At 44.9% G+C, this 288,358-nt stretch overlaps 3 protein-coding genes across 4 annotated transcripts; 2 read left to right on the top strand and 1 right to left on the bottom strand.

Moving 5' to 3' along the window:
* Positions 1–97,001: 97,001 nt before the first annotated feature.
* NHLH2 (nescient helix-loop-helix 2) lies at positions 97,002–97,409 on the top strand. The gene has a single exon (XM_004581875.2). It carries the CDS (start codon positions 97,002–97,004, stop codon positions 97,407–97,409), a length of 408 nt encoding a protein of 135 aa, XP_004581932.2.
* Positions 97,410–151,301: 53,892 nt separating this feature from the next.
* Positions 151,302–216,262, top strand: CASQ2 (calsequestrin 2). The gene is made up of 11 exons (XM_004581876.3): positions 151,302–151,652; positions 176,922–177,006; positions 179,587–179,687; positions 181,716–181,827; positions 187,497–187,570; positions 194,181–194,311; positions 196,012–196,057; positions 201,271–201,325; positions 211,003–211,103; positions 213,683–213,757; positions 215,272–216,262. The coding sequence occupies exons 1-11, from the start codon at positions 151,416–151,418 to the stop codon at positions 215,482–215,484; spliced, it is 1,230 nt and encodes a 409-aa protein (XP_004581933.2). The 5' UTR covers positions 151,302–151,415; the 3' UTR covers positions 215,485–216,262.
* Positions 216,263–228,328: 12,066 nt separating this feature from the next.
* VANGL1 (VANGL planar cell polarity protein 1) lies at positions 228,329–274,183 on the bottom strand. 2 transcript variants are annotated; one of them, XM_004581877.3, is made up of 8 exons: positions 274,029–274,183; positions 264,829–265,035; positions 256,167–256,299; positions 250,871–251,478; positions 236,157–236,290; positions 234,446–234,578; positions 232,744–232,978; positions 228,329–228,638 (listed from the first exon to the last, which is right to left on the bottom strand). In XM_004581877.3, the coding sequence occupies exons 2-8, from the start codon at positions 264,897–264,899 to the stop codon at positions 228,378–228,380; spliced, it is 1,575 nt and encodes a 524-aa protein (XP_004581934.2). In that variant the 5' UTR covers positions 264,900–265,035; positions 274,029–274,183; the 3' UTR covers positions 228,329–228,377. The 2 variants fall into 2 exon arrangements, with proteins under 2 accessions (XP_004581934.2, XP_058516083.1); XM_058660100.1 differs by lacking the exon at positions 264,829–265,035 and having other exon boundaries at positions 274,029–274,149.
* Between the last annotated feature and the right edge of the window lie 14,175 nt (positions 274,184–288,358).

Here is a 288,358-nt window from a genome sequence, read left to right as displayed (position 1 = left end):
TCTTGAAGTTTTAAAAATGTGTACACTCGCTGTGTTTGTGCATCAATGTTTGTTTTTAATAATGTTTATTCTTATCGTTCTGCACTTAACAGTCTTGCTGGAGTCTTGTCTACCTCATTTCTTAAAAAATCAGTTTCTGGTTTGTGTTTTTCCTCCATATCTCTTGTTGTCTGGTTTGTGGATTATTCAGATTCATTCTTTTACTAATTCCTCCACTATCTGGTGCAGCTTTTCCCTTTTAAGTATAGGTATATTGGGGCCAGCACCTGGCAAAGTAAGTTAAGCTTCCTTCTGTGGTGCCAGCATGTTTTTGAGATGCTGGTTTGAGTCCCAGTGGCTCCATTTCCCATCCAGCTCCTGCTGAAGTGCCTGGAAGGGCAGCAGAGCGTGGCCCACATAGGGGGTCCAGAGGAAGCTCCTGGTTTTGGACTGCCCCACATCCTGCTATTGCACTGTTTAGGGAGTGAACCAGTGGATGAAAGATCACCCTTTCTGCCTGTCCTCCTGGTGTAAAACTGCCTTTCAAATAAAAATAACTAAATCTTTAAAAAATTATAATTAATAATTATAATGAAAGCTGTACATTTCTTTCTAAATGTTATCCTGAGCTATCCCTCATGTAAACTTTTGTTGTTTAGTTTTAAATATGGAATGACCCTGTAATTTCTAACTCAGGAGCTATTTTTAAGTTTTCAATTAAAGATTTTGTTGTATCCAGCCATGTTAAAATTTTGATTACTAACTTAAAAGATGATATTAAATCTTGGACATTGATCTTATAGCTTGGTATGTAGTCATTTTTAAAAATGTTCTATGTGAACTAAAAGTAACATGTAATTTCAACTTATCAGCTGCAAGATTTTTCTATAATCTCATAGATCAAGCTTGTTAATTTTATTAAAGTTGTGATACTAATTTTGCAGCATCCTGGTTTGTTGCTGTTAGTATTTTTCTTGTAGCCTTTTTATCATTACATCCTATTTTAATTTCAGAACTTTTAGTTTTGTTCTATTTTACTCATATTCATGGGTGGAGATTTTTTCGCTATCAATGGTAGTAGCCTCTATCGTTTATTAGGTCAGTTAAATCCTTTCTATTTATTGCGAGTGATTAAAATCATTTCTACAATCTTATGTTCTCTTTCATATTGTTTTTTTCTTTCTGGAGACCTGTTGGATTATTAAAACTTTGAAAAGATGTTTTCAGTTATTTATATGTTTCAGAGGCACAAAGAGAGGGGGAAGGAGAGAGCACAGACCTCTGAGGGCTAGTTAATGGTATAGTTAATCCATTTGTTCACTGTCCAAATGCTTACAAAGACTGGTATTGGACCAGGACCAAACAGAAGCCAGTGAACTCAATCCAGGCCTCATAATGTGGGGTGGAGGGCAGGAGCCCAATTACTTGAACCATCACGCTTGCCTCCTAGGGTATGTAATTAGCCAGAATTTGGAGTCAGTAGAAGGAGCTGAGTATCTAACCCAGGCACCTTTCCCTGGGGTGTAGTTATTCTTAACCAGGGTCATGACTGGTAGGCCACATACCTGCACCCAAACCATTTTTGTGCTGCTCTTTGTTTTGCTCTTTGGGGGAAGCTACACATTGCATTTAGCAACATTATTTTGGTAACCACTGAAATTTTAGTATGTATAGAGAACTACTTTTCTATAATGTAGTTACTTAAAATGTCTATTCTAGATTGAGTTGGAAAAGAAATTTTTTGCAATTCCAAGAGTACTGCAAATTGAGAAAACTTAGGACACAAAGATGTTATATTCTGGAAAATTGTGTTAAGAGGCTCAAGAAGTGACTATCATAAAAAAAAAAAACACTACTGTGGAAGATTTATGGAAAAATTTGTCAGATAGGAAAGAATCCATTTCTTTTTTTTTTTTAAGATTTATTTATTTTATTGCAAAGTCAGATATACAGAGAGGAGCAGAGACAGAGAGGAAGATCGTCCGTCCGATGATTCACTCCCCAAGAGACTGCAACGACTGGTGCTGCGCTGATCTAAAGCCAGGAACCAGGAACCTCTTCCAGAGTCTTCCAGGTCTCCCAGGCGGGTGCAGGGTCTCAAAGCTTTGGGCCATCCTCGACTGCTTTCCCAGGCCACAAGCAGGGAACTGGATGGGAAGTGGAGCAGCCGGGATTAGAACCAGCGCCCATATGGAATCCTGGCGTGTTTAAGGCGAGGACTTTAGCCGCTAGGCCACATTGCCAGGCCCAAGAATCCATTTCTTAAGAAGTCCCCGAAACTTAGAAATAATGAAAAAACAAAAGAGGATTGTCTATTTATTCAGTGCATTATTCAGCAGACCTATCCCAAGATAATCAATTTGTGATTGACCTTGCTACACACTATTAACTATACCATTAACTAGCCCAGATACTATCAAGTTGCAGGGCAACTTGTAGATTTTTCTTGTGGGTACAGATCCAAATAATTATGTTGAATAGGAAATAGAATCTGTGATTTCATTGCTGATAGGACATTAACTTATTTTGGATATAATGTAGCAATCCTATTTTAACATTCTTTTTCTGTAAATAGCCATTTCCTCAAAAGCTTTTAGAACCAACTTTATTATTCTACTTTGTTGTTATTCATCTACTGTTGAATGGAATACAATTTTTTGTAGAGTCACTCTATCTTATTAAAATTGTTAGTAACTTTTAAAATGTCTTCTTTGATGTCATGATGTGTTAGAAAGAATAAACTATGTATAACTAGTTTTGTATGTTGTGTAGTTGAATTAGCAAATGTTAGGTAGTACTGTTTTATCTTCCTTCTTAAAGATTCATATTTTAAGTGGGCCAAAAACCTCTTCCATATTTTCAGTATTTACTCACCTGGTACTGAAACATATATGCCAGACACATCTAGTTGTTCTGAGAACAGAAAGTGCAGCTCCCGAGTGTCTGCAATGAGGTCTGACGGGTTATCAGAGGCCAAGCACTCACTGCTGGGAGCTGGAATTTTTCCTCCAGGTGGTGAGGAGTCACAGAAGTATCTGTTTTCAGTTAGAGTGATAGGATTTTTCAGACAGTGAAATATGCTTCTCACAGCATTTTAGAGACCACTGGAATGGCCCAGACAGGCCCACTGAGCACTTCACCTGGAATCAAGAGAAATGAAGTCAACTTTAGGATAAAATCTGAAAGAAGCAGTGGTGATTTGCATTTTGCAAATACAAAAGAAAAAAAATCAAGAATAACGCCATGTTAAATCATGGTAACCACACTGGGAGAGGGGAGGGACTGTTACATGCAATACAGAATGTGGAATAGATTTTGGTGTTTGGTTGAGGGACCTATGACAGTGACAGTGGGACCAACAGACATTGCTGTTTTAAACGGCTATTGCCCCTTTAAGATCTTGCCCTTCCCCCTTAACCTATCCAAGCTCAGGCTGAATTTCTTTGCCCTAATTCACAGTCCCTGCCTGAGCTTCTGAGCATGCTCCAAGAAGAGCTAGCCTAATTAAGGCTCTCCTGAGGTTCAAGGTATTACATCTGTGGTTCTCATAAAGAGTTCCATTTGGAGAGCAGATTTTCCCCATCTGACCATTTTTCCCATTTTACTTCCTTTCAAGTCTTTTTCCACCAAAATTTCATAGTATCTTTTATAACTCAAGAGTAAAGCACATCTGGGTTGTTTCCAGCAATAAAAAGTAAATAAAATGTTTAGAATACAGTGCTTATCAAAATACTATCTCTGGTTCACAGGAGACCAAAAAAAGGTTAACTTTTTAAAAAATATAAATTCCATGGAGATTTGAAGCAAATATAATCATTTTCATCTTTTTTTTTTAAATTATGGAACCTGTGAACCTTAGCCTCTGTATCATGTCTTTTGTTTCATTGACAATTTGGCGTCCCAGATGGCTGCTGAAATTTGGAGTGGGAGGTAATAGACTTTTCGTGTGCTAACATACATGTTGTTTCAAATCCTCAAAGAATCAGTGTTATACACTATCCTGTTTTTTTTTTTTTAAATCCGAAGGATGTATCTCCCTTTATCTCAATCTTTATGCTGAGAGAACTCCTTCTAGTTAGTATGTTGCAGAAACATGCCTTAATAGAAATAACCCAAGCACAGATACTCTGTTTATAGTCAGTTGCTGTCAGCACTGCCAATATGGTGGGAAGAAAGAGATCACAAAAGAACCAGCAAGTTTTGTGAGAAGATGTCGGGTGTGAAAGGAGCAAGAAGACAAAGGTAGAGGAATCAGGAAGAAAACAGAATTCCCAGGGAGATGGCTGTGTCACCATCTCTGGCCTCTCAAACCAACAACTCTCCTTCGAAGCACATTACTAAATGTATAAAGAAATACATTAAAATATACTCATACTTACTGTGGAGAAATTGGATAGTTCCACATCTCAGTCCTTAGCAATAAAACAGGAGTAGAGGTAAGTCTAAACCTCAGGCAGTTTAAGCTAGAGAGATGTGAATTGTAAGGAAAATTAGCTATTAATTGTGTTTGGATTTACAAAATAGAGTGTTTAGCCTTCTGAGAGTTCAGTTTTGCATGTTTTCCAACAGTGAGTTTAGATAATAGAACATTCACTTAATTCAACAGATTCATTCATGAGTGTCCCAATCGTTAATGAAAATTCTAGTGTTGCTATTATTTGTATTATTGTTGTGTTTTCTGCTATTTCTAACCTAGAAGATTGATGTAACTGGAGAAAACAAACTGAAATGATTGATGTGCTATAGTGAGGAGTGGGGGGTCAATAAATTGAAGATTTGGGAGGGAACAGAAATTTGCTCCTTGTAGTAACCAGTACCTCCAGGTTTCCCGAGATTAAAATGGAGATGCTTAATGGAGCTATCTGACACACTTGAGTTGGCTGAGTATTACACAAGGATGCTGAGAAGTGACCTAGCATGAAGTTCCATCTTGATCAGGCTTTTATAAATCAAAAGCAGCCATTTTCATTGCTTTCAGAAAATAGGGAGCCGAGGTAGATTTCAGAGAATGCAGGGATACACATGATCTGCTCAGGCTTAGAAAGGAGGGATCACAAATCCCAAAACCTTCCTGAAATTCTAATTGTCCTGCAGGTTAGAGAGCCACTCCAGATGAAGCCCCTCCCTTGTGATGATGGGATGGCTAGGGTGAGAACCAAGAGAAGGAACAAGCTGGAATTGCACACTTGCTGCATTATATAGTGAAATCAACCTCAAACCAAAACCTATTGATGTGAATCAAGTTGGTGATAAAGGAGAATGGTATCTAGTAAGTCTTCCTCAGTCTACTGGCTCTTGTCTCTGTGGTTATGTCTTAAGAATGTCTTAAGAATGACTTTCCTGTAGTGAAAGTCACTTGGTAGAAAGTTAAACGTGTGCTCAAATTCAAAGAGAATTTGCCTAATGATCAGAATCAAATTAATTCCTAATTTACTGGCATAGTGCTATTTGAACCAGAAGACCACATTGCATGTTAAACAATATAAACTTCTCTTCTTTGCCAACCTTCATTTGCATACGAAGAGTGTCTTCTCAGCCAAACAGAACAGAGCAAATCCTCCTGAAGGGAATCTGTTCCAGTGTGGGCCTGGGTATTCTTTATTTCATTTTCTACTACAGATAATCCACAGCAGCAAAGATTCTTTCTTCACCATGTTTAGTCCCCTAGAATCTTTTGCAGTTCTAATGAAAGGTACAAGATTTTTTCAGAAACAGGGTTTGAGAGAGGGTGTGGGCAACATACATTTTCAATGCCATTTTTTTAAACAGATCACCAAATCCAACCTCCACATTATAAAAATGATGAGCTATTATGCTATGGGGATTTAAACAAATATGCTTGTGATGAATAAGGAATATTCCAGGGGGACAGCATTGTGACATAGCACATAAAGCTGTTGCCTGCAAAGCAGCTGTCCCTTATGAACACTAATCATATCGCAGTTACTCTACTTCTGATCCACCTCCCTACTTATGACCTCGAAAGTCAGTGGTGGATGATAACTCAAGTGCTTGGGCCTCTGGACTTTTTTAAAAATGATTTATTTATTTTTATTGGAAAGTCAGAATTCACAGAGAAGAAGAGACAGAAAGAAAGATCTTCCATGTGCTGGTTCACTCCCCAAGTGGCCACAATGGCCAAAGCTGAGCTGATCCGAAGGCAGAAATCAGAAGCTTTTTCCAAGTCTCCCACATAGTGCAGGGTTCCAAGGCTTTGGGCCGTCCTCTATTGCTTTCCCAAGCCACAAGCAGGGAGCTGGCAGGGAAGTGGAGCAGCCAGGATATGAACCAGCTCCCATATGGGAATCCAGGCATGCAAGGCAAGGACTTTAGCCACTAGATTACTGTGCTGGGCCCTATTCTTGGCTTTATACCATTCCAGCTCCAGTTGTTGCCATTTGGAGAGTGAACCAGCAGATGGGATGGGATGAGAAACTAAGAAAAAAAAACTAAGAAAACTGAGTTAATAGGAACAAAATGTCAGTGGCATAAAATAAATTAATAGAAATGATAATTGAAGTGAATCATTTTGTTTTTATGTTTTGGTTTTTATCATTGCTCTTTTTGACTGCATATTTTAAAAGGTGTATATGTATATGCATATATACCTTTAATATATATGAACATATATTTATGTATTTGAAAGGGAGAATGATGAGAGAGAAAGAGAGGGAGAAACAGAGAGAATGATCTTCTGTGTGTTCATCCACCCCCAATACCCACATCAGTTAAAGCTGGGCCAGGGCAAAGCCAGAAGCCTGGAGTTCCATTCAGATCTCCCAAGTGAGGTGGGAGCCCAAGTGCTTGGGCCATCTGCTGCCACTCAGGTTGCATCTGCAGGAAGCTAAATTGGAAGCAGAGAACCCTGGACCTAAACAGATACTGTGATGTAGGATACAAGTCACAGCAAGCAGTGACTTCATCTGATACTCCACAATGCCCTCTCCAGCTTTTTGTATTTAGAAAAGTAAAATGTTTGCTGTTACAAGGAGATAGGTGCTCTGAAAACAACATGTAATAAAGATAGTGCTTTAATTTTGTTTCTAATCTGTCAGATATTAAAATGCAAGCAGGTAACTAGACATTACTTAAGCAGAGAGCTTTCCATGTGATGATGTGGCTTACACAGGAAGTACACATTCTGACAGATAAAGTGTGTTCAACACTGGATGTGGAAGAAAAGGATGGATTTGGTCCCAGGACACTGTGCTGACTCTGCTGACATATGATCAGCTGGCAGTGAACATGAGCATGACAGCTAAGTGCACTAGGCTGAGACACATGCTTCTGTTTTGCTCCATCCAGGGAGTAGCTTAAAAAAAGGGTCTCTAAATCCCTTACTAACATGTGGCAGTGCAGGAATAAATGAGGTTTCAGTGAAAGATTCTAAATAGGAATATATCCAATAACTTAAAATTTTAAAACATAAGATTTGTTACCCTGAAGTGGCTTGATGGAATGGAGTTCCAACATTTTCTGCGTATGAAGAGAATAATTTAAGCATGGTATAGAGATCCATGAGCCTGAGGAGATACCAAAATTGAAGAAAGACAGTGCACCCAAAGCCTTGGGAAACCCCTGATCCTAGATGAGATGGATCAATGATGTACAGGTTGTTTCAGAGTAGACTCATAGTTGAGGAGACCAGATTAGTTGTTCTCACCATCTTGTATAAGAACTCGGCATGCACCCCTGGCCAAATGAAGCTGCAACTCCAGGGAAGGAATGGGCAGATCCCTAACTGACTTCAATCTGGGTCTCCAAGGTGTGTAGCAAGGATTCAGGCACTTAAGTCATCGCCTGTTGCCTGCCACAGGACACCTTAACTGGAAGCTGGAATCAAGAACAGAGCCGGGATTCAGACTCAGATACTCTGATAGAGGACACAAGTTCCCAGGGGGTGTCTTAACTACATTACCAAACACTCAGCCCTTTCTAAAACATGTTTATTCATTTATGTTTGTTTATTTGAAAGGCAGAGAAACAGTGTTACAGACCAACTAACTTTAGTTTCACAATACAAGATGCTTCAGAAAGCAACACAACAACTTTGTTTTGCATCCTGTACCTCTTTTGAAAGGGGAAGACATTATGGTGCAGCTGGTTAAGAAGCCATCTGGAAAACCTGATTTCAATACTGGAGTACCAGGGTTCAAGTCCTGCCTCTGCTTCAGATCCAGTTTCCTGTTAATGTGTACCCTGGGAAGCAACTGATGATGGTCCAAGTAGCTGAGCCTCTGCCATCCACATAGGAGGCCTAGGTTGAGTTCCTGATTCCTAGCTTTAGCCTGCCCTAACCCCAGCTATTGCATGCATTTGGGGAGTGAACCAACAGAGGCAAATCTCTCTCAAATCTTGCTCTCATTCTCCCTCTCTCTCTTACTGTGTCTTTCAATTAAATAAGAATAAACAGTTAAAAACATGAAAGGTGGACCTGGAGTGATGGCTCAGTGACTAAGTCCTCATCTTACAAGCACTGGGATTCCATGTGGGTGCCGGTTTCTGTCCCAGTCTCTCCATTGCCCATCCATTTTCCTGCTTGTGGCCTGAGAAAGCAGTAGAGGATGGCCCAAAACCTTGGTACCTTTGCCACCCTTGGGAGGCCTGGAGGAAGCTCCTGGTTCCTGGCTTTGGATCAGCTCAGCTCTGTCTGTTGCAGCCATTTGAGAAGTGAACCAGTGGAAAGAAAATCTTTTTCTCTGTCCTCTCCATAAATCTGATCTGCCTTTCCAATAAAAATAAATCTTTTAAAAAATATGAAAAGTGGCTATAGAAAAGCTAAACATATATCTTATCTGGTTAAAGATCTGTGTTATATATGTCAGGAAATAAATCTTTGAGGGATTCCTGGATGGCAAAGTGCTAAGCAGAACCTTTTAGTCTGTTCTCCCCCGCCACCCCCCACCCAAATCTGGTCCCACTTACCAAGAAGAGAAATTCACTGTAGGCAATTTGTGTTTTTTGGCTTCAACTCCACAGATAGTAGCTTGAACACTGATGTTGAATGGCATGTACCCCTTAGGCTGTTGTTTCATAACCCTGAATACCTGCTAAACTTTACATCCCCAGGTTAAAGTCAAGTTACTCTTAAGGAAAGATGATGATGACCACTGCTCGAAGGTACATCATCATCTGACCAGAGTCCAGTGCCTGGAGCTACATTTTGAAGGAGACCTTAATCTGTGCCATGCAAGTAGCAGGTTATTCCTGAGAAGAATCTAGGCGTCTAAGTTCAGTACCATTCAATAGAAAAATAATACAATCATTATTTAAAATATACAGTGAAAACTTATGTAGTAGTCACATGTTAAAAAGCAAAAGGAAATAAGTGAAACTAATACTTAACATGGTTTATTTAATCCAATAAATAAAAAATACTGTAATTTCAATATAACTCAATCAAATGATTGCTGAGAGATTTCTTAGCTCTCCAAGAGACTTTAGGTTTTGTTGTTGTTGTTGTTATTGTTGTTGTTTACACAGAGGGAGACAAGAGAGTGAGAATCTTCCATCCACTTGTTCACTCTCTAAATGGCCACAATGGCCAGGGCTGTGCCACAATGAGTGCAGAAGCTGTAATTTTTTCCAGGTATCCCACATGAATGCAGGGGCACAAGCACTTGAGTCATCCTCTACTGCTTTCCAAGACATTTTAGCAGGAAGCCGGATTGGAAGTGAAACAGCCGGGAGGGGAACCAGTAGCCATACGGGACGCCTACCATCTTGGCCCCAGAGACTTTGGGTAATTAATTTAAATTCTGTGAGCCATGGGACACCAGGAAAATGAAGAAATTGGGGAGTAAACTGGCAGTTTTTTTTTAAGCAGAGAACTTATTTTTGAAATAAAACAATAGGGCTACTCTGCATTTCTTCAACAGACACAATGAAGGTAAGCTGGAATCACCAAGTACACAGAGTTATAGCAGATGAAGGGCAAGCTGAAGCAGGATGAACCAGAGGTTCACAGCCCTATCTTCTTTTCTGTATTGCCCAGTGTATGAGCCCTGATAAATTTCTCCACTGTAGTTTTCAGCACTGAACATTCTAACTCACTGTCATTCTTCTTTGTGCCCTATCAACCAGTAGACTTTAGCCACTAGGCCACGCCACCGGCCCATGTCAGCCAGTAGATTAAGAGCAATTTAGGTGGGAGAGAATTATCAGGGAGATTTAGGGCTGGCTTAGGACTTGCACAGATTTTAACTGCATTTCCCTTGGGATATCCCTATCCTACCTGAAGGTGGATCAAATGCACGAGTTTCTTGTTATTTTGGAAAACAGATTTTGTTTTTTCAGATCTTGAACATTTATGAAGATTCGTACCAAAAACTCACAGGCTGTAGATATTATGCCCCCCAGTGCCTGGTAGATAAACGGCTGTGAGGAAGGTATCTCAACATCACGTCTCCACAGGCTCAATTCTGCTGGTTTCCAGCGATACGGCAGAATGAATTGGCTTCAGCTAATGTGTGAAATCTTGTTTCCTTCCTGAAACTCTTCTTTACCTCAAATAATTTCTCTCTTGGAGCTAGAATATAAAAGAGCTAGTCGAAGACATAATAACCATTGAGTTAGTGAGTGAAGGAATAAGAACTATGTGGAAATTGTACTAGAACCAAAACTCAGCCAGTATTAAAATATTTTATCTAAATCTGGATATTTCAAGACATATGGCTTTTGGTACAATAAATAATGCCTGACTTTGATATTGTCCTACCTAATTATAGGACAAATAATATAACCACTGGGTGATGGCCTGATGACAATATTATTATAAATGTGGGCAATATTTTTTTGTCCTAATAATCAGAAAATGAAGCACTTTACCTGAACAAAAAGCAAATTAGTCTTTTCCAGAAAGCCATGCAACTCCTTCATTTAACTAAGCCCTGTGGTGATTTCTGGATTCCCCCCATGAAGACTAGTTTCCTTGAAGCATTCACTGCTTGCAGAATGCATTCAAGGAATGTACCACAAGGTTCTCCATTGCTGCTGAGTTGGAGAACTTTACTTCTTTTCTCAATTCAGCCTTAGACATTTCAAAGAGATGAAAGAGATTGGTGAACTGGCCAAAGCATAAAAATGATCAAATAACAGCAATAGCAAGACAAAAGAAAGAAAAGATCTGAATAATTTAGAGAAAATTTATAATGAAAATAGAATGTGTAGCTTTTAAAAAATATATTGTGTTTTTATTTGAAAGGCAGAGTTAAAGAGAGAAGGAGAGAGAAAAAGAGAAAGGTCTTCCATCAGCTGTTTAACTCCCCAAATGGCTGCAATAGCCAGAGCTGAGCCAATCAGGAGTCAGGAGCTTCTTCTGGTTCTCCTATGTGAGTGTAGGAGCCAAAGAACTTAAACCATCCTGTGCTGCTTTTCCAAGACATAAGCAGGGAGCCCAAACAAAATTAGAGCAGCTGGGACTCGAACCAGTGCCCATAAGGGATGCCTACTATATCAGTGTGCTGACCTCAATGAGTAACTTAAAAAAAAGGCCTATTTATTCTGAAACTGAAGAGTTGTCCCCAAGATAAAGGGATAAAACTCCTCAGCTATGTCCAGAGATGCCAATCACCTGCTTAGGGAATCATTTTGGACCATGGAAAATTCACTCTAGCTGAGGAAACACCACATTTGCAAGTATGCTTCTTGGATTGTAGTCCACACTGCAGTGGGTGACCTCTGGCATCCTTGCCCACTGCTTCCTTGTATATGGCAACAGACATCCCAACCAAGAAGGAGCCATCACTACAGGTGTATCCCTTGGATTATTTTCCATGTTGTAGCAGTGGTCAGTCCCTGACCTGCTTGCCTGCTGCTTCCTTGCTGTGTGTTCATTAAATCTCGCTCTGCTGTCTGTACTCTGGGGATTCTCAGCACCCAGGAGATGGGCATGAGTCAGCTGCTTCCTGCAATACTGAGGAGCCTCCAGCTTCCAGTACGTGTGCATGTCGCTCTGAAGACTTGCTCTGTGGTGTGGCCATTCCCAACATCCAAGCCAGTCCTTTCTCCCACAGATCTTTTCTTCTCTAAGGGAAACAGTTTGCATTTGTCATAAGTACTCAGAAGCAACTCTCCCCCTCCTGGTTAGGTTTCAATGTCAAATCTGACAGTCTTCCTGCCATGGTACAGATGTGGTTGGTAGCTGAGATTTGGTTCCCAGTACAGGAAAGTGATAGGATCATTAAGACATGTTTGGGTCCTGAGGGCTGTGCTTTGATGGAGGAACCAGTGCCTTCTGCTGGGGCTAGGTTAGTTCTCACAGGAATGATTGAGTTCTTGCTCTCACAGGGCTGGATTAGTTGCTAGGAGAGCAGGCTGATGCAGAGAGATCCTCTGTGTGTTCTGCTTCCTGTGCATATCCGCTTGCCCTTCTGCTTTGGCTCTGTGTTAGATTCAGAGCTTCCAGAACTGGGAACTGTATTCATTAAAGCCTTGTGGAGTGCACACTGCACTCCCGTCATCCCCACACTGATTTGCCATGCTCTCTTTTCCTTTTCAGGAGAGTCCTAGGAGACAAGTGCACAGGTCTGCATTTTGCAGACACTGACACCCAGGGAGGGGAAGGTTCTTGCCAGCGGTGATAGAGTTAAAAGAGTGCAGAGCTGTAGTTCCGCCCAGGTGCTTGGCACAACTGCCTCCAAGTCTCTCATTTGTGTGTTTGCAGAACTCCTACTTTCAAGTGGCCAGTTAATTAACCTCTTCTAAAACAGTGTGCTTTTCTATTTCCTTTTTTTTCCCTAAAAGCAAGTTGTCTCAATTTGAAACACTTCTTGGTTTAGATTATCCAGCAGCCTAGGATAGGCTAATTAGAAAACGGAAATTCCTTGCAAGGAAGAAAAAATTACTACTGCAAAAAGCCCAATTCGGTTCTTTTTTAGGAAAACTGTCCTTTTGTGGAGGAGGGCTCTCTCAGAGCAGGTTTTCTTTTTGGATATAGCAAACACTTGTAGTGGTATATTGCGTACTAGTTGCTATCCTTTACCATTTACAAATAGCAGTTCACTTAGTAAATTCACTCACTTGGTCCTACAGGTAAAAACTAACAATATTCACATTTGGTAGCTGAAGAAACAAGTTCAGAAAGACCAATCTATTTCTAAGTGTCTTGCCCTTGAGTTGGTCTCTGGAATCCAAGGGTGTAATGCTAGTTCATGTTCAGTGCTATGCCAGGCATATAGTGAGGTGTGGAGCAGGAGAGTCCAGCAGGCCCTTCTCTGCAGGTGCACGGAGGAGTTAGGAAAGCCAAACAGTGTAAGGTAGAACTATGCTCAGACCTCTCTCCACCCCTCCCCGTCGCCGACAGCCCTTGGCCTGTTATGGGGTTGTTGCATGGGGTTGGAAGGGGAGAGCCGCCCTGCCTCTGTGTGTGAATTTGCTGGTTAGCATTGCTTTAGCCAGCAGGGGTTTTACACGAAGGGGAAAGGGTGTCTTTTAGGGAAGCTATAGCAAAATGACTGCTCGTTCTGGCTCTCCCTACTCAGAGCCACTGCCTGGCACTTTACAGGTAGATTCTGAGTGTGTGTGTGCGCTTAAAACTTTCTAGACTTAATAAGAAAAGATTTTAAATCGGAAAAAAGCAAAGTGCGTTAACATTTTGATCATGAAGCAGAAAAAAGAATTGTTTGTATTTTACTTCTGCTTTTAGAGTTTATAGAATGAAATAGATTCCCAGTTCTGCCTGCATCCACAGTGGGGAACAGAGTGCTTGGTGGAAGCCTAGGGCTTCCCCAAAAATAATCACATTCTACCCTCAGTGTCTGGGATCAATGTGAATAATTCAGACTTCTTCCTTGGTATTTCACTTTCCTCTTGGTTCTAGATTTTGGATGAAGCCGCTGGAGGAGGAACAGGGAAAAACAAGAGATTACTTCACAAGTTTCTTTTTAAAGCTTATTGAGGGCTTCAACAAGGGATTGTAAGGGACAGGGACTCCTGGGACTGTCCTGGGAAATTCAGAAAATCTAGGAAGCCCAAGGAAAGTCTCTCTTTCAGCACCTTGACTTTCCTTCCTTTCCTCTCCCTTTTCTTCCTCTCTTTCTGATTCTCTCCCTGCTACTCCACCCTCTTGTCACTTTCCAAACTCTAGTCTATGGAGTAAAGTCTCTCCCTCCCCATAGCACCAACATGTTCATGTGATTTTTGAATGGATTTCACATCAGAGCATTTGTTTCCGTGGGTTACAAGATAACTTCTCTGTTCCTCAATTTTCCAATGCCTAATTTGAATAAGAGCTATTTGATTGGCCTACCTTCCCAACATAGTTATGTAAGTGACAGGCTATTAATTGATGGTTTTCAGGTAAATTATCCAAGACTGCTCACTTGTGACTCTTAGTAATAACATGCCCCTTCAGCTACAAGATTGGAGGTAGGTGGATGGTTCCTCATGGAAGGCATTGTGGGTGGATAAGCATGGTAAACCACTCCAGGGCAGGCAGGTGCAGCTCCGTTACAATGAAGCCCTTGCCTGGAGCCACACTTTATAGGTGACCGCAGCATTGTGCCATTGACCTGACTCTACATTAAAAAGTGATCTGTGTCTTTATGGTCCTACCAGAGCAAAATCCTTTGGACAGACTCCAAGATAGATGCCTTTGCTATCAAGTGTTGCTCTGGCTGAGCCAGGCTATAGAGATTTTCAAGGTATAATCAATGTTTTAACTCCTGATAGTGTGAGCAAATTGGCACCATCACCTAGTATTCTGGGAAGATTCCAGGCTTTTGCTGTCAGGTCATGCTAGGTATTTGCTACCTAAACCCTGTGTAACTTGTATACATTCTGACTTCTTCATGTGCAAAACACAGATAACCCAGGACTGTGTCAGTACTAAAGGACTTCTCCTAGTTCCCAGCTCATGTGAAGCACCCAGTAAATGATATTCAGAAGCAGCCACTGAGTTCACCCGGCTTCCTCCAGGCATTCCAGGAGACAGGTGGTTATGACTTGGGCCACATTTCAATGCATTGCTGTAGTTGTTTTCAGAGCCAAGGCATCCTACATATCCTCCCTTCGGATAGATTTAAGTACTCTGACAACAGAGCTTCCTGTTTCTATTTTTAAGATTTATTTATCTGAAGGACAAAGAGAGAGAGAAAGAGATCTTCCATTTGCTGCTTCACTCCACATATGTTCACAATTGTCAAGACTGTGCTGGATCAAAGCCTGAAGACGAGAACTCCAGATGGCAGGAACTCAAGTACTCAGACCAGCCTCTGTTGCCTCAGGAACATTAGCAGGAAGCTGGTTCAGAAGTGGTACTCTACTTCTGGGACTCAAGACCAAACCAAGTCTCAACCCATGAGGCCACAATGCCTCCCTAGAGCTCCCCATTTTGCCTAACCCCTACTGTCATGAGGTGGCTAAAAAGAGCAGGAACAGTCTCCCCATTATCTCTCTGGACTATGTCTCCTCTGATTTTAAATCTTCCCCTTCTCAGAGGGGTGCTGAGTTGTGGGGCATGAGGCAACAGCTTCAACTCATCCCATGGCACAAATGGTGCCACAGGTTCAGAGGATAAACTGTACACCCAGGACCACTCTGTAGCCTCACCTGCTTTTGTTTCCAATAAGACTTCATACCAGGCCTTCTATGGACTCTTCCACCCTTGTGTAGGCAGCACACAGAAGAGCTAGCAAGCACAGGCTCCTGACCTGGACTACCAGGATTCAAACCTCAGAGTCCCCTTAGTGACTGAATGACCAGAGGCAACTTATTCACCATTTAGCTGCAATGTTCTCTTCTTGAAAATCAATGTGATATGCTGACTACTTCAAAAGACTGTTATACGGGTTGAGTTGGCATATGGGTGCTACTTAGGACAGTCCCTAGTGCACAGGTGACAGTTGTCATCGCCACTCCATTGTTGCTGGCAGCTTCCGGAGGGTGGAGTATCAGTTCTGTGGCTCGTGTTATCTCGTTTCTTTCAGGCAGCAGCAAGTTCTTGGGTCAGAGCTAGTGCTGTGTGGGACACTGTGGCTGTATCTCAGGCTCCCATCACTTATCAAACGACCTGGGAGCAGGCAAAATAATTCTGGGCCCGAGACACAGAGCTTTCCTTGGGAAGTTAAGTCTCCACCTTCTCGTTTGAATGGAGGAGTTTGTTGTTATTAAGCAGGAGTAGGGACAGGATACATGTTTGGGTCCTGGGGAAAATGAACAAGGTGAGGCATGCCCAGGAGTAGAATTATCCAACAGAAAACTGTCTCCTTCCCACGAGCACAAGGAAGGTGGTAGGCCCCTCAGTCCTTTCGGCTCTTCCATCTTAGCCAGTGATGGTTGCTCCTGAATCTCAGAACAAGCCCTGGAAGAGACGAGCATTGGAATGATTTGATTGAGCACAGAAGGTGTGCCGTCCTCAATGTACACCGCTATCATCCCATCCAGGGAGGACTCAAATGCAACAAAAAGTGAAGGAAGGTCAAGCTGGCTGTTTCTCCACTGGGCCATCCATCCTCTCCTGTCCTCAGACAGCAGCACTTCTGGTTCTCAGGCCTGGAGCTCTCCAGGCTCTCCAGCATGCAAGTGGAGTATTGTGGGACTTCTCGGCAACTGCTTGTGTATAGTATTGTATTGTATAAAAAGATTTCATGAGCCCAGATATGCCTCACTTGTTTCTGAGCTCGATCACTGGGCCAACAAGGGCAGAACTGATTAGGCCCATTTTATAGAAAAGGGAAGCATTCAAAATGATTAAACAATGTCCTAAGGATTACAGGTGATAAGAATTCTGCTATTTAATCAGATGCCATGCTTAGGAAGGCACTTCTACAGCAAAATTTTAAAAGGCTCTGATTTCTGGCTATGTATATACCTGACCAGGAAGAGGTTGCTCCCACAGGTAAGCCAACAGCTCCACTAACTAGGATCTTGTTAGCACTGGAGTAGTGAATATTTACTGCAGGAAAAAATGAAATCCAGCTTTGAAACTCCCAGAAAGGCCTAACAGCCCCAGGAAAGAGGTCCCAGGGGTTTCGTGCCGCCTTGGAAAGCCCCTATTATTAGGGCGCCCTGTGGTGCAGCCAGCCACTTCAGCTTGGGGCCACCTGGCCTCTGTTTGTGTTCCCATCCATTATGTGTCTCAGGAGAGAAAGAAAGAAAAGAAAGCAGGAGGTGGTGAGCTTCACACTGCAGGTTTGTACCTTGCCTCTGCACAGAAGGAAGCCCACGTTTCTCCCTCCATCTGCTGTCTATCTGTGATTCCACCTCCATGACCCAGGGACCCTTGTGGAGGACTCATCTTCTCCCCGGGTGAGATCTTCTGAATTATAGACAAGACTACACTTTTCATTCAACGAGGCATTCCAGTACAGCTATTTTTAAAATATTAAAAGGGCTAAAATGTACATATAAATTTACATTCAAAGTGTAATCTATGCATTATTGTGTAACTGAATGTGTACTCTAGTAGAGCAACATTTAAAGCTATGTAAGGACTAAAGTACAGGTTCTATCTTACTCTTTTCAGACTGCCTTATCAAAATGCCCCAGACCAGGTGGCTTGTCCAACAGAAATTCTCTTTTTGTAGTTGGCCTTTAGCCTCCCTGTATGCGGTGTGATGGAGACCAAGCTCTCTTGGGCTGCTTTTAGATGGCAAGCCCTGGCCATCAGCCCCATCCAACCCTGTGACTTCATCTGACCCTAGTTCTCCTTCAAAGTTCTATCACAGGCCTGGCACAGTGGCCTAGTGGCTAAAGTCCTCGCCTTGAACACATTGAGATTGCATATGGGCTCTGGTTCTAATCCGGGTGGCCCACTTCCTATCCAGCTCCATGCCTGTAGCCTGGGAGGACAGTCGAGAACAGCCCAAAACCTTTGCACCCGCATGGGAGACCTGGAAGAGACTTCAGGACCGTGGCTTCTGGTCGGCACAGCTCTGGCCGTTGGGGCCACTTGGGGAGTGAATCAATGGTTGGAAGATTTTCGCCTCTGTCTCTCCTCCTCTCTGTATATCTGACTTTGCAATAAAAACAAATAAATCTTAAAAAAAAAGTTCTATCACACTGGGGAGGGGTGGAGTTTCAAAATCTTTCCTGGGATGGAGGAACACAAACCTGCCATCCATAGAAGGTGCTATTTCCAGTAACATGATAACATCAGATGTGGAGGGAGAAGAATTACATTTGTCCATTAATTCATTGGCTGTGTTTTTTGGTTTGTTTGTTTTTTATTACTGCTGAGCACCTACTGTGTGCTATCCTGTGTTCTTTCAGGGATTAAAAGCCAGCTGGGCCCCCAGGGCTCCTGAAACCTAGACTGAAGTGCTCACCCCCCTACTGCCTTTCTCCCAGGTTTTCATTATCACCTGCCTTTTTTTCCCCCAAGCTTATTATTGAATAGATTTCCCAAGGGGCTTTAAATACTCTTTTTCTTAGATCCCCACCTTCCCTTTTAATGTGCCTCAGCAACCAGGAAAGGACACCTGCTGGGCGCTCCAGAAGCCTCCCTGTGCGGCTTCCAAGGACTAAGCTTTTGCAATTAGTTTCTATTTCAAAAGAGAGGGCCTCCAGGCCCCCAGGTACTATATTTGGCTGTGAGGTGCTTAATAATTAATTGCTTAGATTTATAATTTTTTTCCTTATTAATTCTAGCTTGGTATGCTTCACTTGTAAGATTTATTCAAAAGTTTTAAGGACTATACTTTTTTTTTTTTTCGAAAAACACTCGCCACTCACAGAACATTAAATATTAGATTTAAATCAAAAATTAAAATGGTTTCCCGTCAGCACTGCCACCCTCATAGAAGCAGGATCTGAGAATTTGCAGTCTGGGAGGGCAAGGCCTCGGGTGACGATGGCCCTGGTGCGGAGGTTCGAGAATCTGGAGAGGGAGTGTCCACACCAAATCGTTTCCTATGTCCATACACTTCCCTCACGCCTTTGGGCTCACAAGTCTCTGCTACTGTTCTCAGCATCAATTGCAGGAGTTGTTGATTTAGCTCTTAAATAGGCAAGCACTTCACTTTATTTCATCCATTTAAGCAGTCATGGCTTTTCCTGGAGGCAAGAAAGCATGGTTCCCCAAACCCTGAGCCCACACTACATGGACTCACAGACCAACTCGAGGAGCTGAAAAACTTTGTTCAGGGCCCCTAGAGTTACTAAGCATCCATTTTCCATTTATATAATGGGTGTTATAAGTTAAATTAGGAGACTTTATTTAGGATACGAATAAAAAAGAGGAGTGTTCACATATAGGCTGTGCTCAAAATAGGTTAGCTAAAATGTTACTTTTTCAATACTACTACTACTTACGATTTATCACTATTGTTAAGTCCAAAAGATTCCCGAACCATGAACAAACAAGTTCTACATGCAACAACACAAAAGCAAAGAAACTGTATTGCTAGCTCAAGCTAGGGTCCATGTCTCATCCATCACAGTGCAGTCTTGACAAGGACCCCGTTTGTCTCTTGCGAACCATTTTTATCCCCTCTTAGTCATGTACAGCATGTCTCTGCAAGCTGTGCAGTCCTTATCGTGGTCTCGTAAAACTCGTACCAGTGTAGGCCACATTCCTGTGCAACCTGTACCAGTTCAGACCACATTCCACTTGCGGATGTGCGGATGCCCCTGATTGGCCCATCTCCAAGGTCGCTGCCCGCTGCCCACTTCATCACTCTGAGGAAAATGAAACTTTGAAGTGAAGTGAAACTTAGGCCTACTCCCCGACCTAAGGCCTTTCATGGTGTCCGTCCTGTTCCTTATGCAGCAAAACCAAGCAATGATTACAGAAGCCAGATAGAGCGGTTATGCTAACGGTTAAGAAACTCCCTTATCATTACTGTTGTTAAGAGTAAACCCCTGCCACCCAGCCTTGCATCCCCAAATCCACACTATGATTAACAGCCCATCCAAAATAGTAGTTAAAAAAAGAGACTTTGGGTTCAAATAAACCTTACTACAATCTAACCCTGCCATTTAGTGAGTTTATAATCTTAGGTACCTTGATTTCTTTCAACCTTGGTTTCATCATATCAAAAACATCACATACGGTGTTGTGGAGGTTACATGGGCAATGAGTCATTAACCTAAAAAATACACAGAGTCAAATGGATATTCAGTAAATGTTCTCAAAGATGATACTGACATTGCTTTGTTAAGAGTGAAGAGAGAGGGCCTGGCACAGTAGCCTAGTAGTTAAAGTCCTCAACTTGTACACACCGAGATCCCATATGGGCGCCAGTTCTAATCCCAGCAGTCCCACTTCCCATCCAGCTCCCTGCTTGTGGGCTAGGAAAGCAGTCGAGGACGAGCCATAGCCTTGGGACACTGCACCTGTGTGGGAGAACCGGAAAAGGTTCCAGAAGGAAATCAGAAAATATGAAATTCCTTGTCTCTCCCTGTCACTCTGTTTCAAAAAAAAAAAAAAAGGACACAAATGAACTCTTGTCACACAATTATACATTTTCAAACCACCAGAGAAACCTGGAATCCTGAGACAAATTTAGGTGGCTTATGAATTGACCAGCATTAGAAGACAATTGCTTCCTGGATTAAAAGTACACAGTTTTAAATAAAAAAAGGAAGAAACCTTAGTAATTATATAGTTAGTTTCCTTCTTTTTATAAATTTCATGAAAGATGTCTCCAATGAGCTATGGACATGAAATGAAACTATGGCAGTGAAACAATTTACTCAAGGTTAGACAAGATACTTGGAGTTAATTTAATGTCTTTAAGTATGAGCATGAGATGTATTTTGTGTCTTGGTATTTGTATGGTTGGGTATTAATGTGAGTGATTCTGAGTTTTTCTTTGAAGATTGTGTTTACATGGCAACTGAAAACTAAGAGTCAGTTATCAGAGTCTTTGAAAACATTCGGATGTTTCATCTGTAATTTTGTGCACACACATTGTAAGAGAATTGATATCGACTGAGCACTTCCTAAGTACCAGCCAATTTTTTCAGATAAACTCAGATAAATTCCTTAATAATCACAGAAAGAATCTATCCAGGAAACACAAACTATTAAAACTCTCTCAAGAAGAAAGGGAATTTGGTGCCTAGATAACTATTGAAAGGGTTGAAATGGATGGAATTAAGAAAAGACCTCCAGAGATAGGTCCCACCCAAACACTACAATAGAACCAGTCTACTGAGAAAGCTACTGCCTCTTCTACAGTTGGAATGCTGGGTATCCGGAAGTTGCCATACCCACTGCACTCATGCCACACATTCAATACATGACTACACACAACCAGACCAATGGCCCCACAACAGTGCTACATGTAGCTGCTGGATTCATTGCTGCATACGCTGCTATTCTTTAGTGTCCCTTACTGCTTAAAAATACCGTTTGAATCAGTTATTTCCCCAAATATTCTTCTGATTGGTTAAAATTAAGTCACATCAAGCCTTGGCTGCAAGGGAGTCTAATATATGTTGCTTTTAGCTTCTTGTGCTCTGCAGAACAGAAAGTCCTATTAGAAGACAAAATAAATGTCAACTAGGCTGATACCCATCTGCAGAATTGCAAAGCTATTATTTTGAAAGGGTAAATATCCAAGGTCACATAGAAGTTGAAAAGGAAGAGATTCAAATTAAAGTCTTCTGGTTCTAGTTGCTGTCTCTGCTTTTATCTAAACAGCATCTCTGGTATATTTACTGCAATCTGTCAAATATAGATGCATCTATATGCCCCCATTATGAAAATTCTTTAAGGTAAAGATATGCTGTGATTGACCAAACAGATACTTTTAAAAAGTTCATGGAAAATGAATTAAAAGATGGGGTTATCTTGGTACAAAATGTTTTTGAGGGCCCGGTGATGTAGCCTAATGGCTAAAATCCTCGCCTTGCACACCCTGAGATCCCATATGGGCACCAGTTCATGACACAGAGGCCCGCTTCCCATTCAGCTCCCTGCTTGTGGCCTGGGAAAGCAGTTGAGGATGGCTCCAGGCCTTGGGACTCTGCACCTGCATGAGGACCTGGAAGAAACTCCTGACTTCTGGTTTCATATCAGCTCAGCTCCAGCCATTGCGGCCACTTGGGGAGTGAATCATCAGACAGATCTTTCTCTCTGTCTCTCCTCCTTTCTGTATGTGTGACTTTCCAATAAAAAAAAAATCAATCTTTAAAAAATGTTTTTGAAATCCATGCAATGTTTTTCCATAATATGCCTTTTCCATGAACTTTTTGAATACCCTGTGTATTATACTCAGCTATGCCCTGTGTAATCCTCTTTCACATTGATTCTGGGATTAACCTTGTGATTTGCTTTAGTTAGTGGGTTACCAGCAACTTGATGTGCATTCAATAGATACTGTGTGTTAGAGTGCTGTTACCATCCAGTTAGGAGGAAGTCAAAGGAACAACTTGGAGGTAAAAGACATATGGAGAGCAAAGCCCAAAAATCCAGCTATGTCAACTGACCTCAAACCCTGTGCAAATCCCCTTCCCTATCCCTCCATTGAAGGCAGCACCTGAGCACATAGGTAAAACAGCCGAAGAGCTGTGCAGTCAACTCATAGAATCACAAAAATAGCAAACAGCTATTTCTAGGTTGTAAGTTGGGTCTTTCTGTTATGCAGTCATAGGTCATTAAAACACATGTTTCTAAATTAATTTTTATTTGAAAGAGAGAGTCAGAGAAACAGAGAAAGAGAAGAGGCACAGAGATCCTCCATCCACTGGTTTTCTCCCCAAATGGCCACAAAGGCTGGACCTGGGCTGATCTAAAGCCAGAATCCAGGAGCTTCTACTGGGTCTCTCACATGGATTCAGGGGCCTAAGTAGTTGGGTCATAATCTTTTGCCCTCCCAGGCACATTAGCAGGAAGCTGGATGAAAACCAGAGTAGCCAAGACTTGAACTGGAGACCATATGGGATGCTGGCTCGTCATGTGGAGGCTTAACCTAGGTGCCACAGCACCGTCCCTGCACATGTCTTTTTATTGTTTATCTATGTACTAACTTATTTTATTGATTGATTTAATCAGCACCTGCTGCCTCATAGGCTTTGAAATAAGCAAGAGGAAGGCAATCATGAATGGAACAGAGGTCATGTTGTGGAGATGCACTTGGTGAGGGGTGTGAACAAATGAAGACATGGGTGCAGGATTCTGAGGTATGAGCTGACAGAGGGTGCCATGGCAGAAACTAGCAATGGCATTTCAACCATTTTGGAAGATGTCACCAAAAATGTGCACATACTTGCTTTTTACTGTTGCAGATAACAAATTCTGCAATTTGGTCACTGTCACTCAATGATGAGGTGAATAGAATTTTTCTTGAATCTGATTTGAGGGCTCAGTACTGAAAGCTTGTTTTGGAAGGGCTGGCATCCTGTACAAGTGCCTATTCAAGTTCCAGCTGCTCCAATTCCAATCCAGCTCCCAGCTATATTCCAGAGAAGATCCACGTGAGACCTAGACAGAGTTTTTGGCTCCTGGCTGGCACAGCCTCAACTGTTGTGGCCATGTGGGGAGTGAAGCAGATGATGAAAGAATTTCTTGCTCCCTCTCTCTGTTACTTCCTTTCAATAAAAAAATACATTTATATATATATATATATATATATATATATATATATATATATATATATATATACACATTGTTTAAGTGGGTTTTGTCTATAAAGGGATTACACTCTTACTCTTAAAACTAGAGTCCAAACGACAAGGCTTTAGGCTGGTATGATTTGCCAAAGCAGATTAACCTACTTTCCTACTCAATAAATCTTTACTAAAATTTAAAATTTAAATTAATGGTAGAATATATTATAGAGCAAGACCTTAAATATGTTTTGAGTGAAATTTGCTGTTTTTTGGGTCCAGCACAATGGCTCAGTTGGCTAAATCCTCACCTTGCAAGTGCTGGGATCCCATATGGGTGCTAGTTCATGCCACAGCGGCCGCACTTCCCATCTGTTCCTTGCTTGTGGCCTAGAAAAGCTGTAGAGGATGGCCCAAAGTCTTGGGACTTACACCCATGTGGGAGACCCAGAGGAAGATCCTGGCTCCTTGCTTCGGGATCAGCTCAGCTCTGGCTTTTGCGGCCATTTGAGGAAGAAACGTGTCAATTTAAGATCTTTCTCTTTCCTCTAATCCATAAATATGATCTACCTTTCCAATAAAAATAAACAAAATGTTTTTAAAGTTTTTAAAAAGGGCTTGGTGATGTAGCCTAGCAGCTAAAGTCCTCACCTTCAATGAGCCAGAATTCCATATGCACGCTGGTTCTAATCCCAGCAACTAAGCCTCATCCAGCTCCCTGCTTGTGGACTGGGAGAGCAGTTGAGGATGGTCCAAAGCCTTAGGATCCTGCACCCACATGGGAGACCTGGAGGAAGTTCCTGGCTCCTGGCTTCGGATCAGTGCTGCACGGGCCATTGCGGTTACTTGGGGCATGAATCATCGGATGGAGGATCTTCCTCTCTGCCTTGCCTCCTCTCTGTACATCTTCCTTTCCAATAAAATTAATAAATCTTAAAAAAAAAAAAAAAAGCTGAGTAGGCCTGTTTAAACGGAGGCATGAAGCCATATAGTTAGATAGCATCTTCTGATGTTAATGAACTTGAAATTGAACCTTCCTCTTTGTCGCTTCTCCTCTCTGTATATCTGACTTTGCAATACAGGTAAATAAACCTTTATAAGAATTTTTTTAAAGACATTTGCTATTTTTCTCACTTTTCTGCGTTTATTCCCACTGAGTCATCCAACTGTATTCTTTCCATCCCAAGCTGACAGAGCACAGAAGTACTGAGATAACAGTGATTACAGCCAATGAAATGGCTGCTTAGAGATGCGTCCAAGAACTCAAGTAGTCCTACGTGTCACAGATGGAGAAATCAGTACTTTATGAAAAGTGTGTTCATAATCACTGACCCTTATTTCAGTTGAAATACATGATTATACATAGAACTCAGACCAGCAGTTTAGAAGAAAGTCCTCAAACAGCCAGTAGAGTTTTAATTAGTTGAGTATGGAGACTAATTAATATGCAAATGAGGAGCTTACCAATATTAATCATCTGTTTTAGTAGGCTGCTTTTACTAAAGAGTTTCTAACGAGTTTGCAAATTAAGTTTCTTTGACATTAAAAATCAGCTAAATGCCTGTCTGAGAATAATCTCATCTAACTCAGGGGCGGGAAGGGGCAATTTTTTTTTTGGATGAAAAGCAGCAATATTTAAAACCAATTCCCATGTTGGCAAGCTCTGAGCAAGAGTTCCGTATTACCGCTTTCCAGATTCTAATTGAAACCATTTCAGCAAGAGAGTCACCAGGAAACAATTGGAACAGAGACAAGTGTGAGTCATTTGTGATTTAAAGAAACATGACACAGAAAGTTTGATCACGAACTTCTGTGTTTAAATGAGTGGCTGGCATTGCTAAAATCTAAAAATGGTTAACAAGCACTTTTCTTGACTCAGTTTATGAACTCAGAGAAGCCTCTGGCTTTCCATTTCTTTTCTGAAATTGTTGAGTGGTTTTAGAGCCTGATTCATCAGGAACAAATCAAAGTATGAGGATGCAGTACAATGTTTTTCCTGGGATCATTTTATTTTAAAATTCATTTTCCTTCAGTTGATGAAAAACTGTATGGGCTTGCATTCAGTTATGCTAGTCATTTCTCCTTTAAAATTTTATCTTTAATGGAATTGGTATTGTGACATAGCAAGCTTCTCCTGCAATGCCGGGGTCTCCTAGGGGCACTAACTGCTCCACTTCTGATCCAGCTCCCTGATGGTGTGCCTGGGAAGGCAGCAGAAGATGGTCCAAGACTTTGGGGGCACCTGTGTCCACATGAGAGACCAGGAAGAAGATCTTGCCTGCCTGCTTCAGTCTGGCCCAAACTTGGCTGTTGGGTAGTGAACCCAGTGGATAGAAGATCCCTCCCTCTGTCTCCCTTTCTCTTCTGCTCTCTGTAACTCTGTCTTTCATATAAATAAAATATATTTTAAATAAAGTATATATATATATATATTTACTTATTTAATTTATACAGGCAGCTCCTATCCACTCACAATGCCCAGAGTTGGGCCAGGCTGAAGCCTAGAACTGGGAACTCAAGTCAGGTTCTCATGTTGGTGGTTGGAACTCAACTACTTGAGCCATCACCTGCTGCCTCCAGGTCTGGCATTAGCAGGAAGCTGGAAGCTGGAGCAGAGCTAGCACATGCACTCGGGAGGTGGAGTATGGGATTTGGGCATCTTCACTAGCATCTGAAATGTTGCTCTGTGTGAATCCATGTTTGGTGTCACTTAACTCCATGATTGTGCCATTTAGCTATTAATGCAAAATAACACAATGCAAATGAATGCAAAACTTTTGGTTTCTTACTTCCAGGAAGAATGTCAGAAATTATGTAGAGATAATAGATTGGATGCCCATCTTCTATGGCTCCACAAATTGAAACATATTGTTGCCTTTAATAATATTTTCCTTTACACTTCATTGTTGTGTAGGTTCAGGGCAAACTGAAATGATACCCATTTCAATTGGCTCACAATCTCTGTCTTTTCTGAAACCTGGCTCCTCTTCTTTCCCTGCTTTTCTGTAGCTATCAGCTAAAATTTACTATAATACAGGTTAGACAAATTTGCTAGCTCAGTCTCCTTATTTGTGCATTCATTTGTTCGCTGAGTATGTGTTGATAGGACTGAACCTAAGAGTTGAGTACCTCCCGAGGTATCATGTACTTTTGAGATGCAAAAATGTGTAACTAACAGTTCCAGGCAGTTTAGACTCCTTGGAAAGCCTATCCTGAGGAATTGTGGTAAAAGCATTTTGAGAGTTGTATGGGGGGAAGATCTTCATAAAGTTTGTTTTATGCATATTCTTAAAAAAATGTAACATATGAGTTTTAAAAATTCTTGTACTGAGAGAAGTTTATCTTTTAATTTCATTTTCATGAAGGTTTTCAAGTGTCCTCATGTCCTGTAATTTTCCTGCAAATGACTTTGGGCCATTTTGTGAAAACATCGAACCTTGTTCCCTTTCATATTACACCAAGGCCACTCATCCTGGTGAGGCTCATTGGAGTGCAGAATACAGTTGGTGATATACTACATTTAAGCCTTTACAAGTTCAAAGTGGGTACAGATTGGAAAATGTTTCCATCTTATTCTACCTTTGCCAGCTGAGAGAGAGATGTTTCTTCTGACTGACTGTTGATGATGAACCAAAGTATTCACTTAGAGATGCTCAATTAGGGAGCTCTGGACTATATTTTTCAGTCTCATAATCGTTGCTTGTCTGAAGCCTTATTTCCTGTGGTCAGAAACCTACACTAAATGTCATGGCTGGTAGAAAACGCAGCTAGGTTCAGGCTCATTGTAATTCATGGCAAGAAGAGAGAAAGCCCTTAATCAAAGGCAAGGATGGATTTTGCAAAGGAAATAACAGCCAGAAAGTTTATCCAAAAGGCACTTTGGTTTGGGCTTCTGTGCAATCAGGACTTGGCAGCAGATCTGGACTGGAGGTTCTGGAAGTTGCGAGAGTGGAAAATGGAAATGGCTTATCTGCACCTGCCCTTTCTCTGGAGATTTGGACTCATTCTCTCCCCATGGCACGACATGCGGGATCAGCCCAGGCTCTGAGAAAGAAGGCTGCTGGCCCCCCTCTTCTATATTGTGCAGATTCCAGCAGGGTGGCTCCACAGGGCACCATTGCTGAAAATGCTTTTCTAAATCATCTCGTGATTGCACTCTCGTTCTATTTCTGCAGTATGCATAGATTCCAATCTTTTGCTCTAGAACAAAATAAAACTTTCCTCAATGACAAAAACATTTTATAAATCTGCATTATTCAAAAAAGTACTCACTACCCATATGTGACCATTGAACACTTAAAATTAGAAACTAATTTTAAATTTAACCTTTAAAATTCAAGGGGTAGAGAGGTACACCCACCTACTTGTTCACTCATTTTGGGCTGGGCCAGGCTGAAGCCAGGATATAGGATCTCAATCTGGGTTTCCACACGGGTTTCAGGGACACAGTTTCTTTAGCCATCATCTACTGCCTCCCAGGGTGTGCAGTAGCAGGAAGCAGGAAGCAGGTAATCAGAAATGGAACTAAGACTCAAATATAGGCTCTCTTACATGAGATGCAGGCATTTTAACCTGTATCTTGACCACATGGCCAAATGTCCACTCCTTTTAAAATTTTCATCTAAATAGTTACTAACACTTTGAATATTATATAGTCCAAGGAAAAAATGTTTTCATTTGGGTTTCCATGCACGGAAATTAATAGGTGATCAATCAAAGTCACAATTTGGATTTAGGAGTATGACCTAATTATTTTAATTTTTACATGAATGCATTCTGAAACTTTTGTCCACAGTATTGAGGTGACATCTCACTCTGTGTCTTCTCAAAACCCAAATATCAAAAATGGATAGAAAGTAATTTGGAGAGACAAGATGATCATGTAGGTGATTGGTTTTGGTTATCAGTAGGCATTTACTAGATTTGTCTACGTATTTGGTACATTTTTAAGCAATGGAGAGTGATGCATTTTAATCCAGAAAGTACAGAGGAAAACCATTCAGCCCTTCTGCTATTTTATGAAAAGCACAACTTTGACCTGATATTTCTGGATTGAGCATAAGGGCATTTCAAAAACACTTGCACAAAACAGAATTAACAAATAAGCTCATTTTGTTGTAAACAATGTTTGAAATACGTGTAAGTGAGGGGTCTTTAAAAACTCACAGACTACATATCATGAAAAACTGTATGGATTTCAAAATTTTATACCAAAATTGATTTTAAATTTTGATGAACTGATTGAACCAAATTCAAGTCTAACTGATCCACTGTTCACTTTTTTTTCCCATTAAAAACATTTAAGATTTTATTTTATTTGTATTGCAGAGTTTTAGAGAAAAGGAGAGAAATGGAGAGAGGTCTTCCATTCTCTGGTTCACTTCCCAAATGGAGCCAATGGCTGGACTAGGCCAGGATTAAAGACTCATCCAGGTCTCCCAGGTGAGTGCAGGGCCCAAGCACTTGGGCAATCTTTCACTGCGCCCCCAGGTGTGTTAGCAGGAAGCTGGATCAGAAGTAGAGCAGTGGCACCTCAATATGACACCCATGTGGGATCTGGTGCCACAGGTGGGGCCTTTCCTGCAAAAACCATAGCACCAGCTCCCATTTTTTTTCTAATTTGTTCCAGTCACTGGTTCCCTCCCTTCTCATCCCAACTGAATCATAGGCAGGAAGGTTACAATTCACTGTCTTCATCTTAGGGACAGCATAAAGGCACCAAAGGATCCCCTAATCAGGACAAAAAATTGAAAGCATATAAAATACATGCAGTATTAACATTAATAAAACCAATATATTGATCCAAAATGTTGCGTGGGTTAGACTCCTGAACAACGTGGTGGCATGTGTATTCTGGAGCTTAACTTGCCATTATTAAAATTATAGCACCTGGCAATTGATGCCATAGTTAAATGCTTGCATGCCATAGTGGAATGCCTGGATTTGAGTCCCAGCCCCACTTCTAATTCCAGTTTGCTGCTAAGGCACACTCTGGGAGGCAGCAAGAGACTATTCAAGCACTTGGGTCCCTGCCACCCACACAGGAGACCTTGACTGTGTTCTTGGAGCCTGGCTTCTGGCTCCTGTCTGCCCTTGCCTTAGTTACTGAAGGCATTTATAGTGGAGGAGCTCTCTCTTTCCTTTTGGCTTTCAGATAAAAAAAAGAGAAGGGTTTTTTTGTTTTTTTTTTTTAAAGATTTCTTTATTTTTATTGGAAAGGTAGCTTTACAGAGAGAAAGAGATAGAGAAACATCTTCAATCCACTAGTTCATTCCCCACATGACAGCAACAGCCTGAGCTGAGCCTATCTGAAGCCAGGAGCCAAGAGCTTCCTTCAGGTCTCCAGCAAACAGTGCATGGCTCCAAGGCTTTGGGCCATTCTTCCCTCCTTTCCCAGGCCATAAGCAGGGAAGTTAGGAAGTGGAGCAGCTGGAACACGAACCTGTGCCTATATGGGATCCTTGTGCTTGCAAAGGGAGGATTCATCAAGTGAGACATCATACAGGGTGCGGGGTGGGAAAAAATTAAGACAATCTTACTTTATGAGATGAAAGGAAAGGAAAAGTTGTGAAATCAATGACTCTAAGCAGTGTATTCTAATTAAGACAGTTTTGAGTGTGTGGCACTATGGGGACAAATCTAATCAAAACAGCACATCATCTGAGCAATTGTAGCTCAGATTTTGTGGTCCTCCCAATTGTAGTGCCTAGGCGGTTTCTAGGAGAAAATGTTCCCAGGGTCTGCAATGAGCTGGGAATAGCCAGAGGCCCAGCTGGTCTGATTGTGATGACTCAAGCTCTCCCATAGTGCTACATGTGTACACCGGAGTCCCCTCCAGCAGCCTAGACACATACCGGCAACTTGTGTTTTGTTGCCTTAAAATTTGGCACCATCCATTCTGCTTCTAGACAGATGCCACATCCATGAACATGACTGGTTTACCCAGGACTGAAAAAATGCCAAATTCTAGGGATGGGCTGCAGAGCATCTGATCCTCTGGGTATGTTCATGCAGTTTCTGGAAAGAAGTGACCCACTTGTCTGTTCAGCCTGTCTTAGCCCGCAGGGTTCTTGTGAGAGTCAAATGAAATCCTGAGGTAGACTCTTATCTTCTGGTGTTGAAAATACCAGAATCCTAGTCCTGGGAGTTAATATCTTTGAGTTTTCATTTTACCTGCAGGAGAATGGTGGAAACGTCTGTCCTTCATAACTCACAGTGTTTCTGCAAGTATTACACAATGCTCCGAGCAATCATAGTTTTTTGAGTTCTGATTCTTCTATAGGCACGGAGATTTCCAGTCACTGGAAGAAGCACAGCTACCTCTATCTAGTCTTTTAGTCACAAGATGATCGGCTGGGATTAGTGATGTGGTCACGAGTATAGAATAGAGTGAAGCAGAAAGAGCTACAAAAGGCCTCCAGTCTGTGTCCTTGAGTTCATTAAGCAGGTGCACTATTCATCTAGTCATCCATCTTTAGCCAAATACAGCCTCCTGACCTTTTGCCAGCCCAGTCCTGCTGTCAGCAGCTGGGGGCACTGCCAAAGAGCAGGAAAGGGAGCCCCAGGTTGCCCAATTGACAGAACATCTTGTGTGTTAACTCAAGAGGGACTGCAAGAAAAGAAATAAAGGAAAGGAAATGTGCTGAAATTTTACTTTAAAAGGCAAAACATTTCCCGATAATGAATATGTTGTTCTATGAGAAACTATACCATTGGTTAGATTTGAACTGTCAGCAGACATCCACATGGTTAATGAAGCAGCATTGAAAATGTTTCTGAGTGTTTGGGAAACTTAAATCATAAAAAGCAAGAGGAGCATAGGAACCAGGCTGGGTTAAACTATGATAGCTGTCGTATGCAAGACAATGGACACAAACTACTTCTCTTTTGAATAGTTAATGTTTACTGGGGATTAGCCCTGCAATGGGCAAGCAATAAACATGGGTGGTTTTTGTTAAAACATTGGATGACATGTTTTTCTCTGAATCTTTGGTGGAGGGGATGGAAGCTTCTGCCATTTTCATTCCTTTGTTAATGTCTTTATGAATGCAATTAACACTTCATTCACGCTTCTTTGTTTCTGGATCCCATTAGGATGTGGTTTATGCCAGTTTCTCTCTCCCAAGAGACAGCCGGCATCACACAACATTTCACTCAGCTGTGTGGCTGAGCACCGGCAAACTCAATTTAGGATGGTGCGAGTGAGTTGACACCATGCTAAGGCACTTGTTCTGAAAGGAGCCAAGGGCTCATTTCATTCAAAGGTGGAGTCCACCTTTTCTGAGAAGCCTGTCTGTGCCAGAGTGAATGGAGGCCAAGGAGGAAAGGAAAACCATTTGCAGACACGTTAAAAGCACTGGGGCTGGTGAAATACGAAGAACTAAATTTGGTTCCAGGTCTTAAAAAAGAAAGCCAGCTATCATCATCATTAAACTTTTGGCTGACTGACTAGGTACAAAGTGAAAAAATGGACCCAGAAGTTGAGGACACAGCCTGTAAACTCTAAGTGATACATATGATAGGTATTGCTGAGGTGTAAGGAAATGTGAGCTCAGGCCTGGAGGAGAAAGATAGACTAAAAGAACATTTCAAGTTCAGATTCCCTGGGTAGGGAGTTTGGAAAAGCTTTTCTGGAGAGGTGAGACTTCAATAAAAGCCACTGCCTTAGCCCTCCACTGGAGACAGCTGGTGGAGGTGGGGAGCCTGGGAGGGCTATAGCAGAGAGCAAGAGAGAGGCACTCGCCCAGACGCACAGGTGTGAAATGGTTAAGAGGGTTCGTGTTGGTGATAAATTATTTTCCCTTTATATTAAAGTCTCTCCAATTGATGGCATCATTTCTATTTCAAATATCAGTGTGATATTTGCTTAACACCAAAGGCTCTGTGGATGAATCTATCTGCATCTTACTAGGATACTGTACAGAACAAGATGCAGGAAGTCTGAAGGCAGTCGGAGACAAAGGAAGACGCATCAGCCATCTTCTGGCCATCCATTTGTTTCCCTTCTGTGAAGGAAAAATCACTTACAGGTAGACCTTGTGCCTGTGCCATTATTTTACGTTTGGTTTCTCGATGAAGACAAAAAAAAGTAGAATTTCTAATGTCACAAAGCATGACCTCTTACCATGGAAGGACACAGAGCAACCAACAGTCTTAGGCCACGTGGACCCAAGTGTGAATGGATCAGGTTTTTGACAGTTTTAATGTTATTTCACTGTGTGATGATTGGTGTTTTCTTGTCTCTACATCACTACAAAAATTCAGCTGTTAATCCATTAGTTATATATCTTCAGTATCAAGGTCTTTCTTATGTCTCTTTCACCCTAGGTTGTCAATGACACTATATTCTATTACAGTAAGTTCCAGGCTATTTCTTTAGGATTGGTCTTGCTCTGGGTCTTAAAGCTATACAGACCATAGTCATACCCAGGTTCTTTGTGCATTGTAGACAAGATCTTTTTGGTTTGCATTACATCCTGCTTTCCAAATAGTTCTTGGTCAAAAACAACTAACAGTAACATCTCTCTAACCAAATGCAAAGTTGAAGTATTCTGTGGGTGGCTGGTCTTGTTCTGAAGTAGCCATTAATTGTTAGGTTTAGAATTACACTCTTGTTTACTGTAAGAATAATTATCCACTGCTATTACAAAATTAATTTGCCATCAGTAACAAAAGAAAGATACAAAGGTGATGATCTGTGTGGTATTGGTAGAGGATGGGAGTGGAGGGATGGAATGTTCTGAGAGTAAATAAAAAATTTTTCTTCTGTCTGTATTTTTTTTTAAGTTACTATGCATTTCCTGACTCAAGCCACCAGGCAGTCATGTAAAGCATAAAGAGGGTCTGTATTTTGCTGCTTTTGACAAAGATGTAGATGTGTAGAACTGACAAACTAGCTTTTCTTTTCTTTTCTTTCTTCCTCTCAGGCATGGTCTGACAACCCCTGGCTTGAGGATGTGTCTCTCCCAAGTACTCTGTCACTCTGGTAACCATGGAGACCATGACGATCGATTAGATGCCATCTGATCTCAACCTCATAAAAAAAAAAGGCAGCAGATGGCAACCAGGCCACTAGACCTGTCTCAAGAGAGACGAAGAGGAAGAGAAAGGGAAGGAAGGAGAGGAGGTGGGGGAGGCGGCTGGCGCAGGGTAAGAGATCACAGAGCGGCTCAGGGTACGATGCTAGAAGTCAGTGGGAACTGAAACAGAAACAGCAGAAAGGGGAAGGAAGGGAAAAGGAGACACAACAGAAAAGATGCAACTACAGCCCACGCGTGAGATGGAAGCTGCTGGAGGAAAACCTGGTAAAGAACTCACATCAGCTCTAAGTTTCTGGCTGTGTGCACAGGCATCATGCAGGTGTAGTGAATGGTGCAGAACTTGGGCCCCAGGTTTCTCTATGGTTCTTGGAATTGCATGGAATTTGATATACCTCCCTAAGAATTCCTGGACCTGGTCCTTGACAGGCCATCTCTGGTCTGACAAGACCTCTCAGGCTACTGGTCGTCCTCTGCTTTACTCTGTAAAGGAAGAGTGATAACCGGGACAGCAGATGACTGGGGGGTGGGGAGAGGACAAGAACCGTTGCCTCACAGCTGGTAAGTTCAGAGCACTAACCAGGTCCCAGAGTAACATGATGGCTAACATTTATGAATTGTACATGATGTGTCAGATACTGTGCTGAGCAATGTACATTATAACTTATTTCATTTCACCCAGATGACAATGTCACAAGACAGATGCTCTCACTAGCCTCATCCTACAGTCAGGTCTCCAGTCTTAAAGATGAGCACGATCCTCAATGAGGCACACCTGGAATGCAGGACAGACAAGATGGGTTGGTTGCTTTTATCTTTTCTTCCTTCACCCCTTCCTAATTTTTATAACATTTGAATACTACAAAAATAAGACATGTTCGATGTAGAAAATTATTTAAAACAAGAGAAAGAAAGACAAAATGATGTAATCCTGTTAGAGATAAGCATGTGGCTTTTAAACTTTACAGCATCTTCTAAGGATGTGGATACAGATTATGGGTATACACACACACACACACACACACACACACACACGTGCATTCTTTAACCAAATGTAGTATCTTAAGCAGTTTAATTAGCCTACCTCTTTTTTTTTTTTTTAAGAAGACTTACTTATTTTCATTTGAAAGGCAGATTCTCCAGAGAAAGGAGAAACACAAGGAGAGAGACAGCGCGCTTTTGTCTGCCGGTTCACTCCCCGAATGGCTGCAATGGCCGAAGCTGAAAGGATCTTAAACCAGTATCCAGGAGGTTCTTCCATCTCTCCCACATATCAGATGCAGGGATCCAAGGCTTCGAGCCGATCCTCTACTGTTGTCAGGCCATAAACAGAGAGGTGGATCAGAAGTAGAGCAGCCAAGACATGCACTGAGGCCCAATGGGATTCTGGCACTAGCAGGTGAAGGATTAGCCTGTTGAGCAACAGTGCCAGCCCCAATTAATCTACCTTCTTTCAACAATACAAACATCTTTTCATGTGATTTATTGTCTTTCCATTTCATCTTATTTGAAGACTTTACAGTATTCTATTGTTTGTATTATAATTTCTTTATTATTGGGCTTTATTTCCAGATTTTCCTATTGTAAATTGAACTTTGTTGATGGTTCTTTTATGTAAAATCTTTTTGTACCTTCTTTTTCTTTAAGATGGCAACATAATTGCAGAATCAAAGGGAATTTTTTTTTTTTTTTTAGGGAATGTTTTCTTAAAACAATCAAATAGAGGCATAAAATATGTAATAAAATGTATAAATCTCAGAGATACAACTACCTGCAGTCTATCCTCATACAGGGAGCTGTGTAACTCTGCAACAGCCAGATCAACGTGTTGGACATTTACACAGAATACTCCTCCATGGCCCTTCCAGGTCAGCATTGGCCCTGTGTTCTTGAACCTAATATAGATGGAATCACTGACTATTTTTTGTGTCTGGCTCTGTCCTTCAGTGTAACATCTGTGAGTCTCATCCAAGCTGTGGCATGTGGCAGCAGCTCCTTCTCTTTATTACTGTGCTTTGTATCTTTAAATACACTAAGCCTGATTAGTTCATTTTATTTTTATGGTCACTTATGGTCATTATGAATAACATTGTTATATTATTCTTTTTCTTTTTAAGCTTTTTTTTTTATTGGAAAGTTAGATAAACAGAGAGGAAGAGATTCTGTCTATTGATTCACTCCCCAAGTGGCTGCAACAGTCAGAGCTCAGCTGACCTGAAGCCAGGGGCCAGGAGCATCTTTTGGGTCTCCCACATGGGTGCAGGGTTCCAAGGCTTTGGGCCGTACTTGATTGCTTTCCCAGGCCACAAGCAGGGAGCTGGATGGGAAGTGGGGCTGCCAGGACTAGAACCAGTACCCATATGGGATTCTGGAGCATGCAAGGTGAGGACTTTAGCCGCTAGGCTACCATGCCGGGCCCGACATTGTTATAATTATTCTTTTTTTTTTTTTAATTATTTATTATTTAACTTCAGTAATTACATTGTATTATGTGACACAGTTACATAGATACTTGGGTTCTCCCCACCCCTCCCCAAACCCTCCCACCATGGTGGATTCCTCCACCTTGCTGCATAACCACAGCTCAAGTTCAGTTGAGATTTCCCCATTGCAAGCGTATACCAGACCAGAGAGGGTATACGTAAGAAGCCGTTGAACTTGATGGGACAATAAGATGCTGGACTCTATGTTTGGTATACGCTTGTTATAATTATTCTTACATGTATTTTTTTGGAGGTCATCTGTCCACATGTTTTAAAGTAGAGATAGAATTACTAGACCATAGAGAAGACATGTGCTTAACTATAACTTATAAAATAAACATGCTTAATTGTTTGCCTTTCTGGTCTGTTTTTAATTGACCTCTCCTGCAGTTGTACCAACTTGAACTCCAACTGTCCAATGTTGAGAACGTCGCCCTCTTCTTCCCTGCTTACCACCACCTCGTGGGCATTCCCATTCTTCCTGATCTTTGCTAATTTAGGAGATGTAATAGCATCCAATCACTTACATTGTGTGTGTTGTTTAGAAATCTTACTATTTATTTGAAAAGCAAGTTACAGAGAGGTTGGAAGAAACAGGAAGAGAACATCTTCCTGTTGCTGGCTTACTCACCAAGTTACTACAATGTCTCTGGGCTGTGCCAGGACACAGCCAGGAGCTAGGAACTTCTTGATTTCCCACACATGGGATCAGGGGCCCAAGAACTTGAGCCATCTTCTGCTGCTCTCCCAGGTGCATTAATAGGGAGCTGGGTTAGAAATGGAGCAGCTGGGGCTCAAATTGGTGCCATACAGGATGGTGAAATTGCTGCTACTCCATATCAGCCCCTTGCCTTGTGTTTTGCTGGGCAGATATGCTAAATGATTCTTGCTATGTTACCAGACATTTATTGTACTAATGAGCTTATTAATACAATGAAACACTCAAGAAAAGCTACTTAGGAAGGAAGGAGGCTCACAATTCAAGATCAAGTGGCTCCATTGGCTGGGTATGGGGTGATGGCATTGTTGCTGACAGAACGGGCACTGGGCACCTGGATTGGCACAGGGCACTACATGGCAAAAGTAGCAGGAGTCTATGTCTCTCCTTATAAAGTCATCATCAGTCGACAGTGGGGGTTCCACACTAAAAACCCAACCAATGTGCTTGGTCAGAATGACCCACAGACTTCACTTTTGAACAGCATAACAGGATCAAGTTTACATCCTCTTGGCTCCATGTTGGGAACTAACCTCTTAAACACATGAAACTTTGGGGGGTCACAGAAATTACTACCCACACCATAGCATTCTTATTCTTCTGTAAATGGCTTATGCATGCCCTGCCATATTTGGTATTAGATTTAAGCAAAAAGGTGAAACATCACCCATATAGATTCAGTGGCATTGTAACAAAAATACCCTGACATTTGTATTCAGAATAAAATTTACATTCTTTGCAGAAGTCGACATCTTGCTCTATATATTGAAAATGGAAGCTAACATTTACAGAACACATATTACTGAGTACATTGACTCTTGAAACAGTCCTATTTATTCCATTCTTACAGTTTCATTCAGTTTCCTCCTACCTTCTACCCTGTGAGGACACAGAGGAAAATGCCATGTATGGACAGAGAGTGGGTTCTCTCCAGACACCCCACCTTTGGGAATCTGGATTTTGAACTTCTCAGCCTGTGCTACCATGAAAATGTGTTCTTGAATCACCCTGCCCTCCCTAGTGCATGGCGCTGTATTCCAGCAGCCTACAGAGACCCAGACAGCTGTGCTCACTTTTCCTTTACTTTGGCCTGACCCTCAGAGGCTTCTGGGTTTCAGATCTTATTCTTCTCTGCCTTCCATCCTCCACACATAGGTCACCGTTCCACCAGCACAATCCAAGGCAGAACCAGCCTCTTTGTGCTACCGGGAAGGGACTGAACGTGAAAAATGCACTTAGCTCATTTCATTCACTTTAGGAGTTTTCTACTTGTGTGTTTGTGTGTGTGTGTGTGTTTTAAATCATGAGCATGATTTCATCAGTCTAGAGCTAGAATGTACAGAAACAGCAATGGGTCTATGATTTTTTGTTAATTATTGTTTTGGAGATTAGAAACTTAGATAATTTTGAAGACTTTTAAAAAAAAGACTAAATTTCGAATGCAAAGTTAAATGCCCTTATTTAGCAAAATGAATATAGTTTATGTAGATAACACACACATTTAACAAATATTTAAATGCCACAATCACACACCAAAAAAAAAAACAAACCCTCAATATATGGGTTGCTTAAATGCACTGATAATCTTGCATAATTTTGCTTCCTGTTGGGGACTGTATACTTTTCAGTTACACTTCATATGACAAAACTGTCATAATGTTCTGTTTCTTTTTTTTAAAACAGGAATTATTTATTTATTTTGAAAGGGAATCTTTCATCCAATGGTTCATTCCCAAAATGGCTGTCACGAAGCCCCACATGGATGGCAGGGACCCAAGTACTTGGTCCTCTTCTGCTGCTTTCCCAGGTGTATAAACAGGGATCTGGGTTAGAAGTGAAGTATCCAGGATGTCAACTAATGCCAGAGTAGGATAGTGGTGTTGCAGGCGGCAACTGAGCTCACTGTACCACAAGGCCAGCTTCTATAATATTTTCTTTTTAGAGAGTGCAAAAAATAAATCAGCCCTTCTGAGAAAAACGTGGCATTATTTTTTAAGATTTATCTTTATTTGAAAGACACTGTTACATACAGAGAGAAATCTTCCACTTGCTGGTTTACTCCCTACATGACTGCAACAACTTATGTGAGAGCAGGCCAAAGCCAACAGCCGGAAGCTACATCTAGGTCTCTGACATAGGAAGATGGGAAGCCTGAGATTTGGGAGGGCTGATCTTATTCTTTTTGTAGCAACCCGCTTGGAAGAAACTTTGAGGCCAGCACCCAAAGTGACCTAACCACTTCACACAAGGCCCCACTTCTTTTACATTTTTGAATATTTAGATCTGCTAAGGGGGAATACATAGGAGAGGGAAAGAGAGAGAGAGATTTTTCACCTGCTGATTTGTTTTTCAAATGTTGGTAACAGCCAGGGCTGGGCTAGAGCTCCATTGATGTCATCCATGTCTGTGACTGAGACCCAAGTCCTGAGTCATCAGCTGCTATTCCCAAGGTGCACATTAGCAGGAAACTTGAGTCTGAAACAGAGCCAGGACTTGTACCCAGCACTCTATTGCGGGATGCAGGCATCTTTCTGCTGTGGCAAAAACACATTTCTTAAAGGACCCACTGCCTCTAAACATTGCTGCACTGGTTTCCAATGCATGGGACACACTCCAACTGAATGGAAGCCCTAACAATGGCTTACTGCTTTTGGCTTTTGGAATGATCTGTGTTTTCTATTATATTTCACTTCTAGATGTCAGAATAATTTTTTCTAGACTTGTGTTTGACTTCCCTTGTGTAGAGCAGAAGCACAGTGGTGGACACTGTGACTTCATGGGTGCTTCCATTAGGAGAGAACTCCATTGTGACTAGGGGTCATTACAAAGCAGTTCTCTGTTACCACTTGCTGGGAGGAATTGTGCATAGAGTAGCTTTTTATCCTGGTGATTTTAAAATATGATTCTCCTCTTCAAGAATCTTTTTTTTAAAGATTATTTATGTTTATTGGAAAGGCGATCTACAGAGAGGAAGCAGAGACAGAGAGGAAGATCTTCCATCTGATGGTTCATTCTCCAAGTGACCGCAACGGCTGGAACTGAGCCTATCCGAAGCCAGGAGCCAGGAGCTCTTCCAGGTCTCCCACATGGGTGCAGGGTCCCAAGGCTTTGGGCCATCCTCAACTGTTTTCCCAGGCCACAAGCAGGGAGCTGGATGGGAAGCGGGGCCACCAGGATTAGAACCGGTGACCATATGGGATCCCGGCATGTGCAATGCAAGGACTTTAGCCACTATGCTATCACGCCAGGCCCCTCTTCAAGAATCTTAAAAATATTCAGATTGTGATGTAGCACGTAGATTAGCCTATTTTGATAGCAGCTGAGTGACACAGTGAGCTATTCATATTTTTTCAGAAATCCACTCCTACAATAGGAGGCTAGATATAATTATAGAAACGAGTGGTTGGCAATCACATAACTATAACCCTCTGTACCAGGGATGGGGAAGTCCAGTCTGTGAGCCCTTGAAGACCCATAAAATCATTTGATCTGGCCCTGCCAGGGTAACTATAGGAAGGACTCGAAATTAAAAAAATCTATTGCAGGCTAATGTTTAAGTTGATAATTTTGCATGGTCTGTGAATGATGTTATACATATGTAAATGGCCCTTGACAGAAGAAAGGTTCCCCACCCCTGCACTGCACCCTAACTTATATTATCTCCAGTTTCATTTGCCTGTGGTTCATTTTGAAGCCTCCAGATATGACATGTTGGAAGACAAGGAGACAGTCATTTAAACTACTGTGACTGAAGTATCTGGCTGCCACAATTTTGTAAAAACAGATAAGGCAGTTGGAAGCATTCCCCATTTACCCGTTACCTTGTCCCTATTGCTTCTGTATGGACCACTATTCCTTTGGTTTCTTCCAGTCTTGCTCTTGGACTCAGAGATGTGTCATTCATTCACAATGTTTATTTTGCACATTGTACAAATTAGGCACATTTCAGTTATCACAGCTAACACAGAGAACAGTAGAAAAATACCCCCTGGTCTCATGAAGCTCACATTTTAGAACTAGGGAAACAGAAAGTACTCATGGCCACTTTAGTTCCTTTTTTTTTATTTTAAAAAAAGATGTATTTATTTTAATTGGAGAGGCAGATTTACAGAAAGAGAGACATAGAGAAGGATCTTCACTTCTTTGACTTCGCTCCTCAAATGGCCACAATGGCCAGAGCCGAGCTGATCCGAAGTCAAGAGCCAGAAACCTCTTCTGAGTCTTTCACATGAGTGCAGGGTCCCAAGGCTTTGGGTCGTCCTCTGCTGCTTTCCCAGGCCACAGGCAGGGGGCTGGATAGGAAGTGGAGCAGCCATGACACGAACCAGTGCCTATATGGGATCCCGGCGTATGCAAGGTGAGGATTTAGCCATTGAGCCATCATGCCAGGCCCACTTTAGTTCTTGGTACCACATTAGTGCACCTGTAGAAATGTGTACTTGAGCCTTTAATCTATACTTGCTAAAGGGCTGGCTTGCTTCCTGAGTTATCATGACATCAGACATCAGAGATTTGAGGGAGAGGTTTCAAATGGGAAGGCACCCTTTCCCAGTTCCTTGGAGCTTTCCTCTTTGACTCATGTCCCAAACTGGTGTTGGTTTCCATATGCTAAACTGATGGTCCTCCAACCCAGGATCTTTCATTTGAAATTGTATTTTTGGGCCCAGTACCATAGCCTAGTAGCTAAAGTCCTCCTGTTGCATTTGCCTGGATCCCATATGGGTGCTGGTTCTGATCTCAGCTGCTCCTGTTCTCACACAGCTCTCTGCTTGTGGCCTTGGAAAGCAGTGGAGGATGATCCAAGGTCTTGGGACCCGGCATCTGTGTGGGAGATCTGGAGGAGGCTTCTGGGTCCTGGCTTCGGATTGGCTCAGCTCTGGCCACTGCAGCAACTCGGGGAGTGAATCTGTGAATGAGACATCTTTCTGTATCTCCTCTTCTCTGAAAATCTGACTTTCCAATGAAAATAAATCTTTAAAAAGAAGCTATTTACAATTTTTTTTTTAATTTTTCATGGTATAGTTCCATAGGCTCAGGGATTTCCTATTCCACCCTCCCTACCCCCCTTCTCACCATTGTGAAAATGTATTCTTATTGTGAAAACTTCTAAGAACAGTTGCTAGCCCCCTGGTCAATTGTGTTATTGTATCTACTTTGTTCTTTTCAGCAGGTCTGGTGCTAAGGCTGAGTATGGCCAGGACAGACATCTGTGTCTAACAGTGTAGATCATTTTCCATAGTCATATTTGGACTCTGCTGGGAGATGGCAATGTCCTAGGTCCATTACTAAGTTGTTCCATTACTCAGCCCTTTAGAGTGTAGAGGAAGCCATCCTAGATATGCCACAATGCAATTTCTCATCTTTTTCACTCCATAGTTAATACTCCATTCTTTTTTTACGTAAGTACTTTTCTCATCTTCCTTGGTAGTACTATTTAGAGCATTTTTTCTATGTTTACTATACTAGTTAAGATTGTGTTACCCATTTGACCTAATGGGTAACACACTGGCCAAGATGCCTGCCACCCCTATTGGGTGAGTTGGACTCCGGCTTTGTTGAGGATTACAACTTTATGGTAATGCAGACCTGGGAGGCAACAGGTGATGGCTCAAGTTCTTAGGTTCTGCCACCACTGTGAGAGACCCAGATTGAGTCCTTAGGTCCCAGCTTCAGCCTTAGTTCAGCCTCAGCCATTAGGAACTCTCTCTCTTTCAAATGATAATTTTTTTCAAACATTCAAAACTATATGTAAGTAACAGAAGCCACAAACTGGATTCTAAAACAGGATGGCATATGACTCAAACACTGAGGTCAAACGGTGACACCTACATCTTGTATGGCCATCTGATCCTGCTCCCTGCTAATGCTCTTGGGAAACCAATAGGAGGTGGCCCAACTGCATGGATCCCTGCTACCCACGCAAGAGACCTGGACAGAGCTCAGGGGAAGTGAACCAGTGAATGGAAGATCTCCCTCTGTCTCTTCCCATCTCTTTGTACCTGATTTTCAAATAGACAAATCTTGAAAAGAAGAAGAAAGAATGATGGAGCCTAGTGGCTTCAGTCCTCTTTCTCTGTAGTTCTCTTAGCTTCACTCTCTTCTTACTTGGAAACTTCAGCATGGAAACTGGTGCAGTCAACTTCACAACCAGGAATAGCTCTGTCCAGAGACTTGTAGAAATTCTTTCTTTTTGCCTGCTTAGTTCAAACTGTCATCTAATTGTTTATGGGCTAACCACTGGCAAGAGCTTGAGATGCCCAAATCAGGTCTGCTCTGCAGGAAAGTCAGGCAGGTTCAGGTGAGACTCCCTGGGGAAGGGAGGGGCCTTCCAAAAGTCTGTGTCCTGGCGGCAGGGGGGATGGGCACATATGTTGGCTATGCAGAGGGTAATGCCATCCTACCACTACAGAGGCCTTGTTGGCAGCCTTGGGATGGCTTTTTAAGTTCCTGGATTCAATTGTCCAGTTTCCAGGTTAGTACATCAATCTCCTACATGAAAATTATGATCAAAATGTCCAAAAATACAAGGCTGAATGGCATACATATGTGACTAAAACAACTTTGAAATCTGAAGAAGTTGTTTTAATTACTGAAAATAGTCCAAAGGCCTCAGTTGGCAAACTTTCCAAGAAAGGACAAACAAGTTTATACAAGATAAGGAGAGAGAAGAGAAAAATCTTAATCCCTCCCTGAGGTGGACGTGATATGGTTATCTCGTGTTGTTCAATCTGCATCCATTCAAAAATTATTTATTTATTTCAGAGACAAACAAAACAAAGCAAAGCAAAACAAAACAAAACAAAACAGACACACACCCGACCTCCCATTCACTGGTTCACTCCCCTAAATGCACACGATAGTCTGGGGTGTGGGGTCAAAGCTGGGAGCCAAGCACTCAATCCAGGTCTCCTAGAGGAGTCGCAGGAACGCAATGATGTAAACCAGCACCAGTGCCTGCGGGGGTCTGCGCTAGCAGGAAGCTGGAGTCAAGGTGCAGAGGTGGGCACTCTGGTACAGGATGGAAGTGTCTCCACCAGTGAACCAAAGGCAGGAACCCAGCTGTACTTTCATTCACTCTCTACCTCCAGGCGCATATTTGCTTTCTGTGTTAACCTTAGGTAGCTCCTGAAGTTTCTGTGCTTTGGAAAGCTGGGACAGAAATGCAGTGTATAGACATCTTCAACTTTGTGTCAGTGACTCACTTTTTTTTTCTCTTCTGGAGTGTCATGAAAATGAGTGCTCCAAAAAACATTCCCAAACTGAACTCCCTTGAGACAAAAAGAGTGTTATTGGGGAGGCAGGATTTCAACAAGAACCTTGAAAGAGAAGGTGGGGAAGTCAAGCACAACCCCTTGGCATTTTTTAATTTTATATCTGGGAGAACTTAAGATGAGATTTTCTTACAGAAATTTTGGAGGCTTTTTCACCATCAGCTAGTTCACAGACTGGGCTGGCACTGTCTCTGATCAGCCTTGCTGGCTTCAAACAGAAGCAGCAGCCTCCTTGGGAGAGGCCAGCACATCAGAGCTGTGTTTGTTAAGCCTGACAAGGTGATGAACCAGGTTGCAGTTACTCCAGAGTCACCCAGGATACTTTATAAAGCGCTTTGATGTGCTAATAGTCCTTCCTGAGGAAAATTATGTAAACAAACAAACTATTAATTCTGTCAAGAGCAGCAGTCCCTGCAGAACTGCAGTGTGCAGATTTGCTGAATCTGGATGGACTTGAGCCAGGCAGTGGCCTTGGCTGCAAGGGCTGCTAACAATGACAACTCGTTCTCAGCGAGCGTCTTACACCTCTGGCAAGGATTCCATGAGCCTCACTCATACCCTCTCTTGGGGACTCTAGAGATTTCTCTCCATGAGAATCCACTGTTTCAGTTCACCTTAGGAGGCCAAGTGCAGATCCAAAAGACTAACCCAGGATCGCAGAAAAGGTAAGGTTGAATTTCCCAAATACCCTGCCAATTCCTCCCCGGTTATCCAAAGTCCTGCAGGTATATAACTTTCCGCAGAGGTAGGGAATATTCTTGCTGCATTAAAAAACTAAAAGTTACACATATTATGTGGTATGCTGCCACCCAAGTGACACCTGACCCAGTGGGTACATGGGCCACTGAATCACATGTGGTCCTAGGGACTGCTTTTTTGAAGTATGAGAGACCCGTGACTACAGCTGGGCTACTGATGCGCTGGGCTGGGCTGGGCCTGACTGTGCATGTTGATGACGGGGCTTTGGCAGAGGGGCCAGGCAGATGTGATCCAGCTTCGTCCTTGCCCGCATCAACCCTGCCGCTCCCTGCCTCTCTGCTGCCCTGGCTGTTTCTGTCTCGCTGGCTGCCTATTCTTCCCGTTGGGTGACTTACAGTGAGTGGCACAGCTGCTGACAGACATTGTGGCACATGTTTTTTTTTCCCTCTTTGGCTCCAGGTTTCTTTCTCGCTCTCTAGAGTAATCCCTAATTGTCTTTGTCTTTTTTTTTTTCTGCCCAACCCTTTGAGTATTTCAATAAGCTTTGTCCTTCCTTTCTTGTGTGCTATGTCGTGTGCACTTTATCATGTAAATGCTGCAAAGTGCTTTTCCATGCAACACCTCATATCTCCAGGTCTTGAACTTGATTCCTGGGCAAGGCTTGTAGGCAACAAGTTGAGTTGAGACAAGAGTTCCCTGTCTCTTTCTTCCCCATCCCTGCCATAGTTCAGTCTGATGGGCAGTTGATAAAAGAAAGCTCTTCCCTGTTTCCGTGGACTCTGGTTATAAATATGCAATGGAGACCAAAATCCTAAAATACTACCCCTGGAGATGTGTTTCTTTGTCTGACTTAAGGCTGTTTTTCTTTCAGGGTGCAGGAGTCGCCTGGGCCTTCTAAGAATGAAGTTCACAAAGGTAGAGGGTGTCTGTAGAACCTTCTTGTGGTTTCAGTTCAGCAATGGGGGTGGGTGGGATCAGGCTGGGCAAAGGGGAGTGCAGGAGGAAAGGCTGTGTGCTCCACTGAGGAGCCCACCCCCATGTAGCAGTTTCCAGGCAGAGCAAGAATGACTCCCCCAGGACCCTGGTTGACCCCCATGCAAGTGTTACCAGTAGGATTCCTGGGTTCCGCAAACATAGTAATTTAAATAAGTTAACCCAGTGTGTGTGGAGGGGTGAGGGGGAGAGATGATAAATGAACTTTCTGGATCTGGAATTTGTCTTATTTCCGTTCTCTGCTGAACTATCCCATTGCTTCCTGTGAGTGAACAAGTGTGTTGCTGAGCAGCCTGGCTGCTCTGTTGAAGACTCACAAATAATGGACGTGACCTTGAGGAGTTCTTCTTGAAGAGGCAGACTCTCCGAATGGACTAGCAGGCCCTCTGGGATGGCCTAGTCCCAAGTTGTCATCTGCCATTGGGAGTGATGGCAACTCCTATCTGATAGCAGAGTCATTTAAGGATGAATGATGATGCACACTAGGGCTTGGCAGGTACAGAGCCTGCAGCAGATGCCTGCTGCTATTTCTAATATTCAAATACGGCTAGCACCCTAGTTATTCAGTAACTGATATCTTGATCATCACAAATACTTACGGCATGAACTCAATGAGTGTGATTTAGCATTGGGGATAAGTATCGAGGAGGACGCTACATCTGCAGACTCCTGCACCCAGCTGTGTATCAGGGAGGAGACAGGAAGAAACAGACGTCCCTCCCCTGTGTCCTGCAAGCCACTGTCACACATATAGAATGCAGTCTCAATGTTGTAGAGGCATTTTAGTGGAAGGGGAAAGGTCTAGTAGGGTATTTGGGTAACTCTGAAGCTAATGAATTTCCAGTCCTCTCATAAGACACATGTGTCCATGATAATGCACTCATATATTTATGGGCTTGGTGTATGTACACTCGTACACACACACACACACAGGGCAGGACACCACTGCACCGAGGGTATTTTTTCTGTCGTCCTTTTCATCTCACGCATCCTTTCCAGTCCATTCGGGCATAATTATTATTGCTCTGCTGGCTGGGTTCTGCAGCTCTCTAGAGTGGAGCAGATGTTGACAGCTCTGAAAGATCCCATGCTATTACACAGCCGAACAAATGAGGATGTCAAAAAAGGCTCTTCAGTCTAACAAGAAAACAGAGGAAAGAGACAAAAAGAATAAAGCCTTTGGAGACTGGCGGACTCGCTCTGATTAGATCTTATGCTAACATGATGCCCACTCTGCATGCTCACAGTGATTTAATATGTTGAAATGATACAGGGGAAATATGTCTTGGGGAGAAAAGAAAAGAGAAAAGATCATTTTTTTCCCTGGCAGGCATGATTAAGATGGTGTGGGCTTCCGTGGAAAACATGACAGCACAAGCGATGGTTGAGGGCAAGCCCAAGCATATTTCCCTACGATGCCTGACGTTGCCTCATTATAACGGCAGCTCCACCCGATGAGTGATAGGAGCTGCTGAGATGGATTAGCTGGCAGAGTGCACAAGGGACTGTCAGCCCTACTCCCAGGCATTGTTCCTTCCCTTAACATGGGAAGCCATAATTGAGCAACATTTTATACAGGAGACCCCGAGTCCACAGATCTCAATTACCTAGAACAAAGATGAAGAAAAATATGGCAGAATTTTGAATGGGAGAGGAGAGAAGTCTCAAAGCAGTCAAAATGAAGGAACCAATGTCCGTGTTTTACAGAGCATATGAAGTAATTTTCTGATTGAGTGTGTCCTTAGCTCCCTGCTCTGAACCTGTCGACTCAGCTTCTACTTATGACTAAATATTAAGGAATAGTTTTCTGTCACTAGACAACAGCAAAATAGAGGAAACAATTTAGGAAAGCCAGCTTTTGGATAAGGAAGATGGAGTGAAGTACTTCTTTATATAATATTATTTTTATTATATTATTATATTAAACTTAAATTAGAATAAATGCATTATATGTTATATATGTTACACATAATATATTATATATGATATAGCACTTCACTCTATCTATATATACACACATAAACACATATATAAAATCCTGACAGCATTAAAAGTGACTAAATTGATAGTGAACAGACACCATTAAGTAGGGGGGACATTGAATATGTTGTTTTTTTCTCTCTTTGTCCCTCTATTCATTACACAGTGGCATTGAGGCAGCTCCTGGGGGATTTTGTTAATAGCATGCATTTTTCTTTTTTTTTTAAAGATTTATTCATTTTATTACAGCCAGATATACACAGAGGAGGAGAGACAGAGAGGAAGATCCTCCGTCCGATGATTCACTCCCCAAGTGAGCCGCAACGGGCCGATGCACGCCGATCCGAAGCCGGGAACCAGGAACCTCTTCCGGGTCTCCCACGTGGGTGCAGTGTCCCAATGCATTGGGCCGTCCTCTACTGCTTTCCCAGGCCACAAGCAGGGAGCTGGATGGGAAGTGGAGCTGCTGGGACTAGAACCGGCGTCCATATGGGATCCCGGGGCTTTCAAGGCGAGGACTTTAGCTGCTAGGCCATGCCGCTGGGCCCTAGCATACATTTTTCTTAATAGCATGGCATCATGTTGTGGGTTAAGACATTGCCTACGATGCCAGTTTGAGTTCCAGCCACTCCACTGACAATCAAGTTCCCTTCCAACACACCTAGAAAGGCAATGAAAGACGCCCTATGTACTTGGGCCTCTGTCACTCACATGGGAGACCCACCTGGGTTCCTGGCTCTTAACTTTCACCTGACCCAGCATGGGTCTTCGTGGCACTTTGGAGCATGAAGCAGCAGATAGAAGACCTCTCTTTATGTCTGTCCCCCTGTATGGCTCTATGTTTCCAAAATCTCTCCCACTTTCCCTCAGACAAAGTTCTCTTCCATGGAAGAGAACTGGTTCACCAGAGTCTGGGAATTATTTATTTATTTATTTATTTATTTATTTATTTATTTATTTATTTATTTAGCTATAGATGTACAGACTGGGTAACTGAGTCATCAGGCTTTGTATAGAAGCATAGGATCTCTCCGTGGCATGAGGACTCAAAAGTCACTCAATGCATGGGGTTGTTTCTGATCAGTGATCTGTCTCTGGGTGCCCAAGGCCATCAAACTATGGGGCCAGGCTATTCTACACATTATCATAAAGTTCAGGCAGCTGAGTGCAAGGGCATACATCTTTATCTGTGTGCTCACCTCATTGGCCATGGCTCTGCCTTCCAGATCTCCAGGGAGGACAAATATGAGGACAAGGATCACAAAGCCTTCTATCCTGCTCCTTTGGGTGTCGTTTGGAGTGGGAAGATGCTCATTCCTTTCCATCCTACTTTACCTTTCCATATCCTCTTAGCTTACAGTGCGCTAGTGGTGCATTCTGAATTTATAATCAACTGAATATCTCTATCATTTTCACCCATGATACTATCATGTCACATCGCACCCATCTGTTGCCTATGCATCTTATTTGCTTGTTTATCTCAACCAAGTGTAAGGCTTTATATTTATCCCCATTAAATCTAATCTTATTAGATTTGGTCCATTGTTTCAATCTGTCAAATCTTTTTTTTTTTTTTTTGCATTGCAATTTTGCTGCCCAATATATTAGCTTTCTCTTCCAGCTTTGTGTCATCTACAAATTTTATCACCAGGCCATCAATGTCTTCATCCAAGACATTAATAAAAATGCTTAACAAGGCAAGACATAGTCCAGAAGCATGAGGTGTGAAAGATCTTTTCTCCAGATTGATGTCAATCTATGAATTAGCGCTCTGCATCCAATCAGTTTTTCGTCTACCTGACTTGGCTGCTGCCAGCCCTTGTCCACAATGTGTCTCATCTGCAAGCACAGAGGTCTGTATTCGTCAGCTGTAATGCTATAAGCCAAATGCACCTTGCCTACTGCTTTCCTCAGAAGGAAACGAGCTCAGTCTGAAAAAGACCCTGACTCCTTGGGAAGAACATCAAGTTCAGAAAAAACAATGACAACTCATCAAGACCTCTTGATGTTAACTGAAACGATCCCAGGCCAGAGCTGTGGCACAGGGGGTTAAGCCATTCATTGAAACACCAACCTTGCCTATTAGAGCAGCAACTCAAGTCCCGGCTGGTTCACTTTCAGTTCAGCTCTCTGCTGAGAAAGCAGCATGATTTTCTGCAACCATAGGAGTAAGGGGCAGAGTGGGGGCAGGGGGACCCAGATGGAGTTTCTGCTCCTGGCTTCGGACTGAACCAACCCTTGTCATTGTGACTATCTGGGGAATGAATCAGTGAATGGAAAAATTCCCCCTCTCTCTCTTTCTGTCACTCTGAATTTCGAATAAAATAAAAAGACATTTTAAGAACAAACAAACAAAAGCAAATTATTTCCCATTTTTCCATAGTGGTGTTCTTGTACTTTTCCTAAAAGCAGACCAAAGAATCCTGGAATAACAATTTCCTGGCCAGGACCCTAAATCCCACATCCTCTCTCTTGAAATGTCTCTTTTGCTTCAGGCTTGCATTTGCTGTCACCAGCATCTGTGAGAATCTTACCTTTTCCAGTCTGAAATTCCCTTCCTTGAACTGGAAGGGACAAACTTGCTGAAAAACCTATTTACTTTCTGTCACCTGTTAATATTGTTTCAATCACAGTATGTATTTTAAGTAATGGACACAGCTTTTGTCTTGTGCCAATCATAGCTAAACATTTTTCCTACTTTATTATATACATCTAGGTGCCTTTTGTAATTCTTGGGGGCAGACCCAACAGTGGACAGGAGAAACCAATTCCAGCCAGTTTGCCGTGGCCTGGCCCTTCAAAGGGAGTCTGTCCCCAGTAACGTGCTCCCTGACGGTCCACCCCGTCCATCTCCTGCCTTTAGACTCTGGTCTGTAATATGTGGCTGGCATTGGAGAGAAGCAGTATTTAAGCTCCTGGAATTTATGTGCAACCGAGGCCCTCACAGACTGTCTATGCAGCCTTGTACAAATCTGCTTATCTCATAGAGCCACTGTGAATGTCAGAGGACATAATGGCTTTGACAGTGCTTGACACAGGATCGGAGTGGAACACATAGTTGGTTACCAGTCTCTGATTTTTGCCCTGATTGATTTGTCTCTGTGTGATTCTGTCTTTGTCACCAGCTCCTTTACTATCCCCACTGAGTTCATGTTAGCTTTGTCCCAAACGTGGATTTTCTGCCTGCCCTTCACACTGCTCATCCTCCCTTCCTAAATCAACCCCCACCGCCCCATATATGAAGCTCTGAATGAAAAAACAAAGGTGAAAAATGGACATATTTTGAAATTTTATATACTGGGGGAAGTCTTTAAAAAGTGCATGGAAGGGCCTGGCGTGGCAGAAAGCCTGCCTTGCATGTGCCGGGATCCCATGTGGACACTGGTTCTAATCCTGGCAGCTCCACTTTCCATCCAGCACCCTGCTTGTGGCCTGGGAAAGCAGTTGAGGACGGCCCAAAGCCTTGGGACCCTGCACCTGCGTGGGAGATCGGAAGAGGCTCCAGGCTCCTGGCTTTGGATTGACTCAGCTCCAGCTGTTGGGCCACTTGGGGAGTGAATCAGTAGATGGAAGATCTTTCTGTCTCTCCTCCTCTGTGTATATCTGGCTTTTCAATAAAAACAAATAATTTTTTTTAAAAGTGCATGGAAATGTGTATTGTGGGAGAAAATACACATGGGTTTCAAAAATTATTTGCAGCTATTAGAAGTTGTCTTCTAATTCTAGCCTTCCACAAGTTTTCAAAGTACCTTCCAGCTGGTTTTTCCCATTACAGAGTATACATTGAAAAATTCCTTGCTAAATACTTCAAACACGATCCCTTAACTGTTAGGACCTAGGTCTTCATTTACAAGTCCCAGTAAAGAAAGGATAGTAGTTCTCAAAAATAATTCTTTCTTTCTTTCTTTCTTTCTTTCTTTCTTTCTTTCTTTCTTTCTTTCTTTCTTTCTTTCTTTCTTTCTTTCTTCCTTCCTTCCTTCCTTCCTTCCTTCCTTCCTTCCTTCCTTCCTTCCTTCCCTTCCCTTCCCTTTCCTTCTTTCTTCCCTCCCTCTCTCTCTTTCTCTTTCTTCCTTTATTTCAAGATTTATTTGTTTTGCTTGCAAAAGCAGATTTACAGAGAGGAGAAACAAACAGAAAGATCTTCCAACCACTTCCTAACTCCCCAAATGGCTGAAACAGCTGGAGCTGAGCCAATTTGAAGCCAGCAGTCAGGAGCCCCGTTGGGATTTCCCATGTGGGTGCAGGGTCCTAAGACCTTGGGCCATTCTCCTCTGCTTTCCCAGGCCACAGGCAGAGAGGTGTATGGGAAGTGGAACAGCCAAGACATGAACTGGCACCTGTCCGAGATGCCAGTGCTTGCAGGTGGAGGATTAGCCTGTTGAGCCGCCACTCTGGCCTCCAGAAATTTCTCAAAAGCTAATTGAAACAAGCCAATTAGCTACTTCAAATCTCAATGTCCTCATTTGTCCGGTGGCCATTATACTATAAGGTTGTTGAGGATGGTAGCTGCTTAACATCACCTTACCAGCAAATGCTGAATGCATTATTTATTATCCGCATCTTCACTATTCTTCCCCATGTAACCTTTCCCGATATATCTATTTTCTTTTTTTAAAAATAGATTATTTTTTTTTATTGGAAAGTCAGATATATAGAGAGGAGGAGAGTTAGAGAGGAAGATTTTCTGTCTGTTGATTCACTCCCTAAGTGACTGCAATGGCCAGAGCTGCGCCAATCCGAAGCCAAGAGCCTGGAGCCTCTTCCTGGTCTTCCATGCGGGTGCAGGGTCCCAAGGCTTTGGGCTGTCCTTTGCTTTCCCAGGCCACAAGCAGGGAGCTGGATGGGAAGCGGGCTGCCGGGATTAGAACCAATACCCATATGGGATCCTGGCGTGAGCAAGGTGAGGACTTTAGCTGCTAGGCTACTGCACTGGGCCCAATATATTTATTTTAATAGATTATTTTACATTTGCTCTTGGTTATGTGCCTTTCTTCTCTTGTTAATGCCCATTAAATTTCCTTTCTCAATAGTGAGATTCCTGGCTGATGTTATGGTATAGTTCGTTAAGCTGCCTATGATATCAACATCCCATATGGGCACTGGTTTGAGTCCTGGTGTCTCCATTTCCAATCCAACTCCCTGTTAATGCACCTGGGAAAAGCAGTGGAAGATGGCCCGTGTATTGGAACCCCTGCACCTACAAGGGCGATCTGGTTGAAGTGCCTGTTTACGGGCTCTGGCCTGGCCCAGCACTGGTATTGTGGTTACTTGGAAAGTGAACAAGCAAATGCAAGATATCTTTCTCTTTGTTTCTTCCTTTCTCTCTCTTTGTAACTTTGCCTTTGAAATAAATAAAGTAAGTCTTCTACAAAAGGTTCCGGAAAAGCACATGGATTTCTTTGACATCATGCATTCCCTTCTTTGGAAAAACAAGGTAAACTATACACACCATGCAATGAAAATGATAGTTACTATGTTACCGTGTAAGTGACAGATTTCAATCATATTGTTCAGATCCTGTTTTTAGATTTTGCATTCTTCTATCTTTCTAGATTTTCTCTAAAATCTTTAAGGTAGACATGTGGTTACATAGTGATTTTAGTTGCAAACTTCTTTTTTATAAAACACATAAATTTTAAAAGCAGATTTTAACAAAATGAATAAATATCGTAAATATTTTTAAAAATTAACAAAATAAAATGTAAATATTTGTTTTTTAAAAAAATTTAAAAACAAACTGTAAAAACAAATAAATCTTGAAATCTGCAGTATTAATAAGCTTTTCTCTAATGTAAAATGTATTTCTTTTGATTTGAAATGCATATTTACAGAGAGAGAACACACATATATACATCTTCCATCCACTGGTTCATTTCTCAAATGGTTGTAACCACCAGGGCTGTGCTAGTCCAAACCCAGAAGCCTCAGGATTCTTCTGGGTGTCCATGTAAGTGCAGTAAGTGATGGTCCAAGGACCTGGACCATCTTCCACTGCTTTCCCAGGCACATCCGCTGGGAGCTGGATCAGAAGTGCTATAGCCAGAATTTTAACAGGCTTTTGCATGGGTTGTCAGCACGACAGGTGGAGACATAATCTATTATGCCACTGCATTAGCCACTAAATTAATTTTTTTATATACTGAAATTCTGTTATGAGCAAGCATTGCTAATAGAAAAATAAAGGATATATAATTCTTGTCTTCAAAGAGATAAGTACATGGGAGGAGAGCTCCATTAAGGATTAATAAGAGAATAACTGTACTAGACCTTCATTTTCACCGTAACACCAAGAAATATATGGATAAAAGCATACAGGTATGTTTCCTGGCCGTATTGACACTGAATAATCTGTCAGTAACAATGGGTATGTAAAAATTATCACCATATTTAGAAAATAAGCAATGTATTTCTAAAGAAATTTCAAGAAAAATTAGATCATATTTTAACTGAATTACAATTCAAGCATACCATATGAAAACTTATAAGATGTACCTAAAATGATTCTAAAAGTAAAATTTGTTTTTTTAAGTGCTTATATTCGAAAATAAGAAAGAACTAAAATCAATGACAAGTTTCTATATAAAGAAATTTGAGCTTTAAGCACACTGAAGTAAAATCATACTAAACAGAAACAAACATATTAATGATGGGAGTAATAAATCAATATAGCCAAAACCCCAATTTTTAGGAAATATTAATAAATTTGATAAAGCCCTAGGTAGATTAAAGAAGGAAAAAAATAAAGAAAAAATTATATTTCCAATACAAAGAATAAAAGAGTTTAGTCCCAACATCTTACATCCATGAAAATGATGAAAATGGAGCATTGTGAACAACTTTAGGCCAACGTATTTGACAATGTAAATGAAAGGTATTATGTCTTTTGAAAAGACAGGACTTTTCAAAACTGGCAAAAGAAGATATAAATATCTTGAATATCTGTTTCAGAAGGTGAAAATCATTGCTTATGGAAGGAAGTAATAATATTAGCCTTATACAACATTATACAACAGAGAAGCAGAAGTTGACCCCAACCCTCTCTAGGAAGTCGGAACACTCACAATACCATAGTTTCACAAATACACTATAAGAAAGCAATGTTAGAGACCAATACTCCTCAGGAAAGAGTTGTAAGGTCCTTAGTAAAATATTGACAACCTAAATTCATCAATCTATAAAAAGAAGAGTTTGTCAAAAAGTAAGAAAGCAAGATTGGGTGAAATATGAGAAAAATCATATAATCTACTCCATTAACAGAGTATGGGAGAAAAATATGAATATATCAATGGAAATTCAGGAAAAGAATTTTTATAATTTCAACTACCATTGCATGGTAATTTTAGGCAACCCAGGATTAGAACAAAACTTCAATCTGACAAATGCACATCCGTCTCTGGGGTAGGTATGTCCTAAGGTGTAGCAGATTAAGCTACCAGTTGGCACTCTTGAATCACATATAGGAATACTTTGTTCAAGTCCAGCTTTTCTACTTCCTATCCAGTTTCCTACTAACACATTCTTGGAAACAGCAGGTGATGGTTCAAGTGCTTGGATCCCTGTTATCCATGTAGGAGACTTGAATAAATTTCTAGTCTCCTGGCTTTGACAGGCCCAGTCCTGTCTGCTGCAGGCATGTGGGGAGTGAACCAGCAGATGAAACATCTCCCTTTTTCCCTCTCTCTCTCTCTCCTCTTCTTACTACGTTCATTCTGCCTCTTCAGTAAATGAAAATAAATAAATATTAAAAATCTTGTGTACCTAACATCTTAATTAACAACAGAACATGAAATCTTCCTGAGGCCCAGGACTAAATAAGGATGCCCACTCTCATACTTCTACTCAATTTAGTGGTACCCAAGATTTTTCCTTCAGACAAAATAATAAATAAAATTTGTGAGGATTGAATTAAAATGACATTATTTTACATGTAGAAAATTCAGAGATATGTACCATTAAATATTGCCAAATATCATAAATGCAGTAACATTCATGACTATAAGATCAATACGAATATTTAGAATTTTATCTCTGTGACTACTAATGAACAACTGAAAAAGGAAATTAGAGATCAATAACATCTACAACAATATCAGGTCATAAAGTATTTACAATTAAGTATTTACTTTTTGCTTACTTTATAAGCAGAGCGAGAGAGAGAGAGAGAGAACTCCCATCTGCTGGCTCATGCTCCAAACACTTGGGGCCAGAGACAAAAGCTGGGAACTCAATTCAGGCCTCCAACTACTTGGAGGGTATATGGAGTCCAACTGCTCGAGTGGACACGGATGCCTCCCCGTGTCCGCATTAGCAGCAAGAGCTCGTGACTTCAGAGTCAAGAGCCAGAGCCAGGCACCAAGCCCAGGCTCTCCAACATGGAATGTAGGTGTCTTAATAGTGAGGCCAAACACCTGCTCTTGAATTTAAACTGAGCACGAAAACATTAAATCCAGTGGTTATCAGGGCCTGACAGACAGAGCTGCCTCACGTGTTTAGTGCATCTCTGTTTTAGTGGGAGCAAGCCCTCTTTTAAAGCAGAAAGATCTGAGTGCAAGATGATGGAATACCTTCTCCTGGGGCTTTGGAATGTAGAAGCCAGAGGGGAAGAAGTTGGAGGTAAAAGAGTGCCAGTTCCCTTGGGTTCTAGCTACAATTGTTATTCCTCAACTGTACTGTGACCTTAGATGAGTTACTCCGTATGCACGTCATCTCATTTCTTCATTTTTGAGATAGGCATGGTGGCACCTATCCAGTGTGTTGCCCAAGGTCTTTGAACATGTCTGTTAACATCAGATACATATTGGGAAGTTGTAATGCAAATCTAAGCAGTGATTAGAAATGTACTGTTTGCAATCTTGCTATTGTGTGAGGATTTATATCTTATATGACCTTGTACTTAGCTTCATTTTCCTTCACTGTATAGTTTTGGGGTACTGGATATACTGCAAATAAAAGCATTTCCCTGCTAATCACGAAGCTGACTGAGCGCTGTGTGCCACATTTAGGATCGGCTCAGTAAGGCCACACAAAAGCTAAACAAAGCAGAAGCGCTGTCTCTCTAAGAAGAAATCAGATTCCAGGAGTCATAGCCTTCTCCTTAACCCCACTGAAGTCATGGGGTTGTGATGAGAAAAGGGACAGGCTGTAGGCTGTGGAGACTGCAGCCTGCGAGGACACAGTGGTTGATTAGTCGCTAGACACCGGGGCCCGTAGTGTTGGCCAGGTTTCTGCACCATATACACGTGGTTAATCCAAATCACATGATGATGCCTTCTATATATGGAAAACCTAATGCAGAAAATGATTGATGTTTTATTATCGTTATTTCCCCTTCAAGCTGAGGTGAGTGTGGAATTGGAATAATAGTTAGAGAGCATGCTTTAGAATTACAACAGCCTGAGACGGAAGCCAGTTATTTAGTTGTCTAGCTGTATGTTTCAATCTCTCCTCACTCTGGTTTTCTAATCTTGTTAGTTTCACGCTCAAAGATCTAGGCTGAATATCAACGAGGAAAATGTATGTAAGTTCTTAGCCTCCCACTCAGTTCAGCAAATGATGCCACAGTGAATACTACCTAAAAACACTGAATGATTGTTATCATGATCTTTATTGTCACCAGAATATTTTTTCAAAAGAAAACGACAAATGTGTCCTTACTGCAGCCATGGTCAGGAACAAGTAAATGTAACCAGAAAGAAGTTACCAGGTACTTTACATACCCGGGTATTTACCAATAAACTGAAAAAAGATGAAAAGTTTTATCATTTTATTCAGAGATAATAAATAAATAGGGAAATCAATCAAGCTCTTCATTTGGAAGCTTCAGTAATGCAAAGGTGTATTTTATCACACAATTGATCTCCAGATCAGGCAAGACCAGTTAAATTGTAGTAGATTTCACAGACATGGAAAGGCTGACTTTAAAAGCTGTGTGGAAGAAGAAAAGCATCAAGATGCTTCAAAGCACAAGAATAAGGAAGAGGGACTTTTATTCTTAGATAATGGGACTTTTAAGAAGCAGCTGAGATAGGGCAGCACTAGAATAGAGCCAACTGTGCAATGGAGTCCAATGGAGAGCCGTGAATGTACAGAATGGGTATAGATATCATGGAATCAGCAGGCAATACGCTATCTTGGGGAAAACAAGAATGATCAAACAGCCAAGGGAATGAAATTTCTTCTTAAACTCAGACCACCCACAAAAGTAGCTGCAGCTAGTATCAGAATTTGTATAACAAAAGCAAAACCTCTTATATTTTTGTAAGAGAAAATGTTGGTAAATAGCCTAGGGAGAAAAATCTAAACAGCAAAAATGCTAGCTGGAAAGTTAAGATCTATTTTTATGACAGGGCAAACCTCCATTCAGCAGGCAATGCACAGAATGTAAGAGACAAGCTGCAAATTGAATGAAGAAAGGGTATTTTCAAAGCATGGAGATGATGACAGATAAATATCAGCATGTATCTAGAATTCCTTTGTAAATAGTCATTTTTTTTTCAAAAGAGGAAACAAACATATAGAGATGCTCAACCTAAGAGAAGCAGCAATCAGTCCACCAGGGTATATTAACTTATATACTTTAAACGACTCCCAACCTCACTAACTACTGGAGAGAACGCTGAGCACCTGGTAGTTTTATATCATGTTACTTGGAACACAAGTGAGCATAACGCCTTCAGAAAGCAGGGACTTGCTGATTACATCCAGGGCCTGGGGAGGATGTTTGTGACAGTTATCTTCACCGTGGTAAAATCTGAGGAAAACTGATATCGTCAATTAGAAAGAAGCCAAGAGCATCCCTGTGCTTCTTGGTCTTGTGAGATGATACTACACTGTATTTCAGTTCTGGGCAATAGTGTGAATGCTGTGTCTGTCCAGATCCTTTGGGAAAAAAATTGGTTTGACTGTAGACATTTTTTTCCCTTGGGGAAATGCTTGTAGAAGTTGGGGACAGCACCTTGAAAGTCTGGGGGAGTGACCTCACTGCCATGCACTTGGAGTGAAGGAGACAGAAAAGGAGATCTGGATAGAAGCACTGCAGACTGTGGTTAGGATTAAGGAAAATCAAGCAAGATCACCTAAGGGTGTCACTGAGGCAACAGCTCTCAGAGGACTCCTGTGTCATGAACGGAGCTGCTCCAGTGCCTACACCACCATCAGGCACTGCCTCTGCTATATTCGCTCAGCCCCAGGAAAAGCGGGCAACTTGGCATCCGTGCAACTCAACAACGGGGAAAGTGGGCAGAAATCGAGACTCTGGGTCAATTGCACTCCTACCGATAGGAGATTTGTGAGGCATTTCATGGCCTCCAAGGGCATGCTGGCAGCATAGTAGGTGGTAAGAGAAAGCAAGAGTGTATAATGCCCTTTATATAAAATGAAGAATAACTAAACAAACAAAAAACACACCCAAAACATATTTTAAAATACATATATTTAAAACCACATGTACTCAGAATTACTGATCTTCTTCTTTGAAATACAGATAGAGATCTATCCACAGTGCACTTCCCCAACAGCTGCAGACATCGAACTGACACAGTCCAAAGCCCAGAGCCAGGAGCTCAGTTAGGTCTTTCTCATGAGTGGCAGGGAGTTAATTACCGGAGTCATCACTTGTCGCCTTTGAGGATATATACTAACAAGAAGCTGGAATCAGGACTAGAGCTTGGACTCAAACCTAGACTCTGTAATACAGGATGCAGGCGTCTAAGTGGCATTTTGATTGATGTGCAATACACTTGCCCCAAACTGTGTGCTTTAAAAAAATAACAAGGTATACCCAGGAGTGAGAATAGCAGGTGGGATGGCAAAAGGACAGGATACAGGATGTAGGAGGAGTACCTAGTAGATGTGAAGTTATTGGCAATATTTTAGTTCCCATGTTAGTAGAGAGCTCATGTGCTTTAATTATATTAAGAAAAATGAGTTAATGAATATATACATATACATATGTGCACATACACATATAAACAACAAGGGCCATACATAGATGACAAATCAAAGTGTTTCATGAAAAAAAAGTCTGATTAATGTAATCCCAATATTCCTGGGACAAAAATGTTGCCCGTTCCCTGTGTGCTTATGTGTTTGTATCTTATTGTTAGAAATTGAGCTATTGATGGATGACAAATCATCCTATCACTAATTGCATAGATTAAAGAATGCTTCTTCAGACAAAACCTGGATTTTGGGTCTTCTCACTTCTAGCATTTTAAATGAAGTACTGAAGGTCTAGGTGCCCAAATAGAGGAAAAAGAGGACAGTTGAATGGTGATGGTAATGACTGTACACAGATTTTTTTCAAGAAGTATTTCAAAATGTAATTTTCAAGAAGTATTTGATTATCTCATTCTTAGACAAGGTAGCAGTCTGGGTTTTGAAGTTTTGCAGGTGAGGACCTAACATTTGAAGTATCAGGTCAAAGGGGTTAGGGTTATCAAGAGGCATAAGTGGGGCCTGGTACTATAGCCTAGTGGCTAAAGTCCTCTCTTTGAAAGTGCCAGGATCCCATACAGACTCTCGTTCTAATCCTGGCAGCCCGCTTCCCATCTAGCTCCCAGCTTGTGGCCTGGGAAAGCAGTAGAGGACGGCCCAAAGCCTTGGGACTCTGCACCCGTGGAGGAGACCTGGAAGAGCCTCCAGACTTCTGGCTTTGGGTTGGCTCAGTTCCAGCCATTGTGGCCACTTGGGGAGTGAATCAGTAGCTGGAAGCTCTTTCTGTCGCTCCTCCTCTCTGTATATCTGACTGTCCAATAAAAACAATTTTCTTTTTCTTTAATATTCATTTATTCATTAATTACATTGCATTACATGACACAATTTCATAGGTACTGGGATTCCCCCCCCTTCACCCCAAACCCTTCCCCCATCATGAATTCCTTCACCTTGATGCATAACCACAGCTCAAGTTCCGTTGAGATTCCCTAATTAAAAGTTTACACCATACAGAGTCCAGCATCCCACTTGTCCAGTTCAAGTTCAACGGCCTCTTAGGGAGGCCCTTTCAGGTTTGTAGGCAGAGCCAGCAGAGCGTCACCTCGATCAATTAGAAGCTCCAACATATCATCAGCAACAGTCCAGGTATGATGAGGCTGGAGGCATAGTGACTCTGAAGCAAATTCTTCAGGATGGAATCCCAGCTCATCACATTCTAGATTCATCATTTAATCTCTTTCTGCCTTTCCCTTTTTATAGAATGGGATAGTTGCACTTTATCTGTAGAGTGTTTGTAAAAATTAAATGACTCAATATACTTAAGATACTTAAAGCAGAGGCTAGGGCACAATGTGTCAGTCATGATAGACAGATATGGTACAGTAACAGCTAATACCGAATATTAATGTCTTCTGATAAAAACATCATTCTTCGTTCCTAAAAGGTCAGGTAGTCCAAGGCAGTTAAGCTTGTATACAAGCTGTGAGATGTGCCTGAGCTCCTGCACGGAGATCAGTAAAGCTGTGGTCAGGGAGTTGACTTAGTACACATCCATTGTAGCTTTGTCTACCTAACAACAAGAACTCTGCTCATACACATGTGTGTTTATTTCAGAGACACAGGGGGATCTCCCAGTCACTGGTTTACTCCCTCAGTGTCAGTAATCCCTGGGATTGGGCTTAACTGGAGCTGGGAGTGCAACTTCAATCTCCCACACAGGTATCAGGAACCCAGTTACTTTAGCTATCAGTACAATTACCCAGGGTCTGCATTAGCAGGTTGGTGGAGTTAGGACCAGAACTGGTTGCTAAGCTTAGATATTTCAATATGGGAGGTGGTTGTCTTAACCACTAAATACTCACATGCCCATGTGATGCTAAATATGCACTTTGATATTCCCATGTAAGCATCAATTGAACAGTCAGATCCAAGTCTTCTCATTGTAGGATCTAGATAGAGCTTCTACTACTTGTAGAATCACTGATTAACATGTTGAGGGATTAAAACATGAAAAATGTGAACCAATATTACAGTTTTCTTCTCAGATATGTCACATGTCACTTCCTATTCATGCTGTTGGCTGAAACAAGTTACATGACTATCTGTGCCAGGATTTGCAAGTCTACTTCATTCTTGGAGACAGGAAAGCACAACAATAATTCCTCATCTGAAACCAAGTGTCAGTTAAGATGGTTCTGGAAGATTTGCAGACCCAGCTAAAATATGTTGCCAGGACACTTGGAGTAGCAAGAAGTGCAGTTTGGATCATATGTGCGCCCCTGGTTCACCAGCCCGGGTGTCTCCAAGGGACAATGTTCTGTTAATGTGTGCTCCACCAACATGTAGAAGCATCTAGTTAGTTCCCAGTAACTGAGCAAACATTGACAACCAGCTGACCAAAACTGGAAAAAAAAATTCTTTTTTAAAAAATGCTTATTTATTTTTTAAAAATATTTTATTTGAAGATCAGAGAGAGAATCTTGCATTCTCTGGTTCAGTCCCCAGATGGCAGCAATGGCCAGGACTAGGCCAGACTGAAGCTGGAAGTCAGGAGCTTCTTCTGGCTTTCCTGCATAGGTGCCAGGGGCCAAGCACTTGAGCCATCTTCTATACCGCTTTACCCAGGCCTTGGCAGGAAGCCGGATCAAAAGTGGAGCAGCTGGGAGACAAAGCAGTGCCTGCTCAATGCCAGCTGTGAAGAGTAATTTCTGAGTGATAATCCCTTAAGGGACTTTCCGTGGACTACTTCCTCAGTTACTAGTTGAAGTGCCCTCATAGCTTTGCTTGGCATCACTTTACTATATACTTTCTGATGTCAGGGTCCTGGAGGAGTCAGACATGTGAGTCCTGATTTATATCCTGTGTGTCTGTTGCCTTTGGCTCTTTGCAATGGCTAAATAATGACACAGCCAGGTTCAATTTCTCCTGTGCTCTAACAAAAGGACATATGTGGGCCCAGCGCAACAACTCAGTGGCTAAATCCTCACCTTGCATGCACTGGGATCCCATATGGGCATCAGTTCCTGACACGGTGGCCCTGCTTCCCATCAAGCTCCCTGCTTGTGACCTGGGAAAGCAGAGGAGGATGGACCCTTGGGACCCTGCACCTGTGTGGGAGACCTGGGGGAGGCTTCTGGCTACTGGCTTTGGATCAGCTCAGCTCTGGCTGTTGTGGCCACTTGGGGAGTGAATCAGGAGATAGAAGATCTTTCTCTCTGTCTCTCCTTCTCTTTGTAAATCTGCCTTTCCAATAAAAATAAATCTTTTAAAAAAGAAGAATATATGAAGGAGGCAGAGGAACAAGCTCCCATAGGCATAGAACATGGAGAAGCTTGTCCGGATGATACACAGCACTCTGCATGCCTACACTATGAGGCCTGTGGTTGTTCTGAGAGAAGTTATCAGAGTGCTTTAAAACCTCCTAGGTTCTGGGCCCGGCGGCGTGGCCTAGCGGCTAAAGTCCTCGCCTTGAAAGCCCTGGGATCCCATATGGGCGTCGGTTCTAATCCGGCAGCTCCACTTCCCATCCAGCTCCCTGCTTGTGGCCTGGGAAAGCAGTCGAGGACGGCCCAAGGCTTTGGGACACTGCACCCATGTGGGAGACCCGGAAGAGGTTCCTGGTTCCCGGCTTCGGATCGGCGTGCATCGGCCCGTTGCGGCTCACTTGGGGAGTGAATCATCGGATGGAAGATCTTCCTCTCAGTATATCCGGCTTTCCAATAATAATAAATCTTAAAAAAAAAAAAAACAAAACTCCTAGGTTCTTTTCTATGGGATTTGGCTTAATTACTCAAAAACCTCCAGATACCATTTGTTCACATGAGCGAGGCTGTGTATGTAATATATGATTGCCCCTCTTCTCATGGAATTTTCAAACCACTTCAGGATAGTGAGGAAGACTGATGTTAAATAAATAAACCCATCAATGGTTCCATAACTAGAACTGAGATGCATACTTTAAAAGGAAATATCCATATTCCATAAGGCTTATTTAAGTGTGTGGGAGGTGAAAAGAGGAGGTGAGCAGATGGGGGTTGTGGCTTTCTGGGACTTCCTAAGTACAAGGGTGGCATCTGCAGGCGGGACGTTGGTTCAGTTTGTGATCAACCAGTCCTTGTCACTTGGGTCTGGATGGAGCTCTGAGTCACTAAAGAACCTTTCCAAAGCCATGCACCCAAATAGTGCAAGCAACATGCCACAATCTTACCCCTTCACTATGAGCCGAGTGACAAGAGCATTGGTTACTCTGCAAATAGCAAATATAATATAAATCACTCAGCTAAAAAATCGAAAAGGATTTAACTTGTCTGAAGCCTCGATTTTTGGTTAGAGGCAAGAACACTTAAGATTTTTAGATGTCTATCAGTCTAGAAATTGACAATAGATGGTTCTGGCAAGAGATATTAAACATTTTCATTTTACCCATTCATTCATAAGGATTTTATGTTTTTTTTTTCAGTTCTAGGTAAGAAAGGGTCAGCATTCTTAACCTTATCTCTCCTGCTGACTACAAATAATCATTCTGGACAAGATCATGTAGTTCAAGTCTCTGAAGAACAGATGGAGGCAGACAGAATGGAGGCAAGGATCCTGAACTCAAACATGATCTGGTAAGGATTTCTCAGGGATCTGTATCTTGATCTGGCTTTTTAGAGTAGCCTGAAGCCTCGATTTGCCAGTGGATGCAGACTGGAAAAAGCTCCAAGGAAACCTGGATTCTCCAGGAAAGACCAAGCCCATTGCTCTTACCTCTGCTCCAGGCAACTACTAGAACAATTGGCACCCTCCTACTTCCACAGGAGGTGAGATGGTCCCCAACAGACTGATTCCTACTGACCCGCCCAATTCTGTGCCAGGCAGGTGCAAGCAAATGGACAGAGTTCCGCCCTTCCTCCCCAGCACAGTGGACTTCAAGGTTAGCAAGAAGCCTCTGGTTTCTGGCCAGAACACGCCCTTGTAGGGAGAGAGAGTGGGGAGGTGGGAGGAATCATACAGAGGAGGGGGCTGGAGAAAGGAGGCCTTTACACTGGGATGGAGTTCTGGATGGAATCAGTATGATTAAGACTGAACTCTAAACTGTGAGAAGACCATCAGTTAGGTTTTAGACTGGCAGCTGCGTGATGTTCAGGTGGAGTGAACTGGAATTGCTTTCTAAGAACTTCAGAAAGTGGACAGGCTTTGCAGACTGAACCTAAATTGGTGGCCTCACTTAAAACAAAACCAAACAAACCTAGGGGTTGGTGTGGGCATGGTGACAGAGTAGGCTAATCTGCCTGCAGCCCTGGCATCCTACATGGGAAGCCAGTTCAAGTCCCAGCTGCTCCATTTCCAATCCATTTCACTGCTATTGGCCTAGGAAAGCAGCAACCTAAAATTACTTGATGTATAAAGGGCCAGGAAAATCTCAACTCTCAAGATAAAGGGCAGAGTGCCTACTATACACTCATCTCTGACAAAAGAAGAGTAATTTAGAGTATCAAAAGGGAATTAAACTGGATAATGTGAAAATGTAGTTTCAGGGATTACATTTGATGTAGTTTTGCTTCCAAAGTACTCCACATCCTAGTCCAATTAATGTACTCCAAGACGAGCTGTATGTGCTGGTCCGTGGCGAGCAACAGGTAAGAAGGACGTTACTTGTGATGTTAAGGAAAGGAGAGGCAGGTAGGTTTGGAGAAAAGGCACCGGAGTTGAAAATGTGAACACCATGCTTTCATTTAGCTTTGTGGCTAACAGGTAATTTTAAACCACCAAACAGCTGCTGGGACCAGGACCTGTGGGGCTGAGGGGGACAGGTGTCCAGGAACTCAGTCAGAGAGGCAAGGTTTTCACTAACACAGTGATGCTCAACCCTCCTTGCATGTTAATCAACTGGTCTTTTATTTGGGTTAGGTGGGGATGTAAATTTGTATTCTAATATAATAATAAGAAATGATAGTGATTCTTAAAGTCTAAAGTGGCCCAGAGGGAGAAAATGGAAGATGCTGACCATGTGTAAGAGAATAAAGCAAGTGATGTCAGAGAAAAGCAATCACCGTGTTATTGAACTCAGTGTCCTATAAAGGGCAGGTGTTATGTGAAGCCTCTGTTTGGACGCCTGTATCCCATATCTGGTCTGAGTCCCAGTTATGGCATTTTAGATCCACCTTCCTGTTAATGTGCCCGGGAGTCAGTGAATACTTGGATTCTTGCCACCCATATAGGAAACCCAGACGGAATTCTTGGTTTCTGGCTTTGGCCTGGCCTAGCCATGGTCCTTGCCGGACTTTGGGGGAGTGAATCAGAAGATGGAAATACTCTCTCTCAAAAAAATACCTTGGTGTGCATTTCTGTCTCCTTAAACTGCTCAGACTCCAGAACCTACTGGAAGAAAAAGAGTTTGCTATAATGGAAAGCCAGGTGCTTGTTGACTATGAACAGAGTAAGCTGTTCCTTCGCTTAGAACAAAACACACTCAGCATGAAAAATGAGCGTGGAAAGCACAGGTGTGCTCTTCCAAAGACACACAAACAGGCTCCCTCCCTCGCACAATTAGGGGAAGGTGAGTCCCACGAGACCAAAGAGAGAGCACTGCTGTGATTATTTTCATTTCAAAAAGGGCCCCCTTCAAGTATTTACTCTTAGTCTTCCTTCAAGTGTGGACCACCTTGGGGGCACTTAGAGTCCTTTCATAAATCATTAACCACCAGGCCAAGGGCACGCAGCGAGGGAAGAGTGCAGAGTCCTTGCCAATTGAAGATCAATAGAACTAAGGGAAAATTGCTTCTGAAATGAGTGTTAGGAGTCAATGGTGGAGACTTGACTGTGATTTACACACGGGGCTTCGGGAAGGCCTCTACCGAGAGCAGAGAACAGGGAGCAGTCCCTGCCATCTGGAGGCAGGCTGCTGGGCGCCACCAAGAACAGGGGCTGCATCTGGCCACCTCTGCCTGTTGATCTCTGCTTCATTCATGGGGTCTGTGACGGGATGTGACAGGACTGGGAAGACTCCATCCATTATGCGTTCTGGGCCCCACTTGCTCATTACAGAAGGCTGCAATTTCATTTCAGATGGGCAGCGCAAAACCTGTTGTCATCTTTTATGTGACAGTGTTAACTTTGTTATGAAATGATTGCCTGAGAAGACCCAGGAGCAAGCTCAGAACACATATCTAGCCGTTTATCACATGCAGCCCCTAATCTTGTTGCTGAGACCTGTTTGGCAATTTTCCCTTCCCCAACAAGCTGCAAAGGAAGAGTGTTCTCAGATTTCAGTTAGCAGCTTTGAAATATGGATGCAGATGTAAAAAGCTAAGCCTTTCAGGATTAGAAATCAGGGAAAATTTCCCATTATAGTCTAAGGACTTTGTTCATCTGACAATATGATCTTGTAAGAACTCTGTCATCCCTCATCTGACTTCTCACACAATTTCTTTTCTTTAAAAAAATTATTTATTTATTTGAAAGGTGGACAAAGACAAACACAGGGTATGAGCTACCATCTGCTAGTCTTCCACCCAAATGCCCATCCACATTTCTCACACATGCTTCCGGAAGCTTTCTGCAAACTGAGCACCGTGTCATGGTTTTGATATATTGACAGAAGGCTCATCCACTGAACCACATTTTTCTTTCCTTATAAAAACCATGTCATAGAGCGTCAAACGCCAGATTCTAAACCCCTTATAATCTGCTCTCATTTTCTATAAAAACAAACTGGAGTTCAGCACAAATGGTGACGAAGACGGCACACAGTTAAGAAGTAGAGTCAGGATTTAAACCAGGGCCAACAGGCTGTATTAGTGTCCTGTGGTCACCATAACAAATACAAGGTAGGCAGCTTGAGAAATAGACATTGATCCTCTATGGTTCTGCGAGACAGAAGCCCTAAATGAAATCAGCAAGACCATGCTCCTTCCAGTCTCTGAGAGAGGATCAACTTCAGTCTCACCTAGCGCCTGCAGGCTGTCTGCTTATTCCTTGATTTGTAGGGCACCTCTCAGCTCGGTCTTCCTGTTTACCTCTGTATAAAGACACAGGTGTATGTCTCTCCACCTGTCTCTTATAAGTAGATGGCGACTGTATTTAGGACTCTTCCAGGTAATCCAGGAGGGGTATCACCTTTCTAGATTTTTCTGACCCACATCTTTTTTTTTTTACTTGTCCTTTTGAATTTTATTATGTTCTCAAAAGAAGTTAATAGCTATGTACAGTACCTAATGGGCATACAGTGTTTAAGTTTAAAAATCAAGACACATAAAACACACAATTTTACAAAGCAGTGTTTTCTGCTGATCTTTCTCCATGAACATTTTCTGTGGCTGTGAGTCAGAAAATACCTTTTTGTGCAGTGTATCTTTTCCTCTATTCTATTTATTTTCTTCTTCTTTTTAAACATATATTTTTATTGCATTTCCTTTTTTAAAAAATTAATTACATTGCATTATGTGATACATTTTTTTATGCACTGGGATTCCCCCCGCCCCTCCCCAAACCCTCCCCCCACGGTGGATTGTTCCACTTGTTGCATTTCCATAGTTCAAATTCAATTGAGATTCTTTCATTGGAGATATTTACCAAGCATAAAGTCCAGCATCTTATTGTCCTGGTAAGTTCAATGGTTTCTTGGTGAGACCATCTCTGGTCTGAAGGTAGAGCCGGCAGAGTATCATCCCAATCAATTAAAAGCCCCAACATAATATTTCCAACCATTTACAACATTATGGCATTAATTGACATGGTATTGATTAACCAATATGTTAATGGGAAAATGCAGGTTTTCAACCACAACCTGTGACTTCTTCATAGACATTTCAATTTTGGTTTACATTCAACCGTGTTCTATACACCTTAAAATGACAGATTGCTATTCAGCTGTCTCATGCCTATTTTAATTTTAGTCTTTAGCAGTTTATAGCATTGAAGCATGATTTCGCTGAACCTGGCTGTTTTTCGGGTGGTCTAACTCTATAATTCTATCAGGATATATGTCAGCAGTTTAGGTGAGCATGTTTAGGAGGGGTGTGCAGAGAAACCTTCCATACCCCAGTTAGGAGTAACTAATCTTTGTGTCCCACCCAGTGAGGTATAAGTGCATCCCCGCTGACCGTTTCCTGTCTGTTTCTAAGCTTTCCTTGTTGTTCTCTGTCTATCTATTCTAGTTTGGTTTGTTTGTTTGTTTGTTTGTTTTGGGGGGGCTTCTGGAGCACTCCTGATGGTTATTACGAGAGGGGGTGGGGACCCAAAGTTGGAAGCAGGCAAGGACCAGAGAAAGCTCCTCTCCCTAGTTCCGAAGGAAGTTTACTGTTCTTCTGTTTCTGCGGACCACTCAGGGTTCCTGGTTGTTGTTCCGATGACCTTGGATCCTGCAAGGCAGGACTTGAGCTTCTTCCATCCCATATGGTAGATCCAAACGGGGGTGGTTGACCTCAGAGTTCTTGGTTTCCGAAGGCACTCCATTTCCTGTGGTCTCCTTCTGACCCACATCTTTTGCCTCCATAAACCCCAGGTGTTTGACATGGGTTCCTTATGGGGAGGTTGTTTATCTACCACACACTAAAGCTGTTAAGTCCCAGTGGAGAGATGTTCCCACGCTACTGGTGCTTGACATATCCTGAGTTCATGGAACTCGAGACAGGGCTGCTGCCAACTTAGCAGGTACAAGTTGTTTCTTTGCCGGCTCCAGGCACATTGACTTTTCAGGAACCTGAAATGCACAGATGCCTTCAGATACAAGTATGAAAATTGCACAAAATTAGACAAGATATCTAGGAAGAGTAAAGATCACTGTAATAGAGATAAATTCATCAGATTAACCCTGATCACTCATAATCCTGCAGAAATCAGAGCTACAAACCAGGTCAGGTCAGATGGTGATGGTGGCCTCTGCTTACATTTTTATATTCGACACTTGTCATAAACAATGGCTTTCAAGGTCCCAGGAGTCTTTCTTCCTCTTCTTTTTGAGATGTTATCAGCTATGACACTAGAACACCTGAATGAAAAAGATGCAGCACTAAATTAATTATGTATAAGTTTTCTCCACATAACAACTTTGCTATGCTTGATTATTCATGGAAGTTAGCGATTCAGGATTCATTTAACCTTTGAAATTGCCTGTCAAATAGGCATTTCATGATCCCTTCATTTTGTCATTCCTGTGTCCACCTGACTGAGACATCTTCAAATATGTGTTTTTTCCATCCCAGACAATACCTTCTTGTAACCCTCTCTTTTAAGAAATGCTTAATTTCAAAAAAATCTGTGACATTAAAAAAGATTTTGGAGAGGATAAAATAAACCTACCCACAATCCCATCAACGTAGCAAGCAATGATTCTCAGGATGACAGAGCTCCCTGCTTGTTGAGCATCACCAGCTTGAGCCCGTATGCCAGAGACAAACAGGACAAACTTCACTGTCCACTTCTGAGCCAGATAGCTACTTCCTGACACAATGGAAACACCCAGGCTTCTAGGCAACAATGTTCTATATCAGTACGTACTCCTCACAGCCCAGCACATCAACCTGGTAATGGATGGGATTTAAGAAGTAGGCAAGAAACTGGAAAAGGAAGTTATTAGAAATTTTCATGGTGAGTGGGGTGCTCACAGCATAACATGCTCTCTTGGGTTCTCCTCAATAGTCTATCCATCTCTTCTCACTGTGTAGTGTGCTTCTTCTTCCTCACTTTGAGGACTACCTGGAAATAGCAGTGTGCATGGATGGCACCAAAATACATTTGCTTTTTCATTTCATTTTCCATGGACTTGTTGAAGTACCTTGGTACTAGACAAATGATTTTTTTCCCCTGGAAGGGAAATAGTACAAAGAACACAGCTCAAATGCAAATGGTTGTTTAATACTTAATTGGAAATTGTTATGAGAGCATGAATGAAGATAAGCAGGCAGTGACTGTGGGCAAATTCACCAGGTTGGTGAAATTAGTGTTGTTGCCCTGACGTCTCAACCGTTCTGCCTCCTGAAACACAGCACCTGACTCACACTCCTGGGATTCCCTCCTGCTGCCTCACTCACTCACAGCTGTGAAGATACCAGCATGGAATGCCTGCCGTGACTCTGTGAGGAGCCTGGGTACCCAAGGGTTTATTCTTGAATGATAACATTGGGCCCTAGGACAGATGAAGGAAGTGGCTTTCAAAGATTGGGAGAGTAGGTGGTGTGACAGCCAGAGGTACTTCCCTAGTCTTTTAGATATTTGAAACTCTGCACTATGACAGAAATATGAATTTGGTTCATTTTTCTATTAAAGAAACTATTGACTCACCCCTATATTAATTGCACCTATGTCAGACAGCCCTCACTTGTCAATAAGCTTCCTGAGGCCAGGGAACATTCTTTCTTGTCCATCCACCTACATTGCATCTTCCAGCACATCATACAGTTCTCTCACAAGATGAGGGCTTAGTCAATGGCTTTTTGATTCTCGATTCTTTAAGCATGTGAAAGTTGTTGTCAGGTCCCCCTACCCTCTCCAGGATAAATACTCTGAGTTCATTCATTGAATGCCTTCCATGCACATGGGGAGTGCTGCCCTTACTCCAGCACTTGAGTTGCCCAAGCCAAGTCTACCAATTTGGGTGAGCTGATTCAATCCAATCCTGCACTGCTTGTCTTTCCCAGTCACCTCACCACCTGGGAACTCAGATATGCTGGTGCGGATGTGAAGTCCTGTGTCTTCCCAGGAATTTTGGACAAATCTGTTCTCTTCTTAGACTTGTGTGAGCTGAGTGTTTGAAATTAAATCTATAATTTCCATCTCTATTTCTATTACAATATGTCTTGCTATGATTTCAGACCACTGTCCTCCAAACGGCAAAGTTCTTTCTGAATCACAACTATGTCATTTATCTCATTGGCTACCAACACCAGCTGTGTGCCAACTGAAAACAACTCAACAAGCATTGATAACCAGGGCTGGACTAGCTTGAAGCCAGGAGCAAGAAGCTCAATCTGGGCCTCCCTTGTAGCTGACATGAGCCCAAGGACTTGACCATCACCTGGTGCCACTAGTAGGAAACTGCAATCAGTAGCGGAGTTAGGGCTCAAATCCAGGCACTCGGATACGGATGTGCTACCTCAAGCAGTGTCTTAACCACTAAGCCAAATGCCTACTGTGTCAGACAGAGTGTTGTAAAAGTTTTGTTCAAGAGAGGGGCAAAGATCAAGCTGGTGCATATCAAACCACCATGCTATAGGTCAATGTACTACAATGGCAGCAGTGTGTTAGAGTGCAGTCTGATGCATGGTCCCAGGAACCACCCAGACAGAGCAGAGGCATCCATCGAGTTTATCTGGATGCCTCTGCTTGCTGAGTATGCCTCCCAGTACATGATATGCCCAGCACTTCATCATCATGTCCATGCTCATGGCAATTACTTTGTTGAAACCTCAAGGAGCAAAAACAAGAACAGGAGTGCTACATGTCAAAAGAAGAACAGGAGTGCTACATGTCAGCCTGCCTTGTTGAGCTTTAGCTCTGCACACCTGAGCAGTATGGCCCCTGGCAAATTAATTGAAATGTTATATCTATTTCCTTATCTGGCAAATGCAGATAATAGCAGTACTTGACTCACAGAATTCTTCCAGTCCTGGAGGAGCAGAGGCTTGAAGCACTCTTGGCATGTAGGGTATTCAATGAGTACTGGCGATCATTTCTGTAATACTCTTTGTTGGAACATTGTGCTGATCCAAGGGTTTTACCCTCTATTCTACACAGCACTCCCAAACTGTCAGTTAAACCAGCCTGAAGTTTGTCCAGGAATCAGCATCAAGCTCCATGGGTTGCAGAAACAAGCTCATTGAGCTTTTGCAGGATCTCAGTAGAGATTTAGGTAAGAATTTCCCTGTCATATGTGCCCATCAGCCATCCAGCCAGCAGATTGGATTCCACTCAAAGCAAGGAGGGGTCACCTACTACTCATTCAACTGGTGAGCAATGTCCAATTCCTCTCCTAGCCAAGATGGTGCTGTTCATTGGCACTGAAGATAGTTTTCCTTAATAGAGAAGATGAAAGATGAATTGTCCTGCTTCCTCTGGGTTGCTGTTAACACTGAGCTGAATGATAGCCACATGCTTCCATCATGACCTTCTTACGTGCTTTCAGAACACTTCATCAGCACATGGGTGTCCTGCCCTTTTGTAGCAGGCACAAGACACCCATTTGTGCCATTCTTCATGTGGCTCCCTGGACAGTCAGGGAGCTTCCTTTCTGGTTAGGTTAGTCTGTTTCTGGGACACCTACCTTTCCGCATGATAGCAACTCACAGACAGCTGACAGGTGAAGAGAGAGAAGGGAGGCACACAGGAACAGGATTATTCATGCAGTTAGGATTTCTTTTTAGAGCCAACCATTCACCTTAAGCTACCATCTCTGAATTCAGATAATAGGATCACAACCAAACTTCTTTGCTCCAAACTTTTGAATGGTAGCTTGTTAAAAAACTAGATTAGTTTTCTGGGTCTTTAGCATTAGTCAATAGAGAGCAGAAAAAGCATTTTTCTTCACTGTTCCATCCACCCTCTGAGTGAATTACTGCCAAACGAAAACAAGACTTTCTCAGACACTGTAGATTTTTGGCAAGGAGCCAGAATAAGACCTCCTTAATTATTTTCGGTAAACTTTTCTCTTTTTTCTTAATGTTCTTTTTTATAATTTATTTATTTTATGATATAGTTCCATAGGCTCAAGGATTTCCCCTGTCCTCTTCCGCAATTCTCCTTCCCCTACTGATTTCCCCTATATTATTACAATAGTTTAGTCCTTCAAAAACAGCCCATCATTCTGCTATTCAAGTGTATCCTGATATTCTAGGTATAGAAAATAGCAGAAAGTTCAACATCCTATTGTTAAGATATATTTTACAGTTTTGTTGGGAGTCTACCTTGGATTTAGGAATAGAGATGCATTCAATGGATTATAACATGCAAAGAAAAGTCCTAAAACATAAGTATACTGGCTATTGCCTCTGTAACTCCCTTTTGCTTCCTAAATTAGCTTTGATGGAATTCTAATCTGTGCTGGAAATATGATAGCTGCCCTCCTAGGAATAAGTGCTTGTTGAGAACTTGACTGTGGGTCACGTTCTGCCACTTGTGCTGGGCACCTTTTGTAGTAGATTTTCCATGTCAATCCCCACACCAGCTCTGTGATGCGAATCTTAGTATTATTCCCATTTTAAAGGTAAGAATGTGTAGCTTAGAGAGGTTGGATTACTTGCCCAAGATCACAAAGTGAGATTCAAATCCAGTTTAGCCCATGCCTGAGAGTACACACTTGGCCATTGCAGTGAAAACACAGTCCCTCACCTCTGCCTGGTCAGCCTCGTTAGAGGGCAGGGCTTTCTAATCTCAGCCCTGTTGACACTGGAGGCTGTGGGGCTCTGTGTTACTGTCTTGTACATCTTTGGATGTATATAAACATCCTGGCCTCTACGCACTAGATGCCCAAAGTATTCGCGACTCCCACTCATCCCAATAATTAAATGTCTCACATGTTTGGATGGTGGTGCAGAGGGTGGGGTACAATTGCTTCTAGTTGAGAACCATTGCTAATCACTTCTATGGATAATCCTGTTCTTACATGCCTAACTTCTCTCTCCTCGCCTGTTGGTGCTCTGCTGTGAGTCCAACCTCAGACAAAGGGAGGCTAACACGGGTGCCCCTTCCTAAACTCCTAGGACCCACCAATACCTTTGGAATTACTGCCCTCCAGCTACCACTTGGCTGCCCAGGTTATATTCAATAATTTGAATTCACAGATCTGCTGTGCTTCATCATGCACACATATTCTTTCCCACACAGCCTGACTCTCTTCCTTTTAGCCCTTCTATAGAAATCACTGGGTATTCCCTCTTGTACATTTACTTGCCCTGCCTTGCACCATCACCCTCCATATGTGTAACTTCAAGGCAGAGTCATGGAATAAAGAGTTGGCATACCTGAAAAGGATAACTTGAGAAGCAGTTAGCAAAGGTCTTAAAAAGGGAAAGAGCATCATTGGGGAAACTGTGGCTGGATGATACAGCAGCCTGGGTGTGGCAATCATATGGAATTGTTACTGCTTCTGCATCCAAAGAGGAAAGAGTGGGTGTCTGAGTCTTATCAGGTGGCACTCATTAGAACAGCCAGAGAAGGTCTGGTGACCAGTGGTGCAGCCTACTTCATTAGCTTTCCAGGCACAGAGCAGGGGGTAGCAGGCAGAAGGGATGGAGAGCGGATCTGAAAGGTGGCACCCTTAGTGTACAGCTTCATTGCTGCCCATTCCCCTGTCTGTTTTCCCGAGTTTTATTTTAAAGCCCTCTGTATCAGATAGCAAAGTTCCTTGTCAAACATGTGCATCCTGGTGTTTGAGAGATGCCTTTTTCTGGCCAGGAGCTTATTCTATTTTTACCAACCCTGGGGTAGAAAATTAAGCCCTGTTTTGGATCTATCTGTGGAGCCAGCTGTTCATTTCCTCGCTCCTCTAGTCTCTTTCAAGTTACTAAGCTGGAAGAAGACAGAGGAAAGTCTGTTTTGCCTTGTCAATCTCGGTGGGTTTCTCCACCAGTGTCAAGACAGAAGGAGCTTCTTTCTAGACCTTTCTTTATCTAATACAAAATCAGGATTTCCCAAACCTGTCACAGCTTGGATATATTCTCCTGATTATTCACCATGGCAGGTGCCACCTCTTCTTCACAAGAGTTGGATACACCCAGAGCAGCAAGGGCAGAGATAGGGCTTCAAGAGAGAGTTCCATGATGGGAGACAGGTGAAGAGTCCTCTGTCCTCTTAGAAATGTCCCTCCAGTAAATAGCACAAATCCTTGTTCACTGTGCTAGGGAGGGTAGAAAGACTTTCTTCAAACCGCTTAGCCTTCTCCAGGGAGACTAGCTCTGGCTCCTGACGTCTGTTACCTGTTGATACAGACCCTGTGAGGCAACAATGAGAGCTCCAGAGATTCAACTCCTAGGACTGACATAGGCTTAGATTAGGTTTCCAGATACCTGGTTTCAACCCCAGCCCAACCCTGACCACTTGTGGGAACTTGTGTAGTAAACCATTAGATCAGAACTCTCTCCAATGTTCTCACTTCTCTCCGTGCATCTGAAATATGTATTTATTTATTTATTCATTCATTCATTTAGAAATGGAGAAAGACAAAGACAAATTGACAAGGAGAGATCTCCCATCCACTGGTTCACTCCCTAAACCCCTGCATCAACTGGGTTGAGCCAAGCCAAAGTTTGGGGTTTGGAGTTCAATTTGAGTTTCCCATGTGGATGGCAGAGACCCAAGCACCTGCTGTTTCCCAGGCTGTGAATTAGCAGGAAGTTGGAATTGCAAACAGCCTGGATGAAAACTGGGCACAGTTGGGCATCTCAGCAGCTGAGCCAAACACCCACCCTAAAAATAATTCTCAAAAATTAAGCTTGAGAGAAAGCATATACACACAAATTGATGGAAGACAATTGTGGCAATATGTAGCTTATGTAACATTTGTATTTTTCAAAGCACTTTCAACATTTTTTCCCAATATTCATTGCATTTTGTGAGTTATGAAAAGCAGGAATTCATTTTTGCATTTTACATTCAGGTAGACATTTATCTGTTTATCTTATTCTCACCACTGACTCATCGGCTTCACATTTATTATCTGATCTAAGTCAACATCTTTCAATTTGACTTTTAAGATCAACATTAATTTCCTTATTTGATGATTATCCTGTGACTGTCTTTGTTCTTAGGAAATATGCACTGAAGCATTCAGGTATAAAAAGAGCATAAACATGTATTCAGTCTCAAAGTGCTAAAACGAAAAAATGATGTCCAGGGGTAAACTTGCCCATGCTGTGTGGGTTTGCATGCATGTGTGTGTGCGTGCACGCATATGTCTGCTTGTCCACTTAGAGAAAGCAGGAGAACAAGGACAAAGTATCTTTTTTGATTACTTTCAAGCAAAAGAGAACACTAACTTAATATTCTGAAAACTGGGGGAAATGGAAATAAATTTTAAAAGCCTGCTAACCAGAAAATCATAGTAAAAAAAAGAGGAAGAGGAAGAGGAAGAGGAAGAGGAAGAAGAAGAAAAAGAAAAGAAGAAGAAGAAGAAGAAGAAGAAGAAGAAGAAGAAGAAGAAGAAGAAGAAGACGACGACCATTTGAAATATGTTCTTTAAAAAGTGTTACTCGGGCCCGGCAGAATAGCGTAGTGGCTACAGTCCCCACCTTGCACGTGCTTGGATCCCATATGGCCCTGCTTGTGGCCTGGGAAAGCAGTTGAGGATGGCCCAAAGTCTTGGGACCCTGCACCCATGTGGGAGACCCGGAAGAGCTCCTGGCTTCAGATTGGTGCAGTAGTGACTGTCGCGCTCACTTGGGGAGTGAATCGTCGGACGGAAGATCTTTTTCTCTGTCTCTTCTCCTCTCTGTATATCCGCCTTTCCAATAAAAACAAAATAAATCTTAAAAAAAAAAAAAAGAAGAGTTATTCAAGGGTCCTGGTGTTGTTGTTCTGTGGTCAAATCGTTGGCATTCCATGTTGGCATGCTGGTTGGAATCCTGACTGGTCTACTTTCAATCCAGTTTCATGACAATGTAACTGGGAAGACAGTGGAAGATGAACCAATTGGAAGATTAGAACAGAGTTCTGGGACCAGAGTGGTGGGTCAGTAGGCTAATACTTTTTTTGTAGTGCTGACATCTCAAGTGGGTATTGATTCTAGTCCCAGCTGCTCTACTTCTGATCCAGCTCCCTTCTATGGACTCAGAAAGCAATGGAGGTTGGCCCAAGTCCTTCTAGATAGAGCTAGAAGAAGGTCTAGGCTCCTGGCTTTGGATTGGCTCAGCTCCAGTCATTGTGTCCCTTTGAGCAGTGAATCAGCAAATGAAAGACCCCCCTTTTTCCCCACTCTCTGTAAATCTGCCCTTCAAATAAAAAGAAACAATCCTTAGTAATGATTTAATAAATAATAATAAGAAAAAAAGAATAGCTTCCAACATCATGACCTAGTAGATAAATCCTTGCCTTGCATGGGCCAGGATCCAATATGGACACTGGTTTATATCCCGGCTGCTCTGCTTCCCATCCAGCTCCCTGCTTGTGGCCTGGGAAAGCAGAGGAGGGCAGCCTAAAGCCTTGGGATCCCGCACCTGTGTGGCAGACCAGGAAGAAGCTCCTGGCTCCTGGCTTTGGATTGGTTCAGCTCTGGCTGCTGTGGCCACTTAGAGAGTGAAACAGCAGATGGAAGATCTTTCTGTCTGTCTTTCCTTTACTCCGTAAATCTGCCTTTCCAATAAAAATAAATAAATCTTAAAATAAGGATAGAGTTCTGGCCTCTGGCTTAGCTTGGCACTGATCTGGCTGTTGGGGTTGTTTAGAAATTTAACCAGAGCATGAAAGATCTCTCTTTCTTTCTCTCTCCCCCAACCCCCATCTTTCTGTCATTCTGCCTTTCAAACAAGGGAAATACAACAAATCTTAGAAAAATCCAAACATTTTGATCAAGCATCACAGAGAAATGGCTTGAACACAGTCTCTTGGCATGCCCTGGGCTATTTATCTGTAATTCATACTTAGATGATAATGGACTGATACATTATGTGCTTGATAAGACATTTATGTTCCTAGAAAAGGAACACATACACAGTAAATAGTTTTTAGAAAATTATTAAAATTTTAAAGTCAGAGTTACAGGGAGAGAGAGAAAGATTAATCTTCCAATAACTGGTTCATTCCCCCAAATGATTGCAATAATTGGAGCTTATCCAGGCCAAAACCAGGAGGCAGAAGCTTCATCCAGAACCCCCATGTGGGTAACAGGAGCCCAGATACATGGTCTCTCTTCCACTGCTTCTGCCAGGTCTTTAAGCAGGCAGCTGGACTATAATTGATGCACCAGGTACCTGAACCCATACCCATATAGGATGCTTGACTTGCAAGCAACAACTTTACTAGCTATGCCACAACACTGACCCTTAAATTATTTTTTGAATATTACAGAAACATTTTTAAAATAAATGATGGGCCCAGTGCAGTAGCTTAGTGGCAAAAGTTGTCACCTTGCATGTGCCAGGATCCCATATAGGCCCTGGTTTTAATCCCAGTGGCCCCACTTCCTATCCAGGTCTCGGGGAAAGCAGTTGAGGATGGCCTAAATCCTGGAACCCTGCACCCGTGTGGGTGATCTGGAAGTGGCTCTGGACTCCTGGCTTTGGATCAGCGCAGCTCCAACCATTGCGGCCGCTTGAAGAGTGAATCATTAGACAGAAGATCTTCCTCGTTTTCTCTCCTTCTCTCTGTATATCTGACTTTCCAATGATTATTATTATTATTGTATTAATAATAAACATAAAAATTATAAATGACATTTTCTTGGGAGGAAGGATACAAAATCTCACTTTCATCTTTCAAAGTGATTTCTCCAAAGCACCTGTTTCTTTTGAAGCATTGTCACTTTTTCTCTCTTACTTCAAAGGAGCAACATTTGCTTATTATTCTGAAAATGTAAAAGAAGTATTTGGATGCAATCTCCTTACTGCCATATGTTATCAGAGAAAAGGCAGACGCTTTCTAGAATTCTGCTTTCTGTGAAAGAAAAAGTGCTGAACTCTACCTCTTCTTTCACAGCTCTTCAAAGTGATTTTCCATGAGTTCACCAGTAAAGTTCCCTATGTCTAAAAGATTTTCATACTCACTCTTCATTTCATAATATGCATTGATTGTAAAGGTTCCTTTATGCATTAAAGACACTGCTTTAATCAGCTTGGCCAAGCCAGTGGTGGCCCATGGCCCTTACATTATAGTGCATAGCACTTCTCCAGGAACAAAATGGCCAGGTCTGGTTGCCCATGCTAGGCCTTCTGCTATGGAATACCCTGGTGGCTGAAAATCAGCAGCTCCTGGTTCAATGCAGTCATCACAATCAGTCTGCATTAAATGATAGTGAGGCTTATTTCACTTTCAGCTAAAACTGAAACATAAAATGAAGTTTCAATATTATCACTCTGTACTCCAAAGTCTTAACATGCATCGCTCCTGGGATTTCATTTCCCTTTCTTTTTCTTTACAGAAAGAGGGAAAAACAGAGAAAGAGATCTTCCATCCATTGCTTCGCTCCCCACATGACCACAATGGCCAGAACTGAGCCGATTCAAAGCCAGGAACTTCTTCTGGGTCTCCCATACGGGTGCAGGGTCCCAAGGTTTTGCGTTGTTCCCTACTGCTTTCCCAGGCTGTAAATGGAGAGCTAAATAGGAAGTACAGGAGCTGGGACACGAATCAGTACCATATGGGATTCCAGCACTTGCAAGACGAGGATTTAGCCAATTAATTATTGTACTGGACCCAGTCTTTCCTCTTTTTGAACCAACGACTCAGCATAGATCCAATTCCTCTTTACTTCCTTTCGTTGCTGGATCCACCACAGTATAGAATTATTTTAGGGCTGATGCTAAGGCCACTACTTGGCAGTGTCAGCATCCCATGTGGGTATCAGTTCAAGTCTCAGCTACTCCACTTCTGATCATTCTGCTGATACACTTAGAAGGGCAGTGGAGGATGGCATGAGTGCTAGGGCTCCTGTTCCCTTATGGGATACCTGGAAGAGACTCGTGGCTCCTGGCTTTAGATAAGCTCAGCTCTAACAGTTGTGGTCATTTGGGGAGTGAGTGAGTAGAGGATTTCTGTCTCTCTCCATATCTCTGCTTTTCCAATAAATAAATCTTGGGGAAAATACAGAATTATTGTCTTCATAGTGCAGCTTTTCTCTCAGTATATTTGAATTGTAAACCTCGGAACACTCCCTAGTGTCTTCCATGCATTGAAACTCTCAGTCTGAATTAACCACTACACCTAGCACACACAAAATCACATGCACCCCTACCTAACAAGGAAAAAGTGACGCAGTCTATTTCAACATTGTGTTAGCTTCATCATTTCCCTTCTGCACATTAATGAGTTGTTTTGTTCCTTGTTTGTTTCTGCTCCAAGCTATGAGCTCTGTGAGAGCAGAGACCCCGCTTTCATGTTTGCCCCAGCTCCTAGCTCAGAGCCTGGCAGGCAGTATGTATTCAGTAAACATTCTTGGGCCTGATGTGATAGCTCAATTGCCTAATCTTCTACTTGCAAGCACCAGGTTCCCATATGGGTGCCTGTTGGTATCCCAGCTGCTCCATTTCCCATCCAACTCCCTTCTTATGGACTGAGAAAGCAGCAGAGGATGGGCTCAAAGTCTTGGAACCCTACACCCATGAGGAAGATCTAGAAGAAGCTCCTGGCTCCTGGCTTCAGATCAGCTCACCTGTGGCCATTGCATCCATCTGGGGAGCCAATTAGCAGCTGGAAGATCTGTCTGTGTCTCCTTCTTTCTGTAAATTTGCCTTACCAATAAAAAAGAATCTAAAACAAAAAGACTTAAATCATATTAAAAGTGGTCCTTAATGAGCCAATCCCAAAAGGTTAAATACCACATGTTTGCCTTAATTTAAGATGATATGATGTTATGTATAACATGTTATGTTATGTATGTTATATGTTGTGTAGAAACTAAAATTGAAATGTCAATGAGGTGGTCACAGAATGTGGTTAAGAACTCGCATTTATTTTTAACATATTGGTTACTCATTACTATGTCAATTAATTCCATAATGATGTAAATTTTTGCTGATGGTATGTTAGAGCTTTTAATTGATTGGATGATACTCTGCTGGCTCTGTCTTCAAACCAGAGAGGGTCTACCTAAGCAGCCGTTGAACTTGACTGGTCAATAAGATGCTGGACTCTATGTTTGGTATATGCTTACAATGAGGGAATCCCAACTGAACTTGAGCTGCGGTTATGCAACAAGGTGGAGGAATCCACCAAAGGGGGAGGGTTTGGGGAGGGGTGGGGAGAATCCCAGATCCTATGAAACTATGTCACATAATACAATGTAATTAATAAAAAAAAAAGGAAAAAAAAGAAATCAATTTTCTTCAAAAATCCTTTGATCTGAAACAGCAATTAAAACAGCCACACTCTACTAAAAACTGTGAATTATAACATTGGTTCTCAAAAGACTAAATTTCTATCATCTGGAAAATAGGCTGCAGAGATTATCTTCCTCCTTTGAAGGTGTGAGTGGGTGCCACAGTGCCAAGAAGAAGAGGAGGCCGACCTGGGAGCAAGGGAGGAGCGCTGGGAAGGAGGAACCGCCACGTGGCACTAGGAGGTTGAGCAAGCCTGGGAGCTGGGCTGCCTGTCAGACCGCTTTGTTGATACTGTCAAAGAAGTTCTCTCTGAAGTATACTGCACCACTTCAGCCCTCTCCCCTGTGCCCCAAGAATAGAATGAGTTGTTCCTTTTCCTCTGATGTCCCACTAATGTATTGTTCTAACTCCATAGAGGCACTTACTGAAGATTTTGGGTTTGTTTTTTGTATTTTTCTTATTTGGTTGAAGGATTTGCAGAGAAGAGGGAAAGACAGAAAGATCTTCCATCCACTGATTTACTCTACTGATGGCCACAATGGCCGGATCTGGGCCAGGCCAAAACCAGGAGCCAGAGCTTCATGTAGGTCTCTCATGTGGGTGTCAGGAATCCAAACACTTAGGCAATCTTCCACTGCTTTTCCCAGGCCATTAGTAAGGAGTTGGATCAGAAGTGGAATAGCTGGGAACATAACCATATGGGTACTGGCATGGCAAGAGACAGCTTCACCTGCTACACAACGATGCTGGCCCGTGCGTGATGTTTTCACTGTTTGTTGTCTATTTCTGTCTTCCCCGTAAGACTGAGTTTCTTAAAGGCAGGAATTACATTTTCTTGAACTCAAGTGCCTTGAATAGGATTTGCATCATATGAATCTTTGGATAAATATTTGATTTTGAAAGCACCTAGGCCAAGCACAGACAAATACATGCCTTAGAGGGTGATACAGAGAAGACGTAGTGTGAGATATGCAGTCTATTTTAGATTCTGTGCTCCTTGGTTGCTGTACTACATTAGTTTCTGCTGAGCCAGAAATACTGTGGAGTTACAGAGAAATGGGTGATGAAGCCGCATCTGGCTGCACAAGTTCGTCTCTTTTCTCTGCCCCTCACACAGCTGATATGCTCAAATGGCAGGGGCCACTGCACCTACTCTGTGATCAAGCACTCCTCCCAGACTTTGCCTGGATTGCTTTCCCTCATGGAAAAGGCCCCTGTCATCCCTCATGGCTTCATGATTCCCATGGTGAGGGTCAGTCTAGGAGGACTCTCTCCATTTGCCTTTCTTCAAGATTCCAGGGCCCGGCAACATGGCCTAGCAGCTAAAGTCCTCACCTTGAACTCACTGGGATCCCATATGGGAGCCAGTTCTAATCCTGGCAGCTCCACTTCCCATCCAGCTCCCTGCTTGTGGCCTGGGAAAGCAGTCAAGGACAGCCCAAAGCTTTGGGATCCTGCACCCATGTGGGAGACCCGGAAGAGGTTCCTGGTTCCCAGCTTCGGATTGGCGCAGTACCGGCCATTGCGCTCACTTGGGGAGTCAATCATCAGATGGAAGATCTTCCTCTCTGTCTCTCCTCCTCTCTGTATTTCTGGCTTTGTAATAAAAATAAATAAATCTTTAAAAAAAAGATTCCAATCTGAATATAATTCCCTTTCTCTGAAATTGTATAAGTAGTTAAACTGTAGTAAGTAGTTAGATTGTAATAAGTAGTTAAACTTATTTATTACATACACATTGTTAGGTAGGTTTCTATTTTTTTCACATAGGGTCATAACTGAGTCAACCCACTTGGTGAATGTCAAGGCTTCTTGACCTCAGGATCGTATACTCGTTTATTCCATAAGGGTTTTGGCCAGGCATCTCTAGAGAAACAAAACCAATACAGCTCTATATATGATTTATCCATAGAAGGTAGAACAATATGTGATATACAAATAAAGCTAGATGATAGATGATAGATACAGATAGAACTGAATATGATAGATGATAGTTAGATATGAGTAGAACTAGCTCCGTATACATACTTTGAGATAGACAGCTAGATGATAGATAGCTAGCTGATAGGGATTTATTAGGAAACTGGTTTATGTGATTATAGCACAAGTTCAATAATGACTGTGTACATGCTAGAGAATTAGTAGCACTGACTCCATCTAAGAAGCCAGAAACCTCAGGTTAAGGGAGACTCGTCAGAATATAGCCCATAGGAAAGCTGGGACAGCAGAGGTCTGTGGGACCCTGTTGAAAAGAGGCTCCAGGAAAGAGAAGGTGAAAGGCCTCCCACCCACAGTGCTCTTGCCCCCAGTGAGTCCTTGGGTGTGTTTTCATGCTTTCTCTGAAGATAGACAGACATCTGTGCTCTGTCTAGTCAATCAAGGATGGACAGTATTATCTATTCCTTGTTTCAATAACTCTAAGTCACCTTGTTAGCTTCTTTGTTATCTCTGTGTTCTTTGACATGATCTAATTCTGAGTTACATCTGAATCATTGTTTCATGAAATGTATAAAAACTGAGACCCTGAAAATAAACTTTGTCAGTTGCCAAAAGAGCACTGTCCCCCCATTTCTTCAGGTCACATCTCCTCCCCAGGAACCTGCAAAGCAAACTTGCAGAGACTGATAGTGACTTCCAGTTCAAAGTCTAAAGCCTGTGAACATTTGCCCCACTGCCAGTCTATACTGCAAGTTTCAAACTCCAAATATTGAACTATCTTTAGCAAGTCGACCCAGATCTCTAATAACAAATGCCCTGGGAAAACAGCAGAAGGCAGCTCAAGTTCTTGGGTCCCTGGGACCACATGCAAGAATCGGAAGAAATTCCTGGCTCTCAGCTTTAGATTGGCTCAGCTCCACCTATTATAGCTATTTGTGGAGTGAACCAGCAGATGGAAGATCTCTCTCTCTCTGTAACTCTGCCTTTCAAGTAACAACAAATCTTAAAAAGAAAAGAAATTGGAGTCTAATATCTTGTAACACCAACAGCAGATAATATCCCATTTCTGTAAGAAAACCACTGAGACAGAAAAAGCTTTCCCCCATTCTTTTGCTTCCTGTTCAATCTGAGAACCACTGTCCATTGACTGGTTCCCATTCACAGCCAGGTCAAATCTTCCTCATTCAGTTCACTGACCTACATGCCAACCTTCTCTGGAAACAGCCTCCCTGACACACATGGAAACGAAGATTTTATCAATTTTTGGACTTCCCTTAATCCAGTCAAGCTGATACCCCAAATTAACCACCAAAACAAGTGAGTTCATGTTCCCCACATATAAAATATCAAGTCTATACCAGCCATTAGGAAATAAATAGTAATTAAGACATAGACCCTACCCTCAAAGAATTCATGGCTTGATGTTGTGTCTCTTGAGCTGAGAGTATATAAACCAAGAAATGAGTAAGAAAATTTATTGATGTATAGAGAGAAATTTTTAAAATAGCCAATGTTTCTAATATTCTAGTAGTTATTTTATATCATTATTTAGATATAATTTTAGTAAAGGCTTCAATTAAAAATGAGGCTAATGATTACCAATATTTAATACATGGATTGATTCTAGTTCTTGCAACACATATCTGTGTTGTACAGTCACATGGCTTGCATCGTAAATAAGGATCCTCACCAGCCAGCATTGTAGCATAAGTGGTAAAGCCATCACCTGCTACAATTGTATCATGTATCACTGATTTGAGTTCCAATTCCCCACTTCTGATCCTGCTTCCTGCTGGTGTACCTGGGAAAACAGTGGAAGGCAGTTCAGAATCATTTCAATAAAACCAGTGTCAATCTAAACAGAACTAGCAAGAATTGCCAGAAATTTTAATTTGTCAGTAATTTTAATAAATTAAAAATGAAATCCAATTCAGGTTGGATGATAGTTTAACGCCATCAGATTTTCAAATGATTAAATCATGAGTTTTCATTTTGCTTAGAATGCAGAAAGTTGAAAACTAATGTTGCTTCCAACTTAATGAGAAAAACATGGACAAAAATAAAATAGTAACTGTAAAAACCTATCAGAGAGTTAAAGTGGAAAGACAATGGAATGACTTCAGTTTCAAAGATGGGTCAGCCCTTCTTAGAAGAGACACACACACAAAAAGGCTTAGTGTGGGCCAGTGTGCTGGTCCAGAATGGTAACCACACTCCCCACCTCTGCACACCAAAGGAGTTCATACTTATTTGCAAGCTCTGATCCACAAGCTTCTATGAGGGCATGTGAAAAAACACTCTGGGTAGAGCAGATTTGCAAGTGATAACTGAAAGGTCTTGGGATAATTCACAAAACAACATGCATGTCTCCAGACCCTTCTCTCATGCCAAGCAAAATCTTTAAGCTTCTGGGGGAGAGGCAGTGTTTGTTGCCCCAAACCCAGGAAAGGACACAGGTTTTTGTGGAAAGCACGAGAGGTTTAAAGAAAAAAACTCTCTTTGGAGAGAAGACCAATACAATCTTGAGCCTAAGATATTGAACCAATATCAAGCAGAGAGTTTATTTCTTCCACTGCTAAGGGAAAAGAAGACATTTCTGTCCTAAATCAGCCACAAATACAAGACAGGTTTGGTCTGCTACACAGAGAAAGAGGTACAGAAATGCCAAAGGGAAGCCCAAGATACAGTCTTCCTGCTAAATATTACATTAGAGAAGAAAAATGAAAAAAATCCTTTTATCTTCTACTCACGCCTAGCATGGAGTGTTAAGGCATAACAGTCTATGACTGGAGATCAATGAAGCTCTTTCCTCTCTTTGCTTCTCCTGCTGCAGTCCTACAGGAAAGCTGACTGTGAAGCAATCAATGTGAGAAGGATCTCTGACATGATCCACTCCAGCCTGAAGCAGAAAGCAAAGACAGCCCTCCAAGAGAGCAGCTCAAAACTCTGCTTTGCTGGTAACTTTAGTAACAGCAAAACCCAAACCCAGCTCAACTCATCACTAAACTGTGTCAACTCCACTTAGTGACCATATACAAGAATCATGCTAATTTCCTAATACATGATATCCAGTATTCACTCAAATACTGCAAAGCACGCACACACATACACACATACACATGCACACAAAATGATGAAACAGTAGAAGCAAATCAAGTTGTGACCAGATATTGAGACTAGCAGATATGGTAACTATGCTTAATATGAAAAATAATAAAGTAGAAAAGATAACTGTATCAGAAATTGGGATGTTCAGAAAAAAATGTGGAAATGTAAGAAATAAAAAAATTGGAGATGAGAAACCTTCAACACATTTATCAGAGGAAGACATACAAGAGATAAAGCAATATAGAAAAAAACATACATGTAACTGGAACCCAAAAATATGAGAGATTGGGATAAAAGAAATGCTTGAAGAAATAATGGCTAAGAGCTAACACCATGGCCCAACAAGATAATCCTTCACCCTGTCACTCAGGCATGCCATATGGGCTCCAGTTTGTAATCTGGCTTTTCCACTTCCAATCCTGCTCCCTGTTTATGGATTGGGAAAGCAGTGCAGGATGGCCCAAGGCCTTGGGACTCTGCAACCACGTGGAAGACCCAAAAGAAACTTCTGGCTCCTGACTTTGGATCAGCTTAGTTCTGGCTATTGCAGCCATTTGGGCAATGAATCACTGGATGGAACATCTCTCTCTGTCTCTTCTTCTCTCTCTCTGTAAAACATACCTCACAAACAAAATATAAAATAAATATTGGGAGAATCAACATAGCAGAATAGGGTAAGGACATGTTTAAACAGACAAAGAAACATCAGCCAGGATAAAGCAGAGAATGCACATTCCAGGAAAACAGAGAAGACAGACCAATGGCAGAGGGGCACTTGGAGGTTGACAGACCCAGGAAAGCAGTGGAGCCAATGGTATAGTGTTGCAGTGACCAGATACCCCAGCAGCATTCAGCAAGTGGTGATCTGAGATCCACCAGCCACCGGAACTCGACCAGCAACCAAGTGGGAAGGGACATTCATTGGAAACTTAGACAAAGAAATGCCCATTCTGCTGGTTTGTTTGATTTCAACTGGAGCAGAGACAGAGCAGCGGATCCCAAATGGACTGTGTGGGAACAGGGTGTGTTTAACAGCACAGATCCCCAGCAGAGTCAAATTGGGCACCATATTTTTGTAAGGAGGCAAAGGCTATGGGACAGGACTGCACACGTACTGACCTGGGAGTAAACTCATTCTGGCTCAGTGCATTGCAATGATGTGGCATCTATAGGTTCAAACCAAAACAGGTCCAGGTATCCCCCAGACCTAATGGCCAGCAGATCAAGAACTCCAGCAGTGGCACATCAGGCATGATTTTGTACAGTGTGGCAAAGGCTTTGAGACTACAGGGACAATAGTGAGTTGTGCATGTGCTGAGTTGGGAATGAACGCACTGAATTTACTGCATTGCACTGGTCCCACATAGAAAATAATACCAACTTTGACATCTTACAGCTCAAAATAGGTCTGTGTGGCCCATAGACTTAACAGCCAGCAAGGTCAGCTGACTATCCAGATGTGAGGATACAATGCAGAGAGAGATAAAAACAGATTTTTCCACCCTTTGGTTCGCTCTCAGATAGCTACAGTATCTGGGCCTGGACCAGGCCAAAATCAAAAGCAAGGAACTCCATCCATGTCTTTTTTTTTTTTTTTTTAGATTTATTTCATTTTTATTGGAAAGTCAGATATACAGAGAGGAAGAGAGACAGACAGGAAGATCTGCCATCTGTTGATTCACCCCACAAGCAGAGCCAGAAGATATGCCAATCCAAAGTCAGGAGCCAGGAGCCTCTTCCAGGTCTTCTGTGGGTACAGGGTACCAAGAAGAGTTTGGCCTGTCCTTGTCTGCCCTCCCAGGCCACAATCAGGGAGCTGGATGGGAAGTAGGGCCACTGGAGTTAGAACCGGCATCCCTATGGGATCCCCATGTGTTCAAGGTGAGAACTTCAGCCCTTATGCTACCACGCCAGGTCCCATCCAGATCTTCTGTTTGAGTGCAAGGGTCCGAGCCATCTTCTGCCAACTTTCCAGGTGCATTAGCAAGGAGCTCGATGGGAAGTAGATTAACTGGAACTCAAAGTGACGCTGATATGAGATTCTAGTGCTGGACATGGTGCTTTAATCCTCAATGCTACAATACTAGTCCCATGGAGCAACATCTTTAAAGCATTGAATGAAAAATCTCACTGTTAACTTGGGGTTACAGACATAGAATATACCTTCCAAAATTAAAGTAATGAGGTTTTCAGCAAAACAGTAAGAGAACAAATGAAGTGCCAGCTGTTTTGTTCCATGATGGACACTGAAGAATATTCTTTGGACAAAAAAAATTATATTATCTGATGGAAACTTGCTCCTAGAAAAGATAAGATGAACATTATTAAGCAATGCAAAGAATAGCCTACTAATACAGAAGAACATTTGAGATGGAGCTCAAAATTATGATTAAGTAGAAGGAGGCAGATGAAAAGAAAACATGCTGTATAATTTGACTTACATAACATTCTGAAAGTAAAATCAGATCCTGAGGGGTGAGGAGGAGGCTGTAGCAGAGGGGATGGCTAACAGAGAGACAGAGAGAATGCATGCTTACTATCCTCATGTGGTAATGGTTTCCTTGTTGTATACACATAGGAACTCATCACATTGGGCACTTCAGCAGTATACACAGCGTGTTCTCCATAAATTACAGCTCAGTGAAGCTCAAATAGAGGTCAATTCCTAAGGAGCTTTAAAACTGTATGGGAAACAGAATCAACAGATACATTTATTGTGGTGCAAAAAAATGTTTAAATCCATGCTTGATTTTTGTCATAGCATGTGTTTCCCAATCATATAAAAGACAACCACTTGGCGATTGTACTCAGGAGATACTACATGACAATTCTTAGAATGGTTTAAAATAGGGCCCAGTTCAATGGCTCAACTGGCTAATCCTCTTATAAGTGCCATGAAAATAGTGGAGGATGGCCCAAAGCCTTGGAACCCTGCATGTACAGAAGAGATTTGGAAGAAGCGCCTGGTCCTTGGCTTCAGATCAGTGCAACTCCGTCCTTTGTGGTCACTTGGAGAATGAACCAGCAGATCATTCTTTGTGTATACACTCTTTGTGTATTTCTCCCTCTCTTTACATAAATCTGCTTTTCTAATAAAAAAATTTATACTTTCCCAGTCTACAAATTACACAAATATATAATTATACAAATATATGTCTTACATTTGAATACTTAAAATACTTAGAAATATTAATTTATAAACTATTGCAAATTTCCCAAATCAATAAGCAGCTTTAGGGACTTAAACCTATTCATTAAAGTCACAACTAATTCCTATTATAAGGAAAATTTCAACAATGCATTAGATTGCTTAGATAAGATAAAAAATGAGAATTACAATTCAGCTAACAAAGTAAAGAGTTCTACTTGGATCCTTGGATTTTGGTTCTTATAACACGCATTTTATTGTAAAAATACATGGTCTTCCACAGCAGTATGTGTGTATTGGATGGGAAAAGAGATTGTAAACATTTTCTATTAACTTATTTTAGTGAAGATTAGTATCTCTCAAATTATCTCCTTTCATGGGCCCAGTGCAATGGCCTAGTGGCTAAAGTCCTCACCTTGCATGTGCTGGGATCCCATATGGGCACTAGTTCTTGTCCTGGCTGCTCCGCTTCCCAGCTCCCTGCTTATGATCTGGGAGGGTAGTAGGGGATGGCTCAAAGCCTTGGAATACTGCACCCACAATGGAGACCCAGAAGAAGCTCCTGGCATCAGAACAGATTGAATCAGCTCAGCTCTGGCCATTGTGTCCATTTGGGGAGTACCCAGCAAAAGGGATGTTTTTCTTTCTGTATCTCCTTCTTTCTGGATATTTGCTTTTCCAATAAAAATAAATAAATATTTTTTTTAAATTATCTCCTTTCAGTATGATATGTGCGTCCATTTAAATGTTTTTGTCTCAAAAAGGGTTTTATTTTTATAACTTTATTAGTAGCTTATTATTTGCTGCAATAAATAAATTGGAATTTTACTCAGATCTTTTAAAAACTTGGGAACGGGTATCTATGTGCAGCAGTCAATTCAGCTACACAAGGAGTAGAACAAAGCCAAACACAGAAAGAACTAACAGGGCCATTGTCTAGCTCTGCACTCCAGTTATACTCAGTCACACCTATCCAGCTCACATAGATGGTGGGTTTCCAAGGTCACACTAACAGTTGTCTCTTTGAGGAAGATAGTCTCCTGTACTGTCACTCCAAAATAGGAGGAAGAAAATAAACAGATCATCACTATAATCACTGACAAAGCAAGAAAAATATTTATGAGATAAGAATAAACAGGATCATACAAACGTAGTAAAAATAGTTTATGAAATTATATGTTCAGTCTTCTAGAGTTTCTGACAGCTTTCTTGAGACATAATTAATACACCATAGTTAGAGTATACAACTCAATGTTTTCAGTATATTTACGGAGTTATGAAGTCATCATCCAAATCCCACTTTGGAACAGTCTGCCGTCTCCCACAAGAAGCCCTGAGTTTATTGGCAGGCACTCCCTAAGTCCTGCGCAGCCACCAAATCTACTTGGACTCCACAGATTTGGCTATTCTTGACATTTCAAATGAATAAAATCATCCCAGATGTGATCTTCTGCATCTGCCTCCTTCACTCCACGTGTTTTGAGGCATATCCATGCTATAGCATCATGTAAATACACTGACTCCCTGATCACCCTTGCCTGCAAAGGTAATAATTTATCTGTGTTCTGTGCGTATGCCTATTTCCCATTTCCTTAGCAAATAATTCTTCTGCATGACTCTATTTGTGTGGGAGTCAATGAGCACAGAGCCAGTAAAATGCAGCGGTTGACAGTACACTTTCTGAATTTAGACCACCTGAGTCTAAATTCTGGCCCCATAATTTATTAGCTATGTGACTTTGAATAGATTGTTATATTTTCTGTGTCCCATTTTCTCATGTGTGAAATTGGGATGACAGCCCCTGCCTTATAGATTGGTGGTGAAGACTAAATCACTAATGTACAAAATCCTTACACCTGTTGTCTAACGCATGACATTTGCTCACTGTAGGTTAACAGCATACAAACACACACCCACATACACTCACGTATGCACAGTCTCACCATGTGCATCTGGACACGTTCTATGTAAATGTACTTGATTTTCAGTATGTGCTTATATTGAAGAAGAATAATATTAAGATAAATACCATAATGGCATAGTAACAATATGGTCAACAATGCACTGAGCACAAATTCTAGGCATTAGTTTCACCACTTTACATACATTATCTTGCTCGTCTTTGAACAAATCAATACATGGTAAATATAAGAACATATCACCACATATCTTACTTGACTGTTCCCATTTTACAGATTAGAAAATTGGGTTCCAGGAGAGGGGGATGGGAAATTCCAGAGCCTATGAAACTGCATCACAAAACAATAATAACAAATATTTTTTTTAAAAAAACCTGAATTCTAGAAAGTAAGTTCCAACTGACACATGTTCACATAGGTGACACACTACAGAACAAGGAAGTATGGCTTTTTACATCACTGCTTATTATCTCCCCACTGACTTGATAATGCATTTAATATTACTCCCGTATTTCACAATATCCTTATTTGTATGGTGCTTAGTATTTCATCAAATCTTTTCATATGCGCTAAGTCTCATCACAAACCTGTGGAAAGGGACCAGGCAACTTACCCCGCTTTCATAGGAAAATAAATAGATACGCTTGAAAGAGAGAGTATCTTTTGGTGAAAGTGCTTCTTTGTTACAAATATCCTGGAACCTCTCTTCACCTGGAGTCATTCCCCACAGATGAGCTGGCTCTGTACAATGTATCAAGGTAAGGCACCTCTGGGTTCTGGGGATACAGACTAGTTTCCTGCTGGAAGAGAGGCAGGAGTGGAATCACAGCATAGATCATGTACTCTCTAAGAGGACCCCCAAGGAGGACTTGGGGAGCACAGCCACTGTGCCACGGAGGTCTTAGGGAAGGCCCAAGGCAGGAGGAGACACAGGTTTCCCGAGAGGATGCACATGTGTGGGTGAAAATCTGTGTTTGTGTATGATGCAGTCTCCATGAATCTGAATGTCAACATGTTGACACAGTCTTACTCATATTAAGTCTTAATTTATGAACACACTGCTGTTGTTGCGGAATGCGAAGACAGAACATGAGAAACAATTTGTCTGCTCACACACATGCCAAGTAGAATGGATTTTTTATATGCACCTTCCTATCCCAAGCCTCCCCTCACCACCAGAGCAGCCAGAGACACCTGCCCTTCTCACTCCACTGCTGCCCAGCGCAGAGCTATGGTCTCCTCTGGTCTTTGGACTTAGTCTTCTGAAAGTGCAGTGGTCTAAGAGAGTAAGCCAGCTTGTATGAGAGATGAAAGGTAAGATTGCCTGCAGCGCACATCTGTGTACACACTTCCAGTTGTGCATGAATGCCTGGTGTTGGCTGCTCCCCACCAGCTTGGGAAAACCTCCCTTCTTCTTCTACCTTCACCACCTTGGGCAGTTTCTCCACTCACCTGCTTCCGTGGCCACCTGCATGAGGCCGGCAAAACTGGCAAAACTGGAAGGAGGCAAGGTGAGGATCCATCTTTCCACCAATGTTTCCCACCAGACTGGGGAGGTGGGGAGTATGGCTAGATTATTCTTTTATTTCAGGCCCAGTGCGGTAGCCTAGCAGCTAAGTCCTCACTTGGAACATGCTGGGAACCCATATGGGCGCCGGTTCTAATCCTGGCAGCTCCACTTCCCATCCAGCTCCCTGTTTGTGGCCTGGGAAAACAGTCAAGGCTGGCCCAAAACTTGGGAATCTTGCACCCATGTGGGAGACCTGGAAGAAGTTCCTGGCTCCTGGCTTCAGATTGGCGCAGCTCCTGCCATTGCAGTCACTTGGGGAGTGAATCATCGGACAGAAGATATTCCTCTCTGTTTCTCCTCCTCTCTGTATACATGAGTTTGCAATAAAAATACAATAAATCTTAAGAAAGAATATTCTTTTATTCCATTTGTCTGAATAACGGCAAAGTTCAAAATCATCACAAATAATATACAATTGATGGGACTAACAGTATCTCTATACAGTGGCACTAAACTGTCCCTTCTGTTACAAGGCATACAGGGCCGTGGGGTCACCAAAGGCAAAGGCATAATGAGCTGAAATATGCTTGTTATCTGTGAATTATTTCCATCTCAGCCCACTTCACTAAATGCATTTACATGTTAAGATGAGCAAGAATGAAGCAAATATTCTACACACGTGGCGTGTCCTATTTTAACTTCAATGAATGAGTTGGTGAGGAGAAAAACAAACATATTCAGAAACACAATAACTAGATGCTGTCCCTAGATCCACCAATGACTTAACTTATCCTATTAAGAGGTTTTTATCATCTATAGATAAGTAGGTCTCATAGCAAGAAATGTCTCAAAAATATTAATGCACTTAATCAACGTTTCTTTTAGTATCTTCTAAAAAGTAAATAGTCTCTAACAAACATCAGCCCTTGCCTATCTGAACACTTTACACTCACTGTAGCATCTTAAATGGTATTTATTTCCATGTTCTGGACACAAATATTTTCCTAAACATTAAGGAATGGGTGCTAATTCTGTAATACGCCATGGGATTTTCCCCCCATATTCACTATGCATAATTTATTTTTGCTTAAATGCTGCATCAATAATGTGAGAAAGAGGCATAGCCTGCTTAGGGCTAGACAGTCTGTTTAGAGGCTAAGGTTTCGAACATGGCTTGCTCTCAACTGTTATATTTTATGGCACAGATTCAGTGGGAATCTGATCTGCTAAAATATTTGGGCTGTGAAAACTCCCACACTGTGACAGATGTCAAGTCCAATTAAGTGACTCATGTCCAGGTTTCTGTCCAATAGGATTTCCCATTAAATATCAATTTAGGGGGAAAAATTCCATCCCCCTTCTTAAGCCTTTATCTCTTCCACCATCTCCAGGCTGAATCAATTGGTACCAGAAGAGCCGGGGAGCGAGCGCATCCCTGCCTGCTTGCCCTGGCTCTCCCACCCTCCTTCCCTCTTTCTCTGCTTCCTTCTTACAGTTCCTCCAGGAGACGTTCACTTTCACCAACCTTTCTCCAATCCTCTGGCTATACAGATTTTGCTACAAGGTAAAAAGAGGAGGGGGAGGCGGTGGGAGCTGCCAGCAAGACTTTGAAACTGGCAAATGGGTATCTGTTTATGCAACCTACAAGTAATTGGAGGGGAAGCGGAAAAGACAGCCCCAGCTCCGATGTATAGTATTGTGTTCCCGAGGAACTGGGTAGATATCAGCTGAACAAAGCCTTATCTCAAAAAAAAAAATCACTTCTGAGCAAGATTACCTCTGTGCCCTGCGCTTCCCACTTTCCGTTCAGCTGCGCTAAGGGGAAGGATTCCTCCAGGAGCGGAATCCGATCTTAACCACCGCTGCTATTGATTATTCCGCTGTTAGAAAGTGGAGGAATCAACCCTTTGATGCAATCTTGTTTATCTCTGCATCTCTTTTGTTATTTATAGAGACCTGGAAGAGGAGGAAAACAGGGCCCGCGACTTTTCAACACATCATTTTAAAAAGCCGACAACGAATCTCTCGAAATGTCTACTATCAATTAAAAGGAAAAGGCATTTTTCACCAGCGAACTCAGTGGACAATCGCTTCTTCTCGTTCCCATCCCGAGATATTATCGACCCTCGCTCTGGCCACCGGCGAGATGACAGCTGCTTTTTCATTTGTGAATGTAAGAAACAGTTGCTGCTTTTAACATTTTCCCAGTATTTCACCGTTCCCTGGAATTTGAAAGATTGGAGACCAGATTATCGAAAAGGCTTTTGCAAGGTAAGAACTCCCTTAAATCATTCCTTGGGGCTTGAAACTGACCGCACTGAAACAGATCGCACTGATAATTGCTTGTCAGTTCCTAGCTAAAGCAAAACGATGCACACGCTGCGGGCTATTGATGAATATATATACATAATATTTGGAGCAGATTGTAACGTGCTTGGAGGGCAGCCAGGAACTTTACGCCCCAACCACAACTACATCCTGGCTTATTTTGATATTCCACCACTGGCCCGTTTGTTTTTGTCCCCGCAAGCCGAGTGCGTGGTGCAAGTTGTTATAGTTAAAGACCTCACTAGAGAAGAGCCCGCAGGGAGTCTCAAGCAGTTGGCTTGGACGTTTGTTGTTATTTTGCCTTAAAGAACCAGTCCCCCCACCCCCATCCCACCTCCCCTGCATAAGGCTGAAGGCTGCGATCGCACAATCCCTGGCTTTTGTTTCGTGACTAGCAAAGCCCTCCGACACCTCGCCCACGCTGGTTGCTGTGTCTCCCTGGCGTGGAGAGCCAGGGATCCCGCGGGCGATGCGCGCCGCCGGGCCAGGGGCCTTTACTTTGCCTTTGCTCTACCGCCTGCCCCTATTAGCAGCCGCAATGGCCTTCGCAGCCCAGCGCTTCCCAGCAAGGCGCGAGTAGCGGGGGGCCGGCCGTCCAGGCTCCCTTGAGAAGGCGGGCGTACGTTCGGCTGCTCTGCAGGATCTTAGGGAACCGTGGAGGCGCACAGGCTCGGCCTCCGTCTGGCTTGCCCGGGAGCAGCCGCCTGTGCCGGGCAGCGCCCGAGCGACTCCGCGAGCCGAGCCTCCGCCCGCGCCCGGCTCTCCCCGGCCACCGCCCTTTGTGGCCTTTGCCCTCCCTCGCCATCCTCCCCTGCAGCTCCCGACCGCCAGTCTTTCCCCCTACCCCCCGCAAGGCGGTCGACAGGCTGCTGGGCATTGTCTTAGCCCACGTCGCCGCATCCCCAGGTCCCTTAAGTGTGCGGCCGTCTGCGTGACAGATGGTGCTCCGGGAGCCTGCAAGGGCGCATGAGTCAATTTTCTTTTGAAAGGCTCCTCGGCGTGCGTCTGGTCGTTCTTCAGGATTTTGAATTTCGGGGGAATCTCGGGCTCGCCGCCTGCGCTCGGTCCTCCGCGTAGCCCAGTGCCTGCGCCCCGTGGCCCCCGGGCAACTTCGCCTGAGGCCCTCCGGGCGCAAAGCGTACAGTCGGCATCTCCCCGCCCCCGACTGGGTCGTTGGGGATGCTTCGTTTGCTCGGGAAAGGGACGGAGCGAGGACAGCGCATCTGTTAATCGGCCGCAGAAGGCACACAAGCACGCAGCAGCGGCTCTCACGCCGTCCGCCAGGCTCAGGAACAGACAGGGGGGTCGGGGCCGGGATGCGGCCAAGGCCAGGCTTAGGCGCCACCGGCAGCTGCGGCACGGGGGATGGAGGGGCGCGGAGGATGCCTGGATGCGCGCGGAATGCAGTCTGTCACTGTGGGCGCTTGCCCACCGCCCCACGTCGTCAAGGAAGAGCCCCCATTCCCTTTCTTCGATTCCTTTCACCGATTGATTCTCTGACTTCCCCTCAGCCTCCAAAATGATGCTGAGTCCGGACCAAGCCGCCGACTCGGACCACCCCAGCTCGGCGCACTCGGACCCGGAGTCGCTTGGCGCGGCGGACGCCAAGGTGCTGGGCAGCGTGTCGGATCTGGAGCCGGTGGAGGAGGCCGAGGGCGAAGGCAAGGGCGGCAGCCGGGCCGCACTCTACCCGCATCCGCAACAGCTGAGCCGCGAGGAGAAGCGTCGCCGGCGGCGCGCCACGGCCAAGTACCGCTCGGCCCACGCCACCCGCGAGCGCATCCGTGTGGAGGCCTTCAACCTGGCCTTCGCCGAGCTGCGCAAGCTGCTGCCCACGCTGCCCCCGGACAAAAAGCTCTCCAAGATAGAGATCCTGCGTCTGGCCATCTGCTACATCTCGTATCTCAACCACGTCCTGGACGTGTAGTAGGGCCGGGGGGCCAGGGAGGGAGGCCGCCTGTCTCCGTCCCGAGGCGGCCCCTCGAAGAGGTGGCGGAGACGGCGAGCCAGCGGGGCGGCGGGCGCGACAGACTTGGATGGAGGAAGGTGGCCGCCACCTGTTCTCCCGGGGGTCAGCGGGCGGCTAGGGATAGCCTTCTGCGGGGCCAAGCGGTCAGGCCGGCTGCAGAGCCTTAGGCGGGGAAAGACCTCCGGGGCTGGGAGAAGCTCTGGCGAGTCCCGTACGAGTGTTGTAGGCCTAAAAGGCTTGTTGCTTTAACCTGGTGGATGGAGACTGTGAGAAGCTGTGCGGCGTTTTTTCTGAACGACAAATCACCCCGTTTTGGGAAGGAGGGAATCTCCGCATAGGGAGATTCAGGCACAGAAGGGTTGCAGCAGGAAACTTAGAGCCCCGCTGTGAAAAGTAAGATTATGTTAACGTCCAAATAAAACCCACCCTGAATATTCGGTACGGATAAAAAAATGATACGCTGAGAACAGACTCGTTGTGGAAGGCTCTGAGCTGAGTAAGGTTTTCAACCCACATAGAACACTGTTATGGACAGGAAAACCCGTATTTAAATGAAGTCTTGATTGCTTTTTCAGGCGAAGTGCCCCTTTATATATCCAAAAACGTCTATTTGTGACCTTAAATATGTGGACCCATAGGTGCAGTTAGAAAAAGACAACCTATTTTTATTTATGTTAGAAGAGTAGAGTATTTTTTTCAAGACGTTTATTTTTCAGAGTGGTGATAATTTTACTTTGGATACTCTGTGCCAAGTTATTTATAGTCGAGTGTTTACACTATTTCCTGTGGAATAATTATGTCGAACTTTTTATGTGTTTGTTAAGATTACACCGTGGTCTTTTCTTTCTGCTCTGATTATATTGCACTTGTATAACACATCTCCCACTCCCCCCCCCCCGTTTCTAAACATATTTTCTATATTAAGATGTTTGTTCTTGGAAGGTTCCTTTTTCTGTTGTGAGGTCAGCAACACTAGCACTTCACTATTATAGTTTTTTAAAAAGTAAGTGTTGTTATTCATAGTTCTGTCTGAAAAGTACTTTACAAACCATTTATAAGGAGAGTAGTTTCTTTGTGTGTGTGTGAGTGTGTGAGATGTTTGTGCGTGGAATGATTTTAGGAAATTAAGTTATTTTCCTAAAAAATAAATCAAAACTACTTTCCTCTGTGACAACCAAAAAAGTCTATAACCTGATGCTAGTTCATGTTCTCAGCTGTGAAACTCTTAAAGCAAGGAGTGTATTTTAGAGACAAGGAAGAAAAAAAAACACATCTGCTATCCAAAGATTTTAGTGTTTTTCAGGGTTTTTTTGTGTCTCTGTTGCTTTATATAATGCAATATTTTGTAGTGAAAATAGATATAATCTGGTTTCTATCTAACAAGTTTTTCATATCTCATGAATGGTGCGCTGTTTTGCATATAAATAAAAGTAATGAATGAATTCCTTGTCTTGACTTTAAACCTGCTCTCTAAAAATGATGGACATGCTGGCCACGTGTGAAACGTATTTATGGACTCAGTTCCTTACAAAGGAAAGAGTAAAGCAAAACAAACATTAAATCCTAACATAAACATATTTATGAATTGGGCTAATTGATGCTGTTCCTAAATTTAGACCTGAATCAGCCTGTAAACAGTGGTCTCATGTATGTTGGGGACATATATTATGCCATTCTTACTTGAATCATAGATTTCTTTGGCTCTGAAAGGGAACTTAGTAACTGTCCAACAGAGCCTCTTCAAGACAGGGGCCCAAGAAGTGACCTGTATGAAGCCTCGCACCTACCTAAAGGCAAGGAGGAGACCCCAGACATGACAGCTCTCAATCCTGAAGTCCTTTATTAAGAATAAGTTGTTGGCTACTGTTAAAATACTCAAATATTTAATCAGTGCATAGATTCAGGACATAACACCTGAAAGAAAACAACAAAACCAACCCAGGGTTGAACTTGACACAGGAGGACTGACAGCTACAGAAACCTATAGCTACTATAAAAATGCAAACTGTTCTGTCTACAAGCAGAAGATGTAAATAACTTTAAAGCTGCAAAAACATATACAGGGTATTAAAATCCATAAATCCGTTAAACCAGAGTCCAAGTTTCAAGTAAATGTAATCATGTGAGTACTTGGTTTTATGTATAAAGAATGTCTCCTGGATTGCAAGTATTTTTCCTTACTCATCCGGGCATCCCACAGTCAGAGTCACAGTTATCCAGCAGGTCAAACTTCATGCCCTTTACCTGGAGGTGTGGAGAACAAAAATACACCTTAGGACATGAGGGAAAAAATATTTCACCTCCCTTGTCCTTGTGTCGGGTCAACATCTTGACCACTACAGCAATGGTTACTCTTAACCTACAAAGACACCTGAGTCTTTTGACACTGTGTGTCTGGAGGGCTCCTCATCCCTAGGAAGTGAGGAGAGATGACAATTTCTTGTTTTCATAGCACTTCTGTACTATATGATAGATTGTATGATAGAAAAATTGGCTCTGCTCTCATGTCCAGGAAGTAAAGTCAACTTTTAACTCTTGAACACTGAGGGCCTCCTTTCCTAGGTTTATGAGCCTGACTTACAACCAATCAGTACACAAAGGACCCTAGCCTTGGAATTGGACAGAAAGCAGCATCCTTCCCCAACAACTGAGATCATCCTAGGAGAGAGTGTTCACCATGTCACCTCAAAGGGGATGCCACTGACACCCTCCAAAGAGATAAAAAGCCCCAGGACGCTCTACTGGACCCAAGGGTGCCTGACTTATACCTTGAAGGCAGCCTGGACTTGGTGATGATTCAGTCAGTGAGGAATAATGATGATGAGCATCCATTCTTACATTGTATAGTCAGTGATGGAAGACTTTTCATGTGCCGGTCATTGTTCTAGATGCTAAACAGGGAGCTAGCTGCCAGGAGCTGCTAACAACTTGCCTGGGTCCTACCACTCCCCAAGAAACCAGGTCCCAGCTGACTCAGCAGGTAAGGCCACTTGTGCTAAGTATGTCCCTGATCAGTTAGCCTTTCCTCACTTCTACCACTGCCTGGGAGTTCCTGGGAAGCAAGGGGCATAAGTTTTGGGTGTAGAAACCTTTCTTTCCCAGAGAGAAGGCCAGGGGAGGGAAGCGGCTGCAGAAGGTGGAGTCGGGTGGGAAAGGCAGAGCTGACTGACAAGGCAGAAAGTGACTCTGGAGATTAAATGGAAATGACAGGCTCTGACCGGGTTTACTTCTTATAAGTAATGGTAGGTACATTAAGAGATAACATGCTGGGGCCGATTCAGTAGTGTAGTAAGCTAATCCTTCGCCTGAGGCAAGCCAGCATCCCATATAGGAACTGGTTGTGTCCCAGCTGCTCCTTTTCCCATCCAGCACCCTGCTTATGACCTGGGAAAGCTGAGGAGGATGGCCTTGGAACTCTGCACCTTGGGTAGCCAAGAATCTCCTGACTCTTAGTTTCAGATCAGCTGAGCTGTGGCCATTGTAGCCATTTGGAGAGTTAATCAACAGAGAGAAGATTTCTCTATACATCTCTTTTACTCTGTGAAAAACTGCCTTCCCAATAGGAATGAATAAGTCTTCTTTTTTAAAGAGCTATTATGTTGAATGTGTATTTCAACTAAGTGCTGTACATGCACTATCTTGTGTGCTTCCCACAGCACCCCAGTGAGATGGGTGCTTTTCTCATCCCCATGAAACAGAGAGGAAAATGAAGCTTAAAAAAAGGAAATAATAGGTCCGTGTTGTTGCACAGAGGATTAAGCTGCAGTCTGTGCTGTCCATTGATGCCCTGGACCCAGGAGACGGCACCACCTCGGATCAAGCTCCCTGAGAAGATGGCCCATGTACTTGAAATCCTGCCACCCACATGGGCATTTCAGGTTCCTGGTTTCAGTCTAGATCAGCTCTGGCCATTGCAGTCATTTGCAGAACGAATCAGCAGATGGAAGATGTGTATTTCTCCTTCTCTGTCACTCTGCTTTTGCAAATAAAGAAAGAATTAAAAGGAAACTTTCCCAGGGTCATAACTGGCTGTTCATCAAAATTGTCTGTCCCCAACCATCACTTTCTACAGACGTCCTATGTGTTAGGGTAGCCATGCCACGCACATAGCTTATGCTTGGCCTCCTAATTGCCTGTCTCCCTCCAAAAGTTCAGTGGGTACCTACAGGAGGAGCCTGCACAGGGCTGTCGAGCTAAGGGGGCAAGCAGAGACCAAAGCTGAGCCTGAGTTGTTTGCCAAGTTAGGTGTGTACTTTGTCATGAGGGGAGGCTATGGAATTGCATCAGATTAAAAAACTGTTTATTTGAAATGCAGAGAGGGAGAGAGAGAGAGAGAGAGAGAGAGAGAGAGAGAGAGAGAGAGAGAGAGAGAGACAGGAGAGATGTGGAGCTCCCACCTGCTAGTTCTTTCCCCAAATGTTGGCAGTAGCTGAGGCTGGGCCAGATCAAAGTTGGGAGCAAGGGATCCAATCCAGATCTCCCACATGGCAGGACCCACCCAGACGCTCTCTATGGGACATGGCATCTTAATTTTGTATCAAACACTTGTGCTGTCTACCCCGTAAGAAAATCCTTCTGGGTGGCAGCAGTCCTTGGCCACCCCTTCTTGGAGGAGAACGAGAGCTAACCTGGTACTGCCACAGTCCTGCTACTCAGTCCCACATGGGCAAGGCTGGCTTCTCAGCCTCTTGAACTCCTGCCATTCTGTAAATCCTAGCCTATTCTCATTCTGCTCTTATAGTCATCTTTTAAAATTAGCATGTCAGTCTCCTGTATTTTAAAGCCTCATTGGCCTATTTAAAAATGAGATGAAGTCCTTGAGGCAGGCATAGAAATCTTCCAGTGTCTTCTTTCGGACAAGCTTGCTAGAGCTATCTTTAGCCATTCTTCTTGAGATAGTCCTGCCTAATCCCCAATCCCCTTCCTCTCACTTCCCCAGAGATGCCTGGGTCCTTGCATAGACCTTCCTTCTTTTGCAAAGTTCTCTTCCACACTTATTCGGTACCCAGAAAATTCTAGTTATTCTACTTTACTCAAAGGTAGCACTCTAGGGTCCAGGTGGTAGCCAAGTGGCTAAAGTCCTCACCTTGCAGACGCTGGAATCCCATATGGGCACTGGTTCTAATCCTGGCTGCTCCACTTATCTTCTGGCTCCCACTTTGTGGTCTGGGAAAGCCATAGAGGATGATCCAAAGCCTTGGGACCCTGTACCCACATAGGAGACCCAGAAGAAGCTCCTGACTCCTGGCTTCGGATCAAATCAGCTCTGTTGTGGCTACTTAGGGAGTAGACCAGCAGATGGGAGATCTTTCTTTCTGCCTCTTGTTCTCTCTGGAAATCTGACTTTCCAGGCCCTGTATGGTGGCCTAGCAGCTTAAAGTCCTCGCCTTGAATGAGCCAGGATCCAACATGAGCGCTGGTTCTAATCATGGCAGCCCTGCTTCCCATCCAGCTCCCTACTTGTGGCCTGGAAGGGCAGTCAAGGATAGTCCAAAGCCTTGGGACCCTGCACCCAGGTGAGAGACTCAGAAGTTCCTGCCTCCTGGTTTCATATCGGTGCAGCTCTGGCCATTGTGATCACCTGGGGAATTAATTATCAACAGACGAAAGATCTTCCTCTCTGTCTCTCCTCCTCCCTGTGTATCTGACTTTCCAATAAAAATAAATAAATCTTTAAAAAATCTGACTTTCCAATAAAAATAAACTTTTTTTTCCAAAGTAGCAGTCCATATTGCGTTTCTCCATTTCTTTGGGTAGCATTGGCTGTTTTGTTCCTTGAAACCCACATATGTTCATTGTTATATCAGGACTTTATCTTTTCCCAGAATTTTATCTTTTGCCATTTTTGTGTGTGAGTCCCAAAACTCTGGAGCCAGGTTCAGACCTAAGTGTGTGACAACAAGCATGTCACTGTGTGTTTGTAAGCTTCCACTGATACATGAATTGGACTGGATTATGCACACACGCACACACACACACTTCAGGTGTTAGGTTTGATGAGATAATGTATAGTGCTTACCAGAGAAGGAAAACAGTAAATGTTGAATAAACATGAGCTGTTTCTTTTGCCTTTTATTTATAGGATGCATAGGAAGTTGCATAGAAGCTAAAACCAACTTTGATTCACGTGTTAATGATCGGAGGGTCTCACCATGTGCATCCACTTGGGACATATTGCCAAATCTATAACAGAAGTCTCACAGAGGGGCTGGCTTTGTGGTGCAGTACGTTCAGTTGTCACCCGTGACTCTGGCATCCCACATGAGCAGATTGGAATATTGGCTGCTCCACTTTCCATCCAGCTCCCTGCTCATGTGCCTGGAATAGAGGCAGAAGATGGTTCAAGTGCTTGGTCTCCTGTCACCCATGTGGGAGACCTGGATATAACTCCTGGATCCTGACTTCAACTTATCCAGCACCAGTTGGTATGGTTGTTTGAATCTGGGTGGTGATCCAGGGGATGGAAATACACACACACACACACACACACACACACACATCTCTCCCTTTCTCTTTCTCTCTCTCTCTCTTCACTGCCTCTCAACCTCCTTTCATGTAAATGAGTAAACATTTAAGAAATATACAGAAAAATCCCTGTTCTTTGAGAAAACATGATAGGTAAATTAGTAGCAAACCATGGACTATTCCATAAAGGCACACATTTAAAGCTGCATGCATGTCCGAAGGCCCCACCCCTCACCATGTTGATGGCCAGTTAACACTGTTTCTATTGTCAACTTGGCCTTTCTCACAATGCCATATGGCAGTGTATGAACTACACTTGCAACAAAGGGGTCAGAAGCACAGATTCCGACAAAGCATGCCTGGGTTCAAATCCCAGATCTTCTACCAAGTGCTGTGGCCCTAAAACAAGTTGCTAAATTCTGTGACGTGAGACGTGATTTTTTTCCACCTGTAAAATGGGGGTGATAATGTATCCAGTCAGTGGCATTGCCAGGAAGATTATATTTTTCATTTAGGATGTGACTGATATGAGTTAGGAACTTCATAGCAATGTCTGTATTCACTTGTTATAGCAGGCACCCGTATAAAAATGGGATTAAACTGTTCTTGAGGTGATGGAGAGAGAAATGGCTAGAATTTCATGCTCAATTTTTCTGAGAATGTTTGGACTAGGAGGAGAGTTTTCACCTCCTTGCTGACCACTCTGGATAGGTATGAGGAAGGGGGTGAATTCTTCAATTGAGAAATATAGTATGAGATGTTGGAGAGGAGCTTCAATATGACTTCCTGAAGATAACATCGTTGGGGGACAGAGGGACAGGCTGATGGCAGAAGTGGCATGGAAGAGCCTCCTGGCAGAGCTGAACATGGAGTGTAAGAATCACAGTACCCGGGTCAGGAAAATGAGAACTGCACATTGTTGCCTGAGCAGCAGGTAGAGGTGTCCTGGAGGGTGGAGCTGAGCCATAGAAGGTTTACCTTGGTTCAGGGGAGCCACCTGGAACCTGGCAGGTAGAAAGCAATCAAGAAGAAGAATTTTCTGAGCAACCATATATTTAAAAACACTCTCAGGGAAACTGAAAAATATTTATGAAAGCCAAGAGAAGAGAAAAATGGATTCTAATACACTCACCCCCCTATCTGCTACCTTCAATGTGTACATTCCATTTATTTATACTCTACTCTATTTCTCCCTAGCTTGGACTTTCTGAAACAAATTCAAAGCACATCATCATTGCATCCATGAGAATATCAGTGGGGCTGGCACTGTGACATAGCAAATAAAGTCATCTCCTAGGACACTGGCATCCCATATGGGTACCAGTTCAAGTCCCAGCTGCTATACTTCCCATCCAGGTCCCTGCTGGTGCACCTGGGAGAGCAACAAAAGATGGTGTAAGTACTTATGTGGGAGACCTGGAAGAAACTCCTGGTTTAGGCCTGGTCATTTGAAAGAGTGAACCAGTGTGTGGAAGTCTCTCTCTCTCTCTCCCCATCTCTCTGTATAATTCTGACTTTCAAACATTTAAGACATCTTTGAAAAAGTGAACAGCAGCAAGTATCCCTAAAAGATAAGGAATCATTTCTTTTCCTAGCAGAGCCAAACTGCCATCCTCACGAACAGACAAGTTGCCCGCAGGTGAGCGCTAACTCCAGAGGGGAATCTCATAGCTGGCCCTGCCCACTTTCCCTGATGGGCTTTTCTTTCTACCAGGCGGATCCCACTTCTGGTTCCAAAACTCATTCTGAGGCATGGCATGGTAGCATACTGGCTAAAGCCCTCACCTTGTGTGCACTGGGATGCTATATGGGCACTGCTCTGTATTCCAGCGATTCTACTTCCTTTCTAGCTCCCTGCTTGTGGCCTAGGAGAGCAGTGGAGGATGACCAAAAGCCTTAAACCCTACATTGGCATGGGACACCTGGAAGAAGCTTCTTGCTCCTGGCTTTGGATTGGCTCAGTTCCGGCCATTGTGGCTGCTTGGGGAGTGAATCGAATCATGGGATGGAAGATCTTCCTTTCTGTCTCTCCTGCTCTCTGTATATCTGCCTTTCCAATACAAATAAGTAAACCTTAGAAAGAGAGAAAGAAGGAAGAAAGGAAGGAAGGAAGGAGAGAAAGAACGAAAGAAAGAAAGAAAGAAAGAAAGAAAGAAAGAAAGAAAGAAAGAAAGAAAGAAAGAAAGAAAGAAGGAAAGAAAGAAAGAAAGAAAAAAAAAAAGAAAAGAAAGAAAGCCACTTCCCTAGATTGGAAGGGAACAGCTGAGACCAACATCCACATGGGATGCCAATATTGCAGGCAGTGGCTTTACTCACTATGCCACAGTCCAGTAGGCAGATTTTAAAAACAAGAAAGATTAAGTAGATTTTCTTAGCCCTTGATCAGGCTCAGGAGGCAACAAAGACTAGGACATTGCCCAGGAAGGAAGGGTGAAGGCCTGTAGCCTTTACAGACAGCATCAGGCAAGACCCAAGATCACTGCCCACACTGACAAGTGCTGCCTGTGTGGTCCATTCTGTTCAGTTATGTGTGCTGTCTCTGTGAGTCCTCAGGTTCCCAGCACACAGGCGGCAATGGGACTAAGTGATTGCAGTCTGTGTGCAGGGACACAGCCTTTGGACACCACGGGGAGACCTCACACAAGTCTGCCCTGGCAGTACTAGCAGTTCTGGTGGTTCTGATAGCAACAGTACTGTGCTGGGCACTTTCCACCATTCACTCAGATACCCTTCCCAGGGGCCAGGAAACCAGGAGATGTCCTCCCTCCTAAACTATACATAAGGGCTCTGAGAAGGCAGGTAACCATGCCAGGAAGCATCTGAATGAGAAATGAACCTAAAAGGCAATCCAATGATAAATGTCCTTTGGTTATTTTTGATAAAAGCACAGCAATTGAATGGACCAATTTTCTCTGAAGCAGCCTGGGCTTTGGACTGGATCTTGGTCTGCTCTTGGGCCACAAGGACATCACCCCCAAAAGCAGCAGGTGAGGAAGGCCTAGGCATGAGGGTGCGGCTCCAGCGTGGCCTTGGAGGGTTCTGCTGACCAAATGAAGCAGGCCCCCACCCCACCCAGAATGAATCTGGCTGGCAGGATACTTGGTTGGAACCGCACTTGGAGCTTGAGTTGTGCTCACTGCTTTTGTCACGCAGCACCCCCCACCCCACCACACAGAAAGAGAGAGAGAGAAAGGAAGGAGCTCGCATTAATAGCAGGGAGGCTTTACCCACAAACAATGCGACTGTCCTGGGTGGGGTGCCTCTGCAGGGTGGTGGAATCCCCAGGGCCACAAAAGACCAGTGTCGCTGTCCCGCTTGGTCCTTTTTGTGGCTGGACCCATCCACATAGTCCTAGACCAGGCACTTTGTTGTGTTGGTGTGTGGACACAAGGAAATGCTTCTCACCACGGTATCATCTTGTGATCAAGGGACTGTTTTTGTGGGTTTTTAATTTTGTTTAGTGGAAAATCTATACTTGAAAGTTTGGGGCGCTGTTTCGTTGTAATTTGAACTTCAGGAGTCGCCTTATTTTCTGGGTTTGAATGGGTCCAGCCAGAACGCAGGCGGGCAGCTCCTAGCTATCTGCTTAAGGGCTCAGATTTGTCTTTGGCTTCTTGTACGGTTTGGGATGAGACCCCGCGTCCCAGGGGAGGGGGGCAGGTGTTGCTCCAGTCGAGCGAATGGAACCAAATTACAGTCCCGTCTGTCACCTCCTCTGGGAGAAGATGGAAGGAGGGAGGGGAGAAAAGGGAAGGGAGGGGGCGGGCAAGCAGAGGAGGGAGGCGGGAGGGGACCGGCAGCCCAGAGACCTCCTGCCCTGGTTGCCCCAGCTAGGCGTCTGCAGTTTGCGCCCAGGGTCTCCTGTGAGAAGTCACATCCCCGCCGAGCTGCCGGCAACTCCCCAGCGGCTGCCTCTACGCGGCGCCAGCAAATCCGTCCCACTGGAACGGGTTTTCACTCTGTTGACCAATATATTTTCTGACCGTTTTGATTTGGGGGACTGTGTTGAAATCAGAAATCAGATTCTGCTGAAATCAGAAACACGTTCGCCTGAATTTTGCGGCTGAGGCTCCCATGCATGCACAAGTCGGTAATGAAGCCACAGCACAGTGAGCCTGTGAGTCTGGGTCTCTGGGTAAACATGTTGGCTGCAGCCTGGAAGGGTTAACGGGGGCGAGATGGCCAGAATCCTGCTTGCATGCATCCCCTGAAGGTCTGGAAGGCGCTTTGCAGGTCAAGCCAAAACCGCCTTGATCTCAGGATGTGCGTTCAGCTTTCCTGGGGCAGGCTCCCTGGGTCGCGCCTTGACAGAAACCCCAGAGGGTAGAGCCGTGTTATTCTAAGCTGCCTGAAGTGGGTGGGGGGGAGATATATATATTGGACAGGGACAGGGACAGCAATGGACAGGGATAGTAAATGGCTAACACTTTGCTTTTGCTTTCGCTTGTATATGGAGTATTATCACGCTCTTGGGAGACAGTCCATGGAACCTCTGAATTCAGGTGGAGAGCGGTCATCCGCAGAAACAGGTCTTCTGATTGCAGGAGGAAAACAGCTTTTGGCAAGCCTTCTTCTACGTGCTGCCTCCGGGGTGGGAAAGGTTAAAGCCATTGTCAGCTCAAACTAGCTCCTTCAACAAGCAGAGAACTGAGGCATAGAGCGGCAATGCACAGCAAGCTGAGGAAGATGCACAGTTCTCCCCCTTTGCCTTTGACAATAACATGATGGATAGAGAGGATTCCTGGTGAGAGGAAAGGAAGAACTGGCAGCAGACAATGAGCCGACCTTTCGATGGTGGCTGAGAAGACTGTCCATCCCACGTCCCTGGAAAAAGTAATTCCATGATTCAGCTGTTGCTGCTGCTGGGTATGCCAGAAGCACCCAGATGTTCCCGAACATCTGTGTAATTGGCAGCATGTTTTTGTGCTGAATCCAGATGTTTAGCGCTGTGCAGACAAAGACCAAAACCTAGATGCCGCAAAGGGAAATTGGTAACTGGGAAAAGGGAGGTCAAGATTGGGTGGGAGGGGAACAGAGTGACGACAGAGGGAGAAAGTCAGTACAAAAGGCAGGAACAAAGATACAAAGTCAAAGCAAGTCTATTATATTTTCAAAACAAGACAACTTCCAGATACGCAATGGCCCACCACCCACACATTGGCCCAGCTCTCAGTCACCCAGGGAAAGATGTACCTGTCTGCCAGCCTACCAAAGGGAAAAGCGATGAATGCATCATAGAGGCAGTAGCTATCGCACACAGGAATGAAAAGTCAAAGGTTGCATTCAAGGATAGTCACATGCAGGAAAGCTCTGAGCCCTTTTCCCTGGGCCACATCGGCTTCCTGTTATCAGTCAGGATGCTGAGCATGGTGCAGCAGACAGAGCCAACCATGGTGTAACAGGAGAAGGGTAATTGAGTGGGGGAAGATTGTGTGGTTTGTTGACAGATTTAGGGGAGGGGATGCTGATGGAGGTGATGGTGGTACTATGTGTTAGGCTTTCAGAATGACTCACAAAGGCCCCTGTAATTCCCAAGCTGTCTGCTATCTATGAAATGCAAATGAGGAGGAGAGTGATATCATGTTGGATTATGGCCACGGGGAGTAATTATTTAGACATTAAAGGCTATTGAAGGGAGTGGCTGACAATATTAATGATGTCCAGATGGACAATGTGATGCAAAAATTATTTTCCAGTACAAAGAACAAGGGAATTTTTATCAGCTTTGCTCTTCTGTTCGACAGTGTCCCTCCTTAAGGTTTGTTCCTCAAAGGGATGGTGACACTTGCCCAAGATGGTCTCTAGCATCAAGGTCCCATGGGATTTGCAAAATGAGTCACACTCTCCAGGTGCTCAGAGGAATGTTTCAATCCACACACAAAACCTCTGCACAATAATATGATGCTAAGAGAGGAAATTATCCCAGGGATAGTGTATGTCAACAAACTGGTTACTGGAAATTCTCTTCTTCCCAAACATGAAGCTCACAGCAACTTGTTGCCTTCATGGCATTGTCTTTTCCCTGACACCCTTGCATACAAAAATGACTACTTGGCCCTTGCTAATGGTATTTGCTGCACAGGCACAAGGAACAGTATTCTCAGTCCTGGATAAACATGGTCTGCATGAATGGAAATGCACTCTGGCCAAGACCACAGCAGGAGTGAAAATGGGAGGAACCCACATTGTGAGGTCCAAACTGTGAAAGATTCATAGACCACAGAGGATACATGGAAGGCAGCTTGAAGAAGATCTAAAGGACAAGTATGCTGATCTGCACACAGTGTTAGCAATGATACTGAGAGATCTGATTGGGAATTTACCAGGGCTGCAAGCCCTGCTGCCTGTCTTCCTGATTCATGTAAGAATGAATGAAGGAGCCAGAAAACACCAAAATGTGTCTCAGATTTGGCATTCCTGCGCAGAAAGGGGGATAGGGCCACAAGTTGTTGTTGTTGTTGTTTGCATTTGAAAGCTGTTTAATGGGTAAAGGAAGTAGGATTAAGAAAGCAGATGAGTAACTCTAAAGACAATTTCAAATCATTTTCTCAAGTCTCATTCTCCTGGGTGACACAATACCCAACAAAGATCAATTGATGTAGACGATCATCCTCTTACACTAGGCACCTTCTATATGTTCCCATAACCCTAGTAGCAACCTCTATCGCAATGCCGATATTTCTGCACCATGCAGATCTGTTCACTTTTCTTTTGTTGATTCTTCTTTCAAGTTACAAGTTTCTCATAGGCAGCCAATCTGACTTACTGACCATGAACTCATCACCTGTAGCATGCTTGTTGTACAACAAAGCCTCAATGAATGCTTGGATCATGATCTGTAAGGACACCAGAGGAAGCTCTATAAGCTGTTAAAGAGAATTTAACATGGAAGCTGGACAGGGAAGAAGACAAATGTTGATGAAATTGTTGAGTCCATTATTCTGGACTATGACATCTAAAGAACAACCTTGCCAAGGGTATCTAGCCATTATTAAGAGAAATCAGTTGGGCAGAGGCTCAGGAATGGATGTGTTGCTTTGTCATTATGCTAGTTCAACTCAGTTACATTGAATCTAACTCAATAGATATTTACTACCATCATATAGTATGAGTAATTATAAAAGGATAAGGTCAATGTTTACAGGAAGTACTTAAGGTTTTTGTGTTTGTGGAAAGCACAAAATGAGTGTAATAACAGTACCTTCTTCAAGGGATTTTTGAAAGAAATAAAATGTTTAAATATTGCTTAGACTATGTCTAGAATTCATAAAAAAATCTCAAGAACTTGACAATAAAGTAACTTGCAATCCAAGAAAAATACGGCCAAAACATGGTGTTGAAGGAACCTCTTGGGGGCTGACATTGTGGCACAGCAGCTGAGCCATCACCCAAAACGCTGGCATTCATATGAGGGTAGTTTGAGTCCTGGCTGTTTCCCTTGCAGTTCAATTCCCTGTTCATGTGTCTGGGGTTCAATGGGAGATGACCCATATGCTTGGGCCCCTGCAACCATGTTGGAGATTTGGATGGGGTTCTAGACTCCTAGTTTTGACCCGCCCCCTCTTCAGCCACTAATGCCATCAGAAGAGGAAAACAATGGGAAGATTGTTCTCTCTCTTTGTGTCTCTCCTTCCCTCTACCTCTCCCTCTTTGTAAATCTACCTGTTCAAATGAAGAAATAGGTTTTTTTTTAAAGAAGCCTTTTGGGACAAGCTACAGTTGCTAGATCAACTGGACAGCTGGTACAAACCTAGCTGTTGTGACCATTTCAAGAATGAATAAACCAGTGAAACATACCCATTCCTCTATTTTTTTCCTCTCTCCTTTACAAATGAATAAAAAACATTTTTGGAAAGTATAAACACTTTAACCAAAGGAGTTAAGTGATCAGTTCTTCAAAGAACGGATATGGATATTGAATAGCTTACACAGAGATGTTCAATTGTAATAGTTCAGTTATGAAATACATACAAATTAAATTTGTGGAAAAAAATAAGAATGTTGAACAACTTATACTGCTTAGAAACTTATGTTACCACTCCCTTCAAGTTTTTTTCCCTCAAAGTGTATAAACTATATATTAACAGAAAATCTACAGATTCATTTCTTCTTGAACACACTCCCATTAGGGCCATGGAATCCAGTGGTTTTGGTGTGGCAGCCTCAGATAAAAAGGCCACAGAAGTGTCGCAGCTTTGCATGAACCTGGATCTTCCATTGCTCCAGCGTCTTTCCACAGCGCATTAACTAGACCATTGGCCAGAACCTGGCTTTGAGTCCCATCCTTTCCATCATTCCATCTGTTCAAGAACCGGTCTGGAATCTTGTAGTGACGTGCACTCTGCGTAATGGTGTTCACCCATTCTACTTCCTCCTCAGTGAGTTCCATCTTCTTGTTGAAATTAATGTCTGCTTTCTTCAGCACCACAGCAGCAGATCTTTGACCCACACCTTTAAAGGAAGTGATGGTGAAGGCAGTTTCATACTACCTGTAGATATTGGTATTGAATACTCACAGAATGTGCTGGAATTTCTCAAGGATTATTAGAGATACGCTAGTGGCAAAAGTGGTGGCATTTAGGCCTCCTGTGGAAGAGCCAGCACATACACATATTTTAAAAACTATTTCTATGTTCCTTTCAGGTGCTGTACTCATCTACATTTCTTGTCTGCAGATATTTTTGTGCATGGGTTCATAAAATTTGTGTTCAAATTATTTGAGGGGATGAGCACTGGAAAGTCCTATTGTACTATCTCTCAAGATAAATAAACTTGACATTAGAATTAAGAAAAATAATTCAGGGCCTACCTTCTTTTTTAAAAGAATATTTATTTTTATATGAGGGGCAGATTTACAGAAAGATAAGGAGAAGTAGAGACAGAGAGTGAGGTCTTGCAACTAATGGTTCACTCCCCAAATGGCCACAATAGCCAGAGCTGAGCTGATCCAAAGCCAGGAGCTTTTTCTGTATCTACTACATGAGTGCAGAGGCCCAAGGACCTGAACCATCCTCTGAGGCTTCTCCAGCCCATAGGCAGGGTGCTGAATGGGAAGTGGTGCTACTGGGATTCAAAATAGAGCTCATATGGAATGCCGGCTCTGCAGGTAGAGGACTGGCATATAAGCCACCACGCCAGTCCCAGGGACTGACTTCTAGTGCAGCAAGTTAATCTGCCACTTGTGATGCCAGCATCCCATATCAGTGCTGGGTTAAGTACGAAATACTTTGTTTCCCGATCTAGATCCCTACTATTACTCCTGGGAAGGGAGCAGAGGTTGGTCTGAGTATTTGGGTTCCTGCTGCTCATGATGAAAACCAACATGGCGTCTCTGCCTCCTGTTTTTCCCTGTCCCACACTTGGAGGAAGCAGTCATTTGGGTCTGAATCAGCATACGAGTGATCTCTCTCTCTTTTTTTTCTCTTTTTCAGTCACTCTGCCCTTTAAACAACCCCATAAATGAATCTGGAAAAAGATAATTCAGAAAATATATGATAACTACAAAAATAATTCTGAGTAGTAATCCTGACAAATATAAGCAAAAATATCAAATTCATTGCAAGAACATAAAATGATAAGAAAAGGAAAATGAAAGGTCAGCATAATTTTTGGAGTAAAATAATCTAGTTAAAGAAGGAAAAGTAAGTAGAAAGGTTAGAAAAATAGAAGCAGGGAAATCTTTCATAACTTTGAACAAAAACATGGAAAATAAAAGGGAAAAGCTAAATCGTTTGATGACTCATTGGATCAAAAATAGTAATCTATGACAGAAAGTGAAATAAATGAAGGAGAAAATTTTGAATAAGTAATAGAGTTACATTTTCAAATTGAAAAGACACTCCTATACAGTCTCTCTGTTGCATAATCTCTCAATTTCTTTGTCTGTCACTTGAAGGCTGTTATTTTACCCACCTCAAAGGATTATAGGTTTGATAATTAAAAAAAAACACTTAGAACAATGCATGACATATAATGAGTATGCAGCAAATTTCATTTATTTTTTCTATTCTGTTACTGAGTATGGAGCAGGATCAGTACAGAAACACTGACAGATAATTGCATAATTAGGAAATTTTAGATTTTCAAAGATACAAAGGAGATTCTAAGATTTTTCAGAAGAAAATAATGTCCTATGAAAGAACATTATTTGGGGAACGACGCAGTGGCTTTAAACATGGATATGGATACCAGTTCTAATCTTTGCAACCCTGCTTCCCATCCAGCTCCCTGCTTGTGCCCTGGGAAAGCAGTCGAGGATGGCACAATGCGTTGGGATCCCGCACCTGCGTGGGAGACCTGGAAGAAGTTCCTGGCTCCTGGCTTTGATCGGCACAGTTAGGCAATTGTGGCCGCTTGGGCAGTGAATCATTGGATGGAAGATCTTCCTCTCTGTCTCTCCTCCTCTCTGTATATCTGACTTTGCAACAAAAATAAAAAAAAATCTTTTTCTTAAAAGAAAATTATTGTACTGAAATCAGTAACATAATATGCCAAAGAAAACATAACAGTATTTTCAAAGGTTTGAGGGAAAGATGATTTGAATCTGAAGTTTTATACCCTGCCAAGTTATGCCAGTGTGAAACAGCATGAAACCTTTGCTATATGTGCAAATCCTCAGTAAGTTTACATTTTATGTGACCGTTCTTTAAGTAATTTGAGGACATTTACATGAGGGGGGAAAAAGGCCATAAATTAATAAAAACTCAAGATAGAATGAAAGCCAAATGAATGAATCCTACTTAGGAGAGCAAAGAAGGAGCATCCAAGGGTGAAATTGTGATAGTTAGCATAGACAGCAAAGTTCAGTCTAGAGCAGAAATGTGAAAGGTGTCAGGATGGAGGTCCCTAATTTTAAAAGGGATTCTATTAACTTGAGATCTGAGACAAAATAAGTTCAAGGATTATGTTAAAGCAATTAGAAATGTCATTGGAGACATCAAGGGAAAGAAAACGTCAACATTCAAACAAGAAAGAGCCAGTACAAACATGAACAAGAAGTTAGTAGGTTTAAAGAAGACAACTGGGTCCTATTCTGATAAGTGAAGTATGTCATGAAGGCATGGAACAAGTAGGAAATGTGAACGTGTCACAAATATTTAGCAATCAGGACTTTGCAGGAAAGAAGTATTTATCTGCCTTTGGAGTCAGAAATGCCTCCTTTTGAGAGATCCAGAGATTGGGACTTTGGGATTATAGCATATCATTGGGTTCTATGTTATAAATATTTGCATGCTGACAACTTATAAACATTGTTTGTAGCTTGTTTTTCTCTCTTTTTTTAGTATGGAGAATGTGGAACCCATAAATAAGTCTTGGATTATATGATGAAGCCCTGAGTTCATCACTCAACCTCAGTGGTGATCCACCTCAAGTCCAGTTGTATCTCATTTATGTCTCCCACTAATTTCCTCTCCTTGGTCTTTGTATTGTTTGTAAATATACTCAGGTCATATAAAGACATCTATAAATAGTTCAACATTTTGCTCTATAAGACTGTGTTTAAATAAGCTCCATGCATTGGCTGCTATTCCCCTTAGATCCCTTTTAATCTGCAGCATTTTTCCTCATCCTTGCACTTAATTTTATTTATGTGTGGAAATCAATTTTTTCTGTTAAACTTCGCACTTAGTTTGGATTTTCCAACTGAATCACCATTATAGTCATCTGTTTCTTGCATATTCTATAAATTGATAAGTAGGTCTAGAAGCTTAAAGAGATTGGGATGTGAATTTTTGTCATATTTACTTCGCAGTAATGGTGTGTACCTCATTAGAAAGCTCATAATGCATACTCAGTTCTCTCTCTTTTTGTATTAGCAACCAGTGATAATCATAGCCTACATTTATTAGCTCGTTCATGACCGCAAATTATTCTTACTAACTCTCTTATCCCTTCCTCATTTATTGGTTGGGATGCTTCTATAAAATTCTTAGTATCAATTATCTGATTAAGCTGAGGAGAGACAAGATAAATTGTTCTCCTTTCCTTGTAAATTCCAGTTTTCATTAATGAGTGGATGCTCTGGCATTTTCCAAAGAAGACAAATAAGATTTTTGATATGTTTGCATGTGTTTATGAGAACCAAAGATTTAGAATCACTGGTGTGTTTCCACCTATTGCAGCTTTCTGTAATAATGCTTCAATTGTCCCATCCTCAGACAATGACAGCCTTGTCAGATTGGCTGCTAGACCCTTTTGATACAATCCCAGCAGGCTTTTACAGTATTCTTGATGTGACAAGATGTTCCAGTATTGTCCTCTATATTTTATTCCTCAAATATAAAGCCAAACACTTCTCCAAGGTTCTCCAGCTCTTTCTACTGCGACATGGGGCTTAGAGCACGATGTGGATACAGGAGTCCCCATGGCTACTGGTTTGTCCACGGTCAGAATGTAAAGAGCGAAGAAGTCTGTGCTTGCTTTGCTTTGGAATAAGCCATCACTTCCTATTCAAGACTTACGCTGTTTAGTCGTCCTTTTAAAATTTTATATCTCCAACTCCTTTCTTCTATGCTGAAGGTTTCAGTCCTCAATGACAATAAAATTACTTACATATTTGCCTCATCCTATATAAAAAACACAATCTTAGGAACCACAGAACCAACATTACTGTCAGAAATAGAAATGAAACATCCCAAGATTTTTCCCTGAAAATTCTCTTTGTCTTAGAGCATATGCCACCAGGGAAACATAGCTAATTTTATTGTGTTTTAAAATTAGTTGAAATAGTTTCTCTCAATGTGGAAATGCTACCAATTGCATTTATAGTTAAGATCAGTGGTTTTTTGCTTGTATCTTTCCAGCATCACTTTTTAAAAAGTTTTAATTTTGCTTTAAAATTATGCCATGATTTCATAGTCCAAAATCTATTGCTATAGAATTAGATATATTTCTATGACCACCTTCACTGTATTCTTTTTCTCTCTTCCTATAGAAGTTTGTTTTTTTATGGTTGGCCTTCTTTTTATCATGTAAGCAAGTATGTATATGCATATACACATACTACATCCATGCTTGTATTTGCATATACATGTCCAGACACAGGTATAAGTGGGTTTATTTATACATATATGTATATGTGTGCATGTGCCTGTTTTGCACATGTATGTGAACATATACACAAACATGCACATATAGTCCCATATCTCTTAATTATAGGGGCTTGATCCGAGAAATGTATCGTGAGCTGATTTTGCTGCTGTGTGAGCATCACAGGGCACACTCAGGAAGCCTACATGGTATAGCCTACTCTACATCTAGGCTACAAATACAGCCCACTGCTCTTGGAAAATGAATCTATGCTATATACTATAGGCAGATGTGGCACAATGGCAAGTATTTGGGTATCTAAACTTAGAGGAGGTTCATTAGAATTATTAAAATGTAATTATGCAACAATAAAGCAAACTAGGTGTATCTACATAGGGCATCATTGCCTAGAGCTTACAGGAGTCAAGTTGCTCTAGGTAAATCTGTGAGTGATTGTGAAGCCTGGGACATCATTGCACTCTGCTTTAGACTTCACAAGCATGTACAGTTAGGCTACATTACACCTAGAAACATTTTTTTGCTCTGAACATTCATATACCATTCATATATAATTAATATACACTGATTTGTTCAAAAGTTAGGAACTTCAACCACACAATCCAGTTATTCTATACCTAGTTGGGTCTTTTTCTGAAGGAAATTCCCTTATGATGGACATTTAGGTTGGTTTTGGTCTATCCCTCTTGTAAATATCACTGCAATACAGAATTCTGTGCACTTATCTTTTTGTGCATATTTTGGGCAGATTCCTGGAACTGAGGCTTTCCTCCCAAGTTTTCCCAAGATTATAACCTAAAAGGAGATAATATGCAGAGTGATCCTCTAATTCCATGCATTTTTACTGTGCTTGATTCTGGAACAAATTGAACCCCAAGTGAACCAAGCATATCTGTAATTACCATTAGCCCCCTTTTGGTCCAAAAAACAAGATCAAAAAGAGATGCACTTTAAATGTAAGGTCCCCAAAGGCTAAATGTAAAAGGATAAAAAAGATACAAATATGCTAACAGTAGATATGCAACCAATAATAAAAAGAAATCAGATGTGGCTCTATTGATATCAGACAAAGCAAGATTTAAGAAAGTAACAGTACCAATGATGAAGAGGAACATTCTATAATACAATGGTAAGTGTGCATGCACATGATAACTGAAGTTTTCTTTTAATCCTAAACTTAATTTCCATGTGTCATCAAGGATGGTTGCATTGTTGGAAGTTTCATTCCACTGTCCTTCGGGCTATCCATTATGACTCTGGAACTTTTTAACATATTTTAATATCCAGTAGGATATTTTAATATCCAGCCCCACTACTTGAAGTTTTCCTGGCTTTTATCATTTTTTTCTCCCTCTAAATGTAATTTGAGATTACCTATATAGATCCTGATAATGATGATATTTTTATCATATGATGTGCAGTTTATAACCTAAGGAAAAAAATATTGAGTCTTACTATCCAAGAACATAAGTTCTTTTCATTTATCCAAGTCAATTTTACCAGCTTTTCACCTTTCAGAACACATCCATAGACAATAGAAGATTCAGTAATAATTATAAAACAGAATGTTACCAGTTTTGGCAGTTGTGTTAGTCTATTTTCAGGGGTTATGATGAAATACTTGAAGATGACTGCTTCGTAAAGAAAATGCTTATTGGGCCCAGGGTAGCCTAGTGGCTAAAGTCCTCGACTTGCAGGCACTGGGATCTCATACAGGCGCTGGTTCGTGTCCTGGCTGCTCCGCTTCCCACCCAACTTCCACCTTGTGGCCTGGGAGAACAGAAGAAGATGGCCCAAAGCTTTGGGCCCCTGCATCCGTGTGGGAGACCTGGAAGGAGTTCCTGGATCCTGGATCTCTTCCTTTCTGTAAATCTGACTTTCCAATAAAATAAATAAATCTTAAAAAAAAAAAGGAAATACTTATTTAGCTCACCATCTTGGAGACCAGAAGTCCAACATTACACAACCTATTATTTTGGCCTCTGGTTAGAGGCTCATGGCAGAGGGTATGTCAATGGTGAGAATGCATGCTACAGAAAGCACATGGCAAAGCCAGGAGTCAGTGGGACAGAATAAACAGGTTGACCCTCTTCCTTGCTCTTGAGGAAACCAACCAGGGTTCTGAGAAAACTAGACTAATCCCTAGCAGAGACCCAGCCACCCTCCACATGTTCCCACTAGGGCCCAGGCTTTCAACATGTCAATCCTTGGTGGATATTTTCAAACTATATTCAAATCACAGCAATAAAGTAAAAAGAGAGACATCACTAATTGTAGTTGGAGTCTGGTTTCCACTATATCAACTGCTGGGGAGACTAGAGGGAAGCACAGGGGTAAAGGACCTGTATGTTCTTGTATCCATGAGGTACCTTGGCCTGAAAGCCATGGAGTCAGTTCATCTTGGGCTTGAGACCCCCCAGCATCTCTGTCTCTTCAAACTGGAGGCTGGGTTGTGCGAACTGCTTAGCTTGTCTTTGTCGTAAGTCTCTCATATATTTGCCCAGCTTTTGCTCCAGTAGCTTTTCCTGCATCTCTGTCTTGTGGGCTTTGCCTGCCCCACCCATATATTTTCCATTGCTGATTGACAACATCTCTGTTCCAACAGTTCAGCTGGTGCTTGTTTGCACTGGAGATTTATTCTGTAGTTGGAGGAAGTTAAGAAGTCTGATAATAGAATTAATTAATACAAATATAGAGCTAGAGAGGGTAGCATGGAAATATAAATGAAACCCTATGGGAATCCAAGAACGATGGTGACTAATTATAACTAAGTGAATCAGGAAGTGTTTCATGGAAATTGTTTTTGTGCTGGGCCTCAGAGGGCGTGTCTCAACAGGCAAGGTGGGGAAAAGGCATTCTAGATGATGTAGGGTAAGGGTAGCACCGGAGACATTCAGGGCAGGCGGGTGGTGTGCTGATCTCCGAGGGGCTTAAACACTGTGCTCGGTTTCATTCTGTACATAGTGGTGGGCCTGTGAATGCTCTAAGGAGAGAAATAACATGAGCTCTGAAAATAGTGACCACTTACTGAGATCCAGGCATCCACCCTTAACATTTCACAGATGTTCACCTGCTCAGTCCTCATAATGACCCCAGGAAGAAGATGGATTTGAACTGTAGTTTGAAGACAGTAAAGAGGAAGAAAACAGGTAGCATGAGACAGCAAGAGAGGCCATGGTTTCAATGAACCCCAGTGGACACCAGCTATGACAATGAGAGCTAGAATCAGAATTCTGAATTGGTAGATCTGAGAACCCAGTGGCCAATTCGTTCCTGCAGTCACAGTGGACAAAGAACTGAATCTGGAAAGAGAGTCTCTGAGCAAATCATACCAGAAGACCCCTACCTTGGGATCTCAGCACCCCTGCATCCCGATAATTTCATGTCTCGGGAAGATGGAACAATTGCCTCAGCTGAATAAAACACTTGGAGATCAAAGAGAGTTATATTCTGATGGGAGACCAGACAGAATGCAGAAGCAAATTAATGAGGAGTATATATGCAGCTCCTCCTATATATGGAAGGTAACACACTAGGTGTTTCATAGACCCCATCACATACAGTCAGTATTAATGACAACCCTATGGTTATGGGCCTGGCTTTGCACTGGGAAAACCAAGATTCAGAGAGATTAAGCCACAGGCCTGAGCTCATACCACTACCCAGTGGCTGAAGTGAGTTACAAACCCTGAGTTAGACTTCTAACTGGTGCAAGCTGCTCTAAAAGCAAGCAACACATGCATAGGTCAAGTCAGATGGATCTTACATATGCTCGTGCCTTTATTAATCTCCTCCTTCACTTATTTGTACACCAAGCAATTCCTGAGCACTTACTGTTATAAAACACAGACAAGGGCAGCTAACCTGGCTTGTGAGGGTGAGCAGAGAGCTTGCAAAGACCTTCTTAGTTGATACCTGGGTTCATTCTAGAAGTAGAAGTTGCCTCAGCTAAGCTGAGAACATGACAGAAGAATCATTTCCAGACCGAAAGGCTGTGCTTAGGTCTTATCCAGAAGATCAGCAAGCTCTGAATTGAGACCTACAAGCAATTTGGGTTGCCAAGGGCAAAGATGAGAGGCAGTGGGGCAGGAGGCTGATGTAGGGTGTTCTGCTTAAGCTTTCACACTGCAAGCCTTGGGGAGCCATTGAAGGGCAAACTTCACATTCACTGAAGCTCACGCTGGCTGCCGTAGAGGAGAGATGGACACTACTGCATGGGCGTCCCTGAGAGGTAACATTGACCAGGACACAGAAGAGAGGCAGGCCTGAAAAATATATAAGGGTAAACTAGCTGCATGTTGTGAGAGCCCCTGGTGGGGGAAATGGCTGAGGCCCCTTGGGGAACACTTCTGACCTCAGCTGCATGTCCAGCAGGTTTCCCACCTGCAAGTGACTCTCCATGGGGAGTTGGAGCTCCATTCAATCCTTGGGCCACCTTTAGGTGACGTGCTTGAATGCTACCAATCTGGCAGAGTGCTGAGTCTCTATGGGGGCTACTGACCAGGAAGGTGCCCTCCTGCTCCCCCTCCTCCCAGGGAAGGAAAGGGGTCAGCCCAGGAGGTTGGGGTTGCTCAGACCCTATTAGATAGAAGAAACTCATGCCTACAGAAATGGCCCTTGGCCAGTTCCCAGCAGCTAAGCTCTAAGGCGCTGGACTACCCTGCCTGACAAGAGGTTTTTTGTCTGCCTGAGTCCTCAGGCCATGTGTTACCAGTAGAATCAGGCACTTCATGCTAACAGTGAATTGTGGTGAGCACCTGTTTTTGCTCTGAGGACCAGAACCTGCATAGCTGTAGTCACTCACACACCCACAGCTGGCCTATGTGACAGATTCCCTGATGTACACGCGGAACACCAGGGCTAGGGGAGCTCCCTGGATGTCAACGCTTAACGGTGCTCTCACACACTACTCCCAAGATAATTGTATGCATCCCAGACCCTTCCCATTTGTTTTGCTGCATAGTTGTGGCAAAACTGGGTTTGTAACTGTGGGCAGTATCCAGAGACTGTCATACAGAATTTACCCCACACAACACATGTGAGAAGTCACAGCATGCTCTAGAAATGCAATTCATCACTGTGCTGAAAATCCACAGGTTATTTGAATAACACACTCTGCTACAAGAGGGAAATTAAACTTCTCAGCCATGGGTGTAATTCAGAGCTGGGACATATGAGGTTGAGTTATGTAAGTGTGAACTTTATATGTATAATCATACACAACACCTCTACCATTTCATCTGCGTGGTTCTAGAGCACGTGAGAGATCCTTAATGCTAAGCAACCTCTTCACGTTTATTCAGGAAACGACTTTGTTGAGCAGGTGGTTGTGCTCACAGCACACTCTAAGGCCACCCTTGTTTTCAAGTCCAAACCTTGATGTGAGGAACTTTTAGCACTAGTTCTGGTGAGCAGTACACCCTGGTACCACTTGGCAAGGCCTCTCTCAGGTATCCTCACTCCAAGTCTGTGTACCTTCTTCTCTGACCCCTGTCACACATCCTGGCATAGCTTCATCTTCATTTCTCTCACTCTCAGCTACCACTGGTCCCTCGGGTCTACATCTACATTAGCAGCAAGTGGATATAAGTTTTGTCCTGAGCCAGCGCAGTGGCTCATCACACTGATCTTCCATTTGCAGCACCAATATCCCATGTAAGCACTAGTTCATGTCCTGGCTGCTTCACGTATGATCCAACTCTCTGCCTGGGAAAACAATGGAGATGGTTCAAGTCCTTGTGACCCTGTACCCACATGGAAGACCCATAAGAAATTCCTGTCTCCTGGCTTCAGATCATTCGGGGAGTCAACTAACGAATGTAAGAGCTTCTCTCCATCTCTCCTTCTCTCTTGTGTAAAAATCTGCCTTTCAAATAAAAAAAAATAAATCTTTAAATTAAAAATTTTTTTTTTCATTGCAAAGTCAGATATACAGAGAGGAAGAGAGACAGAGAGGAAGATCTTCCGTCCGATGATTCACTCCCCAAGTGAGCGCAATGGCTGGTACTGCGCCGATCCGAAGCTGGGAACTAGGAACCTCTTCCGGGTCTCCCACATGGGTGCAGGATCCCAAAGCTTTGGGCTGTCCTTGACTGCTTTCCCAGGCCACAAGTAGGGAGCTGGATGGGAAGTGGAGCTGCCAGGATTAGAACCAGCATCCATATGGGATCCCAGCGTGTATAAGGCAAGGACTTTAGACGCTAGGCTACCGTGCCAGGTCCTAAAAACAAATATATCTTTTAAAAAGAAGAAATTGTGTCATGTTAAGATCCTATATGAGGCAGAGTTCAATGGAGAAAACAGGAATTTAATACAGGGAGTTGGCATTGAGTTCTTGGAAGAAAAAATAAGCTACTTGGATAGAAGAAAGAAGAGACTTTGTGTAGAAAGAAAAAATGTGCTTATAGCACCTGATATTTTAAATTAAAATTAACTAGAGAGACCGAGAGATACAGAAAGAGAGAGACACACCCAGAAAAAGCCAGGAAGGGCATGGCAGCATAATGTAATCTGCTACTTGCTGTGCCAGCATCCCATGTGGGCACTGGTTCAAGTCCCAGCTGCTCCAGCTCCCATCCGGTTCCTTGATAATGCAGTTGGGAAAGCAGCAAACGATGGCCTAATTGCTTGGGTCCTTGCCACCCCCATGGAAGACCTGGATGACACTCCTGGCTCCTGGTCCCTGGCTTCAGCCTGGCCCAGCCCAGGCCATTGTGGCCATTTGGGGAATGAACCAGAGGATGGAAGATCTTTCTGTGTTTCTCCCTGCTCTCCCTCCTCTCTCTAGGGCTCTTTCACTAAACAAACCTTAAGAAGAGAGAAAGACAGCGCTTCATCTGTTGATTCACTCTCTAAAAGCAGAGCTGAGACCGGGCCAGGCTGAAGGTGGGAGCTACAAACTTAACCCAGGTTTCCTGTGTTGGAGCCAGGAACTCAATTGCTTGACCCATCACTGCTATTTCCCTGCATCTGCAGTGGCGGGAAGCTGGAATAGGAGCTGGACATTGAACCCAGGCACTCTAATATGGGCATTTTAACCAATGGGCTAAATGCTCACCCTGGGACATCAATTTTGACGCTTATAACATAAGCATGTCCAGGTTAACTCTGAAGAAGAGTTCAAATAACTTGAAAGTGAGTTTCCGGGAATTCAGACAAAAGACAGAAGATCCTTAGATGGAATCCTAAGAGTCTGAGAGTTTGTACAATCCATTGTGACCATAACTGATGCATATACAAAAGGTTATTTTAAGGCAGTGGTTCTGAGCTTCTTAAACATAGCCCTACTGACATTTGGGACCTGATAATTCTCTGATACGCAGAATGTTTATCAGAGTCCCTGGCCTACACCCACCAGATGTGTGCAGCAATTCCCCATCCCACTCCCCAGTTCTGATCACCAACAACGTCTGCAGTGATACACTCTCTGTTGGACAAAACCATCCCTAGTTCAGTACTGTTTTAAAGTATAGGATGTGATTAAGTAATAGGAAGATTAGGCTGCTAGCATTTGGAGCCCGGGAAATTCCCAGTTTCATTTCCCATGCTACCTATTTGTTTTTCTTTAGCAAATTCCTTCCTGCACTCTCCCTGTGCCCACATCCCAGGGGCTTCTCCTCTGGTCAGAGCGCCCCCTACTGGGCATGTCATCATTCATCCAAAAGCTCAGCTCTTGGCCCTGGAACTTGGCTGTAACAGAAATCTCTCTTACCCTTTTTCTTCCTTGCTGCTGTAGAAGTTCTAAGCCTGGCTCCCCTACAAGCGTGAAACTTAATGAGTAACTTCTTCCTAGGCCCACGTTAAATTCAGAGATTTGTGAAAAGGGGGAGAAACAATTCTGTGAAACAATTCTACTTCAGCTCAGGCATCAATTGGACAAAAGTTATACAAAGCATTGCCGCCTAGAGGATCTTTTGTTTTACTCCCACGGCAGGGATTTCTTTCAGACGTTACTGAGTCCCCATTATGCTCACAAGTCTAGCCCAGAGATACATTTCTTTGATTCAATGACTGGGAATGGCTCTACAGAAATATTTTCTCTCCTTAATCTCTGTGCCACCATGGGACTTGGGGACCTGATTTTTAGCTGCAGATCAGCCACCCTCACTGAGCCCAGAAGAGGGCAGAAGTCCCGCAAGAAGAGCCTGAACCTATGAACCAGTCCAGGCCAATCTGTAACTTCTGAATTCTAGCTCTGTGCTGGGGACGGGGCCAGGCATAGAAGACACAGAGAGACATGACCCTGCCTTGGGGGAAGCTACTTCAAGATGAGAAAAGTAAAGAATGGAGAAGCACAGGGTGATACAGGAACACTCAGCAGAATGCTGGCAAATGCTCCCAGCAACATCTACACCTGCCAAGCTAGAGATCAACAGAAGACTTTATAACAGAGGGTTCAGGTTAACCTCCTGTGGCCTGAATGATAGATCTCAACGTCTCTAACCAGTCATCATGTTTCTCTAGATGTGATGGGACAGAAGGCACCAATTATAGAGTATTCCTGGGAACAGAAGTATTGCTGCTCATTAAGCATCTGGATTTAACTGCCAGTTATAGGAAATACAGGGGACAAAGGAGCATATTAAATGACACCAGGAAGATGTAATCAGACTAATTCAGAATGATGGGAATTCTATAGGTCAAACCATCCAGTTTCTTTGAGGAGTAAACGAAATGGAACAGAGAAAAAAAGACTATGTTATGAAGGAAAAGAAGCTTAAGAGACAAATAAGCCATATGCAGTATGTAGTTGTGGTTTAGATCATGGGTTAAACAGTTAGTTATAAAGACAAATGTGGATAGCTACCTGAAGTTGAATATGGACTGTGTATCAAATGCTGCAAAGGGAGTATTAGCTCTGTTGAGAATAATAACTGTACATCTGAATTTTACAGAATCCTTATGCTAAATAAAGAAAGGCTTGCGGGATCAAATGATGTGATATCTGAGCTGAAATATTTGTATAATAAGAAAAATAAGTAAAAAGAAAAAGAGAAAAAGTGTAGGGACCAGGCCTTTCTTGTCATTAACATAGATTAACACGCAAGGGAGAATCCATTTAATCTCACCAGTTGGAGTAGAACACAAAAGCCTACAGAAACTGAGTTCAGCTGTATAGCGTGTCTTCAGCCAGGCTTTGGGAAGCAAAAACAGAGAGAAGTAGGCAGGACATGTTCTAAAGCCTCGCATCCAAGAGTGATCCAAAGCCCAGTGGCACAGGCATCTCCTGCCTTATTACAAATGTCAAATCTCAGGCCCACTGATGCTGCATTTTATCAAGATTCCCTAGATGAGTGACATGCACATTCAAGTGTCAGAAACAGTGCTTTAATGCGTGCTTCTGTTCTAATAAAGTTGCCTCATTTTCCAACCTCTGAAAGCTCCTACTGACCAAATCTCAGATTTCATCCAGGATCTCCTGAGAGCAAAGATGTGTGTATTAATCTATTGCAACACCTATCCAGATTCCCTCACTAATGGCGGATCCACCATCTATTTCTGGCCCCTAGCCACACAACATCTTTCCTGCCATGCTTCCTAATTGGTAATCTGCCACCCATGACCTTGGCCAGATGGTGTACTGCCTTGGGACCACTGGCCTCATCAGCTGATTCCACAGTCATGCAGAACCACATTACAAAGGGAGGCTAGAGCCTGAAGCACACATAGAGATGGATGTGCCCCCAAAGATTGTGGCATGCAATTAAAGGGAAAGAACTCTATTAAGTATTTTTATGAGGGGCCAAGGCCCTTTACAGATAAGGGTCACTAGCCCTGCCATTAATCTAGTCTTGCTCTGTCCTCCAAATAGAAAATACTTTACATATGAAGAGATATGAGGAGGGTATAGAGGCAGCAGTGAAGTGCTTCAAATCTAATCAGATAAGTGGGCCTTTCTTCCACTCTCTCTCTTCCTAAGATAGGAAGAAGCTTCATCTCTGTTAGTGGTATCTTTGCTTTTGGGCAGGATTAGCCAGGGTGCAGCATCTATGTCTTCTTTGTGGTTAACTTTTGTTCGCACACATAGATGTTTAATGAAAATCGGTTCTGCTGATTGCCCTGACAAGCAAGCTCTGAGGAATTTCACACTGAATGTCCTAGCTGAGAGGAGGCATGTGGCATCATTTCAGCCCTCAGGGAAATGACCACCACAGAGCAACTGCTTTGGAGAGTGTCTTTGAAGAAATCCTGTCCAGGTTTCTGAGTGTTTGTCGGCAGGCACATCCAACACCTTCTGCACTGGCTCTTTCTGTTTCATTTCAGCTGTGCAAGGCTCAGGGATGCAGTGCCAAGCAGTGGGCCTCAGTGATGGAGGCTGGCCTCAAATTCCCAACTTTATTAATATTGTGTAATATTGTAATACACAATATTAGCTGTGTAATATTGGACTTATCCCTTTGTGTCTTCATGTCCCATATGTAACATGGGGCTACTAAGAACATCCATCCCACAGTTTTGTTGTGTGGACTAGATGGGGTACCATATATATGGTGTCCAGCACAGAGCCTGGTGCAGTGTGTTTACTCTGTCTAGGCAAATGCTTTATTGCAGCATCAATTCTTCAAAACCATTGGGGGTGGGGTATCGACACAATGACTCAGTGGCTCAATCCTCATCTTGCATGTGCCAGGATCCCATAAGGACACTGGTTCGTGTCCCAGCTGCTCTATTTCTCTTCCATCTCCCTGCTTGTGCCTGGGAAAGCAATAGAGGTTGTCCCAAAGTCTTGGGACTCTGCACCTGTGTAGGAGACCCAGAAGAAGTTCCTATCTCCTGGCTTCAGATTGGCTCAGCTCCAGCCATAGTGGCCATTTGGGGAATAAACCAGTGGATGGAAGATCGTTCTCTCTGTCTCTCCTCTCTGTAAATTTCTTTTCAATAAAATTAAATAAAACTTTAAAACATAAAATTAAAAGGCAAAACCCACTGAGAGTTTTAAAAGTCGATTCAGTTCTAACACTAACTAGCTAGAGTTAAAGTAAATCCTACAAGGTAAGGGCAAAGTTCTTTAATGCTAGCAAGCAAGCTGATGTTAGCATTGGATCCACAAGTTAGAGGGGACCAATAGGACTTCTGCTCCTTCGGATGCCAGCCATAGTGGTGTTCCCAGGATACTTGCACTTTTGTTCAACTTGGCCACAAATTGAGGGGCTCCGATGGTCCTGCTCAGGCTCAACAGTTTGGTTTAAGGAGTGGACCTTAGAGAGATGTTTCTTTCTCCTCTCCTGCTCCTAAGTCAACCAGCTCTCCTACCACCAGCCCCCACCCCTGCAGTCAAGGGGTGGGGACACCCACCATGTACAAAGCATCCTGCCAATGGTGAGTGTTCAGAGCTAAATTAGATCATCTTTTTTTTTTTTTTTTAAAAATTGATTTATGTTTATTGAAAGTCAGATATACGGAAAGGAGGAGAGACAGAAAGGAAGATCTTCAGTCCGATGATTCACTCCCCGAGTGGTCACAATGGCCAGAGCTAAGTAACCCAGAGCCTCTTCTAAGTTTCCCATGCGGGTGCAGGATCCCAAAGCTTTGGACCATCCTCAACTGCTCTTCCAGGCCACAAGCAGGGAGATGGATGGGAAATGGGGCTGCCGGGATTAGAACCATTGCGCTTATGGGATCCTGGAGCATGCGAGTTGAGGACTTTAGCCGCTACACTATCGCACCAGGCCCAATAAGATTCAGTCTTACATGACACTAAGTAATGTATGACATTCACTTGAATGCAAAACAAAATGTGGTGCCAAAAGCATACCATAGTATTAGAACATAGAAAAAAAGAGACATGAATTAGAGTGATGAGCCCTGGTGATAGCTCTGTTAGTTCACAGGCCAATGAGGAAGGACAACGAAGTCCAGACATGTTGAACTTCTTTGCTGTACAAGGGCACCGTTTTGTTTCCGTCAACCCATTAAGTGGAAGGTTTCCCAACAATTCTGATTACACACCTTAATTGTAAAATGTTATGATGTTGTCATAAATGCATCCAGTTATAAGTTAGATGTAAACATGTACTGATACATTGCCTAAATCACAAAACACAAAAATTGGAAGATCTAATTTTCATCTGCTTCTGCTTACTTTTCTCACAGTGTGGCATTGCCATACTGTATTTGGAAGGTGGAATTTGCGTTCCTTCTCCTTGAACCTGAGCAGATCAGTAGCTGTGTTAGCTAGACTGGGCTAGACAAGCAGAGAGTGCCTGCCTGGCTGTTTTGTTGGGGGGTACGGGGGTTCCTGAGGTAACATATGGGATGAGATGGCCCACATGGAGAGGATCTAGCAGTTAGCCGTGACTTCTTAGCCTCAGAGTTTTGGATGCCAGTCTTTGAGCCAATGCAGATGACATCCTGTGGAGCTAGGATAATCCATTTCTGCTGAGCTCTGCCAAGTTGGAAATAGTGAGCAAAATCACGATTGTCGCTCTAAACCACCAAGTTTGAAGATGACTTACTTTAATGCATGGTGACTGTGAAAAAGAAATTAATTAACATTTCTCAAACAATATCACTTCATATTGACATAAATCCATTTGCATTCTCATATTTGAACTCATCATACTTTTACTTTATTAAAGTACAGTTTAATATTTTAATATTTCATATTTTGTAAAATAATAATTTAGACTTATTTGTAAGCCCATGAAATTTTTCACATCATACATGGACAAAAAAAAATCACTTCAGGTAGGCATGATACATACCCTATGGATCTTCCCCTTCTGGTTAGTGATGCAAGCATTTATTTTTAAGTCTTGATACTTTTTCATTTTGGTGTGCTTTGAATTATATTGTGTATATTCCACCTCAAAAGGCTGTCAAATGAGCATATTCTGCTGTTTGCTTCTATTTGCTACTTCTAGGCAGGAATCTCTCACTGCCATTTATTTATTTAATGAGGAAGAATTTGGTTAAATCAGATCTAGAATACAGATGCCTTCAACACACAATGGCTTGACTTTGGATTTGTCATTACTACGAAGTTATGAAGCCCATTCAGTGAAAGTTCTGAGTTGTGATCCTTCCCAGGGCTGGAGACAGACTGCAAGCTTGTTTCCCAAGCAGCTGGGCAGGGGTCCCAGGACACAGGGCCCATACTAGCACACGCAGTTGTACTCCGCTGTGTGCTATGGTGGGTAGGTTAAGTAGCGTCAATACATTTTTTCACCTAGGATATTTTCAAATTTTGAAGGATTTACCACAATGCAACCCCACTCTAAGTTGAGGAGCATCTGTGTAATCACGGATACTGTTGGGATTTGCTCACAGAGTTTCTCTTAACCACCTCCCAGACCCAAGCCCCACACTGGACACCCCAAACCCTCCTCTTGCTCATATCAACCTGTTCAAATCACTTGCAACCTCTGTTCAGTGTCTCACATACAGGGTTACAGAGTAAACCAATCCATCTGACTTTCAAATGTACATATTGTGGTGGTCCTATTGCCTGTACAGCATGTCAATCATGGCACTTGTTTGTCTGATGAGCTTATGTGAACTGGTGGCAAAAATTAGCAGAACAACTGTTTTTCAAAGCTGTCTCAAACTGTAGGACTGGGAGCAAGGGTGGACCCCTTTATCTTACCCCAGTAGTCTGTCCCATGCATGGCATATTTCTCTCTTGTGACTGCTTGTGGACAGGACAGCAAAGATAATTTAATAATTGACTCTTCATGCTTTTACTTTTAGTGTACTGGTGGGTTTCAGAAAATGACACCCCACGATTTTCTTCTGAGCTTTCCTTGCCCTACCTCTCTACCCCCGTGTTAGAATCTGAAACTTCCTTTCCCCAGGATGAATCACAGAAACAAGAACCTCTCTCCCCAGGAGACAACCATATTTCCTAAGAGGGTTACTTTTGGCTTCCCCCACCTTTCTATGAGTTGGTCATAGAGGATTGTCTGGCCACGCATAAGATTCTCATTTCAGAGGGATCTTGCCATGAAGCTGGCAGGAAGAAGACCTGCACGGAGGTCAAGAACAATCTAAAGATACGCACAAAATCGCTGCCTTCAATTTAATTCCATTAGGTTGTATTCTTTCTGTCTAATTACATTTTTGCACAGTTACCCAGTTTTCATAGGAATTCTAAGCTTAAAAAGAGTTTTTCCAGTGCCTTTGGGTCTCCAATCTGAAGATTCCTGTGTCATATTAACTACAAGCAAGTGAATTTGATGTGCTTTTCTCCTGTTAACTTGTCCTTCTCTGTAGATATGTTGATCATGACCCTAATGATGGTGAGGCAATGTATCACATCTTCTGTCCCCTCCAATAAGATAGACAGCACCTGATTGTGTTGTATGTGTTTCCTATTATTCCCCCAAATAGGACTTTTCACCTGGCACACAACTTTAACTTTGAGATTGTTATTTCTTTTTTTTTTTTTTTAAGATTTTATTCATTTTATTACAGCCAGATATACACAGAGGAGGAGAGACAGAGAGGAAGATCTTCCGTCCCATGATTCACTCCCCAAGTGAGCCGCAACGGGCCGATGCACGCCGATCCGAAGCCGGGAACCTGGAACCTCTTCTGGGTCTCCCACACGGGTGCAGGGTCCCAATGCATTGGGCCGTCCTCGACTGCTTTCCCAGGCCACAAGCAGGGAGCTGGATGGGAAGTGGAGCTGCTGGGATTAGAACCGGCGCCCACATGGGAGCCCGGGGCTTTCAAGGCGAGGACTTTAGCCGCTAGGCCACGCCTCCGGGCCCGAGATTGTTATTTCTGACAAAATGTAATGTTATTGGCTACAATTTTCTTTTTGTAGTTAATGCCTTTAAAATAATCTTTTCCATAAATTACGTGTATTTGTGTTCCATTTTCCTTTAGAGCTAAGGAGAGACATGAAATGGGCCAGTGCATTCAGCTTACCAGTCACTAATGCTGTGGTTTACGTTCCCTGCGGATTATCGAGGGCATGTTTTTCATGCTGGGCCAACACTGACCGGTGTACCAAGGGAATAAAAGCTCATTTTAAAATTAGCCCAAGCAAAAATAAATAATGAGGAAAGAAAATGCTTTGTTTAAAAAAAATAAAAGGAAAGGCTAATGTGACGCAGCCGAAAGTCAGATAATAAGGGTTTGCTCAGTCACCACTTTGGGCTGTCTGCCCTTGCCCTCCGTTTACATGCATAATTGAATGTTACCACCCCGATGAAGATGAACATTGATGAGGAAATTCTATCAAAGGTAGTGAGGTTTTCCCAGGTCTGAGCACTATGGAAGTCTAGTTGTGTCTCAAACACTATCTCCCTTTGTCTGGGAATGTCTCTGTTTTTCAGGGACTGTGCCTTCTTAGACCTGAGGTCTTATTTGGCCTCCTTCAGCAAATAGATGGGTCTTCCATGGAAGGAGCCAGGCACCTTGAATGTCCTAGTTCTTCCACCAGCACTTCCCCATGACATTTTCCAGAGAACCAAAGAAGTCATTTTTCTCATTTTCACGTGTGCTTTTATTTTCCACTTGCTTTCTCTTTTCTTATTCTTTGGAAAGATCTTCTGAAGATGTGGGTCCCTTTCTTTCCCAAATACATAGAGAACTAGCATTTGGCGATCTTGGTTTGCCTATCCTTTCCTTCCTTGCTTACTTGTCTGTAACTGAGAGAAAGAAAGGGTAGAATTGGAAGGAAAATGATGAGACCATCTGGCACCACAGCTATTGTGAAGACTGACCTAAAATAGAAGGTTCATAATACTGATCAAAGCAAGGTAATTGCTTGATGACAAATTCAATTTAAGCTCCCACTTAAATGTAGTGGAGTGCTATCCAGCAAATCTTTGCTTCTCTTGCGTTGATGGGCAACAGCACGCATCACTGCATCAATAAACCTTGTGAAGCAATCCCTGGAGGGTGTCCTTTGGGGTTCCAGGAACTCCCCTGTAGGAGCCAGTCAACCCAGCTGAACTGCTGCTCTGAGAGGGTGGCGCTGACCTCCTGATCTACCGGCTACACTTCTCCCAACAAGCCACTGACCTGAGGCCCAGAGGCACTGGTTTTCCCATTCATCGCTGTAAATCACAGGATGCTCATGGGTTCCCAATAGGAAGTGAGTCAAGTGCCTTTTTTGACTCTGTGTTACTATGCTAGTTACTTTCACCATGGGCTTCCAGCAAAGAAAGGGAAATTGGTCTTCTATGACTGTTTACAAAGGTGGGTTACGCAGCAAATTTCACTACAGTCAAATAGATTTTTCCCTTTCCCTTTTCTTTCAATCTAGACTTACAAATGTAGTCATGGGTGGCGGGTAGAGGAAACCCTAGCCTCTGGGCCTAATGTATTTTTTTAATATTGTTTTTTTTAGTAGAGCCTACATTGGCCTGACTTTCTTTTGTCTGAATAAAAGCTTAAGCATGGTATAAAAGGGTTGCATGTGCTGAAATGTTGCCCAAGGATATGTGTTATTATTCCTCCCCCCTTGACCAGCAGGGTCTCCTTTCTCTTTCCCTTTCAGCCTTTTGTTTGAACAGATGGGATTGGGGATGCTGGGGGAAGAAAGCCATTCTGTTCTCATTAACTCTCCCCATACACAAACACAACTGGGGCTTCAGGGACTCAGAAACGGGACAGCTCCCACTCCATTGCCTTTGAGACCCAATACACTGACATACAAAGGGAGCCAGGCTGGGGGCTCACATCACCATATCAATGAGACGGCTGCCCAGCAAATTACACGTATGCGTGTTTCCAGAAATGCATTTACAAAAATAGGTGCCTATAAAATATATGAGAAAATGTGTGTGTGAGATAAGTCAATCTGGTACATCCACTGCATTAGACACTTGCATGTGTCATTTTCAGAAGTGCATTCATCCTGCACGGTAATATTTCAGAGTGCAAAATATCTATTTGTGTTGAAAGATAGTCTGTGAGCTCCAAGAATTTTTTCCAGTTGTATTAAATCTTTTCTTCATACAGTAGAGCTAAAATATGTGATGACTGATGGGATCCTAATTATCTTGTGTGATTTTGTTCTGGTATGGTGTACAAATTATTACTAAGGTTTACAGTTCAAGATGGTCTTATTTGTTAAGATGTTCCTAACCAAGGAAAATGTTGCAACTTAAAACTATAAACCAAATATTGAAGGTTCTCTCTTTACCATCCTTCTAAATTTCTGAATATTTGGAGAGAAAAGGAAATATTTACAACCATATCTGAGGATATTTCCCTCCCAATGAACTAATCCTAGGTATCTTCTGTGGGTTAAAAACCAAGGCGTCTGTCCTATTTATTAGATCATATTTGCTTTTAAATCTCTGTTGTCCCATCCTTGCTGTGATGAGGGTATTGGTGTAACTATCAATGGAGCCTAAAAACGTGTCTCCTCCTGGCTAATGCACTAAGTGTTCATGTCACCAGTCCCTTGTCCCAGGAGGGCAAGGAAAAAGGAGCCCTCTGTCTGATGGAAGGAGAGAGATACGGAGCGTTGGGGAGAGGATGAGGAGGACATCAGTGTATTTCATAGCAAGATGATCTGGATGCAGCAGGATGCTGTGTTCTTCCAGGACTTCCAGAAGAGTAGAACATGTAGGATAAAAAAATAAGAGGATCTGCCCGGCACTTCTCTTGGTGGGCATTCCGAACCAGGGGGACTGTGTGTCCACAGGGAAAATCATTTCGAGAGGGCTAACAGTTCTCCAAGGGTCCCTAGGACATGGCCTGGAGTTTCTTGTAAATACAAACTAGTTCACTTCATTTAGGTCTGAGAAGTGCCTTAAATCTGAGGTTGTAACTAAAAAAAGAAACTAAGAGTTTTAGCTCTTTGTTAGCAATTGTTACTTCTTGAACAAGGGATTCCCACGCACCTGTTGAAAATTCAATCCAACATTCACCCACCCATTCAGATCACATCAAAAGGCGCTGATTCTATACTGTTTCCTGCTGGATTAAAAAAAAAAAAAAAAAGATAGAGAGCTAGACCTTAGCTAAAAAGCTTGGGACATCTCTCAGTGTTTTTATTTCGCTACTGGTTGAGATTGATGGGGTCCTGGGACCGGGGAGAGGACAATAAATTGGACAAACAGCTGTGAGAGAAAAAGGCCAGGGATAAAAGGCAGCTGATCCCAAGGGGGCCTGGCTAGCAGCACACAGCAGGGGTCACTACCAGGGTTAGTCCTGTTTAATATTTTTATTAACAATCTGAGCGGGGAGGAGAATTGCATAAAAATGAACCTGCAGATGCCGCCTCATTACCGAGGATTTTCAGAGCTCAGGAAGAGCAGGGATGAACTCCCGAGGTTCCACTGGAAAGGTAGCTGGAAAGAACAAAGACAACATAGGCTGGAGAGCTGGGAAAAGGTGCTGACCAGAGACCTAACCCCAGGGTGGCTGCCAAGGCATCCCACGCAGCGGAAATTCAGAGGGCTCCTTGGCAACTGTCATTCACACAAGAAGACTGTGACTCTGCTTGCTGAGGAGCACATATTGTCTGAGGTGCTTGGACAGGCAAGGTCAAGGTCTTGTCCACCTACGGTTTATGAGATCGTCCTTGGATGGCTGAATTTGGTTATGAGAAGACAAAGAGGCTGTCAGACTCTCCGGCTTCATAATTGCAGGCGCAGCTGCTGAAGGGTGATTGAAGGCTTGTGGAAGATGGAAAAGATCGTCCTTAACCAGAAGCTGGGCCACTGTGGGGGGAGCCATTCCCTGATGGGAACAGGAAGCTGCTGATTTCAGCTCCTGGTGCTGTGCAGCATGGGTCCACAGAGGCATGGAGAGCACAAAGCCTTCCTCCAGCAGAGCCTTGCCCACCAGCCTGGTTGCCCAGGGACGGAGGCCTCTCTGGGGCTTCTTGTTCCTCCTCAAGGCTTGAAGTGGTTCTGAAGGTTCTGTTGCTTCAGTCTTCCTTATTTACTCAACAAAGGGAGGTGTTACTTGTTGATTTTTCCTCTGCTCAAACTGCCCTGTGGGTCCCCAGGAGACACTTCCCAGCTTGGGGTTCTGTTGTCTCCAAAACAGCACCCAGGTCACAGCACAGTGCCTGCAATCAGGTTAGCGTCCAGTTGCGTTGCCCAGGGTGGCCGTTTGACCTCGTCATTCAGATGCCTGTAAGTGTTTCCAATGTACCTAGGCTTGTTAGCTGGCTCTGGCTTCCAGCTTGCTACTGATGCTGACCCTGGGAGGCAGCAGTGATTGACGGCTCAAATATAAGTACTTAGGTCCCAGCCACCCATTTGGAAGACCCGGGTTGAGCGGCCAGGTCCTGGCTTCAGTCTTGCCCAACCCAGGGCTCTTGTGGACATTTAGGGAATGAACCAGTGGATGGGATGGGGACTCTCTCTTCCCTCTCTGTCTCTGTTTACTTCTAAAAGAAAAAAAAAAAATGATGCCATGTGAAAACACATTGCATCACTCATCAGAAATGCCCATCATTTTTGGCATTGGCTCAAATGCGGATGATCAAAGCGATACCTGTCTTCGAGTGTCATTCTAAGGATTAGGGGAGGTGAACGTATGGGTTGTGTGTTAGGTGACCCAGCACTGCAAGCGCTCCCAGAGGCCAGTCGCAGCTCTTTGACAACTCATGCACAGTCTAGCCTCAATACCACTCTATAAATAGATCATTCAGAAGTCATCTTTCTTGACTGATTTGTATTACGTGTTTTACCTTTTGGACAAATTATCCATCCTATGACAGTGATATCTTTCTGGAAAGTTCTAGGACCTGTGCCTGGTGAACAGGTGCTGCTGTTTGGGAGTCCAGCCGCCTCCTTGTGCACTAATGTGTTAAGTTCTATGCAAATCACACCTGTGACCCTTTGACCTCCTCCCTACTTGCCAGCCTTATCTTCCACTCCTCTTCCAGGCCTATCTGATGACTCGCATTCCGCAGCCCACCACAGACACTGTTACCGGTGCTGTCCCCTGACCCATACACCCACTCCTCACACTTTCATGCCTTCCTCTGTTATTTAGCCATCCACAGCCATCAATTTCAATTATTCTCTTTAAAACCCGACAGGATGGCACCTCTTCCATAAAACCTTCCAGAACCACTCCATTTCACCCCTTCTTGGTGGAAATTAGTCTTCCCACTGGAACCCTGACGCCTTTCCCTAACCCTCTACTCTCTCCTTATTACTCCCGGGCTCAGAACTAACTTTTAGCCTACATTTTAAGCTCCCGACAGGAAAGGCCTCAGTACATGTTTGTCAGGGGCCTTGCTTAAACTTATGAAATTCATGATTCGAAGCTGTTTTTTTTTTTTTTTTTTTTTTTTTTTTTTTTTTTTTCAAGAACAGGAAAAGAAGTCCATCTAAGGATTGCTCAGGAGAGCGGCAGGGGAGAGGCCAGGAGAGGAGACCAGAGCCTGTGCATTAGCACGCCCTGCTGGAGGGAGACGGGGAACGCAGGCAGATGTGAAAGGCGGGCGACCCGTGGGAATTGGGCTTGAGTTAGCCAGAGAGGTGCTGCAAGGGGGCCTCCAGACGCGGCTCCACACTTGGAGCCGCCACCTCCTCCCGCATGTGTCTGTCCTGGGACAGGCACACACACTGTGTAATCGGGCTCAGCTGGCAATCATAGAGCCGCCAAACAGACGCGAGACAAAGTGGCCTTCTTGATGAAGGTTAAAACCAGTGGCGGTAGAAAAAACAAAGGAAGGAAAGTGACAGCTGCTGCCCAACACCTGGCCGGCGCGCGGCTTCCGGTTGGCGTTTACTCACTCCCAGGCTCTCCAGAGCCTGGATGGCGTCACGAAGAACCGTGCGTGAGCCCAGGGTTTGGGGTGCCCAAGTCATAGCGGAGGAAAGCAATTTGCCATCTCTGGTGGAAACCGCAAGGGCAAAACAAACACAGTTTCCTGTTAACAGCGAGCACTCACCAACAACTGACCGTGTCACCTGCGGTCTCGGTTTCCCCCTGTGTCAATGAGGGGGATTCTGGGCTGAGGACGCTGTTCTGAGCAAACGCATCCCAAAGGGACCTCGTGTCCTGATCAAGTTCACCGTGTGCAGGGGCGGGGCGGGGTGTGCCTTCTGAGCAGCTGGAGCCTGTGGGCAGGGCTGGGAGGGTCCTGGCTCCCTCACTGTGTCAGCTCTGGCCTCGCACGGACGTATCTCTTTCAGCAACTTCATGTCCCGGCGCCACGCTGTGCTCACTGTGTGGCCCTACACACTGTACTGCCTGGAGTGGCACCACGGCGTGCTGGCTGTATGATCTTGTACAGGGCCGTGTGTTTCTGTACTATTTTGCGCAGCGCTGTACTCCACTGAAGACAGTACCCTGCTACAGTGTTCCATGCTGCGCTGTGCCATCCTGCACTCTCCTAGACTGGCCTGACTGTGCTGCACTGTAGTTTCCATTCTGTGTTATACGGTACTCTGCCAGGACGGGCTGCACTATTCTATGCTGTGCTGTCAGCTACCACATTTACCATATTAGACTATACTATGCTATACTCTATTATATGTTACTATGCTATGCTATACTGAACTATACATTGCTGTAGTGTACTATAAATTACTACATGACTGTATTATAAATTAGCATATTATATTATGCTATACTGCAGTATACTACGCTATATGTTAGTACCTTATTATACTATGCTATAGTATACTATACATTGCTTAACTGTACTATATTATTGTACTATCCTACACTGTGCTCCATTACACTGTACTGTTACTAGTTACTGTACTATATTACACTATACTGTACATAAGTTCTATACTATTTTATATTGTACTATACACTGCTGTAGTGTGTGTCATACTTTACATCACATAGTGTAGTGTAAGTATTGCAAGTACATTTACAGTGTACACTGTAAGTTATTAGTCTTACACTATCAGTACATCATAAGTGAGTTACTACATTCACTGTACTAAGCTATACTGTATTGTATCCCTATGCCATGCTATGCTGTTCTGTATGATACGATGTTGTACTGTGTTATGTGCTGCCATGCTGTCCTGCACTATATATAGCACACTAAACCACACTGCTGTCACACAGCAAGGCTGCGTTCTACCATGGAGGTGAGTGATGAGGCTGGGAATTTTCTGGCATAGAAGGAGCAGCTTCCTCTTCTGCAGCAGCTGGAGACAGGTCTTGGATTGCACTCAACTCTGGCCAGTAGGAACAGGCCCGATTCTTCTGATCCTGCACCTGGAGAGCAGGCAGGACTAGCTCTGAGAAAGGGATTTTAGACGGAACTCTTGGCATTGCATCGCGTTTACCGGTCAGCTGCTGTTACCGGCAAGCTGGTCTGCAAGGTGACTTGACACCGAGAGGACACTCAAGCTGGTATTTGTGTCATGCTTATGGTTTGCAAAGTTTCTGTGGCTCAGCTCACCTGGGAAGGATGGCATGGAGTGCTCTGTTTCAGGCTTGAGCTCCTGACTGCAGACAAGCCTCTGTGTGTTTCTACATCTCCTTTTGCCTTGAGGGCAGTGCATCCCCAAGGCATGTTCTTCTCACAGTAGATCATTGCATCTCAAAAGGTGAGTCCCACATGACACATGTAAGCCTCATGGCTGTACTGCGTAGACTGACATTTCACCTCTGGAACTGACCAGACTCAATGTCCACGGACAGCGATGTGTTCTGCATCCACGGTAGGAAGGAATGGGGAGGAATTTTCCTCAGCAATGACCCAAGTCCTCACCTGTCCTTCAGATGCCACGTGGTTACTTTAGGATCAGGAGCCGGTGATCTGGAAACCCACTATTTGTCATGCTTGCTATTATTTTCTTTTTGTTCTCCCCAAGTATTTAGTTAAATTCTTTCTGAAAATGTCAGGTTGTCTCAGCTGTGCTATATAAAGAGCCAAGGGAAACCTCACTGTCCACTGTTGAGCCTGGGTTTTAAGCTGCATCCCCTGTGGTGAACATCTCAGGTGGGAGGTGAAACTCAGCGGGATCTGTTAGTAAGAAGTGCCCTTCAGAAGCCCTCCTCCAGGGTGGCTGGCCCTGCCTGCATTCTTCTCTAGAGGATTCTGAGGTTTGATTTCACAAGGAAAATTTCCTAGTGGGGTGCATGATGGGTCAGATTTCAACCTGAACAAATACAACGTGTTATCCACCCTCTACTGAGCTGCCTCACCATGCACAGTCTCCATTCCTGGAGATTTAGCTGTAGACTTCTGGCTTCAGCCTAGTCACTGTGCCAGATATTTAGGGAGTAAATCAGTACATGGGAGATCTCTCCTCGCCTGCATTTATTTCCTCTCTCCCTCTCTCTCTCCCTTCAATCTCTCTTTTGCCTCTTTCTTCTATTTGAAACATACATTTACAGAGAGAGAGAGAGAAAAGAAGAAGCAGAAGCAGAAGAAGAAGAAGAAGAAGAAGAAGAAGAAGAGAGATCTTCCATCTGCTAGTTCAGTCAGAACAAAGGCAGCAACCTGGAGATTTTCTGGGTCTTCCACATCGGTGCATGGCCCCAAGGCCTTGCGTCATCCTCTGTTGCTTTTCCAGATGCATTATCAAGAAGCTAGAAGGGAAGTGGAGCAGGGAAGACTCAAAACTGGTTCCCACATGTGATACTGGCACAGCAGGCAGAAGCCTAACATTCTATGCCATGGTGTCTTTCTTTATCTCTATCTCTCTGCCTTTCAACATAGGTAAATCAGTGAATATATTATTTAAAAGGAAAATTATCATTTTATACATAATCTTGCAGTTCACTTCATAGTGTACTACTGAATGTATTTTCTCTTCCGAAGTTGAACAGAATACGAGCTCTCACTACCTTTTATTGAACATTGTGCTGGACAGATAGTGAAGCAGGAAAACATGAAGAAATACAACACAGACATATTACAATACACAAGGTAAAATTGTACCGACTTATGGATGTCATATTGTCTATCTAGAAAAGTCTAAGAAGCTTACAATAGAAATTCTAGAACTGATCAGTGAATTTACCAAGGTTGCAAGATATAACACCAATAAACAGAAATGAAGTGTATTCCTACATATTGGTAGTGGGAAGTCAGAAAAGAATTTAAAACTAAGATTTGTTATAACAGTACTTAGGAAGATAAATTTAACAACAGATGTATAAGAGCTTCATGCTAAAGTCTCCAGGATATTGCTTGAGAGATACATGAGTATCTCAACAAAAGAAGAGATACATCAGGATTATGAGTAGGAAAATTCAATAGTTTTAAGATTCCAATTCTCTCCAAAGTGTGCTATAAATCCAATTTAACCCAAGAGAAAAATCTCAGGAGTCATCTTCATATCATTTGACAAGCTGATTTAAAAATTTATGTGGAAATACAAAGAACGGTGAATAATGAGAACATTAATCAAAGTTGAAATTCCTTTCTATTTCTCATTCTGTCAAAGGTTTTTGCTCCATCTATTGAAATGATCGTATAGAAGGCTCTTTTTTTTGTTATCCTATTTTTATGGTAAATTACACTGATACAGTTTCACAACTAAATCTTCATTGCTGGAATAGATTTCTCTTGGCTGTGGTGTATAGATTGCTGGATTTGATTTGCTAAGGTTTTAAGGAATTTTTTTGTCTCAAGCTTGTTACTTATAATATTTTTCTCATCTTATTGCACTCATAAAAATTATTGGGATTGAGCTTTCTTGTCTTTTGCATTGTGAGAGAATTTGTGTGGTGTTAGAAATTATTTCTACCTTAAGTGTGAAGCTTTTTGGGCCATGCTTTTTGGGAAAGTGGGTTTTTTTGTTTGTTTTAGATTTATTTTAAAATGTGAAAGAGTTACAGAAAGAGAGAAAAAGGAAGAGAAAGAGAGAAACCCTCTCATCTGCTGATTCACTTCCCCAATGGCTGCAAAATACAGGTCTAGGCCAGAGGGCAGCCAGGAGTTTCCTTCGGGTGTCCCGAGGACTTGGGTCATCCTTCACTGCTTTCCCAGATCCTTAGCAAGGAGCTAGATTGGTAATGAAATAGCTGGAACTTGAACCGGTGCTCATTTGGGACACCAGCTGTGCAGGCAACGGTGTTTTACATTACGCCACAATGCTGGTTCCAGGAAGGTTTTTAAGTAACAAGATTCACATTCTTTAGTAAATAAGAGTCTATTCTTGTACAAAGATCTGCAATGCCCCCCTTGGATAAATAAGCAAACATATAAATCAGTGGAACACACTTCCTGTAAAAGAGTATGGCATGCTTCCCTGGCAGCCCCCTCAGTCACGTGCTCACTGCATGTCTAGCATGTGTCCAAGGGTCACCTGCGATGATGGATGGATACCAGTCTCGTTTGCGAAGGCCCCTCGTGATGTTCCCACCACGATGACATCAACTAATGATGCATTGCTCAGAACATATTCCCATCATCAAGTGACACATGGCTGTGTTGGTGCTTTTATAAACTTGTGTGTCTCCAACAGCGCGTGAGCCCTGCGGCAAGACGCATTCATCCCTGCTCTTCTGTCCTTAGTGCTACTGTGAGCACGCCCGTCACTTCCATTTGTGCTGTCCGTGCTGTGCGCCTACACTTCCACAGCTGACAGTTGTACTTGTCGGTTTTCTGGAGCGACTCACTCCTTGGCTGAGTTCCAGGTTTTCATTTGGTGTCACTAGCTGTCTCCCTGGAGAACTTCCTTTAACATTGCCAAGGAGTGTGAATTTGAGAGCTTTTATTGATGGGAAAAAGTCTTTATTTCACCTTTTTTGGAGACATACTTACACATATCACTCACTTCAGCTGGGTCACTCCCCTGTTGCTCAGAGTAGGCCAGAAATGGGTCAAGCCAAAATCAGAAACATGGAACTCTGTGTGCAGGGCAGAGTTGCCAACCCTTGAGCCATCACAGCCCACATCCTTCCTGAGGGTTTGCTACCAGGAAGCAGGGATAGGGGCTGAAGCTGGGATTTGGACTCCAGCATTCTGACATGGGATATGTGCATCCCAACAGGCATCGGAAGCTGGTTGGCCAAATATCTACCCCTGTCTGCTTTTCTGTTGTTTTCTTTTCATTGAATTTGTCCTATTTATTTTATTAAAGTCAGGCACTTAAACCTGTATGCTTCTCATTGTTCTTTAGTTATTCAGGCAAACTCTCTAATCACCAGAATTGGTATTTATTTCTTCTGTACACGATCAGATTATTACGAGAATATATGCTCATTACAACTCATTCAAACAGGGGCTGTGCCTGTGGTGTGACTGAGAGGCTAAGCCTCTAGTATCCCACACAGACATGGGTTCCCATCTCGGCTGCTCCACTTGGGATTCAGCTCCCTGCTTATGGCCTGCGAAAACATGGGATGACTCAAGGTCTTGGGTCCCTATACCCCTGAGAGAGCCCTGCAAGAAGTTCCTGGCTCCTGGTTTCAGATAGGCTCTTCTCCTGCTGTCGTGGCCATTTGTAGAGGGAGCCAGCAAATGGAAGATTTTCTCTCCTCTTTGTAATTTTGTCCTTCAAATAAAGATAAAATAAATCTTTTACAAAACTCATTCTAATAGTAAAATATATTGGGCCTGGCATGATGGGTCAGTGACTGAATCCTAACCTTGCAAGTATAAAGATCCCATATGGACCCCGGTTTGTTTGAAGGCTGCTATACTTCCCTTCCAGCTCCTTGCTTATGGCCTGGGAAAGCAGTAAAGGGTGACCCAAAGCCTTGGGACCCTGAACCTGTGTGGGAGATTGGGAAGAAGCTCCTGGCTCCTGGCTTGAGATTGGCTCAGCTCCAAGTGAGCGAGCAGATGGAAGATTTTCCAGTTTGTCCTCTCTATAAATCTGATCTGCCTTTCCAATAAAATAAATATTTATTTAATAAAATAAAATAAAATATATTGAGTTAAAACTCTTTCTGTTAATATTTGTGTAGCATTATGGCAAAATGCACATATTTCATATATGTGTGTATCTTTATATTTTGACATACCTAAGTATGTCCCTATCACCAAAACCACAAGCTTCCTCACACCCCCTCTAAGTTGTTTTTTCCCTAAGTGTCCATTTTTTTCTTTTCGTTTTCCATTTTCTCCAGTTCTCTGGCTTACGTGCTTTTTAGCAAGAAGTCCACTATCATTTTTATACTCACATTCGTTCCACTGTTCTTAAACTATATTCTCTGGTTACGTTTAAGATTTCTTGATTTGGGGCCCGGCGGCGTGGCCTAGCGGCTGAAGTCCTCGCCTTGAGCGCCCCGGGATCCCATATGGGCCCCGGTTCTAATCCCGGCTGCTCCACTTCCCGTCCAGCTCCCTGCTTGTGGCCTGGGAAAGCAGTCGAGGACAGCCCAATGCATTGGGACACTGCACCCGTGTGGGAGACCCGGAAGAGGTTCCAGGTTCCCAGCTTCGGATCGTTGCGGCTCACTTGGGGAGTGAATCATCGGACGGAAGATCTTCCTCTCTGTCTCTCCTCCTCTCTGTATATCTGGCTGTAATAAAATGAATAAATCTTTAAAAAAAAAAGATTTCTTGATTTGATTGCAATTTGCCTTGCCCATTTTCTTTCTAGTCTTTTTTTTTTCCCCTGGTGGAATTTGTTGAACTTCCAGGATGTGTGAGTTTGTAGTTATTATCAACAATGGAAAGGTTTATTTCATCAAGAGATCTTTCTGAACTCTCCTATCCTTTAGAGACTCCAACCATATGTATGATAGGCTGGTTGCCATTGTCTTACAGGCAACTAAGGCTCTGTTTCCTTTACATTCATTTCTTTCCTTCATTTCAGATAGATTTTATTGTCATTTCTTTTGGTTCACTGGCCTGTCTCCAGTATCTGATCTACCTTTAATCCTGTTATAGAGATTTTTTTTAAAAATTTCCTTTCCTCCTTTCTTTTCTTTCTTCCTTTATTCTTCCTCTTTCTTTTTGAGGCAGACACAGAGAGACAGAGAGAGCTCCCATTCATTCCTTTACTTCCCAGATTCCTTCACTAGTGCAACTGGGTGAGACTCAAACCAGGAACTGGGGATTTAATCCGGATCTCCTACGTAAGTGACAGGGCCACCACAGCTCAAGCTACCACCCAAGTGTGTGATAGCATGGTATTAGAGGGCAGGCGCCAGAGGCAGGATCCGAACCCAGGAGCTCTAATGTGGGGTCATGGGCACCCTAACAAGTGTTTTCTAACTGCTTGAACAAATGTCACCCCCAGCTATTTTATGGCTCATGTCTAGAAGTTCCATGTGGGCTTTCCAGTGGGGACAGATCCCTGCTGCTTAGACGCTTTCATTATTCAAGGGACTTGTCCAGTATTCAACAGTGCTAAGAAATTGCTTGGGAATAATCCAGCAAAGGACACAGAATTTGGAATATACGGTTAGGAGTCTTCTATTTTATTCATTGGGTCATTTTACTACTCTGGGTTTAAGGCTTCTCATGTATAAGCCTGGAGTGAGGGATAGCATAGCTGAATGTTCAGGAACTTATTATAGCAGCCAAGAGGTGTATGTGTGGGGTCAGGGGAGGAGCAGTAATTAGGGCTCCAAGCCTCTCCCTGTACCTATGCAACCTCACCACTTTGGGAGCTGACTTTAGCTGTGAGTCAGAGCAAGGATTAGCCGTTCCTTAGCCCTGGCAAGGAATGGCACAGAAACATTTAGGAATGTTTCAAACCCAGACCACATGTAGCAAGACTCAGAAGCTGTTCGTGGAGCTGCATTCCACAGGCATCTGGGACCATTGCACCATGGCCAGGAGGACATGCCCTAGGCATCACTGGGGCTGCAGTTCATCTGTGTACTCCATAACACTGAAGAACACTGCCCACAAACAAGGTACCGAAGAGGGCTGAGAACACCAGCTTTGGCAGGCTGCTCTTGGGCTGAGGATAACAATTGGGGCAACTCAGAGACTGGTGACTGCTCTGCTACCATAGGGACCCAGGAAACAGGATCAGCAGCAACATGAGGCAATGACCCTCTTACAGCCTTAACTCTGGAGAGGTCGAAGAATGGGCATACTGCATATAGTTCAGCCTGGGTGTTTTCCTCCCCAGCCAAATTCACCCCATAACTCGTGAGGCAAGAAGACAGCCATGATCCAGGGCTGATATACCATGCCACAGGCAGTTTGTAAAAAGAACAACATGAATTCATAAAGAAGAGCAGGGCAGACTGTGTCTAGAATCTGAAGTTCAAAGACTGCTGCTGCCATAGACCAAGGTCAAACTCTGCAGGCAATGGTCTGCAAGTGGGCAAAAGTCTGAGACCAAGGTCGAGGCCTGTGGATGAGGGTGTGCAGCTGGGTGATATCCAAGGCCACATGACTGTGTGCTTTAGGATATCCTTGAGATAGTCACATACTGACTTCTGTGCCTGGGTCACACTGTTGCTTCTTGATCATTAAGCAATGGTTGATTAATGTCAATATGGGACAAAGCTGTCAACGTTTGTGGCATATCAATTCCTGCAATTTGATTCCCCAAGCACTTCAACAAAAGATTGAGGCAGTGAACTTCTGGGTGGATCTCCTCCTTCAGAGACGGGGACTTCCATCTGGCTGCCCGTTTTCATAGTCTTTATCTGTGTCCGTCTCTTCTGTTCTTTTCTCAATTGCACATTGTCCCCTCCCCAACCGTGTTCATGCCGCACTGGCCATGGTACCCTAAGCAAGGAGGAGCAAGAGTTATATATTCTCCTGGTCTATGATCAGGGGGAGGATGACTGCTGCTCAAGCCTAACTGTCCTCTGCAGAAGGCCGTCTCCGGGAGCACATCCAGAGCTCTGGTTTAGCTTTGTTCAGGACTTTTCAGCTGAAGAGCTTATGACATCTTCCATTGGAAACTCGCTTCTTGTGGATAACTACCTTGCACACAGGAAGAATGCTCCACGTACCATCAGACTCTATCCATTGGAGGATGAAAACACTCCAGCCTCTTCTGCTCTGAATCAAGACCTTTAACAATTGCCCCCAGCCACTGCCACATGTGTACTGCTTAAGGACCCTGATCTGGCTGCTCTTAAGCCTTGGGAGAAGTGACAGTGTTTGATATGACAGTGCCCGAGACCAGAATTTGGTGTGGAACATGGAAACTTCTGCTCTCAATTCTTTGTGCGTAGTTGATTTATTTAGCCCTGTAAGCCGTAACCCTTGTATACATAGACAATTTGCCCCGAGCATCTACCAGAATCGCACGGTACACTGGCTGGTGACATTTGCTCTGGAGCCTTGGTTTCAGTTGCCGGATCCCAACTTTGTCACTTATTATTGTGTGACCCTGGGCAAGGGAATGCCACCGCTCAGGGCGGATGTGAGGGTTCACAGCCATTGTTGCCAGTGAAATGCCTAACAGTGCTGGCACACAGTAAGTGCTTCCAGAGACCTTTCCTGGCACTGCTCAGCTTATAGTAACGGCACTAAAGCATCTTCCTCAGTTTTCAAAAATGATGGCAAAATGTCTTGCCACTTAAGACCAGTGGGGTGTGAGGGTGGACATTGGTTAGGATACTCACTCACTTCTCCTCTCCAAGTTCCTGGGTTCAAATCCTGGCTCTGTGACTGGCTGCAGCTGATAGGCACCCTGAAAGGCAACAAAGAGAGTGGCTCCAGTAGCTCAGTCCCTGCCACTCATGTGGGAGATCTTGGTTGAATTTCAGGTTCCTGGCTGTGGCAAGCTGAAGGTAGACATTTAGGGTGTGAGGCAGTAGGTGGGAACTCTCTCTCTCTCTCTTTAATAATTGAAGAGGTAGAAACAAAATAGAACCGCTGAGTACCTCAGGTTAAACACATTAGCACACATGGCCTTCAGAGGGACCAGGTGGGCCAGGCCTGACTCAGGCGCTCGTCTCCCCTTCAGCAGCCACAAAGCTTTTGACTATCGTGGAGTTTCTGACTACCTTCAGTCTTTGTCATTAGGATGCCTCGTTTGTGCCTAGAGCACACGACCATGCAAAGACAAAATGTACAAGAAGTGTTGGTGCTGAGACATGGGTAAGAGGAAGCAGATACATTAATCCTGCAGATACATTTACAGGTGGATTCATAACTCAATTCATTCATTTATCTGACCCGCATTCCAATTCACACACTGAGATGCCTCCAAAATATTCTAGAGTCAGAGTCCAAACATATGCTGTCATAAGCGTAATTAATTTGGGTTTTCATTCATTAGAAATTAATGGATAATTCACACCTATATTTTTCCCATGGTGCTCATGAACAGTGGATACACTGATTGATTTCTTACCTCCAGGGCCAAGAACCAGAACCCATCTCAGAGGCAGCAGTTTACCCAAGCGGGCAGCCAGCTACCACTTTGCAGTCATTCCTGGCTTGTCCTCCGACCCTGTGAGTTCCCCTGTGGCTCCTACTAGCAGGCTGTGGCAGGTGGCAGAAGGCAGATGTAGAATCTCACCACTGAGCTCAAACCCCAGCTCTTCCTTTTCAGTCATGCCATTCGGCTCACTAGGGAAATATCCTGTGCCTTTGTGTGCCCATCTGTTAATCAGGGGGTGTGAAAACGACCCATCTCATAGGGTCGGTAAGAGGGATGACTGAGCTAAATGGATGGTGATTTATAAAGTAAGACGTGGCACAGGTTAGTGCTTCAAGTCTACCTAATGTGTATTTCCTAAGAACCAAGACTAGCAACAGGCTGGCTTGGAGGAATTCCACAAACCATGCTTTCTGTCCCTGTTCCAGAAAAGCTCCATTTATCTGGGGGAGGGGCTGCATCCCCCGTGGATGGAGTGTTCCCAAGATGGACAGTGTGCAGGGGAGTGAATGTCAGCCTCACGAGGTCACCAGGAGGGCCTCCCTGAGGAGGTGGCAAATATCAAAAGCAGGAATCCAACCACAGGCAGGGGGGTATGTCTGAGGCTCTTCTCGCTAATATTGATCTCTTCCTGCTCGCTCGCTTTCTTCCTTCCTTTCTCTTTCCTTGCTTTTCTCTTTTCAGCTCATGGGCTGCTTCCCTAGCTGGTCCGCACAGACCTGGGAGCAAAGAAATAAAGATGCCATGTTCAGCTCTGTGCACTAGGTGGAGCGTGTTAGCCACAGAAGGGCGCCAGGCAAGCCCTTAAGAGAAGAGCGAAGCCTGGGCGGGTGAGAGGCGGCTGTCAGAGCCCCCGCCGCAGGTGGCCTTCCCCAGACTTCCTCAGGCCCGCCGTGATGCAAGCAAATGCAGGCGGTCTGGGAAATCCCAGAAGCCTACCCTCTTCTCAACCTGCAAGCAGGAGAACCGAGAGAGGGCGCACAGGCAGGGAGTTGCAAGCTTCCTGCCCTCCTGGCAGGGACGCTCTCACGCCTCTGTAGATTGTCCGGCTGGAAAGCTGAGCCAGGAGGAAGGAAGGAGTGGGTAGTAGCTTGGGGCGCAGCCTGCGTGGAGCTCCTCCTCAACCGGGGGTTCACCTTCCTCAACCACTTTCTGCCTACCTCACTCTCTCCTCTGCTCCAGTCTCTGCTCCCATGGGCTCCTCTCAAGCAGGCGTGTCTTCGTGACCCACACCAACACTCATGTCTGCTATCACTGGCTCGCAATGGTTCCGTCCTGCCTTTCTCAGTTGCTCCTGATGACACACACGTGCTTGTCATCCCGCAGGTGCACACACACACATGCGCGCCGTTGGTCCATTGGATGATGCTGACTGACTCCTGCAGGAGGGAGCTCACCATATCCTACCCACAAGTAGAACGATCTGTACATACAAAATGCTCCATAAAAATGCATTCGATTCCAAATTCCTAAAGAGCATCACTTCAAACTCTGTAAAATTGATCCATTAAGCAACACATGGAAACTCGTTCTTCCAGCTGTCATGAGAAGGCACTCATAAAGGGGCTGGGTTAGATACAGGGATTTTAGGGGGTGCTGCACAGAGTGAAGGGCTAGAGATTGTTAGTAAAGCAAGGGCACAAATCATACATGGTGAGCATGGTTAGCATTCATTTGTGCTGATCCATTTATTTTGTTTTACCCCATTTTTGTTAAAAAAAAAAAAAAAAAAAAAGGAAGGAAGAAGGAAAGAAAGAAAATTTTTAAAAGCACCTGCCAGAGCAGTGGCGCAGGAACTCACTCCTCTTGTCGTGATCATGTGAACAAGGAGAGTATTGTGGGGCACTGGTTGGGCAGCATGCAGCCCTGGAATGACCTGGCTGATTGGCAGGGTGTAGCGGTGGCTCAGAAATGGCTTACAAACTAGAGTCGGGAAGCAATAAGACAAAGGGAAAACAAACATAGAGAAACCAAAGGCAAATAGGAAATAAAGGTGGGACCTAAGATGCTATCCATGAACACCTCAATCTCCATAAGAGGCAGGCCCGACCAGCCCGTGGGGAGCAAGTACCTGGCCTGCAGCACTCACTGGCTGTGTCTCCTGAGGGGCATGCAGAACCCACAGCCAGCGACGGCTCCCTGCCCTGGCAGCTGTGTCACTTGTGAGCCAGTAGGAATTAAAAGACTCTGCTTTTAAATATTTCTCTCTTTTTTCCCTTTTAAAGTAACAGCTTCTTTTTTAGCACACATTATTAAGAAAAGTAGAGCAAATTCTAAATAAAGGTAACCCAACAAAACTGAAACAACTTGGAAAAGTTTTAGGAGGCTCCCATACCTCCTGCAAAAGTTGGCCTCTAAGGAAGAGGAAAAGGGTGCATTGTTGGATTGGGGTTAATATAGGAGGAAAAGAAAAGAAATATGAGAGGGGTGGTAGCAGGAAGCCCAAGAGAGCTGCAGGGATGCCCTGTAGAATCTTTAGTTTGACAATGAGGGTGCGCTCTCCTGGTATGGGCAGGGCTTGGCTGTGGGCAGGGAATAAGGGGAAAAAAGAACAGGCCTGGGGCTGAGCTGGCTGAGTCCTGGGAGCCCTGCTTGTGCAGGGCTGGCAGGGCCCTGAAGGCACAGTCCCTTGGGAAGGGCTCCTAAGCAGGGAGGAGAAGTGTAGCACATGAAGTTCACTGTGGGACTCCATGTCACTCCCCTATTGCAGCAGGTTGTAGCGGCTCAGTGGCTGCCAGATGGGGACAGGCTGTGCAGCCACCATAGGGGTACACAGCTGGGCAAGAATATTCCAGGGACCACTTATGGGCTCCGGCCTGCCCCTCTGCTCAGGGGACCACAGTCCTTCCCTCATTCCCTCCCTCCCTGTTGGAGCACCTTTTCTGCTCTGACTTTTCCCACCTCCTTCCTTCCTGGCGTTCACATTCTTCTCCTCTCCCTCCTCCCTTGGCTGACAGGCTGTATCAGTGACTCCCTCCACAGTGTCATATCTAACTTTTTTTTTATATTCATTGCATGATTTATTTTTAGCCTGAAACAACTGCATCCTAAAAATGGAGTTCCCAATGACACAGGGGCTGGGCCCAGCTATGTAAGGTATCCCGGGCTGGGCCTGGCAACTTCCCGACTGGGTCCTTCCTGTTATTGCGCATGTGCCTAGGCACTCAGCCACTCTTTGTCCCAAACCCACTGGGTACAAGGAGAGGAACCACGCAGGCCTGAGGAAAAGCCAGCCTCTGTCTGCTCCTCCCCAGGGGGCTCATCTGGGCCCCTAGGCCTCTGTCTTTGATCCTCTCTTCTGCACACAGCGCTTTGGCTTTGGGGGAAGGTGGTGGCAAACTCGTCCCAGATGAAGAGAACTCACCTGTTTGTTGTGGGGATCTACCTGCTGTCCTCTTGCTGGGCGGAAGAGGGACTCAACTTCCCCACGTATGATGGCAAGGACCGGGTGGTGAGCCTTTCGGAGAAGAACTTCAAGCAGGTTTTGAAGAAATATGACTTGCTCTGCCTCTACTACCACGCGCCGGTGGTGTCTACTGACAAAGTTGCTCAAAAGCAGTTCCAGCTCAAGGAGATTGTGCTGGAGGTAAGCACACTGGGGGCGTGTGGAGCGCCTCTGCTTCACGTCCACGGCTGTCATCAGGGGTGTGGGGTGAGCCTGGGCCAGGGTCCGGATGGCAGTGGGGGTTGTGTGGGAACAATACGCAGGGCCTGGTTACCAATGACTGCTGTATTTCCATTTCGTTGCAAATTGGAGCATGTGTTTGTCGCAAGGCTGGGTGTGTGAACAAAAGAGCGGGAGGCTGTGTTCCTTCAAATGGAGGTTTGAGAGTAGAAGGACATCCTATCAAAGGAGTTGCTTTTCTTTCACCTCATGTTCCTCTTGATTCTCCAGCATTCTTCTCGTGATTTTCTCCAAGAGAACAAATTGCTAACATTGTTACTACCAGTATCTGAAACGCAATCCAGAAGTTGCCAGTGGGCTTCATTCACTCTGCCAGCTCCCAGCTTGTCATCCCCAGGATCCCAGAGGGGCAGGATCCCTGGGACCTTGGCTGTTCCTGAACCAGACTGCCCAGGGAGACAGCACTGTTGCGTGCAGATGTGTGCAGGTTTATGCTACTCACGGGTCCACCTGCTGAGAGTGAGCCTCACAGGGCTTAAGGAAGAGGGTGAAGTAGCTGCTTATTTTATCTGTACCCCATGGCCTGTTTGCTGCTTGGCAAGGGGACCCACCCCAATCCCCATGTTGCAGAGCCCATTGCTGCAGCTCCTTCTGGACAGCTGGAGATCTCTTACACTTGGGGCATATCTGTGGGGACCAAGAATGTAAAGGGCACCAAGAATCCTCCCAGGCCCCATGCTCAGTGCAGGGGCATGTCTGTGGAGCAGGCTGTTTGGGAATGATATAGCTTGCTAACCAGCATAGTCAGAGAACATGAATCAATCTGTTTAATGGAATTTGCACGTAAAACCATGTGCAAGTGAATTCCCCACTCACACCCTCCCCCCAACCCCCCCACACACCCAATGACTGTAAGAAAGCCCAGCAAAGCTATCCCAAATACATTAAATGTCTTTGATGATTTCAAAAGCACGTCAGAATTGTGTCTACTCATGGTCCTACAAACACTTATTATCGTGGGATTTCAGAGAGCTCTGGCTGGCAAACTGTTAAGCCTTTTACAAATGTTGTCACTACTAGGGCTGGTGTGGTGGCAGTTTGAACCATCCCTCGGGAGATGGGCATCCCATTAGGGGTACGTTGCTTGAGTCCTGGTTACTGCACATTTTTTGGTTTAGCTTCCTGATAGTGGGCCTGAGAGGCAGCAGGTTCTGGTACTGGGGTACCTTCCACTGCCATGGGAGAGATGGATTTCTTCTTGATGGCTGCCTGGCCTGCTCACAGCTCCTGCAAGGCGTTTGGGGGAGTGAACAGGCAGATGAGAGATCTCTTCCTGTTTTTTCTCCCTGTCACTCCGCCTTTCAAAGAAGTAAATTCTTAGAGCATCAACTCAGAGTCTTGGCATGACTGTTACTTTTTGGTCATGCTGAGTGCTGCCTGTGGAAGTCCAGTTCCCTGTGTGAGAAAGCAGGGAGGGTCATTAAGTCTCTGTTATAGAAAAGGGAAGGGGGACCCGAACTGAACAGGAACAGGGCCCAGAGCATCACTGCTGCTTAGCAGGCGAGGTCAGCACTCACACAACCGTGTCCATCCTGGCTCAACCCTGGCAGTTGTGGTCATCTGTGGCACAAACTAGCAGATCAAAGAGCTCTCTGTCTCTCTCTGTGTGTCTTCCTCTCTCTGCAACTCAGATTCTCACATAAATTAATTAATGTGTGGGGAGGGGAGAAGAGAGAGAGAAAGTGAGCTTTTATGTTTTCTTTTTAGGCAAAGCAACTAGTTTTTCCACTTAGTTCTTTGGACCCCTAACTTGTACAAGAAAAGCATGATGCCAATTCCAGGGCTTGGCTGTTTGATGAGTGCAGGGAGACGGACAGTCAGCCCTGGGGCACGGCCAGGAGGCTGTGCAGTCTGAGCCCAGGGCAGACAGCTACCGGGGAAGTGGGGCTACTTTGCTTCCACTATTTTATTATAGCCTGGTATGACCTAGGACATACACTACACGCCTACAATGGATGTTCCTCAGGCTAATGCTTATTATTATTGCATGGAAAACACATGAATTTAAGAAAGTTTTTCTATCTTTATTAAGAATCATGATCCCCATCTATTAAATCTATTTTACTCTACAGCCTGAAGTTGCCAATGCCAGGTTGACAGCCTAAGGAATGTTTAGGGTACCGAGTTTTAGGACTAAAAGTTCACCCCTCATCCCCCAGAGGGCTGGGTTACACCGTTAAACACACAAAGGCACTGTGATTCACTTGTGTACATTTTGTCTACCGCCCCAGTGTTGTCAATGAAAAGATGCACAAAGAACCCCACCTGCAGGGCACGGGGTCTATCACCATTTAAAATGTCACTTAGTTGGTCTTGAATTTGTGACATCCCCTTCCTCTAACCCTGCGGTGGGAGTGGGGGAAAATGAGACATTCTTGTGGCTCCTGGCCCAGTATGGACCAAGGCAGAAGACAAAATGCTGACCATTCCATGTGGCAACAGAGCAACTCAAAACTTCTCTGGGAGAGTGGAGGAGGATCCCACCATGGAAGGAAATTGGCAAGGCAAACTAGCGAAGGCGGAGGAGGGCATGGTGGGAACAGAGACGCTGACAGCTGGAAAATATTGTTCCCCTCCTGGGCCTCATGGCCAGAGGGCGTGATGTTTATCCTACTTGGTTGGGTTTCTCTGGCAAAGGCAGCTCTTTAGAATGCTGCCAGTTATCTACACCTCTCTATGACCAATGGAGTTCTGTCCTGGGAACAGGGTTTGATAAGGGGAGGAGAAGAGGGAAGAGCATATAAGGTCACCGAAGGCTTAGCAGAAAAAGGGCAAATGAAGCATTGCCAGCAGGCACCAAACTCAAACCCTGCTTTCCGGTTTGACCAGGGTCCAGCTCAGAGGGCCCTAGGGTCAGTATATGCCACATGGGGTTTAGAGATGGTCTATAAATACTTCTTGAATGGATGAATGAAATGTTAGCACTTAGAGAAACCTTAACGTTGGGAACCAACTGATCGTTCTGAAGTTCTCATTTCATAAATGTGGTCTTGACATAAGCAGTCAGTTATCCCAGCTCCTAGCTAGGCATGCATTACCAGCAGAATAAGACACACTTGTCTCTTGATTTCTATTGTTTCTCAGAGAGCATTTCTTTGATTTCTGATGACTTAGCTTGTTTTTGTTGTTTTCATTTTATGTTTTTCTTCCTTGGACTACTTCTCCAGGCCTTTCCCCCATTTTTTTTTCCTGTTGGGGCATCAGCACAAGTGACCACAGGCGTGGTGGCCTTGTATGCTGTCTCCTGCAGTTTCACCTGAGATGGTGGACTTGGTCACCTCACAATGGCCACCACCTCTTAGCATGAGCGGGGGCACCATGGGCGGTGAATTCTGTGCCTCCCAGCTCCTTGCTTCCTGCTTCCTCTTTTCTCCTAGAAAAAGCTGCTGTCACCTTCTATAAATACTGCCAAAGAAGTCCTCCAGCAGTGCCCAACCCGCTTGGAGTCGACAGGCTTCCGGGATGGGTGCAGGCAGGCAGCTGCTGCGTTCAGGTTCCTGAAGTGAAAGGTGCTGTGGTGAGGGGGCACCAAGGGACCAACCAAAGCTGCAGAACAGGTGCCAACTGCTGGCAGCCCTCACCCCTGCTCCCGCAGGATTTTAGGCCTGCAGGTCCAATACCCCACTGCAGAGATGAGAAAAGCATAGCACCTCCTGACAGCTAAATGGATCCGAAAGAGGAGTGGCTTGGCTCCTCCTCACAGACTCCTGACAGTCCTTTGCCTCTCAGGCCTGGCTGAGCCTTGCTGAGCCTGGGTCAAGCATCAACTAGGGAGCACACGAATTAAACCAGGCCCCTTGCTTGCTCCCAGTCACACACAGTTCACTCTCAAAAACTTGGGGGAAGAGCTGCTTGTTTCCTTCCAATTCCTTCTACCTGGCTCTTTCTCTCAGTGGAGACATTTTCTGGGCTTCTCTCTGTTGCCATAGCCTCCGAAGAGCAGCCCAAATTCACAGCTGACTTAATCCTGGAGGAGGCCCCAAATTCAATCCAAATCACCAAAACTGAATCGAGTTTGCATTGGGTAAGAAAGATCAAGAAACTGCCTGTGAATCCCAAGCAGAACTGAATGAGGCTGGCCCTGTGGTGTGCAGGATTAAGCTGCCACTTGAAACACTGGCATCCCACTTGAGTCCCAGCTTCTCCACTTTCAACCCAGTTCCCTGCTAACATCCCTGGGAAAGCAGCACAGGATAGCCCAAGGGCCAGATGTGGTTTTAGGATCCTGTTTCAGCTTGGCCTAGCCCTGGTTATGTCCATTTGGGGAGTGAACCAGTGGATGGAAAAATCTCCTTGTCTATCTCCCTTCACCTTTTTCTTTGTCACTCTGCCTTTCAAATAAGTGCATACAGTGTAACACACACACACACACACACACACACACACACACACACACTGAATGTGGAGAAGTGGATGAGGATGATGTCATGGTGTTGGAAGGGGTCCTAGCTGGTCCTAATGGGCATCCTCACTGGAGCTCCTGAGCGCCCTGGGACAGCATTCCTGTGCTGCTCAACCCTAAAGCTGGGGTCATTTACTGCTCCCTCCCCTTGTGCCTTATCCCTGATATCCAGATCATTGATCCTTTCCTATCCGTTTCTTGTACCATGAGGCAAGAAGGAAGCAAAAAACTCAAAGCTTTCTCCATGACACTTGCATGAAGCCAACTTTATAGTCACATAAGCCTCTAGATAGAAAGGAGAAAGTAGGCATGGATGGATCTCATCTCAGTTTTAGGATCTCTGAGTGCTTTTTAAAAATATGTTTATTTGTTTTTATTGGAAAGGCAGATTTACAGAGAAAAGGAGAGACACATAGAGAGCTTTTACATCTGCTGGTTCACTTCCCAGATGGCCACAAAGTCTGGCCACTGGTGCCCATATGGTGTGTTGGGACCCCACAGGCAGAGGGGTGGATTGCTATGCCACTGTGCAATCCCTGGGGAACTCTTTATTTCATAGTTACACACTTAAAGTTGGTGCTCCTACCAGTGGATGGTGATGGGTTATCATTGAGGGCAGGAACGGAGTAGACCACCTTATAACCAATATGCAGCTTTGGGATTGAGGGAAGCTATGGGGGCGTTTTTTTCAGGCCAGTTCATGTTTACAGCATGGAAATGAGATCTGTGAATCTCTTAACATTCGTTCCTCCATCAAATACTCATTGCTTTCCACAGTCCCTCAATAATCTAAGCACAATACCCAAGACTGAATGAATGTATGCATGGCTGGGGTGCAGGTGATGCTCTCCAGTGCTTTCCACAAGAACAGTGTGAGTGGGCTCATTTGGCTTGGGTGAGCCTGGTGGCCAATCTGGATCACTGCTTTGTGGGCATGGGCACAATTCAATCTCTGTTCCAGGTCCTTGTCTCACATAAAGATAAGACTCCTAAGTTGAGACATGTATAAGGTACACAAAGTACCTTATACATGGTTACTTTATAAATAAGAAAGAGAACACACTTTCACACGTGAGTGTAGTTGTCGCACAAAAAGAGATACCCGTTTTGAGGTATATCAAGGGGAGGGTACAGGAGGAGCATTACCAACCATGTGCCCTGTGAAAACAGGGCTCTCCTCATTACTGCTTTATTTGTGAGGTAGGTGCTGCTGCCTCCCCATGCATGAAGCTACCAGGGAATTTTAGGATACCTCCATAAATTCCACGTGGAACTTATTTTTTTTTTCTAATAACATCATCCTCTTCTAGGTCCCAGGTGAAGCAGGTGCATCTTGGGAAAAGGAGTGTTCCAATTGATGGGCAGAGAGATAGCACTACAGTGAGTACCTACAAGGTTTTCCGGCTCACTCTGAACTAAACAAACTGCCCAGGCTAAACCACATCAGTCTCTGTAATGGGACACTGGCTGGCCTGTTGCTCCTGTTTGAAATAGGCCACAGCTAGAGTGAAGCCTGGGGCTACTGATCAATATCCCCTTTTTGCGGTCCTTCTTCTCCTCTTCCTTAAGAAAAAAAATCACTTTAGCTCACCACATAGAAGCTGAGGGGATACTCTGCTATTGTCCACTTGGGGACTCCTCTCAAGCTCTCTTGAATGTTAAGTGGCAGAACCACTACCCAAAAATGATTTGCAAAGACCTTTATCAAAGAGGGTTAGTGGTAAGACCATTTTTCCTGTGCTGGGACACAAATTACTTTCTACTAATTTTTAGAATAGGATTGTAGCACATCTGGAGAATAAACCAACAGATGAAAGATCTCTTGTTTCTCCCTCTATGTAGCCCTGCCTTTATAAATAAATAAATCTTTTTTTTTTTATGGAATCAGAATGCTGTGCAGGATAGGCCTATGGAGTCCGCAGAAGCATTTCTCTTTCCCTTTCCTTTTCTAAACATTGTCTTTATTTCATAGAGGAAATGCTTATATCTATTGGTTCACTCCCCAAATGCCTGTGACTCCCAGTCAGAGCAGAAGCTAGGAACTCAACACAGTTCTTCCACATGGATGGCTGGAACTTAATCACTTGGGCCATCACCACTGCCTCCCAGGTCTCACTGGCAGCGAGTGGGAGTGAGGGGCAGGAACCAGTCATTGGCTCCAGGCACACCAGTATGGCATGCAGGTGTCCTCCCTGCAGGATGGGATGCCTACTCCTCCTACTGAGTCTCTTGGTGTGGCTGTTTTCAGTCTGTGAAAAGTTTTAATCTTCATACACCCTAAGCTCGGGGTAACTCTGAGCTACTATCTTTGTTCAGATCCCAGTCTTCTAATTGTTGTATCAGTGAAAGGCACCTGCTAAACCTTCGAACTATTGGAACTGACAATATATTACTGATTTGGGGAATTGCCAGGATGCTAAGTTGGTTCTGAAGGTGCAGGATTCAGGCCTGCTCTGGGATTCACCTTGGCCTCCCACTGGCCACTTACCTTGACAATGCTCTGCACTTTGGATTTTCGTAAAGGGAAATGATCTGGGCATTTGAGAAGCCTTGGTCTAGGCGAGAGCTTTCGCAACGAATTATCTTGTCTCCTGAGACTCAACCAGAGATATTTTGTAAGTAGCCATAGGCTATGTCCAAGATGTGCTTTCAGAAAGAGAAGACATGCCTCCACAGGGGTAAAAGATGTGAATTATGAGAAAAACATGCAGATCATCTTGTCTGTTAGTTTTATTTATCTTTCAAAAGTGATTTGTATTATTATTTTATTATGCATATTTTAGAAATACAGTGTGATCATTCAATACATATATTTACGATGTAATCCATTGTGCATGGATTTCAAAAAATTTTGCACCAAAATAAACTTATCTTTGAGCTGCATTTGAAGCCCCCTTATATTTGCTTGCAACATCACATTTGTCTTTTCCCCAAGAGAGATGGTAAATGGAAGAACCCCGGGAATGTGTGTATTCTATAATGTGTAGTGAAAGACTGTGGAAGCTGCTCAGAGCACAGACCAGAGGGCGTTCCATCAGATGAACACCAGACTTGTAAGCATTCAGAGATAGTCTTCTTCCCTTTTGAATATTAATTTCTCTTGTATTAGAAAGAATTTGAAAGAATGACTGGGGAGAGAGAGGGAGAAAGAGAGAGAGACAGAGAGACAGAGGGACACAGAGAGACAGAGAGAAAGACTATCCCATCTACTGATTCACTCCCCTAAATGATCTCAGTGGTTGATTCTGAACCAGGCTGGAACCAGGAGCCGGGAACTCCAGCCTGTCTAACCATTTTATTGGCAAGGGCCCACGGAACTTGAGCAATCTTCCTCTGCCTTCCCAGTTGTGTGAACAGGCAGGAGGATCAGAAGCAGAGAAGCTGGGACTTAAACTGGCACTCCAATTTAGGATTTATCAACATTGCAAGTGACTGATGAACTCACTCCATCACAGCACAGGCCCTAGGGGAACATTATTTCATTTCAGGAAACTCACCTTACTTACCAAGACATGGATGGCATGGCCCTTCATGTCTAAAGAGGTGTTCATATTGTAAATGACAAGAACTTAGTTTCTCTAGGTCTATCCTATGTGTTGCTTTCTTAAAAAAGCTATTGCCCTGACCACGGTGTGAAGGCCACTCCCCTTACCTTTTTACCCTTCTTTATGTTCCTCTGTGGAAATTGGTTGTTATATTGCATATTGTTTGATACCCCAAAGGGGTTGGGAAATTTTTTTTCTCGAGGATCATTTGGATATTTATAGCATCTTTCACAGGTTGTACAAAATGATCAACTTACAAGTTAGCCTTCTATAAGTTTGTGAAATTTTAAGTCCTACAAAGTTGTCTTGGCAGGATTTTGCTGGATGTCAGCTAGTGTGACTTAGTAGGTGTTCAATAGCATTTGCTGAGTGAATGTTAAATGGACAGAAGAGAAAGGACAGGAAGGGGAAGGGCACTTGAAGCAGATTTACCACAAATCATGCCCGATGCACATGCTTTAAGAATATTATTTTACTTCATTCTTAAGGCATAGGCTCATATCACCAGCAGATAAATGAGCCAGAAATTTCGATTAAAATGCCCTAAGCCACAAAGCAGGGCGGTAGCAGAACATTAAAAGGAGATTGGAATCCACACGAATGTGGTTCAAAGTGGTATGTCCTTTCCAGTGTGCCAAGGAACAGCTGACAGGGATTGCTCATGTTTGCAAGCAGTGCCAATTTAGGCTGGGACAAGCATCTTCAGTGTGGAGTCTGGATTCTAACCCATGGTTGAACAACATTAAATAATACACTGGGCTAACTGTGTGTAGAAACTACATGACTAGTGTGAGTAAAGTGGACTGACATGTACTCCTTGGAAAATATAAGTTTTTACTAGTAGAACTTACATGTTGGAAGGATGGATGGATGAATGGATGGATGGATGGTTGGATGGACAGATAAATGAATGGAAGGAAAGATGGATGAATATGTGGGTAGATGAAAAAGAGCAAAATAGGGAATACAAGGAATAACAAATACATTATCTATACTGGAAGCATATTTCTCTTTGATCTCTTTTTAAAATTAGGTTAGTTTAAAATGTATTAAAGTTTTGATGGAATAGTGGGGGTGACTCATATTCGGGTTCTGTTACTCACCATTACTTAGTCTCAGTGAAATGTGAGTAAATGATTCATTTTTTTAAAACCATGGAACCCTCAGCTCAAAATATCTACACACATGTGCTCAAACCTCAGGATCGCTAAGGCTGATCCAGCATTCTACATTCTAAACCTGCCGAGCACTGGCAACTGCCCCAGTGGTTGTGTTTCCAAACCCCGAGAGAGAGGCAAAACGAAGTTGCTGGAGTCCAGTACATCTGCAGATGGGGGAGGTGGGAACACTGGGCAGAGAATAGCAACACACGCAGGACTCAGATATTCTTTCCAAGTGTTCACTGCCCAAACATGATACTCTCCAAACTCACACCTGTTCCCCTCTGAAAAATCAGATGAGGTCAGAATTATTTTGGTCTGGCTTTAAGAACAAATCCTTACATAGAATTCATGGTCTTTCAGGAGATTCTTTTTCTTATTCTGTGGTTCTCTAAAGTCCAAAGGCAAGAGAACTAGTGTTTGATGAGTGTTTGCTGTGTCCTTCTCAGGGACAGTGTTGATGCCTGGGTTGAAATGGTGCAAGAACAAGAAGTGCTATTGTAACATAATGGACTGATTTGACTGTCATTCAACTCTTCTTTCTGCAAACAGAATTAAAGGCACAGAGATCTTACAAAATAGAAATTACATTGTTGGTTCTGAAGTTTTTAGACCATGGGAAGCTTCTTCTCTCATTGATCCCACCCTAGAAATCCCCTAATAGTACTCAAGCCCAGGCAGAATGCTTCGTCACTGTGTTCCTGAAACACATCTCCTCCCAAATTACTATTTTTAAATGAAGACAAGAAATGCTATGAAACCCATCATCATGGAATTAAGATAAGGGCTAAAGCAGGAAAACAAAATGTAATGCATAGATTCTGCTTCAGAATTACAAATTTTCTGTTTGAAATCTTCTAACAGCTTAAGCATTTGCTGGTTGGTATGGAGCATTTTGGTATAATTGTCAGGTTAGTCTTTGCACATATATAAGATGACTTGCTAAGCCTACAAAGTCAGCTCACTGAAACACTGAACCTGTCCAAAGAAACCACTGAGGGTGCCCTGTGTTATAAACTGGATGTGGCAAGCCAGGATTCTTCTAATAAGCTGGTTCTCTTTGGACAACCATGCAGGAAGATGGCCAGCGTGCCATGTTTTATTGTGATGGGCTGGACAGGACGGAGTCGCTTCTGAGCGCCCAGACTGTCTGCTTCCAGAAGCTTCCTCCTGCTGCTGGGTGTCCCAAGCCAGGCAGGCCTCTCCTCCCCATCTGCTGTGTGCTGGATGGGCCAGGAGAGCTGACAGGTGTACCCTGACTTTCTCACCTGCTCTTCCTTGCTCCCACACATATTGCCACTTTGGCTCAAGATGCCAAACCACTTGACAACCTGAACACATACACTTAATTTATCTAGGAAGGAAATGAGAGCATGCCACAGATGCAAAGGAAAGGTGACTCTGGCATACACACAGTGGTGAGCAGCAGTATCCAGCAGCGCAAGAAGCAAAGACTTGGTGCTAGTCCCACCTAGGTTTGAGTCCTCATACTGCAGGCAGGTCCCTCAGCTCCTAAAGATGAAGTGCTTCCTTTGTGAATATAAATCACAGGCTTTATCTTGTTCACAGGGGTCTTTAGAATGTAAAAGAGCTGACATGTGTAGAGTGTGGCACATGTTCAGAATGATCGTGATGGGAAAGCATATTGAAACTTGCAGCTCTCCATGCACGTCAGTTCTGCCTAGTGCCTGCTGTTGCTAGTGCGGCTACCAGAATAGATGACAATCAGACATCTCACAGAGCTCAGCCGGGCAACAGCCTATTGTTTCTCTGCTTTGTCAAGTAGACTGTGGAAGAGAAGTCAGGAACCCTTTGTCCAGTCACCAGTTCACATTTGGTTGGTCTCCCCACAAGCTGAAGCATCCATTTGTAAAAATGAAACGGAACATCTGTGGTAGGTTCATTTGGAAAGTACTGATCTCTCTCTGGTGCCAGAAAGGTACTGAGTAACACATGGGACTCCTTTCTGGGAAGATCTGGGGTGAGGGTTTGCAGAAGATGTCAGGGTGTAGACTGATACCACAGGCTCTTCTTGGGCACAGAATTCTGCTGGGGAAACTTGGGAAAGGGCATGGCTCTAACTTCATGTCAGTCAAACCTGTTTTTCAAAAATCCCATGCAATAGTAGTTTGAGCATAACAACAAAACAGCCCTCCCTCCAGAAAATGCTATGGGCACTTGTGTTCTAGAATGGTGGGTTCAGCATGAAGGAATTCTCCTTAGAGGGACTAAGCATCCACCAAGAAATTATATGCATGTTACTGTTGCAACGATGATCTCTCTTTCTCTCTCTCTCTCTCTCTCTCTCTCTCTCTCTCTCTCTCTCTCTCTCTCATTAATTGAAACTTACTCAGTCTCACAGCTAATAAGGAGCACAGCCAGGCCAGGGGTACTTTTGAGGTTGAAGTTCAGAAATTGAATGTATCAGACTTAAGAGCTTGAACTCTTGGCACAACAGTATCATGTTTGGTATCCCAGCTGCGTTGCTTCAGTGCTGTGTGGTCCTTGGGCCAGTGGTTAGCCATTCTGTGCTTTCCAGTTCTTATCTGCAAGTCTGTACCCTATTACAATTCTGTGAAGATTCAATAAAATAAAAGCTAAGTAAGGTAGTTGGAGCAATAGTTGGCATGGTAAACACCACTTCCCACCCCCATCCACCAAATGTATTGGTGCTGTTGTTATATAACCTGCTGGACACAAAGAATGCAACATGGACCCTTGGATCTGCTGCTTGGCCTTGTCCAAGGTGATGGCACTCCAAGGGACAATAGCAACCATCACCAGATGCCCTCCCCTCCAAGGCTTAGGGATGCCCATTCCTTTCCCAAGAGGTGCAAGGATTTACCTGAATACCATGAAATGGCTGTTCCATCACTCAGCTATGGATACATCATGTGCTGATTGCCCAGCTATACATAGCTCAGGCCTAAATTGAGGACAGCAGCAAAGTGACAGGAGCTTACAGGAGATAAACTCAGCTCTCTCATCTCAAGTGGGCATGCACAGTTGTCCGCGAATGGTTGACGTGTTGCCAGATGGTCTTGAGGACAGTGGGGAAAAAAAAAAATGAAACAGCTGAGACTCTCAGCTGAGCCAGCCTGGAGCCAGGGTATTTCTCCTAACGGATCTGAGGAACATTCCCTTTGAGCAATATTCTGTAATACCTCTGCCCCCAATTTTCCAAACCTTAGTTCTTCATGTTATATCTCAGACTCTTGACCCTGCAGGAAGCAGTTCCCAGCATTTCCCCTCCAACAAGTAGTCACCCTCCTCGTTTGCACTGGCCTGCACTTGACCACCTAATGAGGTGGCTTTTCTCCTTCCCAATGACAGTTTTTGGCAAGTGATACAAATGGAGCTTTCTATCCATCCCTCCCTTGATTTGCACTGCTAAGAACTGCAGAGGGCCTGTGCTGTCCTCAGAGACCCTGTGGGCAGCCAACAGCCCCGAGAGCAGGCCCCTCTCACTGCCCTGTGGGCTTACCCCTCCATTCATGGCAACTTCTTAAACAAATGGTCTACACCTGCTCTGACTTGTCTTGACCATCCACTCAACGCCTCAACTCCAGGGCTTTGGCTGCCATCCAAGCTCTCTTCCTTACAAGGTCACCCATGACTTACCATTTCTGAAATGAGACACTTCATGGGGGTCCCGCCCCTCCCTGATGCACTGTGACAGTTGATAAGACCACCCATGCCCTTGTGGCTTTAGAATCCCCTCCCTCCTCCAGCTCTTCTGCCTCCAGGATGGACTCTTCTTGCTGTTCTTCTCTCCAGGTGACTTACCCTGAATGCTGTGTATTTCTAGCACTCTTGCCTCCCGAAGATATTACCCACCCTCCTGCCTCTGCCTTTCACTCTTCCATGGGAGTCCTGGATTAGCAGCCCCCACTCCTGGCTGAACTTCCATGGCCATCTGTATCTGAATTTATCTTGAGAAGATGAGCCCCATGGTGACATGCCCTACCGGTGTCACTATTTGTCCTTTACTATGTCCCTAGGGTGGGGACCCTGGGATTATCTCCTTACCTGCCCACTTCCAACCACAGTTGTCTCCATATTCTGTCTATCTGAAGCCAAGGAATAGGTCCCACGTCTGATGGACTCTCAACTGGTCCCATCCCTGCACAATTTTTTTTTTGTGCGTGTGTGTGTGAAGCAGTTGCTCCCTGGACAAATTTATTTTAAGCACAAAATATTCTTTTAAAAGTTGCCAATGGAAACTGTGGACATAAAATGCTTCGCATACCTTTCATTTATCAACAAAACATTGTTGCTGATGGAATATGCTTTCAAAAAGCTGGAAACCTAAGCCAGCATGCACACGACAATGGAAATATCAATGGCGAGAATACAACAAGAAAACAAATGAAACCAATTATAACCCAAATTTTATGTGTTTAATAAACCTTTATGAGTCTAGAACGTACTTGTCATGAAAGTTTAAGATGTTCAAGCAATACTACTTGGATCCTCCATCAGTAGGGAACACTAACTGACATGATGCAAATGTATGACTATGTGGAATCTTCCATAAATAGTTAAATACAGGGATGTGTATTTTTTAATGATTTATTTTTTTTATTGGAAAGTTAGATATACAGAGAGCAGGAGAGACAGAGAGGAAGATCTTCTGTCCGTTGATTCACTCCCCAAATGGCTACAATGGCTGGAGTTTAGCTCAACCGAAGCCAGGAGCCAGGAGCCTCTCCAGGTCTCCCATGCTGGTGCAGGGTCCCAAGGCCTTGGGCCGTCCTTGACTGTTTTCCCAGGACACAAGCAGGGAGCTAGATGGGAAGCAGTGCCTCCAGGATTAGAACCAGCACTCCTATGCGATGTCAACTCATGCAAGGCAATGACTTTAGCCACTAGGCTACCGTACCAGGTCCTGTTCCCTGCACAATTTCTTGTCCTCCTCCACTGCGGCTGCCTTTGTGTGACACTAGGTCCTCTTCTCTTGGACTCAGTCAGTACCCTTCCCATTGGTCACCTTTCTCTTCCAATCTTTTTTCTATTTGTCAGATCCATTCTGCCCAAACTGAAGAAGTCCTGTTGCCTTTCTACCAAACATCTCGCATAGCCAAGCTTCTGACCTTATTACTGAAAGTTTTTCCTTTCCTTATTTCTAAAATGACCCAAGCACGGGACTTCTTTCAGTTCCCCCAAATATTCCTTCCCTGTGGATCAATTCTCTAGTCACCCTCATCTCCACATCTTGGTTTTTGCCATTTGCTGGAGTGCCTTTGCTTCTCCCCTCTGCTCCACATTCAAGGTCTACCTGGAGTCCCCTCTTCCAAGCAGCCTCTCCCTACATTTAATTAATAAAGTGTTATTTGTTGAGATCTGATCTGCTCCAGTACTGCACGAGGTTCTAGAGTTAGTGTGAGGAGTAGGACAGAGATAGGCCTAGAGCTTCTGGGCTGTAACACAGATATTTGCTAAACAAGAACTGTGCGAATTAACTCATACTTATAGATTTTGCAAAGATTTCAAGGGAAAAGCATAAGGTGTTTTGATCAAAGGGGAAAGGGTACTTGCCAGAGACTGGGAGTCAGAGAGTGACTTTTGAGGAACTGCCATCAAAGAGTGGCCATCAAGGAAAGGAAGAGTTGGTGAAGGATGGAGAAAGAGGAATGGGCAGATGTGAAAGAGCAGTGCCAGTTGGGGACAATTTGGTAAATCAGGGTAAGCAGTCCCCTGTGGGCAGCTGCAGCCTGTGCCAGCCTTGGGACTGGGAATGAAGCTGTATGAAATGATGCATCCGTGCCAAGTCCAGGAGCAGGCAAGAATCTGATGCTCTCAGGAGTTAAAGAAGAGTTTATTATTGAGCAGGAGAGCGGCCCTAAATAAGGCTGAGAAGGCAGGAAAGCCATGGGGGATATGCACTTGTTGAGACTTTAGATTCACTCTGGATACCTGGAAACAAAATCCACAATGTATAACACAGCACACTGGGCTCTGCAAGGTTGGCTGTCCCTGCTAAAAAGTTCCCTGCATTGAAGTCTTCGTCGCTCTCTAACTTCTGTCATGCTAATTTAGCACCTAGAGTTCAGTTTTCAGTAGCTCCCTCCCTTATCAAATCAAGGTCCTGAGAACTGACATGTGTCTGGTAGGTTTTTGTTTTATGTTAGTACCTTGAACTTAATAGGTTTTTAACGATTGCTTGTTGCTCTTTCTGTTCCAATAGCTTAGACATTGGTGTTTTTGAGTTGGCACAAGATTCAGAATTTTTTCCGGATGTCATAATATTAAGAAGAAAATCTAACATTTACTGAGCCCTTAGTACAGGCCAAGAATTGTGTCAAATACTTTGCAGTGAGTATCTCAGTTCATCTCCAAAATAGTTCTAGCAAATAGATATGGGTGCTGTGTGCATTTTACAGTGGGGTCACAGCACCAGCTTGTGACCAAATCAGGCATCTAGGTCTCTGATTCTGCATGCTGTGTTCATGTTCGTAACCACTGGGACATATTATTCAGAGTTCATTTATTCACCTACAGATGTATCTACCTGGTCACTATCATTACAGAAGTAACAGTGATACAATAAGTACCTACAGGATGCAACAAAAGCAGACAGTAAGAACACGCTGCAAACATTCACTTCTTTACTGTGGGATTATGCACTTTTTAAATAATTTATTAATATATATATTTTTTATTGATTACATTGCAATATGTGACAGTTTTATAGGCACTGGGATTCCTCCCACCCCTCCCCAAACCCCCCACTGCCTCCATGGTAGATTCCTCCACCCTGTTGCATTACCACAGTTCAAATTCAGTTGAGATTCTTTCATTGGAAGCATCTACCAGGCATAAAGTCCAGCATCTTATTGTCCAAATAAGTTCATCAGTTTCTTGGGGAGACCATCTCTGGTCTGAAGGTAGAGCTGGTAGAGTGGTTTTGATATTTCAACAGATCTGAATTGCTGCCATTCTCACCATTCTAAGCGCAATGCTGTCATTGGAGAGTCCACTGATTGACACAGTCCATCATAGAGTCTCTGTTTGTCCAGCATTTTCATTGCCAACATATAGCTGAGGTGGTTGATTGACTTGTTCTGTCCTCTGTCATTTGATGGTTAGCGTTCTGAGTCCGAAAGCCCAATTGGGGGGATCCCCAAAGAAACTTTGTCTGAGGTGTTCCCAGACCAGTTCTTGTATGTGCTGGCAAGAACCGGGCCCTGCACAGTCCATTGCCCCGATCAGCTGGTGGTTGCAGTTGCTGGGTTGGTTCTGTTTTCAGCCCTGTCTTCCACTGGAACCAATGGGTGTTTGCAGTCCAGCCTGGTTCTACCCAGCACATACTCGGCCCTTGCTTAAGCCAGTGGGGGCTGCAGGCCAGCCGGAGCGACCCACAATAACCCCATCAGGCCCGCCCCCTTCACTGGTTTGCCAGTATGTGTGGCAGACTAGTCCAGTCTGTCCCACATCCCCTTCTGCTCTTATACATGTCAATGGGTATGAGAACCATGTCCCATCTAACCAGCTCAACTATCCAGCCTTCATAGATGTTGTTGGATGTCTCTCTGTCTAGCTGCCCCAGCCCCTGCCCTAGTTTTCGTGCGAGTTATAGCTCCCACTGGTGAACAGGTGGTCCAGACCTGGGGGTCGGACAGGTTGGGCAAAGTTGCACCAACGGCTCACCAATGTATGAAAAGGTGATGGAATGGGTGCACCGGGCAGGACTGAGCAAACCTTAGCCCACAAGTAAGATTGGAAACCAGGATGGACCATAAGACATGCCCAGCTAGGTTTTTGCACCAACTGGTCTGCATGAGCCACGGATGCCGAGCCACAGTGCCTAGGGCAGGGGTCGTGACAGGTGATGGACTGTGCCAAGCTGAGTCAGAGCAACCACTGGCATGCACGTGATCTATGGCTGGAAACAGGCCCGGTTGGGGGGGCTTAGGGGACTCTCTAGCTGGGTGGAGGTTCCCCACCAAGGGGCACACAAGCGGGAATGGGGCTGCATTCTAGTCAGGATACAGTTATAGTCTGGCACAAGTGTGGACTGGGACAAGACACACCAGGCTGGACCAGACTGCAAGACCTTCTGGTGTTCTGGAGAACCAGGGTAGATGTGGGATGGACTAGGCTAGGTCTCAACCCCCAACTGAGCCATATATGAGCTGTATGTGGGTATGGACGAGCGGTGGCTGGGCTGAAACATCCAACAGCAAGAACCAGATTGGGTTGAAGGCCAGCTAGGAAAAGCCACTGTTCCGGCTAGGACAGGAGGTGAACTGATTAGTGCTGGCTCATGGACCCACTGGTACGTGTGAAATCTGGCACTTGGAGGGGTTCTGATGGAGGAGCCTGGGCAACTCCTCCAGCAGGACACAGAACCTGCAGGTAAGCGCAAGAAGCATGGAAGGATACAGCCAAAAGGTCATAGGAAGTGTCCCACTGGCATACATTTGGCAAGGGTTGGGGGCAGACCAGGCTGAATCAGTTCACGTCACCCACTGGCAAATCCGAACACTGGAACAGTGTGTGAACGGAGTTAGGTTCGGTTGCAACAAAAGCAGTACACATTAATTTTTTTTAAATAAAAAATCTTTTTAGCATTCAAAAGAATCAGTCACCATTAAAGTAAACCCTCATGGCTTGGGAAGCAATAAGCATTATTCCAGTGCCCAGGAGCTGCATCTAAACTGCTCATAGATAACCCCATTCTGTAGGATGGGATGATATCAGGCAAGACTGAGAAGGAACCAAATAATCAATCAAGCAAAACCAGCAGAGCAACATACCGAAGTCATAGGAAAAAAACTGTAATCACACCTGAGGAAGATATTTCCATTTTCTGGGAATCTAGGAAGTGTACCTGACCTTTTCTCCTCATCTATGAAGCTTAGTCACTGTGATTTTTGAGAGTTGATTCTTGTCCCTTTGGCACACAAGCTCTTCAAACTTGTGAAGTTTTACTAGAATCAATCCATCCATACAGCCACAAGTATGCTGAGTGTCTCCAATGAACTAGACAAGATATAAAGGAAATGCAAAACACAGTCTTTCTTCTCAGGGATGAAAGAATCATTACACAGACTTACCCTCTATGCACACACTAACAATGACAAAGTAAGTGCCAAAGGACTTTGCATCCATAGGCTATTTGAATTCCAGAAAGCAGAATGGGGGAAAGATGAGCATGGAGCTGGATTTGGCATCCAAAGGTTGGTATGAATGGCAATGACCTGAAACAGTGCTGAGGGACTGGGTTGTGGAAGAATAGAGGGGAGGAGAGGAGAGGAGAGGAGAGGAGAGAAGAGGAGAGGAGAGGAGAGGAGAGGAGAGGAGAGGAGAGGAGAGGAGAGGAGAGGAGAGGAGAGGAGAGGAGAAGAGAAGGGAGGAGAGGGGAAGGGAGGAGAGGAGAGGCGAGGCAAGAAGAACCAAAGATTCTGGGCTAGGGTGAGAACAGAAACAAGGCTAAGCCAGCCAAGTGTGAGATCCAGACAGTACTGCCCAGCTGATCCAACAGGGGTTCCTGGTGTGAAGGGAACTGGGCAATGTCAGGAGTCAAAGGGCTTCATACATTCACCCCATCATTCTCTCCAACTTAGCACCAAGATGCTATTGGGTTGCTGTCATCCCTGATAACCCTCGGCTCAGGCACACTAAGGGAACTACATGATGACAGTGACAACAGAGCTCAGGTGGCTTCAGGCCTAACCAGGGTGGAAGGTAAGAGTGACTGATGGGGCAGGGTTGTAGATTAGGGTGCAGCTGGTGTGCATTCTGGACCCATTTGTGATTGCCTGCTCTGCCCATCCATTCATGACACAGGACTGTGACTGGCTGGGCTTAGTCAAAAGACAATCAGGAAAACAGAACTGAGTTCACCTGATATGGCTCCTCCCATGTATTTATCTTCAAGTCACACAAAAAAATTAATATTGTCACTGGAAGGCTGTACTTCACATGTCTAAAGCACATATTTGTACCTGCCTAGAAACAAACAGAACCTGGCAGTGTGTGCTTAGCAGAGGTCAGAGTGAAATTACATTTGATGTAACCAGCACTGTGGTACAGTAGGTAAAGCCAGCCGCCTGTGGTGCCAGCATACCCTATGAGCACTTGTGCACAATCTCGGCTGATCCACTTCTGATCAAGCTCCCTGCTGATGCACTTGGGAAAGCAGGAAAGGATAGACCAGCTGCTTGTGCCTCTGTACCCATGTAGGATACCTAGAAGAAGCTCCTGGCTCCTAGCTTCAAATGGCCCAGCTCCAATTGCTTTGGCCATTTGGGGGAGTGAATCAATCTCTCTGTTTCTGTGCTCAGAGTTATTTTGTTATTCCTCCTCTTGGCTTTTATTTTTCCTATTATTAAGACTTCTCCTTTACACCACAGGTGTGTTAGCCAAGAGGGTCATCATAGGCCTGGGCTTAAACAAACAAGCTGTGCCACGCCAGTGAGGAAGAACTGGAAGTTATTTGTGCAGGGCTCCCAGATTATGATCTAAGATCTGCTGCTTAGAATCATGGAAGTCCTGTGGTTTGTAAAAATGTGGACTCTGAAGTCCCAGCCTAGCTCTAAACTCTGCCCCTTCCTTCCCATGGTGGACTGCTCTCAGCCTGCTCCAGGGGGGCTTTCCTCTCAGGAATCCCACATTTCCAATGCTGTATGCTATCCTTACACATACTGATGTGTAAGCACCACTGTCAGAGGCTCATGTTCTAGTGTAGGGAATTGTATTAGATCACAGAAGAGTTTACCCTGGAAACAAGAAAATTCATTCAGAAATTATGCTAATAGACTGAATGCAGGACACTTAAGTCGAGTGACTTCACAAAACCACTAACCAGTTAGGCATCACAGGCTAGCTCAAGATGAATAAACATAAATATTGATCATAATGGTGGTGGTGGTTGTGGTGGTGGTTCCTTTCACCCTAAACTTTTCCCAAACCCAGTCAGCATCCAAGAAAGGAGAGAGAAAACTGCACTGGGGAGATATTTGTTACCTGTCCCTCCACCCTCTGGTCACCAAAGACATTCTTTGTGGCTGCCATGTGGGCTTCTGCCCAAAGTCCTTTGCTTTAGGAGAAAGAAAGTGGTTAAGAGCTCTAGAAAAGAGAGAGAAAAAAGGAAGTAGATGAGGAGGTCAGAGAGGGAAGAATGAAAGGGAGATTTAAACAGGAAAGGAAATCTAAGGGGAAGCCCAGAGATGCTGGGAACAATAGAAAGAAGCCATATGAAAGGGGAAATGAAAGAAGCAACCACAGAACAGAAAGTAGAGGGACTTGCAGTATGAGTTGTAGACCTAAGGTCAACCCACTATCTGGACAAGAAATCCTGAGTGTGTCTGGACCAAACAGCAGAACTGAGTGAACTGAGTGGAAATACAAATCCCTTAGGGCAAGAAACAAAGAAGCAAGAGAAAGGAGACTCTTACAGCTGTTATACAGAATAATGCTGGGAGTTCTTGTTGTGCAATAAGAAAACATGAGGAAATCTACAGATTGAAAAGGAAGAAATTACTTGAAGATGACGTGATAGCCTACACAGAAAATCCCAAACACTCAAAAATAAATAAAACGCAAGCTTCTTGGAACTAATAAATGAGTTCAACAGGTTTAAAGATCCAAGATAAACATTAAGATATCAATTGTGTATGTCTCTACTAGCAGTAAATATGTACACACTAAAATTAAAATATAATGGTACTTATAATTCAAATATAATTAAAGTTCTTTATATAAGTCTAACAAAATTCATTCCAGTTTTCAGTCTGTAGAAAAGTATGCAATGATGGGTCGGGAGAGCAGAGAAATCTTCTACCTTCTTAGAATGTGTGAGAAAGATGTTAAATATAATCTATCAAGATTGTAACAGGTAGCTTACAGACAGCAGACTCGAATCTGCATTAGACATTAGCAAAAACTTTAAAGACATACAGTGGGATCCAAGAGTGATCCTGACAGCCTCTTAACAGGAGGTCATATGCACAGAGCAAGAGAGGACCCCAGAATGGAACAGGAGGACAGGAGGAGGCTGTGTTCTAACCCCGGAGACTCCTGGTTGCTCACCAAGGACTATCAGTATGGGCACCAAGGACTGTATCCCAGCTGCCAAGGAGATCACAGGGAATTGGAGTGCCTTCGTAGGCCAAGAACTCTGAGGTCACCCATTCCCTATTGGATCTCCCACATGGGATGGAAGATGCCCAGATCATTCCTTACAGGGTCTAATGTCATCAGAACAATAGCCGGGAGTCCCGAGCGGACCTCAGATACAGAAGAACAGTAAACTTCCTTTGGGACTCGGGAGGGGAGCTTTCTCTGGTCCTTACTTAGTTCCAACTTTGGATTCCCACCCTCTCTTGCAATGACCATAAGGATCATTCTGCAGCCCCCAAAATTTGATCAGATAGACAGAGAGACCAATAAGGAAAGCTTAGAACCAGACAGGAAAAAGTCAGCTTGGACCCCCATATACCTTACTCCGTAGGACACAAAAATCAGTTACTCCTCACTAATGTATTGAAGATTTCTTTGCACACCCCTCCTAAAACTGTTCTGCTCCTCAATCATTAACATATGGCTTGTTAGAGTTATAAGCCTGTTTGGACTATCCTAAAATTCGCCAAGTTCAGTAAAAATCATGCTTGAATACTATAAGCTGCTAAATATAAAAATGAAAATAGACACATAACAGCTGAATAGTACCCTATAACCTTTTTAAGGTTTATGGCAGGTGGTTGTGTATAAACTAAAATTGAGATGTCAATGAAGTAGTTATAGGATGTTGTTAAGAAGCTACATTTTCTAACGTATTGGTCACTCAATACCATATTAATTAACTTCATGATGTTGTAAATTTCCATGTTTCTTCCTGTTGTTGAAGTTGTGTAGTGATATCTCATTGGAGGGGATGATATTCTGCCAGCTCTACTTTCAGACCAAGGATGGTCTCCCAATGAGACTGTCTGTATGGTCCATGCCCTCAATGAAGCAATCATGACTGGTTATGAACTGTACTATTATAACAATATGGAAGAATTCAATATGGGGGGAGGGCTTGGGGATGGGCTGGAGGAATCCCAGAGCCTATGAATCTGTGTCATAAAATGAAATAATAAAAAAAATGAAATATTAATAAACCATATATCCAAAAAGGCTGAGTATTTAAATAACTCAAAATCAGTCAATTAAATGATTTAATCACAAAAAACTGGCAAGGGATATGAACAGGCATTATATAGATGAAAATCTATCTTCCATAGTTAAGCACAGGAAAAATATTCAACATCACTAGCTATTTAGGAAAATGTAAGTTAAAATGTGATATCAACATAAACCTCTGAGGTCGACTAAAATTTAAAAAAAAAAAAAATGACACCACCAAATACTGAAAAAGATGTGAGCAAACTAGATCACTCACCCATTGCTTGTGGGCACAAAAACAGAACAGTCACCCTGGAAAAGTTGGGGAGTTTCCTTTAAAATAAACATGGAGCTACAATACAATTCAGAAATTGTACTTCTTATCATTTTTCCCAGTAAAATTAAGACTAATACTTAAAAACCTATTCATAAAATTTTAATGAACTTTATTCATAGTGGCTGCAAGCTGGGAGCAACCTAGGCACCTCTCAACCAAACAAATACCTAAAAAACATACAGTATCCAATCTATATATTTTTTAAAAAGGTTTACTTGAAAGGAAGAGTGGCAGAGAGGGAGAGAAATTCTCCATCTTCCAATATACTCCCCAAATTCCTGCAACAACGGAGGCTGAAACCAGGTTGAAACCAGGAGCCAGGAATTCCATCCTGGGATCCCATGTGTATGGCAGGAACCCAAGTACTTGGATCATCCTCTGCCACCTTCCAGGTACATTAGCAAGAAGCTGGATTGGCAGCACAAAAGAATCTGGATTTGAATAAGGCACTCTGATACTTGATGCTGGTGCTGCAAGCAGCATCTTAACCTATTATTGCATTATAATGCCTGCCCCTGAATTTATAATATTATTGCAATTATAATAATATTGCAAGATGTTACTAATGATGGATAAAATATACAAGAGATCTTTTTAAAAAAGGTTTACTTTTATTGTAAAGTCAGATACACAGAGAGGAGGAGAGACTGAGAGGAAGATCTTCCATCCGATGATTCACTCCGCAAGTGACCACAATGGCTGGAACTGTGCTGATCTGAAGCCAGGAGCCTCCTCCAGGTCTCCCACACTGGTGCAGGGTCCCAAGGCTTTGGGCTGTCCTCATCTGCCCTCATAAGGCTACAAGCAGGGAGCTGGATGGGAAGTGGGACTGCTGGGATTAGAACCGGCATCTATATGGGATCCTAGCATGTGCAAGGCAAGGAATTTAGTCACTAGGCTATCATGCCGGGCCCAAATAAGAGATCTCTTACAACTATATATTTATCTACTCATGTGGGAAACCCGGAAGATGCTCCTATGTTTGAATTGGCTCAGCTCTGGCTGATGTGGCCATCTGGGGAGTAAACCAGTGGGTGGAAGATCTTTCTCGCTCTCGCTCTCTCTCCTTCTCTCTGTAAATAAGCCTTTCCAATAAAGATAAATAAATCTTTTTAAAAAATTATTCATTCGAAAGGCAGAGTTAGAGAAAGAGAGGGAGGGAGAAAGAAGTTTTTCATTTGGCTGGTTCACAGGCCAAATGGCAACAACAGCGGGAGCTCTGCCAGGCTGAAAACAGGGGCCTAGCACTTCTTCTGGGTCTCCCACATGTGTGCAGGGGTGCAAGCACTTGGACCATCCTTCACTCCTTTCCCAGGAGCATTAGCAGGGAGCTACATTGGGAGTGCAGCCAGTAGCCCTGCATCAGCACCCATACAGGATGCCTGTGTTGCAGGCAGCAGCTTTACCCACTAATCCACCACACTAACCCCTATTTTATTATTATTTTTTAAGTTTATTTACTTATTTGAAATGCAGAGTTGAGAAAAAGTGAGAGAGATCAATCTTTTGACTGCTGGTTTACTCCCCAAATGAGTGTAATATCCAGGACTTGGCAAAGCCAAAGCCAAAGCCAAGATCTGGGTGGCAGGAGCCCAAGTACTTTGACCCTCTTCTACTGCTTTCCCAGATGCATTACCAGCGAGTTGAATCAGAAGTCAAACAGCCAGGACCTCAGCTGACAATCCTATGGGAAGGTAGCACTGCAGACGACAGCTTAACTCACTTAACCACAATGCCAGTCACAACCTTTCATTTTATTTATTTGTTTATTTTAGGTAACTAAAGCACCATGGCATTAACATTTCCTGATCTCTCTGGTAATTTCTCCATCCTTCTGTTTGAAGCCCACATTCATTCAGATGGCAAGAATTTAATCTGCAGCAATTGAGTTTTCCTGCTTGCTCACAGCTGAGTCTTAGGAAGCCTAATATGATTTCAATTTCATGCTGATGTCTACCTGGAGCAGTTGTCAGCTATCTGTCCATCTGGAATACTGCTGTAACTTTCTCACCTTTGGGTACTGATGTTCCCCTAACCCTGTTTTTCCCCCTCTTCCTCTGCATGAACTATAGGAAACTAGAGGAGGTCATCTCAGGTCTACTGTCAGATGTGCACAATGGACCTACCTCCTCTAGGAGCTCGGTGGGAACTTCATGATTAGCCTGGATGTTGGTGCTATGGGTTCCTTCCATTCTAAGACCCTCTTGGCTCCACCCCAAGGTCACTGAAAACTGGAGAACTCCAAGCCTCTTGCCCTTTACCAATGGATGTTCCAGTATTCCGCTTCCTTCCTAATTATTTCTTTCAGTCCTTATTTCATCTATTTTCTGAGGGAAGTAAAGGATATGTGATAGTGCATTTGAAACCTTACATATCAAGACATATATATCTGTCCATCAGATTTTCTTTCCTCGCTTCCCGGCACTTGGTTGCATCTGCATCTGGAAGGGACAAATAAGAAGCACCATCCCCTCCCGCTGCTGCTTGGATTGGTCACAGAATAACAGGAAGGATGCAGAGAAAGCCTGCTTTCAATGTATCCACCCAGAATCCTGGTTGTTTCCTGCCATCTCTCTGTCCTCAGTCCACTTACCCTCCTATTTGTCCCTCCAGCTGGTGGCCCAGGTCCTGGAACACAGAGATATTGGTTTTGTGATGGTGGATGCCAAGAAAGAAGCCAAGCTTGCAAAGAAACTGGGTAAGTGGGATTTCTGAGATATATCTGGAAAATACAAGTACATATTATAATAAAATACCTGTGCATTTCTTCTTGCATGGTAACTGTACTACTTTTAAGTAGATGTAAAATGATACCACATGCATTTCGACTGAGTTCAGGGATCATTTCACAGAAGTAAATATTGATCCACTGAATCATTTCACAGCAATCTTGTACTAGATTTTGTATCTTGTACATAGAGGAAGGGTTTTTTTCCTAGAAGACTGAACTTAAATATTCAAGTCTTAATTTCAGCTGCTGAAGGAGGCTAAATCAAGGCCAATTCTCAATATCACCACCATGGTGATCTCTCTGAATTAAAGTCTTCTCCCATCACCTGTTATTTCTTTGCTTTGAAGCTAGAGCAGAAAACAAAAGACAGCATGAACAGCCATGACCCAGGACCCCAGAGGTTCTAAATTTCAACATGGCCCTTATCATCACGGATGAGAGGTGAGATATGGTTAAATGACTATGTACTGGAAGTTGTAATCTCTTATGTCACTTTATTATGCTCAAGGGCAAATGCACATTAAGATTCTTACCCTTCTTGTATTCCCAAGGAAGGTGAATGTAGGTAACTCCCCTGGTTTCTAAGCTCCCACACATGTATACTGCCCATTTGGCTTTTTCTGCATGATCAGTGAAGAATGACTATTAAAAAATAGCAAGAGGTTATAAAACAGGACCTTTGAAGAAAGGTTAATTGGATTTAGAGTAGCAAGCACAGAAAAAAAAAGGTTAGTGATGGTTCAATAAATACCTTCAGGTACATGAAAGTCATTACCCTAGAAAATTACAAGCAACTGTTTCTTATTTTATTTCCATGAAAACCAGCCATTTTAAAAATTAAATTAAAGGAGACCAGTTTAGACACAAAGAAGAATTCATGATCATAAAATGATCGTGAATTAAGATTGTCTGATATATCTTTTTTTCTGGAGACATAATAAGAAGTATTTTCCCCTTGAACATGGGCCCAGAGAATGTTCAACTGTTGCCCTATAGTCAAAAACAGCCTGTTGAGTCCTAACTCATCCCTCCACCACCTGTAAGATTACTTTCTACTGTTTTCAGTGAGTAATTGAATTTGGGATAATTTCCAGTAAGCATTGTTAAAGAAAACTGCTAATGTGCCAGTGGTCTACAAATTAATGGAGGACAAGGTGGGCTTAGAAGATGAGCCCGAGAAGGACATGATAGGATTTGGCTCAACCAAATAAACTCTTAACCAAGCTGAATTTGCAGGAATTGAGCCAGGTTCCTTCTGGCTATTTGATTCTTGGAGTTCCCAAGACAGAGAATATATTTGATGAATCTGCTCCTGCATCTTCATCCATTCTTTTATTTTCCTTTATTTGAATTCTATCAGTTTGTACCAGATAGCCTTTCAACTGGTTTCAACCCAGCGCAAACTCCTAGCAGGATGCTGGCTGAACTTTAGGTCAGCCATGGCAGGCTTCAAGACTGTGTGGCACTGTACTTCTTTTACTTTACTAACAGCCCACGCTTCCTGGGGTGTGCCTCAGAACAGCAGGCAGCAGTCCAGCCTTCCTGTCCCTGGAGGTTCTGCAGAGAAATTTCATTTGCCAAAAGCATTGTCCAGCTAATAGAGTTTGAAAACAATTAATCTAAGAAATGAAGGATACCATGCAGTGCGACAAAATATGCCTGCCTCAGCTATTTAGCATTCCTGGGAGTGGGAGTAGAGGATATAGTTTTCCGTCAAGCAATTGTTAAAGTATGCAATGTTACACCATGGTCATTCTCAATAGAAAAGGTGAGATGCAGAACCTGCCCTTAAAGTATCTGTTAGTTAATAGAGTATACACAGCATGTAGGATTCTGCTAGAACAGGAAAGTAAGCTGTTTGTTCTGACCACCTACAGTGCCATTAATGTGTTCTAGTTCTGTGCAAGGCACTACTTACTGTTAAAGTGCAAATGGAGCTGAGGGAAGATAAGCAGTGGCATGAGCCTGGTCAGAGGGACAAGACCTTCTCAGGCAAATGAGTCTTACACTGACTTCTGAGGAGCCAGTCAAAAAGGACTGGACACTGTGGCAACCAGAAGAGAAAGGAGAACATAAGTGTAGATAGCTATGCTTTCCATTCTCTCCTTGAGTCAGCAGGGAGCAAGAGGTACAAGGGACTTGGGAGCAGTTCTCAAGAATGTGGATCTACTCGAGCGAAGACAAGAGTCTGTTGGAACTGAATAGCGGAGGCACTTAAATGCATGCTAAGGAGTTGGGTGGGCAATGGGTATTAAAGATTTTTTAATAAGAAGGCATTTTTGAAAACTAAAACAATGATGGGATAAAGAATGGATTTTGTTCTCAAGCTAAAATTCAGTTGGAATTGTTATGTCTTGGCTATCTCTCAGTTAAATGTCTACTCTAGGAGAACTTCGCAAGTGTTGCTTCAAGAGATTGAGTCATTGGATTAATGCTAGTTGGTCTAAACCAATATCATCCAGGGACTGTAAGTCACACCTTGGTCAATATGGTGGCTCTTTCTACAATAGGATGACATTACCTTTGGGCCTCTTTGGTTTTTTCCAGGTTTTAATGAAGAAGGAAGCCTGTATATTCTTAAAGGTGATCGTACAATTGAGTTTGATGGCGAGTTTGCAGCTGATGTCTTGGTGGAGTTTCTGTTGGATGTAAGCACTTACGTACACATTGGACTTGAAAAGGGCTGTCTGGGCTCAAATACAGGGAAAGGTAAAACCCCATAGCAAGGACAGAGAAACTAAAGAACCTGATAAGGTCTAAAGTGGGATTCTTTGGTTGTGCCTATTAAGTAGTACCTATATAACAGAGTTGTCTACTTCTGCTGGTAAGATGGCCCTCCAGTCACCTGGGAACTGTTGCCAGGTAGCCAGAGAGTCGTTAATTGGGATCCTGGAATGCTAGCCTGTTAATTCTCTTCCCAACTATGGATAGACATCCACTGAAATTCCCCTGGCTTTGCTCTTGTTGAAGAGAAACTGGAAAATGTGAGAAAACATGGAGGCAAACAGAGAGGGGAGTCAGGAGTACCTATTAGTCAAGTCACCCCAAGTTGCCCTGAGAACAATATAAAGAAGAGGCAGGGCTAAAAACTCCAACATCACACTCAACTCTATGTCACAAAGGCACCACACTCTCAGGTTCATGTGCTCAGTTTAAAAAGGAACAAGCTCCATAAAATACTTTACCCATAGTTAAACACACACTTTCAATGACAGCTGCAAAGTTAGGCACTTTTGAATTTACATTTCTGTATTGCTGCTGCACGTCCACACGATAATTCCTTTGCTATGAAGTGTACTCAGTGAGCTATTGCTTTCACTCCAGTCTGAAAATGCAGAGAGATTAGAAGTAAATTGAAGGTTACTTCCCACCTAAAAACATACATCATTTCTGTTTGGCCCCCTCATGGACCTACACTCACAAATCCTGAAAGAGTTAAGAGGCAATAAAACAACTCTGGGACAATAGGACACAGCCTCAACTTTACTTGCTGGGTGGAGGAGTTGGAAATGGGACTCACATTGCTTTAGATAATAAACAATGGGATTGACCTACAAACATGGGAGACCAGAGTGAAGGCGAATTTTGGGTTGGATCACATTAGGACTCTAGCTCTGGTTTTCTCTGTAACCACAGACAATTCTATTTTTAGTATGATGTCTTTGTCCTCAAGCTGACTGTTCTCAAGTTCTTGACAAGATGGCCAGCAACAAGACACATCACATTTCTTCATCTGTATCCAAGGAGAAGAACAAACAAACTGGGCTTCCTAGGGCTCTCTGAAGAGTAAAGAACTTTCTCAGCAAATCTTTCCTCACTGGTTCAAAATTGGGTCACTTGCTCATTTCTAAACCAAGAGGAGTTATGGAATTAGCCTGAGTGTTCACCAACAGATGAACACACATATACACATATACACATATACACACACTGTACACATACACACCATAAAATACTATTCTGCTTTAGGAAACATTTTTGTCATTTGTAATAATATGGATGGAACTATAAAATACCATACTAAGTGAGGTAAGCCAGGCACAGAAAGGAAAATCTAGATGTTCTCAGTTCTCTAACATCTGTAATCTAAAGCAGCGAGATTCAGAGACTAAAGTAGCAGAATAGAATGGTAGGTGCCAGAGACTAAGAGTGGGAGGTGATATGAATGAAAAAATGATGGTCATAGGGTATAAAGCTTCAGTTAAACAGGAGGAATAAGTTTTCTTTGAGATGTATTGCACAACGTGCTGAATATGATGAATAAAAATGTGCCTTTCAGAACTGCGAAAAGTTTCAACTACTTTCACCATAAAAAATTAAAATACTTGAGATGATTGATAAGTTAATTATCTTGATTTTATTATGCCCCATTGAATCCATTCATTATACCATCATTTTATCCTATAAACATATACTGCTATAATTTATCAATTTAAAATTACAAATCAATGTTTTAAAAACTGACAGGAGCAATAGAATTGCACTGAGACCAATCATCCTGCTGCGAAGAACAGTTCCTCAAACTGTATCCCTGCTGTGTTCTCTGGAGGGAGGTGGGATGGATGCTTGAGGCACCAACTAGGTGTTCCCTGACAACTTCCCTCCGAAGCACTCTGTTTCCCCATTGTGGAAGGAAGAGTTTTCTTACTCAAACATTCTTTATTGTGGGATTCCAGCTCATTGAGGACCCCGTGGAGATCATCAACAGCAAACTGGAAGTGCAAGCCTTTGAACGCATCGAGGACCAGACCAAGCTCGTTGGCTTCTTCAAGAGCGGAGACTCAGAATGTAAGTCAGGTGTCTGCTCCGCCTTGTCAGTGTTCCAGGTTGGCGCTTCAACACCTGTTGCTGGGTAGAGCAGAGATTAATTACAATTCTTCTTGTGATCCATGCTGGGAGATACACAGGCACATTTTGCAAAACAGGCAAGGGGAGTTGAAAATCCATTAGGATCGCCTGGCCTTGGGGTGGGTTGAATATTGTAGAGAAGAGAGAAAAACCCTTGCTGCATATTTTTTCCCAGTCTGCTCCTGGTGGGAGTCTCCTCTAAGATGAGACGATCACAAGGCTCTCTCCCTAACCCTGGCAGCTTCTGAGGTCACCAGCAGGAGGGTGTCTCCCAGTTAATTGGAAAGTATTGGAGGAAAATCTGGGCAAGGATGAACATAGCAGCTGCTACACAACGTGAAAATTGCTGGCCAAGCTCCTCACTGTCCACCAAGGCTGCCTGCTTCCTAGCAATCACACTCCTGCGCACGTCCTCTGTTAAAGCTTTGTGACCAGGTTTGGGGTGGGCACAGGGATGTCTCACAGCATTACCATGGTCCCTGCATGGCTGAGAGCATGGTGGTGGGGTGGGCGGAGTCAGGAGCAGGTGCCAGGAAGGGCAATTACTGGAGCACATTTTTTAAAACTGCACAGGCTGCCAAAGCATTCAGGTTTTGCCTGGTTTTTCAGGCTTGTTGGGGAAAAAGAATTAGAGGAGGCAGTTTTAACTATGAAATAGAATCTGGTAACATTCTTATATGTAGGTGGTACAAATGTGGGCTACTTGGAAAATTTTCTAGAAACCCCCAAATATTTTGAAATTGTTGGCAAAACCATTCCTTAACTCAGTCTGTCTGTTAGCATCCTGTCTCCTCATCAACAACATATTCATTTTCTTTCTTCCATGCCCCAACTTAAATTTCTTCTCATTTGCCTCCTGAAAATCTTCATTGACATGTTTAACATCACTGTGTCAGGAGAAACTGGCTGACAGGGTGCTGCCCAGCTCTTGCTTGGGCAATTTTCCCAAAGTCCATATTGACTACTCGGGGGTATTTCTACCCCTTCTAATTTGTCTTCTTTGTTTCCTTTCCTTCCATTTTCCTTTTCACTTCCCAGTTCCTCTCACATTGTTTTCATCTTAAGTGATTTTTCCCCTCCCTCACTAAGTCAACATAACAGCTCAAGATTGAGACAAGGCGAGATGAGGAGAAAGAGCACATCGTTCAATATCTTCCTTTTTCTGTCCTGTACACCAAGCTTCACTCCACTGAATGGAGCACATATCATATGGCAGGGTCTAAGCTAGGAGCATGTACAGTCACCATAATTGTATTCCTGCAATCCTGTGAGTACCTGACATCCACCATCTGCATTGCAGTGATAATGAAAAGTACGGGACAGAAAGGATTGATGAACTCACCCACCCAGTAAAAACGATGGAGTCAAGACTGAAATCTCAAGAATCAGAATTTTGAGTTAGAACACTTAATTGCTGTATTATATACTTTTAAAAATTATTTATTAGGAAGGCAAAGTTAGAGAGAGAGAGGGAGCACGAGAAAGATCCTCTGTTCACTGGTTCACTTCCTAAAAGGTCTTAATAGCTAAAAATTGGGCTAATCAGGAGCCAGGGTGTTCTTCTAAGTTTCCCATCAGGATGGCAGGGGCCAAAAGCCTTGGGCCATCCTCTGTGGCTTTCCCAGACCATTATCAAGGTCCTGGGTTTAAGTGGAGCAGCCCAGACTTGAATCAGTACCCACATGTTATGCCAGCACTGCAAGCAATGACTTGGCATGCTATGCACAGAGCCAGCCCCTGGGCTATACTTTCAAGATTTTGTGAATTTTTTCAGGTCCCCAGCATACATAAAATATTATAATGCTCTACAGTACAAAACAGGAGCAGAATAAACTGGAAGGGATTTCAGTTTACTTGGCTTTCATCATAATATAATAATAAAATACAAACTAACAGGAAATGCATCACATGTTTTACTCTAAATGATTTCCAGGTAAAATATTCTTAGATTTTGGATCAAAATCTCATGTTTGCTTCTATAACACATATTTTTGCATTAGATTATGGATTTAAAATGCAATTCCTGATCAATATTGTAAATGATGACCTAACTCTTCAGTTCTTGATGCTCACCATTGATAAGAGATTCACACATATGGATGGTGGCAAATGGGTGAACAGCACAAACTGATTTTTCTTTGATTGTTGAACATTCTTTTCTTGACACTGGGCATAATTTAGATGCTTCAGTCTTGAAATTATCCTTCAAGGGCATGAGCATTCTTTCAATCCAATGATTCTTACTTTCCACTAAAAGATAGAATGTTCTACCATTTGCAACAAAATGGTACCAACTAGAGTCCACTATATTCGAAGAAATAAGCCAATCTCAAGAGGATGAACTTCAGATATTGTCTTTGATATAAGGCAAACTTCATACAAAATACAAAACAGTAGATTTGTAGGTAAATATGTATATACATGTATTTCTCTAGAGCAACTGTATAATGGAGGCAAGAATACCATGAAGTGAAGATACATTGTAGTATGCATCTCAACTCCTGAGTAAAAGACAGATTGCCAATGAAACTTAAATATATCTTTTTTTTTAAAGATTTATTCATTTTTTATTACAGCCAGATATACACAGAGGAGGAGAGACAGAGAGGAAGATCTTCCGTCCGATGATTCACTCCCCAAGTGAGCCGCATTGGGCTGGTGCGCGCCAATCCGAAGCCGGGAACCAGGAACCTCTTCCGGGTCTCCCACGTGGGTGCAGCGTCCCAATGCATTGGGCCATCCTCGACTGCCTTCCCAGGCCACAAGCAGGGAGCTGGATGGAAAGTGGAGCTGCCGGGATTAGAACCGGCGCCCATATGGGATCCCGGGGCTTTCAAGGCAAGGACTTTAGCCGCTAGGCCACGCCGCCGGGCCCAAAACTTAAATATATCTTGACAATAGGATGCCTACAATGTATGCAATAGTATACCTGCAATGTTGTGATACACTTAATAGCAGAATGATGGACTTGTGACTGTTGCTAAAGGACTATACAATTGTTATAAAATAGGAGAAAACAATGGGAGAAAGTGGGAATGTGGAAGATGGAAGGGGGAGCTATATCATGCAAAATAAAAAAATTTTTAAAAGATATAATGTTCACATTTCTTGTGATAAGCTGAATGGTTTACAAAGCAAACTAAACATTTTCATATTATCGTGTTTCAAAAATTGTAATGAAGCTTTCCTTTGAGAATATACAAACGCAGTTTTACTAGTCTTACTAGTTATTCTTCACATCTAAACTATAAAATTAATAGTAAGCTCTTTCAGCTTCATTTTAAAGGCTGGAGTTTTGCTTTTAAACTAATAAACCCTGTCAGCATACTATTTCACAGAGGCCTTACAACTTTCCATTGAGCTCATTCAGATGCTCAGCCTGGGCCAGCATTGTTGAAATCACTAATGATATTTCAAAATTTTTGCTACATGAATATATTTTACAATGTAGCTTGTAATTCACCTCTTAACTGATAGATCTTTAATAAAATTCTTCTTGTCTAGTTCGTCTGCTTTAGTGCGAAACAACAGAGCCAGGCTTTTTGATTGCATATCTACATTGCCAGCTGAAAAGAGGAGGGCGGATGCAGGCTTAGATGTTATGAAAGGCATCTGTTCATGTAACAGCCTTCTGTGTGATACCCAGATGCATGGGAAATCCTTTATATGACAGCGCTTTTCTGTGAATGTGTGTGCTGGCATCTCTGAAAGATTGTTGGAAAAAACTCAAGGTGAAGTCTTCTTATCACTTTATTAGTACATGATCTTGGACAGTTTCCAAATCTGTCCTGATGTGTTCACCTACTTCTTTGAATTTCTCATTCCTAATAAGCAGGATGGGTTCTTCTTTGAAGACAAATGCTCCTATTCCAAGTATTTATCCCTAGGGTTTCTATCTGGTGCTTCTTAACCACCCAGTTGCTAAAGTCTGATATTCTCACATGCAGTGTGAGCAATCCTGAGAGGTGGGGATGAGAGCTGAGGGGATGCTAAGGAGAGTCTTTAGCCAGCTGGAGTCTGGCGGCTGAGTTTTAACAAGTTTGAGTGGAGGCACAGGGAAGAAACTGACCAACATTAAAGCATGATGCCAGCCAGGCGGAACCTAGAGATCTAAAGGCTAGCAGAGGAGAAACAAGACCAGTGGTGGTAAGTACAGGGAAGGTCTTAGAAGCCACAGCTCCGTGGGCAAGGCTCAACATTCAGCCACAGCCTGAAGCTCTGACCTGGGATGTCACCTTGTTCCATCTTTCATCTTAAAAGCAATGAACACAAACACTTCAAGAGAAGCAGGGCTGCCAGATGGTTTGCTGTCGGGGTAGCAGTTCATAGAGGCAAGGAGGGCTAGCCAGGGGCATGTGACTGAGGAAGAGAGAATGAGAATTTCTAATGGGACCCACGACTGCTTTGGATCAACTCTGGCAATGTTTTAGCTATTTCACCCTATCACCTTCCCGCTCTGTTTGCTCTTTAAATACTCCCAAACATCTTCTTATCTCTACTCAACCCTCCACTAACTCTCAAGAAACAGAAAATCCTGCCTTACTACCAATCACTTTTTGAGGATGCATTTCTGTGAGCAGGTATGCACAGATGCAGGTATTGTACATTTTCAACCTTTGTCTCAAGTGTTTGCAGCACTTACCTCCATCAGAGCAAGGACTGTAGTGCTGATGAGCCTTTTAAGGAGCCATAATCCTCTCTTGGCTGAGAGCATTTTGAGATCAGTGTCTTTGTGCCAGTCATCTTGGTAATTCCTGGGTCACTATAGTCTTAGAAACATCTGAATGGTCCTAAATTTTCTTGCAAGCTTTATACTCACACTTGTGATAGTTAAAGAATATGGAATTCCATGAAACGGCAAGAGGTCAATCATATCAAGAAAATCATTAGCTCATCAACTCTCAGGACTTTAGAATTTAGAAAAATCACCACCACTATTCCCATTACCTTCCCATCTCAGGCATGAATATGAGCATATTTACCACATACCTGTCTATGTGGATCAAGACACAGCATTCCCATGCTTGCATGGTCTCATACCTACTAAGCAGACTTAAGTTTGGGGCCATAATCAAGCCTGGGCTTGACTGAATTTAAGTAAACTTCTCAAGTGATCAAAGAGAGAAAGATTGAGAATTGATACGATTCACCAATAAGGTAAGTCCTGCTAAGAAGTTTAAAATATTTCTTGATTGAGGTTACTTTATTCAGTAAGATGAATGCCCTTGTAGGTTCACACTGTCTCTAGAGGGCACAATTATCACTAGCAGTGAGTCTGAGTGACAGACTTTCTATTGATTTAAAGTTTTAGATGCCTTCCCCTCGCCCCCTTCCTATCTCGGTCTCCTCTGGTTTCTGCTTTCCACCTATGGTCTTCATAAACCTGTGGTGTGAAGGTCTTCTCCTAGGTTATTGAGTGCCAACCAGTTCCAACTTCATGGGGTCAACTACAGGCTCTGAAGGTGTCATAATCACCTGTCTGAATAATGTCTATTAAGTAGTGACATGACCAGGATTAGTTAGCTTTCCACGGTCTCTACATCACTTTAAGAGAAGACTGTTTGGTGTGCAACTTAAAAATATCTCTCCCTTTCACCTTTTCCTTTTAGATTACAAGGCTTTTGAGGAAGCAGCTGAGCACTTCCAGCCCTACATCAAGTTCTTTGCCACCTTTGACAAAGGGGTAAGAACATATAAAACCCTAAATTAAACATTTTTCTAGACATGAAAGATTAAACTTGGAACTTGTTAATATTTTTTTTCTTTTTGGGGAGAATGTTAATTGTCTGCCTTTTGCCTTTTTCTCCAGAATTGCTGAAAGTCTATCAATAAATCACTGCTAGGTGAGAAAGGAGTACTAAGGTGGTTAAATTGGATGTGAAGGTATTTCTAAGAACATCCAATAAAAAGTGATGAATCTCCTCTTATCTTGCCATGCATGGGAGGCTGTAAATCTACAGTGTGCTGGGATCCTGAGTCGCTGATTCCTTTTTTCCAGATACCTTTGCCCTTCCTGTGGCTGGTTACCTGTTCCTTCCACTGGTCTAGGAGGGGGAGGAGCATAACCATGTGCAGCCCTGGGGCTTTAGAAAATGATCCTTGTTTTTAGGAGTTATCAGTGATGTGTGCTTCTTAACAATCTGGTTACTCTTAATTTTCGGAACACGGCAAGCAATGTCATAAGCTGAAGAACAGAAGAGATAGACCTGAAGCAGCATAATTGATTGGGAGTCTTCCGTGTCAGAGTATTCTGGATCCTGCCACTACTGAAGTGGCTATTTTATTGAGTGCTTTTTCTATGTTGAGTACAATTTGGTATATTACATCTTTGTTATTGCTAATCCTTTGAACAACCTTCTAAGGTAAGAACTTTCACTTCCCACAGAGAAAAGGTAGATTTGGAGCGCATGAAATAATTCCCAGGCCCTTTAGTGAGTTAGTGATAGCACTGAGATCCCAGTATCAGGCATAGAACCCAAATCTGTGTCCTTCCCTCTGTACCATGCCATTGCATAGAAGACCTGACATTGAGATTTAGAGTTCACAACACACACACACACACAGAGGAATACACACCCAGGTGAAAATCTTAATTACCATCTTTCCCAGAAGAAATAAATCAGGTCTTTGGTCAAATTAGGCAGAAAGTGGTTTACTGAAGAGTGAAGCAGTGCACCTGCACGTTTATCCTATGAAGAAGTAGTCTGTGAAAAACGAGAGGAAGCCAGAAGGTGCTGATGCATTGAAAGCAGAGAAAAGGCCTGCTGGAAAGAGTCTGTATCCAACTCCTACATGCATTGAATCACTTCTGAGGACATAGCCCTTGTTTTAGAGCCTGAAAACCAAAAGAAAGGTCTATAATTTCAGTAACATCAGACAGACTTGAAAGTTGGCCCTAATTGGCTGGATTAGCGTTGAGAGAGATCAGGAGCAAAAGTGCAGAAAAGAATAATGAGTTATCCACTGTAAGATAGTATGACCATCTGCTAAGTGCTCTGTGTTGAGAGTAACACAGACTTTCATTTCATTCCCTCAGCACTGCTGTGAAAGGGGAATTAGCATTCTCATTCTACAGGGAACGAAATTGAGGCATTGAGAAATTAAATGACTAGCTCACAGTCACATAGTTAATGAGTAGTGAAGCGTGATATGATTGCAGCTCAGCCTGACTTAAAAGTCAATGTCATGATCTACTATGCTCTAGAAAAAGCAGCAATTTGATCAAATGCAGCAAAAGCTAGCCAGCTAATTGCTGTTGGTAGTAAAGGAGCAGTCCTCTAGGCCCACGAGTAGGCCATGGGAGGTTAGGACAGGATATTTTTTCCATTATTATTATTATTACTATTATTATTATTATTATTTCTGTGTCTGGGGTAAGGGGAGAGATAAAAGGAGAAGCCCCACCCAGCCTCCCACCCATCCCAGGGTCCCCGATATGGGGCATGCTCCAAGGGTCCTGCTCAAGTGGTTTTGATAGTTCAGCAGTTCTGAATTGCTGCCAATCTCGCCATTCCAAGCACGATGAAATCTCTCCAGAATCCACTGACTGACATAGGTCACCTTAGTCTCCATTTCCCTGGACATGATAGTTTAGAAAGAGAGATAGATGCCTTACTTCTCACAAGGAAGGTTCCATTTTAAGTTCGTTAGCATCAGAAGATGCTAATCTAACTATATGGCTTCATGCCTTCTTTTAAACAGGCCTATTCAGCTTCTTTTTAAGGTTTATTTATTTTATTGGAAAGGAAGATGTATAGAGAAGAGACAGACAGGAAGATCTTCCATCCAATGATTCACTCTCCAAGTGAGCGCAACAGCTGGTGCTACACCAATCCGAAGCCAGGAGCTTCCTCCAGGTCTCCCATGTAGGTGCAGGGTCCCAAGGCTTTGGGCCGTCCTCAACTGCTTTCCCAGGTCACAAGCAGAGAGCTGGATGGGAAGTGATGCTGCTGGGATTAGAACCGGCGCCCATATGGGATTGTGGCACATCCAAGAGGAGCTTAACCTTTATGTTATCATGCCGGGCTGCTACTCAGCTTTTTAAAAAGTTCATAGCATATCCTTTTTTTTAAAAAAAAAAAAAGATTTCATTTATTTATTTGAAAATCAGAGTTATAGAGAGAAGAGGGCGAGAGGGAGGAAGAGAGAGGAGAATTGTCCATTGCTGGTTCACCCCCTAGATGGCCACAGTGTCCAGGACTGGACCAGGTCAAAGTCAGGAACAAGGAACTTCATTTGTCTTTCACATGGATAACAGGAGCTCCAACACTTGGGCCATGTTTCATTGTTTTTGCTAGGGTATCAGTAGAGAACTGGGTAGAAAGTGGAGCAGGCATGAACTGGTGCCCATATAGAATACCAAAATCACAGTTGGCCACTTTACCCACTATGCCACAATGCTGGACCCAGAATAATCCTTTCTTGTAGAACTACAACACCATGAACCAGGTCTGTTACTAGGATTCCACCCTGGCTGCAGTAGGCTCTGCTTAACAGTTATTCAGTAAATGAATAAATAAAGGTTTCCATTAGTCAGATCTCCTTCGGTCTGTACCATGTAATACTCAATGATAGTCCTCAGAGGTGTAGAAGGGCCCCTTTCCCCCACCTCTGGTGGTGGTGGGGTGAGAGAGGAAGGAAACCTGTGGGAGGTGTTCTTCAGGTTCTCAAGACCTAAGCATGTGATGACCCAGTTTTATGTGCATAGGCTTAGCCCTGTGCTTCCAAGCAGTGGCATTCAGGGTCAGTGATCACCACCACACTCACATACACACATGCATTCACGCACATACACACACATACTCACACACATGTACTCATACACACTCACACACATACATTCTCTTACATAATGCATGCACGCATACACACACATACTCACACCTATGCACTCACACACTCATTCACACACACATGCATATGTACTCACATAATACACACTCATGCGTACACTCACACACAAATACACTCATGCACATTCACATACTCACACTCATGCACACATGCATACACACTCATACATGCGCTCACACAGTGCTCACACACTCATGCATGCAACCTACACACATGCCCACATGTACTCACACACATACACACACTCATGCATGCACTCACACAGATGCCCACATGTGCTCACACACATACACACCTACTCATGCATGCACTCACACACATACACACTCACTCATGCACTCAAGCACTTACATGCTCACTCACTGCACATATCCTACTTGCTTTGACAGCTATTCTGATGAACTGCTTCCCATCCTCAGGGAGCCTTAATTAGGGCAGACTTCAGTGATGGGGTGGGTGGCAAATTTATGGAAACAACTCGGAAAAAGTTGTGCAGTATCAATACAGTGTTTACAATGATATGCGTGAAGCTTGCCTGGTGGCATAGCAGCTTGAGCTGCTGCCCACAACACCAACATCCCATATGAATGCCAATTTGAGCTCCAACTGCTCCACTTCCAACCCAACGCTCTGCTAATGCACCTGGAAAAGCAATGGAAGATGGCCTGAGTGCTTGGGCCCTGCCACCCATGTGGGAAACCCAGGTGGAGTTCTAGGCTCCTGGTTTGGGCTTGCCCAACACCAGCCATTTTAGCCATTTGAGGAGTGAACCAGCAGAAGGAAGATTCTTGTTCTCTCTCTCTCTCTCTCTCTCTCTCTCTCTCTCTCTCTCTCTCTCCCTCTCTCTGTAACTCTACCTTTAAAGAAGCAAATAAATTTTTAAAAAATATGTATAGACATGTACATACTCCTTTCCTTGCACTGTAAGGGAGGGAGTTACTTTTGAATAAAAAGTGCAATAATCATTCTTACCTCCTACACTCAAAGGGAAGATGTAATGAAGTATTAAATCCAGCCTTTGCAATCATGCCTCGCACATCATGTGTTTATTGTCGTTACTGTCTCTACTCATCCTGTCCCTTGCCCCTTCATGCTAGCAGTTTCCGGACTCCTAGAACCCATAATAACTGAACACAAACAACTGCAGTCCAACGTCATTTCCCAGTCCACACCAACACAGGGCCAACTTTGCACAGGGCAATGTGTGAACACAGGCACTGGTTACGTGTGTGTTGCTCCCCTGCTCACCACTCCCAGTCTCACCACTCCTTCATCACCACCACCATCTGCCCCTGAGAAGAGGGGACAAACACGAGAAAAGTGCCACACCCCCTCTTTTAAAACAAAGCTGAGAAGACAGTCCCATCTCCCTTGATTGACTGTAGCTCCTAACCTGGCTGTTTGCTGTAGCCATGAGTGGGACACTGGGATTTTTCTCTTTGAAGCACTGGAAGAGACATCTTTTGACATAGAGTGATCTGGAATTAACCAGCATTGATGAGAAAAACCACATGAAGCCCTAGAATGCTCCTCCTTGTGTAACAGCTTATGTAAAACTCATTCCCCTCCTTCCCAGATTAGTCACAGTTGCCTGGGTCACTGGGTCACACACCATGGGTTGCCACCACAAGGCGCCAGCTCTTACACGATCCCTCTGTAGTTTCAAGGGAGCTACTGTTCATCCTTGTGCTTCTTGGCCCACAGCTCTGAACTAGAAAGAGAATGGTGTTTGGTTTTTTTATAGAGCATGGCACATTCCAGACCTCTCAAGTCATTTCATACAGAGAAGACCTGACTCCAATGCCTATGCAAGCAAACACAGCAACAAGTGGACTGTGTGGCCATTTGAATCGGGCGGAAATGTCTTCCTGTCTGTGGGCTGGTTCCCTCAGTGCTTTGTCTGTTAGACGGTGGGCTTGCTGAAGACATCCAGTGTTAGTGCCAAGAAGCCTGCCATTCAGGGTAGCTGCTCCTCGTTGAACAGTGCCGGATGGTTGGGCAGCTCCCAGGGCCTGACAAACCATCCCCAAGCCTGCTACTGAGCTTTAACCCTGGGGCCAGTGCTTTAATCCAGATAGCAATAAGGACAGAATCAATAGATTGGCTTCAGAATCTGCACATCTATCTGCATGGTTTTAAGGTTGCCATAACAGCCTGTTCTATCAAAATAGGTTTTGGGCTGGTGTGATGGCTCAATTAGCTAATCATCTATCTGCAAGCAATGGCATCCCATGTGGTCCCCAGTTCGTGTCCCAGCTGCTCCATTTCCAATTCTGCTCCTGGCTGGTGATCTGAAAAAGCAATGGAAGACAGCCTAAAGTCTTAGGACCCTGCGTGGGAGACCTGGAGAAGGTTCCTGGCTTCACACCAGCTGAGTTCTGGCCATTGCAGCCTTTTGGGGAACGAACCAGTGGCTGGGAGATTTTTTTCTTTGTCTCTCTCTATAAAATATACCTTTCTAATAAAAATAATTAATAAATCTTAAAAAACAAATTGGTGCAGTTGAATCCATATAACTCAGGTCGGTAGGCATGCTGCACTGGCATTTATGCACTCCTCCAGACCTAGCAAGGGGCTCTACTAGTGAGACTCCAGCAAAAGGTGCTGCGTGATTCTCAAGGCAGCACACTCCATCCTTACTATCGATGTAGTAAGTCTTTATCTTTTTCAAATGATAATAGAAACATCTTTTAATGCATTTTCCGATGAACTTCAGAAAAATGCTTACTCATTTACTTTCATCTACTGGGAAAGGTAGCATGACAGAAAGATAGATAAAAATAAAAACATAGGTAGAGATAGGTAGAGAAAGAGAGAGAATCTTCTATCTGCTGCTTCACTCACTCTCCAGATGTCTGCAATAGTCCAAGCTGGGCTCAGTTGAAGTCAGGAGCCTAGAATTCTAACTGGGGAGGTAGGGACCCAAATATTTAAGCCATCTTCTACTGTGCCCCCACCCCCATCCCGTCCCAGGATACACCAGCAGGAGGCTGGAGCAGAAGCAAAAGAACTACACTCAAACCAGTATTCTGATATGGGATGCAGGCATCCTCAAAGGGTGGTCTAATCTCCTGTGATACTGCATCTGTCTCCTCTCAACATACCCAAACACAAACATTTTGCAGATCCACTCATGGTAGAGAGATAGCAATGGTACAAATCACTCTTCCCATTTTTCTCTCGAATTGCTCCCTGACCCTATTTGACTCTCATTTACCCATTTGAGGCTTTTTCTCCCTCTCCTTTTAGCACTCAAGTGGAAAGATCCAGCCCAGGTCATAGATGATGACAACAGGATATTCCTTTAACATCTAGTTACAATTGTACATGCGCCTTCTTGTCTTTGCGGAGAATACACTCACACACCACTTACATGGCCAATCTCTTGCTCTGGCAAGCTAGCATCAAACCAACTGCTGTCTTCTTTCTCTACCACACAGGTTGCAAAGAAACTGTCCCTGAAGATGAATGAAGTTGATTTCTATGAGCCATTTATGGATGAGCCTGTTCCTATCCCCGACAAACCTTATACAGAAGAAGAGCTGGTGGAGTTTGTGAAGGAACACCAGAGGTACTAGAGATGGCAGGCGACTGGTGGGAGTCTGAGGTCTGTGACATGGGGCATTTTGGTGCCACCAAGATCAACAACTGAGAGTTCACACCCAACAGAACAGAGCTCAGTGGCATGGCTCTGTGAGTCACTTATAAACAGCAGGATGCTGTTCCATTTTCTGAATATGGATCCATACTGGCAAAGGGTTAGACCCTCTCCCTCCAGTTAGTGAACTTTGTCCAAGTAAGACAGAAGTACAATCCTATACCAATCATCCTTGTGATTTAGTGAAAGTATCCTACATGCCAAATACCACGCCAAGTACTTTATGAAAGCTATTTTATCTCATCTCAGGATCATGGGATAATTATTACTCTGATAGGCAGATCAAGAAGTTGAACCCAGTCTAGCAGAGTAATTAATCATAGAACTTCTGGGAGAGGAATATTTGGTACCATTCAGAGTAGCTCCAGCAGTCAGTTTTTTTTTTTTTCCAGTAAAGGGCCAGGTAGTAGATATTTCAAGCTGTTTGGCAAGAGCCACAATGGTATGCATTGTGACTCTGTAACTGTGCAATTATAGTGTGGAAGCAGCCATAGACTGTATGGAAACGAGTGTGTGTGCATCATGGACTAAGTTTATTTACAAAAACAAGAAACACTGGCTGAATCTGGTCTGCTAGCTATACTTTGCTAAACCCTGCAGGGGACAATAGGGAACATGGGATGTAATAGTGTATTTACTGCGTCAGCCAGTCACCCTTCCCACATATGCACAGGTGCGTTCATTGAACCCAGACCACCGTGATTGTTCACTTGGAACAAGCAAATATTAATCGGTTTGGACACTACATGCCAAAGGTAGGAAGTAGTGAGCCATGCACAAAATGTAAGACTGCTCCACTAAAATCATTTTATTTAGCTTTTATTTATTTGAATGAGAAGGGTAAAAGAGAGAGAGAGAGAGAGAGCATATCTATTGATTCATGCCCCAAATTCCTCCACCTGCTGGGGCTAGGACAGGCCAAAGCCATGGACCAGGACCTCAATCCAGATCTCCTGAAAGTATGACAGGAACCTAATCATTTGAGCCATTGTCACTTCAGTGTCTGCAGTGTCAAGAAGTTGGAGTTAGGGTCTGGAGCCAGTTATATCAAACTCGGGTACTGCAATGTGGGACATGGGTGTTGTCACTAGTGTCTTTTGAATTTGATTGCAAAAAAAGAATACATACACATTTATTGGTAATATTCATTTTCTATAAACTTTGTGAGGGGCATTTATCTAACTATTTTTTGCTGTCCCCCAAATTCCCAAAGAGCCTTTGATGGCTGATCTTGATGAGAAAACAAAGGCCATTCTAGGGAAACCAAGACTCCATGTCTTCTCCCTCCCATTTCCTCATTCTGGCCCTGCTCTGGGCAGTCAGGGAGTGCCCCTCTCTGTGAGGTGGGAAGTGGCTCCTTGGGAGTGAGCTGACCTATGGCCTCTGACTCACCATATGGGCTTCATGCTCCAAGGGGCAAATGGGTCTATGAAATACTAAGTGGCTTGGATCTGGTGTCTGTCTGACACAGCTGGGTTTACAAGTTCTGCTCCCTTAGAGGAAGTGAGTTTCCAGGGTTTCATCACACTCTTGCAAAGCAGCCAACGTCTCATTGTACATTTCATGGCACTGAGTGATCTCGACTTAGGGAAACCTCTCATTTAATCTTTCAGACCCACTCTACGACGACTGCGCCCAGAAGATATGTTTGAAACCTGGGTAAGAAGGAGACAAATTCTTCCCTTTGTAGAGATGTGGACATCTCCCCTCCCCCCACCCTGCCCCGCCAACCCCAGAGGAATGCCTGCTTGTTTAGATGCCCAGATGCACACGGTGTCATATTCAGCTGGGGTGGACATCCAGAAGGTGGCATATTTAACACAAGAACCACACCTTGCTCAACTGCCATCCAGCTGACTGTGGATTCAATGGTAGCCTCTTGCGTGCAGTGTTCTCTGGCTGTGTTCATGTCCCACTGCCTGTTAGCTGCCATTCATGGGCCACCACAGACCCGGGAAAGCAGAGTGAAAGGAGCTCAGACCATAAAGTGGTAGACATCTGAGTTCAAGTTTAGAACCTGTCACTTACTATCTGTGTGTCTTACACGGAGTCATGTGATGGGACTTTTATAAGGGTGAGTGACATAAAGAATGCACAACATGATTCATGAATAGTGACCATATTTTAAAATCTCTTCTCAAGGTAGTGCAGGTGACTGAGACAGCTTATTGCTATGCATTATGGAAGGATATGGCAGGTAGCTCAAAATGGTGTGATAAAGAGACCCGAGGACGTAATGCCTCCACCCCACCTCAACTGTACACAAGATTTCATAACAACACAAGTAAACTGTGTGGAACACTGCCACAGCATTTCCCATGCCCTGTCATGCAGACCCATTCACAGCTCTGCAACGCATTGCAACTTTAAAACAAGCTTGCGTTTAGTCCCAATGAGTGAGGAAGAGAAGCCAATGATCAAGTAATTTAGGTTTGTAACCAGTGCTAACGTTAGGATTGAGAGTCAGGCAACACCTGCGTTCTCTCCAGCAGCCAAGGCCCCATCAGGAACCATTTGGGAGAAAGGGGTTGACATGGAAGTATCTATTTGCTTCTTTCCTTCTGAAGCAACAGATGATGAAAATGTGTCAGGGACGATTTGACTGGCAGGTGACTTATTTGAATACCTGCAGGGACGCAAACATTTCACCAGACACTGAAGAACAAAACATCTAGGCTAGAGGAATGGATCCAGTCCAGCAGAAACCTATTTTCCTAACTTTTGTATTTTCATAACATTAACATTTGAAAGGTTTTGGGAAATAACAATAACAAAAGGGCACAAGATTGGTTTTAAAAGTACCATTCCTTTTTAAATTTGATTTTGTTTTTTATTATACTTTCTGACCTGAAAAAAAAAATAGTGCAAAAAAATTCTCTTCAGTAATCACAAAGTTTTTCCAGATGTTAATACTGTATTACTTTACCGTTGTCATGTTATCCATCTGTACATTTTATACTGTTAAAAAAGATTTGCTTGTTTCTCTAAGAGGCAGAGTTACAGAGACAGCGGAGGAGAGAGAGAGAGAGGGAGAAATACAGTGCATCTCCTGGATCACTCCCCAAATGCCTGCAAGACCAGGGGTTGGCAGGTGGAAGCCAGGAGCCTGAAACTCCATGCAGATCTCCCTCTTGGGTGCAAAGACCTGGCTAGCTCTGCTGCTTTCCCAGGTACATTAGCAGGGAGCTGGATCAGAAGCAGCGCAGTTAGGACAAGAGCCAGTCTACAACAGATGCTAGCATTGCTAGCATTGCAGGGGGTGGCTCAACTTGCTGTACCATAAGGCCAGCCCCAATATTTTTAATTTGTATTAAATTTTACATACATATATATATATATTTAATTCGGCACTATCTGAGAGTAAGTGGCAGCCACAATTCCCCTGTACCCACAAATGCTGCAAGTATTTTCTAAAAACAAGATCTTTCTCCCATATAATCACATTTACCAAAATCAGAAAATTATTGTGGAGAAAATTCTCCGTGGAGTCTCTACCTTTGATCTTGGCAAATGGTCTATCAGAGTTCTTGGCAATGCCCACAGGGGTTGGCAGATGCTTCTAAACGAGCCCTCTCCCTCTTGCAAGAGCACAGTGCTTCCCAGGTGGGCCAGAGACTCCCGGGCAGCCCTTTCATCACTCCTACCCATAGAGGCTTTTGAATCATGAATCAGCCTTAACACATCATGCTAACCCAGTGTGCTCGCCGTTAGAAAGCAGGGGAATCCGGAAGAAGGTCATCACCAAGGTCACTCTGTAATTTCCAGTTTGTGGTGGGATCTAGTAGTTGGCCAGTTTACATATGGGCCTCTTTCATTTTCCTTCAACATAAAAGCTACCGTTCCTATTTTGTGATGTTTCCTGTTAACACTGGCTTGGAGGGAGGGGTCAGGAGGTGGAGGGACATCTGATTCACAGAGCTCGTTCTTCCCTGTGATTGCTGGTGAGAAAGAAAGGGGCTGACTGCTGTGCTTTTCGTGTTTGTGTCCCCCGCCCCTGCCCCCACCTCTGTGTACTGAAATCCTCCTCCAAAAGTGGTGATGTTAGGAAGTGGGGCACTGGATGGTGACTGGGCCTCTGCCTGCATGATTGGCATCACTATTGCTTATAAAAGAGACTGTCTTGCCCCCTCTGCCATGTGAGGATGCAGGTAGAGAGTGCCCTCTGTGAACCAGAAAGCGTGCCTTCCCCAGACAGGGAGTTTGCTGGGGCTTTGATCTTAGACATTGCAAGCCCTCGAACTTCAGAAATAAGCATCTGTTGGTTATAAGACACTCAGCGCATGGTATTTTGTCACAGGAGCTCAAATGCATGAAGCAGCGGGGCTTCGGGACCAGACAGAAGTGGCTTGCATCCTACTCGTCTCACTACTGGCTGTATGACTTTATATAAGTCATGTAATTCTTTCGGATTTAAATGGGAATACAAGTTACATTTGAGACTTAGAGATAAGGTACTTAGAAGGAATTCACACACACAAAAGTAGCAAACAACAGATATTGTCACCATTATGTCAATGTTGTTCCTCTAAGGTATAATTCCTTCCCTTGGAGACTTGCCATCGGGTAGGGGAAAAAAAAAGATTGGTGCAATTTTAAAAGAGTTTTCTAAGGCAATATGATCTAAAGACCAAATGAGTCACGGGGCTTGCAAAGGCTGTAGACTCAAAGAAAGCCCTTGACTTGGTCCTGGGACTTCAGTCTGCTTCACACGGTGGTCAGCAAGCTCTTCCTCATCCCTGTAAATGTGGGTGTCTCTGGGTAACCACAAGTCCTGGCTTGTCCTTGGGTTCCTTCTCTGCGAGTTTATGGCTGAAAATGCTGGCACCTCCCATGTGCCAGCTTCAAGGCAGGTGTGTGTGCTTTGAGACACACACAACGAGACACGCAAGCTTTTTGGCTACAACTCTCTATTCAGGGATCCTCTCAGGCCTGGGAATGACATTTGTATTACAGGCTGCCTTCTAGAAAACTCACACAGATTCTTAATTTTAAAACCAATTTCCAATCACGTTCTGGAAGGGCACACAGAAATGAAGTGTGCTTCGCAGAGTTCAGAGAGCTCACTTCCAACGGACGGCAGGAGACACAGACACAGGGCAGTCTAATGAGAACTGGTCGAGGCATTGTGTCTGGCAATAACAGCAAAAGTAAGACAGCGAAACCTCAGGCTCGCCTTCTGGCTGTTGTTGGATTCATGTAGTGAACCTGCGCACCCACGCACACACACACACACACACACATCTGTAAAATTCAATTCCCTGGAGACTCTGACTGAAGCAGTGCCTCCTCTCTTGTTCTTAATAATAATATTTTCCATTTAATCTCTCCTAGAATTTTTGGAGGTTTTGTCCATTTCCTAACTGAAAGGCAAAAAAAAAAAAAATTAGCATTTAGATAGGATTGTAGCAGCATTAAAATCAATTGAAATGGAAGCTGAGATGGAGGGCGCAGTGGCGAGGGGGAGTTTTTCCCCATATGGTGCCTCTGTGATGACAATCAGGGTGCCCAGTAAATACCGAGCCCCTTGTCAGCCATAATCAGTATTCGATTGGCTTTGTCCCTGCGTGCCATGCTCCCCCCACACACATCTCTCCTTCCCTGGAGGATCACGTTGCTCACAACAGAGGCACCACCAATCTCCCACTCCTCCCTTCCAGGAACAGTCAATGCCAAGGAGACCCAAGGCAGGCAGTCCTGCCTGTCCAGCAAGCAGTGGCACGAAATGCCCCTCACGTGGCCCCCATGGGCCTGAACTGGCTCTGACTTTTCTCCTTGCCCCAGCCTCTACAGCCATACCCATTCATCTCAGTCACACATCCTCTGCTTCCCCCAGGCTCAAATTCTAGATCCTTCCTGGACCTCCCACCCCACCCCTTCTCATGCTGGCAGAACTGCTGTTCTAATCCCACAAAGTGTGGGGGAACCCACCTGGAGGGTGGCCAACAAGATGTCCTCTACCCACTGCATGGTTGCCATTTCTTTAATCTGTGGTGCTGGCATAATCTAACAAAGAAGTGCTACATTTGCACATTTTTTTTCAAAAACATTGATTTGCTTAATGGAAATCTAGAATTAAAGACACATACAGAGAGAGAGGGAGATCTCCCATCTGCTGGTTCACTTTCTTCCCCAAATGGCTGTAATAGCCAGAGCCAGGAGACAAAAATTTCATGCAGGTCTCCCACATGGGTACAGGGTCCCAAGTACTTGGGCCATCTCTCACTGATTTCCCAGGCACACACTGGCAGGGAGCTGGATGGGAAGTAGAGCAGTAGGGACTTCAGTTGTCACTTACAGAAGATGCTGGCACCAAAGGCGGTGACCTCACCTCACATCATCCTTGTGTGAACATTGCCAACCACACCCTGACACTGACAGCAGAGATGCTGTGATGCCCACTTGGTGGGTAGGCAGGATTCTATCGACAGCATTCAAGGGTTTCACAGTGCAGTGCACAGTCCATGTGTCCACTGACCCAGAGCTTGGTTGCTGCCTGCACTGCAACCCCTTTACAGTGCCTGCTGCCCTGGCAGCTCCCTAGCAGCCAGCCCCACTTTCTTCCTCATCTTGCCTTTTGCTGCAGTTCTCCTGGAATCATCAGACCACTGGCGTGAGACCTCACTTACTGATGGTGTCTTATGTGTAACTGGCATTTTCCTGTCTTGCAACCCCATCTGTCCAACACTCCATGTGTTCCTACCTGTTGCTCCTCAGCTCCCCTTCCGCAGTGTGCAGTGGGACCTGCTCTGTGCCTCTGTGACCACTCCCCATCAGCACCTCTGCCCCCTCCCCTTTTCCATCCTGGTCGCTGAGCTACTGCCTGGCTTACTCCTGTCTCTGGGAGAGTAACCACAGATTTGTTCCTACTACAGGAAGATGATCTGAACGGGATCCACATTGTGGCTTTTGCGGAGAAGAGTGACCCAGGTAGGCAACTCCAGATATTGCTCTTTGAGGCCTTCAGCAAGGAATGACTTCTCACCTTGGTCAGCCCTTCTCTCTCCTTGAGCGAGGCCCATCTACAAGACAAATGCAAGCTGTTGGGCACCCCCTGGTGGTCACCTGCTAGAGATGCTTTGATTATACACCTGGCTAAGGGAGGAGATAGTGTGTAAACAGATCAGAAAGTCAAACATTTTTGCCACCTGCCCCAAATGGGAAGCTACGAACTTGGGAGTGTATTTAAGACTCCCTAGATTTTAGCAGGGTGCATGCGTGTGTGAACCTCTTCTTACGTTACAAGTTTATTTAGCAATCTTCTGATCCAGCCTCTAGCAATCATGGTATTACCTGAAAACAATAACAAACTCATCCTGTGATCTGTTCGACAATAACTGCGCATCAGAGACTGGAGGGGAGGCAGTTCCCCTACATGATGAGAACAGGCAAAACAGGAAGTGTGTGCTATTTATGAAAGGCCAACAGCTGCTCACTGATCTCACTCTGCCCAGCACTGGGGTGCACTGAAACGCGGGAGAAATTAAACCTGCAGGTAGGAGAATGCTACTCTCCTGTGGCAGTGCTCTGGAAGACCCAGAAAACCCGAGGGAACTGAGGAAGTGGGGTCTCAGACACCTGAGACAATTTAGAACAGAGGCAGAGGGAGTCAGGGTAGCTTCAAGGCCAGGCCTTGGCCCGAGAGGTGCCTGGACAGGGATTCCCAGACCTGAGAGCACTGAGCTGCAAGCACCAGGGCCACCACTGCCTGGCTGAGATCCTGCCTTTGGGAAAGGTGATCTCTACCATGTACCGAGCAGTCTCCGAGGCACCATCCACTGTGTGAACCATGGCTCCAGACGATGAACTGTACCTGGACGTGTCAGGGCGCTCTGCTTCTTCCATACTCCCAGGAGGAGCTCCAGAGGCGGCTGAATCTGTATGGAGCAGGAAGTAGAGACTCACATAGGCTGACAGGCTGAAACACAGTTAGTGGCATGAGGGACAATCTGTCTGTTCATTGATATGTACCCAGCACCGTGGCGCATGACAGATGTTCAATGACATGTGCTGGGCAGGTGAGGAGAAAAATCAGATGCTTGGCCAAGATGAGGCCCAAATGCCCCACATCAGACCAGCCGTTTTTAGGTTGTGGGTTTGTCCCATAGTTTCTTACATAGCAAAACCAAATTTAAAAAAAAAATCTTGCCATCCTCAGAATAGAGAAATGATCCACATAGCTGAACTAAAAGTGTACAATTCAGTGGTTTTAGAACATTGATTATGAATCCCAAAAAGTTGTCATCACCTCCCATCCTCTTCACCGCCCCCAATGCAACAACCGCTAATGACTTCATAGATTAGCCTAGTATAGAACTTTATGTAAGTGCAGTCCTACAATATATGCCATTTGTGTCGGCCACCTTTCACTTAGCATGTCTTCGAGTATATCCAGGACACTCTGCCCTCTGTATCCACATCTGCAGAGTTTTTTTTTTTTTTTTTTTTTTTTTTTTATTGGAAAGCTGGATATACACAGAGGAGGAGAGACAGAGAGGAAGATCTTCCATCCGATGTTTTCACTCCCCAAGTGAGCCACAACGGGCCAGTGCACACCGATGCCAGGAGCCAGGGACCTCTTCCGGGTCTCCCACGCGGTTGCAGGGTCCCAAAGCTTTGGGCCGTCCTCAACTGCTTTCCCAGGCCACAAGCAGGGAGCTGGATGGGAAGTGGAGCTGCCGGGATTAGAACCGGCGCCCATATGGTATCCCGGGGCTTTCAAGGCGAGGACGTTAGCCGCTAGGCCATGCCGCCGGGCCCCACATCTGCAGAGTTAACAACTGACATAGCTGTGGCCTCTGGTGGGTGTGCCCATATTGAACATGGTCAGACTTTTTCCTTGTCATTATTTGTTAAACGACACAGCCTGACTATGGCTTACACAGCGTTTACACCATGTTAGGTATTGGAGGTAATCTAGAAGTGATATAAAGCACACAGGAAGATGTGCCCAGACCTCAACTAAATACTAAGCCATTTTACAGCAGGGACATAAACATCTGTAGATTCTGGTAGCTGCAAGGGATCCTGGAAGCAAAGGATGACTGTATACATGGGATGTATTGAGGTTTCATTCTTTATGGCTGAGTAATGCACCATCATCTCAGAATCAAATGTATGCACCGATTGGTCTGAGGGCTTCTCATCATTCAGTTGTTCAAATGTCCATTGGCATGCCAGGTAATCAATAAGGCTTCCGTACAGTTGGAAGAACTCTGTAGGTAGATTGAATCCTTCTTCCCCACCCAAAAAACCAGTGTGACTACAGCTTCTTTCTGCTGATGTTGACCCCTGCTCTGTCCCTGGAGGGGAAAACAGCCTTGGAAGCCAGTTGCTTAGGGTTTACAAGCTGTAATTAAACAGGATCAGATCCCTGGTGTGTGTGAACAGAGACTTTGCCATGGGCTGGTAGCCTTCCCCACCCTAGCTGCCCCCTTCCAAGATTGCAGGGAGGCCTGTCTGGCTCTCTGGAACAATGGAACAAAGAGGCCTCCGTCACACTGCAGGAACCTGTTTGACGGAGATTGCTGCTGTAATGAATCAAGCTGCTGAAACCACTTCCACCTCCTCCCTGCGCAAACATCCCTGGGCCTGGGCCCAAAGCTGTTTCTTTCTGCAAAGGAGCCCAAGTTGGGGCTTGTTAAAGGAGCTGTGGGCAGTGCACCCAGGGGAGGGTGGGACCAGCTTGAGCCCTGAAAGCACTCTCATTTGGAGCAGAGAAAGGCTGGCCACTTGGAGCTGGGAAGGGGAATGGCCTCTGTGAAAGCCCCCCAATGGCCATGCTTAGTCAGTGACTGACCCACAGGGCACTGATGTGTAACTCTGGGCCAGGCTGCAGCATTAGGAAGGTCATTCTTGCACAGGTCTTCACATACCTTTGCTCTTACTCACAAGTTACAGCCCGCCAATTGCCCCAGCCAGACTCCTACTCAACCACCGAAGGAAGAAGATGATAAACCCAGGAAATGAAGGCAGGTCTTAAAGAGATAGTGGTATGAAGGAGTTCGGTGGAGACAACCTCATGTAGCATCTGTAGCCTCTTGGTGATGTGTGTGTTACACTGTCAGCGGAAGACAGTGCGTCTGCAAAAAGAAGGGCCTTCCCAGGCATCTCCCTGCATCTGAGCTGAGCTGCGAACCCAAGCAGGCTCTCCTCAACTTTCTACGCATGCCCAAGGTGATGAAGGCCCCAGTGATATCACCCGCTGTGTGCTCATAGCATACCACACCCCGCTGAGGGAGGCACTGGGTTTCTACATTTGTTTCTACAAAAGATTTATTTTAAACATTTCTTAGTGTATTTGAAAGACAGAGTGACAGAAAAAGAGAGAGAAGAGATCTTCCATGAGCTATCTTACTCCCCAAATACCAGCAATAGTCAGGGCTGACCCAGGTTGAAGCCAGGACCCAGAAACTCCATCAGCGTCTCCTACATGAGTGTCAGGGTTTCAAGCACGGTGGTCATCTCCCACTGCATTAGCGAGGAGCTGGGTTGCAAGGTGCGGGAGCTTAACCTGCTGCACCCCAAAATTGGCCTGAATGGATAATTTTTTGATGGATAATTACATTTACAGGGTGCAGAATGATGTTTCCATACACAGCTAGGTTGGGTAAAGGATACTATTTTTCATTCCCATTTTACAACTGGGCAAGCTGAACTCGAGAGGGCTTAACTCTCTGGAAAGCAGTGCAATTAGAATTAAACTGGGAGCTGACTGCCTCCCTGCCTCCCCCCACCCTACCCACCTCAGCCCACACAGTGAGTCCATCTGAACCACCCATTTGCTTTTCCCCACCTTTGTCGTCGGCCACATCTCCATTCCCCTGACATTTGTCAGCCAAGAGAACCACGATCATGAATGATCAATGTTGTGCCCACCTCCATAGGGTTAGCAGGTTAGCACAAACACGAGACTAGATTCCCCCAGGACTCTTCCAGGGGCACCGTCCATGCTCTCACACCGCATCCTCAGCAGTGGGCCAGCCTGCACAGGTGCAGCCCGCGTGCTGTGCTACAGCCATGTAGGAGGCAAGAGGCACACTGTGGGAGAGCGGGAGGAGAGTATAGGGTGGTGCAGAGCCACCGCGGCACGTGAGTGCATCATGAATGAAGCAAAGCTGGTCTTCCTCCCATTCTCCACTGATGGCCCTAGACTGGGACTCTCAGATGACAGAGTAGCAGCAAGAAACACCTCTCTTCTCTCAGCGCTTCTGTCCTGGGGTGGGCCAGTTATGAGTGGCCAAGGATGGCCAAGCTTTCCCAGGGAGAAGGCAGCATCTGTTCTCATGCCATAGCATGCAGTCTATCCTTCTTTGAGTTCTCACTGTGGTACTTGCTTGATGGCCGGCTGAGGGCATGTCTCAGACCTCCTGCTCTTGCAGGTTGCCTGGAGATGCTGCAACTCTTAGTCCCCAGAGCCTACTGTCTGACTGACATCTCCCGGGCCAGGCAGAGCTTGTGCTAAATGATTGGCTCCCAGTGTAAGGCCTGACATCTTTATGACACAGGAAGAAAGACACACACCTGACAGGTATTCTTCCAGGTCTCAGGGGCATTAGCACTCCTGAGCTGGAAATGCTAGGACCTGCTGCCTGTCAGTGGCAGCCCCTGTGACGACTGTCCCTAAGTCCCAGCCCTGCCCAAGCTGCCACTGCGTCTGGTTCTGCTACAATGTTTTGCATCAGTTGTCTCACCTGGGGAGGGCTAGCTGGTTCTTTGAGCTTTCACAGTTAAATGTGGCACATTAAATGCAATCTTTGGTTCTTACTGGGTTCTGAATGTTGTTCCCAGCACTTGTCCTGGGTCAATGCATTTTCTCTCCATAGCAGTGCTACAGGGCAGCAGCTGTAACTTCTGTGCCCAGTACAGGGGAAGGACAGGGACAGAGAAGTTCAACAGCAGCTCACACAGCCAAAGCAGGATTTGCATCCTGTCTGCACACCCGGAGTCACACCCCCGTGACAGCCTCTTCACATCATGAATCCACACGGTTCCACTCCTTGTCACTGCTAAGCCTGGGACACATGTACCTTTCCCACTTGGGAACCTGGCTCCCAAAATGTCTGTGCCTGGTCTGGCACTGGTCCCCCAGGGCTCAGGGGAAGGTTCCTTCCCACCAGGCTGTGCCAGGAGAGCAGGCAGGATAATCACCAGCTTTTCCTCCCACAGAACTCGGCAGCCCATGGGGCACTCCCGCCATGGGGAGCGTGGCTACTTGCCGGACCCTGGGCCCTGGGTCAGAGGCCCTCAGGAAAGGTACTGCAGCTCTAGGGCTCAGGCTCCTCCTGAACGCCCACTGGTGTCTGAGACTTTAGGCCCTCGCATCACGTGGTGGCTGCGGAGAGATGTGTGGTCCCCGCTGCTTTATGCAGAGTGCAGGGACTACCCACCAGCACCGAACATGCCCAAGCCTAGCTTTGACACAGAGCCTGGCCACTTCCAGCTCCCCACTCGAGAAAGGGAGACAGTAGCACCATGGGGAGGGGTACCAAGACTTCAAAGGGAAGCCAGTAGAGTGAAGAGCTTAGCATGCTCTGCCAGCTCTGCCACACGCTTGCCTGAGATGTTGGGTGTGTCATGTCAGCTTGTGGTTGCAATACATGAGCTAGTGGTGACAGGAGGCTATGTACAGAAACTCACAATGAGGAGAAAGTGGGCTTGTAACTTTCCATCTTGGAAAATGAATGCATGTGGGACCAGTTTGGCTGCCTTCCCTCGGCTTTCCTAGGTGCATTTGTGTCAGTTCAGACAGCTCTACTCTGCAGGCTGGGGGCTGGAGACGGGAGAGCCTTCAAGGTGGTACACCTTGAGTCAGGAGGTTGTGAGTGAGCCACTGCCTTTTAAACAAAGATTTATTCATTTTTATTTGCAAAGCAGAATCACAGAGAGAAGGAGAGACAGAGAGAGAAGTTTTCCATCTGCTGATCCACTCTACAAATGACCACAATGGCCAGAGCTGGGCCAGTCTGAAACCAGGTGCAAGGAGCTTCTTCTGAGTCTCCCACATAGATGCAGGAGGCCAAGCACCTGGGCCTTTCTCCACTGCTTTCCCAGGTCCTTAGCAAGATGTCAGTGTTGCAGGTGGAGGCTTAACCTTTTGAACCACCATGTAGGATCCAGAGCTGCTGCCTTTGGTACCAAAGAACCAAGCCTTGCTTCATCCTCCAGGTATCAAGGCAGGTTTCTCCCTGCCGTACTTGCTGGCATCACCATCTCGTGACGTCACTTCCTGGGAGTATCATTCCAGCCATGGGAGTCTACGAACTTAAGATACATGAGGAGTGGGAGCAGCTGGGCAACCCTGCTCTCCTGCCTTCTCATGTTTCGTCCACATCGAAGCCAAATAACTTTGTTGTGTGTAAAGCAACTGAGTGCATCTTGAACTCCCTCAAGTTACAAGCACCATGGGGAGTGTTTGCCATCATCGCCATCACTCCCATTGTACAGATGGAAAAACAAGACATTCACAACCTTGTCCCAGCTCAGGCAGATAACACGCGCCCAGGGTTGGAGGCAGAGTCATTGAACCCCATGCTCTGAGCGTCTAAGGGTCCTGCTGGGCTACCTCCCTGAAGAATGAGCTCCGTTCTGTTATTGAAAATACCCAGAGATATAAATGGTCATTTGTTGCCTGTTCCCTCCCCAGGAAGTGAAAGAGCTGCCCTTGGATGGGAAGGAAACTGCTCTGGCTTAAATGTCAGCCTGATTTATTAGTTTATTCTGCAAGTGGTTTCGAGCCTTCCTTCCTCCTCCAAAGACACAACGATCGTTTGCCTCACAGAAACCCTTACCTATTCTTAAAAATGGGCGTTCAGCCACACTGCTGACTTCTCTGGTGTAGGCAAAAACCCAGGTCCATTTGATTCTTCTTGCAGAAACAAATTTGTGATTTTGTACTCCTTATTTCTAGACCTGCTTCAGCTTGCAGAAGAGGGATGAAGGGTGCATGTTTTGGTGCATAGCATTCCTTTGTATAAATGCTAATATTGTGCAAATTTTTCCCTCTGGCAACTCCGGGTCAGGCTGCTGTAGCCAGAGTGTGGTTCTCACTGCAGTTCTTGCCCCTCTGTCACTCTGCACTCTGCTTTTCCTTCAGGTGAAGTCGACACAGGTGGCTCTTTATTGAACTTCGTGTCTGTGTGGTTGAACTCCATCCTTTCTGTGAGCTTTGGGTTTGTCAGGGTCACATGAAGCTTGAGTCGTATCATCCAGAGATGATTGGCATTATCAGATATTGACAAGTATTATTCGCTTCTTTTCTGCAGCTGAGAGCAGTAGCTTACAGGTGTTTGGAAGGAAATCACCTTTGTGCTGTGTGGTCTGCGTTTCATGAGCCATAAATCCACAGATAGCCAATGTGGTCCTGCTCAACACAGCCACATGCTGTATAGTGTCTGTGGATGACACTCTGAAGGGGTGTGGCCTCCTTGGCTGCATCCCCAGGCAGGGGGAGTGGCATTCCTCACCTTTGCCTCCACCTTCACCCCACACTGACTCTGAAGTGTACCGCTGTCCTATCCATCTCAGGTGCCTATCATATGAGCTCATTGGTAATATAGGTAAGATCATGGGTTGGAAAAATCTCCCAGGCTGCGGTCTGTGCAGGAAGAAGCTGCTGGCCATGAAGACACTCAGCTCATAAAAGCCACTAGAGGTCACTCTGCTTGGCAGGGACTCATGCTTGAGGGAGAGGAAGTGCTCAGTATCAACGTTTAAACTGCCCATATCCATAGAGCAGAGCTGTCAGGGTTAGAACGCATTGTGCCTGGGATGTGTGAAAGGAGGAATTAAGAAAACAACCTTTACCAAAAGGTGAAATAAGCATAGGTTGGCATCCCTGGGGAGGAGAGGCTTGTTACAGAGGCTGCAGAGAGCGGCTTCAATTTGCTGAGAATCCAACCTACAAAAAGAGCAAATTTGCAAAGAAAGGGCAATAATCGTCCCAAAATGCATCTCAGGCCACAAATGGAGCCATTCAAGCAATGTAACTTTATTCCTAGAATTGAACCCAAATTTCTTTCCTTTTTTTTTTCTGGAAAAAAAAAACAGAACTTATTTTAATGTCAGAATGACAGGGAGAAGAAGAAACAGAGAAATGAGCCTTTCTTCTGCTGATTCACTTTCCAAATGGCTGCTGATCTAGGCTGAAGCCAGTTCCCTGGATTTCCCTCTTGGTCTCCCACATGGGTGGCAAGGGTGCAAACACTTGGACCATCTCCCATTGCTTTCCCAGGCCACCTAGCAGGGAGTTGGATGGGAAGTGGAGCAGCCGGGACTCAAGCCAGGGTGTCCATGAGACAGTGTCATCACAGGTATGGCTTAATCCGCCGTGCCACAACACCAGCCTCTGAATTTCTGTTTTGAGCCCCACCCCACCAACGGATCTAGGTCTTGTTGGTTCCCAGGCTCTGATATTGGTCACAATAGGGTCATTGTCACCTGTCTTTCTCAGTACCTTCTGGGAAGTCTGCCATTCAATCTGCTCCCTGGCTCTTGTTCTAAGCAGATCCCTGGGCCTCAGTGTTCCATCTGCAGGGCCTAATGTGAGTCTCTGCTCTTACCTCTGCCCATGTTTCGCAGAAACACAATCAACTCTATGGGGCCTCCTGACTTTTCCACCCAAGTATTCCACATTAGGGGTCTTCTAAGGGATTCTGGGGTCTTGGGGTGCACCAAGGTTGCATTGTGAAACAGACCATGGGTCCTCTATAATTTGGGAGTCCTAGAAACTGTAAAGATTCTGAATGCAGATGGCTTATGTTCTTGCACAAGTATGCACAAGGGCTTGCACAGACATGCACACTGGCAAGCACAGAGGAACCTGCCAGAATCTAAACTCTTTTCTTTGGCTCTAGTTGCTGTGCAGTAGCAGTGCTGAGAGCTGGAGCATGCGACCTCTTACTGAACAATCTTGCAAAATGTTTGCTTACAACAAAAATTGAATTCTCCCAGTCCTCGGGGGTTGAGACATTCAAAGCTAAAAACATTGGGTTCTTGAGGCCTATGAGGCATGTGCCTTCTTTTCCTCTGACTCAGCCCTCCCTGGGAGCAGTGAGTGCTGCTGACAAAAGACAGGGAGGACAGAGAATATCAGAATGTGGGGGAGGGAGGGAGACCCCACGGACCATCCCAAAGCCTCTGTGAGACCACTGCGAGTCAGCAGCTTGCTCTGTTAGGAGCCTGGAGGAATTTTCAGGTGTAGAAAGCCAAGGGTCCAGCCTTGAATGTTCTTGGTCCACAGAGTGACTGTGGTGGGAAGCCCCAAGGGGCAACAAATGCTGTCTTGAGAGATGATCCAGAGTCAGCAGGAACAGACTAGTGTGTGTTCTTGTGTTCTGGGGCTGATCTTTCTGACCTAGCGTAGAGGACTGTAACTGCCAGTGAAACAGCAATCTTTGCCATGTGCACTTGGAGTTTTTAAATTCACTTTGTGTATGGTTTCCTCTGAGGCTGCAGCTGTCATCTGACTCACTTTATTGCCTAATCCTATAATTGGGGGTATGCACCAAACAGCCTAAGGACTCCCCGGTGGAAAAAGCATACTCTGCTCTCCTTGCGGAATTCACATATGTGCAAGACTTACTCAACTTTCTTGAACCCTCCTTCAGATGGCTACGAGTTCCTGGAGATCCTGAAACAGGTGGCCCGGGACAATACCGACAACCCTGACCTGAGCATCGTGTGGATCGACCCTGATGACTTCCCTCTGGTAAGTAGCTCAGACCAGGACCCCGGCCGAACCTTCTCTGCCTCATGTTTGTGACTGACCTCAGACTCTCATCCGAGAGGGAGAGGTGAGGTGGGTAGGAGAACACAGAGAAACACCCAGTGACCACCACATCCAATGGTGGAGATCTTGGTTTGGGGACAGCATTGAACTTGGGGTCTGGTGCTGACTCTGAAATGATTCAGTTGCTGCCTATACTCTCTGGAGATCCTCAGAGGGGACCACCCAAGTGAGCTGGGTGGATTCCTTCTGCTAGCAGCTCCTCATCCCACAGTGACCCCTCCCTATAACCTCTTTCATTATCTGGGTGGGGACCACCCTTCTGAGGCAACCTGAATGACTAAGTAATAAAAACCAGAGACAAATGTTTTGCAGAGTGTTAACCTCTGGAAGGACAGAGACCATGCTTATGTTGTTTATCCTGTTTTCCTAGAGACCCTGTAATGTATCTAGCATAAGTTGAATATACAAGAATCTTAAGGCCCAAACCCTAGCTAGTGTCAATGAGTACCTAAAAAGATTTTGATTGTACTTTAAGAGGAATAAGAGCCATGTATTTATTACATAAACCTAGTGGTAATAGTAAAGAACAGAGCTATTACAGTTCATGTTGGAACTATCACAAATTCCTCAGGTGCATCCACATAGCTCATTCTGTCAACAAGTCTGTGATGTAGGTAGTATTGGAATCCCTATAAGAGAGATGAAAAGAATGGCAGCTGGAAAGGTTGGAGCCAGGAAGCAGTAGATGAGATTTTCAACCTAGACCTATGGAATGCCAAAGCTTATTCAACTGACTGCTTTAGTTAAGAATTTGCTTGCACATCAGTACGAATTTAGTTACCAGAAGGTTATAAATGGTTTTTTTTCCAGGAATTTTCATTAGTTGCATATGGAATGACTTTGCTGACATGAGAATAATGAGGAATTTTAGTGATTACAAAGATCTTAGGATCCAACACCATGTGGAGGGTGGGTGAATCAAAGGTAGAGACTTCCATGCCTCTTGAGGCCAGTGTTATAATTCTGAGCAATTATAACAATGTCATGGCCACATAAGACTGTACATAGTACAGCTTTGTTTGTTTAGCTTTTGCCTGGTTGTATCTCTAGTTTATCTGAACTTTTATTATGCAAACTTGCAGATGGTCTCCAATTCTCCCAGCCAGCTCTATGTGTTTGCTTTGGTTTTTGGATGGAAATAATCTGCAAACTACTCTGATTTCTAAGTACCCTTGCATCCCTGTAGGGCCTTATCTTTTCCTTAGAGACTTTCTGCCAGGGAACCTTCACATTGTCCTTGTACTATGGTCCCAGGCCCCTGGATCCTTTAGTTCTGCATCCATCAGATTTGTCCACATTTTGTAGCCCAGGTGTAGGTTATAATATAGCCTAGATCTGGGGTGAATCAAAAACACTCTCCTTACTTTTCTGTTAGTTCATAGCGTATTATTGCTTTACTAGCTCTCTCGTGAAGCCAAGTGGCACAAGATAAGGGATTTTAACAGAATATGCAGTATTATTAGTTACACACAGATCTTTTTAAGTCATTTTACAAATTTGAAAAGCAGAAAGCAAGAGACAGTCTGTCTGCTTGCTCACTCCCCAATGCCTATAAAACCAGTTCAGTGTCAGGCTAAAACCAGGAACCTAGAACTCGGAATCCAAGTTTCCGCATGTGGGTGTCAGGGACACAAATACTTGAGCCATCCTCTGCCACCTTCTAGGATGTGTTTAACAGGCAGCAGGGTAGCTGAGCCTCAAACTGGGTGCTCAATACACAATGTGGGCATCCCAGGTGGTGACTTCATTGTTGCCCCAAATATCCATCCAGGTTTTGTTTTGTTTGTTTGTTTACCTCTATTTGAAATGCAAAGAAACAGAGAGATCTCCCTTTCACTGGTTCACTCCCCAAGTCCCCACAATACCCAAGGAAGGACAGTTGGGCAAACCAAAGCCCGGAGGTTGGAGCTTAACCCAGGTCTCCCAAAGGAGTGGCAGCAAGTCTACTTCTTGAGCCTTCAGCTCCTGCTTCCCAGGGTGGCCATCAGCAGAAGGATGGGATCTGGACTAGAACTAGGACTTGAATCCAGGCACTCTGATATGAGATAGAGGCACTGATGCTACGCTAAATATCCACACCAAGATAAGGGATTTTTAAAAATGAGGTGTTGAAAGAGGAGTCGAGGTAAAAGGCTCTTTCCCACTCATAAATTAATAAGAGACCCACATATAATTTGGGAATCAGCATTGGATCGTCTCTGTAGTAGTCTTCCTTACAGCTGTAAGAGTTTTTATATTGCATGTTTTTGTAGTTTGTGCTTTGACATCTTTTATTTAATGTTTATTTGAAGTTCTTGAGACTGGGGCCAAGTCTTCAATTTCCTAAGTACCCACAGCTGCTTTAAAGACTTTGCACCACTGATGACTTAGATGCAGTGGTGGGATGGCAGGTGGGTCCAGCCCCCCCAAATGCCTTTTATAGGGAATAGCCTCTGTCTGCTACCTATATGCTTTATTGTTTTTTTGGTTTTTGGTGGGTTTTTTTTTTCGTGTCACAGCTCGTTGCCTATTGGGAGAAGACTTTCAAGATTGACCTGTTCAAGCCCCAGATTGGAGTAGTGAATGTGACAGACGTGAGTACCCCAGGAAGGCTTTCTCAGACACCCTCCACCTGCCCAGTTTTCTGCTCTGCTGCCCAGACTGGGAGGTTGTCTCTAGTAGGGGAACTCGTGTGTGTGTGTGTGTGTGTGTGTGTGGTGTGTGAAGAGCTATTTGGATATTTGTAATGTCATTCACAGATCACAAAAGATTATCAACTTTAAAATCAGCCCGCTGTAGATTTGCTGAATTTTCAATCCTGCCTGTGGTTGCCTTGGCAGGGCCAGAACCAAATGATTTTGTGGGCTTTATTTGGCTTGAAGGCTGGACATTTCCCGAGCCTGGGTCTATAGGAATGTGGCCCCTTTAGAAATGAACAGGACCCTTACCCCTGCCCAATCTCAGGAAACCTGCTAGTGTGGCCCAAATTTGTTCTGAGACAATCCCATTCTTCCACAACATGACTTTTTTCCGGGGGAGGGGAGGGATTTTCTTGCTCCTGGGGTCAATGTGATGTGACTCACTGATTAAAACCTCCCACTCACAGCAACATTCCTTTATCTCCCACCTCCCCTTGCTCCCTCCCCTCCCTGCTGACACACACCAGGCAATCAGGTCTCTTAATACAAGGGAACTCACCTGGGAAGCTGTCATTGAACAGTAAGTGATAATGGGCAGTTGTAGCCCAGGAGCCCATGCACGGGCATCACACCACACCCAGGACACCAGACATACAGGTGAATGGGGAGGAAATCAGGCATGAGTCAGAGGACTTTCCTCTCAACCCAGGGACTGCTGCCTTGATAGCTGAAGAGCCTGGTGAGGTAGACTTGCAAAGGGTGAGTGTTTTTAGCCCTCAATCTTGGCACCCCACCACTCTAAAATAGGAGTGAAACAGATACAACCACAGGAATAATGGATAGAACAGGGTAGTCACAAATTCCCTTACAGCCATCATCTATTGAGATGGACTCTCTCAGGAATGGGAATCAGTTAACAGCACCCTTTTGCCCCTTTTCTAAGTGTTCCAGCAGTGGAGAACTCAACATTCATTTATTTTGTTCACTGTTTTGAAATAATAATAATAAATTGTCTGAAGATATGCTGTAGTAAAAAACATTTTAGAATAGGACAGTAGAATATAAAGCAAAAAGCAAAAGTATGTTTTCATTTCCCTGATCCATCATTAGTCCCATTTCCTGAGGGTCCAGTGGTGGCTCCTGCAAGGGTATCCCATTAGAAATTTCAGAGTCTGATATATTTCCTTGAATCATGGAATACACATTTCCTTCCATGTGACACAAACAGGAAATGACACACATCATTCAGCAGCTGGCTGTTCCATCTAATAATGTTGTGCATATGTTCCTGAGACATGTTGCCGAGGCCCACTCAGCATCGCTGGTGGGACTCCTCTGGCCTGGCCCAAGCCACACAGGCTCACCACTCCATCCTTCTGTTTCTTGCTTATAGACTGACTTGTGGGACTCCTCTGGCCTAGCCCAAGCCACACAGGCTCACACTCCATCCTTCTGTTTCTTGTTTATAGGCTGACAGTGTCTGGTTGGAGATTCCAGATGATGATGACCTCCCCACAGCTGAGGAACTGGAAGACTGGATTGAAGATGTGCTTTCTGGAAAGATAAACACTGAAGATGATGACGCTGAAGATGAAGATGATGATGACGATGATGACGATGATGATGATGGTAATTCCGATGAAGAGGATGATGATGACAGTGATGATGACGATGATGACTAGTCGTAACTGCAAGTGACTCAGCTGAAGACAAAGTCACAGCTATCCACTACCGTGCAGACAGCACGAGGCAGCAGCAAGCAGCCCTACTCCTCACCCAGCCAGCTCCTCTCCCTCTTCCAGCATCGCTTCCTGCTCCCTCCTTGTACAGAGCAGCACACCCGAGCAAGTGCCTTTCCAAGTCTCCCCAAGTCCAGGCATCCCATTCACCAGGGACAGGGCTAACTTACTCCCATACCAACTGCCTTGGTTGTCATGGAAAGCTCTTTTTCTTGATCAGACCATTAAACGTCACGGCAGGACCAGAGTGAAGCAGCCTGTGGGGAGAACAAGTCCCCAACCCCTTGAATCAAGTTTGCTTGTCTTTGACCACAGCAGTAACAGAACTAATAGCCTGAAAACTCCTGAGCATGGAGTGAGTTCAGACTCAGAGCCGGGGAAGACACACGATTAGTTCTTGTATTGCCCTTACCTGATTGAGATTTCCGTCCTTAAACGAAGAAGATTCCTTCCACAGGGAAGGCTCAGCCTTGTACACAAGCTTATAAATCAGTTTCTCTGGGCTCTGTTAAACGTATCTTCTCAAAATCAATTCAGACCTGTATGTACCCAGGTCCAAGCCTGTGAATGACTACTGAGAGCCCTCAAAGCAGGTATACGGATGTCAGCACCTTTTCTAGTATATTACAAAGTTCCCTCTTTGTGGCCAGTCCCCATTGTTCACCAACAGTCAGGAAGGAATATAAGTTTTGCTTTTACTGCTGGAGTTAATGTCTGAATGCATCAGCTGGCTTCCCAGGATAAACTGGGATTGGAATACCCACTCCCTGCCACTGCTTGCGTGCCTTCCGACTTAGATGAAAGGTTGCTCTATCCAGCCGTCGGTGAACTCCGCCACTGCCGACCAGGGCAGTAATCACTGGAGTTTATAAGGATGCCTTAGGGCACTGAAAAAATTCCCAAGTTCCTTTCAACTTATTCAAAAAGTACACTGTGTTTTGGTAGCTCTAGTGCTAAGTATGCAGTATGATGTTCTAATTCATTTTCTTCAACTCTCAACACAAGTGTAAAACACTGCGCAAAGTGAAAATCAGGCAATCCTTTTGTGGAAGTAGAGTTAACTAACTCTGTCATTAAACTCATGTTTTGAAAATACTAAGACCATCTTGAAGTCCTTTCTCAATTTTTCTGATTCAACTCATTCTCATCTGGCTGAAGTGCTGCTCCTCTGTGCTTTCCACTGTGCTTTCTGGTCCATTTTTCTTTTGACAACCCTCTAAATGTGAAGGACTCACTGTGGTCTCAATGCAATCCGCTCCTTCCAGGCAATGTCATCCATACCCATCTACTGCTTCCTGTGTGCCAAGCACCTTCAACTAGGAGTCTCTGACCTTGCCCTCCCGCTTCAGTTTTAGACCCGCTCATTCACCTGCCTCTCCGACATCTTGGAGGGGATATTATGCAGGCATTTCTAACTCAACACAACCAAACCTGGACTCCATTTTCTCCCCTAAATTTTTGGTTGTCTTTTTTAGGGAGTCCCAGGTTAGATGAGGGATGTCACCATTTATCCGGTTGTACAGATGATTCACAGATGTCGTCTTCCCTTCTGCTGCCCTGGAATGCTGAGTGTCATGGCGCTTATCAGTTATGTTATAACACATTTGCATGTCTACCCCCTCATTGAATTGTATGCTCCTTGGAGGGAAGGTGTTTGTTTATCACTGTGTGCCTACACTTATTATCTAGCCTACCGCAAAGAAGGTAGTTTTTGCTGAACTGATGGATGGATCACCCATTAATCAGAATGCTCATTGCTGACTGGAATATGGTTTATCCGCCAAGGCTCCATGTGCTGGAGGCTTGGTCCTTAACGTGGGGATGTTGGGGGTGTGAAACTTTAAGAGAGGAGACCTAGTGGAAGGACCTTCAATCGCCAGGGAGTACCTTCTAAAGGAAATGTGGGAGCTCGGTAGCTCTCTGGCTTCCTGCTTCCAGATGTAGCTCTCCCCTCCTCCATCAGCTTCCACCATGCCATCCACCATGAGATAATGCCATCTACCATGAGATAATGCCACCCACTATGAGATAATGCAGCTCACCTAAGCCTTTGCCAGAGTCAGTGCCATGCTGCCTGAACTTTCAGTCTACAAAAGAGAGAGTTCGATAAACCTCTAGTCTTCATAAAGTCAGCCTGCCTCGGGCATTTCAAAATAGGCTTTCAAAATTGACTGATATGCCTACAGTCCCCCAGCATGGTTGGGTAACAATTTTGGCTGCCACAACAGAAGCCCACAGAAACTTAATTTTCCCTCAGTTCTAGAAGCTGGAGGTCTAAGATGAAGTGCGGTTAGCGTGAGAGCTTTTTTTTCTGACTTGTAGCCAGTTGCCTTCTACACTTGATCTTAGCCAAAAGGCTGAGAAGCAATGACAGTTGCCTTTTTACAATGTCCTTTGTATATTTTTTCCTGGATGTGGAAGGAGAGTGCGAGACTGAGCTCTCAAGGTGTCTCTTCCTCTTGTCTAAGGCCGCTTGCACTAATGGATCAGGCCCTGCCCTTAAGACGTTGTCTGAGCTTAAAAGTCCTTTTTGTCTCTAAGCACAGCCACACTGGGCATCAGGCCTTCAACATGCTGCTACAGGAAGGGCCCAACACATTTCTCCCTTCTACAACACCAAGCAGACATTTCCCAAGATGTATTCGTTGGCATGCAGCCAGGCCTGGCCACACCCCACCTCAGATTTTCTGGGAAGCAAATCTTCAAAGCCATACATAAAGTGATTCTTCCAGGCAGCCAAGGTGTGTGGCCTGTCTTGAAAGTGTTCTATTCTCCAGCTCAGGAAAACATCCTTGTTCTCAGAGGCCTGAGAAATTAAGTCGAAATCATGTTACAGTGTTTCTGTGTGGAAGCACTGAGTGTTAAATGGTGCTGCAGTTGGTGTCAGAGCTGTTTAGTGATGAACACTGCTCGAATGGCTATTTCTTGAACATGTATGTGCCTGGAGCACTATGCTACATGTTTTGCATAGGCTATCTCATTTAATTATCACAAAGGCAGGGATACAGGTCTGATTATCTCCATGTACAAATGAGAAACCCAGAGAGTTTAAGAAATTTTCCCGGATCATGCAAGACAGGAGTATGAATATCATCCCACGTATTTACACATTAGCCAGAAATTTAAAATGAAATTCCTTACATTAACGTTCAAAAGATTCCCTTTTTCTTCAGATAATGATGGACTGAAGTCAATTTCCCACAATCCCTTTCAGTGATTGAACCAAGATGCCCTTTCATTGTACTTTGATTCTGAGGCCATGATCAATGTAGAAGTATCAGAGTGGCAGTTGTTGTAGCACAGGTTAAGACACTGGCAATGCCTATACCCCGTATCAGAGTGCTGATGAAGTTCCAGCTACCTGCTTCTGGCCCAGTTCCCTGTTAATGTGCCTGGGGAGTAGTAGATGATTCAAGAGTTTGATTCCCTGTCATTCATTTGGGAAACTCAGTTCCTGGCTCCTGGCTTTGGCCTGGCTTCCTACCTGTTGTCACCATCTGGGGAGTGAACCAGTAGTTACAAGATGTTTATTTCTCTCTGCTTCTCTGTCACTTTGTCTTTCAAAGAAATCAGTACGTTTGGCTGGTATATTGGCTCAACAGGCTAATCCTCCACCTTCAAGTGCTGGCATTCCATATAGGTATGGATTCGTGTTCCAGCTGTTCCATTTCCCATCTAGCTCCCTACTTATGGTATAGGAAAGCAGCAGAGGCCCGACTTCTTGCCCCCCTGAATCCATGTGGGAGACGCAGAAGAGGCTGCTGGTGCTGGCTCCTAGCTTCAGATCAGCTCAGCTCAGCTACTGTGGCTATTTGGGGAGTGAAACAGCAGATAGAAGATCTTTCTGTCTGTTTATCTTTCTGTTACTCTGCCTTTCTCATAGAAATAAATCTTTTAAAAGTATCAGAGATGCAGGCTAATTAGAATGATAAGATCTGGTCTTCTATTAGAAAAAAAGTGAAATCCACTGTGTTGCTCAGAATGCATAATCATTTTCAGCATACTTCTGTTAAAATATCCTGGTCTAATTTGCTGTGAGCTTGTCTTTTTTTCTAATAAGCTTGCATTCCACCACGCAATACTTGGTTTCACCCAGAAAGGCCAGGCTATTAATTCTGTCTCCAGTCACAGGTCATAACTAACCTTTGATCATGAATCCGTGGTAAACACAGAGAACAGGTGCCTGTGAAGTGCTGGTTGCCGGGACTCTCAACAGGGGTTCTCAGCCTGCTCAGTACCAACTGCGCCCTAGCGAGTTAAACTTCCTCCTACAACACCAGAACATGACATGGCCACTGGTTCGAATCCCTACTGCTCCAGTTTCTATCTAGCTCTCTGCTAATGACTTGGCTTTGATCTGGCCCATTCCTGGTCTCTCCAGCTCCTTGGGGAGGAAACCAACAGAAGGAAGATCTCTGTCACTCCTTTCTCTCTGCAGCTCTGCTTTTCAGATGAATAAACTACATACTTTTTTAAGAAAGTGAACTGGATGCTGGTGGAAGGTATCTGATCATTCAATACTGGTCAGCCATTGGCTCATGCTGTTCTCAGTCCTAGAATGCTGTCCTTCCTCTGGACGTGGCTGACTCCCAGCTCTCGTATCTTATTCACCTGTTACTCTATACACCTCATTTCCAGTCTTGCTCCATGTGGGCTGGCCACCTCCTCATCTGAGTCCTCACTCTGCCCCTTACAGATTTCTTCCACAGAACTTAGAATGTACTGAGACTTTCTTTGTGTGTCTCCTCAACCTCTGGGGTGATTTGGCTCTATCTTCAAGGCCTAAGTTCTGATGGGAAGATGTTTATTTAAATGTTCTTGAAGCATAATACAAAGCTAATTTGATGACTATTATTGGCATGAAGAATTTGAAAAAAAACACCCTGAACTAGTGATTATTGAAAATCAATTTTATCTGGAAGATTTTGGCAACGTGGAGCTGTCGTGTTTAGATTTGCTTAGGGTAGCCAATTGCTAAAGCAGCAGATACACAGAAACTCCATGGCTTAGTGTAAAGGTGTTCAAGGTAGAATGTCTTCAGAAGTTAACAAAGATCTCCTAGAAATCCAGCCATCATTATTAGAAGCCTAGCAGTGAAAGCATGAGCAAAAATACCTCAGCTCACTCTCTAGGCAAGACACGACCACAGTCCCCTGGATGTCAATTCATTAATTTTAATGCATCTGCAGACCCAAACATTTACAAGTTGGGTCATTTTAAGCAACCTGAACTTATTTGAGCAGCAATGATTAGACTTCTTAGTGATGAGGCTCAGCAAGTTAATCATCTGTTTGCAGTGCTGATTTCCCATAAAGGAACTGCTTCCTCTACTGGCTTCTCCACTTCCAATCCAGCTCCCTGTCTATGGACTGGGAAGGCAACAGACATTGGCCCAAGGCTTTGGGCCTCAGTACCCACGTGGAAAACCTGGAAAAAAAAAATCTCCTGGCTTCGAATCAGTTCCGCTCTGGACGTTGCAGCCATTTGGGGAGTGAACCAGCCAATCTCTCTCTTTTTCTCTCTGTAAATCTATCTTTAAAATTTTTTTTTAAAAGGGCCCAGTGGCGGGGCCTAGTGGCTAAAGTCCTCGCTTTGAACGCCCCAGGATCCCATATGGGTGCTGGTTCTAATCCTGGCAGCTCCACTTCCCATCCAGCTCCCTGCTTGTGGCCTGGGAAGGCAGTCAGGGACGGCCCAAAACTTTGGGACCCTGCACCCGTGTGGGAGACCCGGAAGAGGTTCCTGGTTCCCGGCTTCAGATCGGCACAGCACCGGCCGTTGTGGCTCATCTGGGGAGTGAATCATCGGATGGAAGATCTTCCTCTCTGTCTCTCCTCCTCTCTGTATATCTGACTTTGTAATAAAATAAATCTTTAAAAAAAATTTTTTTAAAAAAAAGAATTAAATAATTCTTAGTGATAACCTGGGACTCCTGTTAGATAATCACATGTGACTAAGCTATAGCCTATAATTTGAGATGGAATATGCTTTCATTTATTCTTCTATTCATTCAGGCATTCAGTGAGTAGCCCCTTAAAGCTTGCTATGTTTAGGTGACAGAAGGTGTGACTGAATGGGTCAATGGGAGATTTGAGTAGCAAGCTAGCAAAGGAAAAATTGTGAGCAAAACTGTGCAAAGGACCACTGGTGGTATAATCCATTCATCTGTTCAGAAATGTCTCAGCTGAGCCCACCAGAACTCCCATTCAGCTCTGCGGTTCACACACGGTGAGCAGGAACAGAACGCCCCTCCTGCTTACAAGGTGCCCTTTGGTCTCCTCAGGTAGAACACCACAGTTTGGCCACAGTTTCTCACAGCTGTAGCTCCATTAGACAGACCTAGATGTTTTCATCACTGAACTTCTTGGGTGGAAGCTGGATCCAAAGTCCAGAAACGTAAAACACTTCTCTCAGAAACAATTGCCAAACCATCTTCTCCCAACTGAGCCCCAGTCAGTGCCTCTGGTCCTTGTTTTGGCATCTGGGCAGCCACAGGGCACTTGGATTCACCACCCTGGTGTGCCAACATCTGTTCCTACCTTATCCTCGACAATGTCCTGTTATCTCGGTGGCGGTTGTACTCATTAGTGGCAACCTGGAAATCAAGTATGGCTAATGTCATAGTTGGGAGGGTCCTAGAGGGACTTGCCATTGAACTAAAGCCTGTAATGAAGCCATTATAAAAATGAGGAATTGTCACCGAAGTTAGTTATTTCAAGAGTTTTCTCTTTCTTTCTTTTCTTTCTTTTCTTTCTTTCTTTCTTTCTTTCTTTCTTTCTTTCTTTCTTTCTTTCTTTCTTTCTTTCTTTCTTTCTTTCTTTCTTTCCTAAGGATTTATTTTATTGCAAAGTCAGATATACAGACAGGAGAGACAGAGAGGAAGATCTTCTGTTGAATGATTTACTCCCCAAGTGGCCCCAATGGCTGGAGCTGAGCCTATCCGAAGCCAGGAGCCAGGAGCCAGGAGTCTCTTCTGGGCGTCTCACATGGGTGCAGGGTCCCAAGGCTTTGGGCCAGTCTTGACTGCTTTTCCAGGCCACAAGCAGGGTGCTGGATGGGAAGCGGGGCTGCCAGGATTAGAACCGGCACCCATATGGGATTGTGGCATGTTCAAGGCAAGGACTTTAGCCACTAGGCCACCATGCCAGGCCCAAGAGTTTCCTTTCTTTTTGAAAGAATAACAATCGAATTAAATGGATGTTCCATTGCTTCTGTAACTAAGCGGCACCAACCATGGAAAAAACTTGCTGCTAGCACTCTCCTTCTGCTCCTGGGTTGTGGCTAATGTGCCTTCTGTGTAAATTCCTATAGCATGAGTTGAACTAGACTTGTTCATTGCACACCAGACCATCAGTGTCCCATGACTAATTGCCCAAGCAATAGTCCAGTGCTCACAGATGAAACTTTCTTGAACTGAGGGCTTCCTAGGATTCAAAACTCCTAAACAATGAGGTGACTGCCATTTGAAGCTCAGGCCCGCAAGTGAGAGCTCAGAAAAATAGAAGTCCATGTGTAATCCAACAACTACACCTTACCCTGTTATCCAATTTTGTCAGTGACCAAAACACCCTTCACATACAAACCTGGGAGTTTGTCATATTTGTCCCCAAGGTTTACATGGATCTGCACTGCACTAGGACAGAGACAAAACGATGCTGTTTCTGAGTTGCCAGACATAGATCAGAGACTCTTTGGGCTCTACTGAAAATAGTCTTTGCGCCCAGCATGATGGTCCAATAGCTAAATCCTCACGTTGCATGTACCAGGATCCCATGTGGGCACTAGTTTGTCTTAGATGCTCTACTTCCCATCCAGCTCCCTGCTTGTGGCTTGAAAAGGCAGTGGAGGTTGGCTCAAAGCCTTGGGACCCTGCACCCTCATTGGAGACCCAGAAGAAATTCTTGGCTTCAGATCAGCGGCTATTGCAGCCACTTGGGGAGCGAACCAGCACATGAACAATCTTCCTCTCTGTATCTTTTTTTTCTAGAAATCTGCCTTTCTAATAAAAATAAATGAATCTTTTTAAAAATCAGAAAAGAAAGTAGCCTTTGCCATGTCATTTCAGCCTCTGGACTCCATCGTGCTGGGGAGACTCATGCAACCCACTGCAGATCGATCTTACAGGTCAAACAAATGGGGCTATTTGTGGAAACAGACTGCACCTAGAAAAGACTCAGTCTTAAAACCAAAAATTTATTCCATAGTTTCACATTTCTTTCCCACCATTTGGAAGTTTCATTCCTCCTGGAAAGCAGCCCAGGGGGCCTGAGCACCATCTTCCTCTGAGACAACAGCAGTTTAGGAAAAGATGGTTTCAATCCTTGAGTAGGCATTGTACAGTCCTGTTTTACATCAGTTTTGTCTCCAGGGCAAGTGTGGGCAAATAGCAGGATGCAAATTGCCTGCTGACAATACTCATGTCCAGCAGGCAGGCTAGAGTCCAGCTCTGGACCTCCCAGGTGGGGGCGGCCTACAGCCCCTCCCCCACCACAATGGGGGACTAGTAGTTGGGGCACTGTATTGCCCTTGTACCAGAAAGAAACCTGGTCAAACCCCTACATGCCTTCCTGGGCCCCAAGAGCACATTCTGCTGAAGCCAGTAGGGTGAGGGTGTTGGGTAGGAGCATTGGGTGGGAGGGGCTGAGCCAGGGGTGCCTGCCGGAACAAGACCTCTTCTGTCTCGCCATGGGTACAGCCCTCTCGCAAGGCTGACCTGTGCTGGAGGGGTTCTTCCCAGTGACCATCCTAAAACATCTGCCAGCACTGTCGGAAGCTTCCCAACACCCCTGCGCTCTAAGCTCAACGTAAGAAAAGTGATTCCACCCTTTAAGGATCATGCTTCTAGTTCAGGTCCCTCCTCTACATCTCCAAAGGCAATCGCTCAGCTCTTACTCCCAGGGACAGGCGACTGAGAGGCTGGATTCAAATGCCTGGATTGGAATCCTCTCTAATCTTCCTTTTCCTTACCTTTAAAACTGAGATAACTCCTACCTTGAAGCAATGTGGAGACTAGGCTCTGCAGATTATCCGACACACAGCATCCCAACATGTATTAGTATCTTTTCCTTCTTTATCAGACAAAATTCTGTTTTATTACAGTGACTTTAATGGGAGGAGAGAAAAAATTGTTATTTGTTACTGCACAGAGGACCACGCAAGAACTGTTCCATGGACTGAAGAAATAATTTGTCTTGTATTTATAATGGAAAATGAGGTAACAGAGTAGTTAGCTCACAGGAGTAATTTATTTTTGTTACTAGATCTGCACTACCCAAAAATACCCAAACCACATGTTAACCTTTCTCTGCTACTTTTAGTAACTGAAAGAGCTCAATTTTATGTTATATTAAGAAATATGTAGTAAGGTTTTCTGGGTAGTGATGTCTGGGCAGTGATTATCATGGAGCCTGATGTTTCTTTGTTTCTAGGTCTTCGGGGAGAGGGACGGTCAGAAGGGCCTGAAACAAGAAGCTCATGGAGGAAACACGTGTCTCGCAGACATGGCTAATCTGCAGCCTTTACTACTAGTGGAACTGAGGGAACAGGAGTCAAACAGGAGAAGGTAAAAAGAATGGCTTTAACGTAACCTCTCCCAACACAGGAGTTGTTAGGAAATGTCTCAACACAGGGGTTAGGTAGCTCCCGCACTCTGACATGGACATACTCGCACAGTCACACAAGGCAAACACCTGCCTGCCACAAACTCCAGGGAGCTATTTAACATCTGTCCTGTAGTGTGCATTAAAAAAATGTTCAAGCAGGCACCCACTTGGAGATGTGGCAGGACCCACACTGAAGATGTTGAATCAGTGACTTGATTTTGTTGGTCTCCCTGTGTGGAGAGGCAGGGTAAGCAGTTACTGTCCTAAAACGTCGGTGGCATCTCACTGGGCTGCAGGTGTCAAGAATACACTTAACACTTGAAAGTGACAAGGAGACGCAAAATGAGAGAACTGGACTGCCACCAACTCACTAACTTACAACAGTAGAGCCATCTGTGAATGAAAAAGGAGTCCTAAACTGAGGGTAATGACCAGTGAGGCCACCATCTCTCACCGGAACAATTTGTAACTTCAGTGTAAAGAATTTGCCCTCTGGAGACGTAAGGAAAGGGCAAGGGGACACACTAGTTGAGTTACAAAAAAATTGGTGGTCCAGCGGTTTCTCTCGAGCTTGCTTTAGGGATGAGGATGCATTTTGACATAATGGATAATACAAAGAGAGTAACACAATCTTACAATTCCATCCCATCCTAATGCTGCAGCTTTTTTAAACATCCAGCTCACAGGCCCTTAGAAATGTTCTGATCTTCAAAAAGACATTTGTAAATCAGAAGTTATCTACTGGTTACAACATCACTGGGGAAGACAGAACAGAGCAGACTCCTCTGAGACCACGTGTGCCATTAGCCTGCAGGCACCTTACTGTCTTTCAGAAAGAAGTCGTACTGATTCCAAGAACTGAAAGAAAAAATGCATTGTGTTCAACTGTGTGACGCAGCATTTAAAAACTCTACCGTTTTGAAAACACCATCTCCATTGTTCCCACTGCACCCATAACTCCAACTATTAAGAGGTTGAAAGAACAAAGGCTTTACAAAGAGCTTGTGTTTTATTTTGTTATTTTTCTCAAAAAGGACCCAATACAAAGTCAGCATAAAAAAAAATCAATACTCAATTTAAAACAGAAACAACAATTTCAGAAAGTCTGACATTCTCCTATGTAAAGACTGGGAGAGGGAGAAAATAAATTTTCCTTACTCTAAACCTTTCTTTACCCTGCTGGGAGTGTACACAGCAAAGCACATGAATCCAACTTTACCCCACCGGGGACGGTCACTTGAAGACAGGGCAGGCAGCAGTGTTTCAGAATGTAGAGGAACAGTGTCATTGTCACCCATCTGTGCCTACACCTGTGGTCCTTCCAACGGCACCAGCCTTGGGATAGAGGCCCTTGCCTCATCTTTACACAGTTGAGGTCTCACACAGCTTCATCATCCCTCACACGATCTTCTGAAATATTTCCTGAGAAAGACGGCATAAGGAACTTCCAGTTGAAGGTACCAAAAGGAGAAAACGCAGATTGGAAGCCCCACGGTTACACAGTAGGTATTTGTCATCAATGGGACGAAATAGTTCAACAGTTCTTTTTGCCGGTGTGCCATATGCCTGGGTTTCCCCTTCCTTCTTCTCCAACCTGTCTGAGTGGAAGGCTAACTGATGGTTCAAAAATACATTTACTTTTTTAGGTACATTCAGGTACACTGCAAACACAGTATGCCAATTCTGACTTAAGAATTGACACTCAAAACACTGTACCAATCATGGGCCACATGAAATAGTAAGAGTGAGCACACACAAATCAAGAACATTTCCATGGTGTCATCTTTGTTATACTCCAGTAACTGAATGACCTCAATATCTCAGGGTAAAGAGTCAATACTTCTTAGACCATCATGAGCTTCCCCAGGGTGGCTCCCATGCCCATGATCAGGCCAGGTGGAGAGAGGTGGGGAAGCCCACTGCATTGCCCTCAGCTGCCTATCAGACTAGAGCTGAGATGAATCACTTCAGACCTGAAGATGGGCTCCCTCTGCCACCTGCCTCTCCCTTCTCTCCACCTGACTGACCACAAATAGCAGTGTGCACCCCAGGAGCTAAACAAGCCCCTTTCTGGGTAGTTCAGTGGCCAAAGCTATGAGCTACACAGTGATGCTGGTCAAAAAACACTGGGCCTAAATAGCAGTGGTTGCCAGTGTGTTGGGCATTGCCTGGTCTCCATTGGCAGGGCAGCTTGGTGTGAGCTTTGAGGGGTCTTCTCTCCCCCAGGAATGCAAAGGGCCCCCAAGGTGCACCTGCCAGTGAGTACACTGGTGTCACAGTGTTAATCTTACCTTGGGTGATGGGCAGCGGTGGGTGGGATTGAGCATTCCAGGGCAATCCAGCAGCTCCACTCTCCTGCCATATACCTAGTAGGCATCCCACACCTTGCTGGGAAGCAACCTGGGGAACCAGCCCAGGCTGTGCCAAGAGCTGGAGGGTACATATGGAAAACAGGTCCCAGGCAGCTCTGCAGGGCTGAGCCTGCATGGCCAGTGCTGCCTGGCGGGTGGGGCAGAGCAGTGCGTACTGGGTAGGGTGGGGTGGAGGGAGAATTCCAAGGCTGGGAAAGGCCTAGCTGCTTCAGGCCAGGAGAGGAGCAGGGTTCAGAAATAGGGCAGGTAGATTTTTCTTTTGGTGGGAGCAGGCGCCCTCAAAGCAAAGGCTGAACAGCTGTAAACTGAAGAGTGTACATTTTCTGCTGGGATCTTTCTCTGAGGAATCGAAGGCAACAAAGGACAAAGACGAGACAGACATCTCCCAAACCACCCACGGCTTCCGCAGGGGATGCGGTACTGGACGGGTTACACACACAGACACACAGGTCGGTGTGTAGGGCCTGGATTCCTGAAACAGAAGAACAATGTACCCCCCTGGCAGCCTCAGAGCCGGGGAACGTGGGACTGGTCGGGAGCAGGGGCTGGGTCGTAAGGCGAGGCTCCCAGAATGCAGCGGCTCCACTTTGGTTATAGCTGTCCAGGCGCTCCAGGGAACGGCTTCTTAAGAAGTTTTGTCTGGCAAAGTCAACACAGTCAGTTTCCTCAGGGCCGACCTCCCTGCTTCCTTCCAAATAAAGTGCAGATGGTCAAGGAGACTGGCCCAGCACCTGCCAGCTTCAGTCAACAACGCAGAGTGAAACACAAACAAAACAGACAGCCCTCTGTATACATATACATACATAGATAGAGATCTCTCCATATTTTTTCTTCTTTTTATAAAGCCACAAATATAGAACTCTCAAACAGATGTCTCTGACTGTAAGCGTAGGACAAATTTATGTGATTTGGGGTCCACGAACTCTTCAGAGAGCACAATGAATGGGATTTTCTTCACATTGACAACGAGGCTGAAGTCCAAGCACTTAAGGACGAATACGATCCCATCCCGTAACCCGTTGGTCACAGCCTCATCACTGACCAGTCGCCACTGCGTCGAGAGCCAGCGGTCCTTGTCGTATTGCAGGGTGGGGCCAGCACTGAGGTACCGCTCCAGGAAGGCCTGCAGGCAGAACAGAAGGGCAGTTAGGGAGGAAACGGCCCCTCACAGGCTGAGGCCTCCAGGGGCCACTTTCTTGCTGCTAGGGAAAAAAACACCCCAATTACCAATTAGACAAGACCTCAGACAAGAGTCCAGCCCATCTCACCAAATTCCTGTCAGATCCTCACAAGGAGGTCATCTTGGGGAATCCCCTGAATGGGGGCATATGCCCACATGGCAAGGGTGCATGCTTAGGCTGGTCATCTGTCATAGTGGTCAACACTTGCACCCCACCCAAGTGCCTGGGTTTGAATCCATGGTCCATTCTTGATCCTTGATCCCCCTGCTAATGTGCACCCGCGGAGGCAGAAGGTGATGGCTCAGGTGGTTGGTTCCTTTCACCCATGTGGGAGACCTGGTGGACAAATCCACAATTACGTGCTCCGTCTTTGCCTTTCCATGCACAAAGTGGGGGCATTCTCTGTTACATCGCCCAAAGGACCTGCCCTATCTGTAAGTAGGGATGACAGCACAACAGGAGCCATGGGGCTGCATGAGTGAGCACCCCCCATAGTACCCCCTAGTGCAGGGAGCACCATCAGTGTGAGGCAAGGCAGGGAAGCTGGAGCCAGGGTCTACCGAGAGTCATCACCAACTCCACACCCCACCCCAAGGGCCCACAGCACTATGTTCCTCCTAAGAGCTGTGTTGGGTTAGTTTAGTTTCCAAATTCAAACTTCCACTAAGGAGCACTCCATGTGAATCAAATCACATGAACACACTGACTCAGCTGTGATAACAGGAAGGAGGAGACAACGTAACAGCGCAGGGCTCTCCCAGCTCCCAGGCTGAGGCCGAGGGCAGGTTCAATGGCAGCTTCTTCAGCCACACATCACCCTTACGTATGACTGCTCATCTGCCAGGCGGTTCTTCCAGGACAGAAAGTAGGGCTGTTCCCATCCCTCTCACATACAGTTAGCTCTTAGGAATCATAAGAAACAATTTCAACAGTTAGAGAAATAAAAATGTATTAAAAAAAATCACAACTTTTCTGTCATGTTGATAACTAAAGAAATGCAATTTTAAATAATACCAATAAAAATAAAATCTGGGGCTGGAGTCATGGCATGGTAGGTTAAGCCTCTGCATACAGTCTCCCAAATGGATGCTGGATCAAGTCCCAGATGCTCCACTTCCAATCCAGCTCCCTGCTAATGTGCTTGGGAAAGCAGAAAAAGATGACTGAAGTGCTTGGGTCCCTGCATCTGTGTGGGAGACCCAGAAGAAGCTCCTAGAGCTTGGCTTTAGACTGGCTAAGTTCTGGCTGTTGCAACCATTTGGGGAGTGAACCAGCAGACTTCTCTCTCTCTCTTCCCCCCCCCCTCTGCAAATCTGCTTTCAAATTAAAATAAAGTCTTAAAAAATACAATTTTCAGGGGAAATCCCAGAGCCTATGGAATTTTACCATAAAGTAAAAATGAAATAGAGGGAAAAAAAGATGCTCAGCTCCAGAAAAAAAAAAATACAATTTTCCTCCTTTCAGAGGAACAATGATGCCAAACAGTGAGTAGCATGGAATTCTGCCAAGCAGGTGGGGATGCCAGAGGCAAAAGGAGAAAGGAGGAGGCTTCCTGGCCACCTGACAGAATCTTTAACTTGGGGCTAGGTGCTCCTCTAGTGAAATGAATCCCCCAGAGACCTGCACAAGTCCATGTCTTACAACGCAGCTATCGACATGGAGAAAGGGGCTGGCGTTGTGGGGCAGTGGGTCCCACGGAGTGCTGGTGGAGTCCCAGCTGTTCCATTTGCGATCCAGCCCCAGGCTATTGCACCTCAGAAAGGCTGGGGAAGATGGCCCAAGTGCTTGGGTCCTTGCATTGCATGTGGGAGATGTGGCTGGAGTTCCAGGCTCCTGGCTTCAGCTTGGCCCAGCCCAGCCTTTGTGGCCCTGTAAGGAGTGAACCAATAGATGGAAGCTCTCTTTCTTTCTCTCTCTGTAACTCTGCCTTTCAAATAAACTGATCTTTGAAGCACACACACACACACACAGGGAATGAGTCAGACTTGCATAAATTAAACCTGCATGTACTCAAACAGAAAGACAGCCAGAGGAGAGAAAGGTTTAACTGAACAAAGCAAGTGGCCTCCTGCCCAAATATTTACCGACCAACCCTCGCACTTACCTACACAGTTATCTGAACGTTATGACCCATGTCTTCCTGTTTTCCATTCCATTCCATTCTCTCTCTCTCTCTCTCTCTCTCTCTCTCACACACACACACACACACACACACACACACACACACACAGGAAATACAGCAGGTCCTTCTCAGTAGCAACTGTTTAGGGGATGACAATTGCACTTCCCTTTACTTTTCCCCTTATACTTAGAATATTTGGATTTTTCCAAGGATTATCCAGTACTTTTAATTCAGAAGAGTAGTCTTTAAATAAAATACAAACAAACAAAAATGAACCAGAAAGCGACCAGGAAACTAAAAGTTTTCAAAGAAAAGGGTAACTCTTACTCCATCTGGTGCATGTCGTTATTGGCAGCTGTGGTATCCCCATTCTGCCTTTTGTAACTTCCTAGTCTAATGAAGATATCTCCATGTTTCAGTAAGTGACAGACCACAGTGTATAAGCACTGCTCTATTTTAAATTGAGGCACAGTTTGGACTTTTTACAGATTAGTTTGTGAAGAACACTCCAAAGTATATTCGTGTATGCCTGTGATTGTGCTAAATCCTTGACCTACGAGATGGCTTAGGGAGTGAAGGAATTGGGAGAGCCTTCTGCTCTCTTCAGGCTGTAAGTGACTGGCAGTGTAACAGCAGGACACCCGGGAGAACTGTGCAGGGGGGCACTGGGGCTTTATTCTACACAGGACCACCACATGTCACACATGCCCAACATGTCAAGCCCACAGACGCTCTACCATGTGACTTATTTATGTGCCATATTTATGTTCGCTTTGGTATGACAGTCCCAGTAGGGAGAGATGACTATGGGCCCATGTGCTAACAGAAGAAATGAGTGCACAGTGACTTGTGCACAGTTACAAACCAGTGCAGTGGGTGGGGGGCAGGGTCTGAATGCAAGTCTTCTGCTCTCCTCTCACTCTACAGCACCCACCTCCCCGTCTGTGGTTTTGCTTTCAAGGGTTTCAGCCACCCTTTGTTGCTGTGGTCTGAAAATACGAATTGGAAAATTTTTAAAACAAACAAGTCTTAAGGCTTACCCTGTACACCATTGTGAGTAGCGTGACGAACTTGGCGCCGTCCCTTCGGCCCCACCCAGGAGGTGAGTCATTGCTTTTTCCAGCATATCCACTGCATAGCTACCTCCCCCCACATTACCCACTCTGCAGTACAGGCTATCAGGCCAGCCACCAAGGCATCGATATACTGTCATAACTGTTGTTAATCTCTTAGTGTGGCTAATTTATCAGTTAAACTTTACTGTATTTTATGTAAAGGAAAAACACACTGTATAAATTGTTCAGTACCATCTGCCTTTTCAGGCATCCCTGGGGGATCTTGGACTGCAGCTCCCTCACATAATGGGGACCTATTTTATCATATTTTGCCTCCTTGGCCATGACCCTCTATTGGATACATGTACCATCCCTTAGTGTGCCAGTATCATGGCCCAAGACCAATTTCACAGCATAAAAAAAAGCCTAAGTGATGGTATTATCTCTACCACCCATCATGACAACAGTTAGACCTTTTTAGTTCCCAGAAAGACCACTCAGGGATGGAATTAGTATCGTCCCCAACATACAGCCAAGCCAAGGCACAAGGCCACTAAGCTGCTTGCCCAAGGAGACACCAGGTTATTGAGAAAGAAACTGGGTTAACATGAGTCAGCTCAGCTCCAGGGCCCACAGTGACTCCCTGTCCTACACTGTCTCTTAAGTGAACAGTCTTCCTTCTGCAAATTTCTAGAGGTCTTTGAAGGGCACATTGAGCAAACAGGTGCCAAAGATCATGGAAGCTGAGTGAGACAGGTCAGCTTGCATCACTCTGTGATCTAGAGATGGCTTTGACCTCACCATTCCCTACAAGTCCTGACCATGCGCAACAGGCCGAGCTGGGCAGTGAGTGGGGGGCGGGTAGCACACCTTGGGGGTCATGCTGTTGGCGATGCAGAAGGCCAGGTGCTGCAGAATGCTCTCCATGCTGTGGTAGTGCTGCTGCCGCGTGGTGCGCAGGTACTTCTGCAGAGCCCTGGCCATGGAGGGAAAGATGGCCTGTGCAGCCTCCCTGGGGTCCATCACCTCGCCTGGGGCTTTTTGCTGCTCCTCGGCCTGTAGACGCTGGATGTGGATGAAGGCCTCTTCCACCGCGACCACCAGCCTGGAAGACGACGCAGTGCAATCATCGGCACACTGCCTGCCATGAAGGCAGAGCAGAGCTACCTGGGCCTGCCTAAGCACACTGCTCCCAGGCTAAGCCACCCACCAGTGACTGGGAGGAAAGGGGATTAGGTAGGGGCAGGGACAAAGGCCATGGTGAAGAGCACCCTATGTGATGGGGCCACCAAGAGAAGCATGAGGCCGGGAGATGACTTTTCCATATTGCTGCTAGGGAAACTTGTTTCTACCCTTTTTGGTATCTCTACAATGAATGGTCTCAAGTCCAGAACCTCCCGCTTAAAAAGGCTCTGTACACACTGGGAGGGAATACATGTGAACAGAAAAGCTGTGAAGAACCAGAACAAAACCCCCGGATCCAGCCCAAAACCCAGCCACATCTGGGAAGCAGAGAAAACAGCACACACAGCGGGAACCACCTGCATCTCCTTCGGCCAACACCAGCGGTCTTCAGAAAATTAATGCAAGGATTGGCTGCCTAGCCTCACAATTAACAGGCCTGTGTCCCACCTAGGAGTGTCTATGTTTAATTCCCGGCTTGGGCTCTTGACTCAAGCATCCCACAAATGTGGACCATGGGAGACAGGGGTGGTGGCTCATGGAATTGGGTTCCTGCCACCCACGTGGGAGACCTGGAGTATCCAGCTCCTGATTCATGCCTTCCCCCACCCCACGGATGTCATCGAGAGAGGGAACCAAGCAGATGGGGAGCCCCTTTCTCTGTATCTCTCAGATGAAATAATTGCTAAAACATCAAAAAAGTTCATGGAAAATACATATTATAAAAAAACGATGCACAGATTTCAAAAATTTTTTGGCGACAACATAAACATACCTTTCACTTTTCAGGAACTTATAGGAATGCCTGTCGACAACCAGGTCTGGAAATCCAGGTAGACCTAGGCGTGCATGGCACAGGATACAATGCAAATTCTTCGGCCCCGTCTTTTGCTTTGATTTTTAATGTGCACTCAGTTATTTGAAAGGCAGAGTTTGAGAGGGAGAGACATACGGTGTGTGTCTACTGCTCACCTCCCAAATGGCCACAACAGCCAGGGCTGAGCCACGTCAAAGCCAAGAGCCTGGAACTCTAGCCGGGTCTCCCACATGGGTGTCAGGGCCTAAGCACTTGAGTCATCTTCCGCTGCTTCCCAAGTGCATGAGCAAAGAGGTGCATGGGAATTAGGATAGCTGGGTCTCAACCAGCACTCACTTTGGCTGCTGGTGCAGCGGTCAATGGCTGGACCTTTGTGTTGCAACACACTCCCCAAGGCCTCATCTTTCTAACTTTTGCAGAAGCGGCCAGCACCTCTGCCCAGTATCTGCTCTGCTTTCCCAGCAAGGCATGGTCACAGCCTCATGTGGATTCAATCCCTACTGGGAAGCTAAGCTCTTTGTAAACCAGCACACCAGCCTCCAAATGCGAGGTGCTGGCGTAGAGGACACGCACCTCGCTCTCCGCTTCTTCACCCGCCGCTCATGCTCCGCCTCTTCATAGTACAGTTCGTTGTGGCTAGAGTCTCGCCGCCGGGCAGCAGCGGCAATCATGGCCCGTGACTGCCCGCTGGCATTGTTGCTGGGGCCTTTGAAGAAAGGATGGCAGAAAAAGTAATTTTAACACCACGGGGCAGGGGCTTCGAACAGAAAACAGCAACATGGTGCCCCCAGCCCGAATAAAGCCCATGCACAAATCCTAGCTCTGACTTCCCAGGCTGTGTCCCCTGGCTTCACATTCCCTGTGACCAGGGCATGGGAGCAGGGACACCTCTGTAACCCATACCTGACCAGCAGAAATAAGAAAGAACTCGGAAGGCATTCAGAAACACCCCTGGACAAGTAGGATGCCTATGCGAAGTGTCGCCCAGAGTGTGTGAAGATGTCACTTACCATCTGTCACGTAAAGTTTCGGTTTGGCCACTTGGGCAGCTGTGTGTCACATTTCGGCCACCAGACAACAAGAGAGAAATGAGAGGGATGGGAGAACAGGGACAGAGAAAAAGAAAGTCACGGGACATGAGGCATAGGTCACACACAGGAAGACAAGCTGAGGCCAGGACATGGTGGCAGCCCTCAGTCCCATGGGGAGCACCCAGCTGGTACACAGGGACCTGGTAGCTTTGTCTCATGCCCAGTACAGCAAGGCAGGTTCGTACCCTTTATCCCAGGAGACCCAATGGGCTGTGGCTTGGGTTGCCCAGAGAGGATCTTGGCTCAGTTTTCAGATCACACAAGACTTTGATCAATTCTCCAAGACTCACCAGGAAGTGCATACAGTGCCCACCAGTTACTGATGGGGAGGCAGACTGCCACTGTAAACTGACCCCTGGATAAATCACTTAACCTGCTGACAACATGATGCCCTTCGAGGGTTTGCAAAGCTCTTGCTCTGACCCAAGGTGCCTGGCAAGAAATGCCACGGTGTCCTGTGTCTGACACGTAATCACCTGATAGCCTGAAACGCGGCTGGGACATCCACAGTTTGCCCTCTGGCCTCCTGCCACACACTCCATGCCAGCTCGGCCAGGGCTGAGAAGGGCCTGAGTATCTCACCAGCCACCGAGACTACTGAGATTGTTGGTCTTGCTGCATTTGGGCATCTGGGTAGCTTTCTGAGTCTTGGGTGATTTATCCAAAAGGCAGCCCTTTGTTTCCCAATAGCTTTCAGTACAAGGTACTCCCAGAAGGAGGCATGAAACACACACCACCGCTGTCTCCATTCAATCTCCAAATGAATGAACTATCCAGGGATATAAACAGCAAAGCAATGTTCCTTCAACAGAGTGTCTGCACCAAGGAGGAGGGGAAGGGAGGAAGTAGGACGGAAGACAAGAAGAGAGAGAGGGATGGAGCGATAGAGGGAGGAAGAGAAGCAGGGAGAAAAGGAAGGAAACAGGGAGAAAGGAAAGGAAGAAGGTAGAGAAGGAAAAGGGGAAAAGGAGGAAAAGAGGGAGGGAGGGAGGAAGAGAGGAATGGAAGGAGGGAGAAAAAGAGGGAAAGAAAGAAAGAGGAAAGGAGGGAGGGAGACAGAGAGGAGGATGAACCAGCTGTTCTGACAGCAGAGGCACAGAGAAAGGAGAAACAAACACACCGTGAACTCTAAGCCCCGTGCCACACAACTGTGCCCACTCAGCACGCTGCCACTTGCATCTCAAGGCACATACCATCCACGTTGTAGACTTTCAGCCCGGCCATGTGCTTGGCTGCTCGGAATTTGGAAGCGGTCAGGAGGTTGGGGTTATAGATGGTGAAATCTTTGTAGTAATTTTCTAGCACCACCAGAGCTGCTCGCTGGATGCTAGGAGAAAGGGGGCAGAATCAATGCCATGGGCTTTCATGAAGTTGGCAGGTCTTGTGGGGGAAAACCACCTTTTCAAATCAGGTCATGTCACAAAACACGAAGGACAACCTCAGGTAGGCATCTGGCAGGTCCCACCACACTTCCTATCCCCTGAGTGAGAATTCAAAGGCCGAGTCCTGCTGGTCTCTGGCTTGGGGCCTCTCCCAGGCCATCACTGGTCACATACCACCAGGGACCAACAGTTGAAAGAGGCAGAAGTTCCAACTTGCTTGGGTTACCAGGGAGGAAAATGGGGATCCCCAAGAGAGCATTTACTGATGTTTCAACGTTTTCTCCCCTGAGCAGCTTACCCACCACAGGTGTTCCAGATGCTGTGCAGATATCCATCCTGCACTTTCCCCTACCTTACTAGTACTTTGTTAAGGAGCTCAGCTAAGAAGGCTTATGGATCACACACAAAGCACCAGGATGGGGCTGGCTCTGCTTCTTAAGATGAACACATAGCATTCCTGGGCTGCCAAAGAGGCTCGGAAATACTAGGGCAATGCAGCCCCTGACCTGTAAGCTGGAGGGTTTGTCAACCATCCCTTCCAGCACCACCCACCTCCAACCCCCGCTTCCCAGGAAGCCATGCTCTTCGAGTTTGACATACAGTGTGAGAACAACCCTGCAGTTAGCCAGCCAAGCTCACTGACAGCCACGGCAATGTTTTCTAAGTTGCATCCCTAGCCACATCTTAGTGATCTGCATTTGGCCGGTACCTAATAACAATTCCAGATGGGTGCAGCATCACCTCGCTTGTGGAACGTAAGAGTCTAACACTTCTCAGAACAAGCCACACACAGTCTGAAAGCCTTAGCCATTTACTCAACGTCCTGTCTTAGAGAACAGGAATCTACCTAGCACTAAAAGCACAACAAAGATAGGAGGGACTTCTCCTTGGTCAGCATGAGGGACATAAAATACATGATGGTGAGCCGCTGGCACCTGGCACAGGTGGGTCTGAGGGAAGTGCCTGGCACAGCATGGGGTCCAGGCGCTGCTGCCCTGTGAAGGGGTCTAAGTGCTGTGAGTGTGTGTGTGTGCGTGCGCATGTGTGTGTGTGTGTGTCAGGGGTGGGGTCCTCACAGATCTTTGTGACATGCTCTTGAGACCTGACCCTGGGTCCCCAGTTCCTCCTGGTCCCTCTTTCTGCAGCTTCTCAGGAGAGAAGCAACTGTTCTCATTATTTCTCCCAGCCCCTCTGCCCCCTCTCAGTGCCCCCACGCCATCTACCACCTGCTCATGTACAGCTCTTCTGGAGTCTCCAGGCTGTTCTGAAGCTGGAAGCCCCTCCACAGAGCCAGCCTCAGGTGCGCACAGGTGCACTGCAGTCTAGACTCTTTTACCCCACACTCCTTGCTGGACACAGATACCTCCTGTACTTGGATGCTGGCAGCAAATTACATCCCTGATCAGAAATAAAAAATTAAAGGGTGGGGGGGTCCCATGGTGGCACAGCTACGCATACCACATGAGCACCAGTTCGGGTACCAGCTGCTCCACTTCTGATCCAGTACCCTGCTAACCCATCTAGGAAAGCAGCTGAAGCTGGCCCAAGTGTTTGGGCCCCTGCACCCACGCAGGAGCCCTAGATGGAGTTCCTGGCTCCTAGCTTTGGCCTGGGCCTGCCTTGGCTGTTGCAGCCATCTAGGCAGTAAAGCAGTGGATGAAAAAAAAAATCTCTCTAACTTTGCCTTTCAAATAAAATAAATGATGAAAAAGGACATTAAAAGATCATTTTTAGAGGTCTACCTCAGATCCAAGGTCAGAGTAAAATGTTCTCACGCTTGCTGGTTTTTGCTGCTGTGGTCAGCCGGCTCACGGGGAGCAGTCCAGAGGTTCCCACTCACCACACCGGGACAGGTGAGGGCCCTAGGCTACCTGCATAAGGAGCTTCTGCCCAAGTCGGATCAAGCAGGGCTCCCAGCTCCCTATCCTCCAGGTTCAGGGCCCTGGGCAGACTCTGCCCCAGGTAGGGTACGGCCGAACCCACCTGACAGCAGGGTCCTAGGAGCCCCCTGGGGGAGAAGTGCCCATGGATGGTATCGGTGCTGTCAGATAGGAGCCCCCGATGGACCCACCAAGGCCTAAGTCCCTTACCTTGGGAAAAAAAAACAAGGGGAGGAAGGCAGGTGGGTACGGGCCCTCCTCTTCCTCAGGGCATCGTCCCCCTTGGCACAGGCCTGGTGTAAAACAAGCGGCACGAGCCTGGCCAGCCTCCCAGACTGACAACTAAGGCTGGGCCTGAAGGGCTCTTGGGCCAAGTTTATACATACCACAGAGAGCTGTGCACTCTCTCGCTGCAGAAAAGGCCCTGCTGGATGCCATGTCAGCGGGAAATGATTTCCAGAGAACTCAGGCAGACCCGTGAGCCCCTCTGGGATCTTCTAGATGAGACCCACAAGGCACCATTCCACAGTGAGTTACAGAGACTGAACTGCGACCCATCGGCTTGCGACTCGCTGAGGACTTGGGACACGGAGGTCAGGCCACCACGCTGTGTTGTGGATGTCACCACGGGAGGACATGGATTCCCACGTCATTCCAGCTGCTGTGCCCAGGGCACTGGCTGATGGCACAGCCCATAAGGCCAGGGTGCAGGGAGCACTGGTCCCTCAGCCGGCACTGGGGCTCAGAACTCTCTTTGTCTTTGATGCTCTGCACCCTCCAAATAGGAGCCATGCAGGGCCACCACAGGACTGACTCCTTCCAGAAGCCTTTTGTCCACATTCCAGTCCCAGTGGCTCCTCCCCTAAGGCTCAGCAGTCCCAGATACCCCGCCCTCCTCAGGATTTGGGACATCCTCCGGGGGTGTAGCACCTTCCAACTTGTTCATCAGCAAGCCTCCATGCACGGAGACGCCTCCTTTGATTTTGTCACAGGTGTACAACATTTATGGCCCAACTTGCCCAGATGGTCTAGGCTCCCCAGTATATACTTCATAAATGCATGAAATTTCCTCAAACACAAACAAGCAAGTCCTTCAGTGAATCCCAGTTTCCACATCAGATCATCTCTGGGGAAGAACGGAGGGTAGAAAATCCAGGGAGTAAGCAACTTGCTAGCCCTCGCTTCATTGTCCTAATTCGGAAACAAAAGGCAGAGCGATGTGGCTAGACAGTCCTTATGCGGGAAGGAACGTGGAGTCCGAGGAGCAGATGGATACATGAACCACCAAAACTCTGTGGCAAGAGAGTGATCTCAGAGTTCCAGGAATACTGCAGGCTTATACACTTGCCACCCACTTACAGGGAAATGCACCTTCACAGACCACAGATGTGTGGAACTGACACACCGAGATATGCCTCATTACAACAGACCTACACATAAAAACATGCTTACAGGGGCCAGCACCATGGTACAGTGGGCTAAGCCTTCCCCTGTGGCAATGGTATCCCATATGGGCACCATTTTAGGTCCCAGATGTTCCACTTCCAATCTGCTTATGGCTTCCCTGCTTATGGCTTCGGAATACAGTAGAGAATAGCCTAAATGCTTGGGCCTCTGCATCCATGTGGGAGACCCAGAGGGAACTCCAGGTTCCTGGCTTTTGATCTGCTTCTTGCTTTGTAAATCTGCCTTTCAGATAAAAATAACACAAATCTTAAAAAATACACACTTTCAGGGACAGGCAAGGTGGCACAGTAGGTTAAGATGTTTCTGGGGATACCTGCATCCTATGTAAGAGTGTCAGGGATGGAGGTCGATCCACTTCCAATCAACCTCCCTGTTGATGCACCTGGGAAAGCAGAGGAAGATGGTGCACAAATGCTGGGACCCTGCCTCCCCTGCTGGGAGACCCGGATGAAATCTCTGGTTCCTAGCTTTGCTTTGCCTAGCCCTGCTGTTGCAGCCACTTGGAAAGTGAACTTCTGCTTTTGAAATAAAAAAGATAACCTTTAAAAATTTCATGCCAACCACAGAAATCTGTATGCAAATGAAACACAGCTAATGGAATATGCAGATTTGGAAGAAGTTGCTGTCACTCTGGGGAAAGGGATCTTCTCAACTGTGCACAGGTCGGAGCTGGGCCAAACTGGAACGCACACGAACAGGTCAGAAATGCAGCAACACAAGAGATGAGAGAGTCGACAGCCACACTTGAATTCAAAACCCTCTACTGATCATGTTGCTGTGCTGGTCTGTTTTCTCTGCAGGACAAAGAGGGTGGAATGTGAAAGGCTGTTGTTGCCTTTTGTGTCTATTCAACCACAAAGACATTTCCAGTGTCCTTGCTGCCTGTTACACAACTGCCATGGCAACAGTGCCCAGGGCCTCTCACTTGCGCTTGCCTCCTAAGCAGACGTCGGCAGAAGCACCTGGAAACACAGGTCAAATTTTTAGCTCATAAAAATCTGAAAGATGAACTCTGAAGGAAATAAACAGTACAAAGCTATACTTTCCATCGCCACCCCCCTGTTCTATGCCAGTCTGTAATGACACATAAAGGCTAGGCCAGGAAGCAAGCTCAATCTGGCTAGGGCAGGCTTCGGTCCCAGCCACAATGCCCAGCTTTGCCATTCTTCTTTGATTTTGAGCCCACTATTCATTTCTCTAAACCTTAGGCTGCACACTTGCAGGTCGGCAATAAAACCACAGGGAATCCACACTGAACCATGACAAGTAGGGCTCTTAAACATTCGATAGTATGGAACATATTCCCAAAAGGCTACTGTGATGAGGGTGGCAAGCCTGAGGATGGAGGCAGTGAGGCAGACATTCTACGGGACCGAGGCGAAAGCACCAAGTGTACCAGGTGCTGGTCATGGCCAGCCTCTCCTTGAGGCGTTTGTCTCACAAGTTTAAACATTAATGCAGATGCTTCTGAGTCCTGGAACTCTGCAAAACTTCAAAGTGAGCCGAGTAGTTAAGATGAGAAAAATATGAGACATTGCAGTTCACCTTCCACTTCCAGCTTCCCAAGGAGTTGCCTGCCTTGTTGAGATTTCTGCTGAACATTAAATCAGATAATGCAGGCTAATGGAAAGATTGATTTACTTGAAAGGCAGAGTTTCAAGTGAGAGATGAGAGAGACAGATCTTTATCTGCTGGTTCACTCTACAAATGGGTGGATGCAGTGGCTATGGCGAGGCCAGGATGAAGCTCTGGGGGCCCAGAGCTCCATCTGGGTCTTCCACACAGGTAGCAAGGGCCCATGCGCTTGGGCCATCTCCTACTGCTTTCCCAGGCACTTTTAGCAGGGAACCGGGACAGAGGCACAACAGCTGGGACTTGAATTGGCAAGCCCTGACTTCTGCTGCACCACAATGCTGACCCTCCATATACCAATTCTTCCCATACACCCTTAGCCAGGAAGAGGAATCATTTTGCTGCCAAGGGCCATTTGGATATTTATAACATCAGTCGTGGGCCGTGCAAAATTATCAACTTAAAAATTAGCTTGCTCTAGATTTACTGAATTTCAAGTCTCGCCTGTGGTTTCCTTGGCAAGGCCAGAGCAAACGATTTTGCAGGCTTTACAAGACCTGGAAGTGAGACATTCCCCATGCCTGCCTGAAGTATCCTCAAGTCTCTGAAAAATGAGTCGGCTCTCCTATGGTATTGACATGATCTTTGTTTAAATTCTGCCACTCACTCCCATCACTTCCTCTGGATACAGGTCCTTCTCTCTTGTGTAAGCCCTTCAAATACTCAGAGGAAACAGCTGTGGCCATTTATTCCTCATTTAGCTTCTTTTCTCTGGGGATCAGGACAATGTATCCTGGAAAAGCGTGTGCTCCTGTGCATACCAACACATGCAGACTTACATAAACACACATGTGTGTACACACATGCATACATGCACATACAAGGTCTCTTATTTCTTGTTTATTCATTTTTCCCTGGACTTGACTGCGGTTTCAGAGATCAGACGAGTCCAGGTAATTAAAGGCAGAAATTGGCACTGAGTTTTCGGGTTCATTGCAGTCAACACCTTCACACTTCGCAGCCTCCAACTTCTCCCCAACAGAGTGAAAGGATGGGGACAGGCCAAATGGGCAGGTCACTTTGAATGATAGCCAGGTCTCTTCAACTATTAATCTGACCTCTTTAGCTCTGTCAACAGAAGACAGCCGCCTTCATGTGTGGATAAGGTGGATGTACTTCTTACGTGTGATGTATCAATGTCAAGGTCACTATTCTGCTGACCTAGGTATGGGTGGCTGATGAAGCCCTAAGCAGGCTTCTCAGCACAGAGTAAAATCTGCAAAGACTTCCTTTTAGGCTATGCACTCATTATCTTTCAGGCCAGTTACAGGTGCTGGTGTCCAGAAGAACACTAACAACCAACCTCTCTAACTCCTGTCATGAGCAATTATAAATTATGAGCACCTGCTAAGTGGCAAGGACTAAGATATGGATGGGAACCAGACCTTCAAAGGGACACATCAACCAGCATGATAAGCACTTAGACGGAAAGTGTCTGCAGGAGATGCAGAGACTGAGACAGTGCTTGGGGGTGGGGGAGATGGGAAGAGAAGGTGCTTCCCATGGAGGGTCGCCCACAGATGCCAAGCTGACACAGCCTGCCATATCATGAGGACAGCAGGCTGCAGAGCCACGTCCAGGCAGAAGCGGCAGGCTGAGCAGAAACAGGTCACTGTTAAATGAATGGTCCTCCTAAAACTCACAGAAACCAGTGCCTTCCCCAAGTCTGCATCTGCCCGGAAGCTCAGAACATAACCTGATTTGAAAATAGAGTCTCTGCAACATGATGGTTAACGTAAAGTTAGAGACTTCCAGGGATGTCGGAAGCAGAGCCTGCTAGCAGCCAGCGGAGGTGAGGAGAAAGCAAGGGACTTCTTCCCTAGATCCACGAGCTTCCCCAGCCCTGCCAAGACCCATGCTTGGAGCTTCTGAGAAATAGAGAAAACCATTTTAAGCCGCCCATTGTGGGGAACTGACTGTGGTGAAGAAGCCTTAGGAAGCACACACGTGTGTATTGATGGGAAAGGCGATGTAGGCAGCTACAGGGCAAGCTCGATGTCACCGGGACCTGAGGTTCTGCAGGAATGAAAAAGAGAAGGTGGGGACAGAGAGCACAGGTGCACAGGCAGGGACAACCCAAGGGTTTTAATAGAAAGGCTGTGTAGACACCAAGGCCAGCCCAAACTTTGGTCTTTAACGTGCACCTGTGGGACCAGTGTTGTGGTATACTAGGCAAAGCCACTACCTGCAATGCTGGCATCCCTTAGGGATACTGGTTCAAACCCAGGCTGCTCCAGGTCTGATCCAACTCCCTTCTATAATGTGTCTGGGATGGCAGTGCAAGATGGCTAAAGTCCACCTATATGGGAGATTCAGAACAAGCTCCTGGCTTCAGCGTGGCCCAGTCCTGGCCATTGTGACCACCTGGGAAGGGAAAGCAAGTGATGGAACATCCCTGTCTCTCTCCTTCACAACTCACTGTAACCCTAATTTTCAAATGAATCAATCTTAGAAAAGAAAAATAAAGTGTGCCTACATGGGTGGCTGCATTTGAGACCCACACCTTGGTCTCTCAGAAGATTATTAAATTCTTTTTTTTAAGATTTATTTTTATTTTTTATTGGAAAGTCAGACATACAAAGAGAAGGAGGAGAGAGAGGAAGATCTTCCATCCAATGATTTACTCCCCAGGTGGCTGCAATGGCCAGAGCTTCACCTATCCAAAGCCAGGAGCCAAGAGCCTTTTCCAGGTCTCCCAAGTGGGTGCAGGGTCCCAAGGCTTTGGGCCATTCTCGATTGCTTTCCCAGGCCACAAGCAGGGAACTGGATGGGAAGTGAAGCTGCTGGGCCCATACAGGATCCCAGTGCATACAAGGCTAGGACTTTAGCCATTAGGCCACCATGCCGGGCCCAGATTCTTAAATTCTTAAATGAAAAGTTTATTCAGATTTTGGTGAAAACTTCTACCCAGGACAAGACAACTGATGGCTCAGTTTACCAACTGCAAGAGCAAGATCTCCACACGAAAAGGTAGCAGAAGATGGTCCTGCCACCCATGTGGGAGCCCAGGATAGAGTTCCAGGCTCCTGGCTTTCACTCTGGCTCAGGCCTGTCCACAGAAGTGGACATCTGGGGAGTGAACGAGCAGACGGAGGCTCTCTCTGCACCCAACTCCACAACTAGGTGGGCTCCAGTACTCTCCAGACTTGGAGCAAACTGATTCCGGTCTGACAGTCAGGATCACACTTGGTAATACTTTGTGAACCCCAGAATGCTGCTACTGCCACACCTGTCAGCAATCACTGCCACGATTAGCATGGGCAAGTTTACGTCCCTTCTGCCTTTCCGTTGGCGTTTGTTTTACAGCTGCACGTGGGATGATACCTCATACAGGTCCCACAGAGATGACAGCCAGCGGTCACCCTGGAAATGGAAGAGGCCAAGGAGGGGCAAAGTCTACAATCAGCTCACAGCTACTGCTGGCTCTGGATTAAAGTGTAGAGCAGCCTGGGAGACAGGCTAGGTTCAGTGGGCCATTAGCTGCTGTGGGAGGTATGAAGCTGCCCACCTGATGGGAAACATACCAGGGGCTCTGCCAGCAGGAAGCAACCTCCCCTGGGTACCTGGATTCTCCTCAGGTGCTTCTGCCTGGCCCTTTAGGGACACAACGGCAGGAGTGACCAAGTTACCTGAATAGGTATTTATAAGCTAGGCCATGCCCCTGGCCTTGCTTGGAGTGTATCAGGGGTATCATGGGATCCTTTGCCCAAAGATCAACAAGCAGGTGGAAGACCGTCTGTTGAATCCCCATGATCGGTAGGGTACTGGACCCCTGGAATGGCCTCCAAAATACAGTCTTGGAAACTTGGGAGCTCTTGGCTTGGCCTTCCAGTCCCTACTCCATATTTCCAATAATGAAGTGTAAGCCTGGAAAATATCTTCTGTGGCAATGCAAGTAAAAAACCTACCTACAGCCTGGGCCCTAGAGGATACTGCTCTCTGCCACCATGGAGAGGAGAGTGAACTCAAAGTAGCTCAGAGTTCATGCCAACACCTGCTGCTTTTGAGTACAGGAAGGAAGCAATGCAAAGCTTTCCCAGGTGTGTACTCTCCCAGCATTAACACAGATCCTGAGGGTCATTCTGAGCATGGTGGCAACACTAATGGACAGCCGTGCCTGGATCCCGCTAGCTGTGTTCCCACTGCACTGAGACACAGCCAGATGTTCCCTGCTGGGCATCTGAGGGTGCTAAGCCTGCTCTGCTCATCTTCCCAGAGACCTGGCAACTCTGCACTACAGGCTGCCCTATGTCATCACCTCTCTTCCTATACAGTTCAACCTCCGGCGCATCTGCCCTGCCTGGGCTGGGCCTTCCCTGTCTGGGCTGAATCACACCAAGATAAGCAGCGGGGACGTGGGATCAAAGACAGCCACTGGCTTGATTGTTCTCTGACATCTACTTAGACAGGGACTGGGAGCTTCCAGACACAGCGGGGATGCTCAACCGGTCTCCTAACCCTTCTTACCTTCCGGCTCACCAGCACTCTGGCTGTGGGAAAACTACAGGGGCACAGATACAAAGGCTAGAGTGTGAGGGCAATGGGCCTGCCCGCCTAGATCTCTGTTGGCACAGACAGGGCCAAGTCAGACTCTGAGCAGGCTGGGTGGCAGCTCTGCAAGAGAGGGATGCGGCCCCCAAGGGCATCTGGCCTTCCTAAGCGGTGGCACCTCTCCGTGTGTAGCATCCAGTTACACATAAGCATACAGATTGTGTGCAGAATGTCAGAGCACCCAATCCTTCAGAGAGCACAGCCCACCCACCCCAGTTGCCCATAAGAGTCCCTGGCGCACCTGGCCTGCACCTCCTCCTCCTCCTCTTCCAGGGCACTGCTGTATAAGGAATGAGTCCTCAGGCCTCGGGCTTGTGGGCAGATGCCGTGTGAGGCAGGCCAACCAACTGAGGCCACTGCCAACAGGCAGCTGAACAAACACAGGACTTCAGTGTTGGGCACCTTACACTCCCATTAAAGCTGCTCTTAACGGGCACCACAGCCCCAAACCACAAACGGCAGCTCCTTTCCTGCCTTCCAAGTTCTCCAGCAGCCAAGTGGGAGTAGGGCAACACCCTTCACACTCTCCTTTCAAGCTTGTATTCATTTATTTCTTTTGTTTTTCTTAGGGAGTTGGGGATGAGGACTGGCAAAATATACTTATTGAAAGGCAGCTACATAAGTTCAAAAAAAAACACATACATTTCTAAATCTGAGACGATGCATGAAACCACAGTCATAACAACAGGAGCCACAACCTCTGGTGGTCAAGTTCAAAATACTCCAACCCATGACATTGGACTCTCATGGACCATTGGGGCTGGACTTTAACATAGGAGAAGTGGCTGGCGCCACACAATGGCTGGGTCTGGCTCGGTGGTGTCATTGCTAGCCTGGAGCTTACCAGATGCAGAGCCACAGAGAGAGAAGATTTCAAGTGGAGCTGGAAACATCTCAGAATTTCTGTAGTAACTTTAACTCTCCTAGGAGACTCTTCCTCTCCCACTCTCAGCTACAAAAACCAAGCACAAGGGAAGGAGGCCAGGCCCTGCATTGGAGGGAGAGGAGCTCTGTGGCTTCAGGACTATGCTTCCCGCCTCTGTCCTGCCCTGTGCTTTGGGGTCCAACATCACCAGTGTATACTGCGTTCCCATCCGTGCTCAGGCTGCCACAGCCAAGCACACGCATCAGTGGACTGAAGGGCAGACACTTGCTGCTCACAGATGTGCAGCCTGAGGTCCCAGCCAGCCTGCTTCTCAGTGAGGACCTTCCTTTGGCTTACACCCCGCTTCCTGCTATGCTGTCACTGCCTTTTCTCGCTGCGTATATCTGAAGGTGGTGCAAGCACTCTGCTGTTTCATACGCTGTTTAATCCCATGGCCCCCTGCTACGACCTCACCTGGCCTCCATTACTTCTTTGGAGGCCCATCTCCAAGTAAAGCCAAACTGCGTACTGGCAGCTCAGCACTAACATTCAGACCCTACCAGTTCCTATTTAAGCACAATAATGTAACACTCGTGCATAGTCATGAAATCCCATTGCCAGAAATGCAAGCAAGCCAGCAATCCTGTCTTCTAAAGCACCAGGGTCTGGGCTCAGTTAGCAAATCATGGGTATGACAACTACAAACTGTGTGCAGCCTTAGAGAATCCATTTCACTCTTTGGTGCCTTGATTTTTTCACCTGAAAATGAAGGAAGGAACTTTGATTTCTCAGGATGGATGGCAGAACGGCTGAAGACTGGGTTGTGGGTTACAAACTGATAAGATACTTGATGTACTGGCAGGACCATGTAATTGTTCACTGTTGAGGTTCTGTCTGTGTTGGTCAACCTCTCAGATTTGATCAGTCATACTGGTGCCTTGCTCTAATACTCACAGAATTTCCCTTTAAAAATTTCAAAACTGAGGAAGTTTTAATTAGGATCGTTAAATGTCAATATTTAAGTCTTTCCTATTCTTTTGGGTTTCTCCCCAAATATGATCAAATAAAAAAAACACATTTAAATTGCTGGTGAACTTGGAAAATCAGTAACTCATTGTGGGAACAGGGTCAAGAAGAGTGGCCAGTAAGGTGTGTGTGAATAAGTATGACCACCATTGCCAAGACTCAGGTAGCACTGACTCCTAGTACCTGTGCTAGGTCCCTTAACCTGTGGCTCTGGCCATCAACTGTAAGAGAGGGTCCCATCCTGGCTCATCGAGTCTGCAGCAGGAGTGAATGAGGCCAAACATACGAAAGGTTTTGCAACTCCTAAGGCACTGAGTCTAAGTTAGAAAGTACTTGATCTATTCATGGTATCTCAGATTCTACCAAATAACCTTTCACACTGCTCCAAGTTCTCAAATAAGCCCCAAACTGCAATCCTGCCAACAAGCAGAGCCACAGCAGGTGCTAACAAGAAGCCTGTTTCCTTTAAGAATCTGAAGAGTAGACATTCTCGTGACAACTCCCATATATAGCTCAGTGGACTCAATAGAAAACTATCCCTGAATAGCTCTGAATCTGAGTACACAGGCTATACTCAGTGAAGGCTCCACATAAAGGCAAAGTGGATGATCTGTGATTCAGGCCACCTCTGGACAGCCCCAGCTGTTTCCACGTCCCACATTCCCCTTGTCTGTTCCCATGTTCCCTGCCCTCCTGTGCCTACACTTTTTTATAGCAGGCTTTAGAAGTTGTATTTCTGGCTCAGTGACTCTTCCAGCCACCACTGGGTTTAGTCCAGATTTAGCTGGAAGATTTGCAGGTGACCAAGCCACATAAGGTGGGAGATGTCAGCATAGTTCCAGCCCAGACCCTGCATTCCGGCTGCCACGGGGCACCCAGCCCTGCCTGTGATGCAGACAGCTCCTCCTCCTTTGCCCCCACTTCCCACCTGCTAACCCTGGCCTCCACAGGAGGGACACTCTGGGTCCCTCTAAGACAAGGAAAGAAAGGCACACAGGAAGATGCTGGGGACAGCCACAAAAGTCCCTCTCCCAGAATCGCTGACACTTTCCGCCCTGCAGGCGTCCTAGGGTGACTAGCTGGGCAGTGGCTGGTCACAGTGGGAGGTCTACAGTCATGCAATATGCCAGTCTGGCCTCTAGACATGGGTCTACCCTCTCAGCCTAGCCATGCAGTGTGACATGCCGTAACCGCTGCTCCTTGCGCTTCTTAACACACCTGCTGGCTTACCTTTCTGGGGCTGATTGTTTTTCTTATCCCCTCCCCCATCTATGGTGCAGATCAGTCAGCCTTAGGGGAAGAAGTAACATGGGAACCCAAATGGCAGAAGCAATCAACATCACAGACCACCTAAAGTCAGGAGACGCCCTTCCTGCCTCTCCCACAGCACAGGTGGGGTGCATGACTAGGCTTAAGGGCCAAAACCCCAGAACGCAGCAGGACTTAGCCCTGGTAGACCCAGATCCCTCTCATTTGCCACTGACTGATTCTCTCAGCTGCTGTAACCTGTCCCACTGGCCTTCACCACTGCCTCTGTCTAAAACTCCCCATGTCCCGGAGTAGCTGGCACCTGTGTCTAGGCCTGTTTCAGCTACTGTCCTCAGCAGGGCATGGCACTGGCTTCTCCAAGTGACTGAGAGATCCACGGGCTCAGAGATAGAACTTCGAAGGCAGCTAAGTTTGTGTGTCTGGAGCGCCAGGTTCCGGGCCTTGCACAGTGCTGATCACTCTCCAACAGGTTAGACTGGGAGAGAGCTCTGTGAGCCTAACACACAGTGTTGACTCACTCTGAGCCCTACTGCCGTCTGATGGACAGAACACAAGAATCAGGCATTGACTCCTTCTAAGAACTAACTAGCAAGAGTGGCGGTAACCTTGAACATCAAGGTCATCTGGTCCTCCAGTGGCACGGACTGAGCCAGAGGAAAGAATGAGGGAGTGTGCCAACATGACAATGGCTTAGCAGTGTGAGTTGACTTCCAGCCTGGGCTGAGCCATCTTTCTGGACTCCAGCCCAAACTATGACAAAGCCAATTGTTCTGACCCATTAAGGTGCCCTTGGTGATTTTGGCTGTATTGCTAGCTACAACGTCACAGCAATGGTAACTACCATTACGCTGCGGTGCCTACATATGCCAAGGCAGTGGGCAAGGACTTTGAAGTCATACTTCTGGACTACTCATCCCTGCAGGGTCCATCTGAGTGCCACCTGAGTGCCATTTTCCATGCCAGGTCCTGAGGACACCTGAGCAGTCAGACACAATCCCTGTTCTCAACAGAGATCACAATTTGTGGGAGAAAAACAGATGGAAAAATGGGCCACAGAAGACAAAGTAAGAAATACCAGGATGGGGGTGTTACATTAGTCCAGCTTCAGGACAGCTGGTCACATGACCAACCAAATGGCTTAAATTCCACAAATGCCAGCTTGTTCATCTGCAATCCAGTTACCACAAATACCCAAGCTACATCATTTCCTTTTGAAAAAAGTGCTTATCTTGATGTAAATGAAAACAAGTGACCATCATTCTTTCAGTTCACTACAAAACATGTGGAACTTTGACCTCCCAGTGGATTTCTGATGCTTTCTCCTGCAGATCTTTCCAAAACTGTCCACCTTCTTTGGAGTTCCTATGCTTGGTTCTTTCCTGAAAGATCACTAGAATCATGTTGTAAGTTACTGCTTAAACCAGACCACCTTGGAGGGGGTTGTGGGGAAGAATAATTCACAGTTCCATGGGGTGGGCAATAGGGCAAATCAGACAGACCATCTGGGGTTGAGAATGGCAACTACTACTGTTGATAGCCTTTCTTCATCACTTGTGGGAGCTGCCAACAGCCCTGAGAACCAGCAGGCAACCTGTAGAAGCTCAACCTGCAGCCAGCCACTGCACAGGCCCCATCCTGCAGCGCACACGGTCAATGCATGGGGTCATGCCTCCCAACCCCCAACACTCCCCTGCACTCACTCTGCACCTCCCAAACCCAGAGGAGACTCCCAGGCTTGCAGGATCTCAGCACTCAGCATCCCGAGTGGCACGCTCTAGCAAGGCTGCCAGCAGGCCTGCCTATCTCACATACCACACACCCCTCCCCGCCCTTACCTCAGGTGGCCCAGGCTGTAGAACCGGGACTCGCCATCGGTGGAGCGCACCACCTGCAGGGTGAACATGGGCTGCAGCTGCCGGAGCTCCAGCAGGACGATGGCCAGGTAGTGGATGAAGAGGAGGGCATCCACGAGGGAGACCGCATATTGCACGATGCCCTGGTAGTTCCGGTCCCGAGGGTCCAAGATGCGGACCCCATAAAACAGCCAATAGGAGACAACGAACAGGAAGATGAGGACCAGCAAGAGGGCACGGAACACAAACACCCGCGGCACGTCGGCTCTCTGTTTGCGGAAGAAAAGTGCCCAGGTCCCGATGAGCAGAATGATGAGCTTGAACGCCACGGAGATGAAGAGCCCCTCACAAATGGTGCCGCAAGGTTCCAGCTCATTCCTCCACAGGATAGGGGGTAAGAGGATGAAGGCAATGGGGGTGAGGAACACTAGGAGTCCAAGAACTGAGGCCACCGTGAGGCCCAGGTAGCGCTTGCAGTCCAGTCCCACGCTGTCCTCCATGTCCTTGCTGATCCTGACAATGTCCTCCTGGGATATGCTATGCTCCGAAGTGCCTGTGATGGCCGTGGTGGTCTCTCCCCAATTGTCATCCTGGCCAGGGAAGGGATGGACATAATAAGGATGCTGAGCCATACAAAGGATCCATCTCATCTACCACCCTGCAAAGTAGGGGCTTTCTGGAAATCGTTAAAGTTTAATTCCTGCCATCTAGGAATGTTCTAAACTGTAACAATTGCCATTGATAGGCCACATGTTTTATATACCCTCCTTTTCAAACAGATAAATCATCATATGATCTTTTTATTAGCCTAGGCGACTCTTTAGCACACCACTGATTGGCATTCTGGGTTGAAAACCTTAGTGGCTCTGAGGATCTACCCTAACCTTAAGAGCTTGTCTAATAAGGACAACACCAGCGCTTCCTTCACATTCGGGTGACTCAGGCTCTCAAACCCTGCTTTTTATAAGCGGAAATTGCAATACCTGCCAAGCAGTTCTGGAAAGCAGAGGCATGGTAGGGCTCGTCCCACCACGTGACAAACCCAGGCTGGCCTGTACCCGTTGCATGTGTGGCTCAGAAACATTGGTGTTATGCTTGCAAGATTCCGCAAACAAGCAGCAGCAGGGAGTGCTCCTAAATTGCATTTCTGTCTTCTTTCTTTCTTTCCCTTTCTTCTTCTTCTTCTTCTTTCTTCTTCTTTTTTTAACATTTGTTTATTTGTTTAAATAAGTCACAGAGAGGGAGAGCATGGGAGAGACACAGAGCGAGCTCTTCCATCTGCTGGCTCACTCCCTTGAAGGGCACAATGGCCAGGACTGGGCCAGGGTAAAGCTAGGAACCAGCAACTTTATTTAGGTCTCCCTCAAGGATGGCAGGGGCCCAAATACTTGGGCATCTTCTGCTGTTTTTCCCAGGGAGCTGGATGAGTAGTGGAGCAGCCAGAACATGAACCTGTGCCCATGTGGGTGGGATACCCACATTACAGGTGGTGATGGCTTAACTCGCTGAGCCACAACACCAGTCCCTCAACTGCATTCCTTAGTGACCACTCTAAGCGAATATAAGAATCTTCCTGTGGCCAATACAATTCCAAAACTCCTTCCAATATGCACATGTCCATGACATGTCCAGGGCACAAGAAAGGCCAGGATCACTAAAATGTGTCTTGTTCTCTCTAATCTTTTAAGCAGTTTGGAACAATGAGTCTATTTTTAAAGACAAGTCAGTTAGTAGCATTTAAAACAGTTTTGCTACTTTACTGGCAACTATGATTCCATCCAAAGCAACCATACAGCAAGAAGACACTGTAAAACCAAAAGGGCTCCAAAGAGGCCACGGTTGTGGCTAAACAGATGAAGTCAATGCTTATGAAACCAACATCATACATGAGTGCAGATTCCAGTCCAAGCTCCTTCACTTCTGGTCCCAGCTCCTTGCTCATGCACCTAGCAAAGCAGCAGAAGATGGCTCAAGTATTTGGAACCCTGCAACTCCCATGGAGACCTGGACTGAATTCTGGGTTCCTGGTTTCAATGTAGCCCAGCCCTGCTGTTGCAGTCATTGGGAAGTGAACTAGCAGACAAAAGATCTCTGTCTCTCTCTCCCTTTCTCTGTGGCTCTACCTTTCAAATGCATAAACAAATCTGTATTTCACAAAATATGTTTTAAAAAGATTACTGCATGTGATTGAATGCACACAAAAAAGTAACCATATGCAGTGGTTAGCCAAGTGAAAATAGCACTGACTTAGAAGAATTTAGTTTAATAGCTGAGTTGGCAAAACAAGAGCTCTGTCATAATCAACTATAGAAATGACCAGGGAACTCATGACTTACAAAACATAGTGAAGAAGTAACTCTGGAGGCATAGCTCTTGACCTGTGAACCAAGAGCCCTTCACTTTGGGGAGCTAATAGTTTCACACGACATGAGAGGAATTACTACTTACAGCCTAACACTGCTAGTACAAATGCACACTTGGTACAGTACCTCTGGAAGCCTGGCAGTTTCCCCTGAATTCAGATACTTCACTACACAGCCCAGCAACCCCACTCCCAGGTAGGGGTCATATGAAAACACAGGTTCACAAAGGACCGGTGTAAGTGGTTTTTAAGTTTCCTCACACTAGCCAAGACAGAGCAACCCAAACGTCCAACCACCAACAGGAGAGATAACAGCAAGTTGTAATTGATTCAACTGTTGAACCAACTGAGAACTGTCAACATCACTGTGCTGAATGGGAAAAGCTCACATGATTCTGATTATGTTCAATCCCAAAACTAATCTTCACACACAGCAACTGAAGATTGAGCACCGTGGAGAAGTGTGGGTGGGACAGAGACCAAAGAATGAATGTTCTGGGATGATGGAAACATTTATAACTTTATAGGAAAGTGGGTAACATGGATTATTCAACTGTGAACACTCATCAAACTAAATTTAAGTTCTGTTCTGTTTTTGGTGTGCAAATTTATTTTTTTTAAGATTTTTTCATTTTTATTTGAAGAAAAAATAGTGGAGAGAAGGAGAGAGTAGAAAAGATCTTCCATCCACAGATTCACTCCCCAAATGGCCACAATGGCCAGAACCGAGCTGATCTGAAACCAGGAGCTTCTTCTGGGTCTTCCAGGTGGGTGCAAGGTCTCAAGTACTTGGGCCATCCTCTACCTCCTTCCCAGGCCATAAGCAGGGAGCTGGATGGGAAGTGGAATAGCTGGGGCATGAATTGGTGCCCATATGGGATACTGGCATTTGAAGGTGGAGGATTAGCCTTTTGAACCTTGGTTCCAGTCTCAGGTATGTAAATTTGGGTAATTTCTGTAAAAAAAGATACATCAACAAGGGAAAAAAGTAGTGGCAAATTCAGATATCCAAGCATGCTTTAGCAACAGGTGAATTTGCAAGTTACAGAAAATGACTTGTTACCACTCTCAGTGAAGACAAATGCTGGATACCATGGTTTATACTAAGCCCAATATTCAGCTGGTAATCAATGCTGAAGTTAACTGTCACTGGCTAGCTTGTGGGCATTTTATCAGCTACCGCACTGCACTTATTTAGCCACTCACCCTTCTTCCTGCCAGAAAGTTGCTAACCAAGTCCTCTTGCAATTTAAGAATTTGTATCTGCGCCTCAAAAATGTACAAGAGGCACTCACAAGATTGAGGCTCTTACACAGCAAAAAGAGGCTCAGCTTCTCAAATCTAATCTGTGACTGTCCAAGTTGACACTATGATGCCCATTTCAATGCTTTTCCTCTTGTAAATACCAGTAGCCTCCTAACACAGCTTCTCAGTGTGCACAGCGGAGAAGTTGCCAAATTCAGTAATGCCTTCACAGAGGCCACCAACACTTCTGTGAAGACCAGTCAGCCAGCCACTCATCCAATCACCTGCCCATCCACCCATCTATGCATAGACCTATCAACCCATCAACCCATTTATATATCCTTCTATGCACATACCCAGAAATCTTCCTACCCATCCATCTATTAATGCACCACACCTCACATTCACCTACCCGCCCATCCATCCACTCATCCATTTATGTACCTACCCACCCATCCACTATCCTGTCATCCAACCATCCAGGAAATCACTTGCTTATCTAGCACCCACCCTTCCTTCCATCCAACCTGTCAGAGCCATGACTGCCACACAGCACACCAGCACTACAGGTTTGCGCTCACTGCTGAACAAACTCCACATTCAGTCCAAAACCACAAATTTGGGCTTCAAGAGCACCTGATGTGCTCCAAGAAATGGCAATGTTAGTCCATCCATCTGTTAACAAATGCACATCTGTGTTCCTATGGGTGTGTGCAGAAACATGCTTATCTATATCCCTTTCTCTTTACAGCTGTGTGTGCATTCTTTGCTTTGTTGCCAAGAGGCAAGGCTGGGCATGCAAGTACTGCAGGAAGTGCAGAGGGCGCATAAACACGCTTCTGAGTATAACTCGCATGGATTGCCAGACAGCAAGACAGTTTCTGTAAAAGCATACTAACCTGCTACTATTTCAAAGCAGAGTGGCTTCGTATGACATTTGCATCCCATAGCATTTCTTAAATACTGCAAAGACGAGGAATGACATGGAGTCCCTGTGTTTCTGAGCCGCCATCATCTCTGAGCTGAGGAAAAAATGATTTCTCCACTTTTGCAGGGACTCCTTCTCTGCGTCAATGGCCTTGGCACTGAGGTACAGCATAGACAGCTACCTCCAGGTGCTACTGCATTCCCTGATGCTTGCCTCCCAGGGCGTGGGGCGTGCAGCCCCTGATTCACTGCATGTATCTTATAGGAATGCCCAGCCTCAGCCCTCCTACCCTCTCTCCTTCTCTTCCAAACACTACTTCAGTTTTCTAGAGAGCAAGTTTCCTTCACTCTCCTACACGGTTTCATTTTGGAATGAGTCTCAGGAGACTCCAGCCTGTAACTTTTCCCTGCCCTGCCCTGCCCTGTCACCGACCTTGCTGGCTTCTTTTTAACACCACTCCAAGCCAGCCAACCAATCATATACTTCGAAAGAATCCCCAAGCCACCCAACGGCAGGACAAATACAGGCCAACCAATCACACTGAGGAGAATTCCCAAGCCACCCAATGGCAGGCCAGCTTTCCTTAGACCAACAAGAAACCCTGAGACATAAACTAATTAACATGCTAGAAAAATAAAGACAAAAGCCCAAGAGAACCTATGGCAACAAGACTTAAGAAAACGTTTACAGGAGGGAGGCCGGGTCAAGTGGCACTGTGCTTGTGGGCTGCCTCCGATCCCCACCTGGACTTCCTCCGTGCGAGTGGAATCATTTGCCAGCAGGGGCTCTCCAGTGGGGGCTTGGATGGTGACAGATTTTTCTGACCCTCTGCCATCTTTACTTCGGGGTGATTTGTGTCTGTCTCTGGTTCTCTCTCTGAAAGGAAAAAAAAGGAAACAGAATTAATTTATGCCACATAGAACTCACTGATTTATTAAACATTGTAAATTTCACTCTGAATTCTTAAAAATCTACAGACACACACACAGAACACCAATATCTACACATTCCATACCCCTGTGAGGAGGAAACTGAACATTATTACCCATTTGGCATTGTCTGTCACTCCAAGGCTGTCACTAATCTTTTACCAACAGTGACTGAATGCTTTCTGAAACATGAAATGGTAATTTCAGAACTTCTGGAGCTAAGGCACACTTTATTGTATTAACTACTGCCTTTGATATGGCTATATTATGCTTAAATTAATTTTTCCCCGAGTGGCTGCAACAGCTATGGCTGGGCTGCACCGAAGCCGGAAGCAGGAACTCCGTGCAGGTCTCCCACTTGGGTGGCAGTGGCCCAAGTCCTCAGGCCAGCCTCTGCTGCCATCCTGGGTGCATTCACAGGAGCTGGATCAGAAGAGGAACAGCCAGGACTAGTACTGGCACTCGGATATGGGATGCCAGCCAGTGTTGCAAGTGGAGGCATACCTGATGCACCGCAATTCTGACCCCCTCTAGGGATTTTTATTTTAAAAATATTAATTTATTCATTTAAGAGAGAGAGAAGGAGAGACAGGAAAAGAGATTTTCCATCTACTTGCTCAGTCCTGACATGGCTGCAATGGTTGAGCCCAGTTGAAGGAATCAGCAACTCCATATGGGTGGCAGGGTCCAAGTACTTGGACCAGCCTCTGCTGCCTTCCCAAATGTATTAACAGAGAGCTGGACTGGAGATGAAGCAGCTGAGACTCAAACAGCACCCTGATATTGCTTGCCAAATGCCAGTGCTGTAGGCAGTCACTTCACCTTCTTTATCACAACGCCTAGGGCTTTTTAAAATTGGGGCATCACAGAATATCTATAGTTCATCCAAAAACAAAAAAAAAAAAAAAAAAAAAGAAGGAAGGAAAAAAAAAGTAAAGAAAGAAAATCTGGGACACACTGATACCCTAAACCTTTGGATAAGAAGAGAAGAGAGAAAAGCTAAACTAGTGCAGAGATTCATTTACTTTTTATTCTTGCAAGTTCAAAACTCAGAGTTATTCCCATAGGTTCTGAACTCAACGCCAGCCACAGAACAAAGCCAGGACAAATGACACCAAAAAGTATCAGGGTATATGTTAGCATGAGTTTACAGGTCTTTTAAGCCAAGCAGGCTGGGGCATCATTTTACCCCATGTACCTTCTGGGTGGTCTTCCAGGGTGACTGAGAACAGCCTGCAATAGATCAATCATGAAATTACAAAAGGAAACAATTAGTGCAGGGACTGGTCAATAACCACCTATGGAGACTAACACCCTTACCCCAGCTGCCAAGAGACAGGCCCTGCGCCCCACCAGAGACCTCCTTTAGCACCAAGAGTCATTAAGTTCCCTCTTGTCCCTAAAGACCACCTTGACATCAGTTCTACTTCCTGCCTCTGAGAGGTCTCCCAGGCAGGAGGGAAGAAACATTACATATGCAGATTTTGGAGACAAACAGATCTTCTGGATGTGTGACTTTGCACAAGCTATTTCACCTCTGAACACCTCAGTTTGCTTAAGTGTGAAATGGGCAACATGATGACCCCACACGGAGATGTGCTCGTTGCAAGGCCATGGAGGACCCAACCCTCAGTAGTTACTATCATTGCTAATACTTGTCAATGGCAAGACACGGTGACTTGACTTTGTGAAACAAGAGCATGTGTGCCTTGAAAAGACAGATAAATGGAACTATTCACACATAACACATTCCCTATCACTCCATGCACATTTCTCCTATTAACCTATACTAGCTTAAAAACAAAGGGCTGAAGCTAGGGCACAATGGGTGAAGTCACTACGTACAAAGCCAGCATGGGGTATGGGAGCAAAAGTTCAAGCTACTCTATTTCTGATCCAGCTCAGCTAATGGCCCAAGGAAACTGGTCCTTACCACAGACGTGGGAGACACAGATAGGGAGCACCAGGCTCAGGATGACGGCCTGGCCAGTCAAGGCTGTTGTGAACATTTGGGGAGTGAGCAGCAGATGGATGATATCTCTCTCTTCCTCTCTCTGTTATTCTGCCTTTCAGATTGATGGACTTAAGAAAGAAAGTAAAAAGAACAAAGCCAAAACCACACAGATTCCTTGTCAACTTTGGACCTTATCAATACCTTCTCAGGAGGCTGCCCCAGCTGCAGACAACCACTCAGGGACACTGGCTCTAGCCCTAGAGCCTAACAGATCCCAATTTACGGCTAAGTTCAAATCCAGAAATGGGACACAATCTGGTCAGCACAGGTGAACTGTTTCCAGCAGGACTCTAGGGCAAAGAACAGTCCAACTACACACAAGTTCAATAATACCAATGCACTCCCTGCCCTACTAGATTGACTCAACTCAATCCTAATAACCCTAAATGACCAAGAGGTATCCCATTTTACAGATGCAGTAACTGAGGCTGGCAGAGTTTATACAACTTGCCCAAGTTACAGTAAAAAGCAGAGTAAGATGTGAGTCCAAGTCTAGAGACAGGAGCTTTATTCAAAACCACTAGGCTACGTTATTTTGAAAAGCAACTGGAATATCTGATAGCAGAAGTACGCCTGACGCTCATCCTCACCTTAGATAAACCATTAGAGTTACAAGATATGCCTTTGAAGAGGAACCATTGGACTTGTGATCTTAGATAGCACCAAGCTGTGCACCTGGCCCCAGGTTGTCAAATACAATCCTTTCAGAAGCTACTCACGGAGAGGAGCAAGGCACCAATGTGCAGATTTCCCATGGACTGGGCTGCTCTCCAGAGGAAGCCACAGGAGAAGGATGGCTGCTTCACTAGACCCACTGTGGCGGCCACCCAGGCTGGCACCTCTTCTCTCTCCTGTTTCCTGAGTACATACAATTCATTTCTTTCTGGGCCAACAGCCAGGTCACATGTTCAGCTAACCTGCCCATCTATCAATTCCCCACTCCCATGGGTCAAATCCTGACAGTACAAATTCCAGTGGACATTCAAATTCTTTCACCAAGTGCCAACTGCCAGGAGCCTGAATAATGCCAGTGCAAAAAAGCAGCTGGAGAAGCATCCAGTGTACACCCAAACCCCAACTGACCCAGCCTGACTCTGAAAGGGCCCAACTGACCCAGCCTGGCTTCAAAAGGGCTCAACCCACCCAGCCTGGCTCCAAAAGAGCCTGGCTTACTCAGCCTGGCTCCAAAAGGGCCCAGCTCACCCAGCCTGGCTCCGAAAGGGCCCAGCTCACCCAGCCTGGCTCCGAAAGGGCCCAGCTCACCCAGTCTGGCTCCAAAAGGGCCCAGCTCACCCAGTCTGGTTCCAAAAGGGCCCAAGAGTGGCCAAATGTGAGATGAAAGTCTGGTCATTCTCCTGGTGATACATAGCTAACCCGGGTAAGAACCTCCTCTCTGATGAGCCAAGGCAGGTCCCCTTTCCTCTAGAGCCTGCAAGCTGAAACCAGAGCTTCTCAAACCTCAGTGTGCACAACTACCACCTGGGCTGCAGACCTGCCGGATGCATATACAAAGAGATGCTAGGAATCTCTTACACCAGCAGCTCAGGCGACCAAGATGTGGACCACAGTGCAGGACATGTTCTCCAAGGCTTTTGGAGGCCATGCTCCTGGGAAGGGCTTCACTGGAGCACAACTTGGGAGTCCACCTTTGTGTAAAATGCCCTAGTCATAGCAGCACCTCAGCAATGGGATCCATACCACGTTGCAATGTTCAGTGTTACTCCGTTAAGATTTTAAGAGAATAGTAAGCAGATGAAGTTTGGAGAAAGGTTTGGCCAGCTTGATGTAACCCTGGCTGAGTGATGGCCAAGGCTGACACCTTCCACCTACTGTCAAGTGAGAGGCAGGTGTAAAGCACATCTTCCTGACTCATGCCGGCACTGAACTAGGTGTAATGCTGCTTGCATGGGTCTTATTGTCAAGAACTGACATACAGGATCAGCATCGTAGCACAGTGGATAAGGCTGTCTCTTGCAACTCCAACATCCCATAAGCATCCCAGTTTGTGTCACAGCTCCTCCATTTCCCAACCAGCTCAACCATTTCCCATTAGCTTCCTGCTAATGGAAAGGCAGCAAATGAAAGCCCAAGTGTTTGGCCCCTGCTGCCCAGGTGGGAGACTCCAATGAAGCTAGACTCCTGGCTGCAGTTTGGCCCAGTCCTGGCTTTTGCAGGCATCTGGAGAGTAAAGCAGCTAACAAAAGTTCCCCCTATTTCTCTGTCTTTCCCTCTCAAATTATTTCAAATAAATAAATACATCTTTCCTTAGAAAAGACCTGATGTGCAGCTATTATAGAAGTTACTGGTCCTGAATTACCACTCCAGGCAGACCTTTGAGCCAAGCCAGGACTCAATACCAACATCTAACAACAACACTGCATTTGGTGCTTGGCAGCACGCAGCACTAGGAGTGGCACGTGGTCCCTCACTGGGCTAAGCATGCATCCAGATGCTCATTCCTGTGCCTGCAGATGCTGTAACTTAGGAGAGGGTCCCCACTGATGAGCTACATAGTGCACAGAGCCCATCTGGAAATAGGAAATTAGGAAAGGAAACAGGCGGAAAACTCCCGGGGGTGGGAGGAGTTAAAAGCGCATGTATGCTGGCACGGCTTTCCAGTTCCACGAGTGTGATCCAGCTCACTCGTGTGCCTCGTCTGGGCAGCTGGGTTAGTCATACAGATGGTAGTATCTTATCTCTGAATCAACCCATCTGAAAAATATATTTGTGCAGGCAGAGGTACATGTATTTGTGCATGTATACAAGGGGGTGGCAACAGCAAGCGTCATCATGGAGGAGGCCTGGGCACGTATCTGGACTCATGAGTATATCTCAGTGTATCAGCTCAGGCCCCACCTGGAGCTGAGCCCTGGGGGCTGCTGTAAACACACCCGCCCCCTCCTGCAGCGAGAGCAGCCCTGATTCCCATGCCGATTCCCACACCCGGTTACAGTCAGCATTTCCTGGGGAGACTGTTTAGTCCTGACTCTGCTGTTGGCCCATGGTCTATTTGGGGAAAGCCAGCCCCACCGGTTACTCCTCCCTTTCCTTTTCTACCACCACCCACTACCTGTCCTTCCTGCCCGCTGCCGGGGCTTGCTGGCTGCTGGCTCTCCATCCTGGCTGCGGCAGGGAGGTTGGGCGCAGGTCCCACTGATGCTGAAGTAGTCTCCACTGCCCACGCTGCTCTCCACAAGACCATGCTTTAGTCACACGAGTGACCCTACATTTCTCATTCAAAATGGGGAACTTCCCTTCCACAGGAGCAGCAAGTGGAGGCCTGGAACCTAAGAAAGTCACCTTGTAACTCACTAAAAGGCCGGCAGCACTGCCTCTCTGTGCCTCAGTGTCATGACCTATGAAATGGGACCACTTTCCCCACCATTCCAGGAGTGCTGTTAGGCTGAAAGGTTAACCACTACAAGGGCACTAAAAGGCACCCCCGCAATGGTCATTGACGCTATTGGCAGCTGCAGTAGTTAAATCAGGAAACTTGTACACCAAACCCAAAGGTTAGATGAGGGTGGCTGGAGTCTGTACCATTTTCCCACCACATTCACTAGATACCCTCTGGAGACTGCAGGCATCGCAAAACCAGGCCATTGACCTCCCTGCCAGAAGTTATCTGTCACCTACTTGGCACTCAACCAGTCCTCCTAGGTGATCACTATGTCAAAGCATATCAAGTTTCGTGCCCTTCATTATTCCAGGGTATACAATTGCCAGAAGCCGGCTCTTCTCAACCCTTGCCTACACGTCCATTCAGTTCCGGACAATTCCCTCAGCAGAGCAGCCTTCGCAGAGACGCTCCTGAGATCGCAAGCCCTTGGCTGGGTCCGGGGTCAGGTGGCTGCCAGGCTCTGTACAGTCATTGCTTAGCCTTCTTTCTTCCCTCCTTGGCACATAGACTCCACAGCATGCACCATCTATAGATTGTAACCTCTGCCCACAGTAACTGCACTCGACGTGGACTGCAGTCAAAGAACCACCTTGCGAGGCCATGGTTTTGTTTTCTAAAGAACCCTGGACCATGCCTACAAAGCCCTAATGCCCAGACCTCCTCATTCAGAGCTCTAGGCAAAGCAGGTATTCAGGAACTGATTGAAAGGCACAGCCTGTGTGAATAGGTGTCACGTGCTTCCCACACCAGTCCCAGGAGGTGCTGGGAGATCTGCGTTTCACTTCCATGGAAAGGCAGAGTCAGGGTTACACCAAGAGCACAGCCCTGCCAACTTCCAAGAGCCCTCAGAAGCCTGAAGCACCAGGGCCTAGCATAGCCCTGGTGAACTCCTTCTTCAGTCCCTGTGGTGCAGGGTGCTCTCTCAGCTCCATAGGTTGGATGTTTTCAAACATCCCCGTCCCGTTTTATCTAAGTCATCTGGTAAAGAGTACTCACCATGGGCCCAGTGTGGTGGTCTAGTGACTAAAGTCCTCACTTTGAATGTGCCAGGATCCCATATTGGCACAGGTTCTAATCCCAGCAGCCCTGCTTCCCATCCAGCTCCCTGCTTGTGGTCTGGGAAAGCAGTCAAAGACAGCCCAAAGCCTTGGGACCCTGTACCCGCGTAGGAGATCTGGAAGAAGCTCCTGGCTCCTGGCTTCGGATCAGCACAGCTCCAGCCACTGCAGTCACTTGGGGAGTGAATTATCAGACAGAAGATCTTCCTTTCTGCCTCTCCTCTTCTCTGTACATCTGACTTTCCAATAAAAATAAATCTTTGAAAAAAAAAAAAAGAGTGCCCACTTCTCACAGGTTGAGATCTGTGATTAAATTTGCATCACAAGAGGGGCCCTGGACTTCCCCAGGCTCTGGGCTTTGGCCTCGGATTACAGGTGCTCCTAGTAGCACCCTTACTTCCATGCTTCCTTCATGCCCCCTTCTTAGACAGGATTATCTGGGATCCAACAGGAGCTCATTGACAACCCTCTCAGAGCAAGACATGGCGGTCAGCACTAAGGCACGTGACTTACACTGCCTGTAGCACTGGCATCACATATGGCCAATCCTGCACCCTGCTAATGTGCCTGGAATAGCAGCAGAAGATGGCTCAAGGTCTTGGGCCCCTGCACTACATGGGAGACCCGGAGAGGGTCCTGGTTCCTAACTTCAGCCTGGTGCAGCCCTGGCTGTTGCAGCTATTTGGGGAATGAACCAGCAGATAGACGACTTCTCTTTCGCTGCTTCTCCTATGTTCAGAGACGGCGGGTGGTGGTGGGGGGGGTGTCCCTATGCAAACACCCATTTTACTGTGTTGTGTACACAGTTACAAAGTTCCAGGCTTCCAATCTTGTTTTATTCATAACCTGGGCTCATGAACACGTTCTCATGTCATTACATGTCTTTCAAAACTTTTTGTTTACATCTCTCATTCCATTCTCTCTTTTTAGAAATTTTGAAATATTTCTTTGTGAAAAACTAATCAAGTCCAAATGAAGTCCCCATAAGTCACCTCTGGGCTGAGCTCCCATGCTGCAAGGACCACTGCCTGGCAGCTTGGAGTCCACGTTGCCACACCTCTTTCTACATACAAGGAAGCCAACTAGCACCCCACTTAGAATCCAGTTGCTCCTGTGGAACACTGCACACTCAGGGGAACCTGACTGCAGTCACCGCACCCGTGTCAGTGTGGGGCTGTGACATGTGGGGCCTTCTTTGCAGATGGCACTGACATGCCAAGGCCATCGTGCGTCAGGGCATCTGCAGGTGAGTGACGCCCTATCATCAGGCACTAAACTTTGTATTCAATAACTCAGCGAATCTTCAACAAGTCTGCTAGGGGGGGCTGGTACCCATTTCACAGTTGAGACTAGCTAGGCAAGCTGCCACACTGTGGGTTGACCAGATACACCAGTCACGTGCCAACTCTCCATTTCTTACTTTGTGCATTCATTGGCTCTTCTCAGAAAACACTGTGAGGATGAGTCATGCAGCAGGCTCTCTGTACACCAGTGCAGACCTGCTCCGTGTGCGCATGAGGTGGATTCTGGCTTCCCTTACCCAACACAGCATTCTCAAAATGCAGACTTGTTCACTGGGAAGACAAGTCTTAAGAGAAGCAGGCACCAGACCCATTCCACCTGTTCCCTGTGGGAGAACTCAGGTGCAAAATAGACAAGTCAGCTGCTAAGGGTGAAAAGCAACCAATTAACACTTCTGCAAACAACAACAACTTGCATTACCATTCTTTACAAAACTCTGGGAAAACTGACTTAGAAAGACAGGCCATTTCCACGGCAGGGAGGAGTTTTAACTAAAAACCAATGATGAGAAATTAAGGTCATCAGCTCTAACAGTGGCTACAAAATGGGAACTGATACGGTAGTTCCCTCCACTGCATGTTCCATATCCTAACAGCTCGGTTTCTCCCAAACCAATGCTCCAACAGTCCAAGCCATTGTTGGAAAGGGGATCTAGAAACCCCTAAAGGCCTGCAGGCTTCCCCCAAAGGAAGAGTGACATACCCCTGCCTGTGAGACTTTTTCGAATGACTGGAATAGTAAGAATATCCAGAATAAGTGGATTCGGTATCCATAGCAATGCAGAACTTGCTCTTGATGAGGAAGCAGGTACTGGTCCTTCTGAGAGGTGGGGAATGGCACCGACGAGACTCCCCACGCCTTGCACAGTCTGGGAGTCAGAGGCCAGCCCCTCTTCAACAGGAGCAAATTCTGGGGAAAGGGAAAAAGACAGGTGTCAGTCTTCACGATCCATCTCCACGGGGCTGAAAGACAGAACGCAATCTCCTCTCTAAGTTCTCCACCCAAGCAGGTTTCTGGCCTGTGGGGCAGGCAGCACAGGTACCCAGGGAGAAGAATCCCCATCACAGGAGTGACCTCTGGCTGCACACAGTCTTGCTCTCCTGGGCCCAGGTGCTGGACCACACTTCCTCCCAGCAACCCCACCTGCTGTGCCCAGCCCCCCCCCACCAATGGGCTTGGGGAAGTTGCTTTGAAGGAATATGGCCTTAGCATTCAAACCAGGTTAAAATGTCTCAGACTCTCCTCCAGCAACAAAAATTCTGAGAATAAATATTTGGGAACTGTTTTCTCTCTTCTTTTTTCTCTCTCTCTTCTTGTGATTATTACCACATCATGTATACTAGTAAAAAGCTAGACATCATCTTAATATCCCCCAAACAAGGGAGTTAGGAAACACAGTTCATCCTTCCAAAGCAACATCACCTATGTGCTGCAAATGCTAATGAAAAAGAGCAGAAACGTTCATAATATAGCACTAAATAATAGTAAACTTACAAAGCAAGACCCAGGCTCAGAGACAGGCTGAATAGACATGACCCAGACAAGGGGTAAAAGGAGATAGCAAACAATGAAGGCAGGTGATGCACTGGTGGTGAGCTCCTGGGTCTTTCCCCACGTTTTCACTAGACACTGCTTTGCAATAAAACTCCACTGGCAACATTTCCAAGCACATTCCTGAGCTCCCACACGCCTTGGCTTCTAGAAACAGCTCCCTGTTGTGCTGTGTCCCAGCACCCTGGCTACAGAGCAGAACTAGATTTGGCCCAGCAGAGAACCTGCCTCCAGCCAGTCCCTTACCCCCCCTGAAACTGCAAACAGCGCCAGGGAATGAAGTGTGAAGAAAAAACAAAGGAGCTGTAAATGCCATTCCCTACCCCCCACCAGGAGGGGCCAGGCTTCCAGACCCTAGCAACTTTGTGTGAGAGGCTTGAGAACAGGAATCCGGCTGGCCAGTCCCCACTCATCCACACCGCCCCTCGCCCCCACCCCCCGGCCTCAAAGGCCCCCTGGTCCATGCATTCTGAAAGCAAAGTGCCTTTCACTTGCAAGGTCTGCCCCCCAGCATAGGTCCCTGATGCCCTGACTCAGCATTTCACATCTCCTGGGGTAGCCTGGCTGCTAGCCCAAGGGCAGCCACTCTATACAACACAGGACAAGGCACCTGCCCTCTCACACTCCTGTCTCTGCCCTTGTCAAATGGACACAGCTCACAGGGTTGCTGCGATGAAAGCAAGTAGATACAGAAACTGGAGCTGGGCTCCCACTCTAACCCGGATTCCCCTCCTAGGCGTGGGAGCTCAGCCACATTATTACAGCTCTTGGAACCTCCCCACCTGTGAAATGCAAACATCAGGAGTAGGACAATGACCTACTGACAGCAGCCAACATGGGTTCTGGATGAGCCGGGCAAATGCTCTCTAGCGTGGCTTGTGCTTACTGCTCATGCTGGTTCCCAAAGCCCAGGTTCTCCGGGTCTTTCTCAGCAGCAGACTCTTGGACAGGAGTGTGGCCGGCAGCCAGCAGGAAAGCTGCCTTTGCCAGTGTGAGGCTCACCTGCAGTCAGCAGCAGTGGACTGGCTTCTGGGGGCCACCACTCACTAACCAACTGTGGCCTGGACAAGGCAGCTTCTGCTAGGGGGAGTAGAGACGGTGTCAGTTTTCCAACCCACAACAAGGAAATAAGGCAGCCTATTTTCCGGGCAGGGGCAATAAAGGGAAATGGGAAAACATACCAGCATCTGAAGTCAACCCCACTTCCCTAGCTCACCTGGGTCCTCCCTAAGCTGCCTCCAGCCATTCCCTAGCACCTTCAGCTGGCTTTCAGCACCTTGCAGCCTCACAGCCCTTTGACCTCATTCAGGGTGACTCCCTCTTCGTAACACCCCTGCCCCCTCCCCTTCACCCCTGCATGCTTTACATTTGGCAGACACCAACCTCAGGAGGTTCAGCCCATCCAGCCACCAGCAGCCCTGTCCCTCTTGCCCACTTGCTGCTAGCTCCCAGTCTGGTATGTCCAGGAAACAGATCATGAACTCTTCACGACTAATACACTCGCTGCTGCTTCTCCAGCTAGAACTCTGCATCAGCTATTCCACTCAGGAAGTAACTTCGTGCTAAGTTACTGCTGGGCTCTCGGGCAGGTGGCCCCAGTGCGGCAGACCTGGGCTGATGCGAGCCTGGCATTTTCTAGCTGGGACTTTCCTGGGGAAGATACCCACCTCTCAGAGATTACAGATCCCCTTTCTCCTGTGAAATGAGGTCACACTAATATTATCTCTTCCTGAAGCCATCTGAGGAGTTCATGAGACTCCTGACATGAAGTCCTGGCAGGTGGTGACCTACATTTCAGTTCCTCCCCCTCTGCCACAGGGCTGTCACTCTTGGTCCTCCTTGAAACCTTGTCTAGCCATTAAGGCACCCTCAGGCAAGTCCCTCAAAGGAAATCACTGGCCCACACTATCCTCCAGGGAAAGGCTTCACTTTAGTCCACCAACATCCTCGGTGGGTACCTCTCCCACAATTCCCAAATTGACTCAACCCACACCTTCCATCCTCAGTACTCTACTGAGGCAGTCTGGAAGCCAGAATCCAAAAGAGTACATCCTTGTCCTTCCCCTTCGCCATGACTGACTGGCCTATTCCAGTGTGCAACCAGCCACTCTGAATCCTTGCCACACACAGCACTAAAGCAGCACAATGGCAAAGGCATAGCGCCTGCCATGGCAGAGGCTCCCTGCTGCTTGCTGGCTGTCCTCTCCCTCTGCATGTCCTCTCCTTGACATTCAAAACCCATTGGTCTTGTCCATTCCTGGGTTTACTTTGGTATAAGCTTCTGCAAACTGGCACGCAGCATGCTACCTCTCCCTGGGACTCTAACACCCATAACCACCAAACACTGAGAAACAAATCCCACTGCCTGCTCATCTTGCTGCTACCGGGACATTGCTCATCCTTAGGGTTGCTTCTGATGCCCTGGTCTGGTCTTTCCTCTGATCATGTAAGAGCATCACTCTACTGAAGATATCCAACTCTGTGCCATTTTTTTTTTTGATTGTTGGTTCTTTGGTTATTTCACAATGTCTTATTGCATGTGGTATAGGCTGTTTCAGGTTGAGATAATATTACACTTTACAGGTACTATTTTTCATATTGACATCATTTCATCTTAAATTAAGGCAAGCATGTGGTATCCAACCTTTTGGGATTGGCTCATTTCCCTTAGCATTATGGTTTCCAGTTTGTGCCATTTTTTTAAAAGATTTATTTATTTTTTATTGCGAAATCAGATATACAGAGAGGAGGAGAGACAAAAAGGAAGATCTTCCATACAATGATTCACCCCCAAGTGACCGCAATGGCCAGTGCTGCGTCAATCTGAAGCCAGGAGCCTGGAACTTCCTCCAAGTCTCCCACATGGGTACAGGGTCCCAAGGCTTTGGGCCATCCTCGGCTGCTTTCCCAGGCCACAAGCAGGGAGCTGGATGGGAAGTGGAGCTGCCGGGATTAAAACCGGTGCCCATATGGGATTGCGGCGCGTTCAAGGCGAGGACTTTAGCTGCTAGGCCACCACACTGGGCCCTCTGTGCCATTTGTAATACTGTCCCCTGCATCCCACACATTTGCCTAAGCCACACCTGTCTTGGAAGCCTGTGTCTTCTCTCGCCCAGTTCCCAGTCATCCTCTTCCTCCACCATGATAATGCTCCAGATTCCCTCCCTTAACCCAGCTGCACAAGGCTCAAGCCCCTTCTTCTAAGCCATAGCAGGTCTACCATGGTGGTCACCTTTTCTCATATCCATGATCTGAGTGAGGAAAAAAAGTGAAGTAACAGGAGGGAAACTGATTCTACCCAGGATGACTTGGGCCAATGCATTAATAGATAAGCACATTCAGGAGTTCACAACTGCAGTGATGTGTTTATGCGCTACTCCTTTGTGTGCACAAGAAATTAACAGAAGGTCAATGACAAGGATCCCTTATCAGGAAAGACAATAAACTCCTGAAAAGAAATCAAGTTCCTGGAGTTATCAACTGATAGGCTGCTGCACTGGCCTTAAAGAGCAGGAGTCATAAAGGTATAAAGACGGATTCTCCAATGTGGAACTCACTCCACAAGGCTGAGCCCCGACAACACTCTATTGCCACCTTAGTTCAGACTGGCCAGCAACCAGGATGGCCTTTTATGTTTCAGTGCAGTGGCACTTTTTTGCTTCAAACCTCTCCTGGTGTCCCACTAAATTTAGAATACAAAACAAAGGCTTCTGCCCCACCCACAGCTTCTATCCACAAGTCCAGCTCCCAGAGGCCCTGCCAGGCTCTCCGCATTGCATATGCAGGTGCATCTGTTGGTACTCACCCTTCATGTGATCTCTTTTGCCCATTTCCTCTCAGTTTAGATCCTGCTTCTTTCCTGACCCTCTGGCCTCAACCAGGCCCCTCCCAGCACCCGGTACTCCAACTTCCGGTCATACTTTCCACTTCCAATCACACCCTGATGCATGTGCTTAAGGCTCCAAAACAGACTGCCCAGAAACTGCTTTTCTGTTCCCATTTTCCTCTGGCTCTTGGACCACGATGGGCTCTCCCACTGAATGGCTGTTGAATGGGTGAGGGATTGGCCGGCACAGATCCACCAGGGATGAAACCTTATTTCATGATTTTAAATCCTGAGTCTTGCAGATGAGAAAGGAGGTGCAGAGGCGGCACTGAATGCACCTGCCAGCCCCCGCGCTAGGGCATCCTGCCCCTTCCTCCAGTCACCAGCACCTTATCAGCTTATCAGCAGCAACAGCATGGCTAGGTGGGGGCTGGAGACAAACACCTAGATAGGGCCAGAGTTCATCAAACCGCATGAAAGCAAGGAACAACCAGGAAGACGGTGTACAGACTACTTTACTCAGGGTGGCAGTGGCCTCCATTCTGGAATTCCTAGACAAAAAGTTATGAGCGAGCCTCGTTTATCAGACTACATGAAGAACCAGTGCAGAACAGCAGCCTCAAATCAAATCTTCCCCTGAAATAGTTTACTCATAAAATATATTGGGCCACTACTTCAATGAAAAAACACAGCATTAAGAAAATCATGTGAGCGAAATAATATGTTCTGGTAATGACGGTGGTTAACGCACGCTAACCTTCACCAAAAAGGACACAATAAAAACATCAACAGCTCTGCCTAGAGCTATTGAGTGACCGAAAGGAGTTCTGGTTTGGGGGTGCAGAGGCACCCTGCATAGGGTACAGATGCCCACCGATTTAAAGAACCATTCGCTCCCTTTGCCGCAGACCCACTTCCAAAAGAGAGGCATGCAGCTTGCTGCTATGTCTCCTCTACACATCCGAGCTTGGCCACAGATGGAATGCTAAAGGGTTCACTCCACTAATTATTACTGACACATCCTGAAGCAAACATTTTTCTCAAGACACGTAGTTTTTAATTATACAGTACTCAAAGGGAAATGACAACTTAAGTAATTTTGTGGAGAGTTAACTTTCCCTCTAGAGAGGAAGAGCAAGGAGCTCAGGTTCTGGGATCAGAAAATTAGTGCATCCTGGCTACTGTCACCACGAGCTGCACGAACTTGGAGCAAGTTAGGCAATATCTCTAAACCTCAGTTTCCCCAACTGGAAAGACAGAGGTCTATCTTGCTTACATCGTGGTTAAACCATTCAGTACAAAGCCAGCACATACAAGCACTCATAACTGTCAACCAGGATTGTTGCTCAGTTAATTCCTTGGGTTAGGAAGAGTATTTGTGTATGCAGTAAGATCCATGCCTCCTTTGCCTTAGGTATACTGCATTGGTCTATGCTAGTACACCCTTAACAGTTATTATTATTCACCCTAAAGAAGTAATTTGGTCATTTCCATTCCATCTCTTGCAGTCTTCCATTTATCATTTCCCAGAGTAGAAGTGGACATTGGGAAATGTGTCAGAGGGGTTATTTGGAGGCTGTGGCATTGGGAGGCAGGGTCCTGAAAAACCTGGCAAAGTGTACAAGTCATTGTGCTCAACCTTTGGTCCACAAACCCCAGAGCCTCTCCCAGCACCCCGCCGTGAATATCCACAAGCCTTGTGACATTTGGGATATCCTGAAAAGATTCTCTTACTGCAACAGAGCTCTAATCAATCAATGATACCGGGCCATTGTTCACAAACAAGAAAAACGTCCACCTCACTTTACCCGTCTTGCCAATCTCTGCTGCTCACCTTCCCAAATCACTATTCTTGGCTGAGAATCAATTGCTCATTACCTGAAACCCCTCCAGCAGCAGGCTCCAGACTTCTAAAGAGCTGTGAATGGTGAACATGGCTGGGGTTCCAGGGTGTGGATTTGTTTTCGGGCAATGCCTTTGTCCCCTGCTAGAATTTTAAGCTTCAGAAACAATATCTTATGAGCATGACTTCCTCTGCAAGTCCTATAGTGCTAGGTTCAATGAGTGCTGACCACTAAGTGAGATACAAGAGGACATAAATGGGGACAGACCACAAAATCTGCATCCAACACTGAGACAGCTAACAGCAACATACTCTGGCTACGGCACACCATAAACCCATCTAATTCTGTCCACCTTGAGGGAAGATGGCATGGCATTGCCCAAATCACGTGCCATGTAAAGTCATCCCCGATCATGGTGACCTTGTTTTACAGACAAATGGTGGCAGTGAGTCTAACAACTTAATGTTACCAAGCACCTCTTGCATGTGAGGCCCTGTTTTAAGTCATCTGCATAATATATCTCAACCCTTAAAAACAACTTTCAGCGAGACAAAATACGAATCTCATGTTATAGTTAAGGATATCAAAGTCACAAAGCTGATCAAGGTTGGAGCCACGGATTGAACTTTTAGACTCAGAACCTGTACTCTCAGCTGCGGAAGCTTTATAGCAATGTAGTAACTACCAGGATTATTTGCTTACATAGAGGAAGACAGCCAACCATTCTCGTCCCAAAAGACTCACAACCCTTTAGTGAGTATTGCGATTTCAGTGCCTACTCGTGCAGGCTCAGCATCCCAAGTATCTAATTCCTAGGAGCTTACAGACCAAAGGATTTCAAATGCAGTCTGATGTGGGACCCATCCAGCCTCAGTGGCCACGGAAGTTCAGGGCAGTGACCCCACGTGTGTTACAGGAATGAACAGGCAGGATGCCTGCTTCACTCAACACTCATTTATCCTTCAGCAGACAAGTGTGATATAGAATTGTTGCTTGGTAAGGAAACTGTACATTTCCTTTAGGGTTTCATCCTGTTGCTCAATACACAAGACAATAAAAATGTGCTGCCTGGCAAGCAGCCTTTACAAATATGCCACTCTCATATTTTTCCTCTGGCTTTACTGACAAATGCAGTTGCAACCGACACCACACCAGTGAAAAGTCTCACACTGCTTTCCCTTCTTGTAGGGAGAGAGAAACAAACGTTTGGAGACGGTCACAACCCATGGACAGCGGAAGTGCGACATTTCTTTGAACTGTCAAATAAAAGTTTCCTCCCACAAATCAAAGCCCCAACTGTATCACATTGATTTAATTCCCTCCTAAAAACTCTAATTAGTGGTTCCATAAAGTAGCTAATTACGTCTCCCCAGATTCAGATGGGTCTCTGCCATCTTACCTGAAGGGCCCAGGAACCTTGTCATCACGCACCCCACCCCAGGATGGAGCATGCTAATTAGCAATGCAAGTGACACTAGTTTTTCCGCATCCCTGTGAAATTTATAAACACCTCAGTGAACACACCAGAGGCTTCATTTATAGCTTGCCAGCTTTTGCAAGAAGTATCTAAAAAATGCATGCATTTCAAACCACTCCCACCACACAAAAGGGTTTTTAACAAAATGCACGTGCCAGCTAAACAATCATCCTACTCCAGAGCGCCAACACCGCCTCTCCAAGCAGTCCGAGGGGCTCCCGGCACCTGGGTGGGCGGAGTGGCCATGATACCTGCCCAGCCAAGGGGACTCCGGAACGGCGGATTTTCTGGGGCTCCCAAGTCTGCCGGCTGCTAGCCCCGCCGCCAGGCCGCGGCTCCGCCCACTCCCGCCGCCACCGCCGACGCGTTTAAGTTTTTATAAAGCTTCACACTTCTCCGCGCGCGTTGCTTGAGGGTAGTTCAAAGGCTGCGGGAGGAAATGAGGTTCCCGCGGGTGGCAAAGGCTGCCCCAGCGCGGCGGGACTGCCTCCAGCTGGGGACGCCTCGGGCGGAGTCGCCGTACAGCTGCGCTCCACCCCGGCGTTTTTAAAAGTAAACTCCTACCTGCCTGTTGCGCTCTGCGATGCGCCACGGGACTCACCCCCACCTCCCAGCCCCTCAGGCCTCCGGGGCCGGCTCAGTTTGCAGAGCGAGGTGTGAACACAGGCCAGCTCTGTCCCGGTGCCTGGCGATGGGCCAGACGGCCCCCGGTGGAGCGCCGCGGCGGGGAGGGAACCACCGTGCGCGACCGGCTCCGGAGAGCGCAAGGCAGAGCAGCCCGGCCCTCGCCCAGCCCGACCGATCCAACCGCCCGGTGCCTCCACCAACGCCCGGCTTGCTGACCGGCCGGCCCGCCGCGCCCCGACACTCAAACACGCGCACCCTAAAGGACAGTCGGGGGAGAAAGGAGAGTCCGAGGCGTGGGCTGGGAGCAAAGGGAATGGGGCGCGGCAGAGAGCGCGGGTAGGAGCAGGAGGAGCGCACAGCGCAGAGATGGCAGCAGAGTGGAGTCCCGGGAAGCAAGAGCTGGTACGGTCCGCAGGAGTCGCGGGGGCTCCCGGCCAGAGGCAGGAGGCCCACGGGCCGGGATCTAGGTCCAGCGGGGTGGGAGTGCGGAGAGGGTGCAGGGTAGGGGGCATCTTCCCGCAGGAGGTCTGCGAGGGGCCGCCGCCGAGCCGCGCGCCCAGGCCCCGGCGGGACTCACCTCCCCACCGGTCAGCCGGGCTCTCCGGCCCGCAGTCTCGGCTCCCGGCGGCCCGACTCTGCGGCCTGCGCTGGGCTGCTGTGGAGGCAGAGCCCCGCCGCCGCCGCCGCTGCACTGCTGCTTTCCGCTTCCTGTCCCGGCGCCGCCCCGCAGCCCGAGCCCAGCCCTGCGAGCCCGGCGCGGCCGCGAGCCAAGAGCTGCGAGCACTGCCAGCCCCGCCGCGGGCCCGGCCCACCTGCAGCGGAGGGCGGGGCGGCCAAGGCCCCTTCACCCCACCGGTGCCGCCCCCTTCTCAGACACTCGGGGAGGCACACGCGCTCACATTCGCACGTCCCCCCCCCGCACGCCCACTTAACCTTACACACTTGCTCACGTGCATATATGTTGACCCGCTGCAGCAGCACGCCCTCCTGGCACCTGCACACATCGAAATGCACGTGGTCAGGGATTGACCCCTGCCCACAGCATCCTCCTAGCTCACTCACAGGCAGGCACATACACACAATTATCCACAAAATATGGCGTTTGCCCTCGCCCGAGCCCCAAGCCCATATTGTCACATGGCTTAAGGACTGCCCTGGACCCATTCTCACACACACACTTGTTGGACACTAAGCAGATAGTCACGACCCCCACACACACCCCTGTGAAACACGGCAGCCAGCCTTTTCCTCCTCACTTAGCAGTGTAGGTGCCCTTGACCCTACCTCAGCTTCCTGGAAACCACCAGAAGGACAGATCTGTAAAAGCAGGACGTTGTGCTGATTCGGCCAGATCCCTCTGGTTTACAAAAACTTGCATATCCTGGCCTTTGTAACAAGAGCTTTGTCACCTGGCTTTTTGGGTGACCCAGGAGTCCTGGGGGGCTGCAAGATGGGGGCAAGTCTTTCTAAAAGCATGGGTGATGGCCACAGTGTTGCTTAATAAAACCATTTCTCCATTAAGCATCTTCTTGTCTGTTCAATCAATCCTGACATAATCCTCCGCCTGCAAGCATCCCCATGGACCTGCAAGCATCCCCATGAACACAGGTTCATGTCCTGGTTGCTCTGCTTCCCATTCACTTATCTGCTTGTGACCTAAGGGGATGGCTCAAGCCCTAGGGACTCTGCAGCCTCGTGTAAGACCCAGAGGAGTCTGTTGGCTCCTGACTTCGGATGAGCTTGGCTCTGGCTGTTGTGGCTATCTGAGGAATGAACCAGGGAATAGAAGATCCTTCTCAGTCTGTCCTTCTTTGTGAATCTGCCTTTCAAATAATAATACAAAAAAATCTTAAAAAAAAAAAAAAAAAAAGCACTCAACTCCAGTGTAGCTGATTTCCACTGCTCCCAGCCACCAAGCTGCACTGCCCTCTGGGGCAGCTGAGGCCATCTGCCCTCCATCCTAGCACTTCCCAGCCAGCTCCAGAGGGCAGCCTCTCCCGACTCAGGCAACCAGAACAGGAATCAGACAACTGGTCCAGAAAGGGGGAGCTTTGTTTCAACAAAAGGGGGTCTCTGTAGTGAGGTAGGCAGCTAGTTCAGGGTCACAAGCTGGGAAGCCACTCCCCCACCCCTAGGTGTTCCCTCCTGCCCACCTGTGACTCTCACCTATCATCACCTGCAACCTCAGAGAGGGTGGTATTGTATTGTTGGGTAACCACTCCCCTCACAAGCCCCTATAAAGAACCATGATAAGGAGGGGCTCACTCTCTTGGTCACTCTAGCACTCTGACTCTTGGCCTCCCCAGTACCTGCTTGCTCTCTGGCTTCCCACAGACAGACTCTGAGGACAGGTATCCCCTGAGCATGGCCCCTGTGTGTCTGTATTCCTCACCTTCTGTGCACTGTTTGGGCGGGACAGTGAAGACAGCAATACTAAGATGCTCTGTGTTTCTAATGTGTGTACTATCAAGAGTTCCAAGAGAGGTGAGGATGGCAGCAGTGGAATGTGTGCAAGCAAGCCAGGGAAAGGTGCATGTCTGCAGCTTCGTAAGTGTGCCCAGGTCTCTCAGGATAACATTGTTGGTGAAGCTGAGACATAGGTCTTCCGCTTAAAGGACAGACTTCAAGGTAATGACCATTTGTTCCCTTTAGGGGTTTCGATTGACTGGATTGCCATATGGATTTGTGATTTGCTATTTCTAGTGCGCCCTGTTATCACCAAACTTGGTTAATAAAGACTCTTTAATAAACCTTACACATGTCTGGCGTGATCTCACTCACACCCCACAACAGTCTGTTTCATTTTAAAAGTCAGCTAAAGCTGACTGGGGGTTTCAAACTTGAGTGGTGAGGCCCCTGAATAACCCTGAAGTAATACACAAATTCTTGGTGAATTGTAATGGAAAGTCATTTTCGTTCACTTTCTGTCCTTTCCACTAGTTAGCTCGTCAGGTGATGCTTGCGGGGAGGGGAGTGGGAAGGTCCCGGATAAACTGAATGAAGTTAATAACTGCACCAGTCAGTGGCTAAGACTGTTCCTATCCAGGCCAGAGAGGAGTCTTTGAAAAGGGAAGCCCCTGCAAGCTTCTTAGGCACGAAGTGTAACCTGGATGATTGCCATGGCTCCAGGCACCTGTTGCAAAGTGGTGTAGCTTTACGTGGCATTCATCTCAAGTTGTCTCCTGTTTAACCTGCATCTGAGAGAGAATGAGGACTCTCTGGGCACTCCCTGCCACTGCTTTGTCTCACTCATCCATTTGTCCCCCTCTCACCTGGGGATGCCAGGGCTGCATACAGAAGCCCTCCACAATCCACTTAACCTTGCATTTCATTCCACCCATGTGTGCAGGCGTTTCTTACTCCTTCCCGTTCTCACAGCTTTCCCAAAACCTGGAATGCTACCCACAGAGATTCTTCCCTTCTGCCACAAGATGCGATGGAAATGCCTCCTACCACACACAGCCTCCTCCGGTTCCAGCAACCAGAAAACGGGAGGACCTTTGTGGGACTTCCCCTAACACTGTTGCTCCCCTTCTTACTGTGATCTTCCCCTCTCATTTCCTTTATTCTTCAAATGTCATCTCCTTTGTATCACTTTTTTTTTTAGTACTACCACACATCTTTCCCCCCCAGTAGTTGCTTTAAAGCAACAACAACAAGGGTCCAGCGTGATAGCCTTGAGGCTAAAATCCTCGCCTTGAACGTGCTGCAATCCCATATGGGAGCCGGTTCTAATCCCGGCAGCTCCACTTCCCATCCAGCTCCCTGCTTGTGGCCTGGGAAAGCAGTCAAGAATGGCCCAAAGTCTTGGGACCCTGCACCCGTGTGGGAGACCTGGAAGAGGTTCCTGGTTCCTGGCTTTGGATTGTCTCAAATCTAGCCACTCAGCCACTTGGGGAATCAATCAGCAGATGGAATATCTTCCTCTCTGTCTCTCCTTTTCTGTATATCCGACTTTGTAATAAAAATAAACAAATCTTTAAAAACCACAGCAACTTAGTAGGGGCTGGCATTAGTAATGAGTTTAGCAGTGAGCTAAGCTGCTGCTTGCAATACTGACATCCCAAAAGTCCTGGCTGCTTTGCCTCCCATCCGCCTCTCTACCAATAACTCTCCTGGGAGAGTAGAAGATGACTGAAGTTCTTGGGCCCTTGCCACCCTTGTAAAAAACTGCAATGAAAACTCCACACTCCTGGCTTCAATCTGGGCAGGCTCTGGCCATTGTGGTCATTTAGTAAAGTGAGCCAGTGGACAGAAAATTCCTCCCTCTTCCTCTCTCTTGCTCTCTCTCTTTCTCTCTCCTCCTTCAAATAATATTTTTTTTAATTCAAAAAATACTTAGCATGGGCCAGTATATTGGCATAACAGGCTAATCCTCTGCCTAGGCACCAGCACCCTATATGGTGCCAGTGTAAGTCCTATTTCCTCCACTTCTGACCCCCCAGCGCCCTGCTTATGGCTTGGAAAAGCAACAGAGGATAGCTGAAATCCTTGTAACCCTGTACCCACATGGGAGACATGGAAGAAATTCCTGGCTCCTGGCTTGGGACCAGCCCAGCTCTCACCATTGTGGCCATTTAGGGTGGTTATTAGTGAATGGGAAAGCACTCTCTCACTCTCTCGCCTTTTCTCTTTGTAAATCTGCCATTCAAATAAAAATAGAAAAGTCTTTAAAAAATATTTAGTAAATAAATTATTGTCCTTGAGAAATTAATAATCAAACCAGGGAATAATCTAATTGAAATGTCATGGCATATGTAACTAAAGATAGTTAACAAGAGAAGACAATGAGTTCAGTGAGAAAGACTTTGTACATATCTGTGCTTCCAAGGGCGTAATCTGGACTGGCATTGTGGTATAGCAGATAGAGCAACTGCCTGCAATGCCCACATCCCTTGAGGGCATCAGCTCTTATTCCAGCTGCTCCACTTCTAATCCAGCCCTTTGTGATGCTCCTGGAAAGGCAGTGGAGGATAGTCTAAGTAAACAGCTCGCTGTCACCCACAGTAAAGACCTGGAAGAGAGTCCTGGTTCCAGCCTGGTCCAGCCCTGGCTGTTGTGATCATCTGAGCAATGAACCAGCCACTGGAAGATCTTTCTCTGTGTCTCTCTCTCTTTCCCTCTTTCTTTCTGTCTGATGTTCAAAATAAGAAAATGTATATTTTTTTCTAAAACGGGGAAATGAGGATAGACTTTATAAATAAGAGAATCACTCCTATGCTTACTTTCACAATATCTCTCAGATACTGTTTACACTTGGTTTATAATACTGATAAACTCATCTCTGATTCTTAAGCCCCATATAGTCTAAAAACATCAAAAGAAAGGAAAGAGGTGGCCTCAGAGAGACTCCAGGGACTACTAAGGGGGACGGGGGGTCAAGAAGAGGTGTGCTTCCTTCTCAGCCTCAAGCCTTTTCCATTTGCCAACAGTACCTGTGAGCACAGGTTCAGAGGTGCAGGGTGATGAGCCAGAGTGGTACCTGGCAACATGAAATGCATCTACAGAACTTCTGTATGGGAAGACAGGGAAGATGTGCTGCAGATATTAAGAAGATTTCCACACCAAAAGTGAGAAGTGTTAAAAAGTTTTGATTCTTTAAAGGATCATTTTCTCAAAATTCATCCTATTCCATGTCTGTCTATTGGCTAGTCAGTAGTTGTCAGCAGTGCAGTGCTGCAAGGTGGGAGCGAAGGGGAGAGGCACAGGCCTGGCTGGGCAGGGAAAGCATCCCAAGGGAGGCTAAGTCTGTCCTCTCTTTGAGGAGAGACAAATACAATAGGAACACAGAGGGAGCACAGTAACTGGCCTACCCCTGGTCTCCATGTATACCTGCTGGGCAGGTGGGTAATAGTACCTCTGCCTGGAGTGTGGCTGGGGGAGCGGAGGCAGCAATGCCCAGGGATATACACAATGGAGTGGAGCAGAGGAAGCAGGATCAAGAGAAGGGCTTAGGAGAGAGAATTCAAGTTTAAGCAGCTAGGACTAGAGAACAGAGAAGATTCTATCCAACACTAGTATTTGGGCTGCTTTACACAAGAAAGCAACATAATACATCATTTATTCAGCTAAAAATGTACATTTGGTATCTACTATGTGTGGAGCAATGTGTTAGCTATCAGTTACAAGGCGAGGTGATATAACACTGATGGGTGAGATTCAACAAAGGTTTATTGAATGCTTACTTTGGAGCAGCTACTAGTTTAGACCCTGGAGATAAATGAACAGACAACAGCTACTGCCCCCATGAAGTCTACATTCCCTGGGAGAGGTGCACAAAAGAACCACATGAGGAGGGTGTCTGACGGCAGAGAGTGCTACGGAGAAAATGAAGCAGGAGAGGAGATGGGAGGTACAGGTGAGGTGCACACAAGCTATGGTGGAGGAAGAGCTCGAGCCTTCCACCTGAGACTTGAATAAAGCCTTGAAATACAACACGACAGTGCTGTGACAGAGGTCAGAGGCAGCTGTGAGTGCATGGCAGCACGGAGGGATCCTGGCTCAGCCTACAGAGGCAGCGTGGCTACACCTGGCTGGCCCTGGAGCCCCATATGCTAGACAGGTTAAGGGAAAGGGAGTGTTCTGGGCAAAAACACAGAAGCACACAGGGTTCTGTCACAGAAGGTGCAGCAGAGGAGTTAGCTGGCAGGGAGTAGGGATTGGAGGGGGGACTCCCCAGTAGGTTACTGTAGGGTCCCAGATCTGGAGGGATGAAGTGGAACTAGGGATGAAGAGAGAGGCGTGAAGTGCAGGAGCAGATCTGTTGCTTAGGGCATACCTGGGTAGCCTGGCCTGGGGAGTGCAGTAAAGATGTGGCAGGGCTGGGATGGACGTGATGGGCATTGGCCTGCAAGAAGCACAGAGGCAGAGCTCAGAGCCTCATGCATGCCAGGCCAAGAGCCTTGGATTTTGACTTACAGGTAGGAGTAAGATGAGCAGATCTTACTTGCATCGAGAGGGGCTTGGTGGAAGGGGCAAGTGAAGGGAGGGAGATTAACTGGGAAGCTGGAGAGATATTAGAAAACTGAATGGATGAGTGGACCTCAGTTGACACTCCCATGGTCACACACAATCCTCAATCACAAATGAGGCATGGAGAAGAAAAAGTGGAAGTTCGCAGAGAAAGAAGTCTAGTTCTATGTATGCTGAGTGGAAGGTACCTGTGGACTGTGCAGGTGCCAAGAATAGTGGTTCACATTTACTGCACATGTGTTAGATGTTGGGCACTCTGCTAGGCATTTTGCATATCTTACTGATTCCTTACTCAACCTGTGATGTAGAAACTTTGTGAACTACATTTTACAGAGATGAAAACTCAGGCACAAAGAGGGCACATAACTTTCCCGAGCTCACACAGCAGCTGACAGGTTGGGCCAGGCTTGGATCCAGGCTGGCTATTTTCCCAAGCTCACACAGCAGCTAACAGGTTGGGCCAGGCTTGGATCCAGGCTGGCTATTTTCACAGGTCCCTCCCTTTAAATTCATGAGCTATAACTATTTCTTAGTATCATGCATTTAGAAGTTAGGAGAAGATAGAGCAGCAACAGTGCATATCATTTTTGGAGATTTCTTCTTAGGTAGCAATGTCATTGAGAAAAGAGCAGGATGAGGGAAAAGAAATACAGATAATGTATATTTGAGACAAGACAAGCACATGCAGAGGGGAGGGGGTAGGCATTGTTTTCTTTTGACATTGTGAGAAATTCTTAAGCCTTTTCTTACAGACCAGGAAGATGTAGCCAGGGATTTTCACGATGCCAAAAGGAAGGGGTAATTTGAGAGACAGGAGGATGTGTATTCAAGAGCCCAGTAGAACTAGCCTTGCGCAGGTGTAGACAGAGGTGAGAGCGCCAGGTGCTTTAGGAGGTCTCTGTATTCTGTAGGAAGTAGTAGACAAGAAGCTCTGGTTGTGGGATGTGCAGCAGGTGGAGCTGGGCTGGGGAGGTGTGTTTGATGCCGTTTCAGGAGCCCATGGAGAAACTGGTGGCCACTGGGATGAAAACCACAGAGAAATGCACATTCCCCAATTTCTGCAAGCAGTTGAAGGCATTCACACACTCTGGGAGCCTTCTAGGGATCCAGACATAGTGCTCTCTAAAACCTCATCTGTGCCCAAGAAGTTTTAACTTGGAGAGGGAGTTTGAAATGGGGTGTCCAGCGGAGACATGCAAAAGCAGTTGGAATGTGGGGCTTTCCAGGAAGAAGCTTTGCCTGGCTTGGAAGCACCATCTGTGGCCGGGTACTAGGCATGTTTCCTGTGTCACCATGGACCAAGTACAAAAAGTTGTGGTCTGTGGTCCCCTACACTGTTCTCACCCTGCCTCACTGGACCTGGGCAGGAAGGCCCACCCCATGGCCAGCTGCTACCTGTGCACTGGCAGGTAGAGGCCTCAGCTTTCAGAAGCAAGAACCTGCCAAGCCAGCAGATGAACTGAGAAGGCAGGAGAAGGCTGTGAATTGAGCAGAGCTGGGGTGAGAGAGCTAGGCAAGGACAGCTATGGGTGCTCAGGACCTGGGACTGCTCTGGGCTCTGGAAGATTCCACCCACCTGAGCAGCACAAAGGATCACATGCAGGCCTATTGAGAGCACAGCTGGCTGAGGCTGTCAGTACCTTTTGGGACCTGAAAGCTTCTTCTTCAATGTGAGTGTGTATGCGTGTTTAATCTCTGGCTTCATCATCGGTAACTCATTAACTATTGATGAGAAACACTTGAATAACACACCACCTATAGTGTGAAGTTAATTATTTGGACCAACACCAGGTGGCTTTGTTTATCAGAGACCAGTCAGCCCCTGGTGCTGCTGGCTGGGCAGGAGCCACAGGCATGGAAGGAAGGCAGGTAGGCCTTCGCCTTGGCCCTGGCCTAGGAGGAGCTGACCCACTCTCCTGAGCTACATGCAGTCCCCTAGGAGGGGGAGGGTAACACTATTAGCTCATCTCACAGTCAGGGTGTGTATTGATCATACCTTGTTAATTTATATATGCCTCATACTTTGACACAGGGGTCTTACTGACCCTAGAAGGACTGCCCCTCTGGTGACTAGCCGCTCCCCACTAGAGAGAAGAGAGACTCACATGAATGCATACTTACATTCCAGTCAACCCAGAGCCCATGCTGCCATTACTGCCTTTACTAGGCTGTCTCTGGGTTCACCTGCTCTAGTCCACTACCCTCAAGCCCTAACCCTGCAGGGCCAGGTGCCAGACAAGACGACCCAGCCTCTACACCACCACAGTCAGCTAAAGTCCTCCGAATCAGCCAGGCCTAAAGCTGCTGACGCTGGCTGACTCTGGGCTTCCCACAGCAATTTCTGCCTCCACACTTTCAGTGTGCTGCTTGGGGTGGTCCCATGTGGAGGGCTTGCCACCTCTCCTGGGAATTAGAATGTTCTGCTTTCAAAGATAACCCTTTTTTGAACACCCAGATAATAACAAACTCTGTTTTTGAAACAGGATTTATATTAAAACTTTGCTAATTTGTGAACTATCTAAGTGACCAGAGGCAACCAATATTTGTGTTGCAGAGTGCAAGGGAGATGACTCAGGGCACTTGTGCAGGGTGGTCAACCTTGGCGACAGCAGCGCCCACTACACTCTAGGAGCTACTGCACGGTGTAGCTGAAGTCAGGGGTTTTTAAGCTTTCATCTGCCAATCAGCTTGAGAGGAAAACAGTACAAAATTTTCATGTAAAAAGAATGAAATACAATTGTTTGCAACCAAATGGTCTGAACTGGAGTTCATTATGCTAAAGGAAATGATCCAATCCCAAAAGATCAGGTATCACATGTTTGCTCTAATATAAGATAACTTCCATTGAAAATATACCACAGGGCCTGGTACAGCAGCTTTATGGCTAAAGTCCTTACCTTGAACTTGCTGGGATCCCATATGGGCACCAGTTCATGTCCCAGTGACCCTGCTTCCCTTCCAGCTCCCTGCTTGTGGCCTGGGAAAGAGGTTGAGGACTGCCCAAAGCCTTGGGGCCCTGCACCCATGTCAGAGACCCAGAGGAGGCATCTGACTGCTGGCTTTGGATCAGCTCAGTTCCAGCCATTGCAGCCACTTGGAGAATGACTCATCGGACAGAAGATCTTCTTCTCTATCTCTCTTCTCTGTATATCTAATTTTCCAATAAAAATAATGTATCTTTTTAAAAAATACACAGCAACAACAAAAGACAGAAAACAAACACACACACGTAACCACATGAAGGAAGGATGTAATAGAGACCAAACTACTAGGAAACAGGAAAAATCAACAGAATGGATGTCTATTAAGGAATGAAGGTAGACTCCCAGTGAAACTTCTAAATATACCTAGACAACCAAAAATTATAATCCCTACTACTGACCATACCAACAATATCATAACCCATGTCAGGAGTAAAAAGTTGGAACCATTTCTGTTTCATCTCTAAGTTTAAGAGATTGTGTCCTTGTGATGCTCAGTGCTAACAAATGTCTCTTTCACATTTCAATTTGCAGTTTTGTGGTGTCAAATCTAATTATTTTTCCTGTGAATTTTACCTTTTTGTACTTCCTAGTTATTTGTATCTTTCTCAAAAAGTTCGTGTGATTCTTTGGTTGACTACCCATAAGAGCTGGTTGCTTGTAAACACCTCAGATAGTTAATGTTCCTTTCAAAACTGTTCTGCTATACCTCATAAGTAACAATGTTCTAGTTTTTATTGTAATTTCTTTAGCACCACATGGATCACGCGCTGGCATCTATTCCTACATGAAGGTTTCTATTTTTCTTTTTCATCACTCTAGCGGTGCATTGGTGTTTTTGTTGCATGCTTGTTAACTTCATGTTGATGAAAGTTTACTATTTTTCTCCCTGTTGTGGAGTGTATTCACTGGCTCTGTACTTCAGAGGATGCATAATGGAAGTGTAGCAGAAACTAATATGCTCAGAGGTGGAGACAGAGTACAGTATGTCTCTGCATACAGACCAAGGATGAACTACCAGTGAAACAGTCGAAGATGTCCTGACGGTAGGATACTGGACTCTCCAACACTGTCCTTGCCTACATTGTCAGGAGACACTTCAATGGCAGCATGCTGGACATATGACTGTTCATGAAGGACACCCATTGTACAACTAGAGGAGAAATCAATGGGAAGGGGAGAAAACCTAGGGAGGGGGACAGGAGTTCCCAGTGCCTATTAAACTGTATCATAAAGTACAAATTAAAAATTTAACAACAACAACAAAAATTTTCATGTACAGAACTTCCAATTAGCTTAAGTGGTAGGAGGCAAGAAGGACAGGGCATGCGGAAAGTAGGGAAGGGAGCAGCAAGGGCCCATTTCAGGGCATTCATTTAACCTTCCACTTACTCCTTAGGCCTGCCCATTGCTTGGTGAAACCCCTCACAATGTGTTATATTTTTAGCTTTGTCATGGTAATCTTTTTTCTGTTCTCTTACTTGATGGTGTGTTCCTGATAGAGCACTAATACAGGCATTTTGCTAAATCTCACACAGATAAAAACTTCCCCAAAGTCACAAGACTGAAGCTGCACTCAGGTCGTCTGCTTCCCAGCCTGGGATGGTTTTTTTACACCCTGGATGTAGATAACCAAGACATACTTACTTCAGTTGTTTGTTTATACCTTGTTTTTTCCCTGATTAATGATTACTGCTCACCCTACTCCCTTGCCATTTTTCTTTCTTTCTACCTTTCCTTTTCTTAACAGCAAAAAGTATGTCTTTGCAATGTCATATGTGATTTCCCTGAGCCATGGTAAAAATTTGAAAGGCAAATAAATGGTAAATCCCAAGATTTTTTAAAAAAATCCTCTCTTTTAATTACCAAGATTTCAAATTCTATAATAGAGTCTATAGTTGGTTTTACAGTAAAGTCTTCAAATATGTACTTTGTTTTAAATGTCTTAAGAAAAAAACAAACACTAGAACATGACAGAGTAAAAAGGCCAGATTTAGTCTCCCATCTGAAATAATTATAAATTAGATTAAAAATAAGTGTAGCAACAAGGTAAGAAGATGCAAGAAATTAGATATTAGGCAATGGAGGACAACAATCCCTAAGAGACAAAACACACTTTAGATTAATTTATATTACTGGGCAATTTAATCCCTACAATTGCCCCAGCTTGCTTCCTATAGAGTATATAGGTGGGGGTGCAGGGAGAGGAATCCAAGCAAAGTCTAGTGGCCTGTCTGCATTGTAGATGAAGGGTTAGATTTCCACAGCAGCCAGGGGACCTAGGTATGCAGGGTGGAGTGACAGGTGACAGCCACAAGGAGAGGGAATTCTAGAAATCTAGAAACTCCTTTGAATACTCCACAGAGTACTATCTGAAGCAGCAGCGTATGCCAAAAATGCTCTGCACGGATAAGTAGAACAATATCCAGAACTCACAGGAATGCACACAGCGCCTGCTACACGCAGCCAGGCTGGGAAACCTTATCACAGGATTATAGGTAGTAGAATCAGAAAAGGCTTGCCTCTTGGAGCAAAAAAGTCCTGGACTAAATGATGCTTTGGCTGAGCCAAACAAAGCTCGGGAATGAGACTTCAAAGTGTCAAATGGTTTCCAAGTACTTTGTATTCTAGAAGAAAGTCATAGACCAATTGTGGAATACACAAGCATCCAACATTCAACAAAATAAATGTGTGCCAGTAGGAATCCTGTAGGGAAAATTGCTAACTGGGTAGAGAAGCAGGAAAATATGACCCATAATGAGGAGGAAAATACCACTGGAACCTCACATGGATGAGAGAAGTGGTAGAAAAAGATATTCAAATGATCCTTTTTATTGCACTTCATATGCTCCAAATGCTAGAGGAAAGATGAAAAATAGCAGGTAGGGAACAGGGATAGGAAACAAATCCAAATCACTATTCTAGAGATGAAATTTATAATTTCTGAAATAAAAAGAAAGGATAGGATTGGCAACCGTGCAATGGTGAGCAGGCTAATCCTCCGCCCTGTGGCACCTTCAGTTTGGCACCAGTTTGTTCCGGCTGCTGCACTTCTGATGCAGCTCTCTGCTTATGACCTGGGAAAGCTGCAGAGTATTGCCCAACCTTGGGATCCTGCATCCACGTGGAAGACCTAGAAGAAGCTTCTGACTTCCAGCTTTGTGTCAACTCAGCTCTGATCACTGCAGCCATTTGAGGAATGAACCAGCAGATGGAATACCTTCTCTATCCCTCCTAATTTCACTGTAAAATCTGCCTTCAAATAAAAATTTTAAAAATAAATCTTTCTTTAAAAATTAAAAATAGAACAAAAACAAAACAAAAGCCCAACAGATAGGATTAACACAGGCTAAGAAATTGTGAAAGAAAAGATTAGTGAACTGGAAGATGTAGAAATAGGAACTATCCAAAATAAAATACAGAAGTAAAAATAAATTTAAAAAGTGAACAGAAAGTTAATATAGGTCATGGGCATCTTCAAGTGGAATGATATATGTGCATGTACTACAACCTCCCCAGGAGGGAGATAGAAAAAATATATGAAAATAGTGGTTCTCCACTTGAGCAGAACCCTCAAAACATGCTCTGCAATGGGGACCCTGGGATGAGGTGGGATAGTGAGGTGGTTGGGAAGCTGGGAGTGGTCTTTCCCATTGTATTCCTCCCTTTCCCAGATACAGAGAGAAGAAAAAGAAAATGTGTAAACAATGGCCTTGCTCACTTTCTCTTGATCCTCAACCCTTCCCACCCTGATCAACTATGTAAACATCATCAAAAATAAAATTTAAAAAAAAGATAGTGGTTCCCAGTTTTTAAAATATGATGTAACTATAAACTTTCAGATACAAAAGACATGAAAATAAAAAAGCAAAGCACCAAGATTTACCAAAATCAAAGTTTTCAATAGTGTTGCAAAAGGAAAAGTACCCTTACACAGCAGGTGGGGGTGGGCAGTAGGGGATGGGAACAAACACTTTCACTGTATTCAGAAGAACTAAGATAAGAATACAGTAACTTTATCATCAGAAACAATAAAATAATAAATACAATGGAACAAGAACTTTAAAATACTGAAAAAGATGCATCAATTTACACACACAACTATTCTATTTCTAGTAGAAAAAAAAAACTTTTGAAAACTAAGATAAAATTAAGAAAATTTCAGACTCACAAATCTGAAAGAATTCATCACCAGTAAACTCATTAACTTTTTCTTTGTAATGACTAACTTGTTCTGTATTTCATTATGTGTGCTTTTAAATTTTCTAGTTGGGATGCTGGACTCTCTGCCATTGTCCATGCCCGCCAAGATAGACATACGACTGTCTATGAAGAACTATACCATAGTAATAATATAGGGGAACTTATTGGGCGGGGGGAAAGGGACTTGAGGCAGGGGTAAGGGAAATCCCAAAGCCTATGGAGCTGTATCATAAAATAATACTAACAATAGTAAGCATATTAGTAATAAATAAACAAATAAGTAAATTTCCAATGTTGTATTTATTGTTCATCCTTGAAGTCTTATTTGGCTGTCTTATAACACCTGCATTTTGACTTATTAAAACATTGTATGCAATCATGATAATGATTTTCAATCTTTTGTCAGCTAAATTTAACATTCATAACAATTATGCTCTGATTTTCAATGGCTGATTCATTTCTCCTCTTATTGTTTCTGTTTTCCTGCTTCTTTGCATGACTGCTAATTTTCTGTTTGGATGTCAGCCATTATGATTTCACTTTGCTTCATTCTGGCTACTTTTGTGTTCCTATAACATATGCTAAGGCATTGTTCTAGAATACAATTAAGTTACTTAGAAACAATTTGATCATGTTAGGTCTTTAAGATGTGTTAGGCGGGACTACAATCATGTTAACTGCCAGCAGTAATTGCTGCAACCGCACGGATCAGGAGGTTTTCCAGTGTGGCTGCTGGGAACAGGCACCGTTT

Source organism: Ochotona princeps, chromosome 2, assembly GCF_030435755.1.
Source record: "Ochotona princeps isolate mOchPri1 chromosome 2, mOchPri1.hap1, whole genome shotgun sequence".
Lineage (NCBI taxonomy): Eukaryota > Metazoa > Chordata > Mammalia > Lagomorpha > Ochotonidae > Ochotona > Ochotona princeps.
This window is presented reverse-complemented; position numbering and strand designations above follow the sequence as displayed.

What these genes read in the sequence shown, in the direction of transcription:
- VANGL1 (XM_004581877.3), bottom strand. Translation starts at nt 264,899, where the DNA reads ATGGATACCGAATCCACTTATTCTGGATATTCTTACTATTCCAGTCAT. An exon ending in AAAAAGTCTCACAGGCAGGG is followed by an intron (nt 256,300 to 264,828) that starts GTATGTCACTCT and finishes TTTTCCTTTCAG; the next exon opens with AGAGAGAACCAGAGACAGAC. An exon ending in GAAAGTCTACAACGTGGATG is followed by an intron (nt 234,579 to 236,156) that starts GTATGTGCCTTG and finishes CTTTCTTCAAAG; the next exon opens with GCCCCAGCAACAATGCCAGC.
- NHLH2 (XM_004581875.2), top strand. Translation starts at nt 97,002, where the DNA reads ATGATGCTGAGTCCGGACCAAGCCGCCGACTCGGACCACCCCAGCTCG.
- CASQ2 (XM_004581876.3), top strand. Translation starts at nt 151,416, where the DNA reads ATGAAGAGAACTCACCTGTTTGTTGTGGGGATCTACCTGCTGTCCTCT. An exon ending in CAAGAGCGGAGACTCAGAAT is followed by an intron (nt 181,828 to 187,496) that starts GTAAGTCAGGTG and finishes TTTTCCTTTTAG; the next exon opens with ATTACAAGGCTTTTGAGGAA. An exon ending in AAGATATGTTTGAAACCTGG is followed by an intron (nt 196,058 to 201,270) that starts GTAAGAAGGAGA and finishes TTCCTACTACAG; the next exon opens with GAAGATGATCTGAACGGGAT.